Source organism: Dipodomys spectabilis, unplaced genomic scaffold (genome assembly GCF_019054845.1).
Source record: "Dipodomys spectabilis isolate Male_0828 unplaced genomic scaffold, ASM1905484v1 ptg000107l, whole genome shotgun sequence".
Lineage (NCBI taxonomy): Eukaryota > Metazoa > Chordata > Mammalia > Rodentia > Heteromyidae > Dipodomys > Dipodomys spectabilis.
The window spans coordinates 5370918-5657560 of NW_024870784.1; the positions used below are offsets into that span (position 1 = coordinate 5370918).

At 46.4% G+C, this 286643-nt stretch overlaps 6 protein-coding genes across 15 annotated transcripts; 2 read left to right on the plus strand and 4 right to left on the minus strand.

The window, feature by feature from the left end:
- Positions 1-54479: 54479 nt before the first annotated feature.
- Psmg1 (proteasome assembly chaperone 1) lies at positions 54480-64998 on the minus strand. The gene is made up of 7 exons (XM_042687233.1): positions 64825-64998; positions 63872-63978; positions 61249-61400; positions 60622-60684; positions 57287-57485; positions 56133-56269; positions 54480-54672 (listed from the first exon to the last, which is right to left on the minus strand). Exons 1-7 carry the CDS (start codon positions 64953-64955, stop codon positions 54601-54603), a joined length of 861 nt encoding a protein of 286 aa, XP_042543167.1. The 5' UTR covers positions 64956-64998; the 3' UTR covers positions 54480-54600.
- Positions 64999-66380: 1382 nt separating this feature from the next.
- Positions 66381-166005, minus strand: Brwd1 (bromodomain and WD repeat domain containing 1). Of its 3 annotated transcripts, XM_042687230.1 has the most exons (42): positions 165739-166000; positions 165600-165658; positions 165437-165466; positions 165238-165297; positions 159297-159447; positions 157113-157211; positions 156616-156776; positions 154625-154846; positions 150957-151057; positions 148286-148356; positions 147253-147353; positions 145346-145386; positions 143824-143922; positions 138423-138573; positions 137873-138007; positions 135902-136030; positions 129257-129482; positions 125573-125758; positions 124295-124478; positions 123088-123181; positions 116936-117070; positions 113703-113797; positions 111098-111287; positions 108572-108697; positions 108372-108479; positions 105129-105253; positions 104190-104272; positions 103027-103138; positions 102431-102492; positions 97359-97514; positions 96688-96808; positions 95263-95388; positions 93446-93518; positions 91647-91688; positions 89495-89641; positions 88626-88778; positions 86298-86464; positions 82339-82568; positions 81200-81364; positions 79785-80660; positions 77526-78425; positions 66381-68244 (listed from the first exon to the last, which is right to left on the minus strand). In XM_042687230.1, the coding sequence occupies exons 1-42, from the start codon at positions 165785-165787 to the stop codon at positions 67853-67855; spliced, it is 6933 nt and encodes a 2310-aa protein (XP_042543164.1). In that variant the 5' UTR covers positions 165788-166000; the 3' UTR covers positions 66381-67852. The 3 variants fall into 3 exon arrangements, with proteins under 3 accessions (XP_042543164.1, XP_042543165.1, XP_042543166.1); XM_042687231.1 differs by lacking the exon at positions 66381-68244 and having other exon boundaries at positions 74554-78425; positions 165739-165998; XM_042687232.1 differs by lacking the exons at positions 66381-68244; positions 77526-78425; positions 79785-80660; ... (1 more) ...; positions 82339-82568; positions 86298-86464 and having other exon boundaries at positions 88692-88778; positions 89575-89641; positions 165739-166005.
- A 19385-nt stretch (positions 166006-185390) lies between these two features.
- Hmgn1 (high mobility group nucleosome binding domain 1) lies at positions 185391-193663 on the minus strand. The gene is made up of 6 exons (XM_042687322.1): positions 193490-193663; positions 193134-193166; positions 193030-193059; positions 192894-192944; positions 188124-188252; positions 185391-186239 (listed from the first exon to the last, which is right to left on the minus strand). Exons 1-6 carry the CDS (start codon positions 193502-193504, stop codon positions 186195-186197), a joined length of 303 nt encoding a protein of 100 aa, XP_042543256.1. The 5' UTR covers positions 193505-193663; the 3' UTR covers positions 185391-186194.
- A 10094-nt stretch (positions 193664-203757) lies between these two features.
- On the plus strand, positions 203758-214586 carry Get1 (guided entry of tail-anchored proteins factor 1). The gene is made up of 5 exons (XM_042687267.1): positions 203758-203909; positions 207499-207664; positions 208739-208806; positions 209007-209121; positions 211079-214586. Exons 1-5 carry the CDS (start codon positions 203808-203810, stop codon positions 211150-211152), a joined length of 525 nt encoding a protein of 174 aa, XP_042543201.1. The 5' UTR covers positions 203758-203807; the 3' UTR covers positions 211153-214586.
- Positions 214587-215856: 1270 nt separating this feature from the next.
- Positions 215857-244698, minus strand: Lca5l (lebercilin LCA5 like). 8 transcript variants are annotated; one of them, XM_042687260.1, is made up of 9 exons: positions 244647-244698; positions 239216-239371; positions 236475-236806; positions 232704-233218; positions 229488-229625; positions 220151-220235; positions 218676-218782; positions 218400-218520; positions 215857-216757 (listed from the first exon to the last, which is right to left on the minus strand). In XM_042687260.1, exons 3-9 carry the CDS (start codon positions 236794-236796, stop codon positions 216051-216053), a joined length of 1995 nt encoding a protein of 664 aa, XP_042543194.1. In that variant the 5' UTR covers positions 236797-236806; positions 239216-239371; positions 244647-244698; the 3' UTR covers positions 215857-216050. The 8 variants fall into 8 exon arrangements, 6 of the variants coding, with proteins under 6 accessions (XP_042543194.1, XP_042543195.1, XP_042543196.1 ...); XM_042687261.1 differs by having other exon boundaries at positions 244601-244688; XM_042687262.1 differs by lacking the exon at positions 244647-244698 and adding an exon at positions 244121-244174.
- Positions 244699-251553: 6855 nt separating this feature from the next.
- Positions 251554-285016, plus strand: LOC122114237 (SH3 domain-binding glutamic acid-rich protein-like). The gene is made up of 7 exons (XM_042687268.1): positions 251554-251681; positions 257772-257957; positions 264319-264399; positions 273592-273666; positions 274014-274106; positions 281540-281652; positions 284968-285016. Exons 1-6 carry the CDS (start codon positions 251637-251639, stop codon positions 281618-281620), a joined length of 561 nt encoding a protein of 186 aa, XP_042543202.1. The 5' UTR covers positions 251554-251636; the 3' UTR covers positions 281621-281652; positions 284968-285016.
- Positions 285017-286643: the final 1627 nt, after the last annotated feature.

Sequence of the window (286643 nt, forward strand, 5' to 3'; positions counted from 1 at the left end):
CGATTCCTCAACACCACATAAGCAGAAAAAGCCAGAAGTGGCGCTGTGGTTCAAGTGGTAGAGCGCTAGCCTTGAGCTGAAGAGCTGAGGGACAGCGCCCAGGCCCAGAGTTCAAGACCCACAACCAACAACAAAAAAAAAAGTTTACGGTTTAGTAATGGGTGGGGGATAGGAAAAATATCAATGTCAATATTAATACAGTAAAGTCCAACCCGGATAAAACAGTATACTCCATGCCACAATGTTCATGGAGGCTGGAGGGGGGGGGGAAGGGGCGGGGAGAATGGATAAATGTCATTCCTTACTCTATACTCTGATTCCCTGTCTCCACTGGGGAAGGATAATGGGACTATAACTAGCCAGAACGGCCTATATGCTAATTTGAGGGCAGACGACTCTGTGTCATTTGAAATGATACTCATGCGTCTTGGATGGCGTGTGGAGATGACACCGGTCAAGAGGCCATGGTGACACTACATTGCCAGCCAGCCAGCCTGGCCTCTGTATCCCTCCATCTTTAATTTGCGTCCCCAGCCAGGCAGTGAAAGACTCGTTCATCTCCCAGAGTTCTTCTCCGTACTACCAGAGGAATGCAAAGAGCCAATAATGATGACACATAGACAATTCTCCGGATGTCTCCAAAGGAGCAGACCTGGTAAAGGCTTGTTATTAGGTACCTGCACTTCTAGAAACTGGGCCCAGGCTGCCTGGATCTTTCCTCTCTGTTGTTTTGGTGACGGATGTGGTGGGGGCGGGGTAGCGGTGGTGGTGATGCTCTCCCAAACAAATCCTTCAGACCACAGTCCCAATGCCACCTGCAAGCAGAGGTTTGGTTTTCCTAAACTGTTTACGTGCAGGAATCTCTCTGCCACTGCTTTCTTGGGAAACTTTAAAACCCTCCCTGCCCTGTGACCCCCCTCCCCACACACAAAGGAATGTGTAGAAAAAATGTGGTCAAGTCTTCTGTTATCCACCAGTCTGGAAAGTTCCAGAAGGATTCGAAATGTTGACACAGCTATCATCCATCCTTATGCTCCTCTTATGCAATTATTCACATGCGGAGAGGAGCTGGATGAAACTTTGCTTTTTCCATAGCCTCTTAGATTCTTCATGGGTTTGTTTTATTTATTTAGCTCTTTTAGCTTTACTGCCGGAGGATGACTTGACCTTTCTAGTAAAAATCTTAACTTGGGAATTGCTTGGATTTCCTGCTTGGCCATTTTCACCCACATACCCCATGGTATATGAAGATCTTCACCCCACATACACCCTGTGGCATGTAGGGATTTTCATCTCCATGTATCCCGTGCTCACAGGTGCCCTTCCCGCCAGTCTGTACTTCATTCTTTCCCCTCCAGTGGAAGGAATGGCTCTCACACATCTCTACCAAGCTCAGCAAACCACCCACCGAGGCTACAAGCTCCAGCCCACCATGGGCAGAGAGAGACCCCCAAAGCACTTCCCGAGTTGCTGGACTCTCCCTGCCTGTATCCAGCTCTGGCCAGGACTGACTCCATAGCCAGAAGCACCCAGGCCCACCTCTTCCTCTTTCTTCCTCTTCCTCCGTTTTGTCTTCCTCTTCCCCCTCTTCCTCCTCTTCTTCCTTTTTGTCTCTGTCTTCCTTTTCCTCCTCCTCTCTTCTTTTCCTATTCCTCTTCCACTTGATCTTCTTCCTCCTTCTTCCCTTCTTCTTCCTCTCCACTCTCCTCTCTTCTTCCTCCTCCTTTTCATCCTCCTCCTTCTCCTCTTCCCCTCCTTTTCCCCTCCTCCTCCTCCTCTTCCCACATCTCCCCTGGCATTAGGGATGGGGTGGGCCAAATTCACAACACTGTTATTTATAAGGGTCTCAGATATAGGAATCTAAACTCACCTCCATGTAGGAGAGAAGGAACTTTGAGATGACAGGGAGGCCAGACAGCCCTCTTGGGGAAAGTCAGAGAGAACGCTGGCCTGCAAGTCCCCTGCCTGTGCCCAGACACACACAGCAGGTCTGAAGGGCAGCTCAGAGCTGCTCCGACAGCACCGACAGCTCGTGGTCCCAACGTGGACGCCACTCAGCGGGGCCGCAGACCACGCCCCGCGCACCCCGGGCTGAGCCAGCCACGCGCTGCTTGCTGCCACCCAGCCTGTGGCACCTGAGAATCAGAGGGTGGGATGAGTGAAATCCACACCAGACGCCGGGACCTGCGTGAAACAGAGAACGCAAAGCACCCGTCACGTGCACTGAGATGAGATGGTTGGGGTTCGATCCCAAAATCACTATAGTCAGCGCAGGTCCCGTTCACTGGCTCTGAGAACATGCTACGCTAAGGAACGCTCCATCTGCTGGGCAGCACTGACCCCAGGCCTCCCCGAGGGGACAGCTCTAATTCTTGGGTTACCATTTGTTTGCCTGCTCCTGGAAAACATCAGTCATCAGCCTTCCAGAAAATTCTCATCCACCCACTGCTTCTCACTAGAGAAGAAAGAAGAAAAAAGCTGAGGGAAGCTAGATATTTTTCATAATTTGTTTCTCTGATCAGCCTACCATTTGTACATATTTATGTAAAACCAGATGTTTATCTTGGCACAAATTGTTCCACACGGGGCTAAGGCTTCCTTTGATGGCCATCGTGGTGACTTGTGGTTTAACGTGGCCAGTTCTAGGTGCCCAGTGCTCATCCTTATTAAAATTACCACTAACTCCCCTCCCCAAAAGATTGTCCAGAACCCTGCTCACACCCAGCCTGCTTGTTTTGCTTTGTTCGGGGAAGGCTCTCTCCACGCAGTCCTGTGGGCCTAGAGCTCAATGCGTGCCTGGGCTTTCCTTCACACTCGTAGCTTCCTGCCTCAGCCTCCTGAGCCCGGGACCATGAGCCTGGCCACGAAATCTGCTAAAAGTATCCGGCATCGTTGATCTCAAGCTGATAAGCTGCTTGATCAACACAAGCCAGTCACCGTCTTCTACCCCTTTTCTCTAGAAGCATCTTCCTCATTCTCAATCCCCCGCCACCCCCCCCCCCCCCCGCTTATAAATAGAAAGGCTATTTGTAGGACAAACATTTGCTAGAAGGCAAATGTTTTGCAAGGAACTTCCACTCATGATTTCCAAAGCCCAGGCCGGTATGTGCAACATGTAACGTGTGGGCTGTCCCATGAAGCAAGCACTTCCAGGAATACTTACTCTGCAGAACTAAGTGCACATCTACACCGCTCTTGGTGACGATTTCCACACATCCGTCTAACAGCCGGGGACACAGGCAGACACACAACACTCCCCCCCTCCAAAAGCGGCCCCGGAGCAGCGGTGGGCCCTGGAGCACACCCGCCCCGGCCAAGGGCTGCCTGGCATGGCCTGACCCCTCTCCACACTCTGACATCAGCCCTGTGACCCCCCGACCGGCCCATCTCACCAAGGTCAGCTCTCTACTGCGGGGGAATTCCACAAACCAACAACAGAAGTAGTCCTGGACGTCCTAGGAATGTGTTTATGGGGTTTTCTCCTCGCAAAGGACGCATTGAGGGCCTAACCCAAAATAGCTCACACTGTGGCCTCATTTGGCGATAGTTTTTGAAGTCATCAGGGTAGGCCTCACCTCCTGGGACTTACGTCCTCGGGAAAGGGGGGGATGGCTGTGGGAACCCCAGGCTGCCACGATCCACCAGTGTCTGGGCACCAGAATCGGGGAGAGGCCTGGTCCACGTCCTTCCCCAGCATCCTTCAGAGGACCCGCCCTGCTGCACTTTGAATTCAGATCTTCACCCTCCACAATGGGAGGATGAACCTCCCAGTTTACAAAACTCTGTTCCAGCAAAGCAACAAAGTTCCCTGAACACTGACAGACTGGTTCCCTCAGCTCAACCAGTCTTCTAACTTCAGAGTCTTTATGCACACCTTCCTGATATCTAAAGGATGTGTTCAAAACCCAGTTGCCAGCATTCACAGATAAAACTAGATTGAAGGTTGTTAAAAAATTTTTAAACTTTAAAAAGATAGGGCAAAAACAAAAAAAGAAATACAACAAGAAGACACGCAGTACTATTTTGAGTTCCAGATACACAATAAGTCTTTTATTTTTAGTGTAACTATGTCCCAAATATTGCATGGGACATACTCCTACAAGAAATTTATCTGTCTGAAGTTGGACTTTAACTGGGCATCTTCTATGCTGTCGATGCTATCCAGCCAGAAAAAAACAGGTGCATGTTGGTGCCAAAAGGCAGGACAGGACTCACCTTTGGCATCGCACCACACTACAGTGAGGAGCCGGAATTGGTCAGCTGGTAGAGAGCTGGATTGCACCATTTCCTAAATGGAGAAGCATTTCTGTTGCTGTGTGTACCCAGGGCCTGTGCCCTCCACCCTCCTGGAGGAAGTGCAGTCTTCTCAGACTATTCTGCACCGACAGGGCCATGGGGAGGGAAGGAGCAGCCGCCCAGAGCCTCCGGAGGGCCCAAGGCTGAGGCCAGTCTCCACTGTCACCACAGGGACGCCCTCAGTCAGGTGTGAGCAAGAGGCTCTGCATTGGTATTCGGCACGGGGGCCACAAGCAATGCGCCACACTAGGATCACTAACAGCCCTGTGCAGAATGCCCGCCCCAAAGACACTGGCAGAGCCCGAGCTCTCTTCTGTGCAGAACTTTCCTTAAGGAACTGGAGGCCTGGGACCTCTTCCCTGCCACGGGCTACCATTTCCGGCCCTGCTTTGATTTCATTTGGGTCTGGCTGCTTTGGAAGATTGTGTTGGATTCCAGGTGTGTTACAGGATCTGGGGTCCACAGCTTCTCCCAACTCGGCCTCGAGAACACTCAGGGAAGAATTTGCTGATGGCCTCCACGAGGCCTGGGGTTTGATCATAGACTTGGAGGCGGCTGGAGACTTTTCCTGAGCCCCCCGTGAAGCAGCGGATTTGGGGCCTCTCTGTTTCCACCAACAGCTGTGTTTGTGTGCACTGACCTCGCTTTACCAACAGCCCTGTTTTCCAGTCTCTACTTTTTACCTCCCACCTCACACACAGTGTTCGCCCTTCTCCAGGGCTCTGCCTCTAGACATCCATGGCTTGTAGAATATGGCTCTCTCTGTCCTTTCCCTCTCTGGCCCTTCTGTTAGTCTACAAGGCCTGTTGCTGGCCCAGCTCAGGCTCATGTCTTTCCCCAAGAGGTTGAAATTCACATTCATTTTGCTGCTTGTTAATGTCTCTTTTTAAAAATGGCATCAGCTGGGCATGGGTGGTTCACACCTGTATTCCTAGCTACTCTGAGAGACTGAGATCTGAGGATCATGGTTGGAAGCCAGCTCAGACAGAAAAGTACAGGAGACTCTTATCTCCAAATAACTGGAATTGGAGTTGTGGCTCAAGTGGTAGAGCGCTAGCCTTGAGCAAAAAGGGATCAGGGACAGTGCCCAGTCCCTGAGTTCGATCAATCCCCAAGACCAACAGAGAGAGAGAGAGAGAGAGAGAGAGAGAGGCTTCAGATGATTAAATACAAAGAAAAACATATTTCATCATAATTTGAGCATTGAAAATATTCACATTATGCTGGCACCTAATAAAAATAAAAGTCAAGCTAATCAGTCTGGTAAACCAATTCTCCCAGCAGCCTGCTGGCGTCGCAGCCTACTAGCACGTTACACACCCCCTTAGAACGTCACAGCCAGCAATGGATCGAAATGAAGCTAGAACAGAACAAAGTCATGGGAGTGGAGAATACCCATAGCTGACATCGTGGTCATTTTCGGGATACATGTGTGTGCACACGGGTTAGACAGGTCAGCGTCCCTCATTATCCAAATATCCAGGATTTGAAACGTTCAAACATCCAAAACTTTTTGAGCACTGACTCAATGCAGAGGGTAGAAAATTTCACATCATAAAGCTGTGCTGGGGCCAAAATTATTAGAAATATGGAGTGATGTCACCTTCAGGCTATTTGTCTAAGCTGTATATGAAGCAGTAATGAATTTCATGTTCAGACTTGGGTACTAACTCCCCAAGATTCCTCATTGTGCAGAGGCAGATAGTCTCAAATCCAAAAGTAATCTGAAATGCAAAGCACTTCTGGTCCCAAGCATTTCGTGAATATATATATGTATATGTATATCCATATAGATATATACACACAGATATGGAGATATATGCATGTATAAATCTATAGATAGACATATATGGATATAGGCATAATTAACACAGACTAGAATTGAAATGTCATATTCCTACTGAATGGTAAAATATTGTTTGGAAAAACCTCTCCAAAGATAGTAGATAGATAGATAGATAGATAGATAGATAGATAGAATGTGTCTTCACAGCTTCTATTACTGTAACAAAATCCTAGATGATCCTGTAAAGAAGGATTTTAGTCTGCTCACAGTTTACTGGCTTTAGTCTGAGGTTAGTTGGCTCTGAGCCCAAAACAGTACAGACCATCATGGCAGGTGCGGAGGCAGGGATGCGTGGGGGGGAGGAGGCGTGGGGGGCGTGTGGTAGGAGGCAGGGGCGCATGGTGGGGAGACGGGGCGGGGGGGCATGGTGGAGGAGGCAAGGGGTACATGGTAGAGAGACCCGTTCATGACAATCCGGAAGCGGAGGTAGGCAGGAGAGGGAGTGAAGAAAGAAGAGAATGAGCTCCAAATTCCTCCTTCAGGATCATGCCCTGTATGACCTCACTCGCCCCCTCCTCACAGCTCCACTGCCCCCTAACAGTTGACAGCCTCCCATGTGTGGACATTCAGGGGACATTCAGACCATTGGGCAATGTGTGCGTACATACACAGATGCACACAGTATGAGATATTCATCTTACCAAGCTGTTTTCGGTTCTGCAGACTTGGATGCACACACAAGCAAGAGATGTGTCTCTGGTAGGGAGGACAGGAAGGACTCACAGACTCTGCTAGAAGCATCCTCGGGAGGAAGACTTCTGAGCTCTCCTTGAAGGAGGTTCTGTCTGTGGCCCACTGTGGTGCCGGGCGGAGATACACAGAGCTGGAGAAGCAGAAGGTAGAATCAATCACCAAATACTTTTCATATGGAGAGCTGGGAGATGTTCACTCATTTCCTGAAAAGGGGAAGGGATAAAATTAACTCTAAAGCCCCATTAAACCAAGTTAAATGTGTGGAAAGGGATCACTGACAGTACAACCAGTGCCTCCCAACACCCATAACCTCTTCCTGGGGTGGGGTGGGGGGTGACTAGAAAGCTTGCCTGTTCCTGAAGCCGGCAGTCTCGTGATATGGAAGCAAAGATTAGAGTACTGAGTCTTTGCACTAAGCACAGTGAACAGCACCGAGGAGGCTCATACACTGCAGGGTCCACAAACATTTTGGGTCTTAAAAAAAATGTGCTCAGGGGCTGGGAAGGTGGCTCAGTGGTAGAGCACTTGCCTTGCATGCTTGAGGCCCTGGGTTCGATTCCTCAGCACCACATAAGCAAAAAGCCGGAAGTGGCACTGTGGCTCAAGTGGTAGAGCGCTAGCCTTGAGCTGAAGAGCTGAGGGGCAGCGCCCAGGCCCAGAGCTCAGGCGCCACGACCGGACGCAAAAAAAAAAAAAAAAAAAAATGTGCTCAGCAAATGGCCTGTTACTTCAGCAAAAGGACGGAAGGAGTGTGTGGCAGCAGAGGCTGTGTGCTCCGCAAGCCCTCTGCAAAGCCGGGTCCTGAGAGGGTGGCGCTGGCCACCCTCCATTGGCAGCCGTGCAACACACCGGGAGCCATGTTCACTTATTCTTTTTTTTTTTTTGAGACACTCGATTTTTCCCTGGATCACATCGGGTGAGTCTCTTTTTAGTTAATTGTTAAGAAAATCAAAATCCCACAGGGAACCTATGCCAATGAAGGTCGCGCTCCTCTCTGCTCATGCCCAGTACAAATCCTCTCCTCTCTTCTCTTCCTCACACTTTGCCAACGCAGATGTCTCAAATCCAAGTGAGCCGCTGTGATTTGGCTCTGCGATGTCACCTGAAGGCCTGTGTGCTAGAGGCTGGCCCTGGGCCTGCACTGTTGGAGGTGGAGCCCACTGGGAGTCTAGGTCACGGGGGAGCAACCTTGACGGGGAACGTGGGGTCTGGCATCTTCCTCCGTTTGCTGCTGCTGGGAGGCGCGCGGCCTCCTCCACCACATGCTCTTGCCATGATGGGCTGCCTCACCACAGGCCCAAAAGCAGTGAGTCAACTGACCATGCACAGAACCTTCCAGAACTGTGAGCCAACAGTGACCCTTCCTCTTTGCAGCTGATGATCTTCAGTCACGGAAAGCTAACACAACCACGACATGAAGTAATGCTTGCGGAGCTCTTAGTCAGGAGACAGACTCAGCTCAATCTGTGTGGTTCTCTCAATGAAAGCCAGGCCTGGGGAGCCCCTCGGTCCCCCACAGGAAACCTAGGAACCCCTAAGTACTACCGGGAGTCAACCTAAGCGCTTTGGCTGCGTCCATCCCTTTGGCCCTCACACCCCACCGAGTGGGCCCTGCTACAGAACCGCCCCTCTTACACGCAGACCCGAAACACACACACATGATGGCACCTTGTGGTGGTGGGTCTAGAATTCTGACCCCGGGCTCCGGTCCCTGTGCTCACTGTCCCCTGTCCCTGCCAGCACCCACACGCTAGCACAGCACCTCCAAAACGTGACCACATACGCACAGGTCCACGTGATGGGCCCCCAGGCTGCGGAATGCAGGTGGCGAGACAGAGATGTGGGTGGCCCCCGGGACTGCAAGGGAACCCAGCCCCGGTGATGTCTGCCTCCAGCCAGTGAGACCCACCTCAGATTTCTGACCGTTACTCAAGTTTGTCTTGCCTTACGCAGTTGGGCAAATGTGTGCAGTTATACCTAGTGCCATTGGAAACTAGCACCCATTATGTATTAGAACTAATATAGATTCTGAATTAGGACCACCTCAAGGATCTTATACTTTAGTAAGAAAAAATGCAACATATGTTCATAGAAAATATGAGGTTCCTCTCAAGACTGAAGCAAAGCATGAATGGCCCATAGATGCTGCCCACCAGTACCTCGTCCACCGCCATCAGAGGAGGCTTCTACTTACCAAGTGTTTTCCCCTCCTAAAAACCTGTCGTACTTGGTATCACATGGGTTCGAACCTGACACTAACCTTCCTGTTGGCTAATTCAAAGACAGAGGATTCACAGCCCCAAAACATACACTGGAACATAAAATAATAATTATATGATAAATAAGTAAATAAGTCCAGGTACCTGTGGCACATGCCTGTAATCCTAGCTACTCAGGAGGCTGAGACCTGAGGATCACAATTTGAAGCTAGCCTAGGAAGAAAGTTCATGAGACTTTCATCTCCAATTAACCGCCCCCCCTCACACACATACACAAAGCTAGAAACGGGGCTGTGACCCAAGTGGTAGAGCAGTAGCCTTCAGCAACAGTGCCCAGGCCCTGAGTTCAAGCCCCAGACCAACACCAAAACCAAGCAAAAAAAGACAACTCCTTTCACATTTTGCATTTATTGCCCGGATTTTAAACTCTGGAGATTTGGCATGAAAATACAGGTTCTTTCTTCTTCCTTTAAAAGCGTCTGGAATCCCAGGTTCCTGCCCAGCTCCGCTGTGACGGCCTCGTCTGGAGGGAGGGCGTGTGCCAGCCATCTTTGGAGTCTTCCCAGAGAGATGGCCTCCTTCCCTCACCGCTGGCTTCCCTCTGAGCCCCTGAGAGCAAACCTGTATTGGTTCTCAACATAACTCCGGGGCCACCAGGCCTCACCGCAGGCAGAGCCACCCCGAAAGCAGCCAGGCGGGCGCCACTGTGCCCATGTGGAGAAAGACACGTGGGACTCTGCTGGGAAGGTCTCAGGGCAAACTAAGGCACCAAGGAGAACACAACAGATTCTCCCAGCGCTTCATACAAAGAAAAGAATGCACACGCACCAGTCCCTAGGCTCCAGGAGATGGAAGAAGTCTCGAGTGCGCAGGCCCCAGGCCTTACCACCACAGAGGGCCGGGGCAGCAAACCCTGGGCGCCCCACGGACCCACGGAGCCCAAACATGTCGCACAGCCAGATGGCCCCAGAGTTCTCCCTGGTGCAGCAACGTCATATCCTCAGTACAGCCGGCCCAAAGGTGGCAAGTGAGAGGAGAGAGAGCTGGGCAGCCAGGGAGACGCAGACAGCACAGTCACCGAAAGGAAGCTCCTGCACGGAGGGGAACGGGGCAGAGAAGGGGACCCCATGGACACAGACTGGGGTCCCAGCGAGTACTGGTCATCCCAGGACATAGAGTCCTGTGACCCAGAGGCCATTGTCCCTTCCCTGCCGGGCCAGGGGCAGCCACACCCACCAGCCACAGGAGAGGGTGCTTCGGCCACGCCGCTTTCCTGACCATGATGCAAGATGCTCTGCCCACGTGCTGTGTGCTCCCAGCCCAGCCAAGGAGACAGATGCTTCCCCAACAGAAACCACTTCACACCCCTCCCTCCCCTGGGAGGGGGGGGGCAAGCAGCTCAGGGCTGGTCCCCCCCACAGCTCCCTCCCTCCCGGGCAGGATGGAAAGTGCTTCTTGGCCGGGTCTGGATGACTCTTCCTCTATGTTCTTCAGGCACGACTGACCCCAAAGGCCCTTCCCCTCTTCCTGCGCCCTCTGACCTTGTACTCTGCCCTTCCTGTTTCTGGGAACCGCTCTAGTCATAGATATGAAGGGTGGAGCCGAGACCTTTCTGCTTAAACTGCATTCGGTTCTGCAAGCTCCTCTGTTTCACACCAGCCCATCTCCTCATTGTGGGGGTGCGGAGGGAGGGGGTGGCATGACTCAGCCCAGGCCGGTTGCATAAGCCTGGCTCAGGTGAGAGGAGTGAAAATGGAGAGCACGGATTTGAATATGTATCTGCGTGTCGCAGGCATTGGGCAACATCTCCGCTTTCCTGGCAGAGTGTCCTAGCAAGGCAAGAATCAACAGCAGCAAAATCTGGAGTACAAGAGACACTGTGAAGTCTAGGACCCAGCCCCACTGAGCCTGAGCAAAATCAAAATGTCCTGGGGTTGGAGGCATGGATGGCTCAGTGGATAGAATGCTAGCCAGTGAGCGAAAGCGTTGGGTACCAAGTTCCAGTCCCAGTCTCTAACCGTAAAATAAAATGAAAACTTCCTGCTCAGTGCTGGGTGTTTAACAGTTGGAAATACAAGCTAGTGAGGATGGCTTGCTGTGCTGAACACAACGCACTGATCAGCCATGTGCTTAGGGGGCCCACGCATGTGGCCGTTGAGCTGCTGGGACCAGGCCCAGCGTGGGAGGTGGGAGGCATCCAGAGGCTGGCGAAGGTAGACAGGAGCATCTACCCTCCTACCGTCTGGCCCAGGTCTCTAGCCTGCCCAGCCTACCCGTTACCAAGGATGGTGTGAGAACTCAGCTCAGAACCCTGGCCTGGCACCAGGGCACCAATGCAGAGAGCAGCAAACGGCCTCCAGAGCCATGCACGGCTCTCAAGTACTGAGACGCACCCCAGCTCACAGGAGCCCCTGTCCAGATACACACAGCTCCCATCTGGACACTCACTGAAAACCTCCCAGAACAGCCGCAGCAATCCCAGACATCCGGTTTGAGCTCTATCTTGACTGACTTCTTTCTTAAAGATCTATTTTTTTTGGGGGGGGGGTCCGGTCATGGGGCCTGAACTCTGGGCCTGGGCGCTGCCCCTCATCTCTTCAGCTCAAGGCTAGCGCTCTACCACTTGAGCCACAGCGCCACTTCCAGCTTTTTTCTTTTTACTTATGTGGTGCTGAGGAATCAAACCCAGGGCCTCAGGCATGCAAGGCAAGCACTCTACCACTGACCCACCTTCCCAGCCCTCAAAGATCTGTCTTGTAATAGATCAAACCTGAAAATCACTGTGAAACTTCTTCAAATAATCAACATTTTTTTAAAGCGAAAGAAAGAAAGAGAGAGAGAGAGAGAGAGAGAGAGAGAGAGAGAGAGAGAGAGAAAGGAAGGAAGGAAGGAAGGAAGGAAGGAAGGAAGGAAGGAAGGAAGGAAGGAAGGAAGGAAGGAAGGAAGGAAGGAAAGCTGGGTGTCAGTGGCTCACACTTGTCATCCTAACTACTCAGAAGGCTGAGATCTGAGGATTGTAGTCGGAAGCCAGCCTGAATAGAAGTCTGTGAGACTATTATCTCCAAATAAACAGAAGAAAAAAAAACAACAACCCAGAAGTGGTGCTGTGGCTCAAGTGGTAGAGTGCTAGACTTGAGCAAAAAAGCTCAGAGACAGTGAGGCCCTGAGTTCAAGCCCCAGGCAGGGGAAAGAAAGAATGTCTAGAATGTCAAACAACCTCTGGAGGCAGGGGAGTAGTACTGGGAGCAAGTGGGTGAAGGTACTTTATAAACCTATGAAAACACAACACTGAAACCTGCTGAAGGGGTGAGGGAAAGGGACGGCCAGGCCGAATCTGATCAGGGAGCGTTATACATAGGAACGGTCACGCCCTGCACCACTAATAGATGCTAGTAATACAACGTGAGACCAAAAAAGGAAAAAGATTGGTCCCAGTGCTCATTAGATCCGCATGTTCTCAAGCCACCTGACTCTGCTGAGTCAGGAACTCTGGGGGGTGGCGCCCACCCTTCAGGTGACAGTCAGGCCCTGCCCTGGCCATCCCTCAGCCTGGGCTCACACTGCTCTAAGCATGGTGCCTGCCCAGAGCAGGCCCAGGGCTCTCCCTGGCTCCCAGGAGCGCCCCCTGTCCACAGGCTCACCGCAGCTCTCCAGCCTCAGGGCACAGAGCACAGGGCCACGGACACCTGAGTGTAAGAGGCTGCTGAGAACAGGCTCTGCCTCTGGTGCAGGCTTCCTGGGGGAACAGGGTCAGGTCCCCAGCCCTGGGCCTGTGACCGGCCAGAGCAGAGCCGGTGCACCTGTGCCTTCCCGGAGACAAGCCAGCCCAGCCGACTCAGGATGCTTAAACTGGATCTTTCCATATTCCTTACCACATTAGCAGTAGAAACATCCTCAGTAGAAACCCAGCTTGAAACTATTGAGAGTCCCAATACTCTTCAAGGATGCTGTGCACACAACCAGCCCTGACACAGACCTGACACCGCCACCCTAACTCTCACAACAACCAGCCCTGACACAGACATCACCACCCTAACTCTCACAACAACCAGTCCTGACACAGATAAGACTACCCTAAATACATTACAACAACCAGTCCTGACACAGACATTACCACCCTAACTCCTTCACAACAACCAGCCATGACACAGACACCGCCACCTTAATTCCTTCACAACAACCAGCCCTGACAGAGATACCACCACCCTAACTCTCACAACAACCAGCCCTGACACAGATAAGACCACCCTAACTCTCACAACAACCAGCCCTGACACAGACATCACCACCCTAACTCTCACAACAACCAGTCCTGACACAGACACTACCACCCTAACTCTCACAGCCACCCTAACCCTCACAACAACCAGCCCTGAACTAGGCACCACCATCAAATTCCCTCACAAATGGGAAAAGTCAGGTAGAGGCATGTGAAGACATGTGCCAGGCCCCATGGCTGGCCAGGGCAAGGCTTAGACTTGAACCCACTCTCCTAGCAGGGCCTGGTCCTGTCTTCAAGCTGTGTGGCACCTGCTAGCCCAAGGCACAGGACTTCGGCCAGGCTTCCAACCCTTCCTCAAAATCCAACCCGATCCAGAATGGCGGCCTTCGGAACCCAGCCCAAGTGAGCCCTGGGGTGAGAAGCCGGAGTTCCCTGAGATTCCGCCCCAGGACGAGCAGCAGGGTCTGAGTCCCGTGAGCAGGAAGGGCAGTCCCCAGTGGTCTACCGCCAACGAGAATGCACCACAAGGGCACAGCCGGTGGTGGAATGGAAGCCAGTCTGGGTCTCCCCAGGCCCTGGCCTGCCGTCAAGAGGGTCTGTAATTAATTAAGACGGAGGGAGAGCTGAATAAGCCTTTTGTGGACCGAGCTCTCTGTTGGAGCCCAGCCTCCCAGCTCCTTATGAGAAAACCTCTAATCCACTGGGGACTGAGAGGCACTGCTTTGTTCCAAACCTCCACCCCACACCAGACACTCAAGTTACAAGCACGGCTGCCGAGGCCACGGCTGTCCAGGTGTGGAAAAGACAGAAATAGCACACTGGGGCTGAGCCAGGCACTGGGGGCCAAACCTGCACCTTACAGCCTTCATTTACTAAAAAAGAAAAAGTCCTCAACCCACCCAGGAGCACCAGACAAGCCAGGGCATTGGCCTCGAGCCACCACAAGTACCACTGAGGCAGGACTGAGCTTCTCAGCAGTGGCTCAAGTGCTAGATCGACAGCCTCATGCAGAGGAGGCTCAGGGACAGCACCCAGGCCTCGAGTTCAAGCCTTGGAGAAGGAGAGAAGCAGATCAAAGAAGACGAAGACAAAGATGAAGATGAGGAAGAAGATGACGATGATGATGACAGCAATGATGAGGACCCAACGTTAGCAGACGCACCTGTGAGGCCCCGGTTCACAGACCAGCACCACCTACACAACACAAAACCAAAGCAGGACACGTTCACTTTCAAAAGGGATCAGGGGCTGGGAAGGTGGCTCAGTGGTAGAGTGCTTGCCTTGCATGCCTGAGGCCCTGGATTTGATTCCTCAGCACCACATCAGCAGAAAAAGCCGGAAAAGATGCTGTGGCTCAAGTGGTAGAGCGCTCGCCTTGAGCTGAAGAGCTGAGGGACAGCGCCAGGCCCAGAGTTCAGGTCCCATGAGCAACAAAAAAGGTGGGAGGCTAGGTTTTATCTTCATTTCATATCGGCAGCCTCACCTTTCATTACACAGAAGCAACTGTTAGGCACTTTTTACCATTACCAAATGGAGCCGACCAGGCACAGTGATGAAGGGGGTGATTCACCATTCCCTGTATTAACAACCTCCAGCTCAGAGAACGCGCCACGGTCCACATCACTTGTCACCTGACAAAAACAGGGGACACCTCCCCAGCCCTGGCTGCGGGACACAAAATGAAGTCCTCAACCCAAAGCCACAATGTAGATGTCGGTTAAAGCCCAAGGATGCTAATGTTATCCCAAGTTCTCAGGACTAAGGAGAAACGGAGCCAGCACTCTGGGCCCTGCATTCTAGAACTTTCTGTACTGGGCACAGTACCCCACTTTTCTGAGGAAGTTGACTCATGAACCACTTCTGGCTGGTCCACGGGCCTCAGATGGGGTTGGTAAGTGTGGGCTGAATTATTTCATAAATGGGCAGCTACTCCAGCTACTCCCTTTGAAAGTCAAATTTTGACTTTTACTTCTTAGGACGGGGTTAGCATTGCCAGGAAGAAACAAAAGCCTCCTTTATAGATTACAACTCAAATAAATCAGCCTTCTCCAGGGCCAAATACTGCCTCCCAACCCAGAAGAGGCTTCAACCACAACAGCTGAGCTCCAGGCACCAGCAGCAAGCAGGAGCCTGAGCAGACATGGCGGATAAAGATGGCGTCCACGAAATCTGAGATCAACCACCAGGGTGGAGACAGGGAGCTGGAGCTCGGCCTTCCCCTCTCCCTCCAGCTGGCTTCTGAGGCCATTTGGTATCGAGGTAGGTCACACCATTCGCAGGAAGTCAGACGCCACAGGAACCTGCAGACAGAAGGGACACACCCCCCTTCTGTGTAGGTGTCAAGGACCCTGGAGAAGAGATCACAATCATGGGACTCACAAGACTCGAAGGAAATTAGTAGACCAGCCCACAGAGTGGCCTTGGGCATGTCACTCCAGTGAGAACAATCTTGGGCTAAATTCTGGGGTGCTCTCAGCACACATTCCTCACACTGCTTTTGTGTCAACACTTCTCAGTACAAGCAGAAGACGGAGGCTTCTGTCCCTCAGGGGTGACGAATAATTACAAACAGACTGTGGGTTTGGGTTCTGTTTTGTTTTCTGAGGCACCATCCCACCCTGTTTGCTTTCCAAGTGAGAAGACATTGTGTGCCTTTGTTTCCCTCTATGTTACCCAGCATGCCTCCATACCATACTGCAGCACTGCCAGGGGAAATGGCCGGAAATTCCCCAGGGGAAATGGTAACCCTGGGGCCGGGAGCACCCAGGGATGGAATGAACCGTTCTTTAATTGCAAGTCCTTTTCTATAATAAGAGGTGATTTCTCTTCATATTAAATAGTTAAGGTGGCTTTTAAGACGGCATCCATTCCTTGGACAAGCCTATCATGTTAAAGTCGCAGTAGGGCATGGGAAGATGTCCAGCATAAAAAATACATTGACTGACGGCTGTTGGCCCTGGATGAGCAAAGACCCACCTCAGTGCCACACAGGGTATTCAGTTCAGGGAGCAGCGTGGATGTTTCTGCTTTCAATTAACCTGTATTTTTTTCCCTCTGATAGACAAACATTACTGCTTTCATAACAAAATTACTTTCTTTAAATAAACTTTAAAAGAAAAAAAATCTTCCACTTAACTTACCCCATGGTTCTCTGGAATGCGCCCGTGAAAGAGAATTAAAAACCTAATGCTAATCAAAACACCAGCCCAGGGAGGGCTCTGTCTTTGAAGTTCAGCCTTGAGTCACAAAACACAGAACAGCCCGTGTTTTCCATTCCAACCCATGACAGGGCACTTTGCCCCACACTGCCAGAGCCCCTGACACTTTGCATCTAGAGGTGCGAGATGCCATTATCCCCGACTGCAAGTGCCCCCCCCTTACACCAATGCCCCCTTACACTAAGCAGCCCCTAAGGCACGTGGAAGCTGAGGGGAAGGGGAAGACCTTCTACTTCGGAGGCCACGTGGTACCCAGTGGATCCCTCCTCAGGAGACTGTCTGGAAGACAGAGTAAACCCAGGACTGAGACCGTTTGCAGCTGTGGTTGCAGAAGGCCAGAAACCCGGTACTCTATAAGCAGCGAGCATTGCCCTGGCTCCTGCTCAGAAGGCAGGCAGTGCGGGGTGTGGTTCTGGGACAGGGTGAGGTCTGTGGTGTCCCGATGGGTAGCGCGTGGAGAGACTGCGTGCAGAGCCTGGTGACTGAGCATCCACCCACCGCCCCAGCGGGAAGGCACCTGGAAGGGGGGGACTGGTGGAAGGGAGCGCATCGGGATCTGCCTTGAACGCAGTGGGGACCCCGGCCTATCCCGCCCCCCCCCTCCCTCCCAGCAGGCATGAGGCAACCAGGCCTTGCTGCATGCGTACACCGTGCTGGGTGTGTCTCCACAGCAACACACCAGGCAGCTGTGCAAGGAATACCTGAGCCCCCATGAGTCCGTGGCCTCGGGTACTTGTGTCACAATGACAAAAAGCGGACAACAAGACGCAAGGCCACAGGGGAGCAGAAGAACAAAGAGCCCAGGGATTCAAACTCACTGTGATGCCAACCCCCACTGGAGCGGGCAACAACGCGTGCCCCCAAAGAGCCTAATCCATTCTCACATGAGCCCCCAGTAACAGCCTTAATCCTTTCTGAGGGAAGAGTCCTTGTGACCTAACTGCCTCACCTAGAGGCTAAACGAGGGAGTCTGCGTCCACAGAGTGAGAAGAGAGCTGGAGTTCACCCTGAGGACTCTTAAGCCCGCGCTGTGAAGCCCGCCAGAGGCCTTCCTCATCACCAGTGCCTGTCTGCCCACTGCCCTTCCCACCCCTTGCTCCCTGGGGGGCTGGCTGGATGCACACATCGTGCCTGCACACGCGCACGCACACATATGCACACACACACACACACACTCGGCTGCTCATGTCCTGTCTAGCTTTGATGGCCAGATGCCCTGTCCCTCTGTCTTTCATAGATTCCCACCATGAACACCCCAGGCTGGTTCTAGAGAAGGTGGGGCAGACCCCGGGGGAGCGGGGGCACACACCAAGGGAGGAAGAAGTGGAGAAGGAAGAGGGCCGCTCCTTCCTCCCCTCTCATCGCTAAGTGCCGTTGCCCAGGCAGCCAGGCCGCCATCCGCGCAGGAAGCCCTCCGTGTCTTGCTCGGGTCTGTCGGCCATTTTCCAACCATGTTTCATAACTCTGAGGTGGAAGGTGGGTGTGTCTCGGAGCAGGGAGGGCACCGCGCCCTCCCCTGAGCCAGGGGCTGCCCTTCATTCTTCAAAGTCTCCTGCAGGGTCCTGTGTGCTCCTTCAGAAGGCTGCGTGAGCCAGACTCAGGTCCTGGGCTCTCTGCACTTCTGCTTTTCGCAGGAATGGAATTGTTTTGCTCGTCTGTTTCGTTTCCTCTTCGGGGATACCAGGGAACAAGCCTTCCTCCCCGTTTCCTGGCAGTGTGTCGGTCCGAGTGTTCGACAGTAGCGGTGGGGTCAGAGGCCGCCGGCTCGGGTGAGCCTGAGCTACCATGTAAGACGTTCCGATGGTTCCTGGGCTGCACTGTTTCCTAAAGCACCGCACTGGGCTCGTGCTCGGGACAAGAAAATACGGGGAACAGTCTCTCTCCGTGGGAGAACAACACCCAAAGCTCTACAGAGTGGCGGCGCGTGGGAGCAACCAAGCCAGGGCTCACAGCGCAGTGCTCTCCCAACAGGTTGGCAGTAGATTTAGCAGGAAATAAAACAAAATCACTGTGATTAGAAGCAAAGGATGATGCAGATTCTTCCCCAGCCTCAGAGATGCAGCCAGAACAGTGGAGGCCTACACACAACCCACTGGGAAAGCGGCAAGAAGGGGCGGCCCACCCACGGCCCACAGCATGCCTCACGAGGGAGCAGACTCACAGCCCCCCAGAACCACACAATGGCCTCCTGCACCACACTCTGATCCCCCCCCCTCCAGTCCTTGGGACTTCACGTGCCTGTTTTGGAATCTGGCTTCTTTTGCAGTTTTCCCAGGCCTCCCTCGTCCCTCTGCCTATCCACAGTTCCCAAGTCCGCAGCTTCGTTCCAACTCAAAGGCTGGTTCAGAAACCTGTTGCTCCGACCGGAGGCTTTCAGTCACCCTTGACCTTCATCTCAGACTCACCCACAGTGGGGGAAGGGGAGCCCCCTGTGCCATGCAAGCACAGGCAGGTGAGGCTCCTACCCGGCACACCAGCCCACGGCCCGGCTCCACCCCCTCCTGGATGACGTGGGCCTTCCCAGGGGGGCTGAGACACAAGTCGATAAGCCAATGAAACCCTGATGTTCTTCTGAGCCTCGTGGGGCTTGGTAACTGCTGGGTGCCCCCAGCGCTGGGGTGTGAACTTGCCAGGCCCAGGCCCCATCCAAAAGCAGGTGCTTCCCTAGGCGGAGTGGCTGAAAAGGAGGCAGAAACGTGCTCTAGAGGCGGGGCCAACCCTTGGCAGAGTCCTGCTGTTTGGGAAGAGCACTCCCATGGCCTGGTGTGAGCACCGTGAGAGCTAACAGAATGCAAAGCAGCCAGAGCCCTGGCTGGCAGCGAAGCCCTGCCTTTTCCAACCACATACGAAATCTCCCTTCCAAGCACGACCAGATCCTTCAGTATCTTGCTGTGTACAGACAAGCAGCCAAGCAAAATGTGTCCCCTCAAATTACAGCGTGAACCCCAGAGAGGCAACTCCATACACAGGATCGCCAGCCGTGAATAACAGGGGATAAAAAGAGAGATCCAAGAGACACATGGCAAAGCTGCACCCCCCCCAACCCCGGAATGGTGATGTCGAATATTAACCTGCCAAGGATTCAAAGCCCAGATAAATACCAAGAACCAATAGCAGCCAAGGAGAGTCTGAGTCTCTCCAGAGGCAGGCGGAAAGGTCACAGAATGCTCCAGCAGCCCTGTTAATCATTTCTCCCAAGGAAAGAAGTTTGGGGGCTGAAGTTCTCAACACAACCCGCAGGCGGGCAGGTGGCTGGCGTGAAGTCTGTGGGCTGCTCAGTGAAGCCTCCCCGCTGCAGCTAGGGGAGATAGTGCCCCGGCCTCCTTGAGACCCAGCCAGGTTGGAGGCCACCTGAACGCTCAGATGTGGTGGAAGGAACGCACAATCCCTTTTTGTCACCGTCTTCACCTACTGTTTTAAAAGTGACATAGGAGTGGGAGGTCCCTGAAAATCTACAAGAGAAAACTGGTGCCAGAGGCTCATGTCTGTAAGTCTAGCTACTCAGGAGATTGAGGTAGGATCATAGTTCAAAGCCAGCCCCAGGCAACATAAAATCTACAAGATTCCATCTCCAAAAGGAAATTAAAAAGCAGGTTTAGAGGCTGGTGCTGGTAGAGAAGCAACCACACAAGCAATCAAAAGCAAGCATGAGGCCCCAAGTTCAAAGCCCAGTACTGTACCTCGCAAAAACACTTGAGAGATTCTTGCCGTAGAACTCATTCATTCCCACTGGTGCCAAACACCTGTTGTCTAACTGGCCAGCACCAGGAACAAAGACATACAAGGAAGGGAAGGGCCCTGCTGACCCCTGGACACCAGGTGGGACCAGGCCACCGGCACAAGGCAGAGCCAGGCTGGCTGGTCAGAGCCTTTGGTGGGGAGGGAGAGCATGATATGGGGGCTAAAGAACTAAGCTCCTCAGCAGGCTGTTCCCAGCAGGTGCACTGAAGGGGGGAGGACCACACAGGTACTGACCACAGCCCTACAGACGGCTATGTCCAGAGACGACCAGCAGAACTAGCTGGAAACCATGGGTGAAGGGAGTGGACAGGGAGGACAGCAGACAGAGGGCAGGCCATGGCGGAGAGCAAGCCATGGGGCTTGCACCAAGTGGAAGGGAGCCCGGAAACCCCTGACGCTGTTGTACGTCCACTTCCCTGTGGAGACTGGGCTGCAAAAAGGAATGTCCTAAAAGCCAGGGTAAGATTTGGACACTCCAAGCAGAACGAGGATGACTGTCATCTCGGCTCACCTGGCTGGGGGGTGTCCATGGAAGCAGACCCTGCGTGTGTGGCCAATCACCATCATGTTATCATGGAGACAAGGTCTTTCTGACCCTGTGGGCCTGCCCGCCCCTCCCCACTTCCTCCCCTGAGCCTGCCTCCTGCTCTCCTTCCCACCCTGGGAGAAGCCGGTACTCCCTGTGGGTACACAGGCCTCAGTTCCTAAGGCCTCTCTGGTGCTTCCCAGCCTGGGGCTCTCGGCTCCAAAGTTCACAGGATCTGAGAATTCCTCCATCCAGACCCGGCATCCCATGGTCTCTAGAGCCCAAGATGCTTGTCCTGAAGATTACCTGTGCCAAGAAAGACTTGGTTCCTTCCCCTGGGCCTCGGTGGGACTGGAGGGAAGGGAGAGAGAAGGATACACAGCGGTGTCTGTAACTTGTGGTACCTATATACACAAGGAGAACGAATAATATTATGTTATTTGCAGGGAAATGGATGGACCTAGAACAAATCATGGGAGGAAAGCCAACCTCAGAGAGACCAACGGTGTGTCTTCTCTTCCACATGTGGAAGCTAGATCTAAAATAGAGCTAAACACGATAAATTAGACGGGGCTCTATGCATCTGCACACAAACAAACTGACTAGAAGAGGGGAATAATTCAAAGTCATAACTCCTCTGAACATGTACTATTTATCAAAATAAACTCCAAGAAATGGAAACATGGGTTTTTTTGTTTTGTTTTCCTTTTTGGGGTGGGCAGGGGGCACAGGAATGGAGGAAAAGTAAAAAAAAAAAAATGCAGTCATTGTGTTCAATATCCACTATGTACAAGTGAATTATATAACTTGTGGGTAGAGATGGGAGGGAGAGATGAGGGAAAGAGAAGGGAAGGGTGGCATTGCACAAGAGGTATTGCACTCATAACCTGACTTAGGAAATTGTAATCCCATTATATAACTCTTTAAAGACAATAAAAATAAATTAAAAGAAAATGTAAGGAAAACATAAATAAAAAGCAAACCCGGGTTATTTTTTATTTTCCTCTGTTGTTTTATTTAGGGTTTTGCAATTGAGTTGTGCACCTATTTTTGTAGATATAAGCTCAGACAACTATTTTCTCCTATTCCATAGGCTGACTTTGCCGTGACACAATTCTGCCTGGGCTCGCTCCCCGTGAAACCGAGAGGGTCTGGCCTCATGGAAGGCTGGCAGACAGGTCAGCAGGGGCAGGGAGGCTAGCCAGAAGACAGGTCATTACAGGCCAACAGGAGGAAGTCACGCGCACAGCAAAGCAACGAGCTGCAGACGGCGTATCGGATTCTTGAAACGTCTCCACAGTGGCTTTCAAATGCCCTCCTCACAAAAATACGAGTTAATGAGCTACACTTAGCCACCCACGAGGCCTATGTACCTTGTTGTGCTCTGGAAAAACCTTCAATGCCATCTACCCATTAGAAAAATAAAAGCCTAACCAGCCAGGCCTGCTCTTGCCCGCCCGTGAGGCTCTGGGCACCAGGTTCTGGCTGTCACTGTCTCATTTGCATCTGTTTTTCATCAGAGGCGGAAGTGCGGCCCCTCCCACAGTGGCCAGCTGGTCATTGTGCTGGGCACACAGCCCTTGGGGACACCCGGAAACCTCTCCCCCTAATTAGGGTGTTCGGGACCTGTCACTGGGTGAACTCTCACAGCCACTGCTGGCGTCTGGCGCTCTTCCATGTCACCTGAGCCAGGGCCGGGGCCTCTCGTGTCTCTGACACGTCTGTCAGTCCTGTCCATCCGGGCTCCTGCTTGCTGATTTGCAAAGTGATAATGACTGAATCGCGTCTGCATCTGTGGGAAAACGTGCAGGGAGATCAAAGGGGACCGCAGAGGGGCTGAGGCTCTTCCAGCAGGGTGGGCAGGAGCCTGCACTGACCCAGCCTGGCCTTCTCACCATGGTGGTGTCTCCACAAAGCCACACTCCTGATCCAGGTTAAAATGTCCTTACACTCACTCTGTAACTCAGATCTCAGACACCTGTGCCTGCCGCACCCCGCCTAGATGCATGTGTGCCCCAGCTGGGCACCCAGCAACCCAGCCCTCATGGCTTCTCCTGGTGTTGGCAGAGCAGCACTAGAGGGGCACAAAGTATGTGGATCACCCTAGGAGAAGGAAAGGTCAAGGGTCGTCCCTAGAGGACATCTGGCCTCAGCCCCTGGGCCTCCCAGCCCTGTCTCCAGGAAGTTCACATCTAATAAGTCGGCCAGTCGCTCTGTGAACCCAGCAGGCTGCTTAACCTCTGCTCCTTATCAACAACACCAGCAGGCACGGGGAGCCACTTACTCTGGGTTCCTGGAGAGAAAGCCAGCAGGCCGTCTTCCCCGGGTCTCTGTGGGCATTTTACAAGCATGGTTCCCGTTGCTGACATCTTTACAACTCTCCCCCAAAAGATTGTCATTACGGAGACAGCTAGCTCCACCTCCAGCTGGCCAATAAATAATTCTTTGTTTTAAATGGTAACTCTCTTTTGCGCTTTATCCCAGTTATCTTAGGGAGAAAGGCCTCCACTGCATTGATCCGGTCTTTTACGACAGACTCACTGGCTGACATGGAGGTTTCTAGATTAGACTGGAAGTTTTAAAGCCCCAAACCCCAGCAGAGTGAAGGGGGTGGGTCCTTCGCGTCTGCTCCCCCGCCCCGGCTCTTGGAGTTTGCCACCGCAACTCCTTCCAGGCACCCTGGCCTCCAGACACATTCAGCAGAACTAAGAGTCAATGCTTAGATGACCGCGCTCTCCTCCCTCCCTGTGGGAAGCCCAGGACTGTGGGCTCACTGTGGCATGGTCGGTGCTGCTGGACAAAGCCCAGCCCCCACGTCTCAGCCACAGAGACCAAGGAACCCACAAATGCACACGTGACATCAGGCCAGGGAGCAGAGGAGAATCGTGGCATCGAAAAGGCAGAGAGAACGGGGTGGGAGACCAAGGGTTCTTAAAGTGGTCAGAGAGAAACTCTGTGGGGTGACCACTAAGCAGGGGCCCGAACGGCTAAGAAGACTATTTTACAAAAGGGAATTGTAGTCCTGCCTCGAAAGCAAATCTGCTGTATTCGAGACACATCCTAGCCAGGCCACAGCGGCCTGTGGGGTGCCTCCCACCTGTGATCCCAGTACTCCAGAGACTAAGGCTGAAAGATCACCATTCAAGGCCAGCCTGGGCTACTGGGAGCCCTTGTCTCAAGAGAGAAGGCAGGGAAGGGGGCAGATAGAGTGGTAGAGCAGAGCCAGTGAGTCTTTGTCAGTAATTATTGGGAATCAGGGTCTGATTTTTTGTTTTCATCTTGCCTTTGGTGGTGTATTTATGTTTATATTTATCTTGGATGGGGCTCAGAGTCTTCTGAACACAACTGGAGGTCTGTCATCTGTTTTGGAAATTATTTGGCCATCACTTCTTTGAATAAAACTGTTGTCTCGTGTTCTCTCTTCTCTCCAAGACTTTAGCTCCTGAGCCGTGTCTTGGTCCGAGTTCAATGGGAAGGGGTGGTAATGCATGGGATAGGACTCCGGGCCTCATGTGGTGGCAAGCACTCTGCCTCCAGAGCCACACCCCCAGCCGTTTGGTTTGGTTTGGTTTCTTAGGGTCCTGCTGACTACACCAGCAGGGCTCAAACTCACCCTGCTCCTCCCAATAGGATCACAGGCTGATCCCACCAGGCCTGACTCTGAGGTACTTTTAACTTCTAATTTGTTTTCTTTGCTTTCTAGTTCTCTGGCAAGATTCTCAACTTCTACTTATCTTTTTGCTTATGTTCAGCATAGTGTTTAAAATCTATTATTTAGATTCCCTGTTGACACGCTTCTCCCTCTCCCCCCCCCAGTCTTTTCTCCTCATATACTGTTATTTTGAGTGGGTGACAGACATTGTATATGAAACTCATAGAAATCAGGCCAGGTGTGCTGGCTCACAGCTGTAACCCCAGCTGCTTGGGAAGTGGAGATTGGAATGACAGAGGTTCAAGGCTAATGGAGGGGGAAGAGAGATTATCCGGGGAAAAAAATTTAACTAAAAACAGAAGGGGGGAAAGTATGGCCTAAGGACTCTGAGCTCCGCATCGCATCCTTGGAAAGCTGCACACAGGAGACAGCAGATGCGGTGTGCGCCAGCGCCCCCCAGAGGATGCAGAATGTAAGTTCCACCCGAGGCCCAGAACCCCTAGTAAAGGTGAGGACTGAAACCCCGGCTGCTGCTACACACACACACACACACACACACACACACACACACACACACACACACACACACACACACACACACACACACACACACACACACACACACACACACACACACACACACGGCAGAGTTGCCAGACAAACGTCCTGGGAAGACGCAGTGACTCTGGCTCACTGCATCCTGGGCCTCTCGAGTTCCCATCCACCCGTCCACCCTGGACGCACAGGAGCCTGCGCATGGAAGGGGAGGACTGGCCAGGACCCTGCGGCCAACGTCAACTGCTAAGCCATGTGCATGTCGACGTGTGGGCTGAAATCTATTTTCTCTGGGTTTGCTGGATTAGTATAGCACCCAACGCCTTCCAAGAAACGTCAGACGAGTTTACCACAGCAATTAAGCTGTCTGCCATCTGTGAGGGGCTGGGCTGAAGGTTTACACAAGTTAAATGTATTTCAAAGAGGGAAAAAAAAAAGATCTAGACTTTCGATGTTTTGCCTATCCGTCAATCTCAGCCACACTCGCCTCAGAGACTGAAGGGAGAATTGTCCTAGCCCGGCCATGCCGAAATTCCAGGACCCAGGGACCCCTCCAAAAATGAATTACTCCTTGAGAAACCCTGAGCTTAATCTTGGGCTTGGCAAAGTAAAAACTCTACTAGGAAATTCAGCCAAGTCTCTGAGATGAAAGATTTTTATCATCTCCCTAACTGGTAAGTTCTTTCAAAACTCAGTCCCAAGTTTCATATGCTTTAAGGCAAATGAGTGTCAAAAATAGTGCCTGAAACGCCTATGTCTGCATAAGGATGTCTACAAAGACTTCTAACTCCTCAGCCCACGTCCCCGTCCCGTCTATCCCACTGTGCGTGTGTCTGGAAGTGTTTGGGCCATCTTAATACAGAGTGGGTTTTCATTTTTTCAAAAAAATTATATATATATACATATATTTCCCCCTACCCCTCCCACCCCCACCCAGGAGCCACAAAGTCATAGCTGAGCCGGGGAGAGAAACCAGCATGGCGGCCTCATTTTTCTGCAGGAATAAATGACAAGAAGGCTTGTTTGTCTAAAGCTGGTGCAGTCTGGGAAAACAGCCCGCCTGGAGCACGAATCTTCTTGACTTGTGCCATTTGCCGGTTTCTAGGGCATAAATATTCCACCATGGCCAATTTCAAGCTATTGATACTTGGATAACCAGATGGGAAAATTCCTAGTCAACAAGCATTTCCAGAAGCCATGGGGCCGGTCTCCGCCCATCACTGCCTGGAGACCTTCACCAAGGCCACCACACGTGGTGGATGTAACCAGAAGGGGTGCTGACACCATTTCAACAGAAAAGACGGGAACCACTGGTGATGGCCTCTGGAACCTGGCTGCTCAGAACTCTAGATGTGACGTCAGTCTAGAATATTCTCTGCCGAGAGCTTTTAAGCAGGCCTGGATGCAGGAGGAAGACGTGCCAGGTGTTGGACAGCTGTGGTACTGGAAGGGTGACAAAGAGCCCTGTGCATAGCATGGGACAGTGGGGAGGGAAAAACGCCTCAAGGGCATGAGGGTCGCCATCAGAAGACTTCTTCTTCCTCCAGGGGTAAAGTCCACAGGGCCCAGGAAACCGAATTCTGTTCCACTTAAGGAAAAGGTTTATGAAACTGTTTCTCACAGAGAAAGATACAATAATAGTAACAACAACTGCTGAAGGTCACGCAGATGTCAGATGTCCCTCTTCGCTGACCTGACCCCCAGCGGGCCAGCTCTGCCATGCGGTCATTTCCCACATACCGTCCGCACATGCTCAGAAGCACAGCCCCCAGCCAGGGAGGTGTCACTCAAACCACACAGGGGCCTGCCCGTGCTGTGGGGCGCGCCTGCGCACTGACCTGTCTTCCACAGCTATGTCCTGAAATTAACCTGAAGCATCCCCCAAAATCAGCTCCAGCGGAATGATTCCAGCAGCCCCGCTGGCTGTCCCCACAGAAGAACCACTGTGGCCCCAGGGAAGCACTAACAGAGGTGGGAGCCATGGAAACAGACATCTCCAGAGAAACTGGGTGAAATGGCACCAGTGGATCCTTCACAGCCCGCGCCGCAGCCGAGTGGGAGCCCTGGAGGGAGACAGGCTGGAAGCAGGAGCACGGGTGGGCGGAGGTAGAGCGAGAATGGCTGACAGATAGCATGAGGGATGCAGCCATGTCAAGACTGGTCGCTAAGGGTGCACCGGGGAGTGGGGGGGGGGGGGGGAGAGGAAGGGAGAGAATGGGCAGAAAGCTAGGTGTCAGGGAGAGGCAGAGGGGGAGAGAACCAGGACGCCCGCCCTGGTCATGTGGCACCAACAGCAGGTGCCGGGCGGAGTCTCGTCCTGCCTAAAGCCATGGTAGAAAGGAACAGCTCTGCCCTTCTCAACCCACGTGCCAAGGGAAAATGACTGTCAGTCGTGTTTCCACAGGTGAGCAACCCCTGCCAGCACTCCACGAGACCCAAACTGCTAAGTCGTTGATTCGTGCCAATAAACAATTATATCTGCCGATAAATCACGTACGTTGCAGTACCAGAAAGGACGATACAATCATCAGCGTCATCCTCACGAACTGCTGAAAGCGGCCCGTCCACTCCGGACACATCCTCGAGACACGGAAGCGCAGCTGCACTGCAGAAATCCCAGACGCAGAACTCTCCACCACACCCAAAGCCGGCCCTCACTGGGGACTCTAACCCCAAGACATGCGCGCCGACGCGGTCACCCGGCATGGGCCTCGTCCAGGGGACCTGCCACGGCACAGCGGGGCTCTGCCTCTGCCCTGTGCCCACCGTCTCTCCTGCCTGGGGCACACAGCCCGCGCCCAGTGATGCTGGAACCGCATTGGTCCCTCTGCAGCTGCTCTCCCGGGAAGCGTTCCCCACACTTCCCATGGCCATCTGCCGGGTTTCACTCTGCCACGTCCACATATGTGTAGCAGCCTGGATGAGGCTGCCGTCCGGCGTGCTCCTCAGCCTCCCTGCCAGGAGACCTCAGCGAGCTTCACGGTCCATTTTCACACAGGCAAATCAAAGATTCCAGCGTCTCTGGCCTCCTCCACCCTCTCTCGCTGGGGCCCGTGCCCTGGACAGGACCTGGTCGGCGCTCATGACCCTCATTTTGCCAGGTGTAACTGTTTGCAGGGGCTCCTGTGGCATGTCACGCGTGGTGTTCCAGGCGTGACGCTGCCTGTGTGCATTTACACGGAACTCTTCCAATGCACCCTTCACTTGCTCCTCCTTTCCCCACCCCACCCACCGCCACTCAACTGCTTCCAGTGAGCTTGGTTCTGCCATCTTCATTCACAGGTGCGGTGTATTGCGGTGTATTTTTGGTACTGCTCACTTCTAATATTCTCTTCCTCCCCCTCCCTAACCTCCATAAACAGTCCTGATTAGAAACCTGCCGTGTGGATGAGGTATTTTACATATATATTTATCTTTCAGATGTAGCATCTACTAATCTGGTCCCTGTCCTTTCTCTGGGTGTGTGTGGGGGGGGGGGGGGTGTGTATGTGGTGCGGTGTGTGGTGTGTATGGGTGATGTGGTGTGTGTGTTCTCTGCCTATGTATTACCATTCCTTTGAACCCTGCGGTCTCTAACCCTTTCCTAGCCATTCTGTAATACACATACACATAATTGTGTGAAGTATAGCATAATCTGAGTTAATATTAGTAATTACTTCGGTGTTGCCAGTGGCTCTGGGATATCAAGTGAACTCAGTAGCATTTGGAAAACAGATGGGGACAGTTTGATCTCACTTGTGAATTTACCTTGGCAGACACAGGTCTATCTATGTTTCTGACACAGCTGGCTCACAGCCTACAGCTGAGGGGGAGGAACTCACTGGGAAGGAAGCCATGACTACATGCCCCCGCCCCCCCCCCCCCCCCCCCCCCCCCCCCGCAGTTGTTTTAGACTCACAGATACATTTATAAATCTTCACACTGACAGGAGTCAGAGAACACTGAGCGGGAGAGATTCAAACTCCTGTCTGCTCCTGGTTAAGAAGAAACAATGAAGGTGAACTTCTCATCTTCCAGAAGAAAAACAGATTCCCTGCAGTGTCCACCACCCGGGGCTGTCTGTCTGTCATACCAGGATGGGTAGCTGGGCACCGCAGCGGGTGCAGTGGACACACTCCCCACACTTGGCCTCCATCACCGGGGCCTCCCTCACTGGGAGGCTTCTATCACCAGAGGGGGGCCTCCATCACAGGGGGGGCCTCCATCACCAGGGGCCTCCATCACTGGGGACCTCCATCACGGGGAGGCTTCCATCACCAGGGGGGGGCCTCCATCACGGGGGGGGGGGCCTCCATCACAGGGGGGGCCTCCATCACAGGGGGGGCCTCCATCGCGGGGAGGTTTCCATCACGGGGGGGGGGGGGCCTCCATCACAGGGGGGGCCTCCATCACAGGGGGGCCTCCATCACGGGGAGGCTTCTATCACCAGAGGGGGGCCTCCATCACAGGGGGGGCCTCCATCACCAGGGGCCTCCATCACTGGGGACCTCCATCACGGGGAGGCTTCCATCACCAGGGGGGGGCCTCCATCACGGGGGGGGGGGCCTCCATCACAGGGGGGGCCTCCATCACAGGGGGGGCCTCCATCGCGGGGAGGTTTCCATCACGGGGGGGGGGGGGGGCCTCCATCACAGGGGGGGCCTCCATCACAGGGGGGCCTCCATCACGGGGAGGCTTCTATCACCAGAGGGGGGGCCTCCATCACGGGGAGGTTTCCATCACCAGGGGTCCACTATGGGGGGCCTCCCTTCCGGGGGGCCTCCATCACCAGGGGGGCCACCATCGGGGGGGGCCTCCATCACCTGGGGCCTCCATCACCAGAGGGGCCTCCATCACGGAGGAGGGGGTTCTCCATCTCCAGGGGACTCCCTCACGGGGCGGTGGGGGCTCATCACCCCGGGCCTGTGTCTCAGCCGCTGAAGCCGGCCCGGCTGAGGCGGGGGATCGGGCAGCTGAGAGCGGGGCGGTGGTTCCAAGCCAGCCCAAGCACGACGCTTCCCGCTGGCCACCAGAGGGCCACGCGCGGCTCAGGCCGGGGCAGAGCAAACCAGAGCTGGGCAGCGCCCGGCCGGCACCCGGGAGATGAGCGGCGAGCCCGCGGCCCGCACCTCCCGCCCCACGCACCCCGCTGCGTCCCGCACACGAAGGCCGGCGTGCAACGTGCCACGGCATGTGACGTGCGCCGGCGCGCGGCGTGGGGACGTGACGCGGCGTGGGGACGTGACGCGGCGTGGGGGCGTCACGCGGCGTGGGGACGTCACGCGGCGTGGGGACGTCACGCGGCGTGGGGACGTGACGCGGCGTGGGGACGTCACGCGGCGTGTTCGGGTCAGGGAAGCGGTCGCGGGCGGCCGAGCACCCGGGCCTGCGTGCTGCTCCCTTGTGACAGCTAAACCTGCTCCACAGACCTCTGGTCTGCTCGTGTGTGCGTGCGTGTGCGTGCGTGTGAGAGACCACTCCTCACCGTGACAGCTAGGAACAACTCGACCCCAACGATGGAGCGGGACCTGCAGGGTCTTATGACCTCACCCACCCTGCGCTGACCACCCCGGCCCCAGCGTGGTCACCCCGCGCTGACCACCCCGGCCCCGCGCCGTGGTCACCCTGGCTGACCACCCCGGCCCCGCGCCGTGGTCACCCTGGCTGACCACCCCGGCCCCGCGCCGTGGTCATCCTGGCTGACCACCCCGGCCCCGCGCCGTGGTCACTCTGGCTGACCACCCCGGCCCCGCGCCGTGGTCACCCCCGCGCTGACCACCCCGGCCCCGCGCCGTGGTCACCCCGCGCTGACCACCCCGGCCCCCAGCGTGGTCACCCCGCGCTGACCACCCCGGTCCCCAGCGTGGTCACCCCGCGCTGACCACCCCGGCCCCCAGCGTGGTCACCCCGCGCTGACCACCCCGGCCCCCAGCGTGGTCACCCCGCGCTGACCACCCCGGCCCCGCGCCGTGGTCACCCTGGCTGACCACCCCGGCCCCGCGCCGTGGTCACCCTGGCTGACCACCCCGGCCCCGCGCCGTGGTCATCCTGGCTGACCACCCCGGCCCCGCGCCGTGGTCACTCTGGCTGACCACCCCGGCCCCGCGCCGTGGTCACCCCGCGCTGACCACCCCGGCCCCGCGCCGTGGTCACCCCGCGCTGACCACCCCGGCCCCCAGCGTGGTCACCCCGCGCTGACCACCCCGGTCCCCAGCGTGGTCACCCCGCGCTGACCACCCCGGCCCCCAGCGTGGTCACCCCGCGCTGACCACCCCGGCCCCCAGCGTGGTCACCCCGCGCTGACCACCCCGGCCCCGCGCCGTGGTCACCCTGGCTGACCACCCCGGCCCCGCGCCGTGGTCACCCCGCGCTGACCGCCCCGGCCCCGCGCCGTGGTCACCCCGCGCTGACCACCCCGGCCCCGCGCCGTGGTCACCCTGGCTGACCACCCCGGCCCCGCGCCGTGGTCATCCTGGCTGACCACCCCGGCCCCGCGCCGTGGTCACTCTGGCTGACCACCCCGGCCCCGCGCCGTGGTCACCCCGCGCTGACCACCCCGGCCCCGCGCCGTGGTCACCCCGCGCTGACCACCCCGGCCCCGCGCCGTGGTCACCCCGCGCTGACCACCCCGGCCCCCAGCGTGGTCACCCCGCGCTGACCACCCCGGCCCCCAGCGTGGTCACCCCGCGCTGACCACCCCGGCCCCGCGCCGTGGTCACCCCGCGCTGACCACCCCGGCCCCCAGCGTGGTCACCCCGCGCTGACCACCCCGGCCCCGTGCCGTGGCGCCGCCGTCCTGCAGGCCCCCCGCCCGGCCGCCGGCCGCCAGAGAACGACCAGGAAGAAGGCAGCGCGGAAATGAGAAGGAAATGCAGCCGGGGCGGGCACGGCTGCGGGCTCGGTACCGGCGCCACGCAAGGGTCAGCGCTGGCCTAGGTTGGCTAGAGGCAGACGTCTCACAAGGGTCAGCGCTGGCCTTCAGGCCTCCCACCTCAGGGCACAGCGCCACCTACAGGCCTTCTGTGGCACTACAGCTTGTGTGGTGGCCACAGGAGAGGGTGCCCAGGGCCGGCCCGGGACACACCAGCAAGGTGCAGCAATCCCCTGAGGACTTAGGAGGTTGGAGAGCTGCCCATCGGGTACTGGCTGGGTCCCGAGAAGCCTGGCTGTCCCCAGTGCAACTTTGCTATTCTATTTTTTATATACTTATAACTCCTCCCTTACACATACATACATGCTTAATTTTCTTCTAACTTTTTTTCTAATTTTCTTCTAGGAAAGCATTTGAAAAGATGCTAAGCTTCATTAGTCATCAAAAATGCAACATTTCCAGGTGTGGTGGTTCAGGCCTGTAGTCCCAGCTATGTAAGAGGCAGAGGTAGGAGGATCGTGACTGGGGGCCAGTCCAAAAAAAGTGTTCATGAGACCCAATCTGTAAAATAAACTAAAAGGGAAAAAAAAGTGTGGGCTGTGCTGGGGTGTGAGGAAAGCCCGGCCTCGAATGCCAGGGCCGTGAAGCGGGAAACTCTGCCTCCAGTTATGATGGACCCGTGGTGTGAATGACTACTTCCTTCAAATGAGTGGGCACCTCACTAAAGATTTGGAATAGCCGGGCGCCAGTGGCTCACACCTGTAATCCTAGCTACTCAGGAGGCTGAGGTTCAAAGCCAGCCCAGGCAGGAAAGTCCGTGAGACTCTTATCTCCAATAAACCATTAGAAAACCGGAAGTGGTGCTATGGCTCAAGAGGTAGAGTGCTCGCCTTGAGCTGAAGAGCGCAGGGACAGCGCCCAGGCCCAGAGTTTAAGCCCCATGACTGACAAAGCTTTGAAATAAGCCAGTTTATGAAGCGGGGCCGTGCGATCATGTAAAGGCATCGTCCTGTGCGGAGGATGAGGAAGAGGCCTCAGACCCCGTGGTCACCCCCTCCCCAGCCAGGGTGAACACTGCCCAGGCCCTCAGCAGCTCCTCAGGCATAGGAGAGGCCCCAGACCCCAGGGCCCTCGCACTGCACGAGGTGAAACCCAGGGCTCATGCCCGCCAGGCAGGCACTCTGCCACAGAGCTACATTCCAGCCCCCAAATCTACTATCTTCACATAGCACCACTCCTGGCTGGGAGCCCATGGCTCACACCTGTAATCCTAACCACTCTGGAGGCTGAGAGTTGCAGATGACAATTTGAAGGCAGCTGGGGCAGAAAAGTCTACAAGACTCTTACAAACAACTCAGAAAAGCCGGACATGGTGCTGTGGCTAAAGTGGTAGAGCGCTAGCCTTGAGCAAAATGAAGCTCAGGGGCAGAGTTCCAGCCCCAGGATGCACATGCGTGCATGCGCGTGCTTGTGCATGCGTGCACACACACACGCGCGCACACACACACACAGAGTAACTGGCTGTTATGGTCATGACATCCCTGTCATCCTAGCTATTCAGGAAGTGTAAATAGAGGCAGGATTCAAATGGTAGAGCACTTGACTGACAAACACAAGCCCCAAATTCAAACTCCAGTACTTCAAAAACACAAAAGAAGGAGGGAGGAGGAAGAAAAAGGAAGGGGAGGGTGAAGAAAAGTGGGAAGAGATGGAAAAAAAGGGGAAGAAGAGGAGGAGGAGGAGGAGGAGGAGGCGGTGGTGGCACCTGTTCATCTTCTAAGTAACCATATTATTTTCTTGTGAAAGGCTGTTACTTGTCTTCTGCCTTTTTTTTTTCTTGTCAGTCACAGGACTTGAACTCAGGGCCTGGGTGCCGTCCCTGAACTTTTTAGCTCAAGGCTAGCACTCTACTTACAACTTTGGGCCACAGCTCCACTTCTGGTTTTCTGGTGATTAACTGGAAATAAGAATCTCTTATTTCTAAGCCGGGCGCTGGTGGCTCACGCCTGTAATCCTAGCTACTCAGGAGGCTGAGATCTGAGGATCGCGGTTCAAAGCCAGCCCGGGCAGGAGAGACCGTGAGACTCTTATCTCCAATAAACCACCAGAAAACCGGAAGTGGCGCTGTAGCTCAAGTGGTAGAGCGCTCGCCTTGAGCTGAAGAGCTGAGGGACAGCATCCAGGCCCAGAGTTCAAGCCCCACGACCGACAAAAAAAAAAAAAAAAAGAATCTCTTATTTCTTCCCTGGGCTGGTTTCACACTGTGATCCTCAGATCTCAGCCTCCTGAGTAGCTAGGATGCCTGGTGTGCAGTACCAGCGCCTGGCCTGGCCTTTTTTTGTAATAGGTCTTTATTTCCTTCCTGAATTACGTGTTTTACTACTTACAGAAATCAGCTAAGCTAACTGCTATAACAAGAAGGCTCAACAATAACTCAGTGTCTTGAATGGTAGGACTGCTTGTTTTCTCGGCTCCCACAGCCCACGGGTGTAGCAGGTGCACCTGGTCACACACATGGTCAGCTCAGAGCCCAGCCAGGCTGGGCCTCAGGTACATCCCCCGAAGTTCTTGTGCTGGGAACTCAGTCCGCAACGCAGCTGTACTGAGCCAGGACAGGAGGGGACCAGGCAATCAGAGTTCTGCCTTCATGAATGGGGTAAGGGGCCGCGGGCTGTATGGGTGGCTCTGTTGTGGGAGCGGCAGACTCTGGCGAGCTTGCTCCATCTCGCCATGTGGTGCCCACGGGTTCAGATGTTACCTGTGGGTCTCCCCAGATGCCTGTGGACTCACAGCCTACAGAAGCTTCATTCTTCATAAATCACCCAGTCTAGAATACTTATAGTCACAGTAAATAAACCTGCACAGTGCCACGTCCTGTCTATCTTATTTCTTCTCCTTGTCCTAAGCCATCCTTCTGCAGGTTTGATGCTGGGTTACTCACAGCTCCATGCTCCCGCTATGGTGAAGGACATGGAGGGGCCCATCACCCCGACTCTTGAAGTTTCCTCACCCAGAATGACCCATATCTCTGTGTCCATCATCTAGGATTAGCATGGAGTCAAGTGACTGCATCCAGCTGACAGGAAGGCTGAGCTACAAGGTACTCCAGCTAGGTGATAGTTGTCTACTCTTAACAACACGACATTAACTTGGTGATAAAGAAACCATTTCTAATCCCACACTTAGGAGCCCCGAGTTTGGGACGGCGTAACTTCCTCTTTGCGAGTTGTGATGGAGGTGTAGCCAGGGCTCCAGTCTCGTCTGCAGGTAGGGATGTTAATTCTCACTCCTGCTCTTTCCCAAGTGATGGCAGTGATCCCTCGAAGGCATCCAGGGAGGCTGGGTTGACCTTTCACCTCCTGCTGGGAATCACAGGTGCTCATTTGGCATCTGGAATGGAGGATGGGTTCCTGGAGGTATGTGACTGACTTGGCGCAGACCAATGGGGGGAAGGGGTAGGCGGGAAGGAAGGGCAGATATGACCTAGGACTTGCGTTCCCTAAACAAGACCCTCAGGCTGCAGAATGAATGCTGTGTTCACAGCATGAAAACAATACCAACTTCAACAAATATCTCTCTCTGAGCTCCTGGGCGGCCAGATGCATTGTCAATGAACAGTAGCACTGTGAGCTGGGCATGGTGAGTCATACCTCTAATCTCAGTTACTAGGGGGTTGAGATTAGGAGGATCTTGGTTCAAAGCCAGACTGGGCAAAAAGTTCATGAGACCCCAATCTCAATAATAAAGGCTGGGGCAGTGGCATAACCTGTTAGGAAGAAAGGCTGAACATCCTCCTAAGTGGAAAATAACTAGGATCATCTCCTCTAAAATCAGGAACATTCTTATTCAACATAGTACAGAGAAATAGAGCAAGAAAAAAATAAAAGGGAAGGAAGAAGTCAAAACATGATCCTATACCTAAAAGACCTTCAAGATTTAAGCATAAAAAAGTATCCTCAGGCAGTGGTAGAGCACTTGCCTTGCATGCATGAGGCCCTGGGTTCGATTCCTCAGCACCACATAAGCCAAAAGAAAAAAGCCAAAAGTGGCACTGTGGCTCAAGTGGTACAGCACTAGCCTTGAGCTGAAGAGCTGAGGGACAGCAACCAGGCTCAGAGCTCAGGCCCCATGACCGACAAGAAACACACACACACACACACACACACACACATACACACACACACACACACACACACACACACAAAATGTACCCTCCTACATATGATAAACATTTTCAGAAAGACAGCAGAATATAAAACCAGCACTTCAAAATCAATTATTTTTCTATATACCAATAATAAACATACTGAGAAATATGTCAGGAAAACAGTTCTATTCACAATGGTCTTAAAAAATAAAATACCTGGGTATAAATTTAACCAAGGATATGAAAGGAAAAAAAATAGAAGACACTAGAAGATGGAAAAGCATCCAATGCTCATGGAATACAGAATCAATTGCTATAAAGATGGCCTTACTGTCAAAAGCAGCCTACAGGTTTAATGCAGTACCCATCGAAGTTCCAGTATCATTCTTCACAGAGAAGTCTAATCCAAAATTCATATGGAATACAAGACCCTAAATGGCAAAAAAGACCCCACATTGTAAACAGAACAATGTGGGAAGTATCACAATACCAAACTTCAAATTATACTACACAGTCACAGTAACAAAAACAGTATGGTACTGGCACAAAAAGAAACACAAAAACCAATGAAACTGAATAGGAGATCTAGGAATAAAAGCACACTGCTACAGCCATCTCAACAAACAGCCTCTTTAACAAACAATGCTGGCAAAACTAGATATCTATATGCAGGATCCTGAAATTAAGCCCTTTCTCTTACCCTGTACCAAAAAAAGAAAAAATCAGCTACAAGTGGATCCAAGATCTAAATGTAATATACAGAGCTCTGAAACTACAGAAAAACACAGGGGAAACTCTGGAAGATACAGGAAAGGTAATTACTTCCTGAATAAAACTCCAATTGCCCAGAAAATAGGAGCAAGAATTGATAAATTGGACTACATCAAATTAAAAAGTTTCTGCATAGCAAAAGAGTAAGAGACAGCCCATGCAATGGGAGGAACAATTCTGCAGCAGCTATTCACACAATGGATTCATACCCAGAACATACAAAATGCTCAAAAATTAAAAAGTAAAAGGACAAATAACCCACTAGTAATTAGCAAGTGAATTGAACAGCCAGTTCTCAAAAGAAGAAAAGCAAGTAGCTAATCAATACATGAAGAAAACGTCAACATCCTTAGCCAGGAAGGAAATGAAAATCTAAACTACATTAAGGGGCGAGGGGGAGAGGAAGTGCATTAGCGTAGGGAGAGTGGTTAAAATGCAGTGTAAATGTGTAGAGATGAAACTACATCTCCCTGTATAATTAATATATGCTAATTTTTAAAATCACATTTTTAAAATAAAAGTAACTTTAAGATTTCTTCTCACCTCTGTCAGAATGATAGGTACACTGTAGTATGTATGCAAATGTCACAACAATGTATGACAATATAAAATCTCAATTACAAAAACAAAAGGGCTAGAAGTACGCCTCAGATGGTGGAACACCTGGAGCTTGAGGCCCCAAGTTCAAACCACAGGACTGACAAAGCAACAGCAAACCCAGTCGATCCCACTGCCCTCTCTCTATACAAACTCATTGTGCAGCTGCAGAATGGTAATGAAAAAGTTTAAACTGCTGTGAAATTCACCAATGCAGGACACAGAAATAGGGTGGGAGCTAGAGTCTTAGGGAAGACCACCTCGATGCAAGATCGCCATCACCTTTTCCATTTCTAAAGCATCTGTGAGCTACAATACAGTAAAGCCACAATCAGAGGTGTATGCGCATGTGTGAAGTGTGTGTGTGTGTGTGCGTGCACGTGTGCACACGCGTGAGATGTGCACAGAGTCAAGGAGAGCCTGCTGCTGTGGCCAAACTCCATTGGCTGGACATGAGTCACATGTCCTGCCCACACTAATGGGAAGAGAAAAGGACGGTGTACTGCAGTTAAAGAAAGTTAATTCTAGAGGACAGCGAGCTGTCAGCTTCCACCACAATATGTTGCAAATATTTTTCTTAGCAGGAGAAAATTGCTAGGTTGAAGACTGGCTTCATATTTTAATTAGATGGTTATTTTGTGGTTGATGTTTTAAATTTGTTTATGTTGTTCTTAACATACAGAAGCTTCAATTTGTGTAAAGTCAAACGTATCAATAGGTCCCTTTCCAGTTCTTGATTTTCAGCACTGCGTGCGAGACCTCCCTCCTTCCTGTAATACAAGGTAACTCCTACCATCTGGGCCACGCCTCCTGCATCTTCCAACCCTCCAACCACCAGGGTGATTTGTTATATAAACTACTTTGCTGCTGGCTGGCTGAAAAGCTATCTGTTCACAATTTTGCTAATCAGTGACTTTGGGGGAAGAAGTGAGACTTCAGCACATTGCTTTCACCTTGAATATGCAGTTCTCAGCATGGCTGGAAGGTAAACAATAACATTTCATGGAAAGCTGATCTGGCGACAAATCCAGCCGAATGTGCAGGCAGTCCATGATACACCTCATTCCAATCCCGTGGCTTTCTTGAGTTCTTTTCTTTGTGGTCTCCAGTGTTCACCGTCAAGAGGTCACCCAGATGCTAACCCTCTGTTTTCTTCCAAACAGGAAGCCATGACTGGACTAAAAAGACCCATCCATCCACGGTCACCCCTCGCAAGAATCAATCACTGGGAACAGGAACGCAAGCATGCAGTGCTCCGCTGTCTGGGCATGGCACTCTCCAAAGAAGGTCACTGCAGCAAGCAATACTCTGGAGATGGAGCCAGGACAGACAAGGCCACCCACATTTTGGTTCCCCACCTGCGATAATATTATTCTATTCCTGTACTGTTCAGATCACACGGAAAGAAGAGGCCTTAAAAATGTATTTTTTAAAACAGCCTAAAGGGGCCGGGCACCAGTGGCTCACGCCTGTAATCCTAGTTACTCAGGAGGCTGAGATCTGAGGATCACAGTTCAAAGCCAGCCTGGGCAGGAAAGGCTGTGAGACTCTTATCTCAAATAAACCACCAGAAAACCAGAAGTGGCGCTGTGGCTCAAGTGGTAGAGCGCTAGCCTTGAGCTGAATAGCTGAAGGACAGCGCCCAGGCCCAGAGTTCAAGCCCCATGACTGACAAGAAAAAAAAAGCAAAAACAAAAAACAGCCAACAGCCATTTTAGACAATCATGCTATTCAGTAGACACCATGTGGGAAATGACTTGGGGACAAGGCTGGGGGCATGGGGCAAAGTGGAGGAAAGCAAAAGAAGAGGTGACATTGTCCAAAAAAACAGAAATGTACTCACTGCCTGACTTAGGAAGTGGTAACCTCTCTGTACGACACCATAATAACAATAAAATTGCATTAAAAAAAACAACAACCAACAGACATTTCAAAAGCTCTAACACACACAGATTTGCATACAGATTTCTCTGGTATGTTTTTTAATTGCTTACAGGTCTTACCAGAAAAAAGAACCAAGGAGGGGCTGGGAATGTGGCTGAGTGGTAGAGTCCCTGCCTAGCATGCATGAAGCCCTGGGTTGGATTCCTCAGTACCACATAAACAGAAAAAGCTGGAAGTGGCACTGTGGCTCACGTGGTAGAACACTAGCCTTGAACACAGAGAAGCTCAAGGTCAGTGCCCAGGCCCTGAATTCAAGTTCCAGGACCAGCAAAAAAAAAAAAAAAAAGAACCAAGGGCATTACTCATTCAGAAGTGCTCAGCGGACAGGCAGACACCACACACTTGGATGAGTTGTACTGCCCCCTTGTGGCCAGCCATTCCAAGGTAATATACGACTTGTCTGGTTTGCACCCCTTTAACACTCCTATGCCTGAAGGGAAGGTGCGTATGAAACACCAACCACTTCTAAGTGAGGAGAGGTTTGATTTAAGACACTGTGGTCAAGGAGCTTACACTTAACACTTGAGAAGACATGGGCCCTGGAAGTGAAGACAGCTTCAATTGATCCCCATTTTACACCAGACCCCACAAATCAGGGAATTTGAGGAAATTCCCTCCAGCCACACAGCGCACCTGCTGGGTTTTTACAATTACAGGAGGCTGGTGCTCAGATCGCCTCCAGTGACTCTAACGATGGTCTTTACAGAAACTCCTGTGGCTTGCTTCCACCCTGCTGATCCTCACAGGCCTCAATCTTCACAGACACTGAATATACCCAACCCACTGCCACTGTGTGCCAAGTGTCAGGCTAGAGACTGCAGGCCTGGTCCTCTACAGGCGGCCACACTTGGGAGCCCAGGAGCACAGTGGCTCAAACATATAATCCTAGGTACTTTGGAGACAAAAGTTTGGAGGATCGTGGTTAGAAACCTGCCTGCACAGAAAAGCTTAAGAGATTCCACCTCCCTCAATGGCTGGGCGTGGTGTCACTCAACTGTTATCCCAGCTACAAGAGAAGCACCACGGCTGGACTCAGTAGCACATGCCTGTCACCCTTAACAACATAGGAAAGCACAAGCAGGACAACTGGAGCCCAGGCCAACAACCAATGAAAAGGGGCTGAGACACTGTAGAGCGCATGAAGCCATGAGTTCAGTCCCGGGAGGGGGGAGGGAGAGGAGTGGGGGGGAGCGGGGATGTGCATTACCAAGATCCCCATGTGGAGCACCTGAGGTGGTCGGCAGTGGCCGCGGCTCACCAGGACAGCGGGCTGACTGACACACGCTGCTGGGGCACTGGGACCATCTCAGTCCCAGGGTGAGGCCCAAGAATGCACAGGGCAAACAAGTTCCCTCTGGCTCCCAAACTTGCCAACACGCTGGCTCCAAGACAACACTGCATCCAAAACTGAAACCGTACGCGGCAGGGCGATTCTAATGGCCACCGAGGCTTAGAGATCGCTGCCGTGGAGAGATGAAAAGGCAGACACTGCTGAGCCTTTCTCAGTTGAGTTTCCATGACTCTGATAATGTGATGACGATGTTTTGGTCCATGATCATGGCTCCCTGGAAGCCCACGCACGCCCTCCGAGGGACAGACATGGACATCATCTTGAGGAGGTTACTTGTCAGCTTGGACCCAAAGCTGGCTGGGATCTGCTAGGCTCTGGTAGGCTGAGGTCAGTGGAATACATGCAGACAGACCTGCACAGCCACAGCCAGGAGCTAGTCCTGAGAAAAGACAGAAGAGCCACGTCTACTGCGTGGAAGTGACCTTTAAAACCATTCCTCCAGGTGGCTCACACCTGTAATCCCAGATACTCAAGAGGCAGAGACAGGAGGATCTCAGCTCAAGACGAGTCCTGGCATTAGCTTGAGGCCCTATCTAAATAGCAAAGCAAAAGCAAAAGGGCTTGGGGCAGAGATGAAGCCTGAGTGCTAAGCCCAGTACTGCCAAAAGACCAGTGCTTGAGCTTTTTGGTTTCCAAATGGTAGTGGTATGTGGCCCTCACCTTTCTAGGTGTCAGGCCAAGGACGTCTGTTCATCAGAGAGCAGCTGATCTCAGGCTGTGCGGCTGGACACACATCCCCACGTGATCGGCGCACAGACTGCCTGCAGCTCACGGTGTGCTGGGAAGCTTCCGTCCTGAGCAGGAACCCTGCCACAGATAAGGTAGCAGACAGGTAAGACTAAACCATGGGTGTGGGAGCAAAGCAGAATAGCAAATCTTTCTTCTGTGACAGTGACATGAGACTGCAGTGCTGTGTGATGAGCTTGGGGACCTGAGGCCGAGGGACAGAATGAAACTATGGAATGGCTTCAAGTCAGAATAAAGGGAGAGGGGGGGAAAGGAGGGAACAGTGGGTGGGGGGGAGAAGACAACTCAGGAAGCGTGAAGGGCAGGGCCAGGTTTGGGGGGAGAGTAGTGAGCAGACCTCCAAGTCCTTTTGGGGTACACCTATCTCTAGCCCCTCCATGTGTTCACCCACCCAGTCCTCCACTCCAACATTCTAGGCATTTTTATGGATCTTCACTCAGGCATGATTGATGATTTACTCAACCTCCATCTCTCTCTCTCTCTCCTCCCCAAGAACAAAGAACAGCGGTAGGCCTGAGGTTCAAAGCCCGTCGACTTTCTGGCCCCCACCCCCCATCTGAGGGATCCAGGGGCCTAACCAAGAATCCCCTCATCAGAACCAAGACACAGGAGCATCAGGAGAGGCGGGCGCTCTGCAGCAGGACCAGGATGAAGATCAGAGATGTGCATCTTCTTGAGTCAAGTGTCTTGAGAGGCCTCCAGGAAAGAAGGCTGTTTAGCCAAGGCAGCAGCCGTTTCCATGAGTAAGTTCCTCTCCACTTGCTGCCTTGTTGTTGGTCCTTTTTCCAGCAGCGTGAGAGGCCTGGCCTTAAGTGTGTGCTCATTCTCTGCAGCGGGGAAACACCTCCTGTATTCTTCGCCCTCAATGCCAGGAGTGGTGAGCTCAGGCCTACCCTGGGTAGGACAGGACGCCACTGGAGGACGGCGCTGTGACATAGCGGGACTCTGCCCGCCAGGTGGGAAATGGGCCGGCAGAAGGCAGTTTCCGTGAGGATGCTCTGGGGGGCAGAGACGGGAAACAATGAAAGCCATCTGCCTCGAGACTGTTGGGGAGTTCCGTGAGGCTTGGTAGCCATGCCTGTCTTCAAAGCCGCAGCTCTGAGGTACTTGGCACCTGTTGTAACTGGGGTCCTTGTCTTCTGGCCTCTAGGCCTGGCATGAGGTCCAGGGCTCTGGGCTTTCTCTCCTGCATCTAAGGATGAGAATCTTCTCTTTCCTCAGCCATGGAACAAAAGCCTGGAGCTTCTCAATATCCTTATTCTGGAGTGGACAAGGACTTCAATTCATCAACTGCCTCCCATTGTTTCACACTGGTCCATCCACACCCTGGGCCTCGGTACGCCTGGGCCCAGGCAGAGGGGGGACTGCGCTGCCCTTGGGAAGGCCAGGTCGGGGGGCACCTGACAGCAGCCACACCAGAGCGCCCCACCCTGGGAGGCTTAAAGCTCCAAAAGGGACTGTCTGGAGGCTGGGAGTGTAAGGTTCATTTCTGGAGAGGCCTCTTGCAGGTGGCGCCAACTCCCTGTCCTCTCATGGTTGTGCTTGCCGTGTGTGTCTGGACTGAGGGCTTGTTGGACCTTCACCACCCCTGGCGGGCTGTTTCAACCCCAGCCACTAGGTGAGAGCTCGGGCACAGGAATTTGGGAAGGCTGCGATCCATTCTACCACAGCAGACAAGGGCAAGGCTTTGGACAACCACCTGCCCCTCTTGAGGGGACCCCTCTCGGTGGGACCCCTCTCGGTGGGACTCTTCTCAGTGGGACCCCTCTCGGTGGGACTCCTCTCGGGGGGACTCCTCTCAGGGGGACCCCTCTCGGGGGGAATCCTCTCGGGGGGACCCCTCTCGGTGGGACCCCTCTCGGTGGGATTCCTTTCAGGGGGACCTCTCAGTGGGACCCCTCTTGGTGGGAATCCTGTCAGGGGGACTCCTCTCAGTGGGACTCCTCTTGGGGGGACCCCTCTCATCTGGCAGGGTACAGACAGAAACTGCAGGTACCTTTCTTGTCAGATCAAAATCAAAAAGAAGAAATGGTCAGGAGCCAGTGGTTCATGCCTACAAGCCTAGCTACTGAGAAGGTTGAGACCTGAGCATCAAAGTTCAAAGCCATTCTAGGTAGGAAGGCATGTGAGACTCTCAGCTCCAACTAACTACCAACAAAGCCAGAAGTGGGGCTGTGGCTCATGAGATAGAGTGCTAGCCTTGAGCATAAAAAGCTCGGGGATGGCTCAGGCCCTGAGTTCAAGGTCCAGGACTGGTGTGCGTGCACATACTCACATGAAGAAATGTTGTTGGGTTTATAAATAATATTTTTTTTAATTTTACCTTAAAATGACTCATCTCTTACAAATTCAAATACTATGGTGAAATTGCAGTTGAAGATTACACTCCCTCCTCCCCCATACACACACCTTTTCCAGGACTCCGTTTCAAGTTCTGAGCATTCAGACGTAAATGGCTGTGTTTCCTTTGAAACAAGTCCACCTGGGGCTACTCTGGCATGGGTGGTGTTTAACACCAGTTCCACAATCTTTCGGCATAAATATCTGAATAATCTTGCATTTCAATATTAAGAAATTGGGCAGACGGCTGAGTTACTAACGGGACTTCAGTGCTGCACGTCATCATTGAAGAAGACTCCTGGAGCCCACAGACGTGCACAGCCACGGGCAGCCATCTGATAGTGCGTGGCAACCCGAGAAGCAGGTAGCAGGTGGCTTGCTGTAACACCCACACCCCACATTTGACCTCATGGAGACGCTAGCTGACCACAGAAACTCCAAACCCAACCCTGACCCGATATGGCCTGAGAAACCCTGGGGTACCCTGTGCTCACCGGGCCCGTGTCTGGCCACGACCAGCTCTGGCAGGGGAGCCGGGCTGAGGCTGCAGACGGGGCAGACCAGGCTGTCTGCTCTTTGTGGGGCCCCTGTCCAGACCCCCGGTTTCCTGAGCTGGAGGCATTCTGCACCCCCACTCTCTGGGTGAGCCCAGAAAGCAACCTGAGGGGCAGGCTGGCCTCAGGCAGGGAACTGCTTGGCTCGGAGACTGGCACATGCTGTTGCCCAGCAGGCTTAGCAGCCCGGCCCGGCAGGTGAAGCCACTGGAGTGTAACAAACACGGTGTGGCAGGTGGACACGGCGCACCACACGGCCACACCCTGGCTCGCCAGAAACTTCGAGCTGGGCCTCTGTGGAGTCATCTCCCTGGAGACGGGCTGCCTAACGCCTGGCTTTACCACCAGCTGTCTGACTCTGCTTTTCAGGAAACATCTGCCAACAGCCTGAGTCTAACCTGCAGCTGAGCCACAGCCCAGGGGCCTCAAATTCCCTTTCCTAGCCTCAAGCCTTGCTCCGCTGAGCTTCCTGCCCAGAGGTGGAAGTTGGTACCAAAGGAGCAGATTCTAGACAAAGACTTCTGAATCCAGACAAGGGGAATGTGTGTGTCCAGCGAGCCACAGATGGAGCCAAGACCAAGGAGCCTGCAGAACCTCTGGTCAGGGCTCAAGGTCAGTCATCCAAGGTCAGTGGGCCAAGCCTGGCCCACTCTGTGCAGAGGCAGGGGACTTGCACTTTGAGGCTGTTTCCCTCCCTATGAGACTATGCCAAGTCTCCATGGTGTCCAGCTTTGAGAACCCCAGATCCCTAGTCCTCCCTGGACATGGGGGCCAGGACAGACTCTGTGTTTACAGGTGACCCCCAAACTGACATGAGGAAGGATCTAGGCAAGTCCAGTCCACTCACCAGCCCTTGAGCTCCTTGCTGGCAGAGTGACAGTGCTGTTCAGAACATCCATGAGCCTTGCTGTAAAAGCCAGCCTTGTTTCCAGAACGGTCCCAAGAATGACGCTGAAGGAATTATATAATCCACAGCTGGCTGCTTTGGCATCAGGATTATTTTGACACTTAAAATATAGACATAGGCTGAGAGCTGATGGCTCATGCCTGTAATCCTAGCCACTCAGGAGGCTGAGATCTGAGGATTGCAGTTCAAAGCCAGCCCAGGCAGGCAAATCTATGAGACTCATCTCGAATTAACCACCCGAAAACCAGAAGTGGAGCTGTGACTCAAGTGGTAGAGCACTAGGCTTGGGCAAAAAGAGCTCAGGAACAGCACCCAGGTCCTGAGGTAAAGGCCCATGGCCAACAAAAAACAAAAGAAAACATACATACAGAGGAGTGCACACACAACACACACACACACACACACACACACACACACACACACACACACACATATCATGTACAGACATTCCTTTTCCTATCTTATCCACTCCTCTTTCTAAAAGCAGGAGAAAGACTGCACTGTGGAAGTTTCTCTCTCTTTCCCCAGGAGGGGAAAAAAGTCTCTTATCACAAGAGATGAGATGCCAAGACCAAGGGAACTACAGAGTTCTAGATCCTGTTAAAATAACCCTCACTTTCATGTAGAGTGTGTTGATGGGCTTTCTCTTACTGTAACCAACAACTGAGATAAAATCAACTTAAAAGGAGGAAAGGTTAATTGCTCAAGGGCTTCACGGTCATATGGCCTGTTATTTCTGGGCCTGTGGCGAGGTACAACAGATGGGAACACACAAGAGAAGAAAGCCACTGGCTTCATAGTCACCAGGAAGAAAGAAGAAACAGGAAGGGGCGGGGCCCCAGCATCCTCTCCAAAGCCACACCCTGACTTCCTCCCAAGGGACCCCACCCCCAAAGGTCTACCATCTTCCAACAGTGCCTCTGGGGCCACCTGTACACCTATAGCCCTTCCTCTGTTTTCTGTAACTCTGCCAACCACTGCCTCTCTGTTCTGCCTAGTGTATAAGCACAAGGCGGAAACTTCAAAGTTCCTATTGAAGAAGAAAAATCTCTACTTCCTAGTGCTGACCCTTCTTGTGTCAGGACAGGAAAACTGCAGAGATCCCATGAGGATAGAGGCTAGGTTTCACCTCCCTCGCAACCCAAGATGACAAATTTAAACTTTCTGGACACAATGCCTCGTTCCCCGTAAGCATTTAACAAGGGTCTGTAGTTCTCTCTGGCTCACCCTGACACAGGCACAGGGACCAAACACATCCACAAATGGTGAAGAGATGGGGGAGGAAGGGGCAGGTGCTGCTTATGATTTTTGTCTCTGAAATTTTTCAAAAAAGCTAAGTGACATACTTGGCCTTTTGAGTTCTCATTTCTTCCACTACATTAATGTCCTTGTACTTCCACTCTCCTGGCCTGTTAGGAAAAAAAAAAAAAAACCAGGGAGATTAAAGTGCAGATGACTTGCCTGTTTTTTTGTTTGTTTTGGTTTTTTGTCTTAACTCTGGGCCTGGGCGCTGTCCCTCAGCTCTTCAGCTCAAGGCTAGGCTTTACCACATGAGCCACAGCACTACTTCTGGCTTTTTCTGCTTATGTGGTGCTGAGGAATCAAACCCAGGGCCTCATGTATGCAAGGTAAGCACTCTACCACTGAGCTACCTTCACAGTCACTGATTTGCCTGTTTTTATAAGACTTAGTATTAACATCAATCAAAACTATACAGTTTGCATTTCTCCTTTCCTTCTTCAGGGTGCCAACCCTGAAATTTCACTGAAAATAAAATACAATTTGTACAAACAGCTGAGCCAAGGCTTCTGTTTGTGGTTGTAATGATGATTTAAGCAGTGCCGGAGGGTCACCATTGAAGGGCGGTGGCATCTCCCCTATCTGGAAGTGTGTGGTGGGATGGAGTGTACCCCACACCAGTGACCAGCACAAGCGTTCTAATGTTAGCTGGTAACTTTGAGATGTTACCCAGAACTAATGGCTCTCAGGTAAACGCGTTCCTGCCATGCTGGTGGACTCCTGATACAGTCTTACCTGAGCTTCACTTGAAGCCTGGTTTATCGGAAGATTCTCAGTTCAGAATCCATCCCTCTTCCCAACACACCAGAATTCCAGCCTGCACTCCTTCACAGTCCCCTTTCTTCTCTTTCTCTGGAGGGCCTAGTGGTCACAGTGCCACTGCGGAAGTGGAGGCTGGCCTCGAACCTGAGGCCAAACCTGATGATGCCTTAATCCTGAACTCAGCCATCAGAGCTATGCTCAGTATCTCTCTTCATTATGAATTACCTTGTCTCAGGCTTTCTGTTACAGCTTTTCCTGCTGTTGCATACCAAGATCCATATTCATCGCCATTTACATTGGAGCAGGTTAAACCCCAGGCCCTTTACTTCTGGACAGAGTGACTTTTGGAACAGGGAGTCATGTCGTACTTAGAAGCAGAGAAAACCCATAGAATTTTTAAGATTGCTGTATTGCAGATACCTTCCTGTGGACAAGAAAACTACTCAGCGAGTACAAAAGGCCATTTCCTTGCATGTGGGAAAGACTTGTAAAGAAAAGGATGTCTTAGAAAAGAGCAGAGACAAAGACTGGAGAGCAATGTTGGAGAAGAGAAACCAGGCCTCATCCATCAGAAAACATTCTCAACCCAGGAGTGTAGGGGCGGGCAGCATTTGCTCCTTGGACTTTCAATATTGTCAGACCCAGGCCTGCTATCCAGTTCTACTTGTCCCTTCTCAGTGGACTAGTTCACTACAGATGATGCAGCAGGATGTAGAAAACTCTCAACTTGTCCTCTAAGTATGCCAGTTTTCAGATTGACAGAAGCTGCTTGTGTACGCAAGGACCTGGACTTCAAGCCTGACATCGGGTGAACACTTTCTGCACGTGGAGAGGCTGGGTAATTACAGTTAGACAACAACGGCAGAGTGATAGCATTGATGAATGCCCAGTGTAGTAGGTCTCCCATGCACATACCTTCTGGAAGCTTCCTCCTTGTCTGCCATTGGGTTAGAGGAAAACTCCATACAGAGATTTGTAAGGTCACACGTGTTTCTGTCCCTTCTCGGCAGTGGTCGCAGGAAATGCCTGGCAGGTCTGAGGATAAACCAGGAGCAACTGCGAGGGAACGCGGGTGGCACACGGAAGAGAGGTGCAGCACCCACCTTTCACACAGCCCAGAGAAGCAGCAGCACATCTAACTCACACTGGAGAAGTGAACAGCAGCTGCTTCCAGCCGCTGAGTCTCGTCACTAATGGATAAGACAGGTCATCATGTTATCTCCTGGATACTTGTACAATGATCCCTTTGGCTTTATAATTCAGAGCATCTGGCCTGTTATGTCTTTCATTCTCACAATGAAGGTTAAGCTCACAGACCAAGTCTTTCTTCAATAAGGAAGAATCTAATCTGTCATCAACTACTGCTTCTGGTCTGGTCCCATCTCCAGGAAACTGTTACCTATGCGTTAGATGCATGACTTCCGCCACTAACAACCCACCCAGGGACTAGGAAGTTCTGCCCCAGGTGGGCTGCGCAGACTGCTCTTCCAGTTGGGCCTCGTGGGTCAGCAGATGCAATGGGATCTGAGGTATCGGTGGTAGACAGGAAAGCTGTGATCTGACAGGCCCCTATCCAGTCCAGACAAGATTTCAGAGCAAGGCCCTGCCACCATCTTCAGAGAACTCTCCTTGTGAAAACCAGTGCTTGGCCCCAGTGTAGCTGTCCATCATGAACTGGATGTTATCTGATCCACAAGGTAGTAAAGCTGGAGCACTCAGCAGCAACCCATCCCATGGATGAAGGGATGTATGTGATCAGCCAAAGCAGGTCCTGGATGAGGGACATATGCATTTGGCCAGGGCAGGTCCTGGACATGGACAGGATCAGCCAGGGCAGGTCCTTTGGACATGTCAGTTTAGTGGAGTAGCTTGTCACCACAGGCCTCCTGTCCTGGCTATTCACCACCTCTCAGTCCATGCCTGCAGCCTCACGGGGAGTTCTCTACCATTAGGTAGCAGGAGACAATCCTAGGGCCTGCCAACAGATGGCTCTGGGACACCCCTGAAGGACAGTATGAAGGGCACTGTCCAGGTGGGAAGATTAGTGGGCACTGATCCTGGCGGTACATTCTGCATGGTAGGAGACATGGCTAGACAAGCTCCTGTATGCCAATTCATGGGCTACAGCTAGCAGCTGCATCACCAGCAACCAAGCACTGAGGAGGAAGTGCAGGGCTGGAGCTCTAAGAGCCAGCAAAGGAAATGAAGCTGCGTGGGTCCCATCCGCGGCCGCTTGTATCACGTGGAGGACAAAGCAGCCTGTGGATGCCAGGAGACCAGGTAGCCTCTTGGGGCCTCAGGTCACCAGCCCAGTGGCTCCTGAACAAATGGTCCCTGCTGCAGGGCGGGAGGTTGTGCCCTCACCCAGGCTGGCTGGGTCACGGCCACTGCAGTGAGTGCCAACATGCCAGCCAGAGAGATCTACACAGAGCCCTCAACCCAGCATGAAGTGGATAACACAGGACCACTTCCAACAAGGAAGAGGGCACGTCCTGGCCTTTCTGGAATAGACACTTACTCTGGATATAGATTTGCATGCCATGCTTCTACCAAAACTCCTTCTGTAGACTTAGTGTGCCTGCTCACCATCACAACTCCCGTGTGGACTTACAGTGTACCTATTCACCACCACGACCCCCGTGTGGGCTTACAATGTGCCCGCTCACCGTCAGGGCATACCATGTGTCTTCACTTCTGACCACACTGCCAGCCAAGTGCAGCAACCCAGGTTTGCAGAAGCCACGGACCCTGCAAAACCGCCCCCTTCCTCCCGGCGACACAAGCAGGCAGTTCCGGCTCCCACCAGTGCAGGACTGGGCAGCTTCTCCAGGCTGTCACCAAGGGGTCCGTGCAACAGTACCACCCCCTACTGACCTAGTGTCACACTGAGTTCTGTGCCACCACGTCACGCTCTGCTGGCCTCAAGGCTTAGGTGTGGAGGGAGCACCCACCAGGAGGAGACACAAGCTCCAGCGAGCGGCTCCTTCCCGCCTCACTACAGAGGCGCCTCAGCTCACCAAGCTGCCAGACAAAGAGAAGTTGGAGCTGACTGCAGTGACAGATCAAAGCCAGGAGACACCAGAATGCTGCCCACAGCAGACGTGGCGGTGACTGGCCGACACCTTCCGATTCTCTTGGTGTTCCCATTCTTTTTTTTTTAATTTGTTTAATCCTGGGGCTTGAACTCATGGCCAGGGCACTGTCCCTGGGCGGTTTTTGCCCTAAGCTAGCACTTGACCACTTGAGCCACAGTGCCACCTCAAGTGTCTATTCCAGAAAGGACAGGACGCAGCCCCTTCCTCCGTGAAAGCGCTCCGTGTGGTCTATTTCTGTGGAAGCGCCCCGTGTGGTCTATTTCTGTGGAAGCACCCCATGTGGTCTATCTTATCATCAGCTATGGATGACCAGCCATCCCAAGAACATTTTACCAGAGATAAGAGTTTCACAGACTTTCCTGCCCCGGGCTGGCCAGCCTCCTGAGTAGCCAGGATTACAGGTGTGAGCCACCAGCAGCTTTTATAGACTTTTGATTAGCAGAGTATCACGGGAGTGTGTGTGTCCCGGCCTCAGCAGGAAGGCTGCTTCCACGGCCCGAGCAGACGTCCCTGTGGCTTCTGGTTTGTTCCATTCGTCACCAAGTGTGTGTTCCTTGCTGCTCTGTCCACACAAGCGCATCTCTTGCCCGAGGAGAATGCGGATCACCTCTGACATGAGACACCTTTAATTTTAAACGCACCAAAAAGGGTTGGTTTGCCTTGGAGCACCAAAGTGTGCTCTTCTGTCCGGGGTCCCCACATTTATGCAGTAAAAACTGCCTCAGTCCTTAGCCTTCCAGACTTCGATGCAGACATTCTGTTTCCAGAAGACTCCGCAGCCTCCACGATGCTAGAAGAGCTCATCCTGGCATTTGGTTTGGTTTGTGGCAGTACTGAGATTCTGTTTCAAGTGAGCAAATGGAAGCTCAGGAGTGTGCAGGCAGTGGCAGACATACCTGGGCCGGGGTGGGGGGCTGGGGGGGTCGCGGCTGACCTGAGGTGTGAATGGCTCTCTCCTCCTCCATAACTCTTTCATACATGACATGTTTACTGGTTGTGTTTTCAGTACTGGGGTTTGAACAGGCCCTCGCTGCTTCTTCAGCGTGCTCTACTTGCTGGTTGGCACTCTACCACTTGTCTGGCTTCTAGCCAGTTTTCTGCTCATTAGAGATGGACTAGTCTTGTGGACATGGCTGGGGGGGGAGGGGGGAGGGGAGGGGGGAAGCCTTGAACTCAGTGCCTGGGTGCTGTCCCTGAGCTCTTTTGCTCAAGGCTAGCACTCTACCACTTTGAGCAGCAGCTCCACTTCAGTTTTTGAGTGGTTAATTGGAGATAAGAGGAACTTTTCAGCCCTGGCTGAGAAGCCTGAGGCCTGGGTGACTCCATCTTGAGCTAGCAGTCATCTTCTGAGGTATGAGTTATGCAGCTGACCATGAGCCTGGCCTGGGAATGAACAGAAGAAGTAATTCTCAGGCACTAGGAACAGAAACAATCCTTGGGAAAATCGCAGGCAGGCAGGTGCTGGAGGGCATGGTGACACCCCCCCCCCCCCTGCAGTTGCAGTCAGGCCACAGGCGGTGTTTGTTTGACAAAGGAACCCTGCAGTTTAGCTGGTATCTCCTTGAGACTCCCTGTGGTGCAAGCCAACCAGTTTAAAGTATGTCAGCCTCTGATCCAACCAACAACCTGTTTCTGGTCCTTTCCTGCTTTGTAGTGCGCCAATCATACTATAGAATTGTATTATGATTTTCCCATGATGTGTAATAATTTGTTGTAAGATGCTATGATGTATACAAAGTCCCTGCCTTCCCTAAAAAGCGTATAAAAAGTACTATAACCCTGGGCTCCGGGCATCTTAGCGTCACCGGTTAACGAGTGCACAGAGGACAGAGCTCCAGCTTGCAATAAAGACTCCTTTGGGCTGGGAAGTTGGCTCAGTGGTAGAGCACTTGCCTTGCATGCCTGAGGCCCTGGGTTCGATTCCTCAGCACCACATAAGCAAAAAGAATAAAAGCCAGAAGTGGCGCTGTGGCTCAAGTGGTAGAGCACTAGCCTTGAGCTGAAGAGCTGAGGGACAGTGCTCAGGCCCAGAGTTCAGGCCCCACGACCGGACCAAAAAAAAAAAAAAAAAACACAACAACAACGACGAAAAAAAACAAAGTGGTAGAATACAGCCTTAAGCTGAAGAGCTCAGGGGCACCCAAGCCCAGAGTTCAAGCCCCATGACTGACCAAAAAAAAAAAAAAAAAAAAAAAAAAAAAAATAAAGACTCCTTTGTTTTTATATTGGTGACGGTCTCTGATGGTCTTTTGGGTAAGGATTTCCGAATTCGGTTTTACACTGGCTGGCTTCAAACTGTGATCCTCAGATCTCAGTGTCCTGAGAATCTAGGATTACAGGCGTGAGCCAGTGGCGTCTGGCCAGTCCTGTGGACTTTTATGACTGTCTGGCTTCAATGGCACCTGGCCAGTCCTGTGGACTTTTATGATTGTCTGGCTTCAAAGCATGATTCTGTGGATCTCAGCCTCCTGAGCAGTTAGGATTAAAGATGTACAGTTATAATCTGGATCTAATATGTCCCAGAAAGGCCGGTGTGTTAAAGGTTTGGTCCATGGTGTGCTAGGGGATGGAACTTCACATGAAACTTGAGGTCATCCTCAAAGTGGACCATGGGACCTGGCTCGTCATCATCTCCTCTTCTGCTTCAAGCCCTGAGGAGCATGGCTTTGCTCAACCACACACCTCCCATATCAAGTGCTGCCCAAAACAACGCTGTCAACTGAGCTGGACAGGAATGTCAAAAACCATGAGCCAAGGGAAGGTAGCTCAGTGGTAGAGCGCTTGCCTTGCATGCCTGAGGCCCTGGGTTCGATTCCTCAGCACCACATAAGCAAAAAGAAAAAAGCCAGAAGTGATGCTGTGGCTCAAGTGGTAGAGCGCTAGCCTTGAGCTGCTGAGGGACAGCACCCAGGCCGAGTTCAGGCCCCACGACTGGACCCCCCAAAAAAAAAAAAGAAAAAAACCATGAGCCAAAATAAACCTTTTGTTTTCACAGGTAATTAACTCAGGTGTTTGTTACAATGAAAGTGAGCTAACACACCATTACTAACGACACAGACAAGGCACCGGTTCCTGGGTTCCAGGACTCAGGTTACTCCACGGCTCCACACACACGCTTCTGAATGGATGAAAACTGTTCGGCAATGGAGGAAATGCTTCCCTTTGTACCATCAGGGTATGTGCACAAATGCACCATGCACAAGATCTCTAAAACCTGATATGCCGAGGAAACCAAGGTTATTCAAGAAGTTAGAAAACAGTACATTCTAGCCCCCTCCAACCAACGCCAAGGTCAGTCAACCAACTGAACCTAGAAAACGGCCTACAGCAATCAGATGGAGGGTTCCATAATGAAAAAGGGTGGAAAACAGGTGACCAGAAGCATTTTTTCACCTCTATCGTTTTCAATTTAACCTTCACAACTCAGTCAGGTATGATAGTTCCCCAGAACAATTCCCCTTCCCAGTGGTGTCACAGAATGCAGAGCTGGCACTCACACAGCACCTCATGGAGAGCCTGGGAGAGGGCGGGCAGGTGGAGGCAAGCTGTCAGGCAGGTACGCCTTTTTTTTTTTTTGCTTCATTTTGAATATGTATGTAATTCTGTTACCTTACAGATTTTCAGCTGCAAAACAAATCAACAAAAACAATATAGATCTCAAACTATGCAATCTTTCTAATCACCTACTAAGGCTGGAGGCATGGCCCAACAGTGGAGCACCGGCCTAGCAAGCCGCCTGCAGCTTTGAATTCAAACATCAGTACTACCAAGGAAACAACAACAACAAATCACCAACATTTAAGCCAGGTGTGGTAGCTCACACCTGTTATCCACTTAGGAGATGAAGATTGAGAGATAGCAGTTCAAAGCCAACCTAGGCAAAAAGTCAGCATGATCCTATCTGAAAACACAACTAAAAATCCACAGAGCTTGAAGCATAACTCAGGTGGGAGAGCATCCCCAACTTCAGACATCTCTAGGCACTTCTTGTGTCTAACTATACTGGGCCATTTAAAACAACCTGTGGCAGCCCAAAGCTTCTCAGAATTGTATTAGCTTAAAAACTCAAGGCAATACTCCCACCTAGTGGATGGAGGAGGAATAAGCGTGTCTTACTACAGCAGTGAGCATCACCATAAAGAAGGGATCACAATTACACTTTTTATTTTGCTTTATCACCCTCAAAATAGTCATCCCCCCCCATAAGACACAAAACAGTTCCAGCTGCTGCCCTTAAAGCACTGGACAGAGTGGGCAGCACTCCAGGGTCACGTGTAAATGTTACTCTGAGTCTCACTTGAGGTCAATTTCTTCAGAATCTCTGAGCATCGGGGCACAGCCTGGAAGGAGAGACAAAGATGTGAAGATTTTGGTTGGAGGCAGTATGTGTTCTCTCACCATGCTGCAGATTAAGAAACATGGTATCAAGCCAACAAAGACTGCCTTTCTTCCCCTCATTCAAGGGAAAGGGGAGAAGGAGAAGGGCACCCAAACGCAGTGACCCCAGTGGTCTCCCCACATCTCCCCCCACTGCCTCCTGCCTGGCATGCTTTGCTCCCTAGCTCCTCACTGCAGCCCCAACCCACACTAAATCCGTCATCTACTGCAGGACTGCTCTCTCCCAGGACCCCACATTTTGCCTTTCCTGGGGTACTCAGTGTCTCACCAGCACCCCTCCTGACTGAGGAACCACCTCAGCTCTAAGGAACCCCTTGGGTGACCACAGCACGGGCTCAAAACAACAACTTGATAGCAACTGTTCTAAAACCCCACTTTCATCAGACAGAAACCATGGTCTAAGTCAGGCTGACTGCATCTGGTCACCAAGAAAACAGTACTTAGCCAGGCTAGGTAGTGCACCTGTCATCCTACCTCCCACAAGACAGACAGAAGCATCAAAAGTTGGAGGCAAGCCTGAGCTACCTAATGAGTTTAAGGCCAGCCTGGGTGAGGCCACATAATGAAACTCGGTCCTAAAAAGAATAAAAAATAGACTGCAAGGGAGTTTGGGCTAACAAGGAGGATGGAGGCTGAACATGGTTGACATGGATTTGCAACTATGGAAGTACAATAATAAAGCCTGTTGAAATTGACTGAGAAGGGGAGCGGGGCAAGAAGACTGGATCATTTTACAAATGTGTGGAGACAGAGCAATAAACTTGCCTCCATTTAACAAATGTACGCTTATAAAAAGAGGCAAACAACAAAACCCAGCATGCTGCAGAACAACCATCTCTCCTGCCACAAACCACTACCTTCAAAGCATGCAGTCTCTACAGAAGAAGAAAACATTCATCAAGACACGCAAGTAAGCTGGGCGCTGGTGGCTCACACCTGTGATCCTAACTACTCAGGAGGCTGCAATCTGAGGATTGTGGTTCAAAGCCAGCCTGGGCAGAAAAATCCATTAGACTCTTTATCTCCAATTAATCACAGAAAAAGCTGGAAGTGGCACTGTGGTTCAAGTAGTAGTGTTAGCCTTGAGCAAAATGGAGCTGAGAGACAGCCCAAGCCCAAAGTTTGAGCTCTAGGACTGGCAACAACAACAAAAAAGATAAACAAGTGCATCCAGAAGAGAAGGGTCAGTCTGATGCCAGCTGCCACACCAGAAGCTGCTGCACCAGAAGCTGCCATGCGGGAAGCTACCTTGTGGGAAACAGCCACACCAGAAGCTGCAAGACTGGAAACTGGGCCTTGAGCAGTGAGGATTCTCATGTGCAGCTTAGGGGTTAAGCTGTCCCGCAGCCACTTAGCAACCCCTAACAATTTGACTGTTAATTCCAATGAACTAAAACCGTACCGTGACCAGGTCTTTGAAGCTCATGGAAGACAGTATGGGCTTGAAAGCTTCAATGGTAACGATGTCTGGTTTCGTCACATCCGTGTAACACAAGTACAGAACCGCGGGGATTTTCCACACCTGACAGTAACTCAGCACTAGAAACACACAAGGAAAAGGTCACCAGTTGTCTAGTCCATGACTTTTAAACTAAACACTTTACGTAGTATAGACTACTTTAAAAAGGCATGTCCGTGGCCTCTTTTGATGAAGGCATTTACTGCCATGTTAAACTAATTATAATGAATATCTTCTTCCAAAACAAAAAACTTTCCTAATAAGCTTTTGCAAATACTTATTTTGCATTTCCTGAACATATTGACAATTCTAAGAAAATCGAGGAGCAAAATCTTACTAACTACAATAAATGATGTAAGCTACACACAAATAACATAGAGTGCATGCTACAAGCTATTTAGTCATTTGTTCCAATAAACTTAAGATGAAAAGGGGAAAAAAAAAAAGAAAAAAACCACCATTGTGGTGCTAGGCATGTGAAGCATACCTCTGATCTCAGCACTCATGAAGCTAAGACAAGAGGATCTCGAGTTCAAGGGCAGTCTGGGCTACACAGTACATCTCAACAACAAATAATAATCTGTCTCAAAAAAAACAAAAGCTTTCTACCTAAAAATAATACATATAACAAATAACTGTATATTGTAAAATCTAAACTACTGAAAATAACTGGTTATCTATTGCTGACATGATGGCATTATATCATTAGTGACACAATAGAAAATACTCAACTCCTTAAAAAAAAATTAAAGCAACTACCAAGTTTCAGCTCCCAAAACTGTTTTGATAAATTAACTTTCATACACCAGTAATTTTATACCTATCACTGGCTTGCACTGAGTTACCACAGACCAAAAGGAAACAGCAAGGCTGAATTAGTCAGGAGCTCTGAGCTGCTCTTGTCAGATACCTTATTCCAGAAAATTTAAAAATCCAAATCAAATTATCTTGTACAACAGACACTGAGGATTAAGAGCAATATACTGGTGTCAATGCCAATATTCTGAACAAGCAACTTCCAGAAGAGCTCTAGCAGTGACAGTGATAGCTGTCAACAGGCACTGACCCACAATGTAAAGTACAAAACTAAATACCACCTGCTGCAGGAAGACCGTGTGCAATATTTGGTTGTTCCAGAAGTGAGCAACAAGCAGAGTCTTTGAAATGCTGTGTTTTTAGGGCTCTCAAGAAAGGAGTAGGAAGGCTGCCAGTAGATTCTGAGGTTTTATAGTCGGTGACATGTCGACATGTGAGAATAGTTATCTGCAAGTTCTTCCTTGGAGAAGAGCCAAAAACCTAACACAAAATTGATTTCAAATTATACAAACATAATTTGGAGGGATGGCATAGTGGTCAATGCCCGCAATCCCAACTTAGGAGGCAGAAATGAGAGGATCGATGTCTAAGGCCAACCCAGACAAAAAAAAGTTAGCAAGATCCTGACTCAAAAACAAGCTGGGCTGGACTCAGTGGTTCACACTTATAATTCCAGCTACTTGGCATGCAGAGAAGGAGAAGAGGAGGTTTTCAGCCAGGCCAGGCAGGTGAGCATGACCCCATCACAACCAATACACAGGTACATGGTGGTACACCGGTGTAACCTCTGCTATGTGGAAGGACATAAATAGGAGGAATAAAGTCTGAAGCCAGTTGCTGGCAAGGCAGGAATGGAAGAATGTATCTGAAAAATAGCTAAAGTGGGGAGAGGGATTTGGTATGGCTCAAGTAGTGGAATACCCACCTAATTAACAAAAGCCTGGCATTCAAACCACAGTACCACTAAAAAAAATATTTTAAGGGCTTAGAGATGTGGCTCGAGCAATAGAGTACCTGCCTAGCAAGCAAAAAGCCCCTTGACTTCACACCTCAATATGGGGTGGGAGGGAACCCACACACACAATAAAAATAAAAATCAAGCATGGTAGCCCATATCTATAATCAGCTACATGGGGGGATTAAATTTCAAGGCCAGCCCCTGGCAACTCGGAGAGTGAAAAGGGGAGGGGGAGGGCTGTGGGTGTGGCTTCTGTGGTAGAGCAACACCCAAGGTCCTGAGTTCAAACCCCAGTACTGTTAAAATACAGAAAGGAACAAGAACAACAAAACCAACCCATAATCCTGTTACAGAATGAAAACACTGCTCTGGCTCTCAGCTCCCACAACAGTCAGTCACACCTCTCATCTAGAGGGGTGCAACGTGCACTGGAAGCTGCAGGCTTTGCTGCCCTGATCTGGAGGCAGCGTGGACCCTGCTTTCTAAGTCACTTCCTTGTCTCGGACCTAAGGGCAGTGCTACTTAGATCGACAGATACATTAAGTGCAGCTGTGATGAGTCCACAGTCAGATGCTGAGCATGCCGCAGGACCGCCATCCACAGCAAAGGAGTCTCAGGCAGCACACAGCCACGCCCATTTCTTCCCCACCACAAATGGTACCTGACAAATGATTCTTGCAAAAGGTCATTTCTGAATTACAACACTGTAGGCACGTTTCAATCACTAGACCTCAGTGTTCCCTCTATCACTTGAAGCGTGTGAACCTGATAGATATACAAAAATCCTTCTCTCTTTTTTTGCTGGTTGTAAGGCTTGAACTCAGGTCTTAGGCACTGTCCCTGAGCTTTTCTGCTCAAGGCCAGCACTCTACCACTTGAACCAGAGCACCACTTTTGGCTTTTTTTGAATAGTTCATTGGAGTTAAAAGACTCATGGACTTTCCTGCCCTAGCTGGCTTTAAACCAAAATCCTCCATTCTCAGCCTCCTGAGTAGCTAGGATTACAGGCGTGAGCCACTGACATCCGACTTACCCTGTTTAATTTTACAGTGCAAAGAAAGATAGCTATTTCCTACCACATTCTGATCTTCCCCAGAAAAATACACATACCTACTTTAACTATAAAATCACACATATATTTACAACACTTCATTAGAAGAATTGTATTTGCTGGGCGCCGGTGGCTCATGCCTATAATCCTAGCTACTCAGGAGGCTGAGATCTGAGGATCGGGGTTCAAAGCCAGCCGGGCAGGAAAGTCCGTGAAACTCTTATCTCCAATAAACCACTAGAAAACCGGAAGTGGCACTGTAGCTCAATTGGTAGAGCGCTAGCCTAGAGCTGAAGAGCTCAGGGACAGCACTCAGGCCCAGAGTTTAAGCCCCATGACTGACACCCCCCCCCCCCCCAAAAAAAAAAGAATTGCATTTGCTAATTTTTGATGAGTGTTGAAAAGCTAACTATTTCAAAAAATGTATACGTCAAATTTCTAATGAGTTTAAATTTAATATCAGTGTTAAAATACTATAACTTAAGCTGAAGTGTGCTCAGGGAGCATATGAGGCCTTCAGGCCTGTATCATTAACAAACACAGTTGAACACAAACATGATAAATGTGTCCAGTGAAGATTTTGTCAGGTACCTGATTTGACCATCACACATTGCACATGTGGACTGAGCAATCACACTGTACCCATAAGCAGACAATTTTGTCTCTATTACAAATCAAACTATATTACTTATATATTTGCATCTTATATATGCATGTGTGCATACTACACATAGTCACACACAGACATACATGTAACCTCAAAATCTGTAAACTACAAATCAAAATCTGAAATGTTCCCACATCCCAAAGGGGGAAATTCCTTTAAGGTATTTAACAAGCTGTATATGAGACAAATGAATTTGTGTTTAAATTTAGTTCCTAAAAATGTCATTACATACATATACGTATTCAAAAACTAATTTTAAAAAACTTGAAATCTCAGGGCTGGGAAGGTGGCTCAATGGTAGAGTGCTTTGCCTTGCATGCATGAGGCCCTGGGTTTGATGCCTCAGCACCACATAAGCAGAAAAAGCCGGAAGTGGCGCTGTGGCTCAAGAGGTAGAGTGCTCGCCTTGAGCTGAAGAGCTCAGGGACAGCAACCAGGCCCCATGACCAGGGGGGGGGGGGGGGGGGGGGGATGAAATCTAAAGCAGTCTGGCATTTCAGAGAACAAAAACTCAAACTAACATACACAGCTGGCCGACTGTGTTTCCCCACTAAACATCCTGTTGGAATTCAGTTCTTGACTCAACCATTGGCTTCCCCTGACTCATGCCACGGAGCTCAAGTGTTAGAGCAATTTTATCTTCCTTGAATGAAGACTCAATATTCAGGCCTAATGTGAAGAAAACCAGATGTAGCACTTTGGGTCTGGAGTGGGTGGCAGCAAATGGTCAGCTTTCCACATCTCTCCTCCCCATGCCCACTGCCTGTGCCACCCCCCACCCCTGGTCAGTTCAGTGACACCCTTCTATGTCTCTTTTATTTCCTACAGTCTGTAAGTAATCCCTGTACTTGCTGCCTACACAGGTTACAGTGAAAAGATACTGACCCTGGAGAAGCAGCGACTCCCTGCAGTCTAAGCAACATGGCTCTATTTCTCTTACCTTTTCCAGCCACTGATACTGTTGATCTTCAGCAACATAGCAACTACACTGGCAGATGAGGATCTGAGAAGTCAAAGTCCAGCATTTTTGTAAGTACAATACATTGTGCGTACACCTCAAATTACCACCACATAGATACCATGTGAATAGTAATGAGCACCGCTAGTCTGGATCTGGAATGCCCCCCAAAGGCCCCGGTGTTCCCCAAGTGTCCATCCCCAACCCCCAAATGGTGCTAAGCGCCTTGAGGTCCTTGGGGTGTGTCCTTTAAGAGGTCATGGGCTCCCCCTACCACTTCCTCATCCTCACTTTGCTTCCTGGCCATGAGGTGAGTGCCTTTGCTACTAGCCACACACTCCTGATGAAACATGAGGATCCTACCAAAAGCCTGACAGCAAGAGGGAGGCCCAACCATGGATCCAGAACCTCGCCTATTTGTTACAGTGGCAGAAAGATGACTAACGCACACTTGAACAACACTCATTTTCTCAACTCTGCTACTGGCATATAGATCCTTCTTTGAAATCTAAATTAATCTCTTACTGGAAATGACCATCAGAATGAAGAACACACTAAGAGAGCCACCGAGAGACCCAGAGCCCAAGCAAGTCCTGAAGCCCCACGTACCGAGGGATCGGACTTCAGTTGATAGAACACACAGAGAGCGTCTGTGGGGCACAGATGTAGACTGTCTGCTGCCCTGCACCACTCATTCCAGAGTTTAGTACAACCAACTTCTTCCCAGCCTCCTGAGTTCATAACGAATGATGACAAAAATGCTGTGAAGAAAAAATTCAGGTGAGTGAGTGCTTAGCTCCAAGCCAGTAAAGAAGTTCCGGGTAGCCGGGCGCTGGTGGCTCACGCCTGTAATCCTAGCTACTCAGGAAGCTAAGATCTGAGGATCACAGTTCAAAGCCAGCCCGGGCAGGAAAGACCGTGAGACTCCTATCTCCAATAAACCACCAGAAAACTGGAAGTGGCACTGTAGCTCAAGTGGTAGAGCGCTCGCCTTGAGCTGAAGAGCTGAGGGACAGCACTCAGGCCCAGAGTTCAAGCCCCACAACCGACAAAAAAAAAAAAAGTTCCGGGTACTCTAGAATTTCAGAGCTAAAACAGCCACTGGGGACCACCTAAGGCCACTTTGCAGGACAAGAAACAGAGGCCCATAAGAAGTGACAGGCCATAGTGCAAGGAAGAAAGGCCACTGCACACGGAAGACAACCCGCCAGCGGGGATCCACACACCTCCTACTCTTTGGATCAATGTTAGGCCAGCAGAAGTTCATGTAAGTTAGGGAAAAGTTACCTACCACACACTATATTGTGCAAGTACTTGGGGTCCCTTATATGGCAAGGGATCTCAAGTTGGGTGCCTCAGTGCTCTCCTCAGAGCCTATGAACCCTCTAAAGTGATAAAGATCCATGGGCATATGCATCCTGGATAATGCTCTAACCTCTAGAGTCTTCTAGCTCAACCCACCAACCAAGACTATTCACACCAAGAGAAAAGGAGTGGAGTTCTCACTATGTTTGCAGTAACACTTAAGTAAACCTCTGCACACTAGAAATCATTCCTTGAACTGTCATTTCCTAAAGCCAAAACTATTTTCTCTAACTCTTTTTTGTTGTTTTGCCAGTCCTGGGGCTTGAACTCGGCTTGGGCTCTGTCCCTGAGCCTCTCTGGGATAAGGCTAGCCACAACACCACTTCTGGCTTTTTCTGGCTTTTTTTTTTTTTTATTGGAGCTAGAGTCTCACAGACTTTTCTACCTGGGCTGGTTTTGAATCATGATCCTCAGATCTCAGTCTCCTGATTAGCTAGGATTACAGACGTGAGCCAGCCATGACAGGATAAATCTTATTTTTATCTTGTATTTAAGTCAGTGGGGAAGGGCCCCTGCCAGTGCCAGTGGTTCACACTTGTACTCCTAGCTTCGGGAGAGAGATGGTATGTTTCCAATTCAAAGCAACAACAGGAAGAAAAGTACATGGCACTCTTATCATCCATTAACCAGCAAATGAGGGGAATCTGCTTGCTTCTCATAAGTTAATGTCGTTTCTATGGCCCACAGACCACCCTCCCAGGGGACCCCACCCCCAAAAATCTCCTCCCTGAAGGAGATTATCAGAATCCCTATCCTTGAACTATTCTCAGCAAAACCCCACCCCAGCCTTATCTGAAAGTGCACCATCTGCTACAGGTGCCAGGACATCACAAATCCAAAACAGGATGGTCTGCTACAACCACAAAGACATTCCAAAAAACTCTTACACTCAACTATATTCAAATCCTAAAACCCCCACATTCCCTGCTCCTGTTTCTCCGACTCTGCCTGGCCATACTTGGAGCCCCTGTGCGGTGATGGATACATCCTGATCTGCTCTGTTGAGGGCTCTATCTTCTTCTTTCCTTCCATCAGGCTTGGTCTACCCTAGCAGCAAAAAAAAATAACTACAAGTAGAGCACCAGCCTTGAGAGAGAAAAAGAAAAAAAGTGCGAGTTCAAGCCCTAGCACCAGCACAAAAAGAGAGTTAAAAGAGCAGGACATGGCTGGGAAGGTGGCTTAGTAGTAGAGTGCTTGCCTAGCATGCATGAAGCCCTGGGTTCGATTCCTCAGTACTAAACAGAAAAGGCCAGACGTGGTGCTGTGGCTCAAGTGGAGGAGTGCTAATCTTGAGCAAAAGCTCAGGGACAGTGACCAGGCCCTGAGTTCAAGCCCCAGGACTGACAGAGAGTGAGAGACAGCAAGAGAGTGGGAGAGTAGGAGAGAGAGAGAGAGAGAGAGAGAGAGAGAGAGAGAGAGAGAGAGAAAGCAAGAATGCACAGGACATGGCCCAAGTATGAGTTCAAACTCCATAAGCCTTAAGAAACATGGTGGTGAACATGAGAAGGCAATGTATCCTACTTAAAAAGTTACTGTACCATGACTATTTTTTTTTTTTTTTAGTCGGTTGTGGAGCCTGAACTCTGGGCCTCAGTTCTTCAGCTCAAGGCTAGCGCTCTACCAATTGAGCCACAGCACTACTTCTGGTTTTCTGGTGGTTCATTGGAGATAAGAGTCTCATGGACTTTCCTGCCCGGGCTGGCTTTGAACCATGATCCTCAGATCTCATCCTGAGTAGCTAGAATTGCAGGTGTGAGCTACTGGCACCCAGCTCTGTACCATGACTTTTAAAAATCTCTAGTGGAAAATAAAAGTTACTTCTTTCAACTAAATGTCTAAATGTCTGGTCTTCTGCATTTTAACTTACCTACTGCATTATTTCCTATAGCAATTATAAACTTTGAGCAAGGATGATTTTCTAGCAGAGAACCGTCCAGAGTTGTTTCTGTCTGTCTTCTAAGAAGCTGCACCTCCCTATTCAAGAAAGAAGAAACCAGGATTTAGATGCACCTATTATCCAAAAGGAAATGGTGCTGAGGCCCTTATCCATGCGCACGCCTCAACCGTGTAACTATATAGGAAGAATATAACTACAGCTGGGCGCCAGTGGCTCACGCCTGTCATCCTAGCTACTCAGGAAGCTGAGATCTAGGAGTCAAGTTCGAAGCCTGCCTGGGCAGGAAACTCCATGAGACTCTTATCTCCAGTAAACCACGAAAAAGCTGGAAGCGGAGACGTGACTCAGGCGGTAAAGCTAAGAGGCAGCGCCCAGGTCCTGAGTTCATCTGCCGGCTACCGCCACATAAGGTCACCTGAGCGAGGAAGAGAGCGCACCGGGGTAAGGAGCCGGTGCGGCCTCCAGAGGACGCGGGGCTCCAGGCAGCACCGCGGGAAACGCCGCGGGCGGGAGGGCGGCGGCCACCGCAGGGGCGCCGGCGAGCCCCACGCGGTCCTGCCCGGGGTGCCGGGGGCAGCGCGGGGCCGACGCCCTCCAGTCCCAGGGCCAGGCCCAGGGCCAGGCCCGGCCCCGCCCCGGCCCCGCCCCGGCCCCGCCCCGCCAGGCCCCGCCCCCGGCCTGCCCCGGCCCCGCCCCGCCAGGCCCCGCCCCCCGGCCCGGCCCCGCCCCCGGCCTGCCCCGCCCCCGCCCCTCCAGGCCCCGCCCCCGGCCCGGCCCCGCCCCTCCAGGCCCCGCCCCCGGCCCGGTCCGGCCCCCGCCCCGCCCCCGGCCCGCCGCAGCTCCTCGCGGTCGCCCCACAGCGAGCTCTCTCGGGTGGGCGCGGGGCCGCCAGGTACGAGGGCTTCCCGCGTCCGCAGCCCGACCTCTTCTGCGCCAGCTGCCGCCGGACCTCCGTGTCCTCCGAAGTCTCTCTTGCTTCCTCCTCCTCCTCTTCGTCCTCCGTCCCGGCTCGGCATGGAGCCCTCACCACCTCACCGAAGAACGTGGCCGCCATGACCCGCCGGAAACTTGGCTCGCGGCACTGCGCGTGCGCCACTCCGCTCGACCACGCCCCTGCAGGACGCGCCTCCTCTCCGCCCCCGTCGGCTGGCCACGCCCCCTGCCACGCTTGCTTTGTTCCCCGAGCACGACGCGTTGCAGCGCACGCTGCTCCCCGAGCTCCTTCCGCGTTCCCAGCGTCCCCAGCCGACCCTGCAGCGGACGCCGTGGAGGACGAGGACCCGAGCGGCCTCCAGGCCGCCCGCTCCCCAGGCCTTTCCCTCCTGGCAGGGACCGGGGTTGGGGTCGGTGCGCACGCACCCGCCGCAGTCCTGCCGGGACACGGCCGAGAGCGGGAAGCAGCACAGCGCGGCCCGGAGCTGTGAAGTGACTTTGCTGGAGCACAGGAGTGCGCATGTCAAACGCTGGGGACTGTCGAGCTGAGCTAGAATCATTTCTATGAGAATGCAGAAGGAGCGTTTTAGCTCGGCCACTTGCAGCGCCAAACTTGCCCCGAATGACCCTCCACGTTGACCGTGCGGCCGGCTTCCAGCGGACACTACCGCAGCCTGGGGAAGAGGAGGGCCGCCGTGGCGCCGCGCACCCGAGACCAGCTGCCCGGAGCGGCAGGGAGAGGCCGCGTCCTGCGCCGCGCCTCCGCTCTACGCACTGCTCTGGGGTCAGATGGAGCCTTAAACTACACTCGCTAAAAAGCATCGCGTCTTAAGGTATCCTGGTCAAACTGGTCTTCCCTCTTCGTTAGCCAAAGTATTCAACAGCTGGGAAGCCAGAAAAAACTTGGTGGTCTTGTATTCATGAGAGTGATCTTCACTATGGTATTTTAAAGCATGGGGATTCCAGGTTCATTGGTCTAAGAGGAAACGCAGAAAAGATTTTGGGGCATTGCTTGGTCTCTGTCCTTTTGTAAAATGATCTTTTTACCAGTTAAGATATTCAATTTGATTTTCTCAGTTGTGCTATGAAACATCTTTTCTGAAAGTGACTAAAATGACTGTAACGGTGATGCATTTGGCTATGATGTACATGCCACAGACATTTCAGAGAACAGTTAACAAGAATGTTAAGTTTTAAACAAATGCTTGTTTCGTGCAGTTACAACACATTTAGGCCAAACATTTTTAGAAAGCAAACACATGTTCAAATTAAACACTAAACCATAAAAGGGATTTCCAGTATAAAAGGCCAACAATACAATCTCAGATTGTGGCAAAAATTAGCCCTGCCACTACAAATGATAAATTCAAAGCTTAAATTCATCACACTAAAACTGTAAGCCTTCACTGAAACTGAAATATTTTCATTTTATGGTATTTGAGTATCCTCAAACGTAATATGACCAAATAAGGAATTTCCATGAAATCTGAGACTGGAAATAAATTCAAGCATTCCATTAAAGTTCAAAAATTCAGCCCCAAGCACCTAAAAATAATAGCAGTTTATTAGGAATTCCTTTTCTCACCTTTACTAATAAATAACAAGATACTGGACAACAGTTCTTCAAATTAAAGTATACTTCAAAAGAGCAAAGAAGATACACTGTAGGTTAGAATATTCTGGTTTTTCCTTAAAAGCAAAAGTCCTTTTAAACAGACATGCAAGCACAAATGAATTTCTCAAGTAAGCTAGACATTTTGGTCCATTTGTATAACAAAAAATATGCATTACTCTTAGTGAAAGAAAAAAAAGAAACTTCCAGGTTTCTGTATTTTACTGGTTCTGATTTTACACGTGCAAATAATATATTAATACTCACAGATATTTTTAAATGTGAAAACAACTTGCTTGAGACAATTTTTTCCAGTAACATCTTACGTTAAAAAAGATTTGATGGTACATTCACAGATCACAGTGTGTGATCTTAATTTTAACAAAAGGCTATTAACAACAAATTAAACCCCATTGCAACAAAATCATGTGTAGTACTATGACCAGATTTCCTAATCCTATCAAAGGCCACAATGAAAGAGGCTAGACATGCTGCCGTTAAAGTTCGTTGTGATGAGACCATGGTGAATTTGCTCAGAATTCTAATTTTTAAGGTGCTGTGGATACACGTAACAGGAGGACAGTCTATCATCTAAAAATAGGACTGTTTGGATCTTGTTGTATTTTTGTTTTCATTAAGACTAATTAAGCCTGCCTCTTAATTTTTGCTGCTACATGAAAGGAGGAAAAATGGAATAATCACATTCATAGCTCTCATAGAAAAAAAATATATATTCCCTGAATTACACATACCAAGTAGACATTCAACGTGAATCTCGATGTTAGGACCAAAATAAGCCATTGCGTGGTTTGATCAGTCTCCACCTACTGTAGAACTAAGTCACACCACGAAGCAGCACTCCATGGTCCTTTTCACTTGCTGTGGACCTCTGGGATATGAATTACCACCCAGCAGCACCAGATGCCTCATGGGACCCCTTGGAAATGTGCCTAATTTCGTTCCTTTAATTTCAGCAGTGACATCACCAGTCATGATGGGCAGAATTTGTATACACTAATGAAGAGCCCTTAAAATTAACATCAGACTGAGATTTTGACCTTTTTCTTTTCCAACCTTGGAAATTTGTCCTTCCTGCATATTCTGTACATTTCAGATTTCCTCCCTCTGAAGAAAGCATGGAGAGATTTCCTCCAAGCCTGACCTTCTGTCAAAGAAAAGCAATCCTGTGATGGACAGGCCCTGGGCCTTCTTTTCCCCCCATAGTTCCACTTTCCTCAGAACTCCCTGTACTTCTGGTCTGCCCAAGAGCCATGACCCCCCCAAGAGAATGGATGTTCGAAAATTCCTCAGAAGACCCCCTGGGGGACGGACCTAGAGCTGCCAGGTGAGCTCTGCTGGCTTGAGGCTCCAGATCACTGAAGCCGTTTCTGAATTCTCCATAGTCACTATTGTGCTTTTTCTTTCCAGGATCTGAACCGTCTAAAATAAAGCATTTTGCTACTAATGTCTTCTATCTCTTTTTCATTCTCAGAATTTATGGGTGTATCCTCCTCTTTATAAACATTCAGTAATTTTCTCTTAGCAGCAGCAGAAGCATTTCGGTGGGGCAATTTTCTGCTACTCTTCCTAATCCAGACATTCTCTGCTCCTGAAATCGTCTCTCTTAGGTTACTCATTATCCTTATCTTATTTGCAGCAACAGTAGCACATCTGCGGGGAACTTTCTCAGGTACCACATTTGCTTTCAGGGTCTCACTAGGCTTTTGCACTACATCCGTCAGGTGATGCGTACATGTTCTCATGTTTGTATGGGGTTCTCTGTCTCTAGGAACAGATTCTGAAAAACGAGTGAAAGGTCACGTAAATGCAAAAATCTTGTAACACAAGATTTTCCTCAACAACACTTTACAGTCCAACCTAAAAACAAATGCTAATGCTGTTTTGACACTGACTGACTGAGCCTCAGATTTCCTTCACCTGTTGCCTGAGATTTGCTGATACTTAACACAGTAACAGACTTTGCATCAGAAACTCTCCCCTAAAAGTATTTGAAAAACCCATTTTAAAAACAAGACCATGTATGTTTTAAACTTTTGGTGTAATTTCTAGTCTACTTTGAAACACTTAGCAAGCTGTGATCTTTCTAGAAGGAAATCTAGAAGCATGACAGGGGCTGGGAAGGTGGCTCAGTGGTAGACTGCCTGTCTTGCATGCATGAAGCACTGGGTTCGATTCCTCAGTGCCACATAACCAGAAAAAGCCAGAAGTGGCACTGTGGCTTAAGTGGTAGAATGTTAGCCTTTAGCTGAAGAGCTGAGGGACAGTGCCCAGGCCCAGAATTCAGGCCCCACGACTGGAAAAAAAAAAAAAAAAGCATGACAGCATACCTGCTCTGACCTAGAGATCCTCAGGCATCACACAGAAGACCAGCATTTCCTTCATTCAAAAAGTTGGCAACTGATTGGCACTCCATGCATTATAGATTTTTTTTTTCAAGCACTGGAACACTGTCTCAAAGCAAAATTCTTCAAAACAAGTCTCAAGCTAAAATATTGGCACTTATATTGGCAATTATATCTTATATTTGGCACTTATCTAATATTCATTAGCCCCTAAATTTAGGAATTATTTGTTAAGCCAATTTTGTAGCCATGAAGAGTCCAACTATCTAAAACTATTAATAAGGTACATAATAGTTGGGATGGAAATGTGACCATAGGATTTAGTTAGTAAGTTGAATTTCCCCCTAAAATACTTTTCCCAAAATTGTGTGGGACATTTCCCTCCAATCAACTCTGCTGAACCTGTGTGGCTCCCGTGCCGTTTTGGTGATATTTAAGGATCCTGGTAGTGGGCACACCAAGTGTCACAGTGCTGCTCTGTGGAGCAAGTTCTTGCTTCTTTGAGAGAGGACAAGGGCTTTGGATGCAGCATTTTACCTCTTAAAATAATTGTGAACTGCTATGTTGAGACAACCCTATGTCCAAAATGTACACGTTATTCTGATCTTGGATAACTATTATCAATAGGACCCAAGAGTGAAGTTTTAAAATTATATAGCAAATTTAGAATGCAGTTACAAGGGCATCGTGGCCCTTCCATGCTTGGAGAGGACTGTAGCTGGCTGACAGCTGCAGACACACACTGCAGGGTGTTGGGTCAGTTGGATAGTGCAGTATTGTGAAAGCTATTGTTACAAGATGGCAAGTAACGGCAGGTCTTTACATGAGTGATGACTGAGGTGTGATGACTAGACTGACAACGTAAGAAAAAAATGAAGGTAGGTTTTTAAAAAAAAGTTTAAGGAAACCTAAACTTGAAATAAAGAACTATCCAGAGGAAGAATTTGAGAACTATTTTGTGTGCAACCAACTCCAACTTGATTAAAAAAACAAAACAAAAAACTGTTGACACTAAGTTCTGAGAAGATACACTGAGAATCTCACAGAAGGAATTTCAGTTAAAAGCCAACCGAAAGATGAGACCATGTGGGGATTTGTTTTTATTGATATATATTTATTTCTCGAGCCAGTACTGGAGCTTGAACCCAGGGCCTCAGTCTTGCTTGTTAACTTAAGGCTAGCACACTACCAGTTGAGCCATACATACTTCCACCTCCAGTTGAGGCTCATGGACTCTTCTGCCCTAGGCTCGCTTTAAAACACAATCTTCCCATCTCAGCATCCTGGAAAGCTAGAATTATAGGCATGAGCCACCAGCGCCTGGTGAGGCAATGTGTTTTTAAATGCATACTTTTGTTAACTGTTAGAGAACCTGATCAATTATAACGTGCTTTATTATCCTTGAGAAAGGAGCTGTTTTTAAGAAGACATACAGATAAGCGAGAAGCTGAACGTGTGCTCAGTGTTAAGGGCACTGGAGGCTGCTGCTCTAGGAATACGTGTGACAGTGTCATTTTAACACCAATGCTTCAGTGTGACTCCACAAGTCCTACAGTTCCTGAATGGTCTATCAGACCTGTCCTGGAGTCCCATCTTTTGGAGGAGTAGAGGCCCTGATACTTTCTTGAAACTAGTCCCCTATGTGAACCAAGATATACCAGCAGTGTAGGTTTGTGCTGCGGTAGTAAGCCATGCTTTCCCTGGGTGACATTAAATTGTAACTCAGCCCTGTGTGTGCTCTCAATGGTCTATGAACCAAGTTCAGCATGGACATGACAATTCTAATTTAAAACCCACCTGTCTAGTTTCCACATTTTAAGGACTTAAATGTATTCAACAAAACCTCAGGCCAAAGTAACACATCATAACATTATAAAAATTCAACCTAGTCAACATCTTTTCATGGAAACATTTAGAATATTTAAGAAAAAAGAATGTCTACCTTAAAATGACTATTTTGTGACCGGTTTTTGCGTACTGACATGACTGGTGGTATGGCTGGTGTAAAATCCATGGTGAGTCAACCCTTCCTCCCTCAAACCTTTTTTCAAAGTGGCTAGAGGTGGGACTTTGCCCGCTGTCATGCAGCACTCACAAAGCAAGCTGTGTGTTATCTACCAGTGATCTCACCCTTTCTAAGCTAGGGTCCCACAGGTGGAAGAGGCTCTGGAGAAACTGGTGGAACCTTTGCTGTGTAGTGCGGAGGTGTCAACACTGCAGGCTCACCTGGTCCAAACACGGGAAGTTCAGTGAACCTGGATTGCCCTTCACCATCTTAGTCACACCCAACTTCCAACTTTGGGGGAGGGGCTGAGAAAAGTCCAATCAACCTAGCTCATCACAATGCATTTTTCTTTCTTTGAAAGCAATTCATGTTAAATTGGTTAAAAAGCCATTCTTATAGGTCTCAAGAGTTGTAATGATGACTCTGTTTCATAAAAGTATGTGTTGAGAGACTTTATATCTTTTTTTTTTTTTTTTGGGTCCGGTCATGGGGCCTGAACTCTGGGCCTGGGCGCTGTCCCTCAGCTCTTCAGCTCAAGGCTAGCGCTCTTACCACTTGAGCCATAGCGCCACTTCCGGCTTTTTTCTTTTTGCTTATGTGGTGCTGGGGAATCGAACCCAGGGCCTCAGGCATGCAAGGCAAGCACTCTACCACTGAGCCACCTTCCCAGCCCCGACTTTATATTCTTCTAATTAGCTTTTTTAAAAGGAACATCTCAGCTGGGCTCCGGAGGCTCATGCCTATAATCCTACCTACTCAGGAGGCTGAGATCTGAGGATAGCTGTTCAAAACCAGCTCAGGCAGGTAAATCCATGAGACTCATCTTCAATTAATCACAGAAAAGGCTGGACTTGGGGCTATGACTCAAGTGGTAGTGCTAAGCCTTCAGCAAAGGAAGCTCAGGGACAGCACCCAGGCCCCAGGACTAGCAAAAAACATCTCCACATTACAAAATGTAGGCAGGATAAAGTATCAGCAGTAAACCCTGGGTTTTCAGTCTCCTTGTTACTTCACTATTGGCTGACAATTCACAAAATGCCCTTTTCACGCCTTACAGACATGTAGTCTGCCTGCAGGGAGAACTCACCACCAAAACAAGAGCAAAGGAGCAGAGACAGAGACAAGTGACAAGAAGTGTAACTACACCCCACACACCCTCTTATCTCAGAGTTGGGTTTTTTTTTTTTAAGTCTTTGGCTTAAGATGACAGCTGCCTTTATTGTAACTGGCTGCAAACTGGTTCATGAATGAGTGAGAACATTAGACACCTCCATCCCCTGGCATCCTGGGGGCTCTGGGTTCCACCCACAGCTCTGCAAAACCTCACACACATTTTTAAACAATCCTACACAGGGGCCAGCTACAGTAGTTCACACCTCTAAGTTGGGAGGCAGAGATCCAGAGGACTGTGACTCTAGACCAGCCCCAGGCCAAAAGTTACAGAGGCCCCTATCTCAACCAATAAGCAGGGCATGGTGGCATATGCCTGTGATCCAACTACACAGAAGGCTGTGGATAATAACATGACCACAGTCTAAGGGCCACCACAGAGAGAGAAGAGAGGGAAGAGTAGGGGGAGGGAGAGACAGACAGAGAGACAGAGGAGACCGAGAGAGAGAGGAGAGGGAAAGAGAGAGAGAGAGAGAGGGAGAGGGAGAGAGGGAGGGAGGGAGGGAGAGAGGGAGGGAGAGAGAACTGGTAGAGCACTTTGCCTAATAAGCTGGAAGCTCTGTTGATGTACCACCAAAAAAAAAGGGGGGGGGGGGACAACTTACGTTGAAGTGGAAAATGAGTAATTTTGCCTTTGTGATGGGACCCTGTAAGATACTGTTAGGATCCTGCAGGTGAACTAAATGTGCTGCTACAGCCCAAGGTCTGGCCCATGTATTAAAAATTAAAGATTCCTTCAACTTTCAACCACATTTTAATCAAAAGAAGTAACGGGGAAGCTGCTAGAGTCCATATAGCCTGGAGCTGATCTTGTTTCTGTTAGTCAGTAAATTACCTTCTCATTAGCAGCCCAAATTCTCATTATTAATAGATAGAACACACTTACCTTAAAGTTGATTTAAACTTTAAATTATAACCAGGAAGTATACTGAAGCACTGGTAATTAAATCCAACGAATCTATCATCTTGCCATAGTTGGGAAAGATAGCCTGCAGTCATTTACCTTTAGCCAGAGACGATGACTGAAGATTTCTAGGGTCCAATACTGTGAACCCACCGGCCCCCCACCTGACATCAAATCCAGAAAAGGGTGAGGGGACCCCAACTCAAATTTGGTATTTTCCCACTAAATTAATCTATTAGAGAACAACTTTTGCAGATTACACAAAAGACTTGGTTAAAAAAAATCCCAAATTTGAAACTCCCCAGGTATACTTAACAACCTTCTATTTTAAGAGCTTCTAAAACTTACTTAAAATGTAAGAAAAGGCAACACAATCCCCAGCGTTCCAGTCTTTACTCCCCTATCCTCTCCATGAAATTCATCATTTGGCTGTACAAGTGAGATTAACATTTGCATTCTAGTTTTCTCCACACTGTCCCATTTTCTTCCTTGTTTTGACTAGTTTTATTTGGTTTTGTCTTTATGGTTCCAAATACCAGCATATGGTATCAAACCACAACTTCATAGGGTTTCTACTTTATCATGTTCTGGTACCTAACAGCAAGAGTTGGGGGAGGGGCAATAACTTAAACAGCAATACTAGGTGCAAAGCACTTCACAATGCTCTGCAGGAATAATGAACTACAATTTCTCTCCAATGGGACACCTGTGAGGCACCTGATAAAGTACACATAATGACTTTCTACTAATGACAAGATTGGAGCTGGTTATTTCAGCTATAAAAAGACAAAACACAAAACCAGTGTCTAGCAATTCAAAATATTTAAGAACCAACTTGAGAGTGGAAAACAAACACCACTGCATGCCCCATCACCAATGCTTTTGCAATCTGCTGACACAAACGTTTCTCTCATTTCCTTCAGCTGACATAATCAATCAACTTGTACTGATAAGATTCAAATCTTTTTTTTTTTTTTTTGGCCAGTCCTAGGGCTTGAACTCAGGGCCTGAGCACTGTCCCTGAGCTTTTTCACTCAAGTTTAAACTCTCTACCACTTGCACCACAATTACACTTGCAGCTATTTTTGCTGGTTAATCAGAGACTAGAGTCTCACTGACTTTCCTACCCATGCTGGCTTCGAACCAAGACCCTCATATCTCAACCTCCTGAGATCCTAGGATTATAAGCGTGAGCCGAGGATAACCAGACCAATTTAATCTTGTAATATTATATAATAAAGATAAGTTCTGTGTTGATTGCTCTGTAGGGGGAAAGGAAGAGTTTAATAAGAGGTACTAGCAATGAATGCAGTGTGTACCCAATTTCCTCATGAAGAATTTTTACTTAGGGTTAGCTATTCATACAAAGAACACATGTATATCTTAACTTTTGGACAGTGATACCCTCAATATTCTTATGGGTTTGTTGAATAGCTTCCTATTTCCACTTGCACCTCTAGGTTTTGAAATGCCTTTTCTCAAAGCACCTTCTTCAATTTTCTTATTGAAAATCAATTACCTCTTCAGGCACAACTATACTATGCAGAAGAAAGCTCTACATTATGAAAACTTAGAAGATGAGCCTAACAACTTCAAGTATTACATGAGAAATTATGTGACCTGAGATTTTTTCCACTTTAAGAAACAGAATGACAACCCTAGGAATTATCTGAAAATGGGACAAATGTTCCTTTTATTCATACAGAAGTCACTACACATTGTTAGAACACTCTGTTAAATAAATAGGAGGTGGGGTAAAAGATACTTTTCAAACCTCATCTTTTAAATGTTCAAAATCTCTTTTTCTTAATACGCTTGGTAAAATTAATCTTTCAAAGGAAGTAAACATCACATCTGAATACTTCAAAACCTTTTTTTTAAAGAAAGACATAACTGAATAAAATCATAGATTTTGGACATACAGCCAGAATGGAAAATAAAGTCATTTTTCATAAACACCATTAAATGACTTCAAGTGCAACAGAAAGCAATAGCACTTATTTCTGGACCAGCTCACATTCACTTTGTTAACCCTTTGTCTTTTTCTCAAGAAGAGCCCACACTGATCCTAAACATTAAAGTGCATTTGTGCACGAAGTCCCTGCTTAACTCAAGTCAGTAGAAAGAAGTCAAACATGTGCTAGTGCTCAATGTAAACATTTCAACTAGTATTTATTAATTGTCCTTAATGGTATTTAGGAGTGTGTCACATCTTCAAACTTCAGGAATAGCACCATAACAAAACAACACAAAAAACATAAAATGCTTTTCTCCATACGCATTTAACTTTACTTCTCAAGTTGAGAGGCCATCATGGCCAACCACACTTTTAAAGTCACCAGACCCATTCTTGCTTTCTGATGAAACCAAAACGCTGCTTCTATACACAAAGGTCTAACCATTTTGGACAAAAAGAAAAATCAGTAACTGATTGAGCAGCCAACCAGCTAACTCCATACAAAGACTGAACAGTTCTCCCATAAAGCCCAAATTGTCCAAGGTTTTATAAAAGAATTTACATACTAACGGATGAGTGTACTTTGTATTTTCTAATGGGTTTTTGGTACTTTTTGTAGATGATGGTAAACATGGAGTTATAACCCTGAGAACAGATATAATCAGAGAGAACTTAAGAAGACCTTAAATAAATTAATGGCTCTGATAACTAAACTATATTAGTTCTTAAAATTAGGGATATAGAAGGCATCCTATGTATTTTTTAGGTCAACGAAGACAACTGTCCTGAATCAGTCTGTCTACTAGATACTTAACAGGAGCTCAAAGAAGAAAAGCATCAGAGCTTTAACTTTGTGGTGGGACAGAGTATCTCTAAACCACTAGATGAGAGGCAAGTACTTAGCCTATCTCTGTTGGCAATGTCCAAATACCTGCCCACTTCCCTTGCATTGGCACAGAAAGACTAAGTCCCTGCTATTATGTCAAGTGGAACAGATAACTACTATGAAGGATGCTTAAAAACACTCTCTAACACTGACACCACAGTCAAGTGATTCTGCTTGTCTGCCACCTCAAGGAAACACAGGAGAAAGGGTTAATTCTGCTTAAAACCAAACACAACTAAGTCCAACAAATAACTTAAAGGTATAGATGTTCTTATCTACCAAATATGTAAACCATTCAGGGACAAATGTTAGGAATGGCCACCTATACTGTTTAGAGTTGAAAAGCCCATCAAGTGAAAATGTTTGGCTCAAAAATAAGTGTACTATGGTACATGGGATGATGTGATAAAGTTTCACTTCAAATGGATGAGAGTGTCTTACTTATTTGGATGAGATAGCATAAATAAAAACGCATTTTGTCACCTAAAGCAAAGGTTGCTTAGAATTGCACCTGGCAGCAATGAAGCTCAAAGAGATGAAGAAAAGACATTTAACTATTCTCCTATCTAGGTAAGATTTGCAATTGCACTCTTTAACAAAATTCCTCTCTACAATTTTAATACAAAGGGAGAAATCTACATATAACTTAAATAATTTTAGCCCTGTACACTCTATTAAAGAACATACTTCCTCTAAACCTAAGGCACACAAACTCCTCTATTTCAGAGTAAAATTATGGAAGAGCAAGATTTTGGTTAAACCCCTTACAATGGAAAACTAGGAGATCTTTGACAAAAGAAAAATTATGTAACATTTTGTTAGTCTACAATCTAAAAGAAAATGCTGACTATCCCCTGGCCTTAGAGTTTAAAATATGCACTCAAAACATTACAATAATTTACCAGCATTTATAAATTCAAGTTTATAAAATAAAAGTGATCACATGTCCCTTATAAAACAAAAAGAGCCAACAGCATTTGGAAAGAAACTTAGAAACCACTTCAATGAAAATGACCAAATCTAGTATAATGCATTCTACTCAAGTAGACAAGGAAAGGGGGAAAAGTGGTAGGTACCTGGCCTGCTAATCATGGCTGCACTTCCATGATTATTACGTCAGTATACACACATGTATGAAGAATTTGTAAACATAGGTCACATGAAATTGTTCACCTACTGTATAGGATGGGGGTTAGAAGCTACCAGCTCTGCAGTAACTCAGGAAAAAAAAAACAAAAAAACACTGCAGGACACTTGCTACCAGGACGTAATGCTCTCTGGTCTCTAGTGTTTAACTCTTCCTATATGTAGTCAAATACTGTCAAAGTAGATCTGCCCCCAAAACGAAGCATATTTTGGCACCTGTACTGAACGCTGCTACAAAAACCAGCAAGTGCAAATAAAAATAACAGTCATGATTTAGTCACATTCATAACTTTTCATAGAAAAATATAAATATATTCCCTGAATTGTAAGACAAACTAATGTTATTATCAGCCAGCTTTCGCCATACTCTCCAGTCCGTCTCCTCTTAAGTGACCTGGCTCCCTCAAGGTCATGAGGTGCACTCCTTCAGCTCTAGCACATTCTCTAAGCTTCTGTCATCATCCCCATCGTGGTACCTCACGGTCCGTCTACCCTGATTTCTCGTTTTTATTTTTGAGCGACGAAGAACTCTCTTAGACTTTGCACAATCCAACTCCTCCCAGTCGTCATCATCCACACTCAGCCTAGGACGTTTGCTTTGTCTCTGCCGTCTCACAGTTTTAGATGTGTTACTTGTAAAACCTTTACCTTTTCTAACTACTTTTGCTTTTCCTTTTGTTTTCCTCCTTTTGGTTTTTGTGTTATCGGTGCAATCAACCTCTGAGTCAACAATGGAATCCGCGTCGGATGACGTGGGGCTGGTGTTGGGTCTGCACTTTGAACTCCCAGTTCGTTCAGACACGTTCACATCTTCTAACTCAGAATGCAATCTTTTCCTTTTGACTTCCCCTACTGCCGCTGTCTGTGGATTGTGGACCGCAGTCCTCTTTCTGAAAGGAGCCTTTCCATAGGTTCTGAGTCTTCTGCCATTCCACCTGCGGAGCCCATAGTTCAGTTCTTCTTCGAAGTTATTCTCTACAGGAGCTTTTGTTGACTCAGAAGGAAAGCTACTACCCTCACTCCCTGAAGCATGGCTTTTGGAGTCTGCTTCTGAAAACCCAACAGAAGAACCTTTTGTTTTACAATGTACAATTGTGTTGTGAGAACGGTCATGCCTGCTTTTAGGCACTGAATCTGGAACACCTTCAGAATCCGAGTCTCCATCTACGGTGTGTCCAACACTCTTTGTGCTGCCTTCAGAGTCAGGCTCTGGGGGCTGACCACCACATGCAGACTGTTCACTGGGCACTTCACAGTCCACAGCATTCTCATCCTCACTCAGTGCCTTCTTAGCTGTGGTACAAGCAAAACGTAGGGGCTTTTTCCTTGTCCTTCTAGGATACACATTTTCTAGACCAGCACCGTCTGTGCTGCTCACAAGTTGCCCCTTGCTGGCAGCCACAGTGGAGCTGCTTCGCGTAATCCTTAGAGAACCTGTCTTGGCTTTTGAGGATTTCTTAGTTGCCTTTGAACTGCTCTCTGAGCCCCTGGGGCAGAATCTTTTCCTGGAAACCTTTCTGCTTTGTTCATCATCTTGTGGTGTCAAATCTAAAAATTAATAAGTATTCTTTTAAATTTTGGTAAGGTAGTAATTACTTCTAAAACAACAGTTAATGTTCAACCTTTGAAATGATTTAAATAAATATATTAAGTCCACACCACTCACTCTGAGTTTTCCAACCTCTAAACTATTGCCAGCAGCAACACCCACGCTCATAAAGCTTTTCATGAACCCAGAAAAAATGTCTGCGACTGTGCTAAAGAATACCAACGAATCCCTAATTCTCCATCACTTTTCTTTTTTTTTTTTTTGGGGGGGGGGGAGTTGGGGGATGCCATTTCTGGGGCTTGAACTCAGGACCTGGGAATTGTCCCTGAGCTTCTTTTGCTCAAGGCTAGCACTCTACCACTTGAGTCACACCACCACTTCCGGCTACATGCAAGCTAGGAAGGCACTCTACCACTAAGCCACCTTCCTCGCCCTCCACCATACTTTTAAGACCACAGTTCAATCACAATGCTTTGTTCTTCCATTTCACTGTTTTCGTGCTTTTTGAAGCCAATCCCCATTACTAGTAGTATGATCTTAACTCAACCACTACTTCATCACTGTGCTGTGGAGTTAAGAGACAGCCTTGGGGCTGGGAAGGTGGCTCAGTGGGAGAGCGCTTGCCTTGCATACCTGAGGCCCTGGGTTCAATTCCTTAGCACCACATAAGCAAAAAGAAAAAAGCCAAAAGTGGTGCTGTGGCTCAAGTGGTAGAGCGCTAGTCTTGAGCTGAAGAGCTGAGGGACAGTGCCATGCCCAGAGTTCAGGCCCCGTGACCAGACCCAAAAAAAAAAAAAGAGAGAGAGAGAGAGACAGCCTCATAAACACCACAAAGTACTTAGACACTTCCTGTAGAAACAGCTGCTGGCAGCCAGGTGATAGTAGCTCACACATGTAATCTTAGCTACTTAGAAGGCTAAGATCTGAAGAATGCAGTTGTAAACCAGCCCAGGCAGGTCCATGAGACTCATCCCCAACTAATTACTAAATAACCATTAGCAGAGCTTGCAGCTTGAGTAGTACAGTGCTAGCCTTGAGCAAAAAAGCTCAGGGACAGTGCCAAGGCCCCGAGAGTTCAAGCCCCAAGACTTGCACACATACAAAAAGAAAGTGAAAAAAGAAAAAAAAAAGAGCTACTGTGATGCCCTTCCTTACATTTAGCCAGTCCACCTTGCTTGGGAACAAGCTGCCACAGGTGGCTGGTGTGGGTGGGTGCTTACCTTCTGCTGTCCTGTCGGCTAACAAGTGATGGAGAAGACATGCAGCTGGCAATGTTTGCCATGGGAAAAAGCATTGATGAGCAGCAGAAAGAGAATAGTATATTAAATTAGTGAACCAAGGAAAATATGTTTAATTACCTTTCTTAAAACTATGTGGTTTTCCTTTTGTTTTGCTGTCATCTGATTCTACATCAGTTTCAGATACATGATCCAAGAAAGACTGAGGCACTGCAGCAGACTCACACTTCAAGTTCCCTGAAACTGGGCTCATTTCCAGTTTGTGACATCTAGCATCTTCTCTATGTTGTTCTTCTGAGTCTTCTGAATCACTCAAGATTTTTGCCTTCTTAAAGATATTCACATTCTTGCGAAACACACTGTCTCCTGGCTCAGATTCAGCTTCCTCTGAGAGACACTCTGTCTGAGTTTTCTGCTCAGATGTTGAAGGACGAGCAATTCTGTTGTGTCCACTGTCTGAATCATGACTTCTAGACTCTTCCTCAGAAGACTCTATTTCAGGAAATTTTGTTTTACAAGTTGCCTGAGTATAGGACTTAAAGCCATTAGCCTGCCAATTCTTCCGGGCTACCCGTAAATCGCTTTCTGACTCTGAATCTCCGTTTTCAGATTCACTGACAGTATTGTGGGGAGCATGACAACTGGACACCAGCAATGGCTTGTTTTCATCTTTTCGATCTTCTTCAATTTCTGACTTTAGACTCTGATCATCTTCAGAATTGTATAGCAACTTCTTCCGAGCTACTGCAGAAGCATTGCGATGAGGAAGCTTCCGTCCAGAGCAGGACTCGTCAGAGCTGGAATTTTCTTCTACATCACTCATTAGCTTTAGCTTACTGGCAGCCACAGCAGCACACTTGCGCAGGACTTTACGGTTACTTCCAGCTTTGGCTTTTAGAATTTCACCAGTCTGTAGTGAATTGTTATCAGAATCACTTGAATAGACTCTCTTTCGAGCAGCTTTTCTGCCACATCCATTTTCTAAAGAAATGGAACCTAGGGAAAAGATAACAATAAATTAGACAGGTTTTCTTTTTTTCTTCTTTTTTTGGCCAGTCCTGGGGCTTAAACTCTGGGCCTGGACGCTGTCCCTGAACTTCTTTTACTCAAGGCTAGTGCTCTACCACTTGAGCCACAGCACCACACTTCTGACATTTTTTTTCTGAGTAGTTTATTGTAGAGAAGAGTCTCACAGACTTTCCTGCCCGGGCTGGCTTCGAACCACAATCCTCAGATCTCAGCCTCCTGAGTAGCTAGGATTACAGGCATGAGCCACTGGAACCTAGCTTAACCTAGCTTAGACTTTCAACTTTTTTTCCCTTAAGAAAGTACCATGTTCTGTAGCTCTCTCCAGGCCAAGATGGACTCAAACAAACCCTCCCCTCAGCCATTAGACATTTTCTCAATGCTCTTTTTTTTATGATTTTCTTTACTTTTTAATGACAAAATCGAGTTCCTTTCCAAATTTAGTCTAATACACAGCTGGTCGCACATAGATGTTACACGCCCTGCCCACTGGCATGGGAGTCTCTTACCAGTTTTTCTTTGAGCAGCTCTAGTTCTGGTCACCCTGAAACTGCTGCCTCTTGACAGCCCACTGCGCAAAGAATCATGAGCTCTTGAACTCACTTTGCTTTCCTCGGAACTATCAGAAGCTGAAGAGGATGAAGAGGTAGCTAAGGAATCTTCTGTTTCACTTTCTAGGAAAAAATAAAATGACAGCTATTTCTAATATTCTCCTACCTGTACACCAAACTGTATTTCTCGCTTAGAGATTGCTCCTATCCACTCCACACCTGCCTTCAGACTCTTTCTTCGCACATCATTACTCAATTGGCTTATCTTCCTAAAAGAGACAGTTACTGGACAAGGGGCCCAGTATTAAGTAGCCATCTGTAGCAAGGTTAGGCAAGGCTCTGAAATGTGGGTGCAATCTCTATCTGTTAACCCACTCTTTTTCATGTATCCCAAAAGAAGTCTTCCCATGAGCATCATTTCGTTCCATGCTTTTTCTCCCTGCTTACCTAATCCAGGTCCCCATTTCAACCACTCTGTCACAAATGTTTGGTCATGTTACTCTATAAATACACACAGAGTTCTATCAGCTTGTCTGACTATCTCCATAGCAGATTCCTATAACTCACTCTCATTCCAAATTTTTATTTGCAGGTATATTTTTCAATACCATGTAATGAAATATTGGATGAGAGACATACAATAAGCATTAAGTTAAAACAGTAAATCAATAATCACAAGTCACCAAAACCACTCCAGGCAAGGCAAATCTACATAAGCACCACAGCCTTACTTACACAGGTTGATACAGAGTTAGCTTCAGCTATAGTTACCCACTAAACTATAACTGTGTCAACAAAACCTGAAACTTAACAAGACTATCAACACTCTTTTTAAGATGACATGCAAGTTGCAACAAATATTAATATTTTTAAATGCTGAAGGATGCAAATTTCCATAAAACGTAGTTACACCATTTGCCAAACACCGTTCTTATCAAACATAGTTCTAATGGGTCTGTGTTATTTTTGTCTCTTTGTGAAGCCCTATGCTCTTGCAGTGTAGTGCCAAGGCCGTGTTTCATTTTGTTTCCATCCCCACCGTAACGGCACTACTACGGTGTATTTTCAATAGCTAAAAACAATGTTCTGCTGCTTACCAGAGAGCACAGAGCCACTTCTTAGGGTAACAGGTCTATTTCTCCTTATTCCTTCTGATGATGCAGCAGAGTCGGAAGAGTCACCAGAAGACATGGCTCCTGAAGACAATCCAGCACTTGCCTCACAGCTTCCAGGATGAGCTGCCCTACTTGAGGTCAACTGGAGAGGAGAATCTGCCAACTCAGGAATTACTTTTGTCTGAGATTTTAACCGCTTCTGCTTGATATTTCTGAGTAAGGTATGAATAAAAAAATAGTATTTATTAAAACAAATGAACTGGTTCAGAGAGTCAGTAGATAAGTGTTTTTTTCACTAATCTGAGGATACTTTCATGATGAAGATATTAAGACATACTATCAATATCGTTCTAATATGGATTACTATCTTTCCTTTCTCTTCTTTTGGCATATTTCTATTCAAATTTAAAGTAATGAATAAATAACCCAAGTACCAAATACATGCTGAACACTTTAGAATCATAACCAGGGATATAGCAAAACTTCATCTCAAAAATAACCAAGGGCTGGAGAAGTGGCTCAAAACTGCTGGCCTAGCAAATCTGAGGCCTTGAGTTCAATTCCCTGTACTACCTCCAACTTCCCTCCAAAGAAAACACAGAAAACTACAGAACTGAGAACATTGCTCAAGTAGTAGACACCTTATCTGCCTAGGCCCTACGTTCAATCACCACCAGTTCTGCAAAATAAATAGAGATAAACAGAGAGAAAGATGGGGGAAGGAAAAAGTAAGAAAGGGTAAAGAGAGGGGAGGGGTTCTCAAACCTAGGAAGTGCAGTGCTATACACACATCATCTCTCCATTCCCCCACCCTCTCTCTTATATTCCCAGGACTCAAAAGGTTTGAGAATTAGCAGTTTGAGATCTTCATTTAAAAGCTGACTGCAGGTAGTTCCACAGGGCCAACAGCACAGGCCAGGACAGCTGCATTAAGCTGAATTCACCAAGAATTCAGCCAAAATTTAAAAGACAGACTTAGGACATGAGGAAAACGGAAATGTTTGCTGTGAGACTCACTCAAAAGTTCATGTAAAGTTTTCTGACCTCAGATATCCAAGAAGCTAAGCTCAAAAATAAGAACTAAAATCAAGTTGGAGTGGAAGGGTAAAACAAAAACTTCAGTGGTTGAACAGAGCAAGGAGAGACAGGCAATGCACTCAAGAAAGAACTAAAAGCAGAAGCACTGTCACTGAGGAAAAGGGATCAGAAGCAGTTTAATAGTACACTAACAGCAAATACCACTGACAGCTCTTAAGACAACCCAGATGTCAGACTTGGTTTTAAAACTGCAGACATTAAAATCAGTTATTAGAAAAATTTTCAAAGAACTAAAGGAAACTACATTTACAGAACTAAAAAAATAAAAATAAAAAAGACTCATCAAAAAGAGAATATAAACAGAGATCCACCCAAATGTCATTCCAAAGTTGAAAAGGGCGATAAATGAAACAAGCAGTTAAATCCAGTAGTGGATCTTGGCTGGCAGAAGATTTGGTGATTTTCAAGATTATCCAAACATGTATAAACACTTTAAGAGCCCCTAAAGGATTCCTACTTGGGATATGAAAGTGATATTTAAAGATATAATGGCTGAAAAAAATCTCTCACATTTCATGAAAACTGTTAGACATCAACAAAACTAGACAAATTCCAAGTAGGATACACACCACACATACTCAGTGCACGCACATGCATGCATGCGCACGCGCACACACTCACACACACACACACACACAGAGCTCCAAACCTATACCCACCATGATCAGCAAACAGTACAAGGATAAAAATCATGAAATAGGCAAGGGAAAAACAACTCATATACACAAGAGAGGGAACCTCAGATCAGTAGCAAATTTCTCTTCAGAAACAGTAAGACAAAACATTAAAAATGCTGGCAGGCAAAGTGACATATCCATTTTTTTTTCTTTTGTTAGTCATGGGGCTTGAACTCTGGGCCTGAGTGCTGTCCCTCAGCTCTTCAGCTCAAGGCAAGTGCTCTATCACCTGAGCCACAGTGCCACTTCGGGTTTTCTGGTGGTTTATTGGAGATAGAGTTTCACGGACTTTCCTGCCCAGGCTGGCTTTGAACCATGATGCTCAGGTCTCAGTCTCCTGAGTAGCTAGGATTACAGGCTTAAGTCACCAGAACCCGGCCAACATGTACAATTTTTATATGCAGCAAAAGGATTCTTCAATAAGAAGACAAAAGAATTCACTGCTAGCATGTCTTCCTTATAAGCAATTTTAAAAGAACTCTTTAAGCAAGAAAAAGGGGATACCAGAGGATCACTCAAATAAAAACTTTTATAACTGAGAAAGGCAAATTCAAGTACAAGTCTCAAAAGTAACAGGATTTTTATTCTTAAGAGATAGCTACACAAAACATGTCATATAAAGATGGGATCCAGCTGGGTGCCAGGTCACACTCATAATCCTACCTACTCAGGGGCTGAGATCTGAGGATGGCAGTTTGAAGGCAGCTTGGGTAGAAAAGTCCATGAGACTCTTATCTCCAATAAACTACTCAGAAAAGGCCAGAGGAGCACTGTGGCTCAAATGGTAGAGCACTAGCCTTGAATACCAAGAGGCTCGGGGACAGTGACCAGGCCCTGAGTTCAAGCCCAAGAATTGGCAGGAAAAAAAGATGTGATCCATAGGACAACTGTAAAATAAGGCAGAAGAGGGGAGCTAAAGTTTCTATATGTATTGGGGGACAAAAAGTATTAACTGGAAACAGTGCTGAGAACAGAGATGAACAAGGAAACCCCACCTCAGGTATACTTCATATTCATAACATACATGGAAACAAACTCCAATCACACAACTTCCACATTCCAACACTTCAGAGTACTGAAAATTTGGTATTAACGTAAGCTGTATAGTAAACGAAAACAGAATATAAATACAAAATTACTGATAAATTTCTTAGGACTAATCTTCACTTGTATAAGGTACATTATAGCTAATAAACACTTGCCCTCCCAGAGTTAGATGCTCAAAAGATCACAGAGTAATTGTTTTACTCTATATTAACAAGCCATTTCTCGGTTGTACTGTCAAAACTCATAGAATTTGCAAACGTTGTGGACCATAATAATGACAATTTGTCTTGTGAAGGTTAAAGTTTGTGACTTTAACTAATTATCATCCCACAATACTGTAAAATTTGTGAAATTTAGGTAATCAAGCTCAATAAAAAATTATTTTTAAGCCGGGCGCCAGTGGCTCACACTTGTAACCTTAGCTAACTCAGGAGGCTGAGATCTGAGGATCACAGTTCAAAGCCAGCCCGAGCAGGAAAGTCCGTGAAACTCTTATCTCCAATAACCACCAGAAAACTGGAAATGGCGCTGTAGCTAGCATGCTACCACTTGAGGTGAAGAGTTGAGGGACAGCACTCAGGCCCAGAGTTGAAGACCGTATGTATGTATGTATGTATGTATGTATATGTGTGTGTATATATACATATAGCCATTTCTTATGCAAAAGACAAATATTTTATTAAATCTATGATTTCATAAAGGTCTAATAAGCATTTAACTGCTCTACATTGACAGAACTGCTTTCAAACTTTAAGAAGCTGTTACTATGGGGCTGGGAATGTGGCTTAGTGGTAAGAGGGCTTGCCTAGCATGCATGAAGCCCTGGGTTCAATTCCTCAGTACCACATAAACAGAAAAGGCCAGAAGTGGCGCTGTCGCCCAAATGGTGGAGAGTGCTAGCCTTGAGCAAAAGAAGCTCAGGGATAGTGCCCAGGCCCAGAATTCAAGCCCCAGGACTGATCAAAAAAAAGAAAGAAAAGGAAAAAAGAATCTGCTACTAGGTTTTTCTTTTTAATATATAGTGTTCTAAAAACATCAAGAACTTGTAGCATAATCAAAGTAGTATAATGACCTTAAAGTAAAAAGGACTGTCTAGGAAGCAAGGCATAAGCAATATACCTGACACGTTGATTGGCCTGTATGACACCATTATAATTTTGGCTTTTCTTGAATCTCTGGCTTCGTCGAAGTTTTTCATTGAATTTTTGACCGATTTTAAAATCAGAGGAGATCTTCTTCATTTTTTCCTCAAATAAGGCAGACAATCGCAAGGTCATACTATAGATCTGCAGAGACACAGGAATAAAACAAGAATTAAGGAAAAAAATCTTTCACAGTACTCTATTTAGAGTAACTGATATGATCTGCAATATATCCTATCACCATTTTCCTATTTCCAGCCCTCTCCTTCAATGACATCTGTGAAGAAATAGGACATTTCAAACACATAGCTTTCTGATGATAGAGAAAGCCATTTTAAATCAAATAGCTCCATAAGATCTAGAATCCAAGACTTGAGTCTACATGTTAATAGATCTTACTCTCTTTTCTACTTTCTCATATCTGCATGTCTAAGCCAAAGAATGAATGTCTCCTAAAGCTCTTCTGGAAGTTACTTGGTTTTAAAGCTGTTATTGGCAGCAAAAGAGCAGCAACTGTTTGAGCCTGGGGAACAAAAGCACATTTCTACCATCTGTGTTTGCAACTTGACTATGCTGCCAAATATGAGTAAGTCTCTACATGTGAACTACAGAGATGCAGCACAACCAATATAAGAAAATACATCCCACTCCCTAACCCTTTCCTCAACGAAGCAGCAATAGATCCACAGTATGACAGAGGAGGTAAGATGGATTGGAGTACAGTATAAATGTGTGTGGAGATATAACTGTGAAATACCTCTCCATATAACTGATATAAGCTTATGTGTCTGTGATTTTATGTTTTTTACTTGGACAATTTTTGGGGGGAGAGGGGTCCGGTCATGGGGCCTGAACTCTGGGCCTGGGCGATGTCCCTCAGCTCTTCAGCTCAAGGCTAGTGCTCTACCACTTGAGCCACAGTGCCACTTCCGCCCTTAATTAAATCTAGATTTAGTAATATAGTAGTCTGACATTATATAGTGAAGCCAAATGAACTTAGGGCAAAATTATCCATCAGCAGAGTCACTGACTGATGACTGAAGTGACTGAAGACACTATCAAATAAATATTTCACATTGACTGTTTTTTTTTTTTAAATCATGTAGCATATACATTGGCCATAAGGCTGTGTTGATTATGAAAACTGAGGATATACTACAAGCACTTTTGGTTATTTACCACACATGTTAAAAATTATCCCGCATATAAATAATGTTTAATAAGAACGGAGCAATGTGCTGTCTAAACTTTTTTTTAATGGTACTGGAAACAACCCAGACAGAGCCATAGACTGGCTAAGCAAGCACTCTCCCACTTAAGCCATTTCCATGGATCTTGTATTGGGACTGTAGTCTTGGGAGAGGAGCTCATTTTCTTGAGGCTGGTTTGACCTTAACAACTCAAAGCAGCCAAGGTTAAAGGCTATGCCATCATACTGGTTGTATGATAGCTATGCTGCTTGTATAATGATAGCTCCTGTGTCACATTTTCAGACCTAAAACATGGTTATGTAGTCAGTATCCTCAATTCTCTTTTCTCTTTTTTTACTTTTAATGTTCTTCCAGACTCTACCAGACTCATATATCTCATTCTGTGTATCACATTTGTTGTTTTCCCTTTGCTGGTAGTGTTGTTTGAACTCAGAGCCTTACACTTCCTAAACTGGTGTTCTACCGCTTAAGCCACAACTGCAGTCAGCTTTCCACAAGTTATTTTTCCAAAATAATAATCTCTCAGACTTTTCTGTCCAAGCTGGCTTTGAATCTCTCATCAGACACAATGAATCCCCAGTAACTGAAAAATCTGTTCGTTCTAACCAAATTTCACCTCAGCAGAAAATTTCAGTAGATTATGATAAGCGTCAATTATTGTAAGACAAAAACTGCTGGGTGGCAGCAACTCTGTCCATCATAGCCATCCTCATGGTTCACCTCTCTTTAAGCTTTCAGAAAGTAGGAAATACACAGATCATGCACACTTTATTGTTGTTGTTGGTCATGGGGCCTTGAGCACTGTCCCTCAGCTCTTCAGCCCAAGGTTAGCGCTGTTCCACTTGAGCCACAGCACCACTTCTGGCTTTGTCTGCTCATGTGGTGCTGAGGAATCGAACCCAGGGCCTCATGCATGCAAGGCAAGCACTCTACCACTGAGCCACCTTCCCAGCCCAGATCGTGCACACTTTGACTAAAAAAACACTTTAAAAATTACCTTCAACATTAATCAAGACACAGTATTCATAAAGCTGCTTTGTTGAATGACCAACTCTGTACAACTACTTGAATATAATAAATATATTTTTAATTACCTTTGATCTCTTGTTTGGTGTATATGCCTTTGCATTGCTAAATACCAACCGAACGTCTTTACAAAACTCCGAAGGGTTGTCATAATTTCCTGCTTCTAGAGTTTCCCTTACTGTGCCAAAATCCATTGGAGTGTCTATAATATCTCGGTAGTCCTAGGTTTTAAAAATAATTCATAGATGAATTTCTTGCTCTTAAAATCATAAATACATAAGACCTTGAAAATATTCAGTGATAAAAGAGAAAAAGTGAGAGAGATGTTAAGAGTTAATAATGATTAAAAACAGACTCAGATATAAATATGAAGTAGAAAGAATATTATTTCCAAATATCAATGTCCTGCTTCATACTCTTCAGTGATTCCCAAGCTCCCTACGGTACATCTGTGTTATCATTTCTCTTGTTTATTTGTTGGGGAAAGTCAAAATAGGGAATTGAAGAAATGTTCCAGTTACTTTAAATGAATGAAACTGTCCCACTCTTCTGCTTTTCCTAGTGCTAAGCCTACATAATGCTGATAAGAGATAACCATTTATAAACCATTGCTACGAAATACTGCTTAACAAATAAAAAAAGTACTCTTTATGCTCCTACAGCTAATTTAGTGGTGGAAAAAATTAACATAAAACCTAACACATCCAGATATAAAAGCAAGGTACAAAGAAATATTTCATTGTTAATGTCTCCTGATAATAGGACATGAAAGCTTTTTTAATTTCCTGCTTTACACTCTTCAGCAATTACCAGGCTTTCTTATACTCTGTTCATTGTTATAGTCTCTACTCTCTAAGACTTCATTTAAATACCTCTGCCCTCATCTGCTCTTCACAAAACAAGAAAATTCCCAGACATTCAAACAATGGAAACTTACTGGATATTCAACCAAATCAACAGGTTGTCTAAATGGCTCAGAATCTTCACACTGAAAAATTAAGTTCACTAGCTCCTTACACTGTTTCTCCCAGCTGCTTTCAATATAGTTGGTAGCTTTGCTGCTCCTTTTTTTCCAGTCATGGACCTAAAAATACATTCATAATATTAAAAAGTTTTATAGGAAAAAAACTACATAAGACACTATGGCAAAAATGCAACTGAACCATCTTTACTGTGTTCTCTGTGTCATTAAGAATTATGGCTACTTTACAATGTATGTCACGCCACACATTGTTCTAAACACATTTCTTCAAAATTAAATTTTAAAGTGTAATTCAAACACAATTCAATATAACCTGTCCATTTCAGAAAAGCTACATGATTATCTATGAAAAGCATACTCCAAACAGAACACAATGCCCACTCAATGGCTACTTCACTAACGTATAAAATTGGTTTTCATAGATTATGAACGCCTGAATTCCATAATGTGACAGGCAAAGTAACAGCCCCACTGAAGATATCAATATCACAATCCTTAGATCATCATCACAGGGACAAGGTACTTTGCGGATGGAATTTAAGATATGGAAATTGTACCACATGGGCCCACTGCTATAACAGGATCTTTGTAAGAGGGAGACTGAGAGTTCTATCAGAGACATCACACTGCTGGCTTGACTATAAGAAGGTTGCCTGCCCCAAAGGGTGGGGGCAACCTTGAGAAGCTGGAGAATACCAAGAGCTACCTCTAAAGCTTCCAGCCAAGCCAACACCATGACTGTAGCCCAGCAAGGCCCATATCAGCTTCTGATCCACACATCTATAGGGTAGGAACATTTTTTTAATTGCTTAAGCAACTAAGTTTATCATTTCTTACAACAGATAAAGCAAAGAAATGAAGATAACTCAGCATACCTGAGTTTAGAAATGAAGCTATATGAAAATGGCAAATCAGATAATACTCAAGTCTTGGATGCTCAATGTTATTTAGGGCAAGCATAGTGAAAGGAAACTGGCATTGGATTTTTTTTTTTTTAATAAGTTTAAACTTAAGGAGCACTGGATGAAATTTAACATGAATTTTTAAATGTTTTACCATTTTCTTGTGAAAGATCTATTAACCTATTGCATCAGATGCTGGGCTAATGGCACTCTGATTCAATTACCCAGTTTTCGAAACTTATTTTCCATTACCCTTAAAATTTTATCTTCCTCATTTTTCAAAAGATTTAGTCACCAAATCCTAGTTAATTATCTCCTTAAAAGATCTTGTTTTCCCATCTGCTCACAACAAGCACCAACCACCCTTATCCCAGGAGACCAAGCTCCATGGGACACTAACAATCAGATCTAACATATCCACCTTTCCAAAACTCAACATCCTTTGGATTCTACTATGGCCGAGAAGCCGGTCCTCTACCAAATTCTAAATGGCATCCCTGGATTTCAGTATAGCATCATCTGCCCCTAGGTAACAACCAGAAACAAGTCACTTCATTCACAGCATCTGGCTCCTCCACACCAGCCAGACTAGCATCCCAACCAACCTATCTTCTCTACTGTCCTTGTCTCACTGACCAGCATCCTGCAGGCCTCTGCTGCCCGCACTGTCCCTGTCTTACAGACCAGCATCCTGTCACCCTATACCCTTGCCCCTGCCCTTGTCTCACAGACCAATGTCCTGACCACCCCCACCACGCCCATCTTATCTCACACTCACTCACTCTGGAACAATTCAATTTAAGCATTGCCTAATTACATTTAGTAGCAATTCCTTTCTTCTATATAATATTCAACATAAACATACTTTAACTTTTCAAGGACAAAGCCCAAATCAAAAAACAAAGATTTAGGGGGGTTTTTTGTTTTTTAATTTTTTGGGGGAGGGTCCGGTCGTGGGACCTGAACTCTGGGCCTGGACACTGTCCCTCAGCTCTTCAGCTCAAGGCTAGCGCTCTACCACTTGAGCCACAGTGCCACTTCTGGCTTTTTTCTTTTTGCTTATGTGGTGCTGAGGAATCGAACCCAGGGCCTCAGGCATGCAAGGCAAGCGCTCTGCCACTGAGCCACCTTCCCAGCCCCAAAGATTTAGTTTTTAAAACAAAAAATACACAGAGCATAAAAGTCAGTCATGCAGTGTAACTTACTCTCCTTTTCCCAGAAGATGTTTTAGGAAGATCACTATCATCCTAGGAATAAAACAAAACATCTTGTGATTACATCACCCTGCTGATAACTAAGGTTTCTTTTTTTTTTTGGTCGGTTGTGGGGCTTGAACTCTGGGCCTGGGCGCTGTCCCTGAGCTCTTCAGCTCAAGGCAAGCGCTCTACGACTTGAGCCACAGCACCACTTCCAGTTTTCTAGTGGTTTATTGGAGATAAGAGTCTCACGGACTTTCCTGCCCCGCTGGCTTTGAACCGCGATCCTCAGATCTCAGCCTCCTGAGTAGCCAGGATTACAGGCGTGAGCCACTGGTGCCCGGCTAGCTAAGGTTTCTTAACTCAGGGTCTTGCATTTGCTTGCTAGGCTGGCTAGAGCTCTCCTTGAGTCCAGCATTCTGCTGACTAACAGGAGACAGAATCTCACAGATTTTTCTACCCAGGCTGGCTTTAAACTTCCATCTTCTCCATCTCAGCCTTGGAAGTAGTTAGAATTATAGGCATAAGGCACCATTATCCATCTTAACAATGCTTAACCTTTCTCCCATTCCGTCAAAAATGTGGCTTCAAAAATGTAGCTACTCATGCAATGATTCCAAACTTTCTAATTACAACTGCTCATCAACAGGTGCTGGTAGCTCATGCCTATAATCCTAGCTCTTCAGGAGGCTGAAACCTGAGGATCATGGTTTGAAGCCAGCCTGGGCAGGAAAGTCCTTAAGATGCTTATCTCTAAACACCAAAAAGCTAGGGATGGAACAGTGGGTCAAGTGGTGAAAGTTCAAGGACAGTGCCTAGGCCCTAAGTTCAAGTCCCAGGACCAGCACCAAAAAAACCTGTTACACAGAAATATTAAAACTGAGCCTGGCGCCAATGGCTCATGCCTGTATTCCTAGCTACTCAGGAGGCTAAGATCTGAGGATCGCAGTTCAAAACCAGCCTGGGCAGGAAAGTCTATGAGGCTCTTAACTCCAATAAACCAACAGAAAAATGGAAATGGTGCTGTGGCTCAAGTAGAGCACTAGCCTTGAGCTGAGGGACAGTGCTCAGGCCCAGAGTTCAAGCCCCATCACACACACACACCAGGCCCAGAGTTCAAGCCCCATCACACACACACACCAGGCCCAGAGTTCAAGCCCCATCACACACACACACACACACACACACACACACACACACACACACACACACACACACACACACACACACACACACACACACACACACACACACACACACACACACACACACACACTTGTATTCCCCATTTCTTAAATCCAAAATTCACTGTTTACATTCTGCTCTCTATCTATAACACCTAAAGAAATCTAGTCTTCTACTTCTTGGATTTGAGTTTCTGTATATTTTCCTATTCCTTAATTATTTTCCAGTGTATATACTTTTATTCCCATCTATCTTGGCAAAATAAAATCAGTAAGCCCAAGTAGAAGATTCTGTAGAAATTAACATTATTCTTATAGATGTACAGAACAGCCTTCTGTTCTGTATAAAATGAAACCACAGAACAACTCTACCAGTTATCCATGGGCTTATATGTTAGGGCCATCCAAAAAAATCCAAAAGAAAGAATTGTCCGCATACTCTGTACATAGTCTTTTTTTTTCTTTTCTATTGGGTGGTTTTAGGTTTTGAAGGCAAGGCTTTGCCTCATACTTACTAGGCAGGTACCCTATCATTTGAACCAACCTCTCAACCCAACAGCTGTTATTTGACAAAAACTTTTAAACATTTAACAAAAGTAATGATAAAACTGACAAGCTTCATACCAAATCATCAGCATTTTGCTCATCATTTTCAGATGTGTTAGACAGTTCTGAGATATTTGTACAGTCTTGGTTCCTAAAAAAGCAAAAATTTACATTAAAAGAATGTAGATGTGGTCACTATTGCCAAGAATTCAAACTGCATACTGAAGTATAAACAGCTCCCTAAGGTTCATATTCCTAAAGAATCAGACCAGATTTTGCCCTAGTCCTCCATGGAGGCCATCTGAAAATCCTAATCTAGAATACTGCTGGGTTTTTGTTGTTTTTATTTTAGGTGACATAGGTTTGAATTCAGAGCGTTGCCCTTACAAGGTAGGGACTCTCCCACTTGACCCATACCCCTAGCCCTCGTCTGCTTTTTGGTTATTTGTTCAAATAAGATCTTGAATTTTTATCCAGGAGTGGCCTCATACAGAGTCTCCTACCTCCAGCCTCTTGAATAGCTGGAAGATATCATGCCCCACTATACCCAGCTTGCTTGCTGAGATGGTATCTTATTAACTTTTTGCCTGGAATGGCCTTGAACCACAATCCTCCCCATCTCCACCTCCTGAGTAGCTAGAATTGCAGATATGAGCCATGTCATCTACCCTACAATGACTTTTTAAGTATATATAAAAATTAAACTGTCACCAGTGACGCTGGCTCATGCCTATAATCCTAGCCACTCAAGAGGCTGAGATCCAAGGACTGTGGTTCAAAGCCAGCCTAGGCAGAAAGTCCGAGAGACTCTTATCTCCAATTAACCACACAGAAAGCCAGAAGTGGAGCTGGGCTCAAAGTGGTAGCTAGCACTCTGTGATGCACTGTGGTACACAGTTCAAGCCCCACTGGAGGAAAAAAAATGCAAGCTATCACTCCAGAAAAGGCCCAATGAATACCCTCACTTTGAGGAATCTCTGAATGGATTCTCTTACAAAAAGTGAAGTACTGAGACAGGAAGGAAAAGATGAAGACATTAAAGTGAAGGCCTGACCCTCACTGAACGTTCACACAGGAGAAGACTGAGGATGAGAAAAATGTGTTTCCTGAAGTAGAGAATAGGACTCTGGGGAGACATAACCAAGTCTGAGTCCTGAAGACAGGACAGAATTAACTCAGGAAATCTGAGAGGGAAGCGGTTTTCCAGTTTTGGTCTAGGTGCAAAAAAATGATGGACCATCTACAAATTATTCTCTCAACCTGGACATAAAGACACTGAATACTGATTTATTGTATTATGTCTGAAACCATTCTAGAACTCAGATTACAATTGCCACCTCAATCTTCATTCTATTCCAAACTGATTTCCCAATGCAAGAAAGAATGGGGAATATTCATAATGTACAGTTTCATAGAATCACCAGGAAATACCAGGAAGTCACAAATTAAGTGCCCTCAGCAAAGTCAGAGACTAACTCTGGGGAAAATATCAAGGTACAGTGAGGAACAGAGAAAAGATGACAGAAAATACAACTGGATCTTTAGAAAACCAAAAAGGATATTGGTATAAAAATTATCAAAGTCCAAGGAAACCCTACAACTTGTTCAACACCAGTTTATAGGAGCTAATCATTATTTCACAGGTATGCTATATAAAAACAGGGTGTGGATGAGAGGCATGTGGCACCCAACAAGAACAAAACCACTTCAACATTTTACAAGCATAAAAAGCGGATCAGTCAGTTTCTCCTTCTTTTATTAAAACTGCAATTTGGTACCTACAGTAAAATTTAAACGGGCATAATTCAGGAAGTAAAAAATTAAAAAGTAAACAATTCTAAAAACACAATATGCAGTAAATTTTTATACAACATAGATAATCTAAGATTACTTACTTAATAAATTTTAAAAGCTGGTCAGTTATCTTTTTAGCTGATCTTGCAATTACACTTTCCGGTTCATTAAATGTTCGGGCATTATGTTCTATGTATCGGACTTCCCAAATTAATGCAGACAGCCTCCTTCAAAAGCAAATAAACAATTGAGGGCTTAGACTAAAAAGTTAGAAAGAAACCAAATCAAAGGACATGCATGTTAATGAAAGAGCAGCACATGATCCAAACCACTGATGTGGGACAGTGAACTACCTTCCATGCCATCCACTCAACCGCAGGCCTGGGCTGTGATACCTGCAGTGACATGGAACTTCAGAAAGCAGCTGAACACACCACTTACACAAACACCACCTTTCCTTTCTACAACTCAACACTTACACACACACTCACAAACATACAGACTTTCTTTTCCACCAGGCCTTTTTCCACCTTAGAAAACTGCTGGGCTACAGTCAATGTGGCTGTAAACTGCCACAGCGGTTTCTCACTCACATGCACAGTCTAGTGTATAATATCAGAGATATAAAGGAAAGCAACTGTGAACTTAAGAAGATGCCTGTGTAATGGTTAAGTTCTATAAATCAACTGCTATAAAAATCACTATTGGACATGAAAGAAAAGCCACTGCTTCTGTCAAGTAATCTTTCTGGGTCACAGGCACACTGCTAATATATCCTTAACCAATTACATCGAGTGTAAAGGAATCTGAACATATAAGTAAGAAACAGTAAGGGCTGGGAAGGTGGCTCAGTGGTAGAGCACTTGCCTTGCATCCCTGAGGCCCTGGGTTGGATTCCTCAGTACCACATAAGCAAAAAGAAAAAAGCCGGAAGTGGCACTGTGGCTCAAGTGGTAGAGCGCTAGCCTTGAGCTGAAGAGCTGAGGGATAGCGCCCAGGCCCAGAGTTCAGGCCCCACGACCAGACCCCTCCCCCCCCCCCCCAAAAAAATTCTAATATTATCAGGGCTGGGAAGGTGGCTCAGTGGTAGAGCGCTTGCCTTGCATGCATGAGGCCCTGGGTTCGATTCCTCAGCACCACATAAGCAAAAAGAAAAAAGTCGGAAGTGGCACTGTGGCTCAAGTGGTAGAGCACTAGCCTTGAGCTGAAGAGCTGAGGGATAGTGCCCAGGCCCAGAGTTCAGGCCCCACGACCAGACCCCCTCCCCCCCCAAAAAAAGTAAGAAACAGTATGTACATAATATAATCTAAGAAAAACACAGGACTAAAAATTAAGGACAGAAGCAAGGTATTTTACCTTATGGCTTGCTCTCTCCAAATTCACCCAACACCACTAAGGAGAACATCTTATTCCAAAAGAATGAAATCCAAATAAGAAAGGTTCATCTGACCACCTGTTCCTCATTTACCATAACCGCTAAGGCCAAAGGGTATACCAATATACCAGTTGGAAAGTTCTCTGCTCACCTGTAAAACCGATTGCTGAGCCTCGTTCGAATGGTGTACAGATCAGTTGGATAAGCCACCACAGTGCAATACTTTGGATATGTAGAGAGATCGACTGGGCCTGCAAATGCTGCTGCTGCATCTGTTAGGGAAGACAGGAGAGCCTTTGACAATAATCCATCATCTTTAGGTGACAGAGTAATGTGACCGGTCAAATCACAAGGCAACAAACACAACCTCAACTATGCTATTTGAAAATGCTTTTATAAAAGGGGTTGAGTGTGGGTCTCAAGTGGCTATGTAGAAAGCCAACACAACAAGAGCAAGGCCCTGAGTTCAAGCTCTAGTACTGACAGAAATACATAGATATAAGCATACGTCTATACAACAAAATACTTGTATAGAAAAGTTGAAAATGAGCCGGGCACCGGTGGCTCACGCCTGTAATCCTAGCTACTCAGGAGGCTGAGATCTGAGGATCGCAGTTCAAACCAGCCCGGGCAGGAAAGTCTATGAGACTCTTAACTCCAATAAACCACCAGAAAACCGGAAGTGGCACTGTAGTTCAAGTGGTAGGGCACCAGCCTTGAGCTGAAGAGCTGAGGGACAGTGTCCAGGCCCAGAGTTCAAGCCCCACAACCGACAAAAAAAAAAAAAGTTGAAAATGGAACTTTTCACCCCCAAAAGCTTACCAAGATTCAATAGTTGATCTATACCACTGATAATCCGGTCACATTCTTCATCACGTGATTTCTGACCCCATTCACCTTCCTGTGGCTTGTAGAGCAATTTCTCTAGCTCATCTGATGTGACAGAAACACTTGCTCCTAATTCTTCAGGTGGATCAACTATTAATTCAAGTTAAAAAAAGAACAAGAAGAGGTGGGAAGAAATCAATCCAAGTACTAATGGTCCGGTCCTATACCAAAATTCAATTTTCAAAGCTCACAAACTATGTTACATCTATATAATTAAAGTAAAAGTCATCCAGGTGCCACTGGCTCACATCTGTTGTCCTAGCTTAGGAAGGTGGGATCTGAGGATTGCAGTTTAAAGCCGCTCCAGACAGGGAAAATCCATGAAACTCTTATATTCAATAAAATGCCAAAAAGCCAGAAGTGGAGTGAGGCCTCAAGTGGTAGGGTGCTAGTCTTGAGCACAAAAACTCAGGACAGTAGATAGGCCCAGAGTAAAAGCCATAGTCCCGACAAAAAAATTAAAAATTTAAGTATTTTTTAACAAGTTCAAATTTGTAATTTTTCCTATTAGTACTGGGGTTTCAATTCAGGGCTCTGTGCTGTGAGCCAAAACCACTCAAACCACACCTCCATACCACCTCTTTCCTTATTTTTCAGACAAAGTAGGCTGCTTTTTGCCTAGGCAAGCCTTGGCCTATCTCCTCCTATCTCTGCCTCCAGGGTAGCTGGATTGGTGGCAAGCATTAGCCTGTTGGCCTTGTTTGTTGAGATGGCAGTCTCACCAATGTTTTGCCTGGAATGACCTAAATTCACAATCTTACTCATCCTTGCCTCTGGAGTGGTAGAAATACTTGTTTGCACTGCTGAACCTGGCCCCAAATTTGCAGCTTTGTAAAGATTATCACTTGAGATTAACAAATTGCTACAATTCAAGTACAACACAATCTACCCACCCTAATAAAACTTAAATTGTCATCACATTCTCAGATATCAGAACTCATTTAAAAACTTAAGGCAACATAGGCAAATTAATCTCGACAGGAGAGATGACTAATCTCCTTAACTGCAAGGAGTATAAATGAAGTAGATGACTTCTTTTAACTCCTAGTGGGGAAAGTGGAACGCTTAAGTACAAGTTCTGACAGACACAGGATGTCATCATCCATTGTGGCAGCTTGTGTTTTCAGGCCACTCTCCAATGGAGACATGCCACACACACACACACACACACACATATGTAACACACACATAAATAGTGCCTCTAGGACAGCTGCTTTAAAGCAGTTTTTAAACTAAAGCATGAAGAAAATGCGTATGGGAACTTTCCTGACAAATATAGTCATTAAAAAGCCAATGAACATGTTTTATACAATATCGATTAACTTTTTGAACTCTGGGCTTCATGCTCTCACTTGACTCCAACACTTGCCGCACACCTCCACTCTGGCTTTTTGCTGGTTAATTGGTGGTAAGAGTCTCTTGGATTTGTCTGCCTGGGTTGGCTTGAACCAAGATCCTCAGATCTCAGCTTCCTGAGTAGTTAGAATTACAGGTGTGAGATACCACTGTCTAGCTCTGTGAATGATCTCAACTTCAAGGTCTGACCTGTTATGATTAGCTATGGGATGGACAATTTTTAAGTATGAATGATGATGGCAATAAACCTTTAAGTCATGTTCTTGAAAAAGAAAAAATGACTTCAATTTTATTTTCTACAGAAACATAAGAAATTGAGTAGACAAGATATCCACCACTCAAAGAAACCGAAATTCTCCCTTTCACAGTCCATTTCACAGTAATGATTTCTACCTATCCAAAAGGCAAGGCAGTTAAAGCAGTTGGGAGAAGTGGCACAAGTCTGTACTTCCACATCTCAGGAAGAGGACTGACTCCAGCCAGGCTAGGCAACCTACCTGCCAAACAGAAACAAGGACCTAGGACTAATCCCAAGCACCTCAACTTTAAAAAAAAAAAAAAAAAAGGAGAGGATGAAGGAAAGCTGTATGAGCAGTCAATATAACAAAAGACTTTTTTTTTAAACCAAAGAATATTAAACCACATCACACTCAATACCATGGACCCTAAACAAGGTTTGTTTATAAACAGGGTTTCACTATGCAGACCAGGTTGTTGCCCTCTCTCTCTCTCTGAGACTCCACCTTGTCCAGCTCTTACTTTGCATTTTTAACCTGTGTCTCAATCTACCCACTGCTAACAAGGGCAGTAAAAAGTTTCTGATCTGGGGGCTGGAAGCTCACAACTGTAATCCTAGCTACTCAGCAGGCTAAGATCTGAAAATCACAGTCCAAAGCCAGCCCATAGGACTCTTATCTCCAATCAACCAACAGAAAACTAAAAGTCGCAATGTGGCTCAAAGTGGTAGAGTACTAGACTTGAGCAAAAAGAGCTCAGGGACAATGCCCAGGCCCCAAGTTCAAGCCCCAAAACCTCCCTCTCTGCCACCCCCATCCCGCAACCAAAAATAAAGGTTTCTACCTCATAGAGTTGTTGAGAACAATGTCTAGCAGAGTGTTCAAAAGTTAATTAGGTGGCATTTGCAGGGAAATGGATGGAGCTAGAAGAAATCATGTTGAGCAAGGTAAGCCAAGAGCAAAGAGACAAACGGTACTTGGTCTCCCTGATAAGTGGATATTAAATCCAAAATGTTAGGTGATACGACAAAATTAACAGGACTTAAGAAACAAAGAACTTCCACTCATCTGGTAGAACCACTACTAAATAACCCCATGCTGCTGATCACATGTATGGTGTATGTGTACACCGTTACATGTTATAGACCGTGATAGACAATTAGCTCCAGGAAAGTTAGAATGAGCTTGTGACTTTAAATGATCATCATTATTCCACAATACTGAGAAATTTGGGCAATTATGTAATCACTTAATCACAATAAAAAAAAAAAAAAAACACCAGAAAACTAGAAGTGGTGCGATGGCTCAAGTGGTAGAGCATGAGCCTTGAACTGAATTGTTCAGGGACAGCTCCCAGGCCTAGAGCTCAAGCCCCACGACTGACCAAAAAAAAAAAAAAGAGAGAGAGAATCTTTCATGCGATTGTTTCTAACATATTTATAAGATTATGTCTTTGTTGCCTTGTATGTCCCTCCCCCATGGTACAACCCCTGCTTTCACTATATATGATGTTGGTATATGTGGAGGGGAAGGGAAAAAACAAGTTGTTACAACAGGGATACAGGAGGACCCATTGCAACAATGAGATGTACAAGTCGTTATGTCGAAAAAGGAACTTTACAACTTTGGTGGGGGGAGGGATGGGGAGAGGGGGGGAGGATACGAAGGGATGGGAAGGGGAAACAAAGCAGGAGGCTACAATGCTTGATAAGAAATGTGCTCATTATCTTGCCCATGTTATTGTAACCCCTCTGTACAGTATTTTCACAATAAAAATTTAAAAAAATAAAAATAATTTTAAAAAATTAATTAGAGATATTTTTGTGTATCATTCAGGTTAGAATCCTTCCCCTCCCCCCACCAAAAAAAAAAAAAAAGCACAAGAGGCAATAGTGTGTGAGGCACTGAACATCAGCATAGAGAATAGAAACAAAACTGGGAGAAGATGAAGGAGGGGGTGACACTGCTCAAAAAGAAATGTACTCATTACTTGGGCTTATATAACTGTAACCCCTCTGTATATTACCTTTACAATAAAATAAAATTTAAAAAAAGAAACAAAGAAACAAAGATGGACTGCAGCAGCCTACCTGGTGAAAGAAAGGAGGCCACATGTAAGGAGGAGAAAGTCAGGGGAAGATCAGCTGATCAGAAGATCAGCTGAGGTCTGAAGGCAGAACTTAGAATACAGGGAAAACAGGGAAGAACTGGAGAAGAGAGAGCCATAAAGTACTTCCTGTTAAATGTTCTGTTTAATACTGATCACTCTATGTGTGGAACAAAAACAACAACAATAAAAGCAAAAAAAGAGATAGCAAGGCAATTGGGCCATGGCACCTGTCATCTTAGTTACTCAGGACTGAGATCTGAGGATCATAGTTCAAAGCCAGCCCAGGCAGGAAAGTCTATGAGACTCTTATCTCCAATTAATCACCAGAAAACCCGAAGTGGTGGTGTAGTTCAAAGTGGTAGAGTACTAGACTTGAAGAGCTCAAGGACAGTGCCCAGGTCAAGCCCCACGACCAACCAAAAAAAAAGTGGGATTTTTACTATCTATTAAGTGCTCTGCACACTGCAAATTACCTTTGTATGCATACCTACTACTGGTAAGTAAGCTCAAAAGAAAATTTAACAGTCATCAATGACTTCTAATAATGCTGTTATAAAATTCTGAAGGTGGTCAGTATTTCCACAAAACTCTTAATTACAAAATAAAACTGCAACAATGGTTGATGGTGATGTGACAGAAGAGAAAACACAGAAGGTGGCTTGGGACCTGCCTCTGTCTCCCAGTGCCATGATTACAGGTCTGCACCACAGTGCCAGCTAGAACAAGTTCTGTTAAGCTAGGCAAACATGACAGAAGACAGTTTGGCAGTTAAAAAAAAAAAAACAGCAGAAAGAAAGATAAAGTATCCTTTCAAATATTGATCAAAGTGAACAAGAAGGAAATAATTTCACAGCTAAAATCAATACAGCCAAATGAAAAGTGAAAAAGTAACAGTACTAGAGGAAAGGAGCTAAGTAAACAGCTGGTGGCTCAGGAGCCATGGGGCAGCATGGCTGCAGCAGTGCTTGACTTTCAAAGTAAGAACAGACAGTCCATGGAAAGGAAGACCAGAGTAACAGAGTAAGGATGAAGGAAAGGGAGCAGGGCTACATGCGGAGGCCCATGAGAGTTTCGAGCAGGGTTCTGGGGCAGATAACAGGTTACTGACTTCTGGAATAGGGCTGGAATCTGAGGTCAGGAACAAATAAGTCACATATGGAGTTCTGTCATCTTTTTCCATACATAAAGTTCTGAGTTCCTAAACAATTTGAAAACAATTATGGAAGAACAGCGGTATGTCTTGAATATATATTGGCAATAGAAAAAATGTAAATAATGTAAAGTATGATTTGGTGAATATATACCATTTTCAGGAATTGGTTCCATGTCCCATGGGCTCAGTTTTTCAATTTCAGTATTGTCCCACCTGTTTACAAAAACAATAAAACTCTTGTTAGCCTTTCAGGAGAACAAATCATGCACAGCAGAGAAGGCAGCAAAAAGACCTCAACTATGAAATGACCCACTGCAGCAAGGAAAGGCTAAATACTGACTTCAATCACTTAAAAAGGTTTAGTAGTAATAGGAAGTGTAAAGTGTTCTGCGAGGTGAAGAAGAAAGCAGTCCTCCTGGACCCAGAGCACCAAGTGAAGACATTATGAAGGCTCTGCCTGGCAGCCCAGGCTAGGTAGCCAATGGGAAGAAGATTAATGATCTAATATTAATACTTACTCCTGAACTCTAATTATGACAATATTAGGTAAATAAAAATTAGGAGGATACAGACATATTTCCAGGGTAGCAAGCAGAACATGAACCAGCAGGAGAATTATAACAGAAAATAAACAAGACGTCACAATGAGTTCATGATAAGTCAAATTCTATCAAACCTGAAATGTCTGCTTCAGGGACCTATCATCTTAAATGACTGACAAGTGATACTTTCTACCAGCATACAAACCTCACAACGTAACACTGGAAATGACTATCTGGATACTGTGGCTGATATGGTTCTTGACTCAGCACTGTCCCAAACCACCAAGCGTCATCAATGATAGACCGAAATCTGTCACCTAGGAAGGAAACAAAGGACCAAAAAGACTGAGACTTTGTTAACATCTGTCAACAATGTTATTTATAAAATACCATGGAAACATATAGAACAGAAATCAACATGTATAGCTAGGCATCAGTGCCTCAGACCTGTAGTTCTAGCTACTCAGGAGGCTGAGATCCAAAATCACTGTTCAAAGCCAGCTCAAACAGGAAATCCATGAGACATTTTTCTCCAAATAACTGGGAAAAAGCTTGAAGTGGAGGTGTGACTCAAGTGGTAGTGCCAGCGTTAAGCAAAAAAACACCCAGGCCCTGAGTTCAAGCCCCAGTACTGGCACAAAAAAGAAATTAACATGAATTATTTTGAAATGAGCCAACTTTCCTGCACTCTCCAACAAGTTTCAGCGATAACAAATATAAGAACAGTGTTACATTCACAAACACATTAAGGTCAACAGCCATATAACATAATAGAATAAAATGGCTTATGAGTGAAATTTCCTTATTCAATGAACTCAAAAGACCATCCCAGATAAGTTATATTGCAGTTTACAAAATGAACCAAAGAATAAAGGTTAAGAAAATTCAAAAATCTCTCATTATATGTATGTTATTAATATATACTTGTTAGTACAGTTATTAACTGTAGAGTGTACACAAAATTTCCTACAGAATCAAAATTGTAACAGTTAAGTTTGGTTACACTTCATGATTACTTTAAGATTATATAAACTATCCTATTTTTAAAATCATAGGACAGTAGTGCAAATTATTATATGAAAATAACCATCCCTGACATGGTGTGTGGAGATCTAAAAATTAAGCCCATACTCAAAGGGTCAAAATAATATTTTCCAAATGTACAAACCACAAAAGAAAAATGGTTGGCTAACAAAGTCTCCTAAAATTTGGGCCAAGCCCTAAGTAAAATATCCAGCAATAACTCAAGTTTCATTCTCAAGAGTTTCTATGTTTACATAAATCACAATCAAGAGTGTTACAACCAAAAGACAGATAAAATGAAAGATTGTTAAGACTATATAAAATGCAATAGGCAGACAGACTTACAAGACTGCCAATTCCTCTGTCTTGCTTCATCGTAAAACTGACGCAATACAAGAAAGTCAATAACATCTGGCATGTCATGATATCTAAAAAAAAAAAGTTAAAAAATTTACAATGCTAGAGAAAAAAGTTTCTGCCCAGCAAAGAAAAAAAAATTTACAATGCTCACTCAAGTTATAATAGAAAACAACACTGTTTAAAAGGAATGTACAAGAAACTATGTAAGTTTTTAACTAGAGACACACACACACACATAATTTTTGTCCACCATGGGGCTTGAACTCTGGGCCTGGGTACAGTCCCTGAGATCAAGGCAAGTACTCTACCACTTGAGCCACAGCACCACTTCCAGTTTTCTGGTGGTTTATTGGAGATAAGAGTCTCATGGACTTTCCTGCCCAGGCTGGCTCTGAACTGTGATCCTCAGAATAGCAAAGATTATAAGCATGAGCCACCAGGGCCCAGCTAACTAGCCATATTTTTAAAGGTAAAAAGAAATAAATTTTAATAGTGTATTTTATTTAACCCAGTTATATCTTCAGTATTATTTCAATAAGAATTATTGGGCTTTTTTTCTTCTTTCCAAGTTTTCAAAGCACAGTGTGCACATGAACACCACGCTGGAACCAGCCATGCTGCAGGTGTGCAGCAGCGACCACCATGGATGGCACAGGTGCAGCAACTTACTCTGAAATGTTCTTCACCAAGGCAGAAAGCATTCCCAGCAGTTCCCTGCCCACACAAGTGGCATCAAAGCCTATGGAACAGATGGTCCCTGCCTAAGACCTGCTTGACAAAGTGCCAGTCCACTAACAAGTTCTAGTCACCTGAAGCTCAACCCCTATCTCTGGCTGCCCACAAGACTACTACAGCTGAAATGGAAGACAAGCTAATGAGCAAGAAGGGAGATTAAGTGCAGTAATTCACTAAAACTACACCCACCTAATGGAGAAGGATTTATCAGTAAGTCTTCCACTAGCCGGGTCGAGGAACGCTAGTTTGAGGCAACAGAGTGTAGGCGGCCCAACCTCGTATCGGATCCCAACTATTTTGACCAATTCTTGATCCTTTAACATAAAATGGTTAAAATAAAGCAATTCAGTACTGTAACTCTCAACTGAATTAAACTTAGATCACCCAATCAGCCATGTTAATTTATAATAGCAATCATTTTTTAAAATCTCCATGGCACAACGTTTAGTTTCTAATATAAGAATTATACTCATTCAAGACTGTACACTCATATAACCAAATATATACTACAAAAGAATACAAATAACATTACCTTGCTCGTGTAACTGTAACCCCTCTGTACTGTATCTTTACAATAAAAAATATGTATTAAGAAAAAAAGAATACAAATAAAAACACAGATCAGCACAGTATTAAAAGACAACTGTTAACAAAGTAATACATTTTGTTGTCTTCTCTTTGTACACAAATTTTTACTTATGGAATCATGTATAAGTGTATAATTACTCATATATATTCTTCAAACACACTTGGCATTAACTTTCTGCCTAATGCACTCAATGACCTCTCTTGTTTTATGGTCCACTATGTGTAGTGAGATGAGCACAGGAGCAGAATAAAGTGCCCTCCCACCTAAACAAAATAACCTTCAAATACCAGGAGTACCGAAAAACACTAAGCATTTATTCATAAAACAAATGTCCTATGTAATTACTCAAAAGACCATCCTATTTACAATATAGGCAAAGAAAAGAAAATACCAAAGAACAAATTTAAATAAAGGCGAATGAATTCTACAATAAAAATAATGAAACACTGATGAATGAAACTGAGGAGAGCACAAAATTTAGAAGGATATCTCATGTTTACAAACTGGAAACAGTGGTGTTAAAAAGCAATCCACAGATTCAATGCACCAGAAAAGCACTCCGGAAACCAGGCACCAGTGGCTCACGCCTGTATACCAGCTACTCAGGAGGCTGAGATCTGAGGATCGTGGTTCAAAGCCAGCTGGGGCAGGAAAGTTTGTGAGACTCTTATCTCCAATAAACCACTAGAAAACCAGAAGTAGTGCTGTGGCTCAAGCGGTAGAGCACTCACCTTGAGCTGAAGAGCACAAGGACAGTGCCCAAGCCCAGAGTTCAAGCCTCATGACCAACAAAAAAAAAAAAAAGCACTCCTGATGTGCACATCACATGGAACCACAAAACCCCAAGAACCAAAGCAATCTTCCTCTTCCTTCCAAGTAGTAGCCTACAAAAGGCTGGGAGTGAAACACTAGTGGTAGACTGCTTGCTAGGAAGCAAGAGGTCCTGAATTCAAACCACAATTGGGGGCGGGGGGGACAGCAGCGAAAGAGCTGTAGTAATTCACAATAAGGGGGGGGGGGGGGGGAAGACAGCAGCAAAAGAGCTGTAGTAATTAACAGCAAGGTACTATCATAAAAACAGACTCAAAGATGTAGAATGTAAGAGCTAATTCCTGTCATCCTAGCTACTTGGGAGGGAGTCCAAGGCAAAAGTTAGATATACTCTATCAGAAAAGAGAAGGTGAGAATAGTGGTACATATCTGTCATGCCAGCTGGAGAAACACAGTCCAGGCTAGCCTGAGAAAAGAAGCAAGACCCTACTTCAAAAATAACCACAGCAGGGCTGGGAAGGTGGCTCAGTGGTAAAGCACTTGCCTTGCACGCATAAGGCCCTGGGTTCGATTCCTCAGCACCACATAAAGCAAAAAGAAAAAAGCCGGAAGTGGCACTGTGGCTCAAGTGGTAGGGCACTAGCCTTGAGCTGAAGAGCTGAGGGACAGTGCTCAGGCCCAGAGTTCAGGCCCCACAACTGGACCAAAAAAATAAATAAATAAATAACCACAGCAGCCAGGCACCAGAGGTTCACACCCATACTCCTAGCTACCTAAGAGGTCAAGACCTATGGGATCCAGGTTCAAAGCCAACAAAGGCAGAAAAGTCTACAGACTCCATCTCCAAAACAACCAGCAGAAAGCCAGGGTGGGTACATGGCTCTAGGTAGGTAGAGAGCTAGTAAGCAAGCCAAGTGAGCTTAGGACCTTGATTTCAAACCCCGGTACCAGTAAAAATAATGACATAAAATAACTAGAATGAAAAGGGCTGGAGGTGTGGTAATATCCACAGACCAAGAGAACAAAAACCTAAAGGTAAAAAGCACACATCTACAGTCAACTGATCTTTGATAAAAGCACTACAAACATGAATTGTAGATGGACAGTCTTCAAAAACCTGTGCTGCAGAGCTGAACAACAGTTCATGCCTGTAATCCCATACTCAACAAGTGGAGGCTCAGGAAGGAGAATCATGATTTTTGACATCATACTTCACAAAATTAAAAACAAAATGAGAGAGAAATAATGCTGGTGAGGAAAAAAGATATGCACATGAATTAATTTTAAAAAAGATACCCTCATCTCCTGCATATATGAACATCAACAAAGGAGATTCACACAAGGGCAAAGAATGTGGGTTAACAAAGTATAGGAAGGATAGGAAAAAGCTGACAGTATGGTTAGAAGAAGAAATAATCTCTGGTGTTCTCCTATAGATGATGATGATGATGATGATGATGATGATGATGATGATGCACTGTGCATCTCAAAAGGGCTAGAAGCTTGAGCATGGGAGCACACACCTACAATTGCAGCACTCAGGAGAGTAAGCAGTAGGATCACAAGTTCAAGGCCATTCTGACCTATAAGCACCTAGTTGGGCACCAGTGGTTCATGCCTGTAACCCTACCTACTGAGGAAGATGTGAGCTGAGGACCACAGCCGAGGCAGGACAGTCCATGAGACCCTTACCTCCAATAAACTACCAAAAAGCCAGACGGGGAGCTGTGGCCCGAGTGGCAGAGCACTGGTCTTGAGCAAAATAAGCTCAGGGACAGCATTCAGGCCCGAGTTCAAGCCCAAGGACTAGCAAAAAATAAAAAGAACCTATCTCAAAAATAAAAAAATTAGCAATACACATTGCCACACACTTTCTGAGAGCCTATGTTTTGTCCTTAAAAAACGAATTTGTTCATGGGAAATCAGTAATATATGGATCTCCTCAACTTAGCCTTCTCACTGGATCTTAAGGCTTGATACATAAGAGCAGAAAGAAGCAGGAGAAGATAACGCATTCATAAATAATTTATACATGTGCTAATATACAGTATTTAGTAATATCATAAACCTACCCTAAGATCAATTTTCCTCCATGGCTCTTTGCTAGGGTTTAATTCATAAATGTTATTTCTTCTGACAGCTTCAATATAAGCTTCATGACCCTGGCGAAAATAGATTACCTAGAAAGGAAAGTACAGAAGTAAAGTTAACAGAAATATATAGAGCATTTAAACTGTTTCCATACTCATGTTTTGAGTGTGATTACTCTCACCTCATCACCCATCTGAGGAACAAAGGGAGACTTGCGCAGTGTGGTGTCCGTTATCCACACAGGAGGATGGAATTCATACAGATGCTCCAAGTCTGCAAGCTCTGCGGGAGTCATCCTCCCCAAACGCTGCCAAAGGGAAGAGCACAAAGCTTGGAAGAAGAGGAAGGGTAAGGCCATTCTGTCCCTAGAGATGATCCACTTTCAGGTCTTCTGAAATTGTACTCCTAACAAACTTTCCTATCACTTTCAAGAGGAGGTGAGAGAGGATAGGAGGGGAAGGAATTGTGTGTCACTTGGAAGACTGAGTCAGCGAAGCACTAGCCTTGCTCCTTGCTCACTGGCAAAATGCTAAGGAAAGTAAGTACCATGCATGAGCACATCCAAACAACTAGCTGTAAGGAGACACACCTGCGGCAAGGAACTGACATAGCAGCCAGCGGGCACTTGAGTGCATTTGGAAAAACATAATGTATCCTGTCGCCCTCAGATGACTGCACCTTGGTCACACGTTTGCAACTTTATATGCCAAAGTCACCCAGACAGTTAGCATCCAAATTCATAACTTATTAAAACACAAAATGACTCCCGTTTGTTCTTGTAAATACCTAAGTTTTAGAGATTTTGTTACACAGTAATGGGAAACAATATAAAGATTTAAATCTTCCAAGAGAACTATCTGCGTGACATGAGCACCTAAGGTGTACATATTATAAAGGAACAGCAATGTTATTACAATCAGAGAAAAATAACAAGACAGAACATTTAAAATAAAAATGGTAAACATAGCAATAACAGGTTTAGTCATGGTAATCTCAGCTATTTGAGAGATAAGGGAGATCACAGTTTGAGGCCAGTCTGGGCAAAATGTTAGCTAAGACCTCATCTCAAAAAAAGCCAGGAGCCAGTGGTTTATGCCTGTAATCCTAGCTACTTAGGAGACTGAGATCTGAGAATCTTAGTTGAAGGCCAGTCCAGGAAGGAAAGTCCATCAGACTCTTATCTCCAATTAATCAAGGAGAAAAAAAATACACACACACACACACACACACACACACACACACACACACACACACGTGCGCACACATGCACACGCATGCACAACCAGAAGTGGAGCTATAGTTCAAATGGTAAAGTGCTTGCCTAGCATGCATTAAGCCCTGGGTTCCATTCCTCAGTACCCCATAAACAGAAAAAGCAGGAAGTGGCACTGAGGCTCAAGTGGTAGCATACTAACCTTGAATAAAAGCTCAGGTACAGTGCCAAGACCCTGAGTTCAAGCCCCAGGACTGGTCCCCCCACCAAAAAAATCTTAGGGACAGCACCCCAGTTCAAGCCACAGGACCAGCATACACACTGAAAAAAATAGTAAGACGGCCATGGTTCATAAAGCCTGCGATTTCAAATAAGCAAGACATAGGTAAAAGGACTCCAGGTTGGGAAATAGGAGGCCACGCCCACAAAATAACTAAAGTAAAAAAGATCTGCATATGTGGCTAAAGCAGTAGAGTATCTGCCTCTCAAGTATAAACCCTAAGTTCAAACCCCAGTACCACAAAACAATATTTAAAAAAAAAAATTGTATGCCAGGTACAGGTGGCTCTCACCTGTAATCCTAGCTACTTAGGAGGCTGAGATCTGAGGATCGTGGTTCAAAGCCAGCCCAGGCAGGGAACTCCATGAGACTCTTATCTCCAATTAACCACCAGAAAACCAGAAGGGGAGCAATGGCTCAAATGGTAGAGCTCTAGCCTTGAGCAAAAGAAAATCAACAAGAGTGCTCAGGAACTGAGTTCAAGCCCCAGGACTGGCAAAAAAAAAAAAAGCAACTGCAGACAAAATCAGATGATAGCATCTAAACATGCCTTGGAAGTCCTTCTATTGTTGGTGTGTTATGGTGGACTATAAGCAAAACAGAGCTTTCTTTTTAGGTTTCAGATTTGGAAAGATGTGATACTCCTCAGCTCAGTGGAAATGAATCAGTGTTATATAAAGGATCTTACCCTGAGGACAGAAGAGTGTAAAGAAAGAAATAAGTGGGCCTAAGAAGCTGGCTCAGTGGTAGAGTGCTTGCCTTGCATGCACAAGGCCCTTGGTTCGATTTCTCAGCACCACATAAGCAGAAAAAGCAGGAAGTGGGGCTTAGGCTCAAGTGGTAGAGCACTAATCTATAGCTGAAGAGCTGAGGGACAGTGCCCAGGCTCAGAGTTCAGGCCCCACAACAGAGAGAGAGAGAGAAAGGAGAGGGGAGAGAGAGAGAGAGAGAGAGAGAGAGAGAGAGAGAAGGGCTGGGATGGAGGCTCAGGGACCCAGTGCTTACCTAGCAGCAATGAGGCCCTCCGTTCAACACACAGCACCCCAAGTTAATTTATTCATAAATTATTTTAAAACACACACATACAGAGACAGAAGGGGGAAAAAAAGAAACAAAAAAAGTTTCAACTTCTCAAAGATTTCTGGTTACTAGATATATAAAACATCACAGCAACAGAATGTACGTACTGTATTTCTAAAAGACACATTTCTTACCTCATTTCTAGGCTTACTTTCTTTCTTTCTCTTCCGTCTTCTCTTTGGGGGAGATAAATTCTCAGTAGACAGTTCATCCTCTGAACTACTACAAAATCGAGTGATTCGTCTACGACATGACATTCTTAAAGGAGGTTGCAAATTAATTCCTGCATCTGCTGTCCAATCTGAGTATCTAGATGAAGAGTCACTGGAAGAGGAGAATGTTTTAAATTGCATAGGACCAGGACCAAAGCACTAATAGCAACTTAATCATATAATCCTGAGGGGAGACAGGATAGAGAACACAGAAAGAGGGAAAATGAGATCCCAATGAGGTATAACTTGAACATCCTGCCCACAGGATAGAGTACACCAAAAATCATGACAAAGATGGAGAAAAGGAGAGGTCATCACTGACACTGAACGTAAGGGAAGAATGTAAACAACACAAGTGAGAAATCCTTCTGAGAGCTGATGGAAGCTACTACTGCTCAGAAAACAAAGTCCGTTAGACAGCAAAGATCAACTGTCTGTCAAACAGCAAAGAACTCTAAGAGAAGCCCCCACTACACTATGCTGGAGAAAGCTGAGGATTAGGCAAGAGATCATCTAAGTCATCAATGGCTACACTGAGAAGCCCAAGGCAAGCACACACAGAAAGCTGTTAAATGAGGCTTGCTCTGATATGATAGAAATCAAAGAATGGACTTCAGCTTGAACATACACTAGAGGATAAGAAGAGTCAAAGGAAACTAGAAATGAAAAGCTACCTCATAGTCCACAATTACTTTCATCAACCCCTAAAACAGGGTGAGAGATTTTACTAGAGCCATCCTCGGCCCAGTCCACAATAACTCCCTCAATCTCTAAAACCTCAACAGGATGCCGGTGGCTCACACCTGTCATCCTAGCTACTCAGGAGGCTGAGACATGAGGATAGTAACTTGAAGACAGGCCAGGCCAGAAGGTCCGTGAGACTAACCACCAAAAAGCTAGAAGTGGAGCCCTAGCTAGCCTTGAGCAAAAAAGTTCTGAGATAGGATGCAGGCTTTGAGTTCAAGCCTCAGGACTTGTACAAAAAGAAAAAAAAGAAACAAAAATAAAACCCCTCAGAAATGTCGCTTTATATAAAAAAAAATTGAAATGTAATACAGGCACAAGAATGATAGTTATCAGGAGACAGGGAAAAGGTGGAGTGAGGAATTATTTAATGAGTATAGAGTTTTAGATCTACAAGACAAAAAGGATTCTGGAGGCGGTAGCATAACAAAGTGAATTAATACTGAAATTCACACTCAAAAAAGGTTAAGAGAGAATGCGTACTTGCCACAAATCAAAGTTTTACAAAACAGTGAACTGAACACACCTACCTATGTTCAACACTCTACATCAGCCACCAATCATATTGGAGGTGCAGAAGACAAAAAAGGAAGCAGAGTACATGACTGAACTGGGTCAAGACAAAAAAAAAAGCAACTAACAAAAATAATTTTGAGTGATCTGTAAGTAGCAGAATTTTCTGGACATGGTTAAGAATAATTTATATAGACAGAAGAGAGATTAATGTCAAGATTCCTGGCTTGATTGACTTTTATCAAGTTGACAAACACAGCCTGACATGCTAGTCATACTAAAATTTAGATCCCAATGGATAAAATTATAGCACAGTAATAAATACATTTATATACTAATGGTTTCATCACATATACTTTCAACACTCATCTTTTAAAATATAGCATCAGGCCAAGATAGTAATCTTTTTGAGGGGCTTGACCAAGGCACTGGCTAGCACTCTACCCCTGAAGACACAGCTCCCCTTCCAACTTTTTAAAAGTTTAATAGACATAAGAGTCTCATGGACTTTCCTGCTCAAATTGGCTTCGAACCACGATCCTCAAGATCTCAGCCTCCTGAGTAGCTAGGATTACAGATGTGAGCCACCAGAGCCCAACTGAAATAATTTTTTGTTTTATCTTTTTGGTCAAATCCTGGGGCTTGAACTCAGGGACTAGGCTTTATCCCTGAGCTCTTTTGCTCAAGATTAGCATTCTACCACTTTGAGGCACAGCACCACTTCCAGTTTTTGGTAGTTAATTGGAGATAATGGTCTTATAGATGGGCTGGAAATGCATCTTAGTGGTAGAGTGCTGGCCTAGCATGCATGAAGCCATGGGTTCAATTCCTCAGTACCACATAAACAGAAAAAGCCGGAAGTGGCACTGAGGCTCAAGTGGTAGAGTGCTAGCCTTGAGCAACAGAAACTCAGAGACAGTGCCCAGGCCCTGAGTTCAAGCCTCAGGACAAAAAAAAAAAAAAAGTTTTATGAACTGTCCTGCTCTGGCTTTGAACCACAATTCTCAGATCTCAGCCTGCTGAGCAGGTATGATTACAGGTGTGAGCCACTGGTGCCCACTTAAAGTAATAGTTTTAATAAATATTATTTCCTACTGACAATTCAAATAAAGATCTTCAGAGTAATTTTATAGAAAGTTATTAATCCAGTACTGTTCTTTTAAATGTATTTAGAATTCAGTGTTAATTGTTCTATATTTGCAGTTCTATATTTGCTATTTAAATATAGTTCCCATCCATGGCTATGACAAAAACAATTAAAAACAGGTACCTTGAACTTTCACTGTAACTTTCACTTTTTCTATCACTTTTCCATTCGTCATCGTCTGAAGAACAAGAACCTTCACTCTGATCACAGGAAGTCTCCTAAGTTTTGAGGTGAGAGAAAAATCTTGATTGCTTAAAGTCAATAACATGTCGTTAAAAAACAAGTCATCCCAAAAGATTAAAATATGAGCCAGATGCAGGTGGCTCGTGCCTATAACCATAACTACTTAGGAGGCTGAGATTTGGGGATCATGATTCAAAGTCAACCTGGGCAGGGAAGTCTATGAGACCCCTATCACCAATTAACCACCAAAAAGCCAAAAGTGGAGCTATGACTCAAGTAGGCACAGTACTAGCTTTACAGAGAGGAAAAAAAACCTCAGGAACAGCTTTCAGGCCCTGAGCTAAGCCTCAGGACCATCACAAAAAACAAAAACAAACAAGCAAACAAAAAAAACACATTAAAATGTATAGGAACTATGATAACTGGTTAACAAAAACAGCAGGATAAACTTGAAATAAAAGGCAGTTTTCTTTACTAAATCCTATTCTCTGACACAGGTCAAATGAGTAATTTGTGAGATTTAACCCTGCCACTAACAGGAAGGGAGGAAGTGATCAACAAGCCATATGCTGATGGGCCCCGTGGATGTGTGGGGCTTTCCTGGGCAGGTGTGTGAGGGCATGTGGCTACAGTGTCACTAACTTCCCAGGCCTCCGGGCAGGAAGGTGAGCTCATGGCTGGCATCTGTGTATCTTTGTTGGTAGGGTTAAATTATTTGCCCATTTGAAACTAAGTTTTTTCCTTCATTAAGCTGAGTTCTAAGAGTATAGTTTTAAAATTAGAATATACAGTTCAATAAGAAGTACATTTTCCTTAGCCTTGTATCAGATGAGTTTTGCAAAGATATATTTCCAGTTTTGTCTTTTTGTTTTCTTAACAGTATCTTTCTCAGAATAATACATCTTCATTTTAATGTAGTCCAAATGATCAATTTTAGTTTATCTAAGACATCATTACACCTAGACAAGGCAATAATAAACAAGATGGCCTCTGATATCCCAACTACAGTACATCTATGAGCTCTCATTGAGATACCCCAGACAATCCAGTTAGCTGAGGTGAAATCAATGCACTCACTGTCTGTCCCTGCTATAAAATGGAGAATCCCCTGATTACCTGGTCCCGTGGAATGATGAACACCCTCAGAGGTGTCTGGTTCTGACACTTTCTGGTATTTTCCAATGTTTCTCACTGGTCTCAACCTGCTATTCTGTGTCTCTGTAGCATAGTTTCTACTCCTCCTCCTCCTCCTCAAATGCCACGATAGCTGGTTATGTCACAGGGCCTCCAGGCTCACCCATGACCTGAACCACAGCTGTCCCCATCAAGAACAAGAGCAACAGACTCCAGACCTGGGTCCATTCCCCATACCAGAGGAAAAAGCCATAGTAACTTCAACGTCTCATTCCCTAAGGAAATTCAGGGTCTTGAGACCTTGATTGGGTAGGATAGGTAGCAGTTAGCCATAAAGCAAAGGAGAAACCTAAAATGGAGGATGAGATCACAAGGTCTTTGGCAAAGAACCTTGTAATTAAACTTTGCAACCAGCCTACGTGGCCGACCAAGGTCTTTGAATGTCACTAAGATTGTCTACCTACAGATTCGTGAAAGGTTTCATTCCAGATTCTTTTCAACCAGGATCTAGACACCCATGGCTCATGCCTGTATTTACAGAGATAGAAGGCTGCAATGGAGAAGAGAGAGGCTCCAGGTCAGCCCATGAAGGAAAAATCTGCAAGACTCCATCTCAACTTAAGATGTTGAAGATGATGGTGAATACCTATCATCCCAGTTAATAAAGGGCTGGAGGCAGGACTCAGCAGCCAAGTTCCTGCCTAGAAAATTTAAGACCAAGTTCAAACCTCAAAGCTAAAAACATAGAAATAGTAATAATAATAATAATCATTACTTTAAAGCCTGGCCAAATCTCAATTAAGCATCTACCTTTGTGTTTATTAACATGTTAACATATGTTAATTTTTTAATATTTATATTAGTTTTGACAAGCAGGAAGAATGACATTTGCCTACATGTATACAAAGTATCTGAATCAATCCCCAACACTTCCTCTCTTACCCCGTCTTAGCACATAATTTAAGTGAAAAAGGCCAAGCAAAATATCTACAGTGTATTTTGTGTAATAGAAGTAGTAATTTATAAATATATCTGATTGAAAGACACAAAATATAAAGTGTAAACTAGAGAAATTTGTTACTGAGAGAAGATAAGTGGGAAGGGAATGAGAAACGGATGGGAGGGTACCATGAGGAAAGGCTGGGGGAGGCGAGTGAGATAGGCAAGACATGACAGGAGAGACAGCCTCTTTTCCAAGTATTTTCACTCTAGACTTGGAATAAAAAAAATCATGTTGACAATTTGCAAAGAAGAGGAGAGACAGGATAAGCAACCAGCACCCAGTTTGAAGTTTAACTTCTGAGTGAGTATTTGGACTAAATGCTCTGGATAAGCCAGGAGCCAGTAGCTCATGCCAGTAATCCTAGCTACTCAGAAGGCTGAGATCTGAGGATCACAGTTCAAAAGCCAGCCCAGGCAGGAAAGTCCATGAGACTCTTATCTCCAATTAACCACCTGAAAACCAGAAGTGGGGCTGTGGCTCAAGTGGTAGAGTGCTAGCCTTGAGCTGAAGAGCTCAGGGACAGCCCCAGGCCCAGATTCAAGACCCATGATGTGTGTGGGGGCAGGGGAGGGGGGAAATACTCTGGATAACAACAAAAACTGTAGATAACAACCACAGGATAGAAGGGTTTTACCACAAATACATAGCTAAGTAGATCTGAAACTACTTTCTGTGTATGCTAGAATTAGGCAGATGCTTATTTCAGGGCCAACAGAATATGCTTTTCCAAGAGGAGGAAGAGGGTGGCACCAAGCATAATGGTACAGGCCTGTGATCCTAGCACCAGGGCATCTAAAACGAGGGTCTTGAGGTTCAATACCAGCCTAGGCTACACAGGGAGACACTATCACACAAAAGATATAGGGCCTATAAACTAAACTCTAGGCTACTCAGTCAAAATCATACTGTCAGTCAAAATCACACTGTGAAACTCCATTTTCTTATTTTCAAGTAAATCTGTGGTAGATTTAAAGTAAATAATTAAGAAATTCATTTAAGATGATTTCAAATAATACTTTAAGTTTATTCTACTCACATGTCTTACAGAGCTTGAGGATTCATTTCCAGAAGAGAACTCACGCCGGCCAGCATTTCTTCTACCATAATTAGTAGGATATTTACGCCTACATGTCCTCTGTCTAGACTGTGACACTGAAACCAATGATTCTGACTAAGACACAAAGAAACATGGAGATGAAAACCAACACTTAAAGTAAAAACACATCAACAAAATGGGCATTCTATCAAGTTACCTACAGGAATTAAAGCAAAACAGTAAAGGCTTAAGAATGTTTTCTGAAACAGACAGAATGTTTGCCATATACTATTATCTCAAGTTGGCTTTTTTTTTTTTTTTTTGACAGTCCTGGGGCTTGAACTCTGGGCCTGGGCACTGTCCCTGAGCTTTTTTTGCTCCAGGCTCGTGCTCTACCACTTGAGACACAGCGCCACTTCTTTTTCTGTTTATGTGGTACTGAGTAATTGAACCCAGGGCTTCATGCATGCTAGGCAAGCACTCTACCACTAAGCCATATTCCCAGCCCAGTATTTTAACTTTTAAAGAAGAGTCAGAAGAAACAAGAAAACAAGAAAAGGTCTAATAGATTAACATTTTTTTTAACTTTTTTATACACTAACTGGCTCATCAGAAATGAGCTAAAATGCTAACTCAAGAAAAGGCGCAAGAATTCCAAGAACCACCCTATACACACACACAGTGTGTGCATGCACATGTGTCAGCCAGGTAGTGAGATCAGGTGAATCATGGTACAAGGTCAGCTCAGGCAGAAGATTTCACAAGAATATGGTCAAAACAGATTGTGTGCAACCATGAAAATAGAACAAGGAAACCTGTTCAAATTGTTTGGGAAGAGGAAAAGATAAGAGGTAGTGATGGAGTAAGATTGACTGGAATAAACTTGAAAATGTTACAATGAAATTCCCCTTAGTATAACTAATATAAGCTAGCTTTTAAAAAAGATAGCAGCTGGGAATGTGGCTTAGTGGTAGAGTACCTGGCATGCATGAAGCCCTGGATTCGATTCCTCAGCACCACATAAACAGAAGAAAACGGATATGGCAATGTGGCTCAAGTGGTAGAGTGCTAGCCTTGAGCCAAAGCAGCTCAGAGACAGTGCCCAGGCCCTGAGTTCAAGCTCCAGGACTGGAAAAAGAAAATAGCTTGTCCCCCATTGGCTCATGCCTATAATAATCCTACTACTCAGGAGACTGAGATCTGAGGCTCATGATTTGAAGCCAGGTCAGGCAGGAAAGTCCATGAGACTCTTATCTCCAATTAGTCACAGGAAAAACTGGAAGTAGCATTATGGCTCAAATGGTAGAAGTGCTAGCCTTGAGCACAAAGGAGCTCAGGGACAGTGCCCAGGCCCAGAGTTGGAGCCCCAGGACCAGCAAAAAAAAAAGAAAAAGAACCCATAACAAACAAAACCAGTCACAGCAAACAAATCCATGAAAAGTATTATCTTCAATGACCCAGCAAAAAAGCTAGACGTGAAATGAGGCATTAGTGATGGAGCCTCAGCCGTCAGAAGATTTGGGCTCACTGAACTAACTAGGGCTTCTGCCTTTAAGACTGCAAAGTTTGGACTTTGGGTTGACAATAAACAGGGAAGGGGTGGAAGGTACAAAGAGAAGCCAGGATATTTGTGTTAGATCTCAGCTGAAAAGCACTCAGTCCCATCTTGTCCTCTATGGAGAATTCCAGCAGTCTACTCAAGGGGGGAAAAAAAGAGCAAAAAGCTGGGCAGTAGCTCCTATTACTCAGGAGGTTGAGATCTGAGGGAGGATCATGGTTTTTTGAAGCCAACCTTAGGCAGAAAGTACAGGAGACCATCTTCAATTAATCACCAGAAAACAAGAAGTGTTACTGTGGCTCAAAGTGGTAGAGTGCTAGCCCTGAGCTCAGGGATATGCTAGCTGAGTTCAAGCCCCACAACCCACCAAAGAGAGAGAGAGAGAGAGAGAGAGAGAGAGAGAGAGAGAGAGAGAGAGAGAGGAGAGAGAGAGAGAGAGAGAGAGAGAGAGAGAGAGAGAGAGAGAAGAGGTGGTGTGTGATAGGGATTGTTTGTAATTAGTACCTTTTAGATGAAAAATGTTCTGCCATTTGTTCTGCAGGGCTACTTAAAACATGGCCTATCACTTATTTTTCCTAACCAAATCACTGTGATTGTCCATCAGAAAATTCGTGGTCACTGGCACTGTCCCCTCACTTAACAGAGATCTAAACTTCTTTTTTTTTTTTTTTTTTGTCGGTCGTGGGGCTTGAACTCTGGGCCTGGGCGCTGTCCCTCAGCTCTTCAGCTCAAGGCCAGCGCTCTACCACTTGAGCTACAGCGCCACTTCCCAGAGATCTAAACTTCTGATTTTTGTCAGTGCTGTATACTATTATCATACCTTGCCAGTTTCAAGATCTTACACCAAAGGTAAAACCTATATAAATTGTGTAGCTGTGACTGTTGCCCACTCCTTTGTATGTTACATGTATTTGTTTCCCAAATACATTAGCCTTCTAGAATGCAAAAACAACAACAACAAACAAACAGCTAGGCTGGCATCCACTAAACTGAAACTGATGGTGACACTAACCTTTTACAGGCTAATGGTGTTGGCATAATGCTGTCAATCATCATTATTATTCTGAAAATGCTGTACACAATAGAAATACTATTCTCTCAACTGCTAGCCTGTTTTTCACAATTTTAACCATAACTACTTTAAAGCATTTCCCCTTCCCCATCCATTCTGTAATACATTTTTCTTTTTTTTTTGTCAGTCGTGGGGCTTGAACTCTGGGCCCGAACGCTGTCCCTCAGCTCTTCAGCTCAAGGCTAGCACTCTACCACTAGAGCCACAATGCCATATCCAGTTTCTGAGTGGTCTATTGGAGATAAGAGTCTCATGGACTTTCCTACCCGAGCTGGCTCTGAACCACGATCCTCAGGAATCCTCAGTTCTCTGCCACCTGAGTACCTAGGATTAGAGGCGTGAGCCACCAGCACCCGGTCTGTGATCCTTTTTTCTAAATAAAGTATTTGAAATGAGAGCCATGAAAAATGACTGTAAGTTTTATCTGTCAACCAAGTTTGCTTTTGAAATTCTTGCTTTTATTAGTTTTATTATTTTCCTTGTAAAACTTTTTAACTGTTCTTTGTTGACAGTCTGAGCAACATTTTTGAGAGGCTAGGACATCATTTACAGGGAAGACAGAATTAATAATGAACACCAAGTGAGCCTGTATAAGAACCTTTAAAATCTTTTACACGCTTAAATTAGGCCAAAAGGGTCTTACTAGCACTGATCTGCCTGATCTGTTACTTCTCATCTGAACTGGTTGGGCTCAGACCATGTGGGAACAAGTTCATCCTAGAGACAAGAAGCCACTAGCCATACCACCAGAGGATTACTCAACACATCTCCAGGAAAGACAATTCGTTCAAATGACAGTTTGGGAGAAAATTTTCAACAAGAAAAACTTCCATATCCAAATGGAGTGACTCATCCCAATCCTTAGAAGAATAGGTTCCAGTCTTTGTTTGTTTGTTTTTTGGTCGGTCGTGGGGCTTGAACTCTGGGCCTGGGCGCTGTCCCTTAGCTCTTCAGCTCAAGGCGAGCACTCTACCACTTGAGCTACAGCGCCACTTCCGGTTTTCTGGTGGTTTATTGGAGATAGGAGTCTCGCAGTCTCTCTTGCCCGGGGTGCCTTTGAACCACAATCCTCAGATCTCAGCCTCCTGAGTTGCTAGGATTACAGGCGTGAGCTGGGTTCCAGTCTTTATGAAGCATGGTTTCATTAAGCTCGACCACTGAATACTAAAGCCAGCCTTTCCAGGAACCGCTCATAGAAAGCAAACTCTTATTTTTGGCAAAGGCATTCTATTTAAGTAGAGACAAAAGTAACTACTTCTACAAGCTTCTAACATGTTTAGAGATTCAAACTCTTGAAAACAAATTCAAAAATGGTGTATTCTGTACAATTTATTTAATTGTTTTGGACTTTTACTCTCATTTGTGTTCTGCTTTATAAAGAACAACAGGTTCTTTTAACTGGTATGCTCTACCTATTACAATTTGTCTCCTTCTCTTATACCAAATTATATACGCCAAGAAACTTACAAGCAAGACTAGATGACACTTTAACTTCCTCAAGACTGAGAAATTTTCAAATATATGGGGAAAACTGTAACACAGACTTAAAGAGTCTTTTTGAAAGGCACTGACCTCTTACTTGGACCTATGAGTTATCTAAAAGCAAGAGAAAAGCATGGCATCACAGCTCTTACTTCAAATCTATGTCCTGTGCTCTGAGCTAGTCATCTTGAACTCATCTAGAACCGACATATAGAAAGACAAATGGTAAGTATTCACAAGACAGGACTGGAAAACTGAACTCAAAGGAAACAGCCAGAGCTCCTCAGAACAGACCACTCCATTCACCAGACAACAATGACTCCTTTACCCTGATGACAACTGCTACAGAAACTTTCTGAGATAACCACCAAGCCATACCTGTTACTCAGACATTATACGCAGACCTTTATGCCTCCTGCTGGACTACTTTATCTACGTAAACCTAAAGCTCAAGTATTTATTCATAGATGTCTAAAGATCTGCTGAAGTACTTACTTCATCTCTCAGATGCCATATAATTATTAAATCTTTTCCTACCTTTCAAAACATACACACACAACACACACACAAACATATACACACAACGGACAGAAGGAATAGAAGAAACAAGAAGGGACAGAAGAAAAAGGAAGGGGGAGAAGGACAATAAAGGGGAGGGCGGGAGGGGAGAGAAAGAAAAAAGGAGGGAGGGAGGGAGTAACGAGGGAGGGAAAGAAATAGGAAAAGGAGGGAGAGAAGGGGAGGAGAGATGAGGAAGAGGGAGAGAGGGGGCAAAGAGGGGAAGGGAAGGATGGAGGGAAGGAGAAGGAAGAAGGGAAAGAAGAGAAAGAAGGGGAGGGAGAAGGAAAAAAGTGAGAGGAGAAGGAAGGAAAGGAAGAAAGGAATGAAGGAAGGAAGGAAAAAAGGGATGAAGGAAACAAACCCTGGAAAAACCAAAAATTAAAAGCTCAAGAAACAAAAAAGAAGCAACAGAAAACATCTAGTATATATTTAACTAGAGAGAAGATAAAAATAAGAAGTATAGGGGCTGGGAAGGTGACTCAGTGGTAGAGCGCTTGCCTTGCATGCTCGAGGCCCTGGGTTCGATTCTTCAGCACCACATAAGTAAAAAGAAAAAAGCCGGAAGTGGCGCTATGGCTCAAGTGGTAGAGCGCTAGCCTTGAGCTGAAGAGCTGAGGGACAGCGCCCAAGCCCAGAGTTCAGGCCCCACGACCGGACCCCAAAAAAAAAAAAAATAAGAAGTATACAAGTAAACACTAACCAAAGAAAACTAATACAGCCAAATTAACAATAGAAAGTCTTAACAAAAGAGCATTAAGGTAAAAAAATGCCAATTCATAATAAGGATATCAGACAATCACTTGCAATCATTTCTTTTAACACGGTTAAGCACTAGGCAACTTTGCTAAATTTTAGCTCTATTATTTGATAATCCAAGTAAGAAAATCTTAAGTGAAGCTGGGCACCAGTGGCACATGCCTATAATCCTAGCTACTCAGGAGGCTGAGATCTGAGGATCATGTTTCAAAGCCAGCCCAGGCAGGAAAGTCCCTGAGACTCTTATCTCCAATAAACCACTAGAAAACTGGAAGCGGCACTGTGGCTCAAGCAAGTAGAGTACTCGCCTTGAGCTGAAGAGCGTAGGAATAGCACCCAAGCCCAGAGTTCAAGTCCCATCACCGACCAAAAAAAAAGAAAGAAAGAAAAGAAAATCTGAAGTGAAACACGGTATATCATCAGACAATTACTAATATGTGATAAATAAAAAGGTACATTCCAAATTTCATTTCAAATTCACTTATCCCTAAGAAAACAGACTTTAAGCCAGGCTCTGTTGGCTCACACCTGTAATCCTAGCTACTCAGGAGGCTGAGATCTGAGGAATGTGCTGCAAAGCCAGCCTGGGCAGGAAAGTCCATGAGACTTGGAAGTGGCGCTGTGGCTTAAAGTAATAGAGCACTCGCTTTGAGCAAAAAAGCTCAGAGACAGGGCCCTGAGATCAAGCCCCACGATGGGCCAAAAAACAAATAAATTTGTTACCTTTTGTGAGAGCTGAAGAGTCTTTCTTTTCCTTCCTTGTATATAGAGATTTCTTTCTGCCTCACCTTTCTCCATCCGAAAGTCTTCCAACTTCCTAAAAAATTTAACCAGTTACAACAGTTATGCAACTGTTATCAACAATAAAAAGTAATCCCTTAATTAACTTATCATTCCTGGGTAAATTTTTTCTTTTTCTTTTTGGTCTGGCTAGAACTCGGGACCTGCAGCTTGATTGCTTGCTGGCACTCTTATCCATTGAGTCATATTACAGCCTATTGTTTTCTCCTTTGGATAGACAACTGGATATTGAGCCTTTCATATTTGTTTACACAGGCTGGCCTTACATCTTGATCTCTGCTTGCTGAATCGACAGGACTACAGTTGTCCACTGATGCTCAGAAATCTCTACTTTTAAATTAACACATAAGCCAGGTGCCAGTGGCTCACACATGTAATCCTAGCTACTCAGGATGTTAAATCTTAGAAATGTGGGGTGGGGCTGGGTAGGATATACATATAATACATACACTAAGGCTGAGCACCGGTGACTCACACCTGTAATCCTAGCTACTCAAGAGGCTGAGATCACAGGATCATGGCTCAAAGCTAGCCCATTGAGGAAAGTCCATGAGACTCTTATATCCAATAAGTTACTCTAAAAAAAAAAAAAAAAGCCAGAAGTGGCGCTGTGACTCAAGTGGTAGAATGCTGGCCTTGAACAAAAGAAGCTCAGTCACAGAGCCCAGGCCCAGAGTTCAAGACTCAGGACCAGCAAAAATTAAAATTAAAAAACCTCAGGAATGGCACAACTAGGCCCCTGAGTTCAAGCCCCAAGACAGGCACAAAAATAGTAGTAATAATAATAAAAGGAAAAAAATGGAGGTCTACAGATGAAACAAAACTGAGAATGAAAAAAATTCCCAGAGTAAAAAACTTAATAATTTTTGACATTTTTCTACCACAATAAAAAGCATATTACCATACAAGATGGGGTGACATTATCCAAAAAAAGAAATGTGCTCGTTACCTGTCTTATGAAATGGTAACCCCTCTATATATACCACTTTAACAATAACAATGAAATTTTTTTAAAGCATATTACCACTCAGTAAATCTCCATGATTATTTACACAACTAATGGAATAAAGAATATTCACAAGACTGTATTCTAGATATAAGCAATGTAAATAGATATCCTAAAACAAACCTAAATATGCCTAGTGGTACCTCAGGCACAACCACTCTACGTTTCCAAGCCTGGAGATCACGTTCTGTAGCAATCTGACTCCGTGGAGCATTCTGATGCATTTGACGAACACCTTCAACTTGCCCACTACGACGCAGACCAATATTTGGAGGAGACTGGATCTCTAAACTTTGTCTTCTAAATCCTAAGAAAAATTATCCAAAAAATGAGTCCAAATTAACTCAAATTAATATGCATTCAACATGTACCCTATATTCTACCTAGTTCAACATCATCTGCCAAAAGCAAATAAAACTACTTACTGACAAAACTTTTTAAGAAAACTCTAAGCGTAACAAAGATCAAAATGTAAAATACTATCAATAAGTGTTAAAGCTCAATTTCAACTTTATTGTACTTCCTGAAATTGTAAAATATATGTTTTTCATTTTGTGTGTGAGTGTGTGTGTACACTGGGTTGGAGGACATGAACTCAGGGCCTGAGTACACAAGGCTGGTGCTTTACCATTTGAGCCAAACCACTACCTCTACTTCTGATATTTTGCTGGCTAATTGGAGATCAGAGTCCCTCAGATTTGTCTGTCCAGGCTAGCTTTGAACCAAGATCCTCAGATCTCAACACTGTGAGTCAACTGTGTCCAGCTTATTATGAAATTATATTTTCTGTCTTTACGAACATTAAAACAAAGGCTTTTAAATAAATCTGCATTGAAAACAAGAGTCCTAAATGAGGGAGGGGTAACAAGTTCAACAAGAAATGTACTCACTACCTCACTTATGTGACTGTACCCCTTCTGTACATCACCTTGACTATTAAATTAGAAAATAAATTAAAAAAAAAAAAAAAGAAAGAAAAAATAAAAGGAAGCCGGGCACAAGTGGCTTACGCCTGTCATCCTAACTACTCAGGAGGCTGAGATCTAAGGATCACAGTTCAAAGCCAGCTTGGGCAGGAAAGTCCCTGAGACTTATCTTCAATAAGCCACTAGAAAACCAGAAGTGGTGCTACGGCTCAAGTGGTAGAGCGTTCGCCTTGAGCTGAAGAGCTCAGGGACAATGGCCAAGCCCAGAGTTCAAGCTCCATGACCAGAAAAAGTAAGAAGAAAAACAGAGTTCTCAAATGTAAGTGGATTTATGACATTCACCTTGACATTATGAGCCACCAACCAAGCAGCTACAAAATGGGTATTAATACCTTTCCACAAGTGAAATGTTTCAGTTACTCTTTAGTGTCAATATAGTCATATTAAGATAAATTATTTCCCACACATGTGTTACCTCTTCGAGGAGTTCCTTCCCCATTGGGAAGTCCACTTGGAGCAGGAGCCTGAGCCACTCCCAACCTCTGATCTTGCTGCTGCTGCAACTGCCGTATCACTCCATCAAGAAGGCTGGGCTCTGGGCTTCCTTCACCATTCTCATGGGCTTCTAGGCTAATAATTTGTTCAATTACCTCTCCATCACCTGGAAATTCAATACACAATTAGGTAATCATAATATATACCAAGAGAAAAACTAAAAAAACTCATCAGACTACGATTAAAAATACAACAGTGGGGAATGGAAATGTGGCTTAGCGGAAGAGTGCTTACCTAGTGTGCACAAAGCCCTGAGTTCAATTCCTCACCATCACATAAACAGAAAAAGCCAAAAGTGGTGCTGTGGCTCAAATGGTAGAGTGCTAGCCTAGCCTTGAGCAAAAAGCTCAAGTACAGTGCTCACACCCTGAGTTCAAGTCCCAGGACTGCCAAAAACAAACAAACAAACAGTAAAGCACTTTAGCCTAGCATGAATGAGCACTGGGTTCTAATCCCAATATAGCAAAAACTAACTAAAGCTAACAATGGTCACAATTCTTGTTTTGTTAGAAAAGTAATCTATTAGAAGCCAGGCACCAGTGGCTACTCAGATGACTGAGGCCTGAAGGGCAGAGGTTCAAAAACAGCCCAAGCCCAAAAGGTTGATGTTTGTTTTTCCCTGGGGCTTGACCTCAGCCTGAGCAGTTTTGCTCAAGATGGAAAAACTGGGAGAGCCCAGGGAAGTGGTGACACTGTCCAAAAATAAATGCACTCTTTACCTGATCTATGTAATTGTATACATCACCTTTATAATAATTTTTTTAAAAACGTATTTAAATGTAGAAAGGTAGGGCAAGATAGCAAACCAGAAGATGCTGGTAACACAGAAGAGTGCCAAGGTGCCCAATAACTGATGACTTGATACGTATTTGGTACATATATGCCAAGGAATATTGCTCATCCATCAAGAAAAATGAAACCATGCAACTGGATGAAGGTGAAGATTCTTTGGTGTAGAAATATAGACATAGACACATATAACTTGACTAAATTATAAGACTGTTTAGAGGGATGAAGGAGCAGAGGGAAGGACAATGATGGATGTTATCAAAATACAGTGTGCTTCTTTATGAAAAAAATAAAATCACTTCTCCCAGAGAGGAAAAAGATTTCTTAGTCTTCAAACTCTCCAAAGAAAAAACCTTAGACCTCTAACACTTTTTTGATCACAGCACACAGCACTTTAGATGTTAATTCCTCAAATATCAGAGAAATTGTTAGTATTTGGTATAGTTAATCAATATTAAATATTAAATCACAGTTCAACTCATAAAGATTTAAGTATTCCTGAAAGTACCCTACCACCAAAAACAAAGCACTGGAAAATTTTATAAAACAAGGACTTTCAAACATTGGACAAGAGGCAAGACAAGACTATAATGCCCAAAAGAAAACAATGTAGACAAACCCGTTAACTTCTCTTGGTTAATGTCTGGAAGTGGCTTGTAGGCTGATGGGGGAAAAAAAAAAAAAAAGGAAGAAATCCACACAGCACTCAGACTCTTTTTTTTTTTTTTTCTTTTTGCCAGTCCTGGGGCTTGAACTCAGGGCCTGGGTGCTGTCTCTGAGCTGCTTTTAGTCAAGGCTAGCACTGTACCACTTGAGCCATAGCACCACTTCTGGCTTTTTCTATGTATGTGGTACTGAAGAATCGAACCCAGGGCTTCAAGCATGCTAGGTGAGCACTCTACTGCTAAGCCACATTCCCAGCGCCCCCAGACTCTTTTCTCATTAGTAAAGACAGAGGTCAGATGGTAAGAGAAGATAGGAAATGATAAAAGGAGTGAACAGCCTTCCCCAGAAAGTTCGAGAGATCTACAGTGGAACTCACTGCAGTCTTCGGTTGAATAGATTCTACTAAACTAGGAATGAAAAAGTAGTGTGCTCCCAAACTCCCATGGCTCTCAGAGCTGGAACAGTTCAGATCTCTACCTAGTAGAATAGAGACTCCACATTACAAAGCACAACTGCTTTATGTATACTTCACAATTTAACATATGAATACAAGAGACTCAAGGGAAAGTCAATAAAATATAATACAAAATAAAAGCTGCCTGGGCTCCACCTGTGCTTCTCCATAGTCAGCACAAATGCCACACTGTAGTAATATACGTCAGTACTGTCCTGGTGGGGAGATAACTGTGACCCTGCAAACACCACAAAATGTTGTTGACAAATTCTATCCTAAAACACCATTCATGTTTTTTTGTTTACTGCTAGAGTTGAAACTCAGGGCACTGAGTTGCTAAGCAGGTACTCTACCACAAAAACCATGCCTAAAGCCCTTTTGGGGGGGTTTGTGGTTTTTTGGAGTCAGTAGGAGGACTTGAACACAGGACCTAGTTACTGTCTATGACCTCTTTTGCTCAAGGCTAGCACTCTACCATTTTGAGCCATAGCACCACTTGCAGTTTTCTGGTGGTTAGTTAAGAGTTTCACAGATTTTCCTGCCCAGGCTGGCTTTCATCCTATCCTCAAATCTCACCCTCCTGAGTAGTTAAAATTACAGGCATGAAACACCAGTGCCTGGTCTCATTTTTTTAAGTAGGGTCTTGCATTTATGCCAGGCTACATAATCCATAATCCTACTTATACTTTCTGCGTAGTTGGGATGAAAAAGGGGTACCACCACACAGCCAACTTTCATTGCTTGAGATAGGAGTCTGGAAATTTTTCTTCCCAAGTTGGTCTCAAACAATAAAATCTCCCACCCCAATACAGTTTATGTTAGCTAATAAAAAACAGATTGAAAAGGTTTCACCCAGAAACCCCACTGGCTAACCCCAAAAGCCCATCACCCAAGGGTAAGGAAGCACATCAATGCACAGCCATAAGATGTGATTTCATGCCAATGAAATCAGAAAATAACAGAGTATTAAATACCTCAACTGTGCTAATTATCAATGCTTCTGTAAGCGAATACCATTCTTAGAATACATAAATTATGTGTAAATGGGCATGAGATATTCAGACCTTAATTTTCTTTTTTTTTTTTTTTTTTTGGGTGAGTTGTGGGGTTTGAACTCTTGAGCTTGGGCGTTGTCCCTGCACTCTTCAGCTCAAGGCGAGCACTCTACCTGTTGAGCCACAGCGTCACTTCTGGTTTTCTGGTGGTTAACTGAAGATAAGAGTCTCATGGAGTAGGGCTGGGAAGGTGGCTCAGTGGTAAGAGTGCTTGCCTTGAATGCATGAGGCCCTGGGTTTGATTCCTCAGCACCACGTAAGCAAAAAGAAAAAAGCCAGAAGTGACTCTGTGGCTCAAGTGGTAGAACGCTAGCCTTGAGCTGAAGAGTTGAGGGTCAGAGCCCAGGCCCAGAGCTCAGGCCCCATGACCAGAACCAAAAAAAAAAAAAAACAGTCTCATGGACTTTCCAGCCTGGGGTTGACTTTGAACCATGATCCTCAGATCTCAGCCTCCTGAGTAGCTAGGATTACAGGTGTGGGCCACCAGTGCCCGGTCAGAACTTAATTTTCAAATAGTTCTTTCAAATAGTACTTATAAGATGAAGTAAAAAAGTATCAAAAATTGTTAATGACTGCTGAACTTTCATATCGGAGTTTTTGATAAATTTTATGTGGGAAAAGATCACAACTCTGAACTTACTTGTGGCTACGTATCCTAGCTGTGGAACCAAATGTTCATCTGCAGAATTTTCTCGACCTGGTACTAATCTTTGATACTTAGTTGGATGAGGATTTCCATCTACATCTACCAAGAATGGTGGAGGCATAAGGTGAGGAGCCTGCTGAGTTTGCTCATCCAAGACATAATTATTAGAATCTCTAATCAGTGGTCGGTAGTCAGTATGGAAGAACATCTGATCTGGAATCTAAAAAAAAAAAAAAGTTCAAAAAATGACACTGTGAGGTTTACTTGTGAAAGAAAGCAAATCATAAAACAGGTAATTCAAACTGAAAGTATGATGTGAACTTTTTTCCAAATCATCTCTCATATTTGTTTTATATGGTACAAGAAAATATTAAAAATGACCTTTTCAATCACAAAGACAAATTACAAGGTTTATCAGCACCCAGGATAGCAAGCTACCTCCAAAAGCCAGCAGCCACTCAGGAAACAGCCACAGTGGAAGAAAAGCAGGAATGGAAGAAAAATGCTACATCTAAGAGATGCTGGAGACAATAACACAAGAATTAAAGGGAGCCAGGAGCCAGTGGCTCACACTTGTAATCCTAGATACTCGGGAGGCTGAGATCTGAGGATTATGGTTCAAAGCCAGCCCAGGCAGAAAAGTCTGTGAGACTCTTATATCCAATTAACCACTAGAAAACTGGAAGTGGTGCTGTGGCTCAAGCAGTAGAGCACTTGCCTTGAGCTGCAGAGTGCAGGGATAGCGCCCAAGCCCAGAGTTCAAAGCCCATGACTAACAAAAAAAGAATTAAAGGGAGAAATAGATCAGAAATGTAAAGAACACAGAAATATCAAAAGAGATGCAGGATTTCAAACAGGAGATATATGCAAAAATAAATGCAGTACACACCTGACTAAGAGGTGAGATTATTACTGAGAACCAACAAAGAATCCATGCAAACCACAATGGAAGCCACAGTTAACAGAGTGAATGAAATGGAATTTCGTTATAGAAGACAAAATGCAGCAACTGGAAAAAAGAAGTCACAGATATGGAAAAACCACTTAAATTATGCCAAAGGGAAATCCAAAAATAAGCAGACAGTGCCAAGAAATTTAACCTTCCTATAATTGGAGTGGACAAAGGTGAGGAATATCAAAGCAAGGGAATGCAACACCTATTCAACAAGATTATCAATGAAAATTTCCCCATCTTAAAAGAGAACATCTGACCTACATAACAGAAGCATACAGAACACCTAACAAGCAGGATCCCAGGAGAAACACTTCTAGACACATTATAGTAAAAATGACAGGTCTGAACAATACAGAAACAATCTTGCATGCAGCAAAAACAAAGGAGCTATACTACAATGGGAAAAAAATCAGAATCACTGCAGATCTTTCCACATAGACACTGAATGAAAGAAAGGCTTGGGAAAGTATAACCCGAGCCCTGAGAACCAATAACTGCCAGCCCAGACTGATATACCCAGCAAAGCTAGCATTCATATTTGATGGAGAAACTAAAATTTTTTATAGTAAAGAAAAACTAAATGAATTGATGAACAATAAGCCAGCATTACAAAGACTACTAAGAGGGGGAACACAAACGAAGAAAGCAACCAAGAACAGGGAATTTTATCAGACAGGTATTATTAGAAGTCCAACTTAGTAAGCACAGGAGGAAAGGAAAGAAGAAAAACTTAGGAAAATAGGGAATTAACAGGAAACACAATGCATCTCTATATAATAACCATAAATATTAATGGATTCAACTCATCAATCAAAAGAAAAAGAACTGCAGATTGGATCAGAAAACAAGACCCATCCATCTGTTGCCTTCAGGAGACCCACCTCCCAGCCAAACATACAAACAAACTCAAGGGTAAAGGGTGAGAGAAAGATCTACCAAGCAAATGGCCCCAATAAGAAAGCAGGAGTAGGGGGCTGGGAAGGTGGCTCAGTGGTAGAGTGCTTGCCTTGCATGCATGAGACCCTGGGTTCGATTCCTCAGCACCACATAAGCAAAAAAAGAAAAAAGGCTGGAAGTGGCGCTGTGGCTCAAGTGATAAGAGTGCTAGCCTTGAGCTGAAGAGCTGGGGGACAGCGCCCAGGCCCAGAGTTCAGGCCCCAGGACCGGACGCAAAAAAAAAAAAAAAAACGAAAGCAGGAGTAGCTATCCTGATATCTGACAAAATAAACGTTTCATTAAAATCAATACAAAAAGACAAGGAAGGACATTACATATTAATACAGGGAACAATCCAAGAGGAGGATATTACCATTATCAACTTATACTCCCCAAACACTGGAACACCCAAATATGTTAAGCAAATATTCTCAAACTTACAGAATAAGATAGATGCAAATATGATAATACTAGGAGACTTTAATACCCCACTCTGACCAAAGGACAGGTCTACCAACCAGAGGATGACAAAAAAGCTACCAAATTAAGTGAGATATTTCAAGAAGAATTATCTGACATATACCGAATTTTTCACCCTAAAACGACACAGTACACGTTCTTCTCAGCAGCTCATGAAACTTTCTTCAATATAGACCATATCATAGTTCATACCAGGAACTTAAGCAAATACAAGGGGACTGACATAATCCCCTGTATCCCAGCTGGCCATAGTGGAATCAAGCTAGTTCTCAACAACAAAGCATGCCGTAGAAATTATTCAAATACATGGAAATTGAACAGCACACTTCTTAGCAATACCTGAGCAACAGAAGAAATTTAAAAATTCCTACAATTCAATGAAAATGAATATACATCACAAAGAAACCTGTGGGACACAGCAAAAGCAGTATCAAGGGGCAAATTTATCACCCTCAGTGCCCACATCAAAAAATTAGAGACAGCCCAAGTAAATAATCTCACGTTGCAATTAAAACTACTAGAAAAACATGAAAAAAATGGAACCTAAAGTTACTAGACGGAGCCAGATAACCAAATTAAGAGCTGAAATTAATGAGATAGAGAAGAGGAAAATTATAAATAAAATTAATAAAACAAAAAGCTGGGTTTTTTAAAAACAAATTAAAAAATGAACCTTTGGCAAGATTAATTATGAAGAGAGGAAACCCAAATTAACAGGATTAGGGATGCCACAGGAAAAAATCACAACAAATACCCAAGACATCCAAACAATTATAAAGAACTATTTCCAAACGCTATACTCTCCAAAGAAAGAAAACCTAGCAGAAATGGATGCATTTTTAGAGAAATATAAGTTGCCCAAACTGAGCAAAAGAAGAAATAAATCAATTAAATAAGCCAGTATCTTACAAGATGATACAGGAAGCAATCAGAAGTCTTCTAACAAGGAAAAGCCCAGGACCAGATGGACTCACAATGGAATTCTGTAAGACCTTTAAAGAACTAATACCCATACTCCTCAAACTCTTCAGAGAAATAGAAAAGGAGGGAGCTATCCCAAACTCATTCTACGACGCCAATATCACACATCCCCAAACAAGGCAAAGACCCAAATAAAAAAAAACTACAGACCAATCTCCTTGATGAACACAGATGCAAAGATTCTTAACAAAATTCTAGCTAACGGAATCCAGAAACACATAAAAAAAAAATCATACACTACAACCAAGTAGGCTTCATCCCAGAGATGCAGGGATGGTTTAACATACGTAAATCAATAAATGTAATCCAACACATCAACAGATCCAAGGTCAAGAACCACATGATTATCTCCTTTGATGCAGAAAAGGCTTTTGATAAGATTCTTACATGTTAAAAGCTCTGGAGAGGGCTGGGAAGGTGCCTCAGTGGTAGAGTGCTTGCCTTGCATGCCTGAGGCCCTGGGTTCGATTCCTCAGCACCACATAAGCAAAAAGAAAAAAGCCGGAAGTGGCGCTATGGCTCAAGTGGTAGAGGGCTACCCTTGAGCTGAAGAGCTGAGGGACAGCGCCCAGGCCCAGAGTTCAGGCCCCACGACCAGACCCAAAAAAAAAAAAAGCTCTGGAGAAAAGAGGAATAGAAGAAACATTCCTTAAAACAATAAAAGCCATACATGCAGACCAATAGCCAATATTATACTTAGTGGGGAAAAACTACAACCAATTCTCCTAAAATCAGGAACAAGGCAAGGATGTCCACCTTCTCCACTCCTCTTCAATATAGTCCTGGGCTCCTTAGCCAGAGCAATAAGAAAAAGACATTAAAGAAATCCACACAAGGAAGGAAGAAGTTAAATTATCCCTTTTCACAGATGACATAATAGTATACCTCCATGATCCCAAAAACTCCACCCCCAAACTCTTAGAGAACTTATAAACCACTTTGGCAAAGTAGCAGTATACAATATCAACCCACAAAAAACAGTTGCCTTCCTGTACATCAAGAATGTACAAGCAGAAAGGGAAATAAAGGAAACAACCCCCATTCACAAGAACCTCCCAAAAAATAAAATATTTAGGAATTAACCTAACCAAAGATGTAAAAGAACTATTTAATGAAAACTATAAAAACTTAAAGAAAGAAATTACAGAGGACACCAGGAAATGGAAAGACCTTCCATGCTCTTGGATAGGCAGATTCAATATAGTGAAAATGGCCATGCTGCCAAAATTAATATACAAATTCAATGCAATACCTATTAAAATCCCAATGACATACATTTCTGAAATACAAAAAACAGTCCAAATATGCATAGGGAACAACAAAAGACCTAGAATAGCCAAAACAATTCTAGGCAAAAAAAGACAACATGGGAAAGATCTCAATGCTGGACTTCAAACTCTACTATAGAGCCCTAACAAAGACAACCTGGTACTGGCACAAAAACAGATCCGAAGACCAATGGAATAGAAGATCCAGAAATAAAACCACATGCCTACAGTCAGCTGATATTTGACAAAGGAGCCAAAGATGTACAGCGGAAGAAGCACAGCCTCTTCAACTACTGGTGCTGGGAAAACTGGGCAGCCACATGCAGAAAACTAAAAGTGGACCCTAGCCTGTCACCATGCACTAACATCAACTCAAACCTGAATCTCTGAAACTACTGCAGGACAGAGTAGGAGAGACACTTGAACTTATAAAGGCACAGGCAGGAAACTTCCTGAACAGAGTTCCAGGGTCACAACAAATTGGAGAGAGAATCGACAAATGGGACTACCTTAAAATAAAAAGTTTCTGCACAGCTGAAGACATAACAACCAAGCTAGAAAGACAACCAACTACCTGGGAAAAAATATTTACCAGCAATATATCAGACAAGGGGTTAATATCCAGTATATACAGGGAACTCAAGAAACTAAATCCCTCCCAAACCCAACAAACCAATTACTAAATGGGCAAGAGAACTAAAGAGAGGCTTCTCAGAAGAAGAGATAAAAATGGCAAAGAAGGGCTGGGAAGGTGGCTCAGTGGTAGAGCGCTTGCCTTGCATGCATGAGGCCCTGGGTTCAATTCCTCAGTACCACATAAGCAAAAAGAAAAAAGCCGGAAGTGGCGCTGTGGCTCAAGTGGTAGAGTGCTAGCCTTGAGCTGAAGAGCTGAGGGACAGCACCCAGGCCCAGAGTTCAGGCCCCACAACCGGACCCAAAAAAAAAAAAAAAATGGCAAAGAAACACAGGAGGAAATTTTCACCATCCCTGGTTGTAAAGGAAATGCAAATAAATAAAAACCACCCTGAGATACCATCTTACCCCAGTCAGAATGGCCCACATCCTAAAGTCAGCCAACTACAAATGCTGGAGGGGATGTGGAAAAAAGGAACCCTATTACACTGCTGGTGGGAATGTACACTTATACAACTATTTTGGAAAGCACTCTGGAGGGTCCTCAGAAAGCTAAATATTGACCTTCCCTATGACCCAGACATAACACTCCTAGGCATCTATCCTGAACAGGAACCAAGATACAAGAACACATGCACCTCCATGTTTATTGCAGCACAATACCCAGGAATGTAAACAACCCAGATGCCCCACCACAGATGAATGAATTCAAAAATTATGGTATCTCTACACAATGGAATATTATGCAGCCATTAGAAAGGACAAAATAATGTCATTTACAGGGAAATGGATGGAGCTAGAAGAAATCATGTTGAGTGAGGTAAGCCAAGAGAGGTAAGCCAAGAGGAAAGAGACAAACAGCACATGGTCTCCATGATAAGTGGATGTTAAATCCAAAATGTAAGTAAACAAAGTAAACAAGACTTGAGAAACAAAGCACTTCCACTCATCTGGTTGAATCACTACTAAATAACCCCATGCTGCTCATCACACATATGGTATATATGTGCACACCAGCGGGAAACGAGGAGGACACAGGGAATCAGGGAAAACATACAACAGCAGGACCCATCAGCTGCACTGGTCATTGATCAAAATGAACTAAGAAACTCAATGGCAGCGATGGGAGGGAGGGAATGAGCAAGAAAGAGGGAACAGCTGACACAATGCAAAAAGAAAGGAATGTACACCTCAAAGAGATAACTGTATTGTCAAAGCCCATAGAACTCATAAACTTTACAGACCACAACAGACAATTTGCCCCATGAAAGAATGTCTTTGTGACTTTAAGCATCACTATCCCACAGTACTGTAAAATTTATGAAATTCTTTAATCATTTAATCACAATAAAGAATTTGAAAAAAAAAAAAAAGAAAGAAAATGACCTTTTCATATGGTTTGCTGCATCCAAAACCAAATATCAGAAGGTGCCCATGAGAATCTGTACAGGCAAAATGCTGTCCATCCTGTGAAAACTTACAGTCAAATACAGCTCCATGTCCTTGCCCTTCGATCTAGAAAACCCAAAGGGAAAAAGTTAGGCCCAATCTTTTGCCAAGTGCTTTTGCTATGTAAAGACACAGGATAACTAAGAATTATTTTTTTCCTTTGTTCTATTTTTTTAAGTTTACTTATTTATTTTTGTCGGTCGTGGGTCCTGAACTCTGGGCCTGGGTTCTGTCCCTCAGCTCTTCAGCTCAAGGCTAGTGCTCTACCACTTGAGCCACAGCACCACTTCCTGCTTTTTCTGCTTATGTGGTGCTGAGGAATTAAACCCAGGGCCTCATGCATACAAAACAAGCACTCTACCACTGAGCCACCTTCCCAGTCCCTATTTTATTTTTTTGTTCTAGTAATAGGGCTGAACTCAGGGCTCGGCACTGTCCCTTTTTTGCTCAAGGCTAGCATTCTGCCATGAGTCACAGCTCCACTTGCAGCTTTTTACTGTTTAACTGGAGATAAAAGAGCTTCATGGACTTTCTTGTCTGGCTGGATTCAAAAGTATGATCCTCATATCTCAAGCCTCCTGAGTAACTATGATTATATCCCTGAGCCACCAGCACTTCAAATTGCACTTGGGTCAAAACTGTGTGCAACAAACCCATAAGTAAGTGCACTGGGCTTCCTGTACTTGCTTCTGCAATTCTGTTCATGAATTGGCTTCAATTAGAACTGATAAAATATGAATCTGGACCTGATGCTTTCTTTATCATACTCTGAGTATATGAGAGAAACCCTAAAAACACAATGGAGTATTTTGCTATCAAAAAAAAAAAAAAAAAAACCACAGGAAGTGGAGCAGTGGCTCAAGCGTTAGAGTGCTAGCCTTGAGCTGAAGAGCGCAAGGATAGCGCCCAGGCCCAGAGTTCAAGCCCCATGACCAACCAAAAAAAAAAAAAAAAAAAACCCACAAAGTTGAAAGGTTGAATTCTAACTATCACCTAGGGATATGTAACAAATACTACTTAGTTACACTACAGTATTTTAGCAGTAATTATTTTTATACTTTATAAAATATTTCTATAATTTCAATTGGCAAGATTGCATAATTACCATAAATTTACCAATTTAGCCACTGATAGACACATAAGTGACACATAAAAAGTTAATAAGATAACTTCAGAAAATGTTTCTCTTGGGGCTATGGTGGGATTCAGTGTTACAGCTCCCGCAGAGAGCAAACACAAAGCCATGACTTCAAAGCCCAGTACCACAAAAAAGAACATCTTTCTCAAAATCAACTACACAGAATTTTATGTGAGTACACATATATGGCGGCTGCCAGATACTGAGTAGGCTTTGAGTAGCCTGCCTTCTAGAAAACTACTAAAGTACATTAATACATTTTTATTTTTATTTTTTATTTTTTTCGGGTCCGGTCGTGGGGCCTGAACTCTGGGCCTGGGCACTGTCCCTCAGCTCTTCAGCTCAAGGCTAGCGCTCTACCACTAGAGCCACAGCGCCACTTCCAGCTTTTTCTTTTTGCTTATGTGGTGCTGAGGAATCGAACCCAGGGCCTTGAGCATGCAAGGCGAGTGCTCTACCACTGAGCCACCTTCCCAGCCCTATTTTTTTTTTTTGGGTCCGGTCGTGGGGCCTGAACTCTGGGCCTGGGCGCTGTCCCTCAGCTCTTCAGCTCAAAGCTAGCGCTCTACCACTTGAGCCACAGCACCACTTCCAGCTTTTTTCTTATGTGGTGCTGAGGAATCGAACCCAGGGCCTCATGCATTACAAGCTAAGCGCTCTACCACTGAGCCACCTTCCCAGCCCCATTAATACACTTATGGCTGAGCCTAACAGTTCAAGTACTCTGCACAAACGCCAGCATAGCATAAAGACATCCCGACTTCACTCACCATATTAAAATAATGTTTCATCTTGACACCTTTAGCTATGTCCCATATAAATATGCTGCCATCGTGTCCTGCAGATAACATAATTCTGGAATCAAAGGGATGGGTCTCCAAAACAAATACTTCATCAGCATGTCCCTTTATTTAATAAAGTCATAACATTAAGAGTTTGCAAGTTGTAAGGTGAAATTAAACAAAAAAAAAAAAAAACACATTTTCATATAATTTAAGAGCTTCAAAAATGTACTAGTGACATTACATACATTATTATATATCAAAATTCCTACTCAATTGATTATATAAATGAGACACCTGCTCACAAATTTTATGGTTCCAGAAATAAGAGTTTGAAAATTCTGATATACCGTATAAAATCTACTGCGTTCTGAAGCATGATCTGGGTAGGAATGGGAAAGGAGGTGGGATGACGGGAAGGAGCAGCTATGCTCAACATGTGCTGCACACACAAACGATATGCTAAGCTGAATCCCCTTTGTCCAACTACTTAAAAACAGAAAAAAATAAATACATAAATGCAACAGAAATTACCCACCAGTAAGTTATGAAGCAGCTGTCCAGTATAAGAGTCCCATACTTTCAGGACATGATCGTTCACAGCTGTGACAACAATGCTGTCATCTTGATTCCAAGCTATCATTGTTACTTTAGGTTTCATAAATCTTTCCTCTTCTGAAGAAAGGTCCCTAATGAAAAACAGCATATAATATATAAAATCATTTGGATGATAGGCTACAAAGAAATATAACCCCTTACCCATGGAATTAAAACTAAGGCAATCACTTCATGTGCTTATTTGACCAACCCTATAAAAGGTTGACTCATAATTTTCTAGAAACAGATTAAGGAAAACCAGAGGGACAGGGAATAATTTAGCAGCAGTTCTGTGCACTAAATGAGACTTTACAACACCGGTGCTGCTTTGGAAAGTATTGATTTTTCTCCTTACCATTTTTTAATTATTCCCTTCTCAATATGGTAAATCTAACACTAACACTTCAACTATTTCTCCAGAAAAGACATGAAATGTTAGCCAGGTGCCAGTGGCTCACACCTGTAATCCTAGTTACTCAGGAGGCTGAGATCTGAGGATCACAGTTCAAAGCTAGCCCAGGCATGAAAGTCCATGAAACTCTTATCATCAATGAACCACCAGAAAACCGAAAGTGATGCTGTGGCTCAAGTGGTAGAGCGCTTGCCTTGAGCTGAAGAGCACAGGGACAGCACCCAAGCCGAGAGTTCAAGCCCCACGACCGACAAAAAAAAAAAAAAAAAAGACATGAAATTTTGGTAAGACAGAAAAGTAATCTTTGTATCCCCATGGTCTACATTAAATACCTCACACTGGAATGGTTTAACTATAAATGTGCATTTCATTATTACAATGGGCCTCTTGTCAGAAGAGAAAAGGCTGGACCTACAGTGTCTTTACAAAAGTGGTCTTTTTTTTTTTTTAGGGTCCGGTCCTGGAGCCTGAACTCTGGGCCTGGGCGCTGTCCCTTAGTTCTTCAGCTCAAGGCTAGCATTCTACCACTTGAGCACAGCGCCCACTTCCGGCTTTTTTTCTTTTTGCTTATGTGGTGCTGAGGAATCGAACCCAGGGCCTCATGCATGCAAGGCAAGCGCTCTACCACTGAGCTACCTTCCCAGCCCCTACAAAAGTGGTCTTTACAAAAAGTGGTATGTGGGAAGGGGGAGAGGAGAGTTGTCTGCAAAATAGGACAGTCAATAGTAAACTGGGGAGGAGAAGGACACTAATTTGTGCTGAAATCATACACGCAATCTAAAGATTATAGGCAGGTAGAATATTTTCCTTAATGAAGAAACAGCTTTAAGAATATGGAATGCATGCACCACGGCAACAGAACAAAAGGTAAGTCCACTGAAACTGGCCATGGAATCAGAACAATACAGAAATCAAAGGAAATAAGACTCAAGACTTTCTTCTTGACCTTAATTAAAGCCTTTCCAAACACGTTGCTCTCATCACATAGACAGTACTACAGCCTGGCTAAAAGCAGTTAACTATAAACTTTGTCCTCAGGAGGCCCAGCAAGGACTAAAAGAGGACATGGACCCAATCCTCCCCTTTGAGAAGACGTGGAGGTCAATTTAAAATTACTGTTAGGTTCTGGAACCGTGTATGGGTCCAGAAGTTACTTATTTAAACCCTGTTATCATTGAGCAGGTCTAAGATGGATCTGCAGTTCTGTACTTGTAGTCTTAGAGATGCTGAGAAAACTGTCATTTCTGGAAAATTTTTTAATAGAAAAGTTGTTAGAACTCCATTGTGCATATATACCCTACTGAGGGGAATCTGGGTTGGTTTCATATCTTAGCTATGGTAAATAATACTGCAATGAACATGGTTGTGCTGGTAGCTTTTGTAAGGCCTTGTTTGATTTCGGTGCCCTTTGTTTTGTACATAGGTTTATCTGATTTGGGGAAGGGAAGGGGAATCACAGAAATGGTGAGACAAAGGACAAAGGGTGAACCAATACAACAGCAATACTCACAAGACACTTTGTTGGAAATGAACTTTACAACTTAGGGTTGGGGAAAGGAGTCGGGGGGAAGGAAGGTGGGAGATAATGAGGGAGGGAGTGACACTGTTCTACAAGAAATATACTCATGCCGGGCGCTGGTGGCTCACGCCTGTAATCCTAGCTACTCAGGAGGCTGAGATCTGAGGATCGCGGTTCAAAGCCAGCCCGGGCAGGAGAGACCGTGAGACTCCTATCTCCAATAAAAACCACCAGAAAACCGGAAGTGGCACTGTAGCTCAAGTGGTAGAGCGCTCGCCTTGAGCTGAAGAGCTGAGGGACAATGCCCAGGCCCAGAGTTCAAGCCCCACGACCGACAAAAAAAAAAAAAGAAATATACTCATGCTTTTACTTCCTGGGGCTTGAACTCTGGGCCTGGGCACGGTCCCCAAGACTGTGCTCAAGCCTAGCATTCTACCACTTGAGCCACAGTGCTACTTCCAGCTTTTTCTAATTAGTTTGCTGGAGATAAGAGTCGCAGAGCTGAGCACTGGTGGCTCACACCTGTCATTCTAGATATTCAGGAGGCTGAGATCTGAGGATTGCAGTGTAAAGCCAGCCCAGACAGGAAAGTCTTTGAGACTCATCTCCAATTAACCACCAGAAAACCAGAAGTGACGCTGTGGCTCAAGTGGTAGAGCACTCTCCTTGAGCTAAAAATCTCAGGGACAGTGCCCAGGCCCAGAGTTGAAAACCTAGGACAAAATAAGAAAAAAAGTCTCACACTTTTGTGCCCAGGCTGGCTTCAAACAGCTATCCTCAGATCTCAGCCTCTTGAGTAGCTAGGATTACAAGCATGAGCCACCAGCACCCAGCTAAGATGTAATTTCAAGACAAAAATTCTCAAAAGGATTGGTATGAGAAAGCATTAAGTTAGATGTATACATCAAGCACTAAAGTAAAATTTATGAAGAGATCTCTATTACTTGCACCGTAACCACAGGAATGACAGCATTGGAAGTACTCCCTCCAGGCCAGACACACTTGGCTAGTGCTGAAGTTCCATTTGCTCAGAATATGAAGATTACAAAATATTAAATATTTCAAAACATCTTAAGCGGGAAGAGGTGCTGTGGCTCAAGTGGTAGAGCACTCACCTTGGGCTGAAGAGCTGAGGTACAGAGCCCAGGCCCAGGGTTCAAGCCACACAACCAACAAAAAAAAAAAAACACCTTTTAAGTGGTATTCAAGTCATGACTCCTCAATAAGTATGATTTCCACCACCTAGGCTGTCTTCCATATATACAAACCAAAATAAGCTTTAAAACGTCCACTATCTTGAAACGTCCTAAAACATATCTGAAAGTTTCACAGGACCAAAGACTGACAAAGTCACCTTCAAAACCATTTTAGAGTTCAAAATTTTGGCATGCAAAATTTCCACTAATGTATTTTTGTTTTAAATAAAGTGTGATTAACTTATTACCATCCATAACTCTTAGCTAGTTTTGCAAAAATCCTTGTTAGGCACCAGTGGCTCACACCTGTAATCCAAGCTATTCTGGAGGCTGAGATCAGATGATCGCAGTTCAAAGCCAGCTGGGGAGGAAAAATCTGTGAGACCCAAGCTCTTAACTCCATTTAACCAACAAAAAGCCGTAAGTGGAGATGTGGCAGAGATGTAGTAGAGCGCTCACCAGCATTGAGGAAAAAAGCTGATAGTACCCAGGCCCTGAGTTAAAGCCCTAGTATCAGGACACATGCATGTGTACACATACACACACACACACTTCTATCATAAAAGAGTAAAATTGGCCAAACACACACACACACTTCTACCATAAAAGAGTAAAATTGGCCAGACACACACACACACACCTACCATAAAAGAGTAAAATTGGCCAGACACACACACACACACACACACACACACACACACACACACACACACACACACACACACACACACACACACACACACACACTTCTACCATAAAAGAGTAAAATTGGCCAGGCTGGTGGCTCACACATATAATCCTAGCTACTCAGGAGACTGAGATCTGAGGATCACAGTTCAAAGCCAGCCTGGGTAGGAAAGTCTGTGAGACTCTTTTTTTTTTTGTCTTTTTTTCTGGGGGGGGTCCAGTCATGGGGCCTGAACTCTGGGCCTGGGCGCTATCCCTCAGCTCTTCAGCTCAAGGCTAGCACTCTACCACTTGAGCCACAGCGCCACTTCCGGCTTTTTTCTTTTTGCTTATGTGGTGCTGAGGAATCGAACCCAGGGCCTCATGCATGCAAGGCAAGTGCTCTACCACTGAGCCACCTTCCCAGCCCGTGAGACTCTTATATTCAATAAACCACCAGAAAACCAAAAGTGGTACTGTGGCTCAAATAGCAGAGCACTTGCCTTGAGCTGAGGAGCTGAGGGACAGAGACCAGGCCCAGAGTTCAAGTCCCAACCAACCCAAAAAAAAAAAAAAAGAGTAAAATTGTCACACTGGTCAAACTTATTTTTCCATTTTATTTTCTAACTCAAAAGGTTTTTTATTTGCTTTTGTCAGCCCTGAGACTTGAACTCGGCCTTGGCACTGTTCCTTTTGCTCAAGGCTAGCACTCTACCATGTAAGCCATAGCCCCACTTCCAGCTTTTTCTGTGATTAATTGATAATAAAGAGTCTCACAGACTTTCTTGCCCAAGATGCCGGTGAACTGTGATCGTCATATCTCAGCCTCTAAGTAGCTAGGATTACAGGTGTAAACAACTGGCTGTTAAGGAAGTTTTAAATGCAAAGCCTAAGAAAGAGGCCAATCTGGTAATGAAAATTCATTACAGACTTCCTTACGTGAGTTTAGATATATGGAACAGATATTCAGAACATAGTAATTCACTTAGACCACTGCTTTTTGTTTTTGTTGGTGGCAGCCCTGAGGATTGAACTCAGGGCCTGAGCATTGTCCCTTAGCTTCTTTTTTGCAAGGCTGGCATGCTAGCACTTAAGCTACCACTAACAGCTTTTCCTGAGTAGTTTATTAAAGAGTTTCAGTGGCTGGGAAGGTGGCTCAGTGGTACAGTGCTTGTCTTGCATGCATGAGGCCCTGGGTTCGATTCCTCAGTACCACATAAGCAGAAAAAAGCCAGAAGTGGAGCTATGGCTCAAGTGGTAGAGCACTAGCCTTGAGCTAAAGAGCTGAGGGACAGCACCCAGGCCCAGAGTTCAGGCCCCATGACCGACAAAAAAAAAAAGAAAAGAAAAAGTTTCATAGGCATTCTTGCCCATGCTGGCTTTGAATCAAGATCTTCAGATCTCAGACTCCTGAGTAGCTAGGATTACAGGCATGTGCCTCCAGAGCCCAATTCCATGGTTTCTTATAACAGGTTAATCCCCTCAACAAATAGCCAACATCTATAGAGAGAAAACTATGCCACATCTACTTGTAATAATTTCAACTTACCCTGAAATTCTGGTAGCCATATCCAACAAAATGCTTCTCCACTCTAACTGCTCAAATCTCCAAATCCGTGCTGTTCCATCTCTGCTACCACTCAGGAAGCTTAAAATATGAAGAAAAAGGTAAGTCTACTCACATACTTGTCAACACAGGCTATAATTAATATCACCAGGACTGGGAGGAGCTCTGTGGTACATTGTCTGCCTAACTAGCACAGGCGCTGAGTTCAAACCCCAGTACTATAACCATCAGAATAAAATGACATATTGCAGAATATTATCACAACAACTGTAGACAGAGACGTGTGTGTGTGTGTGTATGTCCTGGGTTTTGAAGTAGGAACCCAGATGATGTCCTTGAGATTTTTTGCTTGAAGCTAGCACTCTACCACTTAAGATACAGCTCTACTTCCATCCAACTTTTTTGGTAGTTAACTGGAGATAAATGTCTCATGGACTTTCCTGCTGGGCTGCCTTTAAACTGTAATCCTCAATCTCAGCCTACTGAGTAGTCAGGATTACAGGCATGAGCCACTGGCACCTAGCTGGAAAAAGATAATTAGCATGTATATTTGTGGTATTTCCATACATGTATACGACATATCCCAATCAAACCCATCTCCTTATCACATTCCCATTCCTTCCTCTTTTCTTTTTTTTTGTCGGTCGTGGGGCTTGAACTCTGGGCCTGGGCGCTGTCCCTCAGCTCTTCAGCTCAAGGTGAGCACTCTACTACTTGAGCTACAGCGCCACTTCCAGTTTTCTAGTGGTTTATTGGAGATAGGAGTCTCATGGTCTCTCCTGCCCGGGCTGGCTTTGAACCGTGATCCTCAGATCTCAGCCTCCTGAGTAGCTAGGATTACAGGCGTGAGCCACCGGCGCCCGGCTCCTTCCTCCTTTCTTAAAAATCACTTCCTTAGCCGGGCGCCGGTGGCTCACACCTATAATCCTAGCTACTCAGGAGGCTGAGAGCTGAGGATCGTGGTTCAAAGCCAGTCCGGGCAGGAAAGACCTTGAGACTCCTATCTCCAATAAACCACTAGAAAACCGGAAGTGGCACTGTAGCTCAAGCGGTAGAGCGCTTGCCTTGAGCTGAAGAGCTGAGGAACAGTGTCCAGGCCCAGAGTTCAAGCCCCACAACTGACAAAAAAAAAAAATCACTTCCTTAGGCTGGGAATGTGGCTTAGTGGTAGAGTGCTTGCCTAGCATGCATGAAGCCCTGCGTTCCATTCCTCAGTATCACATACACAGAAAAAGCCGGAATTGGCACTGGCTCAAGTAGTAGAGTACTAGCATTGAGCATGGAGAAGCTCAGGGGACAGTGCCCAGACCCTGATTTCAAACCCTAAGACTGGGGAAAAAAAAAAATACACACACACACAAATACTGTACCCTATGAATATATACTATTATTATCTGTCAATTAAATACAAAAAAGGGAGAAAGCAAACTGATGTATTAATTTCACTAGTGTGTACTGTATCCTATTTCCTTGTAAACATACAAACACCAAAACACACACTTACCGGTCACCATTATTACAAAATTGTATACTATCCACTTTATCCTAAAGAGGAAAAAAAAACAAAATGCAAGAAAATGGTTATCTACACAGATTACAAATTCAACTTAAAATATGAGTGTTAGAAGTAACTGATTTAACAAAAGATTTACAGCTGTTCTACATGCAGTGTGCCTTTAAATGTAATGTCAATTAGATATCTAACAAGACTACTAAGACATTCTAGAAAGGAAAGGGAGTGATATGTGAACAATGATAAAATATTTGAAGAAATTCAAAGCGTTATCACTTTGATTACTTATAGGCAAAAAAATCTTTTCTTTTAAAGTGCCCTGAGTTGGAAGTGGTGCTGTAGCTCAAGTGGTAGAGCGCTCGCCTTGAGTTGAGGAGCTGAGGGACAACGCCCAGGCCCAGAGTTCAAGCCCCACGACCGACAAAAAAACAAAACAAAAAAAAAAAAAACTATATAAAGTGCCCTGAGTCTGTGTATCAAATAGCTTCTGAATACAACTGTCTTCCTTAGAACTTTCTAGAGAAAAAGATGAGCAGATCCTGACCTATATCGTAGAATACTACTACTGCTTATTGCTAGGTCATAGACAACTGGAAACAAACCCAGTTGAACCAATTGTTATGATCAGGTTTTTCAGTAAATAACCACTGTAAAATCAGACTATTCTCAACCTGTTACTCTGAGTGTCAATGACAACCCATCATTTAAAGCATATCTATGTGCTTGTCCAGAAAAGAATTTAAAAATCCATCTTGTACATTTTCATTTTTATAAATATGAAATAAAATTAAAAGCCAGGCACTAGTGGCTCATGCTTATAGTTGTAACTGTTCAGGATGCTGAGATCTGAGAATCACAGTTTGAAGCCAGCCCACGCAGAAAAATCTCTGTGAGACTCTTACCACCAATTAATCACTTAAAAACCAGAAGTGGTGCTGTGGCTCAAGTGGTGCCTTGAGCAAAAGAGCTAAGGGACAGCACTTAGGCCTTGAGTTCAGGCCCCATGACTAAATAAATAAATAATACTACCACTTTGAGCCACAGCTCCACTACCGGTTTTTGAGTGGTTAACTGAAGATTAGTGTTTCTTGGGGACATTATGCCCCAGCTGGTTTTAAACCACAATCCTCAGATCTCAGCCTCCTGTGTAGCTAGGATTACAGGTGTGAGCCACCAGCGCCTGGCTTCAAAATTTTAATTAAAATTTCAATTGTTGAATATGCTTCAGTGACAATGAGAATACCACCACAATCAGGGCTGGGATATAGCTTAGTGTTACAGTGGCCAGCATGCCTGAGAGTTGGGTTCAATCTTCATTACAGTGAGAAAAAATGAGATTCAGAATGAATGATTCATCTTAGAAATGCAACTATGACTTAATACTATAAATCTAACAAAACAGCCACAAATAACTTTAAAATAAGCCAGACATGGTAGTTCATGCCTTTAAACCCATTATTCAGAAGGTTGAGTCAGGAGGATCTCAAGTGTCTGGTAAGTCTGAAGTACATAAGATCTGGTCTCAAAATATTAACAAGCTGGGTGCTGGAGGCTACTGATCTGAGCTAGGCTACTGATCCTAGCTGAGATCTGAGGATATCGGTTCAAAGCCAGCCTGGGCAGAAAAGTCTGTGAGACTATTATCTCCAATTAACTGCCAGAAAACTGGAAGTGGTGCTGAGACTCAAATGGTAGAGCGCTGGCCTTGAGCTGGCCTAGAGCTGAAGAACAGAGCCCAGACCCAGAGTTTAAGCCCCACCACCGACAAAAAAAAAAAAAACTTATTAAAATTCATTTGCTAAGTAGAAAGTGAGCTAAAATAAATCAGAATGATAATCTTAGCAATAATACGACTACTAGCCAATTAATCTACAGAATTTTAAAATATGAATGCTTACAGTATGGCTTTCAAGTTCTGCGATTTTTTCAGGTGCTTCAAAACCCAAAAAATACATTCTGATAACATGATCAGTACTACCTGTAGCCAAAAACATACCACCTGAAATAAAAATATTAAGGTTTAAACATTCAGATTGTAACAAGTATTTGAATCAGTTTCTTTACTGAAACACAGAAAAACTCAATTTATCTCAATAAATCCATTTTCTAGCTCATTATATAGATTCAGTTATACTTGTTGCTTTGTTAAGAAAGCGAATCCAAATGTTCAGTCTCGTTCTGCTATATAAAAGAAGTAAAGTGTCCATTTAACTGCCAGAGTTCTAAAATAACAGGAAAAGGGAGATTCTGGTTTCCAAACAATTTTACATATTTATATCTTGCTTTGGAATACACAGCTTACTAGCATTTCAGATTCTCCTTCCGTTAAAAAGAACACCACAAAAGTTTGCTGTACAAGAAAAGAAAAATGGTGCCAGGGGCCAGTGGCTCACATCTATAATCCCAGCTATGTGGTTCAAAGCAACCAGAGGAAGAGAAGTCCGTAAGACTCCTATCTCCAGTTAACTACTAAAAAGCTGCAGTAGAGATGTGACTCAAGAGGTAGAGTACCAACCTTGTGAGAAAAAGGAAAAACACCCAAGCCCTGAGTCCAAGCCCCAGTACTGGCACAAAAATAAATAAATAGATAAATAAATAAGAAAAACAAGTAATGTCACCAAAGTTGGTGTGGAAAACAAATTTAAATGTACAAAAATAAGTAGACTTAAAACCACAGATACGAGAATATTCCACACAGGACCTCGACAGAGGAGATTATGTGGACACCTTGAGCTTCGGTTTTACCATTGTCACTACTTCTAGAAATCAGAGGAAATCTGAATAAGGTAGAAGACAAGAAAAAGGCTAACTCATATTGTCTAATAAAATGAAGATTTGAAGCCATTTATCATCTTTCTGATAAAGGTTCTTAGCAGTAATATGGTTATTTAATAAATGCTAAAATAAAGTTAAGAAATAAAGTTACCTTACCAACACTAAAAGAAGAACAAAGCATTTGAACACCTGGCCTAGGCTTTTCAGTGAACTTCAAGGGACGTGGACTTTAAAAGAAGAAAATGTTTTGAAATCCATTAGTTTAACACATTAACACACTTACATTATGGTTTCAATCTAGCATATTTAAACACTATAAGCTTATTCCCCTAATACCCCATCGCACACACAGTTCTACCTATGCCATCACATCTGCACGAACTTTGAGCATGAAGTCTAATCACAACTCTCATGCAAACACAAAGCCATTTCTGAAGCAAGGTGAATAAAACACAGAGGCCAAGAGGACCCACTGGCAAGATTATCAAGCAGAGAATACACATCCTGTACCCTGTACCAGGGTACATCACTGAGAGCCACACTTTTCCTAGTCACACTTCTAAAAAAAGGGGGGGGCCCCACAGGCCACAGATACTGCACAGACACTGCTCAGCTATAGAGCATTTGTCTACCATGCATGGAGCCCAAGGTTCAATGCCCAGCAAGGCAAAATAATAAAACTTTGTTTCACACAGTGGTAAAAAATCTCTAATCCTAGCTACTCATGACACTGTGGTGATATGACTCTGGAGTTCAAGGCCAGTGAGAGCAATATAGTGAGAACCCACTGCAAGAATGAAATAAAGACAGGAATGGGAGATAAATTTTATCTAACCAAAGTATCTAAAGTATCAACATATCAATTGTTAGTATAATTTTAATGGTACTTTATTCTTTAATACATAATAAATCTTTCACACCTTCTAGTACGAATTTGCTAACATTGTTCTCATCAAAAATACATGATTGGGGGTATGACTCAAATAAGAGGCGGAGTACCTGCCTAGCAAATATGAAGCCCTGCGTTCAAATTCCTACACTGCACAAGAATATATACTTGACCTAGCAAGACATACTGACTCGCTACTCAGGGAAGCAAAGATTAGGAGGATCACTATTCAAGGCCAGCCCAAGCAAAAAGTTACCAATGTCCTTATCTCAATGATCAGGATATGGTAGTGTGCATCTATGGGTCCCACTAAGTAGGAACTTGTAGGTAAGATGATCATGGTCCAAGATGTGCCCAGGTCAAAAATGTCACGCCTGTAATCCTAGCTGCTCAGGAAGCTGAGATCTGAGGATCGTGGTTCAAAGCCAACCTGGGCAGGAAAGTCCATGAGACTCTTTTTTTTTTTTTGTCTGTCATGGGGCTTGAACTCTGGGCCTGAGCGCTGTCCCTCAGCTCTTCAGCTCAAAGGGAGCGCTCTACCACTTGAGCTACAGCGCCACTTCCGGGTTTTTTTATGGTCGTTTATTGGAGATAGGAGTCTCACGGTCTCTCCTGCCCGGGCTGGCTTTGAACCGCGATCCTCAGATCTCAGTCTCCTGAGTAGCTAGGATTACAGACGTGAGCCACCAGCGCCCGGCAAAGCTGTTTTTGTTTTTGTGTTTATGTGGTGCTAAGGAATCGAACCCAGGGCCTCATGCATGCAAGGCAAGCTCTCTACCACTGAGCCACCTTCCCAGCCCTTTAATTTAGGTTTTTTTGTTTTGTTTTTTTTCCAGGACTGAGGACCGAACCCAGGGCCTTGCACGCGCCGGACGGGCGCCCTTCCGCTGGGCTAAACCCCCAGCCTCCATGAGACTCTTATCTCCAATTAACCACCAGAAAACCAGTTGTGGCACTGTGGCTCAAGTGGTAGAGTGCTTGCCTTGAGCTGAAGAGCTCAGGGACAGTGCCCAGGCAGGCCCAGAGTTCAAGCCCCATGACTGACCAAAAATAAAACAATGTGAGACCCTACCTGACAAATAACCAAAGGAAGAACTGGCTTCATTGCTCAAGTGGACAGTGCCTGTCTACCAAACACAAGGCCCTGAGTTCAAAACCTCAGGGGCGCCTGGGACTGGAAATACAGTTCAGACAAAAAGGGCTGGCTGAGCATGCACAAGGCTCTGGAGAGATCTCTAGTACAATTAAAAAAAAGAAACAATTGAAATGTTAATAGCTCAAAAATCCACGGACTCTAATTGTTTAAAACATACTTAGACAAGTTTTCTAACAAGTGGCCCAAGTATCAACTTTTTTTTTTTTTGGGGGGGGGGAGGGTCCAGTCATGGGGCCTTAACTCTGGGCCTGGGCGCTGTCCCTCAGCTCTTCAACTTGAGCCACAGCGCCACTTCCGGCTTTTTTCTTTTTGCTTATGTGGTGCTGAGGAATCGAACCCAGGGCCTCATGCATGCAAGGCAAGCGCTCTACCACTGAGCCACCTTCCCAGCCCCCCAAGTATCAACTTTTAAATCTAACTAATCATACTTCAGTTCCTGCATGTGAAGGGCTAAGCAGTCACTGGACTGATCTATAACCCAGCAGTGGTCTCCAAGTGTCACTGTGGCAGCTCTCATTACATATCTAACTGTATATTTCTAACTTAAATGGTTAACATATATTATTTCACTTTGCTTACATACAAATGTAATCACCAAGAGACAAAGTTGTGCTTATCTTATTTCCAACTATCTAAATAAGTGCAGAAACATAAAGGTTCATGTAACACCTCTGTTGTAAAACAGTGAAAGTTCAGAGTAAAAAGGCCACCACAATTCATCATCGCCCTTTGTAATCAAATTCAATTTCACTGAAAAGAATTTGTTAAATAAATTCACTTACTTGAATTTTAGGGATTCTAAATCCCACTGCCAAAAACAAACTGTTCCATCAGCACCAGTGGAAACCATGTATCTTTGGGAGCCTTTGGCCATAGGGCTAAACTAAAAATCAGTAATATAAATACATAATTCAGTTACTAGGAGTTTCTACTCAAGTTACACATTTAACTATTTTCCAAAGTTAACTTCAACTGACATGCTAAGGCAATAAAACACAAATATAAAATATAGTTAATATTTTATTGAAAAAAATCTAACAATTAACTTACACATAATGTGACCAATGAAAGACAAAACTAAAAAAAAATAATAAATCTTCACTATGGATAACAAGATGTATGCTAAAACATGCAAGTCCCTCATATAAAACCAGGTGCCAGGTCAGGCAGCAAAATCTAACAGACTTAGCTCCAACAGACAAAAACGTGGAGCTGGAAGTAGGACTCAAGTAGTGAAGCAGCAGGCATGAGCAAACAAGCCTAGAGTGTGAGGCTTTGAGTTCAAGCACCATTACCAGAAAAAAAAAGTAAAGCCAGTAACTACAACAATGGACTCGAGTGATAAAGAACAGGAAAAATGTTCAAATACAAGCTCAATAAAACAAAAACAAAAAAAATACAAGCTCAATAAAACAAAAAAAAAAAGAGTAATGAAACAAAGGACTTTATGTACAAGCAGAAATTCACACACGAATCAAACTACTAGAGAATTCAAACAGTGAAATGAAGAAGACAATCCAGAATACAAAAGAAAAACTCAATGAAAGTACAGAAATCTTGAAAAACAAACTGAACTCCTGTAAATGAAGAAAACTCAACCCAAAGTCTAGCTTATAGAACAGAACAAACTGAAAATAAAGTATAAAGAATTAAAGGAGCTGGGTGTTGGTAATCCTAGATACTCAGGAGGCTGAGATCTGAGTATTATGGTTCAAAGCCAGCCCAGGCAGGAAAGTCCCGGCCCGGCCCGTGAGATTCTTATCTCTAATAAACCACTCAGAAAACCAGAAGTGGCTCTGTTGCTCAAGTGGTAGAGAGCTAGCCTTGAGCCGAAGAGCTGAGGGACAGCATCCAGGCCCAGAGTTCAGGCCACACAACCGAAAGAAAAAAAAAAAAATTAAATGTGGCTCAGTAGCACAGTGCTTGCCTTGACCCAGAGTTCAAGACCTACAACGGACAAAAAAAGGAAAGGACTGGGCACTGGTACCTCATACCTGTCATCCTAGCTGATCCTAGCATCTCAGGATGCTGAGATCTGAGGATTGAGGTTCAAAGCCAGTCTGGGCAGGAACATCCATGAGACTCTTATCTCCAATAAACCACTAGAAAACCGGAAATGGCGCTGTGGCTCAAGGGGTAGAGCACTTGCCTTGAGCTGAAGAGCGCAGGGACAGCGCCCAAGTTCAAGCCCATGACCGACAAAAAAAAAAGGAATTAAAGATGGGGCTGAGAGGGTGGCTCAGTGGTAGATTGCTTGCTTTGCATGCATGAGGCCCTGGGTTCGATTCCTCAGCACCACATAAGCAGAAAAAGCCAAAGTGGCGCTGTGGTTCAAGTGGTAGAGCACTAGCCTTGAGCTGAAGAGCTGAGGGACAGCACCCAGGCCCGAAGTTCAAGCACCGCGACAAACAAACAAACAAAAAGATAAAGCAGAGAAATTGGATCAAATAATCAAAAAATGTTGAAACAGACTAAAAAAATATGAATTAAAGTTACAAGGCCATTCATACTCCATCAAAATACCAAACCTCCAATCACAGATATACGAAGAAATACAAACTGAAGGCACTGAGAAACTATTTAATAAAACAATAGCAGAAAACTTCTCCAACCTCAATAAAAGAAGCTTACAGACACCGAACAGCCAAGATCAACAAGAAAGAATACTGAAAGCTACAAAGTAGAAGCAGGCGACATTTAACGGCATATTTCTCAACACAAAGTCTAAATTCGAGGATGGGAAGGTGGCTCGGTGATAAGAGTGCTTGCCTTGCATGCATAAAGCCCTGGGTTCCATTCCTCAGCACCACATAAGAAGAAAAAGCTAGAAGTGGTGCTGTGGCTCAAGGGGTAGAGCATTAGCCTTGAGCTGAAGAGCTGAGGGACAGCACCCAGGGCCCAGAGTTCAGGCCCCACGACAGACAAAACAAACAAACGAAGTCTAAATTCAAAGAGGTAATAGAATGACATAATTCAAGCTCTAAAAGAAAACAACTGACCTAGGTGCCAGTGACTCATGCCTGTAACCCTAGCTACTCTGGAAGCTAAGATCTGAATATCATGGTTCAAAGCCAGCCTGGGTAGGAGAGTCCATGAGACTCTTATCTCCAATTAGCCACCAGAAAACTCAAAGTGGTGCTACAGCTCAAAGTGCTAGCATGTTAGCTTTGAGCAAAAAAGCTCAGGGACAGTGTCCAGGCCCTGAGTTCAAAGCCCACAATTGACCAAAAAAAAAAAAAAAAAGTAAAACTCAAGAAGTTTCGGTGGCTCAGGCCTGAAATACTAGCTACTCAGAAAACTAAGATCTGAGGACTGTAGTTCACAGCCAGCACAGGCAGGAAAGTCCTTGATACTCTTATCTCCAATTAACCATCAGAAAACCGTAAGTGGTGCTGTGGCTCAAGTGGTAGAGCACTAGCCTTGAGGTAAAGAGCTCAATGACAGTGCCCAGGCCCAGAGTTCAAGCCCCACAACTGACATAAATACATAAATAAATGCTGCAGGTATCATAATACTAGATGTCAAATTATACTATATAGCCACAGTAATAAAAACAGAATGGTACTGGCACAAAAAGACACAAAAACCAATGACTAAACAGAAGATCCAGGAAGTGGCGCTGTGGCTCACATGGTAGAGCACTCACCTTGAGCGGAAGAACTGAGGGACAGCACCAAGGCCCTGAGTTCAAACCCCATGACCAACAAAAAAAAAAAAAAAAAGAAAGAATTGTACGCAAATAGAAGACCCAAAAAATAAAACTACATCCATCTCATTTTGGACAAAAATGCCAAAACATACACTGGAAAGCAACAGCAACAAATGATGCTGGAAAGACTAGTTATCTACATGCAGGAGCCCTGTCACCCTATTAAAGGCACAGGTAATTATTTTCTGAATATGATTCCACTTGCACAGAAATCAAAAGCAAAAACAAACAAACCATATCAAATTACTAAATTTCAGTTGTGGTTCAGTGGCTCATCCTCTAATCCTAGCCACTCAGGAGGCTGAGATCTGAGAATCCCAATATGAAGCCAAGCCACGCAAAAAAAAACAAAAACAAAAAAAACCTCTGTGAGACTCTTCTCCAACCAACTACCAAAAATCCAGAAGTAGAGTTGTGGCTCAAGTGGCAGACAGTCAACCATGAGAGAAAAAGCTAAGAGACAGTACACAGGCACCGAGTCCAAGCCTCAAAACCAGCACAAAAAATAAAAATAAAAGGCTACGCATCACCTTTGAAGACTATGGAGGAGCTCTACTACATGAGGTACTATGTTAGTCCTGCATGATTTGTGTAAAATATCAATGATCACATACTCTCATGATTACCTCAGTTTCAAAACCAGCGTATAATTACTACGCATTTTGCTATTCCTCAGCTCCAAAGATCGAGTTTTAAAGGAAAAGGCAAGAGCACACAGATGTGTCCACGTGGCTCACTGACCTGTAAAGACGTGATTGATCCCGTGTGTCCTTGCAGCACAGCCACTGGGGCACAGGTCCTCAAGCACCACACTCGAATGATCTTATCACAGCTCCCTGCAGCAATCATGGTGTTCTCATAGTTTACGGCCATATCTGAAATTTCTGCAGAATGACCTCTTAATGTGGACAGCAGACGGCCATTATGTGTTGACCAAATCTTTACCAAACAGTCATCTGAACCCTGAGAGAAAATACACCAAATCTAAGTATTAGACTAGAAAGTCCAGTAAAAATACTTTAAAGAATGCCTTTTTACATTACCCAAATTAAGTAACTATAACTCTTCCCCTACTTCCAACAACAGTGTCTAAACTGATCCTCCGTCAGCAACACATGTATAATATGTATAATAGAATACTTTTCTTCAAAAGTATACATAAAGATACAGTAACAGTACCATTTCTAGGGATCAAAGCACCTTATCAATGCTATTTTTCTTGAAAATTCTCTATCAAGTAATAAATCTAACTGAAGATTCCGGCTCACATATATAATCATGTCTGAACTAATTCATATTGGTATAACTTAGGAGGCTAAATAATATGTATACGAGTACAGATCTAAATTTCCTAGCCTGGAAAACAAGACTAAGTGTCAATCCCAGAAAGAATGAAAAAGTAGTAGGAAAATACCACCAATTCAAATTACCCAGTGACAGTGTCGCAAATTACAATACAAGCCAGCACTCATCATGCAACATTGTGTATGCTCTGAATCACAACGACAAGCTTTTCATTCACTTAACTGTCCCCTTAAAAATATTGGAAAAAAAAAAAAAAAAAAAAAAAAAAAATATTGGAAAGAGCCAGGCGCCAGTGGCTCATACCTCTAATCCTAGCTACTCAGGAGGCTAAGATCTGAGGATCTCGGTTCAAAGCCAGCCCAGGCAGCAAAATCCATGAGACTCTTATCTCCAATAAACCACTAGTAAACCAGAGTAGCACTGTGGCTCAAGAGGTATAGGGATAGCCTTGAGCTGAAGAGCTCAGGGACAGCACCCAGAACGAGTTCAAGCCCCACAACTGACCAAAAAAAAAAAAAAAATAGAATACTAGAAATGGAGCCAGGTGCTAGTGGCTCACATTTGTAATCCTAATTACTTAGAAGGCTGAGATCTGCTGATCAGTTTGGAGCCAACCAGGGCAGGAAAGTCCATGAGACTCTTATCTACAACCAAGCATCAAGAAAGCCAGAAGTGGAGCTGTGGTCCAGGTGATACAGCATTAGCCTTGAGCAGAAAAGCTCAAGGATAGCACCCAGGCCCTAAGTTCGAGCCCCCCAAAAAAATAATTTTAAAAAAATTCCAGAAATTTTATTTTTATACAGTTTTCTAATAACTGTTGGGACACTAAAACCAGTAAACACTATTTTCACGGATCAGATTAATCAATGAGTATAATTATCACTAATGGTTTCAGTTTTAGCAAAGTTTTTATTGTTGAATTTTTTTAATGTATCACTTATTTAGATTACAATTCATTAAGTCTACAAAAAGCTAAAAAGAAAATTTTACTTATATATGTTTTCAAGTTCCCTTAGCACTCATGCTAAAGAACTACTGCTCTAGAAAGTCTCTTAAACAGCCCAATTATGACTATGTTACTTAGTCATCTGAAATACTTAATCAAAGTACAAATTCAGGACCTCCACACCAGACGTATTTAGTCAAAATCATGCTTGATAAAATTTCCTAGTGAAGGGTGGAGAATTCTCTGCCAACAGCCATTTTTACGTGTAGATCATCACTGGAGGGCCATACAAAATGATCGATTCAGGCAGAGGGCTGTGAGCAGTAGACAAGAAGCATCACAGGACTTGTATGTCTGTCCTGCATTTATAAATGATTCTGAAGCTGAAAAAGGCTGGCTGTTCCCAGCCCTACCCTAGGTGATCCTGAAGCACACTTAAGTACCTAAGGGGCACCACATTGAGGTCAAAATGTTAACTCACTGTAAAGATTCTATGTCCTGTCCTATCAAATGCTACACAGTAAACAGCAGACAGATGTCCAAGAATCCTCCTGTGCATTTTTATATGCTGATACAGAGTTCCTGGAAATGCTGTGCTAAAAGTGGAGCACCCTGTGAGTTGTTTTCCTCGATGGATCTCCACTAGGAAATAAAAACAATGAGAACAGTTAAGGGGAGTTATGGAAGACACTAAGAAAAATTCCAAAACAATTTCTAGAAGATTATAAAATATATCTGAGAAATCCTAGGGAAAGTTTCTTGCCAATTCTAGCCTACTAGAAGTACTAAGATTTCTTATCAAAACACAACTGCTTTCCTTAATTTCTAATTTTGTTAAGGAAACCATTTAAAATATGACACTTATTACTAAAGAACAACACTACGAGTACTTCCTTTCCAACTCTAAGACCACATTTGTAAATTCTGTCAACAACTTAAAAGCACAGTTTCGGAGGTCTCAAAGGCCAGGTCACTTACCAAGATTTGGCGGGGAACCATAATGCACCGGCATTTCGGGAGGCCTTCCTCTGTGAAGAGCAGCAAAGGCAGAGCCCTTCCAGACTGTGTGCCTGCAGTCTTTAAAACGAATTTTAGATACACATAAAACCTTGAAAGTTAACCCCCAGAAAGATTTTATAGAATACTTACGTATATTGTAATAAACTGTTTTATTCAAAGTTTTACCAGCTAATATACTTTTAACAGAAAAGCCCTGGATGTTTATTAGACTATTTCTGAAGGAAAAAGAAAACTGAAGACATCTCAGATACAGCAGCAACAACAACTAACATTTGAATAGCACTTTACAATTCACAAAGTGCTTTCCACATACAGTATCTCATTGAGTCCTCACAACAACCCTGTGAGGTAGGTATTTTCACCAAAGTACAAGTGAGGTAACTGAGGCTCAAAGGTTCCAGGACCTTTAAAAAGATCCAATGCAAATGACTACTAAATATGGGCCGGCCAGAAGACCAGGTCTTTTCTTCAAGTCCCATTGAATGCCATGTGTTTATATTTCAATGCAGAATTATACCATCCAATATGAACATGAGCACCCTTAATCACAACTGACCCAACGTTTGAGAAATAGAAACTTTTATAAGGAATGTATTCTTATATATAAAGACCCTTGACTTAATTTGTTTAGTTTTGAAATTAATTTGGACAATACTAACCGTGACTTTTATCTCCTTAGAAAGTATTGGAAACTTGTTTTAGAATCACAGATACTCTTTTCCAGAAGAACACACGGATAGAGGCCTGAGAGTCTGAACACTAATTTGAAAACCCCATCCTTCCTTGAACTACAAGAAATGCACCAAGGCGAAAATGCCTGGCCCCTCTTTAGGAGCTAGTAGCAAAACACAGGTCATGAACAGACCTCATGTCCATGCTGTGCTAGAAATTAAAATTAGCTTCTTCACAACTGAGAGAGAAAGGGAGGAAAGGCATATCAAACTAACCCTCCACTGAGCCTCGGGTGCCCCAAACTAACAGGCATGTTAGGTTTTACATGAACGGATTCATCACCACTATTGTGACCAAAGAGTAGTGATAAGGCATCCTCTCACCGCACTGGTACAAAACAAATACAGAAATATGGCCTACCCTATGACACCTGGCTAGAGTTTCTTCTAAGGCCTGCCAGTTAGTTCTAAAGCAGTGCTCATCACAAAACAACATTGAGCTTGACACAAAGAAAAACAAAGCAAAACAGGCTGCCCAAGCAACTACTATATAACAACCTCCAGTAGGATAATTACACAGTAAGGACGCAGAAAAGGAAGGATAGGAAGTTTCCTGATTGAAGCCCCAGTGCAGCACAGCTACAGAGCACTGAGAACTCAAGCTGACAAACCAGTCTGTCATGGAACCAGAGGGAGGGTTGTTCTTTCTGGTCAAACTTAATACTGGTGGTGCATATAGAGGTAGCATCACAGTAACATAGCTCTTAACAAAAAAAAAAAAAAAAAAAAATCACCTGGTAAACTTGAAGTATGCTACAGATCAGAAGAACCAACAATCTTGCCCATTAGCAATTTAGCCACATGTATACATAGATCATATCACATACACATACTTAGTCTAGGTCATTTATACCACGCTAACAAGAAAAGTATAGCAATTCCAAACATTTTGCTAACACATAACTTGGCAAAAAATTAAATCAGTGGCAAAAAAAAAAAAGGGACCATGCAAGTTTACATTTTTTGTGCTACTTTCAAACTGCTACTAACTTTAGAAAGTCACTTTCTCTTATAACAAAGGGCTTTTGGAATCTAAATACCAAAGGAAATACTTCTAGCATTTAAAGAGTTTATTAGACACATACAATTACATTCCATGAGATTATAAGTAAGCTACAAAATAGAAAATTAAAACTCACATGGATAAAACCTCAAACACATCTCAGAATAAATTGAAGCTTTTTAGCTTAACATCTATATCTTTATCAATTTTTAAATGCAGAAGGACCCATTAAACACTTACGCAATAAAATTCATTGTTCTATGCTAAATGCGGAGAATTTTATAGTCCACAGCATGATTTATAGTTACATTAACACCTTTCTTCCACAATGCTTACATTACTTCACAATTAGAATAAGAATTCTTAAGCTACTAATACATAGCAGAACACTTCTTCAAATTAAGGTACCTTTTGCTGTACGTAGCAAAGACTGCCTTCCTGCACCAAGTAAAGAAGTGACTCTTGAAATACTGGGCGGGATTTCTTTATCCAACATAGGACCGATGCGCTGGCAGATTTGCAACAGATGATCAGGAGCCACATGTTTATTGGACAAGACCTGGTTAGAGAGTTATATTTTAATAACAGTGTCATTTGCACCCATATGAAAAACCATTAACTCATTCAGGAATAAGTCTGATAAAACATGTAATACTGAAAATTACAAACTATTTCACATAACTTAAATATAAATTAGCCTATGGATTCAATCTCTTTTCAATCAAATCCAGAAGGAGGCTTGAGATCTGAGTAAGGATCACGGTTTGAAGAGGATTAGAGGTTTGAGACTCTATTTCCAATTAACCAACAAAAAGCCAGAAGTTGAGCTGCGGTTCAAGTGCTAGAACACTGTAACTGTCAGCCCAACATGAAAGACACATAGCATCCCTGGCTCCCTCCACCTACTAATGTCTGAAGGAGTGCTTGTCAGTGCACTGGGATACAAGCAATACTCTGTGTTTACAAACTCTGATAAAGTATAATGAGCTGAAGACAACTAAAGAATTCATAATAAAACTAAGCTTGAACTGGGAATGTGGCTTAGTGGTAGAGTGCTAGCCTAGCAAGCATGAAGCCCTGGGTTCCATTCCTCAGTACCACATGAACAGAAAAAGCTGGAAGTAGCATGGTGGCTCAAGTTGTAGAGTACTAGCCTTGAGCACAGAGAGGCTCTGGGACAGTGCCCAAACCCTGAGTTCAAGCCCCAGAAATGGCAAAAAATAAGACAAAAAATAAAAATAAGGTCCTACGTACTGTATTGTCCTTTACCTTTTTCACTCAAGGCTAGTGCTCACTTGAACCATAGTTCTATTTTTGATGGTTAATTAGAGATACAAATCCTATGGACTTTTCTGCCCAGGCTGGCTTCAAACTAAGATCCTCAGAGTTCAGCCTCCTAAGTAGCTAGGATTACAGGTATGCCATCAGTACCTGATCAAATGAACACATAAAGTTTAAAAGGACACAGGCTGGGAATGTGACTTAGCGATAGAGTGCTTGCCTAGTATGCATGAAGCCCTGGGGTTCGATTCCTCTGTACCACATGAACAGAAAAAGTTGGAAGTGGCGCTGGGGCTCAATTAGTTGAGTGCTAGCCTTGAGCAAAAAGAAGCTCAGGGACAGTGCCCAGTCCCTGAGCTTAAGCCCCAGGACTGGCAAACAAAAAGGTTTAAAGGACAAAATGCACTATGCAATTGCTGTGGTTGGATCCATATGAAGCAAGGAAAACTTTTAATCCCTTAGATACAATGCAGTGACTGGGTAAGCCATGGAAACTACTCTCTTTCAAAGGGAACGCAACCAAGGCCAAGAAACTCATGGCTCACCTCTACCACCAGTGTTAAGCATTGAGCTGTTACAGGCGCTGCTCTTAGATCAGTATCATTATTCACTCAACCCCAGCATGAGTGAAACAGGTTAAGACTCTACAAATGGACATAAAGTAAAAGGCATCTACATAATTATGCCTTCTATCAGGATTGTTACCAACAAATATTAGTAATTACTACTGCACATGCACTAGAAAACCACCTCTTTCCATGTCAATAGTACCTGTTGAGCTAGTTATCATTATCAACCCTGTTATACATGTAGAGAAATTGGGGTAGAGTGTTTGGGGGGGTGGGTTGGTCATGGGGCCTGAACTCTGGGCCTGGGCGCTATCTCTCAGCTCTTCAGCTAAAGGCCACTTCGGGCTTTTTCTGTTTATGTGATGCTGAGGAATCGAACCCAGGGCCTCATGCATTCAAGGCAAGCACTTGGGGTAGAGTATTTGTTAAAGACTAAAAAATCAAGTAAAAAGAACAACAAAATCAGGAATACAATGCAGCCAGCACCAAAAGCCAAGCTTCTAATCTACACTGTGTCAAGTGCCTGGAAGTTATCAATACCTACACAACCACCAATGTCTACAATCAATTACAAAGAAAATGCAGTTTCTGCAGGGCGGTGGTGGCTCACACCTTTATCCTAGCTACTCAGGAGGCTGAGATCTGAGGATCACGGTTCAAAGCCAACCCGGAAAACCAGAAACCAGAAAAAACCACCAGAAAACCAGAAGTGGCACTATGGCTCAAGTGGTAGAGGGCTTGCCTTGAGCTGAAGAGCTCAGGGACAGCACCCAGGCCCAGAGAAAAAGCCCCAGGACAGACAAAAAAAAGAAAATGCAGATACCACAGAAGAAACAAGCTGCAGTAAAGATGAAGGGTCTTTAGAGTAACAGTGAAAATATAGAACAGTAGAAGAAAAAGTTAAGTTTGTTTTCACTGTAAAAAAGATAGGGAAACAAGAAGGATGAATGGATACAAGGTATGAGATTGCTTAGAACATCTTGTAAACATGTAAAAATGTAACAATGAAATCTCCCTTTGTTTAACTAATGCAAAAACTAGTCATTGTTTGCTTATTTAATCTTTTTGTCCTTTAAAATAAAAGGCTTTCCATTGGACCCTGGTAAACTATGCAACTTGAGGGTGGAGATGGGAAGGAAGGGAGAGAATGAGAGACAGATGACACCTTACCAAAGGAAATGTACTTATTACATATGTAAATGTAATCTTGCTGCATATCACCACTAATATAAGAAGTTAAAAATAAATGTCTCTTTTGTAATGATGTCAAAAAAAATTTTTAAGAAGCTCAAACCAAGACTCAAATAGAGCCCTATCTGGCAAAGCACTCCAATCCAAGTCTTGGTTTTTGTTTTGTTGGTAATGAGGCCTGAACTCTGGGCCTTGGATGCTGTCCCTCAGCTTTTCAACTCAAGGCTAGCTCTCTACCACTTGAGCCACAGCATCACTTTCGGCTTTTTCTGCTTACGTGGTGCTGAGGAATCGAACCCAGGGCCTTGTGCATGCAAGGCAAACACTCTACCACTGAGCCACCTTCCCAGCCTTCCAATCCAAGTCTTGGATTCCTTAATCTTATAGTGTTCAAGAAGGTCCAACTGTTCTCTGCTCAGGAAATTAATTCGGAATTCAGCAAAGTATACAAATAAGCAAAAATGGAAGAAAAAAAGAAACTGCAGACTTATGTTATATTTATTGTTACATTTATTCTGACAGTGGTTTTTCAGTTACTGAACTTTTATTTGATATGACAAAAAGAATTTGCAAAATAAATTCGCTATTTTTATAAAAGTGAAATACTAACAAGGAATGATGTATACCTTTAAATTCAACTATTCCACAGGCAAAAGTAGGATTTGGGTCCAAGAGCAATCATAGCAAAAGCTGCTAACAGTGAAGAAAAGTACGGGAGACATGACAGAAGTCACATACCATGCCCAAGCCCCAGACCCTGGGAGGGAGGGAGAGTTTATCTCACAGAGTTGACTAAGCTTATCAGATACTTGCTCACAAAAATTTAACTAAATGTGTAAGTGGTGTTAAATATTTTCAGATGAAGTTATTCTGCACACACACACACAAAAAAAAAAATCACTCAAGCCAGGCATCAATGACCCATGCCTGCAATCCTATATAGGAGGCTCCATCTGAGACTGATGGTTAGGAGGAGGGGAGGAAAGTGTGACTCTTCTCACCAATTAACTACTCATTTCATAAAAAATAAAAAGCCAGAAATGGAGCTGTGGCTCAAAGTGGCAAAGCACTAGCACTAGCCTTGAGCACCGAGCTCAGAGATAGTTCCCAGGCCCTGAGTTCAAGCTCTAAGACTGTGTATGTATCCACATACACACACAAAAATCTTACTCAAATTTAGGTGACAAAGAATAATGAGTAGGTTATTCTGATTAGATATGTGAATGTTTTATATTCAACCATACCTTGGCATCTTGTACCCTGGTACAAAGTTAAAACAGGCTCTGATGAGGGATGGTTATAAGCAGGAGGAGGAGAATCAAAAGGGAGAATATGGTCAGAATACTTTATTGTACATATGTGAATAATCTCAAGTGGGAAGGGAGAAGGAGGTATGTCAAAGTGAAATCTCCCTTGTGTAACTAAAGCTAATAAAATTTAAAAAAGAAAAACTAAATGCCAATATAACTACATTGTAAAGACTAATTTTTTGGGGGGGAGAGGAAGGTGTTAAGGAAAACGCTGGCCTTTTATAAATCTAAACCACGTTAGTCAATCAAGAATCAACCTTGCAGGCTGGGAAGGTGGCTCAGTGGTAGAGCGCTTGCCTTGCATGCCTGAGGCCCTGGGTTCGATTCCTCAGCACCATATAAGCAAAAAGAAAAAAGCCGGAAGTGGCGCTGTGGCTCAAGTGGTAAAGCGCTAGCCTTGAGCTGAAGAGCTGAGGGACAGTGCCCAGGCCCAGAGTTCACCTATGACCGGACCAAAAAAAAAAAAAAAAAAAAAGAATCAACCTTGCTGGGTGCTGGTAGCTCAAGTCTGTAATTCTAGCAACACAGGATGCTGAGATCTGAGTATCATGGTTCAAAGTCAGCCTGGGCAGGAAAGCCTGTGAGACTCTTATCTCCAATCAATCACCAGAAAACCAAGAAAGTGGAGCTGTGGCTCAAAGTGGTAGAGCTTTAGCCTTGAGCACAAGGCTCAGGGAGAGCGCCCAAACCTTCAATTCAAGTTCCACAACCAAAATAAATAAAAATAAAATCTTAATCCCCAAAACCACACACACAAAAAAGCTTAATAGTAGCTAGACATCCTGGTGCAAATTCTGAATTCCAGCATTCAGAAAGCTGTAGCAGAACTACTCCATGTTCCAAGCCAACCTTGGGCTATATAGTGAGATCCTGTCTCCAAAAGGCTAATACTTCACTGAAGGTTTGCCTGTTTTAAAACCACTGGAAAATCCACTCCATAGGCTTCTTTTTTTCAACTGTTCTCTTCGTACAATATGATGAACATGGCCTGGCAACAAAAGAAATCCTTTATTCCTTCTACTAAAATTGTCAAATATTGGTAGGTGCCAAGCAGCTCATGCCTGTCATCCCATCTACTCAGAAGGCTGAGATCTGAGGATCTCGGTCTGAAGCCAGTCCGGACAGAAAAGTCTGTAAAGACTCTAATTTCCAATTAAATATCCAAAAAATCCGAAAAGTGGAGCTGTGACTGCAGTGGTGGAGCACTTGGCGTTGAGCAAAAGCTACTCAGGAGAACACCCAGGCCCTGACTCCTGCCCAGTGGTGTTAACTGTGGGGGAAAAGAATTATAGAGGATGGCAAAAGAGATTCACAAGGTGTAAGGAACAAAGGTATTCCTAGTCAAAGAAAGACAACTAGTCCATTTAAAGCCCGCATTAAATTATACACCGCTAGGTCAAAGTGTAAAACTGATCAAAAATTAAATCTCGACACTCAACAAATATTGTACTATTCACAGCACAGATCCACTGACATATTCGCTGAGAGGCAATAGATTATCGCGCTGCCGGAGAAAAACATAAAAAACAGAAGCTCAACTCGGGGGAAACACTAGTCCACCTTCACAGACTAATGACCCGTGTGCTCCTAGGAAACAAGTGGTCGAAAGGCGTGGGCGGGGCAGAAAGAGGAGGACCAATCAGAGCTGGAGTTGCAAGTGCGGTCGAGAGAGAAAGCTATGAGAGCGCGCCGCGGAGTGGCTGACGGGCGTGCCCCGCCCCCTGGCGGGCGGCCGCACCTGGAGACCCACCCCCGCCCCACACGGGGGCGCCCCCACCTCCGCCCCGAGCCGCCGCCTCCCCCCATTCCCCGGACACACTCCGGCCAAAACAAACCCCAAACGGGGCCTCCGGGGAGAGGGGCTGTCAGACCCGTCAAGCCCGGGGGTCGCCCGTCCCCCCCCCCCCGCCCCGAGCGCGGCTGCCACGCGCCCCCGGCGGTCCGGCGCGGCGCGCGTGCAGGGCGGGGGGCGCGCGGGGCGGCGTGTCCGGTGCTCACCAATTCCTCGTAGCTCCTGCTGTGCTCGTTGCCTTCCCAGTCCAACCTCTTCGGCAACAGCTGGAAAAGACACGAGAGGCGCCCGGTGACCTCCTCCCCCCCCAGCTCCGGCGCGGCGGGCGGTGGGCGCGCGGGCCGGGCGGGCGCGGCGGGCCGGGCGGGGCGGGGCGGGGGACGCGCGGGGACCGCGGGCACCGACCTGGTACTGCTCCAGCTCCTGCACCAGCACCTGCGGACGAGACGCGCCGTCAGCGCCCGGGCTGCTCGGCCCGGCGCGCCGGCCCGCACCCCCGTCCCTCCGGGGCCCGCGACCCCCGGCGGCGGGGCCCCCAGACCCCCGCCGCGCCGCCGCCCGCACTCACCTGGGCTGCTCGGCGACACGGGCCGGCCGATAGGTACCGGGCGATGAGGAAGTACAGCTCTGCGGGGAAGAGAGGGCGAGAGTACGGTCAGGACCCGGCGGGCGGGCACGGGGCGGGGGCGGCGCGGCTCGCGTCTTACCCGACTCGATGAGAGGCACCGGGCGTCGGGCGGGCGAGGACTCCGCCATGGCCGGGCGCGGGGCGGAAGCGAGCGAGCGAAGCGTGTAGGCCGCGCCGAGGCCTGACTGGGCCGGCGTCCCTCCGCTCAGGCGCGCGCCTCCGCCATGCCGTGCGCGCCGCCCGCGGCCGACGCCTCCGCCGGGGAGAAGTAGTCCCTCCGCGGAGGGGCTGGAAAGTAGTCCCCTCCCGCGGAGCCCCGGCGGACGCGCCCCTCGGGAAGCCGCTCTTGTCCCGGGTCTTCTGGTCTCCGCAACGGGAACGCGAGGGGGCCGAGGCCGGTGGGCAGCGGGCCGGGCGGCGGCGTGAGGGTGGGGCGCGCGGGCCGGATCCCTGCGCGCGGTGAGGCGGCCTCCGGCCTTTGTGCGCCGGCTCCGCGGCGGGAGCGCGCGCGCGTGGGCGGGCGCCGGGGGCGGAGGTCGGGCCGCGGCCGGGCGGGGGCGGGACCCGGGGGTCCGCTCTCTTGGGCGGCCCTTTCTGGGTCGCTGGCCCCGGACAATCCGCCGACCGTCACGGAAGATCGCTCTCCCCGAGGACGCGAGAAGCGAGGCGCCGTCCGTCGCCGGCAAGGGGCGGCCCCGGCGAGTGGAGGAGCGCGGCCGGGACGGCGCGGCTGCGGCCGGGCACCGACCGACCGGCTGGAGCGGCGGCTTGGGGGCCGCGGATGGAGAGGGGGGCGCGGGCTGTACGTCCGCAGCCTCTGCCCGAGTCCGCGGAGGGAAACAGTGCTTAAGAGGTTGCGCGTCCCCCGGAGTGTCGACCGGGCGGCGGTGACCGCTGGACTCGCGCGGAGGAGCGAGGGACCCCGGGGGGACGACGTGTCGGGACGATGCTCCGGGAAGACCGCGGGGAGGGGGGGTCCGAAATTGTCCTCGGCTGACCCCCGGGCTCGTGCCCCGAGCCTGTGCAGCGGCCCCCGTCCCGAGCCCGGAGCGCCCTGCCGCAGGACTCGGCCGGTGACCTTGAGCACCAGCCCCTCCGCCTCCGAGCTGCAGCCTTCCTCAGCCTACCTGGGCTGACTCCCAGGGTTGTGAGTTCGTGAGCACCGTCTACGGTCCATCGAGGCCTGGCACTGCCCCCAACCCCAGGCAGACGTGTCCGTCGGAGCTAGGGCACGCCATCCGCACGCGTGCCGCAGCCCCGCGCGTGCACGCGCGCCCCCGCTCCGGGTTGGCGCGTTCTCCCTGGAGCCACATCGCTGCTGCTTGGCTTTTCAGCGATCAGCTGGGGATAAGGGAGTCTCACGGGACCCTTCCTGCCTGGGCTGGCTCCACACGGTGATCCTCAGCTCCCAGTTTGCAGAGTAGATCGGATTACAGGCATGAGCCACCAATGTCTGACACACACACACACAGTGTATTATTACTGAATCAGGAGAAACAGATTTAACCAAATGTTACAAGGTTCAGGGCACCAGTGGAGGGGAGAGCACCTTGCCTAAGAGATGTGGTCAAGTTTGAGTTACCTAGGCTGCAGGAGGAAGAAAGACTTCAGGCATGTTTTAAAAAAAAGGCGTGTCAAAAACGAAAAGCCATGACAAAAATGTTATCTCCATTTTAAAGAATTCAGTTTAGTGAGACTATCTGGAAGTAGACATGACCAGAAAGAAATTAACATGGGAAGCAGCTGGCGATATAAGCCAGTTAGGATGAAGCTGAGGTCGAATTCCAAGAAACAATAACATCAATTTTAGACTCAGAAACTAGAAATGAAATACAGATTCATTAAAGCAGTGGCCATAGGACGGAGAGAAGACAAGTTGGTGAAATAAGAAGAGTCTGTCTCAAGTGGAGTTTGTGGGTCAGAGTTGTGCCACCCTCCCCTGACAAGCAGACAAGCGTTACCTAAATTAAGATGGGTTACTAAGCTCACACCCATGATCCTAGCTACTCTTAAGTAGATTCGAGGGTGGCAGTTCAAAGCACACCGGAGTTGGAAAAAAGAGACTCATATCCAATTACCACAAAAAGCCAGAAGTGAAGCTCTGGCTCAAATAGTAGGATACCAGCCTTGAACAAAAATATCTCAGGGACAGTGCCTAGGCCCTGAGTTCAAGTCCCAGGACTGGCACATACTCAAAAGGAACACTATATTGATAGTTTGACCATCTGCAACTTGGTAAGCAGGTTCCTGCCACACATAAGTAATCTCAGCTAGGGTTAGAATTACCCATGCATCCCTCACACAGCTGAACCGTACACCTGGGCTTTGTTTGGGGGTAAATGGAAACAAATTATGTGGAGAACCAAATTATCAAAATGGCTTGATAAGCAAGGATGGAAAAACCATTAATAGCTAATGATGGTATGCTTTCATGTGGCCTAGCTTACTCTTGGGATAAATCCCCCTGGGAGCTGTGATGATTTAGCCCTTAGCAAGCAACTCTTCCTAGATAAAACAGCTGTTGGTCAGGTGCCCTCTGTTTTCCTACGTCAACAGTGAGAAAGAGAAACCCAGATGGATGGAATCCCAAGGGTACACACAGTAACTGACTTAAACTTAAGGCAATCACCTGCGCCTTTCTCCCTTTGCCATATTTCACCAAGGAGGTGAGCAGGACTGAAAAGCATAGATTTGAACAAGACCTGCCCAGCCAGTGCATTAGAGAGCTAAAATCTGAAAGCTGGGTGATATAGGGTGTCGCACAAATGACTCCCAGATTCAGTCATTCACACTTTAGAGTGAAGAAAGTGAGGAAAATTTAAGAATTTGTCTAGTGCTGGTAGCTCATGCCTGAAATCCTAACTACTAAGGATACTAAGATTTGAAGATTGTGGCTCAAATCCAGCTCAGAAGCCGGGCGCCGGTGGCTCACGCCTGTAATCCTAGCTACTTAGGAGGCTGAGATCTGAGGATCGAGGTTCAAAGCCAGCCCAGGCAGGAAAGTTCATGAGACTCTTATCTCCAATAAACACCGCCCCCCCCCCCAGAAAACCGGAAGTGGTGCTGTGGCTCAAGCGGTAGAGCCCTCGCCTTGAGCTGAAGAGCTGAGGGACAGCGCCCAAGCCCAGAGATCAAGCCCCACGACCGACAAAAAAAAAAAAAAATCCAGCTCAGGCAGAAAAGTGTGAGCATCTCTAGTTAAACAGCAAAAAGCCAGAAGTAGAGATGTGGCTCAAGCACCAGCCCTAAAGAAAAGAATACAAACCCTGAGCTCGAGTTTCAGTACTAGCATGCGTGTGCACACACACACACAAACACACACACACACAACCAATTTGCCTAAGGACAGAAAGTACTTTAAAAAAACAATCAACAGGACCTTCCATGCCTCATAGGCGGCTTCCAAACCATTAGTGTAAAAAACTAGAAATTGGTGAGCCACAATTTCACTTGAGAGTACTCAAAAAAGACAGGCTAGGGTGTGGCTAAGTGGGAGAGCACTTGCCTTGCAAGTGTGGAATCCCTCAATTTCATCCCTAGTACCTCAAAAGAAAAAAAGTACATTAGGGGCGTGGTCTTTGCAATCCCAGCACCCAGGCTGAGGCTGGAGCAGCTAAAGGTCCAAACAGCCTAGGCTACATACCTCACTGACCCTTTCCCTCTCCCCGCCCCCCCAAAAAAAAAAAAAACATTGACTTTTAAAGGCTGGGAAATGAGATAAGAGGCTGGGAGTGAGGCTTAGTGATAGAGTGCTTGCCTGGCATGCATGAAGCCCTAGGTTCGATTCCTCACTACCTCATAAAGCCAGAAGTGGTGCTGTGGCTCAAGTGGTAGAGTGCTAGCCTTGAGCAGAAGCTCAGAGACAATGCTCAGGCCCTTAGTTCAAGCCCCAGGAGTGGCCAAAAAAAAAAAAAAAAATTGAAAAAGAAAAAGATAAGGACATCTGTGAGCAGTGAGGCATGCAAAGAAAATTAGAAGCTGGGTGCTGCTAGCTCATACCTGTAATCCTACCTACTCAGAAAACCGGAAGTGGCGCTGTGGCTCAAGTGGTAGAGCACTGGCTTTGAGCTGTAGAGCTGAGGGACAGCGCCCAGGCCCAGAGTCCAAGCCCCAGGAACCGACAAAAAAAAAAAAAAAAATTAGAAACAATGCAAAGTCAAATAATGTGTTGGTGCAAATGTTATGTTAATTTAGGCTGGTTGGGCAGGCCTGCATGATGTGTCCCCAATGCTGAGTTATCAGGGACATGAAGTAGGTGACACCGAGTCCATGCAGTTGAAGTTGAAATCATGAGCACACTTCACCTGACTAACATGATACTCAAGGCCTCTCTGGGCTCCTGCTAGCTAAATCTAATAGAAATGCAAGACTTAACTAAAGTGTCCATAGATGTTCAGAAGGTCTGGAAAACAGAATGAAGAGGTCACCCTTCCATGACGTGAAAACATTCATCTCAATCCTGAGGCCCCTTTTGCACACGCGGGTGCTTTTCTCCTTCCTCTCCCCCGCCCCACTTTTCCCTCCCTCCCAGCAGCTGTCCACTCCATGCTGCTTATCCATGCCTCCCTCCGCAAATTGTTTCCACATTTATCTCCTCTCCAACTTCTGCCTCCCTCCTCGCTGCTGCTGTTCCCAACCAATTGTTCCCAGACAGGCCCTGACCCAGGGCTTCTCCAGCTCATACCTGTGTTAGAGCAAGCCAAGACCTAGGGAATGTGGGAGCTAGATCCAGAATATGTCTGTGCTGCATGTCAGCATTATACAGGGGCTAGCAGCTTGTTTGTTCCATCTTTGCAGCATTTATTGAACATGCTCACATCTGGACATGGCCCACCTATCTCTATGTAGCTACAGCACACAGGTTGTGAGCATGCCCAGAGGGTAGGCAAGGAAAAAGATTTGGTGAAGCCTCACTCTCAACACCATCTTGAGCCTCCAGTTCCTGTCATGTTGTCATGACAGCTTCTTCCCCTGTGACTTCTAAACGCTTTGGCTTTGCTTTTAAGGCTGCACAGGACATCTTACACCTCACCCTGTCCTATCAGGGAAGCCAGGCACACACTGAGGGCATGAACTGCGAGTTCTCTGGATTCCAGAACCATCCAAGAGGAGGCTCAGCAGGAAGCAGAAGGCTGAGAGGAGAGAGGAACCCAGGGTTCCTGTCCCTCTTCTTGTCCAGCTGCAGTCAAGTGGGTCATCTCTCCACAGAACCACAGTCTCTGGGGTTCTTTGTTGTTTTGTTTTGTGTCAGGTCTTACGCTTTGCACTCTGGGCCTGGGCACTGTCCCTCAGCTTTTTCACTCAAGGCTAGCACTCTAGCACTTGAGCCACAACTTCACTTCCAACTTCAGGATGGTTAATTGGAGATCAGTCTCATGGACTTTCTTGCCAGGGCTGGCCTCAAACTTCCATCCTCAGATTTCAGCCTCCTGAGTAGCTAGGATTACAGGCATGAGCCGCGGTCGGCCAACAAGTCTCTGGTTTTAATACTAATGTCCCCCTGGTTGTTAGAGGCTCTGGCTTCTCTTTTGGCTCAGCTGGGAGGCTAGAGAGGGAGTGTGGGTGGGGAGAGGGTGTAGGTGTGCAGAGCTCCTGCCCATTGAACAGCCTCCAACTCTCCCTCACCCCCCAATGATTAGGCCTTTGTTCTTCTACCACTGATACTGAAGGTCTGTCTCTGTCAAAGATGCCAGCCCTAAGACACTGAGGCAGACTTGTCCCTTGTATACACACCTCTTAGTCCCCTGCTTACAGGGCTCCTAGGTCCCCGAACTTCTTCCTCCACACTGTTGTCTTTCCTAAGTCATTTCCTGTCTCAGATGCATCAGCAAGATGTGTAGAAGCCTGTGTTCTCTGCTGCTGTTCACTGCTCACACTCTGGCCACACACCTGCCCAGCCCAGCGTGAGGAATAGCCAAATGAAATGCTTGGTTCTGTCCCTCCCCTGCAGCTCTCCCACAGGTTACACCTTGGGTGAGATCTCCTGTAACTTCCCTAAACAATTAAAGCTCAGACTCGCTAGATTTCCCCCACTCCCCTCTCCTCCCTGGCTTTCCCTCCACAGCTCCCCTCACCTACAGTCATATTTGTATTGTTCCCATCCTGGGTTTGGGGCCCTTTTCTCCACCAAATAAAGATGTATGAGGCAGGAAAGGTGGGAGTAGGGGCACTGTTTATTTGAAAGCAAGATGGCAGGGAAAACTGTGGAAAAGCCTCTTAGCTATGGGCAAGCTGGTATAAACTCTCATGGCCACCTTAGGCCATGTGAGATCTTTATCCGCTTGCTTCCATACAAGGAGTGGGGAGTGGGAGGGAGGAGGAAGAGGAGGAAAAACTCCATGTAAGATAGGAGCAGTAGCCAGGCACCGGTGGCTCATGCCTGTCATCCTAGCCACTCGGGAGGCTGAGATCTGAGGATCATGGTTCAAAGCCAGCCCAGGCAGGAAAGTCCATGAGACTCTTGTCTCCAATGAACCACCAGAAAACGGGAAGTGGTGCTATGGCTCAAGTGGTAGAGGGCTTGCCTTGAGCTGAACTGCTCAGGGACAGCACCCAGGCCCAGAGTTCAAGCCCCACCACTGACAAAAAAAAAAAAAGTGAAGTTGTGGCTCAATTGACAGAGCGATAGCCTTGAGCCAAGAGTTCAGCGATAGCTCCCATGCCCCCAAGTTCAAGCCCCAGTACCACACACACACAAAGAAAACAAAAAACAAAAAAAAAAAACCCAGCCTCTGATAGGGTCAGAGTGCTACACGAAAGAGGCACTGGCAGAGCAGCAGAGAAGCTGCCTGTGGGCGAGGATGCCTAGAGAGGGCTTCCTGCGTGTGCATGCGTTTCCCAGGGGCTGTGTGGGGCCTATGCCCACTTTCTTTTTTCTTTTTTTGAGGGGTCCAGTCATGGGCCTGAACTCTGGACTTGGGCGCTGCCCCTCAGCTCTTTAGCTCAAGGCTACCACTCTACCACTTGAGCCACAGCGCCTCTTCCCACTTTTTTTCCTGTTTATGTGGTGCTGAGGAATTGAACCCAGGGCCTCAGGCATGCAAGGCAAGCGCTCTACCACTGAGCCACCTTCCCAGCCCCCTATGTCCACTTTCTGTGCATAGAATACCACTCATGGCAGCCTGCTTCACCCCCCTGCCAGCAGTCATTTTCACAGGCCTCCATCCTCCTGAACCCTGAGAAAGGGAACACACACTACCGCCTTCACCCCAGCCTTATGAGCCCCACCCAAGCACAAGGTCCTCCCATTGCCCTAGCACCACAGATGAGGCTCATGTCTGTAATCCTAGCTGCTCAGGGGACTGAGCCAGCCCAGAAGGGAAAGCCTTGTAAGTAAAAGTATAAAGTAGCAAAAAGTATCAAGCCCCATCCAAGCAAGCAGTAAAAAGCTGGACATGGAGGTATGGCTCATGTAGTAGAGCACCAGCCTTGAAGAAGAAGAAAAATAAAGGAGACGCTAGTCTAGTCTTGACCTAGCCTGCCTTCCCACAAAACAAAAGGGGAGGCAAAGGGAGATCTAAGCCACTGAGTCACAGACTTGGGATACTCCCCCTGTGGGAACAGATTGCTGCTTGCTTACCAGTGTGCCGCCCTGAGGCACACCTCAGGGCCTTTGACTAGAGCAGCAACCCCCAGAACAGCCTGGAGAAAACTTCCAAGTCCTTTTATTTAGGGCACAGTTCTGACCCTGGGTAAAGAAACTCACAAACACAAAACCATCCTATAAGAAAAAAAAAAAACAAAAAAAAAACCTGGTGACCGTGGCTCATGCCTGTCATCCTAGCTATTCAGGAGGCTGAGATCTGAGGATCGCAGTTCAAAGCTAGCCCGGGCAGGAAAGTCTGTAGACTCCTATCTCCAATTAACCACCAGAAAACTGGAAGTGGCGCTGTGGCTCAAGTGGTAGAGTGCTAGCCTTGAGATGAAGAGCTGAGGGACAGCTCCCAGACCCAGAGTCCAAGCCCCATGACTGACAAAAAAATAACAAAAGCCAAGCCACTAGTCTAGGCACTGGTGGCTCATACCTCTAAGTCTGGTTACTCAGTAGACTTGGAGATGAGGATCATGGTTTAAAGCCAGCCAGGACAGGAAAGTCTGTGAAATACTCATCTTCAATTATCCATCACAAATTCAGTAGTGAAGCCAGGCACTGGTGGCTCACGCCGTGATCCTAGTTACTCAGGAGGCTGAGATCTGAGGATCATGGTTCAAAGCCAGCCCGGGCAGGAAGATCTATGGCATTTTATCTCCAATAAACAACCAGAAGACTAGAAATGGCACTTGTCTCAAGTGGTAGAATGCTAACCTTGAGCAAAAAGCTCAGGGGGCTGGGAATGTGGCTCAGTGGTAGAGTGCTTGCCTGGCATGCATGAAGCCCTGGGTTCCATTCCTCAGTACCACATACACAGAAAAAACTGGAAGTAGCCAGCCACGGGTGGCTCATGCCTGTAATCCTAGCTACTCAGGAGGCTGAGATCTGAGGATCGAGGTTCAAAGCCAGCCCAGGCAGGAAAGTCCATGAGACTTTTATCTCCAATAAACCACTAGAAAACCGGAAGTGGCCCTGTGGCTCAAACAGTAGAGCACTGGCCTTGAGCTGAAGAGTGCAGGGACACCTCCCAAACCCAGAGTTCAAGCCCCAGGACCGACCAAAAAAAGAAAAAGCTGGAAGTGGTGCTGTGGCTTAAGTGGTAGAGGGCTAGCCTTGAGCACAGAGGCTCAGGGACAGTGCGTAGGCCCTGAGTTCAAGCCCAAGATGGGGGAGCTCAGGAATAGCTCCCAAGCCCAGAGTTCAATACCCACGACTAACCAGAAAAACAAACAAACCAGAAGTGAAGCTGTGGATCAAGTGGTAGAGTGCCAACCTGTAGTGAGAAGCTCAGCAGCAATGCCTAAGTCCTGTGGCCAAACCCCAGTACCAGCAGACACATTCACACCAAGCCACCAAAGGCTGAAGAAAGGAAAATTGGCTTGAATGAAATGAGGCTTGAGAATTTAGAATTTCAAGTCTTGTTCTCATCCACCCACTTATTCCCTCAAACTGTGCAATAAAACTAGGACATGAGCTGCAAGAAGTCCTTGATGGATGGCTGAGCCATTTCCCGGTGATCTAAGTCCTGGGCATGAAGTCTTTGACCCAGCAGTCTCTGGAGCCCTGCAGGGGACCGGCATATAGACAGGCAGCAGGCGTGTGCACCAAGGTTTAGAGAGCCCACTCCCCCATGCCCCCAAGGCTAGGAACTTGTGGAACTGTGGGAGGCAGCTGGTTGGTTTCCAGGCCTTTAGACACGGGAGACCAGCACACTGACCACCATGGCATTCATGATAAAAGGGAAAGTTACTGTAAAATAAGTGTATTCATTTTCAAGTAGATTATGAGAACAAGTCACATGCACCCTAGATACACTTATCACACAGTGGGTGTGTCACATTCAAGTAGGTTAATTTTCCATAAGAATAACAACTAAAAGATACAATTGCCTAAAAAAGAAAAAAAAAAGATACAATTGCCTGTAAAAGCCTACAAGGAGCGAGAATCTCTCCCCGTGAACGTTACACATCCCACAGCAAGTTCCAATTGGAGAATATCTTGTTCTGCACACTACACAATTCAGAAACTGTTTCAAACTAGAATTTATCTGTTTTTCCCTGTTTCTTTTCCTTTTTTATCTTTTTGTCCAAGTACTGGGGCTTGAACTCAGGACCCAAGTGCTATCCCTTAGCTTTTTCTGTTCAGGGCTGGAGTTCATGCTGGGTGTCACTCCTGTAATCCTAATTATGCAGGAGGCTGTGATCTGAGGATGGAGGTTCAAAGACATCCTGGGCAGGAAAGTCCATGAGACTCTCATCTCCAATTAACAATCAGAAAACCAGAAGTACAGTTGTGGCCCAAAGTGGTAGAGCACTATCCTTGAGCAAAAGAGCTCAGAGACAGTACCCAGGCACTGGGTTCAAGCCCCATAACTGACCAACACACACACACACACACACACACACACACACACACACACGAAAGAAATACAGATATTCCTAAGAGTTAAATAATACGCTGTAGGCACTATGTCTCAGATACAAGGCAGGCACATTTTTGTTGGGTTAGTTGATCCCTTTACTAAATGAGCTGTTCAGAGAGAATGAGCCTTTGGGTTAAACTCATAAAAACCTGTATAAAAACTCTCTGAAATGTTAAGAATTATTACATGCAGAGACTTCCTGGAGGAGGAGGAGACTGACTCAAGAAGTCAGACATAGAAAGAATTTCACACAAAGAACAGCCAGAGCAAAGACCAGAGGGGAAAGATCACAGCCCTGTGGAGAAACACTCCCGTGGCTTCATGGGGGGGACATAGACCACTCCAGCAAGGGTCTGTGGACAATGAAGCCAGTCCCATGGACAAAGACAAAATCAAGAACTACAAGTGACTATCTTTTCTGACAGCTGACTGGGTCAAGTACCACAGGCCGCCCCACCCAGCTGTCCCTGCAATGACTCAGAGGGGTCACAGTGCCCCTATATGTGCACAAGGCCCTTGGCCTGGGGCTTAGTCCTGTGTCAGGGCATTTCCTGGGAAGATCTGGACCTACCCACCTCTTCTCAGCCCTCTGTTCTTCTCCCAGGCTGCTAAAGAAGGACGGGAGAGGCAGGGCGCCGGCGGCTCTGCTTGTCATCCTAGCTACTCAGGAGGCTGAGATCGGAGGGTCGGAGCTGTCCAAGAGGGAAAGGCAGTGAAATTCTTTTATTTTTTGGCCAGCTCTGGGGCTTGAACTCAGGGCCTGGGCACCGTCCTGAGCTTCTTTTACTCAAGGCTAGCACCTTGAGCCACAGTACCATGTCTGACTTTTTCAGTTTATGCAGTACTGGGGAATAGAACCCAGGGCTTCATGCATGTTAGGCAAGCACTCCACCATGAAGCCACCTTCTCAGCCCCAGTCAGTGAAATTCTTAGGTCCAAAAAGTTGGAAGTGGCGCCATGACTGAAGTGCCAAAATACTAGGGACAACGCCCAGGCCTGAGTTCAAGCCCCAGTACTGACACATTCACACACAAACCAGGGCTGCATGCATGGCTCAAGTGGGAGAGTGCCAGTTGAGCAAGCAAGCTGAGCCAGAGCACAAGTTCCTGATTCCAATACCACCCCCACACACATACACACATATCCTATAGTACGCAAGCACGGTGGCACATGTCTGTAATCCCATTACTCTGGAGACAGATGGGAGGGTTTTTAGTTCAAAGCCAGCTGGGCTAAGTAGTGAGTCCTTTCTCAAAAAAGAGCGAAACAAAAACCCTACCAAGATATTGTCTAGCAAAGCAGAATGATGGAGTCAGTGTGGCACTTCTGAAAGGACCGACCCACAGAGCAGCACAGGAGAGCAGAGTGCAGAGACACAGATGCTTGTAGTCTGTTTCCTGCTGCTCATAGTACTGGAGGCTGGGAAGCCCAGGAGCCTGGCTGGGATGGCAGCATACACTGGACTGTTTCTTTCCACTGAGATGAATTCTCATGGACTTTTCTATCCGGGCTGGCTTCGCATCTTGATTCTCCTGACCTCATCCTCCCATGTAGCTAGATTACAGAGGACCTTCTTACTGCATCATCACCTGGCAGAGGATGGCACACACAAGATGGAGCAAGTGTGCCTGTCTCCTTTCCTCCACTTAGAAAGACACTTCTTTCAGCTGTTGTTCCTGGGGGATAGAACTTAGGGCCTGGGTGCGGAGTTTGTTCATTTGTTTTCTCAAGGCTAGTGCTCTACCGCTTAAGCCACATAAAGCCACTATTTTTATCAGAAGTGCCCCAGTTTTGTAATCCTATACAATAGTAAGATATGGTCAGAACTGAATCCTCTAAGAAAACTCCAAATACCACTAAAACGTGATTTAGGGGATTAAGTTCTCAACATCCACATTTGGGGTACATGATCAAACTGCAGTACAGAAACATGGCCAAATAGTTGGGACAGAAAGGTAAAGGAGGCTGAGTGAGCAATGCCATAACAACTGGGCATGAATACACCTGTGCGGCGGCATACCTTCCGCCATACCAACAAATGAACACAAAACCAACAGTTTTAAAGGTAAACCTAAACCTACACAACTTCTGGGAGAAAGAATTATATGTATTCTTCAGTTTGGCTAATATTGCCTAGATACAAGACCAAAAGCAGGAAATTAAAAGCATGGCTCAAATAGGAGAGTGCCAGGCATGGGCAGAAAAGGCTGAGCAAAAACCCAGGGCCATAAGTTCAAGTCCCAGCACTGAGGTACACCAATTAAATTAGCTAGAGGTATGGCTCAAGTGGTAGAGCACTAGCTGTGCAAGCATGGGGCCCTGAGTTAAAACCCTAACACCACCGCCCCCTCAAAAAAAAAAAAAAAAAAAAAGCATGATTCCCAAAACACTTTTTTTTTCTTTTTTTTGGTTAGTTGTGGGGCTTGAACTCCGGGCCTGGGCGCCGTCCCTCAGCTCTTTAGCTCCAAGGCTAGCGCTCTACCACTTGAGCCACAGTGCCATTTCCAGTTTTCTGGTGATTAATTGGAGGTAAGAGTCTCACTGACTTTCCTGCGGGAGGCTGGCTTTGAACTGCAAATCCTCAGCTCTCAGCCTCCTGAGCAGCTAGGATTTTAGGCGTGAGACACCAGTGCCTGGCTACTTCTCACACTTTCCTAACCTCAATTTCCATGGGAAGGTGGTCCTAATATCTGCCCTGTTTGTTATGTGTCTCCACTGCTACTAGGGGGAGAAGTGCACATTCGGTGCCTGGTTTGGAACCCTTGCTGAGCATCTATTATGTTCTGGTGATGCTCACGGCCTGGAGATAGAGGGCTGCTCAGGCTGTAAGTGCAGGTTGTCTCTGGATCACTTGACCCGTAATACAAACCAATCTGTAGGGGTTCCTGCTGCTTGTGGTGGTCCTGGCTCTGTGTGTGTGTGTGTGTGTGTGTGTGTGTGTGTGTGTGTGTGTGCGAGCGCATGCTGGTACTGGGACTTGATCTCAGGGCCTGGGTACTGTCTTTTAGCTTTTCAGCTCTAAGATAGGGTGCTACCACTCTATCATTCTATCTTCATACATGCATATAAAGTACTTTGACCTCTTCCCCATGTTCCTCCCCCATCCTGCTGGTGCTAGTCCCCGAACAGAGCTGCTTCAATCTCGTCACTGTGGCCTTTTAGTGTATGCTAATAACCCCGCGTGTTTCCACGTGGTTTTTGTATGTGCAGATGTTAACGTGTTATCACAATGAGCTCCTCTATGCTCTGTGTTGTAAGGGGGGGTGGGGGCACAGGTGCACCCCATCAAACAGGTGGTCTGAGCGTGAACATTTCATCAGATGCAAATTTTACCTCCAAAGGGAAAAAATAGAAGCATAAACAAATATGGAACTTTAATACTATGTGTGCTGAAGATTTAGGGGGAAGGGTACAACTCAAGTTGTAAGTGTGCAACTCAAGTTTGAAATTAATTTAGAAAATCAGATTGAGGGAGGGATGAGTAAAGAGTGTATGAAAATATAAACTATAGACTGCAACTGGTAGGTTATGAGGCTGTTCTCTGTAAAAAAAAAAATCAAAACCACTAGAAAACCGCAAGTGGTGCTGTGGCTCAAGAGGTAGAGTGCTCGTTTTGAGCTGAAGAGCACAGGGACAATGCCCAGGCCCAGAGTTCAAGCCCCAGGACCAACCAAAAAACAAAACAAAAAACTCAACTGGTCTAAGCAGGCACGTGGCTCAGTGGTAGAGTGCCTGCCTAGCAAACATGAGGCTTTTTTTCCCCCTTTAGCTCTTCTGTGTATTTTAAACTTTCTTAAGTTTCTACCAGTGGCTCACACCTATAACCCTGGCTACTCAGGAGGCAGAGATCTAAGGATCACAGTTAGAAGCCAGACCAGGCAGGAGAGCCCACGAGACTCTTATCTCCAATTAACCACCAAAAAGTCAAAAGTGGAGCTGTGGTTCAAGTGGTAGAGTGCCAGCCTTGAGTGAAAAAGCTAAGGGGCAGTTCCCAGACCCTGAGCTCAAGCCCTAGGACCAACACATACACACACACACACACACACACACACACACACACACACACACACACACACAAATATAGCACTGGAGCAGAGCATGGCTCAAGTGGTAAAGGGCTTGCTGAGCAAGCGAGAATCCCTGAATGCAAACTCTTAATACTAAAAAAATCCAATCATGACAGCAAGCAGCTTTCTGCACACTCAGCTGCTCCCTCACTGGGGGGAGTGTGCCTTTGTGTTGGCTGTGTCCCTTCGCAGTGTTGCATGGGGGACCCGCTCTGCACAGCGTGTCACTCTGATTCCTGTCTAGCTCCAGGAACCTGTCTCTGCCATTTGGAGGTTCCCTGGCTTAGTTCCAAATGGGGAAAAAAGTGATCCAGACACGTACACTTGCTTTTTCTTCCCTCGTTGTCTTTGAGGGGCGGGAGGTGTTGCACGTGTACAGGTGATCCACCCTCAGGACAAATTCTCAGCTCTGTTTCCAAACAATTTCTTAATTTTGAGACCAAGTTTCACTGTGTGGCCCATGCTGGCCCTGAACTTTGGATATTTCTAGCTCAGCCTCTGGTGTTCTGGTATTACAAGTTTGCACTACCCCACCTGCTCTAATTTCAAAATTAGAACTAGAACTCCAGATCCTCCTGACTCCACCTTCTCAGTTAGCTAGGATTGCGGCTGTGTGCCACCGCACTCAGTTTGGTTTCAAGAACACCAAAATGATTATGTTCTTGTTTTAAACACTCAAATCATACAGACATAAATCCAAGGTTTCAATTCCCCTCTTAACCACCTTCGCCTGGGAACAGCATCTGGAACAGCTCCTGCAATGTACAAATGACCTTGTTTATGAGCCACAGCACCACTTCCAGCTTTTTCTGAGTAGTTTATTGGAGATAAGAGTCTCATGGACTTTCCTGCCCAGGCTGGCTTCAAACCACCATCCTCAGATCTCAGCCTCCTGAGTAGCTAGCATTACAGGCATGCGCACTACTGGTGCACAGCCACATTTTTAAAGTTTTGTTTTGTTTGGTGCCAGTACTGAGGCTAAAACTGGGTTTGAATGATGTACATTAGTTGTTTCCCCTGCCTCCCACCCCCACCCCAAGGCTAGCACTTTACCATTTGAGCCACAAGCTCCACTTCTGACTTATTTTTAGTGCTGATCTGGTGCCTGGAACTCAGAGCCCGGGTGGTCCCTGAGCTTATGTCCTCAAGGCCAGTAACATGTGAGCAATACCTCTACCTCTGGCTTTTTGCTGGCTAATTGGAGATAAGAATCTCATGAACCTTCCTGCCCCAGATTTGGGGATCTCAGCCTCCCAAGTAGTATTACAGGTGTGAGCAATTGATGCCTAGATACAGAGTTGATTTTCACTCACAGGTGGTGGGCTGGAGTTGTAGATGAAGTAACCTTCCCTGACCTATGTGTGTGAATGTATGTGCGTGTACACATGCATACATCCTCATACTGACTGGGAACGCCTTCTGCCTGTGTTTTGCTCCTTTGGTCTCTTTCTTCCCATCATGACATTATCTGCCCTTTTCATACCCTCAGACTTCCCCTTTTCATTGGAGATTTTTTTGTGCCATCGGCATCCAGGAGGTAATACATGATTCTAAAGGCTGAAATGGCCACACTGGAATTGTTGTTTGTTGGTTGTGGGGCTTGAACTCGGTTTGGGCACTGTCCCTCAGCTCTTCAGCTCAAGGTGAGAGCTCTACCGCTTGAGCCACAGCGCCACTTCCGGTTTTCTAGTGGTTTATTGGAGATAAGTCTCATAGCCTTTCCTGCTTGGGCTGGCTTTGAACTGTGACCCTCAGATCTCAGCCTCCTGAGTAGCTAGGATTACAGGAATGAGCCACCAGCACCCGGCTCACACTGGAATTTTGAAACAGAAGAGTGGATTCCTAGTGTCTGTATCCAACCATGGAAATGTGTAAAACACCAGGGGTAAATGAACAGTTTTTACTCCTAATGTAAACATCTGTTGCTATGTATCACTTTTTTTTATGTCCACCCTGGGGCTTGAACATAGGGTCTAAGCACTGTCTCTGAACTTTTTTTGGCTCAAGGTTAGTCCTCTTATCACTTGAACCACAGCTCCACTTCCTGCGTTTTGGTGTTCATTTGGAGATGAGTGTCATGGACTTTTCTCTTCAGGCTTGATTTGAATGCGATCCTCAGATCTCAGCTTCCTGTGTAGCCAGAATGACAGGCATGAGCCACCAGTGCACAGCTGAAACTTAGTGGAAGGTATCTAAAACGTATGTGGACAATCTTATTCCTGTGAGGCCATAGGGGTGGGCAGGACTGGTTATGAGTTGAAGGATGGTGGGACCAGACTGGTATGGGCTGCACCTACTTGCACTGTTTTGGAGCATCAGCAAGATTATCTTGATCGTTTGTAAAAGCTGTAATTGCTATAATTAAGGCTTATTTACATAATAAACCGAATTATGAAAATGTTTTTCATGGTTCCCAGCCCCAGAGAGCTGGGAACGTGGCTTAGCGGTAGGTAGAGTGCTCGTCCAGCAAGCTTGAAGTCATGAGTTTGATTCCTCAGTACCATGTAAACAGAAAAGGCTGGAAGTGGCACAGTGGCTCAAGTGGCAGAGCACTAGCCTTGAGCACAGAGAGGCTCTCGGACAGTGCCCAGGCCCTGAGTTCAAGCCCCAGGACTGGCAAAAGAAAAAAAAGAAGAGGAAAGAAAAAGCCCACAGGTAAATTAAATTTGCCATGTCTAAAGTCTAAAATACTTTCAGCTTATGAAATTTTTTTTTCAAGTTTGTGAAAAAATGTAGCTCATCTTTTTTTAGTCCCAGGGTTTGAACTCAGGGACTTACACCTGCTCAGAATGTTGCTCTTTTGCCACTTGAATTGATTGTACCTCCAGCTCTTTTGCTGGTTATTTTGGAGATGGATGTCTTTTCTACCCAGGCTGACCTCAAACTGATTCTCTGGATCCGTTTCCTGAGGAGCTAGAATTACAGGCATGAGCTAGCAGTACCCAGGAACTTTTATTATAAAACCAATTGCTACTAAGTTACTTCCCATCATTCACTTAATGTTTAGAAACTTCCAACTGTCTTGAAGTATTTATATCCCAAACTCATTGAAGTGAGTTTTGTGATATATTAGGTATCCAGGCCAGGTCAGCCCCAGTGACTCATGCCTGTAATCCTACTCAGAAGGCTGAAATCTGAGGATAGTTCAAAGCCAGCCTGAAGCAAAGGTCTGAGATTCTTACCTTCAATTAACTACCAAAAAACTAAAAGTTGTGGTGTGGTTTCAAGTGGTAGAGTACCAGACTTGTGTGAAAAAGCTAAGGGACACTACCTAGGCTAAATTCAAGCCCTAGTACCAGCATAATAAAGACAAAAATGTATCCTTAGCTCTGTGGAACCGAGGATTTTGATAAACTGAATCCTCAGTTCTACCTGTAAGGATTTAGACTACTCATGCTTTTTTCAACTGGGAAAAAGACCAAGAGCTGAGATTATGAAATCTCTATGCACACAATGCTCTACAGTACGTTCACAGCATATTGACACCAATTTTTTTTTTGGGGGGGGTCCGGTCGTGGGGCCTGAACTCTGGTCTGGGCACTGTCCCTCAGCTCTTTTCTTTTTTTCTTTTTTGGCTTATGTGGTGCTGAGGAATCGAACCCAGGGCCTCAGGCATGCAAGGCAAGCGCTCTACCACTGAGCCACCTCCCCAGCCCGTCCCTCAGCTCTTCAGCTTAAGGCTAGTGCTCTACCACTTGAGCCACAGCGCCACTTCCGGCTTTTTTCTTTTTGCTCATGTGGTGCTGAGGAATCGAACCCAGGGCCTCAGGCATGCAAGGCAAGCGCTATACCACCGAGCCACCTTCCCAGCCCTTGACACCAATTTTTATAATTAGACAAAAAAAAGTATCTGAGGCAGTTGTATCTTGGAATAGCTATTTAAAGTAACTGCCCAAGTAAGTGGATGAAGGGTTTTCAGCTTGTTGGCATTTCCTATGTTCTTTCCCAGAATGAATTTTTTTTTTTTTTTTTTGTCAGTTGTGGGGCTTGAACTCTGGGCCTGGTCACTATCCCTCAGCTCTTTTTTGGTCAGTCGTGGGGCTTGAACTCTGGGCTTGGGCGCTGTCCCTGCGCTCTTCAGCTCAAGGCGAGCTCTCTAGCCACAGCACCACTTTTGGTTTTCTGAGTGGTTTATTGGAGATATGAGTCTCACAGACTTTCCTGCCCATGCTGGCTTTGAACTGGGATCCTCAGATCTCAGCCTACTGAGTAGCTAGGAATATAGGCGTGAACCACTGACGCCCGGCTATAAATTGCTTCTGTACTATTACCACACTCACTTCTGTATGCATCTGCCATTCTCACAGGATAAAAGACCTGCATATAGAGAGCTCCCAGACACTGCTACAACAGACCAACTGTCCAGGTCACCCGCCGGGCTGGCCTGTGCCTTTAGCCTGTTTCTGAACTCCAGTATGGTACTTCCCGTTTGTGAACTTGTACTTTCAGGATGTTTTCATTGATATGCCCTGCCAACTGTTCTTCACCTCACATTTACACACCGTTAGCAGTTTAAAGGCAAGTATTTTTCTCAAGTACGGGGCCTGGAAAATATTCAGGAAAATTTGGTCTATTTTTTAAAGAAAAACTTGGGAACAACAACAAACCTTGGGAGGCTGAGACAGGACGAGTTTCAGGCCAGCCTGGGATACACAGCAAGACCATATGAAAGTACTCAACAGAATACTCCCTTCTGATCAGTGAAAATCAAACAAAGGGCTCATTGTACCTTAAAAAAAATAGCTCTCTCTGGAAGTGGTGCTGTGGCTCAAGTGGTAGAGCGATGGCTTTATGCTGAATAGCGCAAGGACAGCACTCAGGCCCAGAGTTCAAGCCCCATGACCAAAAAAAGAAAAGATAAAGAAGTGACTCTCATCTCTAATCCTAGCTCCTCAAGAGTCTGAGATCTGAGGATCACGGTTCAAAAAGCCAACCTGGAAAGCCCTTGACTCTTAGTTCCAATTAACTACCAGAAAGCTCAAAGTGGAGCTGGGGCTCGAGTGATTTGTAAAGCAGTAGCTTGATTATAAAAGCTCAGGGACAGTACCCAGACCCTGAGCTTAAATACCAATTGTCACAAAAATAAAAACAGCTGGTGTCATGGTGCATACCTAGACCCAGCACCCAGGAGCCCACCCTGGGCTCCAGAGCCCTTGTCCCAAACCAAACAAGACATCAAACATCTTCCAGTCTCATGGTAATGCTCAAGAATGACAGAACTAAAAAAACTATGTTTCTTTAATTCTAAAATTCAGAAAATCAAGCGTGGGAATTCCTTAGACTTTTATTTTTTTTTTTTTAATTTGGTCAGTCGTGGGGCTTGAACTCTGAGCTTGGGCGCTGTTCCTGCACTCTTCAGCTCAAGGTGAACGCTCTACCACTTGAGCCACAGCACCACTTACAGTTTTCTAGTGGTTTATTGGAGATAAGGGTCTCACGGACTTTCCTGCCCAGGTTGGCTTTGAACCACAATCCTCAGATCTCAGCCTCCTGGGTAGCTAGGATGACAGGCATTAAGCCAGCAGCGCCCGGCTTTCTTAAGACTTTTAGATCACATGCTCTTAAAACATTTTCAGCTAGAGGCTGGAGCACCTAGCAAGCATAAGGCCCCGAGTTCAAATCCCAGCACCACCAAAAAGGAAACAAAACCATTTTCATAACTGTGATTTTATTGGTTGTGTCAAGGATCAGTACACAGACAGTTCAATTTGTACACAATTCTTAGCACACGTACCAAAAGTCACAGGCCATGAGCTGTTTGGGAAAGTGTTCCAGTGACATTCCAGCTTCAAACCTGCAAGCACATTTTCCTTTAGAGGAAGCCAAGTACCCATATTCCAAATGTTGGTCCCGTTACCTAACTTCCACCACGTCACCACGTCACAGCGTGTGCACAACACACCCACATTCTCCATCATTCACAGCACAGCAACAATTAGGAAAACTGGACTACCACGAGCAGAGGTGTGACAGAGCACAGAGTTCTGACAGAAAAGATCAAGGAGTGGTTTTCTTCAGGAAAACAGTTCTACCAGAAAACAACAAGGAACTAGAATTTCAAATATTCAAGACATAAAATGCACAACTGCGACTCCAAAATTGCCATTTACTATGCTTTGTATTGCAGGATAGAAAACTAACCCCCCCACCTATGGAATGTTATGTTAAGCCGGCACTGAGACCGCCGAGGCCTCCCATAATACAATAGCCCACTGTTTTCTGGTTGTACCAAAAAATAAACAACCAGCAAATGATTTCACTTCTTAAAAAAAATCATTTACACTTAAAAAATGGGATGAGGTGGGATTCCCTCCTTTTTAAAAATGTTTCTAGAGCTACTAAAAAACTTGCATTTACAAAATAGTTGATAAAAATACTCCTCTGGATTGTACAAGACGGGGGTCGGGGACAGGGCCAGGAGACGGGGGATGGCCCGGGAAGACGCGTCGTGTTGGTTAGTCAGACTTGGCTTCCTGCTCTGCTTCGTCAGAGACTGCACTCTGCAGCAAATTAAAGGGAGAACAAGGATTAAACACCTGATTTGTTTCTGCTGTGCCCTGTAGCAATTGCACCATGGATATAAAACTGCTATTTCCTAAAACTACCGTTGATCTTCATGAATAGACTCTGTACTTGCAACTGTACTCATTTTTGCTAAGACTAAAAAAAAAAATGTGTGTGGGGGCAGTTATTAGAGCTTGAACTCAGGGCCTCTCAATTACTAGGCTGGTATTCTACCACCTGAACTGTTCCCACTACAGCCTTTTGCTGGTTATTTAGGAGTTGGGAGTCTCTCATTGACTTTTTTGCACAGGCTGGCCTAAACTTTAATCCTCCATATCACAGCCTCTGAATAGCTAAGAGTACAAGCATAAACCACCAACAGCAACTAGCTCCTACTCTTAAGATTCATAACCCCAATCAACAGGCAGTATTTTCTGTGCAGACAGAGCAGCAACAAGAATAGGTGTCACTGCAGGCATACACCCAGCTAAGGTTCTCTTGCCTTGCTTCCATCTTTTAGGCTGAGTGTCCACTTACTGCCATGTATTTCCTGTTTTTGTCGGTTTTGCTCTTTAGACTAGCCTCTAAGCACTGTGCCCACCTGATATTTAAGTGTCCTCAGTGAAAGGTGCCTGTAATGTATCCTCCAAAGAAAACTCATGCAATGAAGGGCTTCATACAGGGTGAGTTTGCGTACTGGGGTTGTGAGTTCAATGCAATAATGTACAGTAAGTAAGAACACATATAATGCACAGGCAGTTGAGAAGTCATGACCCCGCCCATGCAGTAGTCTAACCTACAGTGCAGTGGTGCAGACAGGCAATCTTGTAAGACGTAACTACCATGAATAAGACTAATTAACTGTAACCTGTAATACATGCCAGAAAGTCTACTTATACCCTTACAACTGGGACTTCATTAGTAATGTGATTACAAATTTCTTTTCTTTTTTGGGGGGGGTCCAGTCGTGGGGCCTGAACTCTGGGCCTGGGAGCTGTCCCTCAGCTCTTCAGCTCAAGGCTAGCGCTCTACCACTTGAGACACAGCACCACTTCCGGCTTTTTCTGCTTATGTGGTGCTGAGGAATCGAACCCTGGGCCTCAGGCATGCAAGCACTCTACCACTGAGCCACCTTCCTAGCCCGTGATTACAAATTTCTTATCTTAACCTGTACCAATGCTGGCAAGGTTCTGGGTTTTTGTTTTTGATCCCTGGCACTGTCAAAACCCCCAACCAAAATCCAGCATATTGACAGCTCTCCTTCATTCATAAAGACACTGAAATAATCCGGACACCTGTGGCTCACGCCTATAATCCTAGCTACTCAGGAGGCTGAGATCTAAGGATCATGGTTCAAAGCCAGTCTGGGCAGGTAAGTCTGTGAGACTCTGATCTCCAATAAACCCCCAAAAAACCAGAAGTGGAGCTGTGGCTCAAGCTGTAGAGCACTCCCCTTGCGCTGAAGAGCACAGGGACCAACAACAAAAAAAGTGTCTTATTTCAGTGTCTTTTTTTTCAGTTGGTCATAGGGCTTGAATTCTGGGCTTGGGCACTATCCCTGCGCTCTTCAGCTTAAGGAGAGTGCTCTACAGCTTGAGCCACAGCTCCACTTCAGGTTTTCTGAGGGTTTATTGGAGATCAGAGTCTCACAGATGTTCCTGCCCGGGCTGGCTTTGAACCATAATGCTCAGATCTCAGCCTCCTGAGTAGCTAGGATTACAGGCGTGAGCCACCAATGCCCAGCTTAAGACACCTATTTTAATAAAGAAACAGCTGTCCATTCACTTAAGTTCACTGTGCAATAGACCATCATACACAGGCGCCGTCTAGTATCCATGGCCCAGAGCGGAAACCCAGAGCTCCCCTCCCCATGCTCTTACCTCCTCATTCTTGGTCTCTCCATTTTCTGCAGGCAAATCTTCTTTAGTTTCCTGGCTGGTTACCTCAGCCTGTTTGCCCTTTGCTCCCCTTTTTCCTTTTGTTTGCACTTTCTTGTCAGAAGATTTATCCTAAAAACAGTACGAGAATATTTTAATACAAACTTGACACTTAAGACTTCAGAAGCAACAAGGGTTGTACAACAGAAGCCTTATGAACGTTGCAGTGCACACCTGTACACCAACCTGCGCTCCCCCACTTTTTACACAGAGAGCTAAGGGTCCACCCCTACGAGCGAGGATGACAGATTCATAGCAATGCTGGAACACCAAGTTCTTAGCTGTGATTAAACCCAAGGTGGAAAAACCCTCCTAACACACCATCACTTGCCAGCCTCCACCCAGCATATACTAAAACATATACAAAGTTGCTACCAGGCACCAATGGGTCACACCTATATTCCTACTCTGGAAGCTGAGATCTGAGGACTAAGGCTCAAAGCCCACCCGCAGGTGGATTTATGAGCCTCTTGTTTCCAGTTAACAAGCCAAAAACCTGGAAGTGGATGTGTGGCTCAGTACTAGCACCAAAAAAATTAGAGTGAAATAAAAATCTCAAGGAAGTGGCACTGTGGTTCAAGAGGTAGAGTGCTCACTTTGAGCTGAAGAGCGCAGGAACAGAGCCCAGGCCCAGAGTTCAAGCCCCACGACCAACAAAAGAAAACAAAAACAAAAAAACAATAATCAGCAAAAAAAAAAATCCCAAGTTGGAAGAGAATCTTCTCAACCCTACCCCACCAGCCCCAAAATTCTTTTTAAGCATCAACAACAATCCAAATGTGAAGTAGCCATTGTCCCAACTGAATACTAAGACAGTCATCTATCCATTCCGCTATACAAACCCCTTGTGCTTGACAGCTCACCAAGTGGCTAAAAGCACTAGCTTTGAGTTTATCATTTTCAGGGAGGTGTTTTAAAGAATCTGAAAAGTACAGGTATTAGAAAAAAAAAGAACTAGCCGGGCGCTGGTGGCTCACGCCTGTAATCCTAGCTACTTAGGAGGCTGAGATCTGAGGATCTCGGTTCAAAGCCAGCCCGGGCAGGAGAGACTGTGAGACTCCTATCTCCAATAAACCACCAGGAAACCGGAAGTGGCACTGTAGCTCAAGTGGTAGAGCACTCGCCTTGAGCTGAAGAGCTGAGGGACAGCGCCCAGGCCCAGAGTTCAAGCCCCATGACCGGCAAAAAAAAAAAAAAAAAAAAAAAGGGAACTGTTATAAATACAAAATTTAAGCCATTTGAAAGTAATACAGGAGAATTCATAAAATCAAGGTGATTTGATCCAAGTACATTGTATGTATATAAATATCACAATGAAACGTGTACAACTAAGTTAGAGAACTAAAAGAACATAAAGCACCCATCCACGGAGAAGAATTTTAACAAAAACGAAAACAAAATGAATCCTTAGAAGACTACAGAACAGCTAATTAAGTTAGAAGTCATCAGAAAGGTGTACAGAAATAATCCCTGAAAGCGCCGAGTTACCTTGGTTATTAAAAAGTCAAGAGTCAGAATGTAGCCAAGAATTCATTGTATTTACCACAAAATTAAAAAAAGGGAAGGGATGGGTGGAAAGTGGATGAGAATATTGAAGGGCTTGACACTGATCAAGATGCACTGTATCTGTAGACTGCTTTGTTAAGTGACACCTCCTTTGTACAGCTAAAAAAAAAAAATTTAGAAAGAAAATCCTTTATTTTGTAAGTCAAGCTGCAAATGCCTCGGAAAGAGACAATGAACAAAAATTATAAAAGACTTGGTCAGGCTGAGCTCCTGACCTTTTCTGGGATGTTATTAAATTAAGCCAAGCAAAAAACAAAAATTAAATCTATTGGAAAAAAGACAAAGGCTGCTTGTGTTGGTGGCTCATGCCTGTAAGGATCCAGGGCAGTAAAGCCTCAAGACTCCGTCTCCAAAATGCTGGGATGGAAGCATGGGTCAGCTGTGCCCTGTGCCCAGGAGAGGTCCTCAACCCATGCCCTTGTACTGTCTCCTCCCCCAAAAGGCCTTTGCATGTAGACATACACTACTAATCCAATGAATCTTAGTATAAATAAATTATATCTGGGACCCTGCTACCCATTGCTACCAGAAGTGTCAAGCTGTTCCTGAATTTATAAACCATACCTTTGAGATCTGATTTCTTTAGGTGTCTCATTAATTTCCTAACTAATATCTCAGTAATAAAGTGTTAAACCTTCAGCCACCAAGGAAACATACAGTAATAGCTGTGGCCCCAATGGCTACAGGGTTGGGAGAAGGAGGCCAGACCCTCACACAAAGGGAAGCAGAGAAAACCATATTCAACCAATACATGCCAATAAAAAGTGGAAAAATAGTTGAAGTTCACACTTAAGTGTGAAGATGTGATTAACACTAAATGTGAAGAGTGAAAGGGAAAGTCCCATTTTTTCCTCAAATTTACAGGGTTCCTGAAAAAATAAAATAAACTTTCCTACTGCTCTCTCACTTCTGCCTCAAACACCAATGGGTAAAAAGCTGAATGTTCTCAAACTATTTTAGGAGCAGATCAAGGTTATAACACTTAAAACTCCAGGCCTTGGGCTGGGGGTTTAGCCCAGCGGAAGGGCACCCACCTAGCACGCGCAAGGCCCTGGGTTCAGTCCTCAGCCCTGGCAAAAAAAAAAACAAATCTCCAGGCCTTCAGAAGTAAAGGCAGGAGAATTGGGAACTGGAAGCCATTCTGGGATACATGTAGACCCAGACACTGTTTTCAAAAAGATACAAGGGGCTGGGAAGGTGGCTCAGTGGTAGAGTGCTTGCCTAGCATGCATGAGGCCCTGGGTTCAATTCCTCAGCACCACATAAACAGAAAAAGCCGGAAGTGGCGCTGTGGCTCAAGTGATAGAGCACTAGCCTTGAGCTGAAGAGCTGAGGGACAGTGCCCAGGCCCAGAGTTTAAGCCCCATGACCGACCAAAAAAAAAAAAAGATGCAAAGTGCAAGAGCATAATAGGAAATAAGCAGTAATTTAACCAACTGGTTTACATGAAGAGACAAAGGACCAAAAAAGAGGGGCAGTAGAATATGGTGCTCAGGTCAAGGTTTTATAGACAATTTGCTACTTTTCTCCCCCAAGGCCTTCACAAAAAAATTCCAGTAGCACTCTGTATACCATTTGGTATACAACTCTGTATACTACTTAGCTGGGCACTGATGGCTCACGCTTGTAATCCTAGCTACTCAGGAAGTGGAATTCTAAGGATCATGGTACAAAGCCCCACCAGGTAAGAAAGTCTGAGACTCATATCCAATTAATAACCTCCCCCAAACTGGAAGTGGAGCTGTGGCTCAAAGTGGCAGAGGGCTAGGCTTCAGCAAAGGAGTTCAAGGACAGTAACCAGGCCTTGAGTTTAAGACCCAGAACTTAAAAACAAAACAAAAAAAAACACACCCAAACAAGCAAAAAACCTACTTGTCTTTAAGCATAAGAACGTGTAAGGTGATGCTTGATACTCCCTTGACTGGGTACTGCAACTCACTCAGTCTTGTATTTTGCCAAGGCTGACCCGAACTCCTGCCTAGCTCTACTGCTGAGTATCTGGATTACAGAGGTGTCACCATGCCCCACCCCCTTTACCTTAAAAAGAAAAATCACAAATGCAGAACTTTGTTCAACTGTTAAGATTTTTGCACTCTGCTCTGTACAATGTTTAAGTGAAACCTTTTATACCCTTATTTAGTGAGTAAAAATGGAAGCATTATCCAAGATTTCACCCTCTACTTCGGTAACTGCTGTTAGGACTTTTTTCTTTCCTACAAATTGCAATTCTACCTTGTCAAGTTTGAGTGGAATTAATCACTTAGGAAAATACATAGAAAGCTTTGCAGTGTACAGGTATAAAAAGCTTGTTCATAATTCATGCATGTATATTTTTTCCTATTATCATGCATGCATATATACTTAAAGGCAACTTTCTAAATACCTGTAAACTGATAAATAAGCATTTATAAATCTGTGTAACCATAATCCCGTTTACTACAATTCAGTTTGGGGATTTCCTTGGTTGGTTGGTCGTGGTGCCTGTACTGGCCTTCAGCTTGGTCTCAGGCTCTTGCTTGGCTTTTCCACTCAAGGCTGGCACTCCCCCACTTCCAAATCTTTGCTGGTTAACTGAAGATGAGTCTCTTGGATTGTCTGCTTTGGCTGGCTTCAAAGTGAGATCCTCAGATTTCAGGTGTGACACACCAGCACTTGGCTTACTTAACTCAAAAGATCTTTTACACACAACTACACAACTGCACTTCAGGTAACTCTGACAATAAGCCCTTTAGTTCTCAGGGGACAAAACTTTCGATCTGCCCCCCACCCCCTCCCTTTCAGGTAGAAAGGCAAGACCTCCAATTCTAGATCAGGTATTGCATGCATATAAAAAGCAAAACCAAAAACCAAAAGCCCGTTCTTCTAGCTTTATTCCTAGCTTGGGTGTAGTTAAAAATGGAGGTACTAGGATTCAAGGAACGGACAAGCACCCGTCAGAAGCGACACATCACAACACAGATTCACTTGCAACCCGAGGCCCTCAGGCCTCACTGTCACCATCCCCGGCAGCGCAGGGCGCGGCTCCTCCCGTCCTGGCTACCTGGGGACGGCTGGACCGATCGGCGCGTCCTCCGGCGCCCCGGAGAGGCTCGGGTAGCGACGGGAGGCGGCACCGCGCGGAGCCCGCGGCCTGCAGGGGAGACCTACCTTTCCCGCGGGCTTTTTGGGCTTGGGTTCCACCTTGGCGGGAGCGGGCTTCTGAAAGGCAAAAAGAGGGGCGGCGGCTTAGGGGGGCGGAGCGGGGCCGGGCGCGGGGTCCCGGGGGCGCGGGCGCCGTACTCACCGCCGACAGCCGGGCCGACCTCCGCTTGGGCTGGAGAGAGAAAAGCCATCAGTCAGCGCGTGCGCACGGCACGCACCCACCCCCCGCGGGAGGCACCGGCTCACCTCGTCCTTCGCCGCCCCTTCGGCCGAGCTGACCTGCGGGAGAAGCAGGGGGCGAGTGGGGAGGGGGGGCCGCCCGCCCCGGGGACCCCGGGCCGCCCGCGCTCCCCGCCCCCGAGAACAATGCCCGCCGCGTGACGTCAGCGTGCCCGCCGCAGGCGCCGCGCGCACCCCACCGCGCGACCCGAGCCCCGCCGATCCCGCGCCCGGGGCCCCGAGGAGGGCGCAGGGCGCCGCCCGCGCCGAGGCCCGAGCGCGCTCCGCACCGCCCCCCCACCCCGGGCCGCGCGGAGGCCGCCCGGGCGCCGGGGCCCACGCGGGGACGGGCGCGAGGGCCCGGGCCCCGCCGCCCGGCTCACCTTCCTCTTGGGCATCGTGGCGGCGCGGGGGGGATGCGGGGCGCGTGCGTTCGCTGCGGGCCGGAGCGCGCGAGAACCTTCCCAGACCTACGCCGCCGGGGCCGCCGCTCGTCCCGCCGCCCGAGCTGCTGGGGACCCGCGGCGGGGGCGGTGGGAGAACCGGATGGAACCGGATTGGAGCCCGCCCCCTCCTCCCCCCGCGCCCCCGCCGGGCGGGCCGCCCCCCGCCCCCATTGGCTGCGGGCCCCACCGCGCCGGCGCGCACCTCCCCCCGCGCCCCGAATAGGTGAGGCGGGCAGTCACTCGACCCCGCGCCCCGCCCCGCGCCCCCGCCCCGCGCCCCGCGGGCCCCAGACCCGGCCTGGGGGCGGGGCCTCCGCCGGTCCTTTGGAGCCCGGCTGCGAAGTGCGGTCTGCACGCCGATTGGCGCGGGCGCGTCACGTGATGCCGCTGTTTCCCGCCTCCCTCTCCCCCAGCCGCTCCGAACACCTGGCTGCCCGTAAGCCCTGGCGTCCGCGGGCTCCAGGCCTCCTCTCCCGGGCCTTTTACGTTTGAACTTAGGAAGGTGGTGTCGCAGACTGGAAGGGAGACGAACAGTGGGCACGCGGCGTGCAAATTCCTCCGTGTCGGGAGAAAGAAGCCCTTCAGGCCTGCGAAAGGCGGGGCCTTCGTGCGCAGGCGCGACCGGAGGGCTCGTGGGAAGGGAAGCGGCGGGGTGCTGCTGCGCATGCGCGGCGGGTCCACGCGCCGTTTCTCACGTTCTCACTGCGGCCATCTGCCCGCTCTCGGTCGCTTTGCTGCTGGCGCGCCCGGGGGTCTGCGGCCGCCGGGGGGCGGGCCTCCCGGTGCCCCCTGCCTGCCCCGCGCCACCCTCTGCAGGCGGCTCCGCCCGCGGCGTGGCAGTCTGTCCGGGAAGACGCCGTCGCGCGCCCTTTATCCTCAGTGTCGGCGGTCCGAGCGCGGTGCTCGGTCGGCCGAGGACAGGGTCGCCCCGCCCGCGCCCGCAGCCTCCCCGCCCGGCTGGGCAGCACCGTTGGGTCGGAGGAGGCCTGGCGCGGGGATCCTAGCTGGAGGCGCGCCGACGGTGAAATGGCGCGCTGTTCGCTTCTCCCGCTCATTGTTTTCCTTCCTCAGTATTCAGCCTAGAGTGGCTTCGGACTTGTGACACACCTGCCCGCCTCCCGCGTGCGGCGGGCCTGGCGGACACGCATCCCCGTGCCTCCTCCCCTCAGCCCCTCCCCCCACGCATCCCCGTGCCTCCTCATCCCCCTCCCCGGACACGCATCCCGCATCCCCGTGCCTCCCTCCCCTCAGCCCCTCCCCGCACACGCATCCCCGTGCCTCCCTCCCCTCATCCCCCTCCCCCCCACGCATCCCCGTGCCTCCCTCCCCTCAGCCCCCTCCCCGCACACGCATCCCCGTGCCTCCCTCCCCTCAGCCCCTCCCCCCACGCATCCCCGTGCCTCCTCATCCCCCTCCCCGGACACGCATCCCGCATCCCCGTGCCTCCCTCCCCTCAGCCCCCTCCCCGCACACGCATCCCCGTGCCTCCCTCCCCTCAGCCCCTCCCCCCACGCATCCCCGTGCCTCCTCATCCCCCTCCCCGGACACGCATCCCGCATCCCCGTGCCTCCCTCCCCTCAGCCCCCTCCCCGCACACGCATCCCTGTGCCTCCCTCCCCTCAGCCCCCTCCCCCCCACGCATCCCTGTGCCTCCCTCCCCTCAGCCCCCTCCCCGCACACGCATCCCCGTGCCTCCCTCCCCTCAGCCCCTCCCCCCACGCATCCCCGTGCCTCCTCATCCCCCTCCCCGGACACGCATCCCGCATCCCCGTGCCTCCCTCCCCTCAGCCCCTCCCCCCACGCATCCCCGTGCCTCCCTCCCCTCAGCCCCTCCCCCCCACGCATCCCCGTGCCGCCCTCCCCTCAGCCCCTCCCCCCCACGCATCCCCGTGCCTCCCTCCCCTCAGCCCCTCCCCGGACACGCATCCCCGTGCCTCCCTCCCCTCAGCCCCCTCCCCCCCACGCATCCCCGTGCCTCCCTCCCCTCAGCCCCTCCCCCCCACGCATCCCCGTGCCTCCCTCCCCTCAGCCCCTCCCCCCCACGCATCCCCGTGCCTCCCTCCCCTCAGCCCCCTCCCCCCCACGCATCCCCGTGCCGCCCTCCCCTCAGCCCCCTCCCCCCCACGCATCCCCGTGCCTCCCTCCCCTCTGCCCCCTCCCCGCACACGCATCCCGCATCCCTGTGCCTCCCTCCCCTCAGCCCCCTTCCCGGTACCCGGGGCCTTTGATTGGGGGAAAAAAAAAAGATTGCCAGCGTGAACTTTGGAGAAGGAAGAGACGAAGCCCTTCGGGTAAAATATTGGAAGGTGGCAGCAGGTAACACGTGACACTGTTAACCTGGGCAACTTCAAAACATCAAAACCTCCAGGAAGCAACGTTTAAATTACACCTGACCCAAAACTCATGTCTTCCATTCTCAAAAGTCATACCTGACCCGAGCACCGGTGGCTCTCGCCGGTCATCCTAGCTACTCAGGAGGCTGAGATCTCAGGATCGCAGTTCAAAGCCAGCCCAGGCAGGAAAGTCCGTCTGTGAGACTCTTACCCCCAATAAACCACCAGAAAACTGGAAGTGACACTGTGGCTCAAGTGGTAGAGCGCAAGCCTTGAGCTGAAGAGCTGAGGGACAGCACCCAGGCCCAGAGTTCAAGCCCCATGACCGACAAAAAAAAAAAAAAAGTCATACCCTGGACTAAGAAAGGTCTCAGTAACTCTCCACCCCCCAGGCACCTCACCACAGGGACTTTCCCTTTCACCACAGACCTTCTCCACCTCCTGGTCAGTCTCCGGTAGCCACTGCCTCAGGGCCCTGTCACAGACAGCTCTTCTCACCACCTGCAATGCTCCATCCCTCACAGTGCCTGGGCTCTGGGTCTTGGTGCAGTAGTATCACCCTCGCACTGAGGCCCTCCCTACCTCACCCCATCTGTTCCTTGTGTGCTTTTGTCCATCACGTCTACTGAAGAAAAATAAAATCAACACCCTCCTTACACATTTACTGCACATCTCAAGAAAAACACACAAGAAAGTCATTGAACAAATTCAAAGAGAATCAGATAACTAGAAGATTAAACATGAAGTAAGACTGCAAGATATGAAGGAGGAATTAAAAAATGACATAGAAATATTAGAAAAAAAGATTCAAAATCTTGGAAATATGAATTCAGTAGCTCAAATAAACTCAAGCCAGGAGTTCATGACTGTAATCTCAGATACTCAGGAAGCTGAGATCTGAAGATTGAGGTTTGAAGCCAGCCCAAGCAGGAAGAAGCTTGTGAGATTCTTATCTCAATTAACCACCAAAAAAGCAAGAAATGAAGCTGTGGCTCATGTGGTAGAATGCTAGACTTGAGCACAAAAACTCAAGGAAAGCATCCAGACCCTGAGGTCAAGCCCAGGGCTTGGTACATACAGGCCTAGTTTATAAAACGAAGCAAACTGGAAATAATGTATTAAATATTGATGATTAAAAAAAGAACTAAATCAAAGACATTGAAAAAAACCCTAAGAAAATATGAATGGAATTTCAGGCTCCCTTTTATGAACCATGAGCATTCAAAATTGATTTAATAAAGTAATAGCAGAAAAGTTCACCAACCTGGAGAGAGATTCATCCATGTGGAATAGGATTACAAAACACCAAAGAGTCAAAACAAGGATGAAACTCATCTAGACACATTATAGTTCAAGAATAAACATATAGAATAAAGAAATAATATAGTAAACTGCGTATTTAGAGAGTTTATATGCAATGGCAATCCCACAAAAATTATAGCTTATTTCCCAATGTAAAGGAAGGTTTGGAATGACATAATTCAAACTCTAGAGAAATTTGTCAACCTAGTGTATCTATGTATAACCTAGTGTATCTATGTGTTAGATATTAAGGAAGCTATCCTTTGTAATTGAGAAAAACATCCATAATAAAAGCCAAAAGGGAGGGTCTGGGAAGGTGGCTAAGTGGTAGAGTGCTTGCCTTGCATGCATGAGGCCCTGAGTTCGATTCCTCAGCACCACATAAGCAAAAAGAAAAAAGCCAGAAGTGGCGCTGTGGCTCAAGTGGTAGAGTGTTAGCCTTGAGCTAAAGAGCTGAGGGACAGCGCCTAGGCCCAGAGTTCAGGCCCCACGACCAGACCCAAAAAAATAATAATAAAATAAAAAAGCCAAAGGGCTTGGCACAGGTGGCTCACACCTGTAATCCTAGCTACTCAGGAGGCTGAGATCTGAGGATAGAGGTTCAAAGCCAGCCAGGGCAGGAAAGACATCACCAATTAACCACCAGAAACCAGAAGTAGTGCTGTGGCTCAAGTAGGAGAGTGCTCATCTTGAGATGAAGAGCTCAGGGACAGCGCCCAGACCCAGAGTTATATATATATATATATATATATATATATATATATATATATATATATATATATATATTTTAAAGGCAAGATCCAACTACTTGTTGCCTACCAAAAACATATCTCACTGATAAAAACCAACATAGACTTAAGGGGATAGGATGGGAAACAGAGCTTTTAAGCAAATGGAGTCCCAATCAAGTAGGAGTAATCATACTTATATCTTATCAATAGACTTTATCCAGCCAAAAACAAGAAAGTCAAACAATCTAAAAGTCCTGCGTTCAACCAAGCTTCAGTACAAGCAGAAAAAGTGTGTGTGAAGGTAATAAAGTTGATTATTTGTAACTGTGAAAATAGAACAATTAAACCAAGTGAAATTGTTTTCAGAAGGTGAAAGAAAGGAAGGGAGAATAACAGTAGGATTGACTGGAATACATTGTAAGTGTAGAAATTACTGGTGAAATCCCCTTCTGACTCATGCTTGTAATCCCAGCTAATCAGAAGAAGGCTGAAAGCCAGACTGGGCAGAAAAGTCCATTAGACTTTATATCCAATTAAACAGCAAAAAAAAAAAAAAAAAAAAAAGTTGGACTGCAGGGATAGTTCAAGTGGTAGAGCATCAACCATGAGCAAAAAATTAAAACAATAGCTGGAGGCAGTGAGTTGAGGATAAGCCTGGTACTCACCAAAAGAATTAATCTTTAAACTCAGAAATGACCAAGGTCATTTTCTATTAATGAAGAGAATGGTACATGGCAGAGATTGTCATGAATACATGGTGCACCTGTATCCATTAAGAATACATGGTGCACCTGTGTCCATGAAGCAAGCACTTCTCAACTTACCAGCACTGCTCCACCCCAGCAGGATAGTAGGCGATGACTTCAGTACCCCACTCCCACCCATAGGTAGGTCATCCAAATAAAATCAACAAAGAAACCTCCGAAGTACACCATACATCAATGCCAAACATCTCTACAGAGCGTTTCCTCTAGCTGCTGCCCAGTGCACATACACATCTGAATAGAAGTAAATTTTAAAAATTTTAGTATCTAGTGAAAATGAACACCTGCAGCACTTGTAGCAAATGCAGTGTAAGAGGAATGAGTAAAAGAATCATGGCAGACACATGCAATGCAATGCTACTCAGCCTTAAAATACAAACATTGCCTTTTTTTTTTTTTTTTTTTTGGTCAGTTGTAGGGCCTGAATTCTGAGTTTGGGCGTTCTCCATCAGCTCTTCAAGACTAGCACTCTACCACTTGAGTCATAGCACCACTTCTGGCTTTTTCTGCTTATGTGATGCTGAGGAATCGAACCCAGGGCATCATGCATGCAAGGCAAGCACTCTACCACCGAGCTACCTTCCCAGACCCCAAATCTTGCCATTTGTGGCAATATGGGCAGACCTGCAGGAAGTTACACAAAGTAAAATATGTTGTGTGATGGGATGACAAATTCTGTAATATCACACTTGTATGTGGAACCTAAAGTAGTGAAATGCATGACAGCAGAGACTGGATTAATTGGTTGCCAGGGGCTGGGGTAGAGTTGATGGTTATAGGGTATGAACTTTCACTTTTGGGAGATTACCAAGTTCTGGAGATAGACTCTGTAGGACTGTGCCTACCGGAACATAAATGTACTGAACATTGGCTTAGAGAGAAGGGCTAATATGTTGTATTCTTACTACGAAATAACAACCACAGCAATAAACAGGAAATGATGTACCTGTAGGAGGCAGGCGAGGGACATATTTATGCTTATGGTGATAATGGTTCTATAGGTGCACAATTGCTCACAAAGTCATTGACTTCTTTGTATAAACTATGTACTGCTTTTTATGTGTCAATCATATTTTGACAAAGTGGTTTTAAGGAAGAATGGAGTTCGGTGACTGTGGTTCATGCCTGTAGACCTAACTACTCAAGAAGCTTTGAGATCCCAGTTCAAAGCAGCCCAGTGAAAGCTGGAAGTGGAAATGAAGCTCAAGTGGTACAATGCCAGTTTTGTGTGTGTGTGTGTGTGTGTGTGTGTGCATGTGAGTGCACACGCACACATGTGTGCTGGTTCTAGGACCTGAACTCAGGGCCTGGACTTTGTCCTTTAAACTGGCACTCTACATTTTGTTCTGTGCATCTATTTCTGGCTTTTTGCTGGCTAATTGGCCATAAGAGCCCCAGTGCCATAATGAGAATGAGGAGGAGGACGAGGAGGAGGAGGGGCGGGCGGGGGAGCTGCCTACCCTCGAAGGGTTTGTGCTATGGCATGAGGTGACAGGCAGCAAATAACCAAACCAGAAGCTCTAGGAAGAAGGCATGTCACACATTACAGATGTGGGAAAGGCAGGCCAGGGGAGGCTTTGGACGGAGGCAGGCAGTGAGAGGTTGAGGACAACTGGGCCTTTGGGAGTTTCAGAGGCAGATGCTGGGCAGAGACAGGAGCTAGTACAAAGGGGTCAAGTTGGCGGTGATCTCTGTGTAATTGAAGGGTAGAAATGTGGTCGAGTGGTATGTGCTGTGGTTAGAGAAGGAAACACCACCTGGCGTGTGTAGGGTAGAAGACACTATGCAGGATTGTAGGTGGGGAATGTGTGGTCGATGTGGACTCTGAGCGATGTGGGTGTGGCTGTTGGGCACAGGAGATGAGCTGGGCTGTGTCACAGTACTTAGGTGATGAATGACTGAGATATTGATGGTGGGGATGGAAACTACTGGTGGTGAGGAGATTTTGGATAGTTTTTGATGGAAGGAATCTGGTAAGACTGGTGGTTTGTATGTGAGAGAGCAGAGATACTTGGCTTTGAGCATCAGCAACCCAAACGATCACAAACAATTAGAAAATGGGGGGAGGGCTAGGAAGGTGGCTCAGTGGTAGAGCACTTGCCTTGCATGCATGAGGCCCTGGGTTCGATTCCTCAGCACCACATAAGCAAAAAGAAAAAAGCTGGAAGTAGCACTGTGGCTCAAGTGGTAGAGGGCTACCACTGAAGAGCTGAAGAGTTGAGGGATAGCGCCCAGGCCCAGAGTTCAGGCCCCATGACTGGACCCCCCTCCCAAAAAAAAAAAAAGAAAATGGGTTATCTCCCACATTAGCATCTTCCCAATTATTGGATTCTGCTGGGATGTCCCCCAAACCACACCTTTTCTCCCTCCCCTGCTCCCTTCCCTCTTAATTCTTTCCTCCCTTCCTTGCTTTCTATGAGACAAGGCTTAGCTGTGTGGCTCAGCGTAGTTTCAAAGTCTATTTATTTTAAGGAAGGACACAGGGCTTAGAAGGGGCATTCCATGAAACACATCTTTTGTTTAAAAGGATGCTCAAGGAGAGCATACCTCTGCATCACAATGGCTTGATATCTCTGGGCTAGACTGACAAGGTCCCAACAGTGTCACAGCTGTTATTGAGTTGAACCTACCAGGTGTCCGGACTGATACTCGTCACAAATACCAGTGCTGATACAGTAGTTAGCTCACTCTCATCCTGTGTGCCCACACCCTTGGCTGCCTGTGTACTAGTCTTTCCATTGCTTTACTAATAAGCTGTATTGGTCTTTAACTATGAGAGTTCTAAAATTCCTTTTCTTTGTGTCAGCATCATAAATCCAGTATCCAGGGGCCAGGTAGAGACATTTTCCCTTTTGGAGACCCTCCCTAGCGTTTGGCTGTTTCTGTGAACAGTTGACACTACAGTCCTAAAAGCTCCAAGGGAGATGGGTTAGGAGCTGATGTCATGAGATCTCTGGAGAAGCTGAGGCAAGATGCTGGTCTCAGCCTGTCTTCTGGAGCATGTTATCATTTACTGATACTTTGGGTTTTCCCATTGTGTCACAATCATCTTAGTTTATTTTCCTAATGTCTTTTTGGCAGGCAGAATAATGTCTCCTCCCAAAGTCCACATTTGAATCCACAGAACCTGTGAATATGTTACATCACTAGTGCTCCACCACTTGAGCCACAGCACCACTTCTGGCTTTTTCTGCTTATGTGGTGCTGAGGAATCGATGCATGTGAGGCAAGTGCTCTACCACTGAGCCAACTTCCCAGCCCTGAAAAAAGAACTTTGCGCATATAAGTGTGTGCATGCGCGCACACACTGCTGGGGAATCAGCCCCAGGGCCTTTACTATGGGAGCTATGAAAAGTGAATGGGAAGGTTATCTTGGCTTATTTATATAAATCTAATGTAATCACCGGTCTCGATAGTGGGAAAGAGAGGGTAGAGGAGATGAGGCAATGGAAACAGGCCAGAGTGCAGTAACGCTGGCTTTCAAGATAGAAAAAGCCTAGAAGACTAGGGATGCTGGCAGCCTGTGAAGGCTAGAAAATGCAAGAGACTGTAGAAGGAAGCAACCCTGCCAACGCTTTTATTCTTAGCCAGTGAGATGCACTTCAGAATTTTGAGCTCCTGGGCTGGGAAGGTGGCTCAGTGGTAGAGCGCTTGCCTTGCATGTCTGAGGCCCTGGGTTGGATTCCTCAGCACCACATAAGCAAAAAGAAAAAAGCTGGAAGTGGCGCTGTGGCTCAAGTGGTAGAGAGCTAGCCTTGAGTTGAAGAGCTGAGGGACAGCGCCCAGGCCCAGAATTCAGGCCCCACGACCAGACCCCCCAAAAAATTTTGAGCTCCTTGGGCTGGGAAGGTGGCTCAGTGGCAGAGTGCTTGCCTTGCATGCATGAGGTCCTGGGTTCGATTCCTCAGCACCACATAAGCAGAAAAAGCTGGAAGTGGCACTGTGGCTCAAGTGGTAGAGCACTAGCCTTGAGCTGAAGAGCTGAGGGACATCGCCTTGGTCAAGAGTTCAGGTCCCACGTCCAGCAAAAAAAAAAAAAAGAATTTTGAGCTCTAGAACTGTAAGATAATGAATTTATGTTACTTCAAAGTATCACACGGAGGTAACACGATCTTATTAATGAGGCTCTTTTTAACCATTTTAACCTGTACCAGAACTCTACTGATTTGTACTAAGATATCTTGATTTTGTGCTTTTGTGTGCACAAATGGAGTAACAACAGAACCGAGTACTCAAACCTAACCACCTCTGAAGGCCAGCAGCCACCTAGGCGGCACATTTCTGGGATATTCCCCAGTGGGGTTTGGTTGCTGTTAGAGCCTTGCTTCCCTGGGAACGGGCCGGCCCGGCTCTTTGGGGAGACGTGGTGCTGGGGGAATGCAGCCTGGGAGCGAGCACTGGTTTCTTCAGGCACAGATTGGGGATGGCTGGGGAGCAGGGGGAGGCAGGTCCCGAGAGCGGACGGGCACCCCGCCTGCAGCGTGGGGTGGGGCCGTGGACGGGAAGATCCTGGAGAAGAGGTCGCAGGGGGTTCAGCAGCCCGCTGCCAGGCAAGGCCTGCCGCGGGGACCGTAGCACCCGGCCCTTGCTGGAAGGGGCTGGAAGGGGTCTTCGGATCCAAAGACGGCCAGGCCTCTCTTGCTGATTCACTTTGCACACGTGAGTTGGGGTTCTCTGGCTTCTGAGTGTGCTCCATTCCTGGCTGACGGTAAACCACGGAGCTACACCCGGCTCCTGCCGTGTTTAGCTGTGGCACCGCAGGCCCTCCCCGTTACCTGCCGCTCGACAGTGCGCGGCTGACACGGACTGTGTGCAGTGCAGACACGACTGGCAAGGTGCCCGGTGGGCTACGGAAGCCTGACGGGCTCAAAGGAAGACAGAGCGCCTCCTAGGAGCCGCGGGACGTCAGAGCGCAGGCGCGGTCACGGGGACGGCCCCTGGGGAGCTGCCGCTTACGCGTGTGCGCACGGGCGGGACGGGACGGGTGGGGAGGGGGGTGACGGGGGGAGGGGCGGTGGTTAGGAGACCCGAGCGCCGCCGGGTCCCAGCGCGCAGGCGCGGGCACGGTGGCCGGCGTGGTCGCTCGGAGCCGCCGTAGCGGTGCGGGCGCCGGGGCCCGGTCGGGATGGGCACCGGCGAGGCCGACCGCGGGGCGTGGCTGCTGGTGCTGGGCTTCGTGTTCGGGTGCAACGTCCTGCGGATCCTCCTCCCGTCCTTCTCCGCCTTCGTGAGTGGCGGCCGGGCGTCCCAGGCCCGGCGCGGGCCGGGTGGGGCCGGCGTGGACTCGGGGCGGGGGGCAGGGTCTGTGGACGGCGGCCGGAGGCCCGGCTCACCTGCGCAGGCGCCGGGTCAGACGGTGGCGTGATTTTAGGTGTGCGTGCTGGGAGTGAGCGTGCGTGCGTGCCAGGGGTGTGGGGCTTGAACTCGGGGCCTGCTCTCATTCTGGTGCCCCCCCCCCCCCCCGCTGATTAACCGGAGATCAGGCGGTGTCCGGATTTGTCCTGCCGGCCGGGCGCCCCCAGCAGCCCCTGCCCGGCGGGGTGCGCAGGGCCGTCCCAGGGCCCTGCCCCTCTGGCGGGGCGTCTCCTCTCATCCCGGTGCCCCCCTCGCCGGGTCTGGCAGAGGAGGCCCTGTCCGTTGCCTTGATAGAACACTTGAACCGCTGGCCTCCGCGCATCCTTCTCGTCTTTGGACAAAGCATTGATCGCCTTAGGTCTTGACGCGCAGCCTCGCAGAGCTTTGCCATCTTCCCTGACTGATCCTGTGCCCGGTACCCAGCGCACGGCCCCGCCCTGCCTCTCCCAGCCCTGGAACCCGCATTCCACTTTATTTTATTTTATTTTGTCAGTCGTGGGGTCTGAACTCTGGGCCTGGGCGCTGTCCCTCAGCTCTTCAGCTCAAGGCAAGCGCTCTACCACTTGAGCCACAGCACCACTTCTGGCTTTTTCTGCTTATGTGGTGCTGTGGAATCGAATCCAGGGCCTCCTGCATGCAAGGCAAGCGCTCTACCACGGAGCCACCTTCCCAGCCCCTCATTGTGGTTTTGATGGGCATTTTCCTAATCACCGGTGATGTTCTTTCTATGTGCTCTGGCTGTGGTGACGCATGGTGCATCGATGCTCTGCCTGCAGCTCCTGGCTCCTAATCCCCTTAGCTTTTGTCATTTTCTGGTGGCTTCACAACAATAAAGATGACAGTTTCGTCTGTGTTGGGTCCCTTTAGGCCTCGGGAGGCTTGATTGATTTTCTGTTTTTCTATGACTTAGTCCTTTTACCTACAAGCAGGTTCTAGAAAGTAGAATTTCTCTTCCCCTCTTCCTCAAGACAGGCCATAGTACCCCCATCATCTCACCCCAACTCAAAGAAAAAGGTAAATGAATCTCTCTCTTCTGGTGAGAGTGGTGGTAGAGCCGGGTGGGGCAGGGGCACACACAGAGGGTGTGCAGACCCCTGCTCCCTGCACAAGGCCTGTGGCCCATGTTGTGGTCTGCTCAGGCCGCATGGTGCAGGTGCAGCAGGGCCTTGGTGCGTGACTCAGCCCGGGGCTTGGCTGTTGCTCTGGCTCTGACTGCAGATGTTCTGTGGTTTGGCAGGCAGAAAGGTCCTATGAATGTGTACTTGGACTGTGGCAAATCCACTACCATTTCATCTTTTTAACAACCCGTTTACAGTATGCATGCAGCACAAAAAAACACTCCCTGAGACATCTGGAAGTAGGGCAGCCGCTGTCGCCCAGGCTTTGGTGGACAAGCTTTGTCAGTAGCGGCTATGGAGTATGGTGGCTCTCATTGCTCTTGAAGTGCTGTCCAGGCTTTCACTTGTTCTGAGACCCCAGGCCATCGATTGTGTGCTGTGAGTACTTGGCATACTCCTGTTGTCTCTGGTGCGTGTGTTTGATTTGGACTGGATCTCGGGGGCCATGTTGGATCTTGTGCATCTCAGCCCGTGGTGGGAGCTCCCATTTCAGGGTATTCCCTGATTACTTGGGGCAGGTCACTGGCAGGTCACTCCGTCCAGGGACAGAGGCTTGTCTCCAACAGTCGGTGGGCGCCACCTGGCGGCCTTCATCCTCATCCCCTGAGTGTTGGCTATTAGTGTGCAGCCAACAGAGAGGGGAGGGGAGGAGGTCACCAGCACATACTCACGGGCGGGCGGCATCCACCAGCAGGGACCCCTGGGCTTGCCTGGAGGGCCCCCTTCACAAACATGCCATCTGTGTTCTCCTTTCCGTGTGTAGGAAGCACTCATTTACCCCTGGAATTCCAGGTTCGTTCCAGCCCCTTCCATTGCAGATTTCTGCCTGTCTTCGCTGGCTCCCATTAGCGTCAGCATTGTTATATGCTCAGTCCTTTGCACCAGTCTCTCATCCCTCCCTCCTCACGCAGTTAATCTCGCCTCCCTCCATCCTCACGCTCTGTGGGTGCCTATTCCGCTTCACATGGCTCTCAGACCATGTTTGCCCTGACTTGGACATCTGTTCAGATTCTGGCCTGGGTGGTCTTTTTTTCTTTGTCAGTCGTGGGGCCTGAACTCTGGGTCTGGGCGCTGTCCCTCAGCTCTTCAGCTCAAGGCTAGCGCTCTACCACTTGAGCCACAGTGCCACTTGTGGCTCTTTCTGCTTATGTGGTGCTGAGGAATCGAACCCAGGGCCTCATGCACGCCAGGCAAGCACTTTTCCACTGAGCCACCTTCCCAGCCCTGGCCACGCAGTCTTGCAGACCATCTCACAGAGCCTGGCCTGCCCTCCCCTGCCGGGTGCCCTGCCCTCCCCTGCCGGGTGCCCTGCCCTCCCCCTGCCGGGTGCCTCTTTGTAGGAAGGCCCTTTCCACTGGGCCACTACTGGAGCCCTTGGCTCTGTTCCTTCCTTGGCTTCAGGAAGAATGTTCCCTGTCTCTGGCTCTGATAATGGGACTGGCGTTCATTTTCTGATCCCAATCGTCCTGTTGCTGTGAAAGGTACATCTCTTTTCCTAGAACAATCTGCGAAGGGTTCCTGCAGTTGGAATAGGAGGGGACTGTTGTTTTTCTCTGTGGTCATTGTAGGGAGCAGGAAAAGGCCCCAGAGCCTGGCTCTGTAGGTCAGCCGCAGCGTGACGGATGTTGGGAGGGCACCCTGCTCTTTCCAGCTGAGCTGTGCTTAGAGCACTGGCAGCGGTTCCCTCAAAGGACCAGCCCAAGCCCTGTGGGGGTGGGCTGGGTGGGTTTCAAAGGAGGGAAGCTTCTCAGAGGACTAGCTTGTGAGGGCGGCCGCAGCCCTGCGCACGTAGCCAGGTCGGCCGTGCTTACCTGGCACCTCCTCCACAAGTGGCCACACTCCCTGTGGGAGCCGCGCACCCATGGCTCATTCCTGTAATCCCAGCTATGCAGGAGGCTGAGATCCGGGGGTCACGGTTCAAAGCCAGCCCTGCAGACAAATACACAGGCTCTTACCACCAATTAACTAACAAAAAGCTCAAAGTGGATCTATGGCTCAATTGGTAGAGTGCCAACCTTGTGTAAAAATTAAAAAGCTCAGTGAGAACGTAAGGCCCTGAATTCAAAACTCGCTCTGTTACTGGCACAAAACCCAAAATGAGTTCTGGGGTGCGTGGTGGGTAGCCAGGACTTGGGCTGGCGGGGATTGTGCCGGCGTGTGTGACGTCAGGCCTGACGTGATCTCAGCGTGCTCAGCAGGAGCTAAGCCTTCCAAGGACCTGTGGTGTCGGAGCCCCGTCTTGCACTCAGGCCTGGTCAGGACACACGGTGTTCCTCAGACCCAGAACGAGAGCGGGGCCCTGCTTCCCACGCGGGAGGCCTGAGCCACTGCCTTCCCCGCCAGGTATCCAGGGTGCTGCAGCAGGACGCGGAGCAGGAGTCGCAGATGCGGGCCGAGATCCAGGACATGAAGCAGGAGCTTGCCACGGTCAACATGATGGACGAGTTCGCTAGATACGCCAGGCTGGAGAGAAAGATCAACAAGATGACCGATAAGCTCAAAACCCACGGTACTGTGCTCCGGCCACGCCAGAGAGGGCCACACGATAGATGTGGTCAGTGGAGGAGTGTTGGTGGTAGACTTCCTCCTCAGAGCTTCTAAATGTTGGTAGGCGCTTTCGAGAGGTCCGGAAGATGCCCGGGCACCCCAATCCTTTCTCCTGGCCGCCAGGAGGGCTGGCTGTGTGGACACAGGCAGCGAGGGACCCTGTTAGGCCGCCATCAGAGCCATCTGTCTCTGCAGGGGACATTTTCCAACTCACTTTTCGGAGGGACGCCCACAGAGATGTCACCGTGGGGCCTGGCTGTGTCCTCTCAGTCTGGACAGTGCATGTCCTCACCTCTTAGGTCACTGTCCTGCGCAGGGCACGTGTGCAGCGTGGCAGGGTGCCGCGTGTGTGCAGGGAGCGTGCCGTCTGGTAAAATGGATTATAAGGAGTTGTTAAAGGGGTTACAGTTTCGTGAGTCAGGTGATAGGCACAGTGCTTCTTGGCAGTGTCCCCTCTTCCTTTGTTCTCCCCCTTTTCTCCCTCCCTTCTCTCCAGTGACGTTTGCACAGTTTATGTTTGCACAGTACACAATGAATGTAACGACTGCGTCTGCCCACCCTTCCTCCATTCCCATGCCTCTCCCCACTTTGCACACTGCCCAAAACACGTTTCTACTTCCTGTATTGAGAGTGCTATCATCTTGGGGAGAAGGCAGGGGCCTGCCCCGGCCCGGGACAAGCGGGGGGGGGGGGGGGGGGGGGGCTTGTGGAGCCGCACGAATTGTAGCTCAGGAAATCAGGGAGAAAACTTAGCCATGAATCCACGGTCCATGCGGTACCAAGAGAATTGCTGGTGCAGGTGAAATCTTAAGGGACTTCAAATGAAAGCCATTGAGATGTCACCATCTGAGGGAGATTCTGTTTTAAATGGTGGTGTCGTAAGATGACGAGTTACTTACACATTCTATTTTGTGCTTTCTAAATCTGGAGTGATTGTTCTGTTTAGGTGTTCGGTGAGGAAAGGCGTGTTCCGTGTGTTACGTACGCCCCCAGTTTCCAGGACTGACACACAATTCTGTCCCATTTCTCCTCTCAGTGAAAGCGCGGGCAGCTCAGTCAGCCAAGATCAAGTGGGCCATGAGCGTCGCTTTCTACGTGCTGCAAGTAAGTGCTCTGCATTCCAGCCCGGAAGTGGGTGGTGGTGGTGGTGGTGGTGGTGGTGTGTGTGTGCATGTGTGTGGCTGTGGCTGTAGGGACTGGTGCTTTTTGAAATCTGACTGTGGCGTTTGTTCATGCGCTTTTTCTGTGGTAATTGTGCGTGCGGCTCACAGGAGGTTTTTCACTCACCCAAAGTGTCTCTCTAGGCTGCCTTGATGATTTCGCTCATTTGGAAGTATTACTCTGTCCCCGTGGCTGTGGTACCAAGTAAATGGATCACCCCACTAGACCGCCTGGTAGCCTTTCCAACGAGGGTAGCAGGTAAGGATTTTCCCAGCAAACACAATGGAAGACTGCGAACAGGCTTGTGTAGAGGCGCATGGTGGGCGTCTCGGCTGCCTGGCCTTATCCTCTGCATGCACTTAGCGAGCTCAGCTCTCTGCACCTGGGCCCTGCACGAGGTCTAGAGAAGCTGCTACACCTTTCCAAGGTCAGAATGTGAGGCTGGGCTGCAGTCCTGGGTGGGCGTTGGATCTGGAACCCTGCCCTGGCTTCCCACTGCGTGTCCACTCCTCGCGGTGGCCATCCGCGGCACCTCCGCGCTTGGACCTGGTGCTGCTGAGTGGTCACCCTTCTGAATTTGAAAGTGCTTTGTGGACAATGAGGGCAGTGTTTCACAAGCCCGCTGGGTGTGGAGAGCCGCTCTGATGGTGGCACATTACTTCCGATGACTAGTGAAGTAGGTAAGGCCATCTGGCTCATCATCTTCTTTTTTTTTTTCTTTTTGGTTGGTCGTGGGGCTTGAACTCTGGGCCTGGGCGCTGTCTCTGTGCTCTGCTCTTCAGCTCAAGGCAAGTGCTCTACCGCTTGAGCCACAGCGCCACTTCTAGTTTTCTAGTGGTTTACTGGAGATAAGACACTCACGGTCTTTCCTGCCTGGGCTGACTTTGAACTTCGAACCTCAGCTCTCAGCCTCCTGAGTAGCTAGGATGACAGGTGTGAGCCACTGGTGCGTGCGCGGCTGGCTCTTCTTCGTTATATCCACTTCTTACTATATAATGGAAGTCATCCCTTATGTGTTAGTTCAGACTGCCTAACAAAATGCTGTAAGCTGTGTAGCTTATCAACCAGGTGTTTCTCTCAGAACTTGATCTCCTGGGGACTGGGGGAGTCCAAAGCCAAGTTGCTGGCAGACCTCCGTTAGGAGGGCGTCTCGCTGGTTCCTGGATGGCTCCTCCGTGGCGTCCTAGGTGGTGGGAAGAGCTGGTGTGAGCTTGCCAGTGTGCTCCCTCGGGAGCGCCTTGTCCCCAGGAAGACATGCCCTACTAGTAATCCCACAGGACGCCGCGGGACCCCAGCCTTTAAAGGGAGTGGGGGGAGGATTTGGATAAATACTTCCCTAGCTTGTCTTCATTTGGGTTTTCTTGTTAAAAGCATGTTTATTTAGGTCCAGGGTTTTGCTATTGAAGGTAATGCACAGCACCTACTTTTTTTTATTTTTTATTTTTGTCGGTCCTGGGGCTTGAACTCTGGGCCTGGGTGCTGTCCCTCAGCTCTTGAGCTCAAGGCCAGCGCTGTACCACTTCAGCCACAGAGCTACTTTCAGTTTTCTGGTGGTTTATTGGAGATAAGTGTCTCACAGACTTTCCTACCCAGGCTGGCTTTGAACTGTGATCCTCAGATCTCAGCTTCCTGGGAAGCTGGGATGACAGGCGTGAGCCATCGGAGCCTGGCTGACACCTACTTTCCTTGGTAGTCTTTGGTTATAGTTTGCAGTTATGGTGGCGATGGATTGCTGACCCAAGAGGAATGGTTCTCTCAGAATCCTAGTTCGGCTGTGCTTTGTTCCACCTTCCTCTGCACCCCTGGGCTCAGGCCTGGACCTCTGTGCCGACCAGAGACACAGCAGACCACTCTGCATGCTGCAGACCTCGTTGCCTCCCATAGCCTGGGACTGGAGCTGGATTCTCTATCTCCTGAAGGCTGGGCATACATTGCTTGTTTGCGCTGTTCCTTTGAGATTGCAGACTAAACACTCCCACATGTGTGCTTACAACCTAGTTCTGTCAGACTTGAAGCAGTGATCACGGTGCAGTGTAACCCTCATCACATACCAGTACAGTCCTGTGAGCTGTGAAAGTCTCCAGATTTGAACCAACAAAGCACAGATTGTGCTCAGTTGTGCTCAGAAAGAACTGGGGTCCTGTTTCCTGTGAGTGAAGGGCAATGGCCAGAAGACTGTTGGCATGCTCTCTCCATGCTGGCTTTCTCTTTGCAGGTGGTGTCGGCATTACCTGTTGGATCTTGGTCTGTAACAAAGTGGTGGCGATTGTACTTCACCCTTTCAGCTGAAGAGGAAGATGTTGCCGGCTATGAGACTTTAAAGATGGATTTTGTTACGTTAAAAATCTGGTTCACTTTTAACAAAAACACAAAAGTACACATTATGAATGTGTTTCTCCTTGGACTTTGAGAGTCTTCAAAGAATCATAACTGTGTCTTGTCCTTGAGCCAGAAAGCCCGTTTAGGACATGGCGGGTAACCACCGTGGCTCCAGGTTTGTAAGTTACGGGGTCTCTACATACTCTCCTCATGGTTTGTGCACTTGGTGTATTTTGGTCCTCAGAATTTTCTAACAACTTAAGTACTTTAAAGACTTAGTGTTGTTTTAAACCCCTGTTTAGAAAGTAACTTAATTTTTTCACCACTATTAGAATTTAAAAATTTGCTGTTTAATCTTACGAGAACAACTGAAAGAATGACACTAATATTAGTTAACACTGGCTGTGCATTCTTCCTTTCTTTAAAATATGTCACTGTTGGACATAAATTTGTATGGTGTGTATAAAGTAGGTAACTGTAGTACTATGAACCTGTTAATTTGTTATTACTGTATTATAAATGTACTCCTGAGACCCTACCTGTCATCCCATGTTCAAAGTGTGTTTTGTATTTAAAGTGTTCCAGATGATATGTTTTGTAAGCGGTTAACATTCACGCTCTGTGGAACAGAGATCTGGTTCAGTTAGTTGAATGGATGCTGGTCTGGCCTGTAAAAATGTAACGTGTGAAGCACTTTTTCCAATGACAACACCTTTGAGTGCTGCTCGCCTTCCCTCTCCACAGACGTGTCCTTGCTGTGTGTGTCCTTTGCTGGCACGTGGCTGGAGCTTTGCCCTGCACTCCGTGTGACCATAACACAGTTAAGCTAAGTCCTATCACTAGTGCTTCAAAGATAGTATTAATATTCTTTTGTTTCCTAATAAGATCTAATAAGTAGCTCATTATTTCAACTGACTGCACTGTGAGAGGACGTGTGGTCTTTTATTGTCCTGAAGACCCCCAGAGCAGGCTTAAGGTTCCCCTCCCTTACGTGCAGACATACAGACAGACTTACACTTGCTTAGCTCCGTAAAGATGCAGAATAGGGAGCGCAGCTGGGTTTACCTTGAACAGCAACAGGAGGACACTGCTTCCAGCAGCTTCTCCCATGTGAGACATTTCAGCTACAAAGGATGACAGGCGAGCCTGAGGAGGAGAATAGAGGCACAGGGCAAGGCTGCAGATCCGGTCCCTCCTGGAGCTTTCCCACTCAGCCCTTTTCCAGCGAGCTGCAGGCCTGAGTGCCAGGTTGGGCATCGTGCACCTGGAGGCCACGCAGATCACTAATCAGAACCAGATGTCCCCAACCAGAGCCTTCTGGCCCAAGGATGAGTGCTGCTAGGTGACGCAGGAAACTGACAGCTCACTGCTGCTGGAACGGCAGGCTTCGCCACAGCTGCTAATGTGCTCGTGTAGTTCTGAGGATTAAGCAGGAGAGAAATACATGTCCTTTACGTTTTACCTCATGGTATGTCTTTTACATTGTATTTGTTTTTTTTCTTTTGAATCTGTTCTTAAACAGATCAATAAACATGCTCTCTTCCAACTGTGTCCTGTCCTCAGGTTCTACTGTGAGCCACTGCTTGGCTCACCATTGTGAATATTGATGTGTGTGTTCTTAAAGCCTTTAAATTATAAAAGCAAAACTTGGAAAACTATTTAAATTTTTTTTTAATTTGGAAAGCATAGAAAAACAGCACTATCCCACGCAACTCCACAGGACAGAGACTGCTGGAGCTTTTGCTTTTCTGTTTATGGTATCATATTTGTGCATAATACAGGTGTTTAAATGTTTAAGTATTTCATATGCTTTAAAAGAATATATATTTTAAATGTTTTACCGCTTTACATAGAATCTGTTTGATTTAAAGTCCATCATACCAATTCATACCCCAAGCGGGGTGGCCCTGGCACACGCAGCTTGCTGCCACTTTTGTATGTGTCCCTGAGCATCTGTGGTCACACCCGGGACCTATCTCTGACGGGACCAGACTCATGTCTGCTGGCCTGGTTTTCAAACATATCCCTGGTGCTTGGGGAGGCAGAGCGGGCCTCGGAGAAACAGTCCCTACAAGCCGCCCTGCCGGGCTGCTCTACTCACTGTCCCTGACCACCGACACTGATGATGATTCGGATTTTCTTTCCCTTTCCATCTTAACAGACATGTCAGCTGATTTGCAATGCAAGGTTTTCTTCCAAGCAGTGCTGCTAAGTGCCTTGGGCAGCAGAGACTCATTACTGAGGCATTTGTGGACTCTTTCTAGTAGGCTTAGTCGAGTACTGAGGAAGGAAAACCAGTGGCTTTCCACCAGGCCCTGTGTGCCTCTTGCAGGGTGTTTTCTTCCTAGTTGAAGCATTAACAATTAACATGGTCAGGAATGTCTGGGTCCTCACAGGCTGTGATGTGAAGCCCTGTGTTGGCTTCAGTCAGCCTTCTTACTGTATTTTGATTAGTATACCTCAATCATACAAGGGGGCTAGGTTGTGACAGTTCTGTAATATGTACAATGTACCTCAAACATGTCCACCCCTGCTCCGTTTCCTCTACTCTCCACCACTCCTCTCTCCCTTTCAAACACTACTTGTTGAATTTCATTATGCAAGGAGTATATGTGTGTGTAATATACTTTGACCTTCACCCCCAACACCCCTCCCTCCCACTCCTGGGCTCCTGTCCCCCAGTCTAGTTTTATACTATTACCACCATGATTTTGGATCTAGAATGTATACATAAGAAAAAAATACATACATGGCTTTTGATTTTGGCTTGCTTATCTCACTTGATCTCTAGGTCCATTTTCTTGCAGATAATGTCATTTCATTCTTCTTCTTTTCTATGGATGAATTATACTCTATTGTATAGATAAACACATTTTCTTTGTCAGTTTATCAGTTATTTGGTACCTGGGCTGATCTCACAGCTTGGCTGTTGTGAACAGTGCTACGAAAAATGTGAGTAGCCAGGTATCCTTATTGTATGCTGACTTACATTCCTTTAGATGTATGCCCAGAAGTGGCTTGGCAGGGTCATAAGACAGGTGTATTTTTAGTTTTTTTGAGAAACCTCCATATTGAGTTCCATGGTGGATGCACTAATTTACATTCCCACCAGCTGTGTATGAGGGTTCCTTTTTCTCAGCATCCTTCTTAGCATTTCTTGGTTTCTTATTTCCCTTCTTACTAGTATGGTGGAATCTCCATGTACTTTTGATCTGCCTTTCCTTTATAGTAAAAGATGTTGAACATTTCTTGGTGTATTTATCAGCCATTTGTACTTTCAAATAATTAACCTGCTTATTTATCCACTTAACAGTTAACTTTTTCTGTTGATGTATGATTTTGGAGCTCATTACATCGTCAGGTTGTTAATCTTTTGTTAAATAAATGGCAAAGATTTTCTCCTGTGGGTTGTCTCTTGATCTGGCAACTTTCCTTCAATGTAAATGAACTTATTGATGCAATCTCACATCCATTCTTGTTTTTATTTCCTAGATAGTTGGGAGTCCTATTCAGGAAATAATTGCCTATGCCTATATTTCCAGTGTTCCCCTATAGTACTTTCCAAGTGTTAGATCTTAGGTCCAGTTTGAATTGCTTTTACAGGGTAATATCTTTTTTTTGACACAGGGACTCAGAGCCGAAACATTTAGCACCATCTTTGGTAAGTTGTGTTTTCATTTCCATAGATCCTAGGCATCTTTTTATTTCCTCCCCTTATTTCTCTGATGACCCAGTGGTCACTCAACAGTGTGTTGTTCAGTCTTTACATGTTTGAAACTTTCCTGTATTTTCTATTGTTGTTGGTTTCTAGTTTTATTCCTGTGTGGTTTGATAGAATACGGTTTTCTGATATTTGTTTGTTTTTTTTTTGGGTCCGGTCGTGGGGCCTGAACTCTGGGCCTGGGAGCTGTCCCTCAGCTCTTCAGCTCAAGGCTAGCGCTCTAGCGCTTGAGCCACAGTGCCACTTCCGGCTTTTTGCTTATGTGGTGCTGAGGAATCGAACCCAGGGCCTCAGGCATGCAAGGCAAGCGCTCTACCACGGAGCCACCTTCCCAGCCCCTGATATTTGTTAAGACTTGCTTCATAAAATCTGATCTATTTTGGAGGAAGTTCCATGAGCTGCTGCTGAAATACTCCACATGTTTAGTCAATTTGGTATACAGTGTTAATTCTGAAGTTCCTTTGATTTTTGGGCAGGGAGGGGATATATTAATGACCTACCTATGGTAGAGCTGTGTATTCAAGTCTGTGTCACTGTGTTAGGGTCTGTGGAACAGGAGTGTTTGTTTAATTAAATTAGAACACACCAATGTTTGGTAGATACAACTTAATAATTGTTATTTCTTCTTGATGGATTGAACCCTTTATCACTATGAAATGACATGTAGGTTTTTGGAATCTTTAAACTTTTTTTTTTTTATCAGATATGTATATAGATAGCTTCTGCCTCCTTTCAGAGTTGGTTTACTTTGATCTTTTTTCCATACTAGGCCACTGTTTGTCAGTGAGGGACTTTTCTTGTAGGCAGCAAGTGGTTTTTAATACAACTTGCTATTTTTCTGTGTCTTAGAGAACTGAGACCATTAACATTCAGTGTTACCTAAGCTATATAATCAACCAGTCTTTAAAAGGAATAGACACATTTCATTTTTAGTATAAAGATGTAAGTTTGTATTTAAAATATTACCATTGACTAATATACAGTGGATTTTTTTTTGTTAGATTAGAAATAAAACAATTGTCCAAAGACAGTTCAAGTACTGAAACACCCATACATGTGTACGCCCTCTCACGTGTTGAAATGGTGAGATTGCCGGCAACTAGGAGCTCGTACACCACACCAGAATGTCCTAGGGCATTGGTTCTATTTAAATAATAATTTTTCTTTTCTCTTCTGTAGGTGAGGAGGCCTTCATGGAGTTTACCACAGTAACGTTTGAGTCTCCAAAGGCGTTGCTGGCAGAGGCCTGACCAGGAGGTAGGGGATGCGAGGCCTTGTTTGTCAGGGGCTCCTCCAAGCCCTCTGTAGCCACAGGACTGCTCTGGTCTTGCTTTAAGACAGAGCCAGACCCAAAGAGTTCTTCCATCAGACAGTTTTTCCTGATTTGGAATGCAGTGTCTTCTACCTTGGTTCGGGAAGGCGCAGCAGGGGAGGGCTCGTAGCTGCTGGCCTCCTGCTCCGGTCTCATTTCCTCTACATGGCAGCGGTGTCGGCCGCCTGCCAGGCACCGTGTGCTACCAGGGTAGGCCGGCCCTGGGCAGGTGGGGAGGCCCTGGTGCAGGTTCTCCGTGGCCTCTGTGAAGGAGTAGTGCTTCCTGTGGCGGAAGACCATCTTGGTGCTGGGAACCACGAATGTGTCCGGGGCCTCGGCCCTGTCACTCATTTGTGAACACAGCTTTTCCTTGGCTGCTTCATCTTCCTGATGGCCTCTACTTTCAGGATGAGGTGCTGGAATTCTTGGGGGGGATGGTTCTTGTTCTTCTAAGATGGTTTTCTTTTCTTGCTCTTCCCTTTTCTCTTTATGTCTCCTAGTGTTCTCCAGTAGTCCTTGCATTTCTTCTGCCTTTGATAAATCTACAGCAGAAAGACAGACAACTTAGTGCCCTGAAAATCGGTGGATTTCTTGGATGGAACTAGAAAAAATCATTTTGAGTGAGGTAAGCACAAATGGCACATAGTCTCCCTGATATATGGATGTTAAATCCAAAATGCTAGGAGATACAACAAAGTAAACAGGACTTGAGAAACAAAGGGCCTCCGTTCATCTTGTCTTATCATTATTAAATGACTCCATGTTGTTGACCACATACATGGTGTGTATATATATGCGTTCATCTGAGGGAAGCTAGGAGGAGCATACAGAATCAGAGGGAAACGGGAAAACATAACAGAGGGGCCCATCAGCTGCACTGGACATTGATGAAAACGTGCTCAGCAACTCAAGGGCAGCGATGGGAGGGAGCGTGAACAGCTGACACTAAGCAAAAGGGAAGAAATGCGCATATCACCCGATGTGGAAGAAATAGTTGTATTGTCAAAGCTCAGAATTCACAAACTTTATAGACCACGATAATGACAATTTGCCTCATGAATGTGTTTGTGACTGTATCACTATTTCACAATTCTGTGAACTTTGTGAAATTTATGTAATCACTTAATCTCAAATAACTATAAAAAAAAGATGGATTTCTGGTTTGGGGTACAGCTCAGCAGTAGAGCGGAGCCTCGCACATGGCGGGCGCTGGCTGGGTTACATGGCATATGCAGACATGGGTCTGTGGAAAACCCCCTGGGTCAGAAGCACACCTGACACCCGGACAGGGTGTCTCCCAGCTCCCAGAGCCACGCCTCCGTCTTGGTGCATCCTCACACACAATGTGCCAAGTGCACACATACCTTTCTGGGGGTAAGCCTCACCTAAATGGAATGAAAAAACACGCGCAAGATTTAAGCAGAGCCCCGTGAGTATGGCTGGACATCAGTCCCCCAGATCGCACAGGACAGAGTGGCTTTTTCAGTGGTTTTTACCAGCTTGCTGGTATTTTGCTCCATTTGGCTTTCCAGCCAGCCTGGCTGGCACTTGGTCTAGTGCCCAGCGTGTTCGGCAGGCCGATCCCCTGGCCCTGAGCAACTCTGGAATTGTGGCTTTTCATTCAGAAGCTGCCCTTGTCTGGCCTGGGTGGAGTTCACTGGCTTCTACTGGCAGTAATGAAGTATGGACACAAGGGGCTGTGTCTGCCCAATGCTGGAGGGACTGGTTCAATAAGAATAAAGGAGAATCTTTTCCTCTTATATATTTCTTTTACAGGTGTGTACTGCTACACCCAGCTTGAGAAAATTGTTACAAGTCATGTTTTACTTTAAAAAGCTGTTAAAATTAGCAGGGGTACGGTGGCATACACCAATAATCCAAGCTACGAAGGAAGTAGGAATCAGGAAGACTTGAGTTTGAAGTCAGCCTGGGGAAAAAATTAGACCTAGTGTCAGCTAACAAGCCAAGCACAGTTCTGTATTTTCATAATTCCAGCTATTTGGAAGGGAGGATCATAGTTTAAAGTTGGCCCCGGGTAGGAGTAGGGGAGGCTATCTGAAGAATAAAGCAGTGGAAGGCTAGGGCTGTGGCTCAGATGGTAGAGTGCTTGTTCAGTAAATGAGAAGACAGGTTCAAACCCTTATGCTACCCAAAAGAAACAACAAAAAAACAAACCCCAGTTACCTTCATATTTCCTTTTAGATTCCTCTAGTCTTGGTAGTTTACTGATAACTGGAGGAATTTCACAGTTTATTTCAGCTGATTTTTCTTTATGATCAGTGTTTCTTGTCTTTTTACTCTGTAACTTAGAAAAGCAGTGAAAGATATGTTTTTGGTGATCTAGACAATTGTATTCTAATAAATACAAATACTTTTTACATAGAACAAATGATTACAGCATACTCTATTTGTGTTAAGTAAGATGTGTAATTAGACACTGAGGTTTCAGGTCTGTCTTACCTTAGTTTTCAAAGGTGGAAAGTCATCTGATTTTTGGGTTTCTTTGTGTCTCATAATTGTAAATGACAAGCTTTTTCTGTCTGCTTGGACTGATTTTGTAGAAGAAGCTATAGAATTGGAAGATTATATATGAGAAAGATTTTACAAATGGAAGCCATTTTTAAGTGTAAAATAACATTTGAAGTATGTGATGTAGACATTTAATATTTGTGAGACGTCTGATAGATTCCCCTTCTTTTTTTTCCTATCATCTCCATTTTGGTCTCATTTTGGACTAAAGAGGTGAAGGGTCACACAGAGGTGATGGGGTCACACTAAGATGATAAGGGTCGCATTGAGGTGACAGATCACAGAGGTAATGGGTACACTGGTGATGGTCAGAAAGTTGATGGGGTCACACAGGTGATGTGTGGTCACAGGTGAGTGGGGTCACACTATCCAGTGTTAAGGACGCTGCTACTGATGGCAAGCTGCCCTCCACACAAAGAGGCGAGCGGCCGCCATTCACCTTTCCTCACTGTCCTTGAAATACTCTTGTTTAAAGGCCCCATGGTTGACACACCCCTCTCTCCTGGGCTGTTATTCTGTATTTTAAGCCGGAGCAAGCAAGGCAGGCACGTTGGAAGCGGCTGCCTGTGAGGGGAGCCTGTGGTGGCTGCTGGTGGAGCAGGTGGTTCCCGTTGTCACTTTGAGCAGAAACTGATGCTTGCCGGCCATGCCGGAAGAGAAGGGGGAGCAGCACCATGTGGCATTTAAGCGGTACCCGTGGCCTTGCCACACTGCTGAACCAAAGCAGGCTGCTACAGAGGAGTGCTGTGTGCTGTGAGCAACAGAGTGAAGTTCTAGAACAGTGAGAGCTTACGGTGGTTCAGGCTGGAGGGGAGAGTGGGGTGTGGAATGTGAAGGCCATGGGGAGCTTTCCATCCCAGACAGTGCAGGTTACAGGCGGTGAGCAGGGGCCAAAGCCCAACCAACTGCATCTCATGGAAGTAAAGTAAAACTCCAAAGAAGTTCGTTTTCAAGAACTGGAAAGTTCAGTGCGGAGCAGACACTTTCCTTCAAGCAGCCTCATGCTACCTGAAGTAAGAGACCGGGCCCAAAGTGAGGAACTGAGAAAGCAGGTCTGTTCCTGGCTCTTGACAAGACTGTGCCACAAAATGTGTCTCAGTGCCCATGAAATGCTTTTTAAAACTCATCTGTTATTTTAGCTATGAAAAAGTAGGAAGAAGCTGGGTGCTGGTGACCCACGCCTGTCAGCTACTCAGGAAGCTGAGATCCTTGAGACTCTTATCTCTAATAAGTACTCAGAAAAGTGGCACTGTGGCTCAAGTGGTAGAGCTCTCACTTTGAGCACAGAGAGGCTCAGGGACGGTGCCCAGGCAGGTCCTGAGTTCAAGCCCTGGGACTGGCAAAAAAAAAAAAAAGATATGACCAGATACTTAACCATAGATTTTGAGCAGAAGTAACTAACATACCTTTTGGGTAATCTTCTTTTTCATGTAAGTTTTTAAGTATCCGATTAGTATAGATATTTTTAATTTCAAGCTCACGCTCTTTCTCCTAAAAAGAATTGAAACATCAATTTTCTATGAATACTTTAGTTTTATTAATCTTGATTAAAAATATAAAGCAAGCAAACTCAGTGTGTGTCAAATGAAATCTGTAAGTTCTAATAGAAAACAGGAATGGCTGGATCACGCACACTGCTGGCAACGGGACGTGCCAGTTTGTGATGATAGTGACACCTGTGAGGAGACCATCCTGCTGTGCCAGGCAGCTGCGTGCCTTCACTGTGCGTTTGGTGCCCTGGGCCGCTGCTCTGTCACTAGCTGCATTTCACCTTTGAAATTCATTAAAGAGAAAACATTAAATTACAGTTCTCAGGGGCTGGGAAGATGGCTCAGTGGTAGAGTGCTTGCCTCAGATGCATGAGGCCCTGGGTTTGATTCAAGAGAAAAAGCAGGAAGTGGCGCTGTGGCTCAAGTGGTAGAGCACTCTTCTTGAGCTGAAGAGCTCAGGGGCAGCGCCCAGACCCAGAGTTCAGGACCCACGCCTGACAAAAAAATAAAAAAGTTCAGTCCTCAGTCCCACTGGCCAGGTTGTGATGCCCAGGAGCCACCTGTTTCGTGAGGTGGTGTGTGTGTGTGTGGACAGAACTTCTGTAGCACAGCACTTCTGCTGTGTTTACACACTGGCTGAGCACAGGACATGGCTGCTCCCTTTTAAATCTCAACACTTGACTTCCTTAGGTCATGGCAAAACAAGTTTGGAAACTAACTTGCTGGGGTGATTAGCTACTCCATGTTCCTTTCTTACCCCTACATCTGTGGGCAAGCCTGATGAGTGCAGTGGACTCAAGAAAATGAGGCTGTTTCTCCAGCTTCATTCCCCTGCTGACCTAGAGACAAGGCACATTAGGAAGTAATGGCTTTGAGGATATAGACTCAGAAGAGACTGTTGTAGGTCTGGGCAGCAGTATAGGTTTTGAGCTCATTTAACCACAGTCATTTGACCAGAACAGGCACAGGAGTGGGTGAAGTATAGGCATCTCAGTGTTTTCTAGAGTTTAAGAAGCAGAAATGCTGTGGTCCTCTTCCCTTCTCATCGTGGTAAAACCTTGTCGAGAAACTGCCAGATGGAAGACGAACAAGTGCTTTCTGGGTTATGGTGCTGAGTTGGAGGTATACTGAACAAGGGGTTTTAGAATGATGATGTGGCCTGTTCAGTCCCATCTGCTGGGCTGGTCTGGGTCCCCAGAGGGTGGCCTACAGCTCAGCTGCAGAATGCATCAGGAGGCCAATGGTGGAGAGCAATGGCTGGTGTATGGCAGTGATGGCTGGGGATGGACAGGTCAGTCCTGGCTTGCAGCAGAGGTTTGAGTTGGGTACCTGTGACCTAGCTGGCTCCCTAAGTCTAAGGCAGAGATTTTAGGTCACCATCTAGGATACTTATGTGGTTGAGATATGCAGGTGGTTATGACCTTGAAAACAAGATTGCCGGATGCTGGTGGCTCATACCTGTAATCTTAGCAAAGATGTGAGTATCATGGTTGAAAGCCAGCCTGGGCAGGAAAGTTTGTGAGATTCTTGGCTCCAACCAGCAAAAAGTCAGAAGTAGAGCTGTGGCTTAAGTGGTAGAGCCCTGGCCTTGAGTGAAAAGGCCTGTGCCCAGGTCCTCAGTTCAAGCCCCAGTACTAGCACCAAAGGAAGGCAGGATCAAGGTTAAGAAATAGATGTTCTCCTCGTTGGGGCCAAAGCCTCTTCCTAAGCCCAAACAATAACAACAGATGAAAGTGTTTTCTTAAGATTGCCACGGCCTTTTTTCCAGACCTCCTGCCTGGGGTTGCGTGGGCACACGGAAGGAGCTGAGGCGACCGATGCTGTGTGACAGGGCTAGGTGGTGAAGGGACGCATGGCTTCCGCCTGTCCTCTCACCTCCATCTCCCCTTTCCCTCCCTCCCTCCCTCCTTCCCTCCTTCCCTCCCTGCATCTCTTGCTCCCTCCTCCTACCCATTTTTCTTGCCCTCCATTCTTGCCCTTGGAACCAGCCAGCAAGGTGAGGGGAAGCTTGTTCCACATGGAGAAGCCGCTAAGGCTTAACAGATGGCAGATCTCCGCCACTGCACTGCAGGTGTACAGGGGAGACTCCAGAGAATCGGGGGGCGACCTCCCAACTGCCCCAACACATCAGACTCTGGCCATCCCTGGTAAGCCCTGACAGTACTATAGAGCTGTGTGAACACATTTTTTTTTGAGTCACTTCTGAACTATTGATGTTTGGAAGTATTTTTTTTAATGCAGAGAAAGAGGAAGAGTCTAGTTTTATAAGACATCCTGGAAGTTTCTGCTCCTTTACAAGGGATGATCTTGGGGATAACTATCGGACAACCTCACTGACCCAGGTGAGGTGGCTGGTGGGAGACTGGAGTCCGTCCCTAATGCAGGCAGCCGAGGGCCGGTGACAGGCTATAAGTTTGGAAAAATGACACCAGGTTATTTTATAGTAGCTATGTAACATATTCTCTATCCTCCAGTTCTTTGTTAGAGAGATTTACTTACTGACTGTAGCCTTCCAAATCCTCCAGGGCTTCTCTGCCTTCTGCCTTTTGTTTTGTTTTTCTGCAGTCATGGGGCCTGAACTCTGAGCCTGGGCGCTGTCCCTCAGCTCTTCAGCTCAAGGCTAGCGCTCTACCACTTGAGCCACAGCAGCACTTCTGGCTTTTTCTGCTTATGTGGTACTAAGGAATGGAACCCAGGGCCTCATGCATGCAAGGCAAGCACTCTACCACTGAGCCACCTTCCCAGCCCATCCATGCCTTCTGCCTTTGAGCCCTTCAATTTTAATGCTTTAATGCATTTTGGCTTCTGAATTTTCCATCCTCATAATGTCAAAATATGTTGTTATGGGTACAGTCTTCTCTCTTGGGATGCCAAATTCAACACCAGACCATCTATCCTTTTGTGCTTTCTTATTCCATGCTGCTGGTCTTCAGAGATCTGGGTGCTTCTCTCTGAAGAGGAAGGCACCTGGCTCTGGGTCCCTCAGGGACTGTCTGGCCGGCTTCCCTTTGAGCCCAGTTACCCTCGTTCCTAGAATGTGCTCTGTGGGCATCTGCTCTGGGATGCCAGCCTTTCTACCCAAGCAAAGTGTTGAGGCACCCTGGGTTTTTCCTGGTGATCCTGCGGAGGAATGGTGGGGCAGGTGACAGGAGGGCCTATTCTCAGCCCTCTTCCTTTAGACAGAAGCCTGCCTTCTACAGGCCAAGGCCCCTCTGGTGCCTCCTGCTGGGGCCTCTGCTCCATGGCATTCATACTGATGCATCCATCCACTTTCTTAGGAAACATTTCCATTGTTTGTGGATCACACACCCTGATTCTCCTTGCTATTATTTATTTCCTTTTAGTGTCCTTGACTGGTATTTTCCTGGGGCATGTAGGAGGGAAGAAAGTCAAGGGTCAGAGTGAGCAGTGCCTGCTTTTCTTAGCCTCTGCTGGCTGCTGCTCTCCTCCCCACGGTGGTAAGTATGGTGGTATGTGTTGAGTCTGTCAGACCCAGGGGCCATCCTGACGGCCATGGTCACGTGGTCATGAAGGCAGGCGAGTTAGGGACCGCCGCTCTACTGCCCCAAGGCTCTGCTTGATTCTTTTGTTCACCTCTTCAGAGCTGAGCTGGGTGTTCTTCCATGTTCCTATGGCCACCTCTCTAGGTGTTTACCTGTGCACTTTGTGCGTTGTGATGGTTGAAGTCAGGTCCCTCCATCACCCTAAAATTCTTGCTTTCTTCCCTCTCTCTCCTTCTCCCTCACCCTCCCCTCCCCTGTCTCTCTTTTGGGTCAGTTCTGGGTCTGGGTGCTGTCCCTGAGCTCTTCAGCTCAAGGCTAGCACTCTACCACTTGAGCCACAGCGCCACTTCCAGTTTTCTGGTGGTTAATTGGAGATAAGAGTCTCATGGACTTTCCTTGCCTGGGCTGGCTTTGATCTGTGATCCTCAGATCTCAGCCTCCTGAGTAGCTAGGATTATAGGTGTGAGCCACCAGTGCTCGACTCCTGTTCTCTTTTTAAATCAACTTTTGATGGATTTCATAATGTTATTCCACACAGTTAGAAAGTTCTTAAGATATGTTTTGCTCCCCTCCATGCTGCTTCCCACCCCAAATTGTCACTCTGACATTTTGCACTTATTTTTTAAAAAAAGGTCTAGATTTGACATAGAGAGAGAGAGAGAAGAGAGCACATACATGCGATATTTGTCTTTCTTGGTCTGACATATTTCATTTAACAAGGTCATTCCTAGTTCTCTCCATTTTTCCTGCAAATGCCGCAAGTCCACTCTTCTTTATTTTATTAATCTGTGCACTGGTTGGTGGGATCCTAGGTTGACTTGATTCCACAGTTGGCCATTGTGAACAGTGCTATCAACATGCATGTTCAGGTGTCTTGATTGAATGTGACTTACATTCTGTCTGAAATAGGTCAGGAGCGGCATAGAAGTCTTTTGCTTTTTAAGGAATCACCATATGGTTTCTGTATTGGCTTTATCAATTTGCACTCCCACTAACTGTAGAAAGGGTCCCCCCTCCTCCTTCCTCATCAGCACTTGCTTTTCGTTCTCTTGGTGATTGCCAGCTGACTGGATTATTTCTTCTTTTGATGTTTTAATTTTTGGAGCTCCTTTATATATTATCCTGGATATGAATCCTTTAACTGACAAATAGCTGGCAGAGATCTTCTTCCATTCTGTAGGTTATCTGTTAGTTTCTCTTTTTTAATGGTACTGGAGTTTAAACTTAGGGATTAATGCTTGCTAGGCAATTGTACCACTTGAATTATGCCTGCACTCTTGTAGGTTGTCTCTTGATTCTGGTAATTGTTTCCTTTGTGGTGCAGAAGCTTTCTAATTTGATGAAATGCCATTTATTTTATTTTATTTTATTTTATTTTTGGTCCGGTTGTGGGGCCTGAACTCTGGGCCTGGGCACTATCCCTCAGCTCTCCAGCTCAAGGCTAGCACTCTACCACTTGAGGCACACCGCCACTTCCGGCTTTTTTTTTTTTCTTTTTTGCTTATGTGGTGCTGAGGAATCGAACCCAGGGCCTCAGGCATGCAAGGCAAGCACTCTACCACTGAGCCACCTTCCCAGCCCCATTTATTTTATTTTTATTTTTAATTTTTTTTTTTGGGTCCGGTCGTGGGGCCTGAACTCTGGGCCTGGGCGCTGTCCCTCAGCTCTTCAGCTCAAGGCTAGCGCTCTACCACTTGAGCCACAGCACCACTTCCGGCTTTTTTTTCTTTTTGCTTATGTGGTGCTGAGGAATCGAACTCAGGGCCTCAGGCATGCAAGGCAAGCGCTCCACCACTAAGCCACCTTCCCAGCCCCTATTTTTAATGTTTTTTTTCTTTTTTTTTTTTTTTGAGGAAGGACAGTTTTATCTTCATGTACAGAGAAATCAGCATTGCACACTTACCCAGCTCAGTGGCCAGCTCCTTAGCCTTTACCTTTTCCAGCCTGGCAATCAGAATCGCAGATTTTGGACTCAGGACACTGCCTCCCCAGTGCCGATGGATCTCATCATATCTGTCATTGGTCCTGATAGCCTCCCCCAGCTTCGCCAGAGATCCTTTGTCTTCTGAGTTAACCTGGGTGAAGGCAACGGTGGTGCATGTTTTCCTGTGGAGGAGGCGCCCTGGCTTGGCCTCCCCCTTGAGGCAGTAGGGAGCATTCATCTCTGGCACAGGGCAGGCAGGAATACAATCAGCCGATGGGGTCCACGTCATGTACGATCACCATGAGCTGAGCCTTCTTGTTCTCCACCAAAGTAGTAACCGTGTTAACCCCTGCTCAAAGGATTGGAGGTCTCTTAGTGGGGACGTCTCCTTTGCTAGCAGCTTTCTTCTCAGCTCAAGCCAACAGTCTCGGCTTCTTCTCTGGCCTGTACTTGTGGGCCAGCTTGAGTAGCTGTGTCACTGTCTGGCTGTCCAAGGCCTGGGTAAACTGGTTCATTGCAGGAGGAACTTTCAGCCCTGGTAGAGGCTTGTCCTTTGCCACTGCAGGCAGATACAGCGGGGCCGTTTGACAAAATGGGTGAGATTTCTTTTGGACTGGATGTCCTGTCCAATGCCAAAAAAAATTTTTTTTTTTTGGTCGTGGGGCTTGAACTGTGGGCCTGAGCGCTGTCCCTCAGCTCTTCAGCTCAAGGCTAGTGCTCTACCACTTGAGCCACAGCGCCACTTCCGGTTTTCTGGTGGTTTATTGGAGATAAAGAGTTTCACGGACTTTTCTTGCCCGGGCTGGCTTTGAACCGTGATCCTCAGATCTCAACCTCCTGAGTAACTAGGATTACAGGCGTGAGCCACCGGCGCCCGGCTAATGCCAAAGTTTTTAGGCTGTTTTTCAAACAGCAGATTTACTACCTCCTTGGCCTCCTGCTTTTTCACGACAGCAGGGGCCGGGGCCACCATCTCCCCCTTGGCCTTCTTTCCTTTTGGCATCTTGGGTGGCTGGAGAGAGCGACTATTCTTTTAATGATGTTTAATTCATAGCTTCCCACACCAGCTTTTCTATTTTTCTGCTTTGCTATTTATGTTGTAGAACGGGGTTGCAGAAAGCTGGACTCCCTGCTGTCCGATGCTGTGGACGGTTCTCATGCACTGCTAGCTAGTGCTGTGTCATCAACACCCTCATTGATTAGAACTGCTAATTCAACTGAGGTCCTGCCTGCTCCCTTCTTCATTTAACTGGACTGCTTTCACAAGGAGCCTAATACCACTTCACACTGTTTGGTTCCTTTAACAAATAGTTTATGTAGGAGAGGCCAAAAAGAAATGTTTCTTTTCCTTTATTTGAGAGTTTTCAAACTTAAGACTTATAGCTTGAGGCTCAAAACATCTTTCTATTTTGTTTTTAATTAATTAAATTTTCAATTATAGCTACTGACCATCCTTAATTATATAAATCAGATTTACCATGATATTTCTGTATATGCATCAATCATATGTTAATCATTCCTACCCCGCTTTCTTCTACCCTTTCTACACCCTATTTTCCTCCCCCTGGATTCTCTTTTCCCAGAAGCTACTGTTTGCTCTTCAACTTTTCAGGTTATTTATTTTTAGTTTCCACATATGAGATAAAACATGTGACACTTAGGTTTCCGTGTCTGCCTTATTCTACTTCATACACGTTCTCTAGTTCCATCCATTAGCCTGTAATGACAAGGCTTCTGTCTTCATTATGACTAAATAATACTCCATTATGTATATACATCCATAATTTGTTTATCCATTCATTGATTGATAAGCATATATTATGTGATTTCATAGCTTGGCTGTTTAAATAATGCTGCAGTAAACATCATATGCTGACTTCATTTCCTTCATGTACTCAGGAGAGGGACTGCAGGATTATATGGGAGCATTCTCTCTCTCTTTCTCTCGTTAACTTTGAACCTTGTGCTTGCTATACAGATGTTCTAATACATGGGCCACTCCTCTAGCCCTGGGAAGTGCTGTTTTTGCTTTTTGGTGGAACTGCACACTGATTTTTTTTTTTTTTTTGGTGTGGCTGCATTGGTTTACATCTCTACCAACAGCTCATAAGGGTAACTTTTCCTTTACTTTTTTTTTTTTTTTTTTGGTACTAGTCCTGGGGCTTGAACTCAGGGCCTGGATGCCATCCCTGAGCTTTTTTTCCCCAGCTCACAGCCAGTGCTCTACCACTTTGAGCTACAGCACCACTACTGATTTTCTGGTGGTTAATTGGAGATAAGAATCTTGCAGACTTTCCTGCCTAGGCTGGCTTCTGTGATCCTCAGATCTCAGAATCCTGAGTAGCTAGAATTATGGATATGAGCCACTTGGCACCTGCCTTTCATCATATTTTGACAGCACCTGTTATCTTCTTATTGTTTTCAGAAAAAAATATTCTAACTGGGGTAAAATGAAATCTTATTACAGTTGTGGTTTAAAAATGCTTTAAAGCCAGGGCGCTGGTGGCTCACGCCTGTAATCCTATCTACTCAGGAGGCTGAGATCTGAGAATCACAGTTCAAAGCCAGCCCGGGCAGGAAAGTCCATGAGACTCTTATCTCCAATAAACCACTAGAAAACTGGAAGTGGCACTGTGGCTCAATCGGTAGAGTGCTTGCCTTGAGCTGAAGAGCACAGGGACAAGCGCCCAAGCCCCGAGTTCAAGCCCCACGACCAACAAAAATAAATAAATAAATAATAAAAATGCTTTAAAGTTCTTTTTTTTTTTGGTCCAGTCGTAGGGCCTGAACTCTGGGCCTGGGCACTGTCCCTCAGCTCTTCATCTCAAGGCTAGTGCTCTACCACTTGAGCCACAGCGCCACTTCTGGCTTTTTTCTTTTTGCTTATGTGGTGTTGAGGAATCGAACCCAGGGCCTCAGGCATGCAAGGCAAGCACTCTACCACTAAGCCACCTTCCCAGCCCCTGCTTTAAAGTTCTTAGACTTCAGAAGGTGTAGTGCAGTGACAGAAACTTATCTGGTACATATAAAGGCCTGGGTTCCTTCCTCTGCACCATGAAAATGTTGTTTATTAAAACAACATTTATACTTTAAAAGATAGTTTTTCAAGTGTATTTGCAAGGAGACTAATTTACTTTGTGTGTGCCAGCATCAAACCCAGAGCCTGGTGCATTCCAGGCAAAGGCACTGTCATGGAGACACAGTCCTAGTCACACAGTAGATTTTAAATTTACTGTATCACGGATTATGTTAGTTTTTAAATTCAGAAGCCTATTTTAAGTTGCTTTAAACATAAAAAATCAATAATGTTACTTGTCATGAAGTATGACTACCAAATCTGCTGAGTGAATAGAGCCAGTGGCATGAGCCACCAGTGCCTGGCAGCTCCTATGTTTTAGCATTTTTTTTTATGCCAGTCCTGGGGTTTGAACTCAGGGCTTGGACACTGTCCCTGAGCTTTTTTGCTCAAGGCTACCACTCTACCACTTGAGCCACAGCTCCTATTTTTCCTAGGCATGCTTGAATGTTATCCTCTTACTTATGGTTTCCATGGTAGCTGGAATGATGGGTACATTCCATCACACCCAGCTATTCTGTTGAGATGGGGTCTTGAGTCTTTTCCTAGGCTGGCCTGGAGTCACACTTCCCATCATTGCCTCCTGAGTAGCTGGGATTACAGGTAAGAGCTGGGATTATAGCTGGTTTGCTTATGTCATTTGAGAAGGAACAAAAGGATATCTTAAACTTTTGTAGCTGGGATTACAGGCATGAACTGCAGGCTTGGCTATAGATTGCTCACACCATTTGTGAAGAAAGGAAAGAATACCTTAAGCTTTTGTAGCAGGTGTTTCACCTCCACTTGCAGAGTCTTTGTCTCAGTTTGAGCTGCTGCTGTCTTCCGATTTTCAATAGCCAACTGCCGGCCAAAGGCGCTGTTGTTCAGCCTCAATTGTTTTTCTAAGCTCTGAAAACAATGCATAGTTTAACTGTTCTGCAGCCAATTTGGGATTATGAAAACCTATTGTAATAGAACTAATTACATTTATGAAAAAGACAAAATTACAGTATATTTTTAGCATGTCTTAGAACTAACTATATCACGAATAGTGAGATCTCAGAGAATAAATGTTTCAAATGTTTCAATGCTAGGGCTGGGAAGTGGCTCAGTGGTAGAGCGCTTGCCTTGCATGCATGAGGCCCTGGGTTCGATTCCTCAGCACCACATAAGCAAAAAAACCCGGAAGTGGTGCTGTGGCTCAAGTGGTAGAGCACTAGCCTTGAGCTGAAGAGCTGAGGGACAGAGCCCAGGCCCAGAGTTCAGGCCCCACAACTGGACCTTCCCCCCTGAAAAAAAAAAATCAAATGTTTCAATGCTTTTAACATACTCTGAATTTGATAAAAAAATTTAACATATTCTGTAAAAGTCAATAAAATAGTCATACTTTCCATCAAAATCTAAGCAGTTTTGCCCAAATGAGCTACTCTGATGTCTTTACACATGGTCCTCTTCCAAAATCCTGTGCCCCTCCTCCTGGAGGGCTGTCTAGTACCAGTGCAGACCACTGTAAGCAGGGATTCCACATTCGGAGCGGGGTGGGGGGGGGGTAGGAGGGTGGGGGGGGCAGGAGGGTGGAGGGGGGAGGTGGGGGGGAGATAGAGGGAGAAAGAGAGTTGACTGAACTGAACACATACCTGCTTTCTGCAGGAACTTTTGGACTAGAGAACTTCGTTCTGAACTCGGAAGTGTGGGTCAGAGCTTAAAGAAAAATAGGGTCTTCTCTTTTTTTTTTTTGGTCGTGGGAGCTGAACTCTGGGCCTGGCACTGTTCCTCAGCTCTTCAGCTCAAGCTAGCGCTCTACCACTTGAGCCACAGCAATTCAGACTTTTTCTGCTTATGTGGTGCTGAGGAATCGAACCCAGGGCCTCATGCATGCAAGGCAAGCACTCCACCACTGAGCCACCTTCCCAGCCCCCAGTCTTCTCTTTTATAGGATTAGGAACTCACCATTAAAGAAAAGTGGAAAACAGAAAGCTAAAAGGTGAAATTACAAAACATTCCATTTTCTAAAAAACAGTGTCCAGAATATACCTACACGTTTTGGCCTGAAAAATATTTCTCCCTTCAAATGCCCTACAACAAATGGAACTCCCCACACTAGCAAGTGCTTCTGATAGCTAACAAAATGGTCAGGTTTAGAATTAGTTTTAGCTTTGTCTAATAGGCATAAAGACATGAGCTTCTTGAATGTGTATGTATACAATCTTGCAGATTGAGATAAAAATGCACTTAGTTTTACATGGTAGACACACACTAAAAGGAATCCAGTACAATCCAAAGCCAAAGATTATCACTTTGGTAGGCAAGAGTGAAAAATGAAAAAAAAAGTGAGGTTGCTCATTATTTTCCATGCCTCAAATATTCATTATACATGACACAGTCCTTCAGGGAAGCAGAATAGTTTACCAATTAAGGAAAACAGATAAAAATATGGACAAAATGAACTTTCTGTTTATTTATTTCATGGTCAGAGAGAAAACTAGTTTATGGGAGCATACCTATAGCCCCAACATTTACGAGGCTGAGCATCACAAATTCTATGCCTGCCTGGGCTACTTGTGAGGCCCTGCCTCAAAAAAAAAAAATGAGAGAAAAGGGACTGGGCAGGTGGCTCAGCGGTACATGCATGAGGCAAGGGGTTCAATTCCTCAGCACCACAAAAACAGAAAAGGCCAGAAGTGGCACTGTGACTCAAGTGATAGAGTGCTAGCCTTGAGCTGAAGAGCTGAGGGACAGTGCCCAGGCCTAGAGTTCAGGCCCCACAACTGACCAAAGGTACCCCCCTTTGGAGGGAGGGAGGGAGGGAGGGAGGGAGGGAGGGAGGGAGGGAGAGAGAGAGAGAGAGAGAGAGAGAGAGAATATGCCTCTCAAAATTAAGTGTCAAAGAATTAAAGTCAAATAATTCCATAGAGACCACAAGTATCTACCATGTAAAATGGGCAGGAAAACCAGTATCTTCTTCCTTATAATTAATTGTAATTAATTGTCTCTTATAATGTGGCCAACTGGCTTTTGACAACCAGGGACTGATGGGGAAAACCACACCATTCACCTCCAGTTATTTTTAATTAATTATTTATTTTTTGTTGGTTGTGGGGCCTGAACTGTGGGCCTGGGCGCTGTCCCTCAGCTCTTCAGCTCAAGGCAAGTGCTCTACCACTTGAGCCACAGCGCCACTTTTGGCTTTTTCTGCTTATGTGGTGCTGAGGAATCGAACCCAGAGCCTCATACATGCATGGCAAGCACTTTACCACTAAGCCACCTTCCTAGCCTAACCTCCAGTTTTTTTTGAAGTCTATTCCTTCTCTATTCCCTGAAGCATTATGGGAAAAACTCCTCTTTCTAAAATAACTCAGCATGTCTGTGCAGGAATGATCTGCCAAACAGAATGGGAAGAACAAGAAGGGGACTGAAGGACATTGTTGGGGCAGCCTCCAAAACAAAGGAGGGAGATGATGTCACAGGGTTCTCCTGTGTCCCTCGCAGAACAACTCTGGGCATCTGAGGGGAAGTTTCTGCTGCTGGCAGCTGCTTCCACAAACAGCCCTTTCTCTCCACATGGCTACAGAGTGAACTCTTGCTCACTTAACAGAACCAACGTCCATGGGTCTCCAACTCTGCCTTCTGTTTTTGTGCTACACCTCTGCCTTTGCCCTGGCCCCCTCTAGGCGCATGTTCACTCTTGTGGTGCTCTGGAGTTCAGGGGTGGGGTGGGGGGACTGAACAGCATCCTCTATAAGTTGGGGACCTAATGACCTAATGAAATGCAGACCCGGCTGGGCACTGGTGACTCACGCCTAGCTATTCAGACGGCTGAGATTTGAGGATTTAGGCAGGAAAGTCCATGAGACTCTAATTAACCACTAAAGAGGCAGAGCTGTGGCTCAGAGCACCAGCCCTGAGTGAAAAAATAAGGGACAGTGCCTTGGCTTTGAGTTCAAGCCCAAGTACTGCTACAAAAGAAAGGAAAGAAGAAATACAGACCTGTATTTTTTTATCATTTGTCTCCATCTTGGTGGTGAGGAGAGACAATTTGTGTGTCAGTTCCTCTCTCTCTGCCAGGTTTTTGTCTTCAGAAAGCTTCTGCAGGGCCTGGAGGGCGTCCCTTGTCTTCAGCAGCTTGCTGTCAGCTTCTCGGAGCTTTCTGGACACAGTTCTTTCCTTCTCTTGTGACTTCCTAAGGAGCTGCCGTAAATTCCTCACCTCGTTCTGGTGTTTGGCTGTAATTTGAGGCAGATTGTTTTGGGAGTTCTCGTATTTGCCTATGGCTTTCAAATGCCTTACCTGAAGCTGTTTCAGAAATTGGTTTTCTATGACGACAGCTTCCAGCTTCCGGTGCATGTCAGTTAATTCGTTTTTCAGTTCTTTAATTGTATGAAGTCTTGCTGAGAGTATTCGTTGGGCCATTGCATTTCTTTTTTGTGTAATCATACTGAGTTGAGAAGTGAAAAATGATGCATTCCAGGTGTGCTTTTTTTCACCTGTGGTTTCCTTCTTGCCTATGTAAACAGATAATCCAGTTGGTTACTAGTGATATGTAGAAACATGCAAATACGTTTGTATGTGTCACAGGCAAAAAGTTAGCAAGTCCTCTATTGCAACAAATAAGCCGGGGCAGTGGAGCTTGTGATTCCAGCAAGGCAAGAGGCCATGGGGAGGAGGACTATAGTTTGAGGCTGGCCCAGGGCACAGACCCTACCTAAACTAAAAGAAAAAGGAGCTAGAAGTGTGGTTTAAGTAGCACAACACCTGCATGGCAAGCATGAAGCCCTAAGTTCAAATCCCAGTACCACAAAAAAGGTATCTTTTGAGACAGTGTCTCACTATGTAGGACAGACTAGCCTTGAACTTGTAATCTTCTTGTCTCCACTTCCTGAATACTGGAGTAACAATATGTGCCACCAAGCTGAGCTATGACAGAGATGGAATTTCCCCTTTACCCCAGTGGGTGAGCGGGAGAGAGAGGATAAGCCGGCTTTGTTTGCTTCAAAAACCTCAAGGAGCCACTTGCGTTTTGTGGTGTGCCAGAAAACCATACTCCGTGTGTCACGCACTTGTATAATTAAGGTCACAGAAACCTGGACTAGTGTTTAGTCCCTAATGATTTTCTGTCTCTTTACCTTACCCCACACTCTAGGGGTTGTATAGTCTGTAGTTTGGACCCCATTTCACACGATAAAACAGAGTTAGTCAAATGATTACATTACTTTTTTTTTTTTTTTTTTGCCACTCCTGGGGTTTGAACTCTAGGCTTGGGCACTGTCCCTGAGCTTCTTTGCTCAAGGCGAGCACTCTACCACTTGAGCCACAATGCCACTTCTGGCTCTTTTGAGTAGTGTATTGGAGATAAAAGTCTCACAGACTTCCCTGCCTGGGTTGGCTTCTCAGCCTCCTGAGTAGCTAGGATTACAGGCATGAGCCCCGTCACCTAGCTAATTACTCTTAAAATACCTAATTCTTAAACCACTGACCTAAAATAAAATACTCAATTGATTTAATTCACCAAAAATGACAGTGACCTAAAAGGCACATTATCAATAGTGAAATGTACTCTCTGAACACATTTTCCTGACTTGACCAGCAAGCTCATCCCCAGGCCACCATCTATCTACCTACCTCTCCATCGATCTATATGTATATGTACACATATTTACATGTAGTAAAGGATGACGATGTTTGATATTGAAAGAATTTTTTTCCAATCAGCTTTGGTTCCAGAGGTTGGATTTTTAGATGTATGCATGTGGATGAGGTTTGTGTACTTGCTGGACTGGGCAGGATGCTGTTTTAATTGTGGTCATCTCTCCCAAATGCGACCCACAGTCTTCTCACTGGCTCCCACCATGAGAGAAGGACTAGGCCAGTGGTGTGGGGCCCATTCCTCTCTAGGAAACAAGGGACTTTTCGCTTTCAGAAGTGAATGCTCTGGGTCTTTCCTATTAGAAAACTTCTCAAATGCACAGACAAAACAAAACACATCAGATTTCATGCAACTCACAGGTGAGTCCTGTGAAGAAGAGCCCTTGTTTGGTAGCTAGGAGCTGGGGGAACTGAAGCCCCACAATGGTCCAGAGGTGGCACGGAGGTCCCCAGCACATCTGGTGATAGCAGGCTAGTGAAAGACCCAGGGCAAATGGGATAGTGGTGGAGGGAGCCCCAGGGATAGCAGGCTTTGAGTGTCATCCAGATGTTGGCTGAGGGTGTTCTGATTGTCAGAGTGGTAAAGTCACAGCTCTCCCTGCATCAGGAATGCTAAGCAGCTTCAGACTGGTAAAATGGAAAAAAGTAACACAATCTGGGCAGGGAGAAGCATGAGGGTGAGGGATCAAGGACATCACAAGACTGATACTAGTTTGGACAGGCAGAGCTGATGAGGTTGAGGTAGATACTCTTAGAGCCTACAAGGAAACTGCAGTGATAGCAGCCTTTGAACCTGTTTCAAGACTGTCTGCAGTAGGCCTCGCCAGACTTGGAGGCCATCTGCCTGTGTGGAGGCAGGCGCTTCCATTTCACTGGCAGTTCAAACCTTGATTCTTCAGCTGCAAAGGCCAGAGGTCCTGTGGCTCTCTGTAACAAAGCCACCTGTGAAATGAAATGGAACTAGCCTCACTAGCAGGGTCCACAGGGAAAAGCTGGGCAAGGACAGAGCTTCTGTTTTCCTTTGGTGCCAGTCCTGGTACTCTAACTCAGGACCTAGGCACTGTCTCTGAGCTTTTGTGCTCAAGGGCTTGCGCTGTATCACTCCAGCCACAACTCCACTTCTGACTTTTTTTTTTGGTCGGTCGTGGGGCTTGAACTCTGGGCCTGGGCGCTGTCCCTCAGCTCTTCATCTCAAGGCGCTCTACCACTTGAGCTACAGCACCACTTCCGGTTTTCTGGTGGTTTATTGGAGATAGGAGTCTCACGGCCTCTCCTGCCCGGGCTGGCTTTGAACCTCGATCCTCAGATCTCAGCCTCCTGAGTAGCTAGGATTACAGGAGTGAGCCACCAGCACCTGGGCGCACTTCTGACTTTTTGAAAGTTAATTGGAGATAAGTGTCTCATGGACTTTCCTGCCTGGACTGGTTTCAAACTGTCATCCCAAGATCTCAGTCTCCTGAATAGTTAAGATGACATGGGGAAGCCTCTGGCACCTGTCTGTAATTATTCTTAATTTCTCTACTTCCTAATTCCTTTCAGAAAAGTAAACTTACCAATCAATTATATTGAATATGGATCACTTCAGAACATTAGGGCGTGGGGGCTGGGAAGGTGGCTCAGTGGTAGAGTGCTTGCCTTGCATGCATGAGGCTCTGGGTTTGATTCCTCAGCACCACATAAACAGAAAAAGCCGGAAGTGGCGCTGTGGCTCAAGTGGTAGAGTGATAGCCTTGAGCTAAAGAGCTGAGGGGCAGCGCCCAGGCCCAGAGTTTAGGCCCCAGGACCAGCAAAAACAAACAAACAAACAAAAAAACCCAAGCTGGGCGCTGGTGGCTCCTGCCTGTAATCCTAGCTACTTAGGAGGCTGAGATCTGAGGATCTCAGTTCAAAGCCAGCCCAGACAGGAAATTCCGTGACACTCTTAACTCCAATAAACCACTTAGAAAACCAGAAGTGACACTGTGGCTCAAGTGGTAAAGCACCTGCCTTGAGCTGAGGAGCTCAGGGACAGTGTCCAAGCCAAGAGTTCAAGGCCCACAACCAACCAAAAACAAAAACAAACAGAACATTAGGGCGTGAAGGCACCAGTCTTGGCTGGGAAATCTTGCTTCTTACCTTTGGACAGGGAGATTTTAGAAACATTATGCATTTTCTTCTCCTTTTCTTTTACCACAGGATGTTCTAAATGATTTCTGTTAATGCCTGCTTCTGAAGCCTCAGAGAGAAAGTCTTCTGAATAGTCACAGTGAGAATTTAGACTTCTGCAGGAGCATTGGGACCTGCTGTAATCCACACTCCCATTGGAAGTCCTGCCGGTCCTGGACAAATCCCCTATGACCGAGTGTCTCCTGCACTCTCCAGACTTCCTTCTCTTTTCTAATTCCACCATCGGGAAATGCTCATCAGAATGTGATTTTGTTGTATCAGCCAAAGACATAACAAACAACCTAGTAAAAGAAAAGTCATTTTGAAGTTATAGCTATTGACACTAAAATGAATCTACAACTTATTGTATTTTCCTTATTTTCTCACAGGCAGGAATGTGAAACAATGTTATCATTATCAAGTGTTTTCTGGAGGAATTTCAGTTTGGTTTTCATGTTATTTTTGTATGAAATGTAAGACCCTTGGGTTCACACTTTGATAATGTTCACAGGTAACACAAGGTAAAATCTTACTTGATAACATAGAATGATTTGTGAATTGGTTAGAAAGGAAGAAATGGTAGAATTGGTAAATTTGGACATTTGGTAAGAAACACAATGCTTGTGTTTATGGAGATATATACTTGTGCTTACTGATGATGAGATAATCCCCATAACTGTCCTAAAATTCCTACCTGTGTCTGCCCTGAACATGGGTCTGTCTGGCTCACTTGGCTCTCACTACCGAATTACATTCACTCTTTATTTATTTATTTGGTAGGTCGTGGGGCCTGAACTCTGAGCCTGGGCACTGTCCCTCAGCTCTTCAGCTCAAGGCTAGCATCCTACCACTTGAGCCACAGCACCACTTCTGGCTTTTTCTGCTTATGTGGTGCTGAGGAATCAAACCCAGGGCCTCATGCATGCAAGGCAAGCACTCTACCACTGAGCCACCTTCTCAGCCCTACATTCACTCTTTCTTAACAGAGAATCTAAGACATGCTGTCAGCCCATAGCCAAAGGCGCCCACTGCTTCCCTGCAGTCAGCAATGAGGTGTGCTCTGAATTTATATAGCAAGCCCGCTCTGGAATTTTCCATTGTTATGTACATTTTATTGATAATATGTTAACAATTGATGATTAGTATCAGTCTTGTTGTTGCACTTTTAAGATGGTTAAAGTGTTTTTAGAGCCAGGCGCTGGTGGCTCACACCTGTCATCCTACTACTCAGGAGACTGAGACCTGAGGATCATGGTTCAAAGCCAGCCCAGGCAGGAAAAATCTGTGAGTCTCTTATCTCCAATAAACCACCAGAAAACTGGAAGTGGTGCTGTGGCTCAATTGGTAGAGTGCTTGCCTTGAGCTGAAGAGCTGAGGGACGGTGCCCAGGCCCAGAGTTCAAGCCCCATGACCGACAAAAAAAAAGTGTTTTTAGAGTGTCTCTGGATTAATATAAATAGGCCACATTTCATTACTATCAAAAATGTATGCTGTTTCTACTGGTATGAAGAAATCTAGGTATTGGGCCAACCACCAATTAATATATGTATCAATTAATAAGTTCAACCAGAGAAAATTCTGAAGGCATAATTCTATTGTGAAGATCTCAAAATGAGGAGTCCCATTTTCAGTGTGAGGAAATATTTCTCTTTTTCTATTTCTCCCTACTTTAACTCTGTTATACTAAAAAAAATTCTTGTTAAAACTTTAAAAAAGCTCTTAAAATGAGCCATATCAGTAATTACCTAATTACTATCTAGTACCTTTATCACATTCATTTTGCTATATCTAATTTGAGGTGGTGTATAGTTCACAATCATTTTAGAAGCGTGTGTGTATGTGCCAGTAGTGGGGCTTGAACTCAGTGCCTCACACTCTTGCTTGGTCTTTTTTGCTCATGGCTGCGACTCTGTCACCTGAGCCATACCACCACTTCTGGCTTTTTGCTGGTTAATTGGACATAAGAATCACATGGAATCCATCTGTGTGGGCTGGCTTCAAACTGTGTCAGATCTCAACCTTCTGAGTGTCTAGGATCACAGGTGTGTACTTGTATTTTGAGCAGCCAGTGTTTACAGTTTTACTCAGGCGAAGCACTACTTCACCGTGTTGTTCTCACTACTTTATTACATCATTCTTACTCCAGAGTTCACAGCTGTTTCTCTGCTCTTAGAAGACAAACACATGACCCATATTCTAAGCACTCTTGTAGTAGAGAAGTCTAGTTTGCCTGATGATCATTTCTTGGAGCACACCATGCAGAAGGGGTGGCTGTGCTGGGCACCAGTGGCTCATGCCTGTAATCCCAGCTACTCAGGAGGCTGAGATCTGAGGATCACGGTTCAAAGCCAGCCCAAGCAGGGAAGTCAGTGAGACACTTATCTCCAATTAACCACCAGAAAACTGGAAGTGGTGCTGTGGCTCAAGTGGTAGAGCACTCGCCTTGAGCTGAAGAGCTGAGGGACAGTGCCCAGGCCCAGAGTTCAAGCCCCACGATGGACACACACACACACACACACATACAAAGGGGGGTGGCTGCTTCTCAGAAGAGGAAACTTCTACTCTGTGTTCACCTGACTATCATGTAAGAAATAAGAATGTTCTAGGTCAAAGTATACATGTGGATCATTTTGAATAACACGCTGTCTTCAGTACTGCTTTTGCAGTAAGGCAGACAAAACAGGCACATTTAACAGTGGGTTTCTGCATACCTGCTGTTCTTTCTGGAACTTCCCTAAGATGTCTGAAGATACACTGTATTTTCTGAGCAGAAGGGTTCTTTCACACGGTAGTATTTATGAAATTTCCATGGTAGTAGTTTTTTGACATGCTTTGGGTCTTTTTTTAGAAAATGTATTTCAAAAAACCTAAAATGATATCACAAGAGGCAAGTGTTACTATCTCACAAAGAAACACTGAAGAACAGAAGCTTTGAGGCAGTATTCATCTCTCTCTCTATTCACTTGCTACATAGAGATCACCATAGGCTTCACATACTAAGGCTTTTCCTCCATTCAAGCAAATCAGCTATTGGCAATTTATTGGGAAACTCTTGATTGTGACTATTGATTATGCCAATGGAGAACTGGCAGGAGTCACATAGAGCACAGCTTTCCAGAAGATCCTGTAACCCATCTGTACACCCTTTCTTTCCATGAAAAGTTGAATAAAAAGAATTCAATTATTTGGATTGCATGTCACTTGCCTATCAACCACAAAAATTACAAAAGGAAGATCTTGGTGCTTCTGGTGGGCACTAAAATTTATTTCAGAAACATTACCTCTGGTTTAGTATTACCTACTGGAATCTCATGACCCACCCACCACATTCTTGGGTGTTGTCACAAAATCCTACTTCTTCATTTTGTTTTTTGGTGTCTGAGGCAGTGTTTATCTCTATCAGACTATCTCTGTCAACTACTGAGATATGGTACAAAGTTACAAATAGTCATATGATGAGGGGTTGTATTAAAATGAGAAATATTGGGTTAAAATTGTATTCACACACAATGATACATATATACACACACACACACATAATTACATATAGCTACATGTACTGATAAAAATATATCTATCTATATGCATCTATGTCCATGTATATTTTCCTTTTAAATTCTGCACTATAATGTAATGGCTAGTTAGTAAGACTGAGGTCAGTGACCAAGCCCTGTCCTTCACAAATGCCATTCTACATGACAAGGAACCAGAGCTTCTGGGAGAAATGGATGACTCTAAGCCTGGACCAGGCAAAGTACAAATGCTAATCAAATACAAAGGGAAGAGGTGACTCTGTGGAGAAAGCTGGTAGATCCCTGCTGGGACAGGTAGCCAAGGATCAAGTCTGCAGTTGGGAGACAAGTGATGCTCAAGTGCAACCACGGGCACTGAAAAGGGCAGAGCACCATTTCCTTGACCCTCCACCAGAAGCTCAGGCTGAGCCTGCTGGGAGGAAGTACCACACAGCAGCCCAAGTTCGGTCCTGCATAATGATAAACCTGAATTCTCACGCAGACTGGCACAAAGCTAAGCAGAGGATGAACTGAGCAGAGAAGATCTTCCCCTAGCTTATAAATATGCCATTGTGTAGGACAGACAATACGCTATCTTAGGGCTGTCAAGAATGCTATTTAAAACTTGAAAATATCTTTTTTTTTTGGAGGTCACTGGGGTTGGAACTCAAGAACTCATGCTTTTTACCACAAGTGCTTTACCACTCCAACTCTGCCCTAGGCCTTCAAACACTATTTTCATTTAAGATTATATGTCCCAATTTTTGGCTATTCTATAACATGGACAAAGGGAAGTTAAGAATTAACACTCATTGGGAAGAAGGCTTGTAAAACAAGATGTCAAAAAGCTGGTGGCTCACGCCTGTAATCCTAGCTGCTCAGAAGGCTGAGATCTGAGGATTTTGCTTCAAAGCCACCCAGGAAGAAAGTCCATGAGACTCTCATCTCCAATTAACCACCAGAAACTAGAAGTGGTATTGTGGCTCAAGTGATAGAGTGCTCACCTTGAGCTGAAGAGCTAATGGACAGCGCCCAGGCTCAGGGTTCAAGCTGACAAAAAAAAAAAAGCTGTGTAGTGTCAACTGACAAAAGCAAATATTTAGTTGATTCCTCAATGATTTTTTTTTTGTCTAGTACTATACTCACAAGTGAAATCTATACACACACACATACACCAGAAATATTAGGCTTTACCTGATGACATGAAAATGTGTCATGTGGATTTTGATTACTTATACAATTTATTTTTGATAAAGAGTTGAATGCATTACTAGGCTGACATTGGTAGGAAGCTGTACTGGCCATGGACCAACCCAATACAGTAACTGCAGTGCCAAAGGGACACTGAATGTGGGTCAGCTCTAGGAAGGGCCACCTATCATGATAGATGTGCTTAGTTTTAGCACCCATGCAACACTTGTGTTTGGAAGCACTGGGGTTTTGAACTCAAAGCCTTGTACTTGCAAAGCAAGTGCTCTACATTTGAGCCATGCCCCCTACCCTTTTGCTTTAGTTCCTTTTCAGATAGAGTCTCTTCTCCCCTCCCAATCAACCCCCCCCCTCCGCGCCCGGGTTGGCCTTCCATTTAGCTGAGATTACAGGTATGAGACTCTACACTCAGCTCCACACAATACTTTTAAATTTCAATGTTTATCTCATTTTTACTAGTTTTTTTTTGTTTCAATGACATTCAATAATATCACTTACACATGTCTAGCTCAGTATTTCCCCTACACACCCTAATGGGGTTAATACCAGTTACATACTAGCATTTCATTCACTTTCAGTGAATACTTGGGTTTTACCATGTGCTAGCAACTGTGTGCAGTGTAGGTAAATAATGATGAACACAAACAGGAATGTTTAGGGGGAATTTACTAATCACTAAGACTGCTGTTTTAAAGGAAAGAGAAGCAAGTCTGTGAGGACACAGGACACTGGGGTCCCTGGGAGGAGACCGAGGACTCTGGTCTCTTTCATTTTCTCTTCTGGTTCTTGGCCAGGGGGTGAGTGGTTTAATTCTTCCATCCACCCCTGCCAGAATGCGCTGCCTTATCTGAACAGGCCCAAAGCAATGAGGCCAACTGACTCTGGGACGAAACCTCAACTGTGTGCCAAGATGTCTTCTTTTTATAAGGTGATGATAATAGCTACAGAAAGGACTGATGTTTATGACATGGAAACAGGTGAAAGATGCCCAGAATACAGGACAAGGGCTAAGTGAAGGGCTGGGTGTGGGTAAAGGTCTAGGAGGAACACCAGCTTAGAGTAGAAGAGCTCCCTTGCTGGGGACTGGCAGGTTAGGCATTGGTCCTGTCCATGTTGAGCTGAACATACCTGTGTGATGCCATTCAGACTAGGTTGGGATCTACGTGCTTGTAACTCAAGAGTGTGGAGTCTAGGAAGCATGTGGGGGACAGACAGACAGCAGCTAAGTACAGTAACAGGAGGAGCAGAAGCCCAGAGAGGAGTGCTGTCAGGCTGAGATGAGACAGCAGGGTTACACAAGGCTCGGACTAAGCAAGGTGAGGCATGGGAAGATCTCATGGGAGGTTTCTGCTCCGGCAGAGGTGAGGATGGAAGCCAGGCTGCAGAGGGTAGAGTAATGACGGGTAGGCGGTTAGATGCATCCAGTATGGTAATTTTCCAAAAGTGGCCTGTCCAAAGGGAGGAGGGATTGAACAGTAACCTAAAACTGAAGGGAAATGTGAGGCCAAGATTTCTTCTCGTGATGGGAGATAGGAACACCTTTAAAAGCCACCACTGGTTGAGATGGAGCAGTGAAGGGAGCAGTGACGTGTAGGGTTTGAACAGCAGAAAGAGATGGGATTCAGGGCGTGGGGAGAGAGGCCTTGGATGGGAGGAAGATGGCTACAGATGAGGTGGGGCTTGCAGGCTGGACATCTGGATTTCCAACCTGGCATGTTATCACTACCCTGCAAATTGACAGCACAAAGGGGAGGAAGTGGGAGCTCAAACTTGAGTGGAGGTTTATGATCTTTGACCTCTACTGACCTCAGAAAGTTGCAGCAAGCCCTTCTGTTACTTTGTGGACTGCAATTTTAGTTAATAGGGGGGGGAAAAAAAACCCAAACACTTTCCCTTTATTTTTGTGCCTGAACTGGGGAACTCATGGCCCAGGTGCTGTCCCTTAGCTTTTTTTCTTTTTTTTCCCTGAAGGCTGGTTCTCTACCACTTGAGTTGCAGCTCTACTGGCCTTTGGGCAGTTAACTGGAATTAAGACTCTCACAGACTTTCCTGCCTGGACTGACTTTGCGCCCTGATCCTCAGATCTTAGTAGCTAGGATTATAGGTATCGGCCATCTGTGCCTGGTTCAGGGGTGCTTTTCTTTGTCTCTGTTTTAAAGACTGTGATCTGTTAACTTGTAGAAGGCAGAAGCTGACGGCTGAGGTACTTGCAAGGGTGACTAGTGCTTTAACACTGAGGCACCATCAAAATGAGCACCACTGGGAGGGTCATTGGTTTCATCTCAATTGGCCGCTTCCAGAACTTGTCTAAAACACAAAAAAAGCAAATAGTAGAGAACAGAGCTTAAGTTCCCACGTGACTCTTTTTTCTCCCTTGGAAAGATGGTTCTGGATTTTTTTTGTCGGCCGTGCTGCTTGAACTCTGAGTCTGGCGCTGTTCCTTAGCTCTTCAGCTCAAGGCTAGCTAGCGCTCTACCACTTCAGCTACAGCGCCACTTCCTTTTTTTTTTTTTTTCTGGTCGTTAATTGGAGATAAGAGTTTCAAGGACTTTCCTGCCCGGGCTGGCTTTGAACCGTGATCCTCAGATCTCAGCCTCTTGAGTAGCTAGGATGACAGGCATGAGCCACGGGCGCCCGACTTGGTTCTGGATTTTTCTGTTCTTCGGTACAATCGATTTTCAAGTTCTTGCCCAAGTTCTGTTCCAGGGACACTAGCCTATTTGGACCCAGCAAAGCCAGACGGCATTTCTCAATCTTTAGCTTGTGAATAAATGTGTTTTGTCATCTCATCTACGAGCTGAAATTCTCAAAAGGGTGCGCTGAAGATACTGTTGGGCTTTTATCTGTGGGGAGTGTAACATCCACGCAACCCATCCTTTTATTAAACACACTCACACCTTAGTGCTCCGAAGTCACAGAGGAAGGGAAACTGCACGACCGTCTTGGCCCAAGGAGTAAACAATTAGGTCACTGCAATTACTCAAGCCGCCAGGGCAGTGACAGGGGGCTGGGGCGGGGGCCGGAGGGGCAAGTTTGGGAACACTAGGAAGGTGATGGAATTCCAGCGCGGGGAGGGGGGCGCGGTGCGGGTCACGGGGAGCGGGGCCCCAGGGTCTGGCCTTCCGGGAACGGGCCTGGGCTGCGTGTGTGGATCCGTGTGGGGCTCGCGGTCTCGTCCGGCCGGGCCGGGCCTCGGCGGCGGCTGACACACGCGGGGACGGGGGCCGAGTGCCAGGCCGCGCCGGTGCGGGGCAAAGCGCCAAGGTCGGCGCCAAGGTCACAGGGCCCCGCACCGGAAGCGGCGGCGCGGGCCTCGGCGGGCGCCCCCGGCGGCGGGCCCGACCCCCCGGCCTTCCCCAGGGAGGCGGCCCTCACCAGCCGCGCGTCGCGGACGGCTCGGCGGGCGCCCCGGCTACGTTACCAGCGGTGCTGCGCGCCCGGCGCGAGGCCCGAGAAGGCGCCGAGAGACTCGGCCTCCGGAGGCCCTCAAATACTTCGGCTGGCGGCGGTGGCCAAGGCTGCCGCGGGGTCCGAATCGGGACGGCGGGCGGCGGGCGGGCGGCGGGCGGGCGGCGGCAGGCGGCACACGGGCCGTTACCTGCTCGCCGCGCGGCTCCCGCGGCGGCGCCGACCCGGGGCCTGCGGGGCGGGGGCGGGGAGGAGGGAACTGCCGAGGCGTTTCCATGGAAACCACGCGCGGGGCCTCCTGGGACAGGCGGCTGGCGCGCGCATGCGCCTTGGTGGGACGCTGACGCCGCGGCGGGGAGGGGCCGGCCCAGGCCCAGGCCCAGGCCCAGCGGGACCTTGAACTCGCGTCTCTAGGCTCAGGGTGAGAAGTTTGCGTGTGTCCCACCTTGCTGGGCGCTGGTTCCCCCACTCTCAGCCCTCTGGCCCTGCCTGGGAAGTGGGGGACCCAGGGCAGAGTGCCCCTGCGGCCTTTGCATACACATGAGTTTTCTTTGCCGAAACAGGATTTTATTACACAAATACTGTAATACGTGCGTGTTTGGGCCTAGAGAGTTTAGAGATGGACTGCAAGGACAGAGGACAGTTAAAGTTCATCCAGATGATTTATGATGACGTGTTGGCTTCATGTCAAAAAGCTTGGCATCTTTCCATTGTATTCCCTTCCTTGGTCTGTGTCTTCAGTGACCCTTGAGCTTATTTTCTGATTTACTTTTTCCTGGTTTGTGGTTGTGTTGTTTTGCTTGTCTTTGAAGACAGAGTAGTCCCCAAGCTGTGTACCCAAGCTGGCTTGAACTTGGAATCTTTTGTCTTTTCCTGTCAAATTCTGGCATTGCAAATGTGCACCACCAGCCTGCCCGCACTACATTTGCTTGTTTGTTTTGAGGTGCTCAGGATGCAACCCCGGGATTCATGACCTCCAGGTGTGGAATGTGGACGAGGAAGAGGCCGTTAGGTGGACGGCTGAAGTAACTCAGTAATTATGGTGCTCAGCTCCATCATGAGGAGAACCATAATTCTGCACCTTTATTTCTCTGGGCTGGTGTTCTGGGGATGCTCTTAACAAATTACCACAGCCTTGGTGGCTTAGGAAAGTACAGATTAATGATCTCACAGTTCTGGAGGCTGCAAGTATTTTCACAAAATATCTGCAAGTCCGTCATCCTCTGAAGGATCTTAGAATTCGTCTTTTCCTTTTCCAGCTTCTGATAGGTTCCTGGCATTTCTTGGCTTGACAGCAGCATTACTCCAGTTGGCCACTGTAGTGGGGAGTTCCAGGGTTCTACCTATCAGGTGTGGGCACTCTCCTTGGTCTGCCAAATGAAGAGACAAGTGGTGGTTCAAGGGCAGAGAAAGGAGATGTACTATGCAGTACCTGAGCTTTAGGTTAAAATAGGTTAAAATTGGGGTTGGGGACAGGAGAGGTACCTAATTATTGCACTGTCTTGGTCACAGGTGTGATTTGGTTGTTTGGTATGGGTGGTCAGGCAGTCCCTGGTCACGGTGAGAAAGGCATTGTGGTCTGGATGAGTGGTTTGGAGTCCTGTAACAAGATGTGACCATCCACCATGGCTTTCCTGGATTCCAAGGTGGCTGCAGGGTGACTGCAGAGAGAATGGCTCAGAGCAAGGACAGATACAAAATGGATGCAAGGATGCTTTTGAATATTGGCAGGCCCGAGTGGGGAGTTTGTGCCTTCAGCAAAAGCAGCTTCTGCGCACCAGTCATGCCCTTATTCCCAATGGTGCTCTTCTTTACATCTCTCTGTCTTCTCATCATAATTCACCCCAAGATCCCCTCATGGCATCTGCAAAGGCCTCATTTTCTTTTCTTTTCTTTTCTTTTTTTTTGGGTCCCATTGTGGGGCCTGAACTCTGAACTCTGGGCCTGGGTACTGTCCCTCAGCTCTTGAGCCCAAGGCTAGTGCTCTACTGCTTGAGCCACAGTCCCACTTCCGGCTTTTTTCTTTTTGCTTATGTGGTGCTGAGGAATCAAACCCAAGGCAAGCACTGTACCACTGAGCCACCTTCCCAGCCCAAAGGCCCCATTTTCAAATAAGCTTACATGCAGAGGGGTTCTGAATTTTTGGGAATATTCGACCCACCAGAGTTACTACGGTAATCACATGATTCTGTATACTAATAACATATTTGTCATTTTAGGGCACTCATAAAGTTTTGTAAATAAAAGCATAATATCTGAAATAATTTGTCTTAAGGGAATCTCTACAAAGTTTTTTTGGTCAATGTTTACAAACAAGACCACACTAAAGCTACCAGCACAACTATGTTTATTGCAGCATTATTTACCATAGCTAAGATATGGAACCAACCCAGATGCCCCTCAGTAGATGAATGGATCAAGAAAATGTGGTATATATACACAATGGAATTCTATGCCTCCATCAGAAAGAATGACATTGCCCCATTTGTTAGGAAATGGAAAAACTTGGAAAAAATTATATTAAGTGAAGTAAGCCAGGCCCAAAGAAACGTAGGTCCCATGGTTTCCCTTATTTTTAATATCTAGTATATGTATGAGTCAAGCGGAAAAGGTCAGATAATGTGATGTCAGGAAAATGAACCCTTAGATGTGTATTTTAATGTTTTTTTTCTTTCATGCATGTGTTTCTAACACATTTATAAGATTATCTCTTTGTTGCTTTGTATGTCCCTCCCCCACAGTATAACCCCTGCTTTCACTATATTTGATGTCAGTATAACTTGTGGAGGAGATGGGGAAAAACCAGTTGTTTAAGGATACAGGTGGACCTGTTGCAACAATGAGAAGTACAAGTTGTCATGTCCAAAACGAGCTTTACAACGTTGGTGCGGGGGGGGGGGGGGGGGGGGAAGGGGGGGGAAGGGGGGAAGGAGAAGGATTGGGATTGGGGGGGAGGGGGGAGGCTGGGAAGGGATGTGAAGGGTAAACAAAGGAGGAGGCTGCAATGCTTGGTAAGAAATGTACGCATTATCCTGCCCATGTAACTGTAACTCCTCTGTACAGTATGTTCACAAATAAAATTAAATTAAATTTAAAAAAAAAAAGTTTTTTTGGTCAATCCCTCATATTTCTATAATCAAAATTAGGACAAATTAGTAGATGTTATTTGATGTAAACACAGGCATGGATATGTTAAACAGGTATCCCAAACCCCCTCCTTCCCATATTTACTAGATTACACAGCTTCCCTCTGAACTGCATTTTGTCAGAAATCTGTGTGTGTGTGTGTGTGTGTGTGTCTGTGTCTGTGTCTGTGTGCTGATATTGGGGCTTGAACTTAGGGCCTAGGACACGGGCCTTTAGCTTTTTTGCTCAGTAATGACACTATGTGTACACTTATACAACCACAGCAGTCTGGAGGGTCCTCAGCTAAATATTGGCCTCCCTTATGACCCAGTCATACCATCTATCCTGAACAACAGGAACCAGTATACAAGGACACATGCACCTTCATGTTTATTGCAGCACTGTTCACGATAGCCAGAATATGGAAACAACCCAGATGTCCCACCACAGATGAATGGACCCAAAAATTGTGATATCTCTGCACAATGGAATATTATGCAGCCATTAGAAATGACAAAATAATGGCATTTGCAGGGAAATGGATAGAGCTAGAAGAAATCATGTTGAGCGAGGTAAGCCAAGAGCAAAGAGACAAACGGCACATGGTCTCCCTGATAAGTGGATGTTAAATCCAAAATGTAAGGTGATACGACAAAATAACCGAGACTTAAGAAACAAAGGACTTCCACTCATCCGGTTGAATCACTACTAAATAACCCTATATGCTGATCACATATATGGTATATATGTGCACTCTGGAGGGAAACCAGGAGGCCGGCACAGAACTAGAGGGAATCAGGAAAAACATACAACAGTGGGACCCATCAGCGGCACTGGTCATTGATCAAAATGAACTAAACAACTCAATGGCAGCGATGGGAGGGAGGGAACAAGTGGGAAAGAGGGAACAGCTGACGCTCTGCAAAACAAAAGAAATGTACATATCACCCAATGTGGAAGAAATAACTGTATTGCAAAGCTCATAGAACTCATAAATGTTACAGACCATGATAGACAATTTGCCCCATGAAAGTTAGAATGTGTTTGTGACTTTAACTAAGCATCACTATCCCACAATACTGTGAAATTTGGAAAATTATGTAATTAATCACAATAAAGAATTTGAAAAAAAGTAATGACACTCTGCCACTTAGGCTACAGTTCCATTTCTGGCTTTTTGCCGGTTAAGTGGAGAGTTTTATAGACTTTCCTGCTCAGTCTAGCTTCTTACCATGATCCTCAGATCTCAGCCTCCTGAGCAGCTAGGCTTACAGGCGTGAGCCACAGGAGTCTGCTTGACAGAGATTTATTGGGCTTTATTTTAAGGCCCATGTGGAATGTTTGTTATCCCTGTTCCCTTGCAACTCCTTAGTGTCAATGTAATACATTAAAAGGAGTTTTTAGCTTGAGTTTTCAAATTCCTAATTGGCAACTTTTTATGGTCATATTTAAGAAGAGAAACTTCTGAAAAAACGAGTTCATTGTGAGAGCATTAGGGGTCTGAGGATGATGTCTCAGGAGCGTCTGTGGGATGGTGTGAGAGCAGGAGAGGGGGTTGAGTCTTGGATATTTACTGTTCCCATCGCCTCCATGTCTGTGTCCTCACTGAGCGCGGGAACCGAGTGTTCGGCTGGGATGGATTAGAGAGGTTCATGTAGAACAAGGCAGAGCTGCCACGCAATGGTTTTAGTAGGAATTCTGTCTCTCCCTGAGTCCTGCAGATGGCAGATCAGAGGATCTCACGGTTGAAGCCAGTGTTCTTTTATTTTCAAATTCATCATCATCATCATTATTTCATCAGTGGTTCTGGTCTGAATTCAGGACCTCACACTTGCCAGGCATGTGCACTACCGTTTGAGCCATATCAGCTCAAAGGACATGCTTATCCTCTAGTACAGGGATGTTTATTCTCTAGAGAGCATAAAAATTCAGCTGTAATTTGTTATCACTTTGCAGAGCCATTAGGAACTATGTCTAGAGGTGTGTGTGTGTGTGTGTGTGTGTGTGTGTGTGTGTGGTGTGTGTGTGTGTGTGTGTGTGTGTGTGTGTGTGTGTGTGTGTGTGTGTGTGTGTGATACTGGGGCTTGAACTCAGGATCTTATGCTCTCATTGGTTTCACAAAGGACCTAGTTTTGGTAGCTAACTTTACAGGCTGAGCCCATAGTTAAATTTTGACTTATGACAAGTGAATTCACTTGGGAGCCAAGTGAACTTTCTTGTAGGTGCCGAGTGCCCTTCCTCCTCATAGGCACATACCTGAGCAGGAAGGGGGTGGGCCTCAGAGCCCTGGCATTGGGAAGAAGACAGAGGTGCAGAAATCTGAGAGGTACTCCCTGCTCCATGATGAGTACCAGGCATCTGGCTGTGTAGCCCAGGCTGGCCTAGAACTCCCGATCCTCTTGTCTCAGAGACTGACACAGCTTGGAAGACAACTTAAGATTAAAAAAGGGAGTAGGGTGGGTGTCATGGGACCAGAAAAAGGCTTGGTTATAAAACCCATTGGTGGAGTATGGGTGGCAATTTGCCATGGTTTGTGTGTGTGTGTGTGTGCACGCACATGCATGCAAATGCATGCTAGTAGTCAGGCTTGAATTCAGGGCCTAACATTAGCTCAGTTTTTGGCTCAAGGATGGCACTCTACCATTGAGCCACAGTTCTACTTCTGGCTTTTTGCTGATTAAGTGGAGATAAGATTCCCTTGGATTTGTCTGCTTGGGCTGGCTTGGAACTGTGGTCCTCAGATCTCAGCCTCCTGAGTAGCAAGGATTATAGGTGTGAGCCATTGCTGGTACTTGGCTTGCTTTCTTTGCTAGCATTTGTGTTCTTCTGAGTCTTCTTCTTTTCTAATTTTTTTTTTTTTTGAGCTGCTAGGAATGGAACCAGGGCCTGATGCATACTAGGCAAGCATTTCACCAGTCAATTATGTTCCAGCCTACACTTGACTATTTTTTTAAACGGAATTCAAATTGCCTATGTAGATAAACTGGGACAGTCCTATCATCTAGTTTATCATCTCCTCCCCCTATGTCTTTAGAATAGAGAAGGCCATATAGGGTGAATTTTTAAAATGTTTTTTTTATTGTAAAATACTGTACAGAGGGGTTACAGTTACATGAGTAAGGTAATGAGTGCTTTTTCTAGGGTGAATTTGATCTAATTACGTTATTTGCATATATGTAAATGTCACAACAGAACCCCTTGTGCAATTAGTTTGTGCTAATAACAAATTCAAGAAAAGAAAGTAAGGAAGGTCGTTTGCTTGTTGCAGGCTTCTGTGCTCAGAAGCCGGCTGCTATTTCCTGCCCAGGCTGAGATGTCAGTGCACCTGGCCCAGCGGGGGCAGAAAGATTTCTGATGTCTGACAGTTCACTGACTTGTAAAACAATCTTCCGGAAAACCTTTAAAACAAGTCCTCTTGTGGCCAACTCCTTTCGTTTGCCAAAAGCCAGCCTCCTCTTGGATGTAGGTGGCATTTTCTGGACTTTTCTGGCAGCTCCCAGCTTCTTTTCTCCCTTTCTCCAGGCCCCACCTCTCTGTCCCCAGGCATCTCTCTGCGGTCCTCTGATTGGTGCGCTTCAAGGCCTGGCCTTTTAGGGACTGTTGTCAGGCATTTAAAGTGATAAGGGAAAGTGTCCAGCGCTGCTTTTATCAACCAATCAAATACATTCCTGACTGATCCCAAAATATTCCCGAGCATTGGAGGGGACGCCCGAGATGCCCGTGTGCCCCTCTCTTTACGTTGGAGGGGAGGGGCAGGAGCGCAGCCCTGGGCGGCAGCCAGCTCTCATCTGGCACTGGGTGTCCCTGTCGGGATTTGTCTAGCGCCGCGATCCCGCACAGGGGTGTGTTGGGGGGAGCCCTCCTTCTGACTGTCGAAATGGTTATCAAAGTGTTTGTGGCCACGTCGTCCGGCTCCATAGCGGTAGGTGTCTGGTGCGTGTGTGGGGCTTTTGCTTCCCAGGCAATTTTCTGGATAACTCAAGAGTTGCAGAGTTGAAGCAGCCAGGATGGCCAAGTGTGGGCTTTGATTCTATTTTGCACGTAAGTCAATTGAACTCTAGTGAGCATGTTCGCCTTTGACTTTCTGTGTTTGTTTTCATGGTGCTGAGAAGAGCGTGAACAAATGCGTAATCCCCACAGGTGGGGTGTGAGAGAGGCTTCTGGGAAGGAAGTACGCCGGTGCTAGAGTTTTGTTTTGTTTTCTGATGTGATTTGTGTTGTGTTGAATATGTCATAGAATTATGGACTGGAGAAAAAAAAGAATGATGGACTGGTTTTTCTTCCTGCCGTTCATTCTGCAGGACAGACCTATTTACAATTGGGAATATATAAAACTCTGTGAAACCCCTTTTGGGTGGGATGAACTAGATAGCTGAATGGTTTCTGGCTATTATTTTCGTGAGTGTGATTAGCCGTGCAGAAGATGCAACACTGCTAGTTATAGTACTATTTATGATTTGAAGAAAATGGTGTCACAGTGGTGAGACCCAACATCTCTGAGGCCATAGCTTTAAGCTGCAGGAATTCCAGCAGCCCAAAACATAGCAAGGAAAGGCCAGCGTCCACATTGCTTTCTCAGACTTCCTTGAGAACAAAGGGCTAGAAAGCCCTTCACCATGCGGTGGAGACCTGCCCTACAAGTAAGGCTAATTGCCACAGAGCAATTTCTCCCTTGAAAATGATTCAGGCTCTGGTTACAGGCTCGATCCTGTAGTGTCTGTCTAGGTGTGATGTGTTGGTCAGCGTTTTAGCAGAAATTGGGAAGGCTGTGGAAAGAAAACAGTTTGTGACTCCCCAGAGTTAGAGACCAGAGAGGAGTCTGTTTCCTTTTATATTGAGTTCTTGGAGGATCTCAGATTGCACTGGCCCCACACCAGCCTCAACTACCACCCGCCCACTGTCCCAGCCCCAGAATTTCAGGGGGTTTCCCGAGTCCCTGCCATCACAGCCAGACCAATGATGGCTTCACTGAGCTCTGGGTCAGTTGCGCAAGGAAAGATGAGCAAAACGTAAATGCCAGCTGGGCATCGGTGGCTCACGTCTGTAATCCTACCTACTCAGGAGGCTGAGATCTGAGGATCTTGGTCAAAGCCAGCCTGTGCAGGAAAGTCCATGAGACTTATTTCTAATTAACCACCAGAAAACTGGAAGTGGCTCTGTAGCTCAAGTGGTAGAGCACCAGCCTTGAGCCTGAAGAGCTGAGGAACAGCGCCCAGGCCTAGAGTTCAAACCCCATGACTGACAAAAAAAAAAAAAGTAAGTGCCATGCATACATCTGTCCTCGCTGTGAATGACTGCAGAAAATGCTCACTAGATCTGTGGTACTTTTTGTTTGTTTTCGCTGTGCTGGGGTTTGAACCCAGGGCCTCATATCTGCTAGCTAAGGCACTATTACTGTTACGTCTCCAGCTCAAGAGTCACTTTTGTGGTAATTTAGATGACAAATACCTGTATGTGTAAAGTGAACATGGTGTTAGTGGGCTGGAAAATATGTTAATGTCAAGGCCCCAAACCTTTCCTTGCCACTCGTTATACAGGCTAGAGGGCCTAGCCTGTGAGGCTGTACACAGGCAGAAGACAAGGACTATGTTTACAGATTCCTCTGGCTTACTTACTTGCCCACATCCTGGGCATTTGGAGGTGGGATTTAGTTAGCCTTGGGGAACTGGAGGGGTTGCCATTCATCCTAGATGTTGGAAAAGCTGAGCTGGAAAAGCATCCCTAAGCAGATGCTTCAGCACCCCGGGTAACGCTCTGACCTTGGAATGGTATTTCACCTTGCCAAGCCTCAATTTCTTTGTCTGTAAAATGAGGATAAGAATAGTCCCCACCTCATAGCGTTGACATGAGGGCTTCTGAAATAACATGCTTGGGTGCCCAGTGTGGTGGCAGGTTTTTAACCAGGCTCACGAAGTGCCATGGCTGCTAGTTAAGCTTATGATCGCTAGCTACCATTCATTAGTATCAGCTACTACTATGATTTTATGACAATTATTAGCTAATTAGTACCAATCGGTATTGCAGCTGCTCTCACGCTCCTGTCAGTTACTATGATTACCGGCTAAGATGGTTTGAGTGGATCTAGATCTGTGATGGTTTTGTGTCAGAAGCTTGTGTAAACCCACATAAATGGAAGAGAGTCTGCCTTACTGTAAAGACAGAAGGCGTACCCTCCAAAGCTTCTTGGCAGAAAAGCCCTGGAGCAGCTTCATGTTGACTGTGTCCTGCAGAGCAACCCCTCACCCCAACTTTGCTTCTTGGGTCTCCATATTTCAGAAGGGAATTCTTGCTCAAGCCTTGTCCTCCTCCCTGAGGGCATTCTAGCTTCTGTGGGGGGTGGGAAACAGCTGAGCGACTACTTAGTACAGGGTGTTTATCTGGGATGACCCCAGAGAGCTGTGGCCTTCTTTGCCACGTTCTGGAGGGGTTTGGGTTCACAGACCACAGGGAGCAAGATCAGGCAGGTGTCTTCTGGTGGGGCGTGGGGACAGGGAGGGAACTGCATCTTTATGGCTGACTCTTCTGGAACCACTGGTTTTTCAGTTGGGACGGGAGTGTAAACAGGTAGCCTTTTTTTTTTCTTCCTCCTTCAGAACTGGGGTTTGAACTCAGGTCCTCACTTTGCTAGGCGGGAGCTCTATCATTTGAGCCATGTCCCTTCTCCCCCACTTCTCCTTTTATTTTTTTACTTTAGCTGTGTTTTGAATAGTCTTATATTTTGCACATGCTAGGCTGGCCCAAATCCTCCTATTTATGCTTCCCAAGTATCTGGGATGAAAAGTACACACTGTTACTGGTCCCAACCTATTGTTGAGATCGGCTCGCTTGAATCTGGTAGTTCACTGAGGATAGTTGGATCTTAGTGAACGACCAGATCATTCTCAGCCTCTAGAGAAGCTGTGGTTATAGGCATGAGCCACCACACCTAGCAAAATGTGGCTTATGAATTAGATTGATGTAGAGGTCAGTCTTGGAAGATCACCACTTAATTGGAGCTTTCATTTTGTTAATTAAAAATCATGATGAGAAATCTGGGCGCTGGTGGCTCATACCTGTAAATCTAGCAACTCAGGAGACTGAGATCTGAGGATCATGGTTCAGAGCCAGTCCGGGCAGGAAAGTCTGTGAGACTCTTATCTCCAATTAACCACCAGAAAACCGGAAGTGGAGCTGTGGCTCCACTAGCCTTGAGCAAAAGAGCTCAGGCACAGTGCCTAAGTCCTTAGTTCAAGCCTTACAACTAACCCCTCCCCCCCACCTCCCCCCAAAAAATCATGATGTGAACACCTACCTGGTGAGCTGGGTTTGGTGGCACCTGTGTAATGCCAGCCCTGGGCACACAAGGCAGGAGGATGGAGAGTTCCCATGAGGCTCTGATGGGAACCAGCAACAGCTCCCCTAGCCCCCACGGACTTGGCATGCCTGGTGTGGCCGTGCGAGATAGCATGCTGGGACTGCCAGCACGTGGCAGCTTCTCCCTCAGCTCTCATCAGCGTCCCGCGAGGAAGACATGGCATTACCAAGCACGCGGGGAGTCCTTGCTCAGAAAGCCACCAGCAGAGCCAGGGCAGAAACACAGGTCATGAGTGACCTGCAGGTGGCCTACTTCTACTGCTGTGCGGCGACCTCAGCTGGAAAGGCTCCTAACTGTACATGACAATACGCTGGAGGTGCTGCCCTCAGACACGTTAGCTGACTGCAGCCGGGACAGAGAACAAATCGCTCTTAGGACTAAATAAAATGGAAAACAGGGTTTGCCCTGAGGCTCAAAGGCTTCCAACAGTAACCCAGACTTGTGGTATGTCCCAGCCTTGGAGGGCGATGGCAGCCTGCACCATGACCCCGGGATGTGGCGAGGGGCTGGAGGAGGTGGGGAGAGGGATCTCGGCAGGCCTTGCTCCTGAGCCATGCCGGGAGGTGAGCTCTGGAGGCCCAGGAAGCCACGTGCACGGGAGCTGCATTTGGGAGGGTCCTATGAGCTTGTTGACCAAGATCCCACCAAGGGAGGGATTTTGGGGGGGACAAGGGCTCCCACACTGCAGGCAGCGTATCAGGTGGCAAAGGAGACAGTGCCTGCCAGGTGCGCTCATGTTCCCCTCCGCCATCCTCCTTCCTCTGGACATGACCCCGAAGCCCTTCGTGCTCCTCTGCTGCAGCCCAGCATGGCCTAGTGCTCGGCCAGCCCCGTGGGCCAGGGCGGTGTGGTCAGGGACTCTGGAAGCCAGCAGGTGTTCTATTTTGCAGTGTTGGGGTTGAGAAGCAGCCCTGAGCCCAGCGTGGGGCATCGGGTGGTTGCTTCACCTGGGGCTTCCCCATCCATTCCCAAGACGAAGCAGAAGCCGGGACTAACGGGAACCTTATTATCCATTAAGAAGCTGTGGGATAAAAAATCTCACTGAAGCCAGGTGCCAGTGGCTCATGCCTGTCAGCCTAGCTACTCAGGAGGCTGAGATCTGAGGATCACAGTTCAAAGCCAGCCTGGACAGGAAAGTCTGTGAGACTTTGTGTTTTTTGTTTTTGGTCAGTCGTGGGGCTTGAACTGTGGGCCTGGACACTGTCCCAGAGCTCTTCAGCTCAAGGCAAGCACTCTACCACTTGAGCCACAGCGCCACTTCTGGTTTTCTAGTGGTTTATTGGAGATAAGAGTCTCATGGACTTTCCTGCCTGGGTTAGCTTTGAAACGGGATCCTCAGATCTCAGCCTCCTGAGTAGCTAGGATGACAGGCGTGAGCCACCGGGCGCCTGAGACTTTTTTTTGGGTCCGGTCGTGGGGCCTGAACTCTGGGCCTGGGCGCTGTCCCTCAGCTCTTCAGCTTAAGGCTAGCGCTCTACCACTTGAGCCACAGCGCCACTTCTGGCTTTTTTCTTATGTGGTGCTGAGGAATCGAACCCAGGGCCTTGAGCATGCAAGGCAAGCGCTCTACCACTGAGCCACCTTCCCAAAGAGACTTTTTATCTCCAGTAAGCCACTAGAAAACTGGTTCTTCCTCTCCTCCCATCCACAGCTCTTCTTCCTTACAAATTCATCTTTACTGTTTTTGCCTATCAAACCTTTGAATTTAAAGTATCTCAAAGCACTTTCAAAGTGTTCTTAAGTACTTTCTTTGACAGATGTTAGGGAGCCTCTCTGTTTTAATGATACTGATTTTATAATGCTTTCAAGGTCGTTGATATGTACATCTCAGATTTTAAATAATCACCCTTTATAATAATAGATTATAAGGTGCAAAACTTTACAGTTGTGATTTTGCTTTTTCCCTTCTTTGCATACTTTACACACTTACTTGTGGTTTATTGACTCACTTATGTTATGCAGAGGAGGATTCTAATGACCTAACTCCTTTGAACAACTAATTTATAGTCTAACCAGTGACTACCAGGAAGCTGGAACACGTGTGTGTGCAGGAGGCGAGGTCAGGGGGAGGGGTGGGTAGGAGAGTGAAGGGTGGGAGAATGCGCCTTAATATTCAGTGTGCCTATGTGAAGATGGAGCAGCCAAATTGAGGGAACGCGTGGGGCTGGGGAGATGGAGGAGAAGAGTGAGGGAAATGGCATCCACAAAGACGCTTCGTACTCACAAACTGACACACTGGATTGAAGCCTCTTGTTCAACTTCTTAAAGATAACATAAATAAGCCAGGTCACACCTGTAATCCTAGCTACTACTCAGGAGGCTGAGATCTGAGAACAACAGCTTGAAGCCAGCCCAGGCAGGAAAGTCTGTGAGATTCTGATCTCCAATTAACCACCAAAAAGCCAGAAATTAAGCTCCAGACAACACCCAGGCTCTGATTTCAAGCCCCAGGATCTGCATACACACACACACACACAAACACACACACACACACGCACTTGTACACACGCACACACATGTGCACATGAGCATACATATACACAGGTAATATTCTTTGTGTCAGATGTATTGCTTGATAAAGGATTTGATTTCTGTAACTGTCGGCCCAACCTTTCTCTAAAACTGATTATATAATTCTTTGTGTCTCCTCTCCACCAGATTAGGAAGAAGCAGCAGGAAGTGGTGGGATTTTTGGAAGCTAATAAAATTGACTTCAAGGAGTTAGACATAGCTGGAGATGAAGACAACCGGAAGTGGATGAGGGAGAATGTTCCTGGAGAGAAAAAACCTCAGAATGGGATCCCCTTGCCTCCCCAGATCTTCAACGAGGAGCAGTACTGTGGGGTGAGTGCTGGTTGTGTGGAGAGCCACTGTGTCCACAGCACTGTGTGTTTAGCAGTGTGGTTTGAGGCAGCGTCTGAGCGGTTCACCGGCTGTCGCTGGGTTTCTGCTTTCTAGTAGCTGGATGGAGATCATTGTGAGAAAAGAGCTCCTCAGACCTGGAAAGTGGTGCTGTGGATTGAATTGGATTGGATTATTCTAGATTCCTTCTTTTGTTTTTGAAGAATTAGAGGTTACTTGTTGAAACAAAATAGGCATTGTGTGAGAAAGGAAATCTATTCAACTTTGCTGAAGAGCTACACGATAAATTCTCACTTTTTTTTTTTTGGTCAGTGGTGGCGTTTGAGCTCAGGGCCTGGGCGCTGTCCTGAGCTCTTTTGTTCAAGGCTAGCATTTTGCCACTTTAAGCCACAGCTCTACTTCTGGCTTTCTAGTGGTTAATTGGAGGTAAGAGTCTCATGGACTTTTCTGCCTGGCCTCGCTTTGAATTACGATCCTCAGATCTCAGCCTCCTGAGTAGCTAGGATTACAGGCCTAAGCCACTAGTGCCTGAGTAACTTTTTACTTTTTTTTTTTTGTCTGTCTTGGGGCTTGAACTTGGGACCAGGGCACTGTCCCTGAGCATTTTTGTTCAAGGCTAGCACTCCACCACTTGAGCCACAGTACCACTTCCGGTTTTCTGATGGCTTTCTTATTGGAGATAAGTGTCTCATGGACTTTCCTGCCTGGGCTGGCTTTGAATCCTGATCTTCAGATCTCAGCCTCCTGAGTAGCTAAGATTACAGGCGTGAGCCACTTACGCCTGGCAACTTTTCACTTTTGTAAAGGCTAATCTGCATAAATGTAGACACAGATAAATTTGTGCAATTTTATGTCATTTGCTTAAAAACCTCTGAACCATTTGACTATAACAGCAAAGTTTTTACTGTATAAATTTATGGTTTTAGTTTAACATGCAATCGCCTTTACCTCACAAAGTCCAGATTGGCCTTAATAAATCAGACTGATGAAGCTTTAAAAACAAAATCAAAGAGGGCTGGGAAGGTGGCTCAGTGGTAGAGCGCTTGCCTTGCATGCATGAGGCCTTGGGTTCTATTTCTCAGCACCACATAAGCTGAAAAAGCTGGAAGTGGTGCTGTGGCTCAGGTGGTAGAGGGCAAGCCTTGAGCTGAAGAGCTGAGGGTCAGCGCTCAGGCCCAGAGTTCAGGCCCCACGACCGGCAAAATAAAAACAAACAAAAAACAACAGAGTTTTAGAATGAGAAGTGGAAATTATCACAGGGACCACCTGAGCTACCTGGGCCGTTTCTCTGAGGCGGGCATTAAGTGTGCTGCTGCTTGGGTTGTCCTGAAAGCTTCCTGTTCTCACCATGCACAATGGCTGCTTCTTTGGTGTGTGTTTGCTGTATTATTAGGCATTTGATCTAGAGAACCTGTCATCAGTGGCTCACGCCTATAATCCTGGCTGCTCAGGAGGCTGAAATCAAGAGTCACTGTTTGGAGCCAGTCTGGGCAGGCAGATCTTTGAGAGACTCTCCATTTCCAATTAACCAGCAAAGAACTAAATGAGGAAATGTGGCTTCAATGGCTAAGCACCTGCCACAAGTGCAAAACTCGGGAGCACAAGCCCTAGTATTTGTGTTCACATACACACACACCCCTACACCTACAACTGTCTTGAGGCCCATGAGGGTTGTGTTTCTCTCAGGAGGGAGCTGTGTGACTTTGCATGCTTAGTTAGCTTCATCAGAGGCTCTGCTCAAAGTCCTGGGGGTACAGTAGTATTTTCAGACAGGCTTAACGTGGTGGGTGGTGTGTGTTTAGGGGACATACAGTTTAGTTCAAGTCCATATGGAGTTTACCACAGTGTCCTTCCTAAGGTTCAGGGCTTTCCCTGAGACGCAGTGTCCACCCTCGTGTCTTCCCTACACCTGCATCTCTAAGACTGAGCCTCCTGCTGGATGGGAAAAGGGATACTAAGACTGCTTCTTTGTGGGATGGGGCTTGGTAGCTAGGATTCTTTTTTTTTGGGTCTGGTAGTGGGGCCTGAACTCTGAGCCTGGGCGCTGTCCCTCAGCTCTTCAGCTCAAGGCTAGTGCTCTACCACTTGAGTCACAGCGCCACTTCCGGCTTTTTTTTCTTTTTGCTTATGAGGAATCGAACCCAAGGCTTCATGCATGCAAGGCAAGCGCTCTACCACTGAGCCACCTTCCCAGCCTGAGGGATTTTGTATTTATTTCTTCTAAAATCATTTTTTTCAATCATTGAAAAAATGCACATGGAAGAGGATCAAAGTTGGTGGACAGTGCTCCCTCTTCTCTGACCTGCCCAGCAGCCATCTTCCCGGGATTAGGCTGCCTTCAGGGGTGTCTCACAGGACTCCCCGGAGGGCCCAGGACTCAGCATTCCTAAGTAGTCAATATTCCTAAGCCTGGCCTTGCCTGTGTAATGTATACTGTACACACACACACACACACACACACACACACACACACACACACACACACACACACACACACACAAAAATAAAAATCTGCCGGGCGCTCGCCGGTGGCTCATGCCTGTAATCCCAGCTACTCAAGAGGCTGAGATCTGAGGATGAGGTTCAAAGCCAGCCCGGGCAGGAATATCTGTGAGACTCTTATCTCCAATAAACCACTAGAAAACTGGAAGTGGCTCAAGCGGTAGAGTGCTGGCCTTGAGCTGAAGAGCTCAGAGGAAGCGCCCAGGCCCAGAGTTCAAGCCCCATGACAAACAAACAAAAAACAAAAATAAAAATCTCAGTGTATTTTGTGATACTATTTTTTCTTTTCATTCAGTTGTGGAGAAATAAAAGTTTTCTCAAATAGTCATTTCTGTTTTTAAGATGTATTTTTTGCGTACAAGTATGGATCTAATGATTTTACAAGTTATTTTATGTTTAACTGTTTTAAAATTTTTTCAGTTGTCTTCATCAAGGTGCTCGTAGCTACTAGTGTCTGAATTGCAATGCCCATCAAAGGCCCATTTGTTCAAGGCTGCATCTTCAGCATGAAGCTGTTGGGAGGTGGTGGACGTTGTAAGAGGCGGAGCGTAGGGGAGGTCTGTAGGTCACTAGGGGTGTGGCCTTGAAGGAGATGTGGCCCTCCCTTCCCCTTTCTTAGTTTCCTGGGATGAAGTGAGAGTTTTACTTTGCCCTGGGCTCTGTACACTGTGTGCCACTTTGCCGGAGGCTCAGAGCAATGGGACCAGTTGAGTATGAGTGAAACCATGAGCTAACCAACCCGTCTCAGAGCTGTTTATATCAGTAATAAGAAGCTTCCTTAAACTTCTTTTCTTTTTCTTTGTTTTCAATCCATGGTATGCCCTTAACTAAAGTACATTATTGATGCAGAGAATTTGTTCCCAGAAAGAGACTGAGGATTGGCTCATGGTCCCATATTTTAAAAGTCAACCCAAAAGAGTTGGGCGTGCAGGTGGTTCACACCTGTAATCCTAGCTACTGAGGAGGCTGAGATCTGAGGATTGCTGTTCAAAGCCAGCCTGGGCAGGAAAGTCCATGAGACTGTCATCTCCAATAAACTGCTCAGAAAACTGGAAGTGGCGCTGTGGCTCAAGTGGTAGAGCGCTTGCCTTGAGCTGAAGAGCTGAGGGACAGCGCCCAGGCCCAGAGTTCAAGACCCACAACTGACAAAAAAAAAAAAGTTAACCCAAAAGTTGTGAAGGATATGTCAGGCATGAAATGGCAAAAGTGTAGTCAGTAGATGAGTACAAGGCAGCCACTGTTTCTCCAGTCTCTCCTCCGGCTCGTAGGGATTCTTGGTGAATGATCGGCCATGCATGCTGGTGAAGGCAGAAGGGCAGGTAGTGAGGGGATTGGATGCCATCTCACTGTTGCCGGTAGTTTGAGCTCCTTCTGCTCTGTGTGCGACAGATGAAGATATTATCCTGGGAGCCATGGAAGACAACTGTGAGACAGAGAAAGGGGACACCAGAGGGGAAGCGAGGCCCAGCGACGGCCAGGATCCCTTTCTGGCTAGGGATTACACTGGAAGAGGCAGGCATGTCTGTTGATGACAGGTTGGAATCTGTGTATCTTAGTTCAGGTAAGGACTGGGCTACCCGGAGCCTGGCCTGAGCACCACCCAAGGGGGACTCGGCTATTCAGGAGAGAGAGGGTACGGAATGCAGTCCAGATGAGGGGAGGCGGGAAGGGCTTCCCTGGATGAACTGTGTTTTTTAGTATTTATTTTGAAATACGACATATATGATAAAACCTGCCATTTAAAGAAGAGCAATACATACATACATCCAGTTGAAGAAATGTGAAGTGCTTGGGCTTTGGGAAGGCAGCTCAGACTGCTCTGGGTCATTCTCTCTCTACAGAGCCAGGGCCACTGGCCTGCCCTTGGCTCCCTGCTCTTCCTTGTTCTCTGTCTCGTGTGTGTGTGTGTGTGTGTGTGTGTGTGTGTGTGTGTGCACGCGCGCGCGCGCACGCATGTGCATGTGTGCCTTAAACAAGTTATTTTGCCTGTCTGTGAATTTTACCTCAATGGACCCAAACACTGCATTTTTCTTGGATTTGCTTCTTTCACCTACATATTTTAAAGCTATACCATGTTCATCGTGTGGTTTTAAAGCTATACCATGTTCATCGTGTGGTTTTAAAGCTATACCACGTTCATTGTGTGGTTCCTGGTTTGGGGCTGTTTAACATTATTGTTCTGGACAGGGTTTTGTAAGTTGGAGCCGAATCACTAGCTCACAGGTAGGCCATGTTTAGTTTAGTAGGTAATTCAGAGTGTCTTCCTGAATGTCAATTCTGCCACATGCACTCTTTCCGGTAGTTATAGCTTCCCAGAATTTCACATCCTTTCTACACTAGCCTTGTCCACCCTTGACCCTTTCTTGAACCTGGGTGCATGTGAAATGAACTCATTGTGGCTTTAGTTCTCTAATTACTAGGGAGAGCATGTAGCTGTTTGTGTGTCTCATCTGAATGTCCTCTTGGGATATCTTCAGCACATTTCCTATTCAGGTTTTCAGGTTTTACTTTCCTTTGTAATATACAAGGATCCCTTAATTTTATTCTTGTGTTCCTGGGGTTTGAATTCAGGGCCTCATAGTTGAGCCACAGCCAAACCCTCCCTCCCTCCCTCCCTCCCTCCCTCCCTCCCTCTCTCCCTTCCTTCCTTCCTTCCTTCCTTCCTTCCTTCCTTCCTTCCTTCCTTCCTTCCTTCCTTCCTTCCTTCCTTCTTTCCTTTCTCTTTTTTCTTCCCTCCCTCCCTTCTTTCCTTGATTTCTCTTTTTTATTTCCTTTCTCTCTTTTTTCTTTGCCTCCCTCTCTCCCTTCTTTCCTTCCTCTTTTTTCTTTCCTTTCTTTCTTTTTCTTTCCCTCCCTCCCTCCCTCCTTCCCTTCTTTCTTTTCCTCTCTCTCTCCTCTCTCTCTCTCTCTCTCTCTCCTCTCTCTCTCTTTCCTTCTCCAGTCCTGGGGCTTGATCTCAGGGCCTGGGCACTGTCCCTGAGCTTCTTTAGTTCAAGCTAGCATTCTACCACTTGAGTCATAGCACCACTTCCAGCTTTTTCTGTTTATGTGGTGTTGAGGAATTGAACCTAGGGCTTCATGCATGCTAGGCAAGCACTCTACCACTAAGCCACATTCCAAGTCCCCCTTTTTTCCATTTGTTATTTTCTGTGTTGGACCTCAGAGTATGACTTGGGTGGTCTAGGCTACGATCTTCCTATTTGTGCTTCCTTGTGCTGCTGGAGTGACCTGTGGGTCTCACTACACCAGCCATTGTGATTCTCCTGAAGCTGGGTTGGCGGCCGTTGCTACCATGCCCAGCCATTGATTGAGATGGAGTCTCACAAACGTCTATTTTTTCTGGGCTGACTTTGAGCCATAACCCTTTTGATCACAGTCTCCCGAGTAGCTAGGACTGGAGCTTGAACCATCACATCTGACTTTTCCCTTCCTTCCATCCCTTTTTCTCTCCCTCCCTCCCCTTTTCCCCTCCCTTCTTCTCTCCCTCCCTTCTTGTGATAATGGGGATTGAACTTAGACTCTTGCACTTGAAGTCAACTACCACTTGAGCCATGCCCTGAGTCTTTTTTTTTTTTTGCCTTAGTTTGTTTTTAATAGGATCTCAAGCTTTTGTGTGGACTGGCTTTTGACTACAATCTTCCTTTCTTGTGGAGTAGCTGAGATTATAGGCCTGTGTCATCCTGCCCAGCCTGGGTTTTGTCATCTTCCACAAAGCAAATGGGATAACCTTTTGTGTTTGTGTCTTAACATAATAACTAATAAACAAAAGGGATCAGTTTGTGAAAATGTCGTGGCTCACACATGTATAATAGCTTCTCACAGTCTCTTTCTTTGCTTCAAGGATTTTGACTCTTTCTTCTCTGCAAAAGAAGAGAATATTATTTATTCCTTCCTTGGTTTGGCACCGCCTCCAGGCTCAAAGGTAAGTTCAAATATCCTACTGTGGGTCTGTGTAGGTTAAAACAGAAGCACTGGGGCTGCATGATGATCTTTTTTTTTAATGGAAAAATTTAAAATTGTGATTGATTATATTTCACAGTATTGTGAGATAATGATACTTAGTTAAAGTCACAAACACATTCTAACCTTCATGGGGCAAATTGTCTTTATCGTGGTCTATAAAGTTACTGAATTCTATGAGCTTTGACAATGCAGTTATTTCTTCCACATCAGGTAATATGTACATTGCTTTCCTTTTGCTTAGTGTCCTGCTCATTCCCTCCCTTCCATTGCTGCCAAGGAGTTGCTTAGTTCGTTTTGATCAATGTGCAGTGCAGCTGATGGGTCCCACTGTTGTATGTTTTCCCCTGCATAATGATCTTTTATCTTTTTCTTTTTTTGTGTTGCTCCTGGGTTTGAACTCAGGGCCTGGGTGCTATTCCTGAGCTTTTGTGTTCAAGGCTAATGCTATACCAAGTACTTAAGCCACAACTCCATTTCAGGCTTTCCTGCCCAGGCTGGCTTCGAACTGCAATCCTCAGACTTTAGTCTCTTGAGTAGCTAGGGTTACAGGTATGAGCCACCAGTGCCCAGCTCGCATGATGATCTTTAGGCTGCAATGCTTCAAGAATTTGCCCTGTATCCTTCTACAGGGGTGTGGCAATCTCCTGTTGTTTCAGTCTTTGTGTTGGTGCTGCCAACACAAGCTCTCCTATGACTTTAGTACACACTTCAGTCAGAGAAAAGCGCATATGTTAGATAATGCAAAGTCTTTACTAAAAATGTTTGAGTTACGCTTTAAATATTTTTTTCTGTGTTTTTGCGTTGCCATAGTAAATTTTAGAATACTAAGGAATATAAAGACTAGGGTGTACCCTGTTCTAGAGCATTTGTTTAGCATGAGTGATACCCAGATTTTGATTCTCAGCACCACCATAAAAAAAAAAAACCTCTCAAAACAACAGAAAAAGAAAAAAAGGAAATATTAGTATACTTAATAATTTGAAGTATGTTTATTAAATATTGAGTAGTAAGGGTGATGTTGATCAAGGTGCATTCTACTTGTCAAGACATGTTGAACTGAAACTCCTTTGTACAACTACTTAAAGATAATAAAAAATGAAAAATGAAAAAATTAAAAAAAATAGTAAAACTATGAACTCCTAGGTCATATATGCAATTATTTTGTCATGAATTAAGTTTTGCACAGCTTATATTAAATAACTTCAAAATGATAGCTATCCTTGCATGAATGCTTTCCAATTAAAATTAATTGAAATTAGCTTGCTAAGTTTGATAAAAATGGGAAAGTAAAATGAAGACTCAAACTCTAGAGAGATTTCATTGGCTTCTTTCCTCCAGAATTGTGTTATCTTTGATTATGTTAAAATTTATTAGAGATTTAAATTAACTATGCCAATAAAGTCAGTGTCACAAATTTGGGTGTGGAATGCAGACGACTCTCTTCACTCTACACCAACCCTGTGCCTATTTCTGTAACTGAGACTCATTCACTTGATGGTCAAAATTGCCATTCATTCCTATGATTTTGTTTACACTTAGGAATATATCATTATGATCTCATAATGGTCTGTTAAGTAGTTTATATAATATTAAGATTTTTTTTGCCAGTCCTGAGGCTTGAACTTATTTATGAGTGCTGTCTTTGAGCTTTTTGCTCAAGGCTAGCACTGTGCCACTTGAGCCACAGCTCAAATTCCAGCTTTTTTTGGTGGTTAATTAGAGAATCTCCTGGACTTTCCTTCCCAGTCCTGCTTTGAACTGTGATCCTCAGATCTCAGCCGCTCACAAAGCCAGGATTACAGGCGTGAGCCACTTGGTATTATAAGCAGTTTTAAGAATATAAATTTGTGTGTTGCCATGCTGTAATTTTTGGCTGCTGACCATACTTTATTATGAGTAACTCTGCAGGAATTGTCACTGGAAGCAGGGTTCTTTCGGAAAATTTCCTTGGGATCAGTCTCAAGTAGCTGTTGAAGTGAGACAGAGGCACATGGCTGTAGGGATTTGCGATGTCCACCAGATCCCGCTGTGAGAGGGTGGTGACATTTGTCCTCTCTCAGGCAGAGGCCAGGCTGCTGGTGCCTCGCCACACGGAGGGTGTTTAGTGTCCTTGATCCCGGGGCCATTCCATTCTATTTTAAACATTTGTTTCTGCTTCTGTTGTGCTCTGAAGCGAATCTGGTCTGACAAGTTTCTGTCTTAAGCATATACCCATTGTGCTTTTTTTTTTCATATTGTCTAAAATTGACACATGAACGCGATGAGCATTGATCATGTCCCAGAGCCTGGTGTTTTGAAGTGTGAATACATTGTGCAGGAGTCCACTGAGTTTATGAGCCTTCGTGTTACTTTATTTAATTTGTTTTTTTTCATTGTGGGGCCTGAACTCGGCCTGGGCACTGTCCCTCAGCTCTTCAGCTCAAGGCGAGCGCTTTACCACTTGAGTCACAGTGCCACTTCTGGCTTTTTCTGCTTATGTGGTGCTGAGGAATTGAACCCAGAGCCTCATGCATGCAAGGCAAGCACTCTACCACTGAGCCACCTTCTCAGCCCCTCACATTACTTTATATATTATCAATATTTGTGGTGAGGACACTTAAAGTTTACTCTTATGAGTTTCCAAATTGCACTATCTTCTCATTTTCTACTGCCACCTTTTTGTGTACAACGAGTTCTTCACTGTATTCTCTTTACTATATGGCGTGTACTTTCATCTCTTTATGAAAACACCATTTTTATGGGTGCAATCAAATATTTTTATTCTGTTTCTATTTACTCAGATGAAGATAAAAACAGTTTTGAAACTGATTCTAATTCTTTGGAATTTTGGCGTAAATGGTATGATGAATCTCTGTTATGGCCTCAGAGGAAAGCACCACTTTTGAATATTAAAAGATAATTCTTATCAAATGAATACTTGTCAAAAATTGGAACAGAGTCCTATGGGGTTCATTGTGTACAATGGCCCTGCTTAGACACAGACCGTTGGAAGAGGTGGTTTTCCCTTTCCCTACCCTCTGTAGTTTGCTAGGTGCAGAGTTTCAGGGTGTGCCTTTCTGCACCCCTGTGCTGGGCAGTGCTGCCCGACTTCTCCCGCGACCCAGCATGCTGAGGAACCTGGTTTGGAGAGGCTGTGGGGCTCTTCGTGCTGAAGTTCTATGAAGAGGTGCCAGGGACAGGTGTTTCCCTCGTCCTCTGTGGCGGGCTTTAGCTGTACCCTCCATCGAGGAAGTCATGTCTTCACGTCTAGAAGATGAGATGCTGGCGGTGCAGCTCTTTGTGTGGGATTCACAGAACCCCGGCGGGCAGAGCGGGCCAATGATTAGATGGCATGTTAGGGGTGGGTGAGCTCCAGCAGAACTGGGTTGGTTGCTTTGCTTTGAGAACAAGTTGATAGGAAGAGAGACAACACCCTGGCTGATTCCATGGGCTTGGATTCCCCAGCCTCTAAGACTTTCTAAGTTCCTGGTCTGGTCTGGCTGAGTCACTCAGCCTCAGGCGTTCCGTAACAGCAATAGGAAATGTAGTTGGATAGGTTGCTCTTTGAAGACCTGATAGACGGTGATAAGTAAAAGAAGATAGTACCGGCAGCGAGGCTTTGCTGTAGTGTGGGAGACACTGGAATGTATGGTGCGGACCTTGGGGAGGGAGGAGGAGGTTTCGGTAGAGCCCAGGCACAAGGATGGGCGAAGACAAGAGAAGAGACCAGGCAGGTGCAGGCAGCACTGCTCAGCATCCTCCATGACTTCGGCTCTCAGCCGTGGGAAGGGATGAAGAAGAGGTTGGTGAGTGAGCCCTGTAGAGAAGCAGTGTGGAAGATGATAGAGAAGGACAGGGCCCATGCCCCACCCTCTGATCCTCACACACAGCTCCTAGCACATAGTAGGCGCTCAGCTCTGAAATGGAGGTAAATGCTGAGATACTAAAGTCAGGGGGACACTGTCAATACTGAATGCAAATTGAATGTAAGTGGGACACATCTGTTTATGTAACTTACCTTTTTTCATCTTCTTTATTGTTATTATAAAGGTGATATACAGAAGGCTTACCATTTCATAAGTCAGGCAAAGAATACATTTCTTTTTGGACAATGTCACCCCCTCCTTTGCTCTTTCCTAGTTTTCCCTCCCCTCCCCACCCACAAGTTGTGCAGGTCATTTTTACCATAGCATCTACACAGCTTTTTATTTTTTTGGAAAAAAGAAAAAAAAGAACCTTCTTTTGAGATCTATCCTTGCTGACTCCTTCTAAGTCTAGTTCACTTTCTACCATGTGTTATCTCATCATTATCTGTGGGCATTCTATGTACAGTAGCGCACCAAAGCTCTTACTCCTGTCTGACTGTAACTTCCTACCATTGATTGCCCTCTGCCTGTCCCTCCTTCCCCATGCTCTCCCCTGACTTCGGAAGCCACATTTTCTTCCTTCCTTCCTTCCTTCCTTCCTTCCTTCCTTCCTTCCTTTCTTTCTTTCTTTCTTTCTTTCTTTCTTTCTTTCTTTCTTTCTTTCTTTCTTTCTTTCTTTCTTTCTTTCTTTCTTTCTTCCTTTCTTTCTTTCTTTCTTTCTTTCTTGGGTCCAGTCATAGGGCCTGAACTCAGGGCCTGGGCGCTGTTCCTCAGTTCTTCAGCTCAAGGCTAGTGCTCTACCACTTGAGCCACAGTGCCACTTCTGGTTTTTTCCTTTCTGCTTATGTGGTGCTGAGGAATCGAACCCAGGGCCTCAGGCATGCAAGGCAGATGCTCTACCACTGAGCCACCTTCCCAGACCCAGAAGCCACGTTTTCTACTTGTGGGATTCCATCTTCAAAAAAGTCCACATATGGTCCATGTCACCAAATATTTATCTTACTGATCCCAGCTTACCTTACATAACATGGTGGTCTCCAATTCCATCCAGGTTGTTGCAAATCATCTCAGTTTTTAGATCCTAGTTTTAAGCCTTGATTTGGGCTTAGGTCTTGTCATAGTCCATGAAATTCCCTTTCCTTGGGGGAAAAGGATGGCCTATTTGAATTCTTCCTCTGGAGAGGAGCATCTCAGTGCTTGTCTGCAGCCATCCCACTCCTCAGCAGCACAGCCATGCTCTCTATCTCTGGGTTTGCTGGTGTTTGTGCATGCACACAGAGAAAGTACCTCAAGTATCCTTGGAAAGACAGATGCTTGATTTATGCAAACGATATGACTTGTTGCAGTGTTGGATTGTCGTAAACAACATTGTGGAGAAGTGTCAGCAAGGAAAATTAATCTTGATCAAGCTAAAAATAGACACCCTTGACAGTTACGTAGAAATTTAAATTTTCCATGTCTTAGGCAGGCCACACCAGGCCAGTTACCAGACAGGTTTTTCCCAAGAAGGCTTTGTCAGGAAGCTTTTGCTCCACGAAGTCTAACTTAGCTCTTTAAAGGAGGGCTCACAACTGATAGTCATTCTTAATATGGTGTTCCAGGCAAGGCCATTTCAGGCAAGGCCATGGTTGCATAGACGAGGTTTTACTCATGCCCTGGCAAGAAGAAAGATTGATTCTTGTTAAAGCTGTGCAAATAACTCAATTGTCCTAAGAGTAAGATAGGTACTCTAGGGGCTGGGTAGGTGGATCAGTCATAGAGTGCTTGCCTTGCATGCATGAGGCCTTGGGTTTGGTTTCTCAGCACCACATAAACAGAAAAAGCTGGAAGTGGAGCTGTGGCTCAAGTGGTAGAGTGCTAGCCTTGAGCTGAAGAGCTGAGGGACAGCACCCAGGCCCAGAGTTCAAGCCCATGACCACCACCACCACCACCACCACTCTAGTTCAATAAAGTAGATTCAGTGAGAAATTGAATTCTGAAGGGGTTAAGCAAGGAGGGTAAGATGTCAGTTACACATATTTCCTTTTGGTTTGCAAAGTCAGAGTGTTACATTTTCGTGATCTACAAGGTGGGAGAGGAACAACCAAGGACTTTCCTGTATGCCCAGTAAACATCCATCATCCAGACAGAAATTCCTATTGCTTCTCACCAGTTCACTTCATTTTATGTAATTAATTCTTACTCAGAAAGAGAGAGGGTAGGGGAAAGTGTGGGCCAGAAGACACAGCACAAGATCAGCTAGGGGCCTGAGGATTCACTGGTGATGCAGACTAGCTACAGGATGAACCACATGCTCTGCAAGCCTTAAACCCATGTGGAGATTTGGAGAGATGAGGATTGGTGACACCATTCCAGTGTGAAAGGCCAGACTTGGTGAAGACAAACATTTTGTTGTTTCCCTCATCTTGAGAAGAGGCCTCCTGAGACCGATCCACTCTGGGGACTGAAAAAACATTATGGCTCAAGGAATCTTGGTACACCTCTCCTCATGTCTGGGTGGGAGACCATGTGAGAGGTGGGGTGGAGAGTTAGAGGTTTCGCAGACTCTCTGAGAGCTTCAGCAGCAGCTTGCTGGGGCGAGGAAGGGTGCGGTGGCTGGAGGCCTCACCCCCTGGGTCATGGAGGCAATGGAACATTGGCTGCTGAGTCCAGTGCTGAAAAATCGCTCTTTGCATGGCTACTATGCTGTCTTTCCTGACCACTGAAGGTGCCCATTGAAAGACTGCAGGTGATTAAAACTTTCAGCCACTGACTTGGCCTCAGATGCACAAATTCCAACACAGAAGCAATAAATATGAAATGAAACCTCTCCAAAACAAGGCAACATGACTCTGCAATTCCAGAGACTCCGTAGCTCCACAGTAGCAACCATGCAGCAAGCAGCAAATAATTTAAAAATTCTCTCAGGCCATCAATGGAATTAAAGAGGACACAAATAAATGCTTGAATGTATTCTAAGGGAACACAAAGAGCTGAATGAAATAAAAGACAAAGCAGGGCATAGAAAATGGATTCAATAAAGATACAGAAATTCTGAAAAAAGATCAGTTTGAAAATTCTGGAAATGAAAAGATGAATAAGTCAAATTGAAACTCAGTTGAAGATGGATACAATGGCTCACACTTGTATTCCCAATTACTTGGGAGGCAGAGATAGGAGGATCTCTATTTGAAGCTATCCCAGCCCCCCTCCAACCCCCCCCCAAAGTTAATAAGACTCTCTCAAAAAACAAACTGAGTCAAGGAAGGGGTGACATTGTAAAAAAAGAAAAAGAAAATAAATGTATTTATTATCTGATTTATTAAATGACAAGCCCTCTGTATAATAATAAATATAATAAAATTATACTTTAAGAAAAAAACTCAAAACTAAGCTGGGTATATTGGTGCATGTCTGTAATCTAAGCTATGGGAAGAGGTAGGAGAATCACAGTATAAGGGTGACCTGGTCAAAAGTGCAAGGTCTATCTGAAAAATAGCTAAAGTAAAAAGGACTGGGTGTGTGGACCAAATGGTAGAGCACTTGCCTATCAGGAGCAAGGTAGTGAGTTCAGATTTCAGTACTGCCAACAGACAAACCTCACTTGGAGTCTCTCTAGTAGGCTGGACCAAATTAAAGACTATCAGAGCTTAAAAAGAAGGTAGACACATTGGAACATTCAGATGAAGGTAAAGGAAAATAAAGAAGTACACAACATTTAAGCTCACTTGGACACCATTTAAGAGACCAAACATACAAGTTATAGGCATAGAAGAAGTATAAGCTAAAGGCATAAACCATATTCAATAAAGTCATAACAGAAAACTTCCCAGATCTTGAAAGATGGTAAGGTTTTCCAGGTACAGGAGTGTTTTAGGTAAGAGCAGCCAAGAACCTCTCCAAGGCATATTAGAGTTGAAGCATTCGCCACACAGAACAAAAGCTCAAAAGAGAAGCTGTGAGTCACTGTTAAGGCAAACCTTCAGAATAGTAGTAGATTGCTCAACAGAGACCTTAGAGGCAAGGAAGGCATAGAATGAGATCTTTGAAGCCCTGAAATCAAGTAATGTCAATCATAATTCTTATCTTGAAAAAAACAAGGCCTCTACTATCTGTGCATGCTAGGCAAGAGCTCTTATCACTTAGCTCCATCTCCAGCCTTAGACCTCTGCTTCATATCTGTGGAAAATGAAATTCTAGTGGATTAAAGGTCTAGATATTGATAAACAGTATGGAGTAATAGAACATATTTTACACGCTAAAATTTAGATATACATATCCATATAAAAGGCCAACAATTTTTGTAACAAAATGTATACAAATCATAGATTAGGGTAAAAACATTTGAATGTGGCAAAGGTTAGGTATTTGTATCATATGAGAACCTCTGAAACTGATAAGAAAGGAAAAGTACATATGAATGGGTAAACCAGGAAGGCGGTATCAAAGCAAGGCGTAAGCGGCTAGAAATAAATTTATGAAAAATATGTTCTTTCTTCCCAGTCATTAGGATGATGCAGAAATGAAATTCTATTTTACTTTGAACACGTTGACCAACGTAAAAAGAATAATTGTTGCTGGGCAACGTGGTTCACAAACCACAAGGCTGAGACCTAGAGGATCATGGTTGGAAGCCAGTCCAGGAAGAAGAGTCCTGGAGACTCCATCTCCAGTTAACCAGCAAGAGCGGGGCTGGAAGTGTGACTGAAGCAGTAGAGCACTAGCAAGCAAAGTGAGGAAGCGGGAGGCTCAGAGTTCAACTCCAGCACCTGCACCAAAATGACAAGAAAAGAAAATACGAATTGCTATCACCCAACAAAATATCCTCACTGCTTTATTATTAGTATTATTCGTAGAGACACAGTTGGAACATCCCTCAAATAGGAAGGTTTTGAATGAATTATGTATTAACTATGAAGCATATGTTAAAAAGAATGGTCAGAATTATTTCAGTTAACCTGGACAAATGTCCTTGCTACATTAACAAAATCAGCTCATTTCTGTTCCAAAATACACAAAAATAAGAAGGAAAATAACTCATCCCCAAATCACCTTTATGTATTGGGACAGGATTAGAAGGATCTAATTAAAAAATGGATTGTTATTTCCATGAACCTGGAAGGGGTAACACAGCTTGGGAACCATGGCTAAGCTGATAGAGCATCAGGAGGGAGGCATAGTCCAGCCCTGCCTTGCCTGTGCTTTCCTGTTCTTGTCACTAGAGCGTGGGTGGCCAGGGCTGCTCACACAGACTGGCCACACTGTACGCTGTGGATTAAATACAGAATGAAGAGTTAAAAGACACTGAATTAATTTATACCATGCAGGTGACAAAGTCGCCCGAGGAAGCGTCTTCTCTCCCCAACGGCGACGTGGCTGGAGAGTCAGAGAGTGCTGCCCAGGTAAGAGCCGTGTGGCAGCCCTCTTCCCACTGCTGGGGTCCTCAGGGTAGCTGCCCGGGCCCATCTGTCTGTCTGCCTCATTTGTTCACACCCACCCACCTATGATGGATCATGTCCATAAGCCTCAAAGAGGCTAATAGAGACCCCTCAGCCGGCCGGCGTATGCCCATGATCTGGGGGAGTGGCAGCCTTTGCAGTGGGCAGCTCCGTGACCTCCCACAGGAGAGGCCTGCAGGGACATCGCAGGATCTGAACAAGGAGGCCGCAGCAGGCCTGGCTGTGCTTCTCCTCGGGAGCTTACCGAAGGTCCCTGGTAACCTGGTAACCTGGCTCTCCGTTCTGATCAGGGCACAGAGAAGACTGAAGCAAGTGGAGAAAATGAGGGGCAGAAAGAGGAGGGTGAAGATGCGGGCAACCTCCCCGAGTCCCAGGAGAAGCCCGTGAGTGTTGCTGCGTCGTTTCATGCAGGGTTTGGTCTGTCTCTCATTTCCTTGGCTCCACAGCAGTGGGGGAGGAGGTGAGCAGAGGGTTAGCTGGGTGGATTGCAGGTAGCTTCTGTTACTATGGTAACCGTGTGGGCCCGGTGTAGAGAGACAGATGAAAGCAGGGAAAGGCAGAAGGAGGACCCAGAGGACCCGGAGCAGGGCCTGGAGGCCCAGCTGGATGGGGCCTCACCAAGCCTGGCTGTGCGCTTGTGGAGCTGTTAGTGGTGGTTGGTGTATGTTCTCTGTCCACCTTGGTCCTTCCAACTCCTACCTACACCAGCTTCACAGCCCGTCTACTTGGGAAACAGAGACCAAGGGATGAAATGTATTTGTGGGGTGACAAGATTAAAGATTAAAAGGAGCCTGGGGGAGGAGGCACATGAGTTTAAGCCCAGTCAGGGGAGGACAGGTCCCAGAGAGGCTGAAGCACAGATCTGATCCTAAAGTGCTTCCTGTTAGGTACAAGAGGATGGCACCTGGGGGAGGGGGAGGGGACAGTGGGTGATAGGCAGGCCACCTGGAATTGTGGGAATGTGTCTGGGAAGATAGGCGGGGGGAGCATGCATGGCAGGGCTGGGCCGAGCCTCTCTGGGGAGGAATTTCAGCAGAACATCAAGAGAACTGCATAAAATGATGGAAGTGTCCCGTTTCATAAAATTCATGTTTGTATTTGGCTTTTATCAGATAAAATTATTATTATTTTTTAAAAAGATAGCTTTGGCCTCATTTTTTGACTTAAAATTTTTTTACTGTTATTATTATTATTATTTTTGTCAGTCGTGGGGCTTGAACTCTGGGCCTGAGCGCTGTCCCTCAGCTCTTCAGCTCAAGGCTAGCATGCTACCACTTGAGCTACAGCGTCACTTCCGGTTTTCTGGTGGTTTATTGGAGATAAGAGTCTCATGGACTTTCCTGCCCAGGTTGGCTTTGCATCCTGATCCTCAGATCTCAGCCTTCTGAGTAGCGAGGATGACAGGTGTGAGCCACCGGCGCCCGGCTTTTACTGTTATTATTAAGGTGATGTACGGAGGGGTTACCATTCCACAGGTCAGTCATTTCTTTTTGGGCAATATCACCCCTTCCTTTACTTTCCTCTGTTTCCCCCTCCCGTCCCCAGCCACAAGTTGCATAGTTCATTTTCAACATAGTGTGGTAAGATTATTTTACCGAAAAGCTCAAATCATTCTGAGTCGCAATCTTTGACTGAAAACCTGTAAGCCCTCAGTTGGTTGATTGACACGTGATCAGGATGCATTCTCCAGGAAAGCTCCTTTCTCAAGCCAAATGTTGGTGTGGGTGGCCAGGAGCTTGGCTGTCTAAGGCGGGACCCTAGCAGGGCCTGCCATCCGGCCAGCCTGGAAGGCCAGAGCCCTCACAGATCTCCCTCACGGCCCTCGGCTCCCTCCTCTGTCCCCTGCTGACACTCATCACCGCTCACACCTGCCTGGCTCTGGCCGCAAGCCCTGAGGCCCTGGCCAACCTCCCAGCAAAAACAGCCACCGTGGAAGGCCTCAGCCTTCTCACTTCTCCTCTTGGATCCTTCAGTCACCTGTCTCCACGTCTGTGGTTCACACCATGGTGGATAATCTTGCGAGAGCTTATCTTAGGTAACCAGGCAATCACAGTTCAGGTATCTTTTTTAAAAAGCCAGTTTTCAATATAATTATTTGCCACTATGAAAGTTAGTTCAAGCTTTGTACGAGGACTTGTAAGAACCTGCCCAATTCTACTTCTAATAACAATAATAATACAATTACATTGTGTGCCAGGCTTTGGGCTTGAACTCAGGGCCTGGGTGTTCTCCCTGAGCTTTTGTACTCAAGGCTAGCGTTCTACCACTTGAGCCACAGCTCCACTTCCAGCTTTTTTGGTAGTTAATTGGAGATAAGAATCTCCTGGACTCAGCTGGGAAGGTGGCTCAGTGGTAGAGTGCTTACCTTGCATGCCTGAGGCCCTGGGTTCGATTCCTCAGCACCACATAAGCAAAAAGAAAAAAGCCGGAAGTGGCACTGTGGCTCAAGTGGTAGAGCGCTAGCCTTGAGCTGAAGAGCTGAGGGACAGTGCCCAGGCCCAGAGTTCAGGCCCCACGACCGGACCCCCCCCCCCCCAAAAAAAAAAAAAAAAAAAAAAGAATCTCCTGGACTCTGTTGTCCAGTGTTGGCTTGCAGTTGCAATCCTGAGTAGGTAGGATTACAGGCATGAGCCACTGGCACTTGGCCTAATTGCTTTTTGTGTATGTCTGTACTGGTATTAGGATTCAAACTCAAGACCTTGTCCTTTTGCTCAGTTTACTTGCTCATGGCTAGCCCTCTACCAGTTGAGCCATGCTTCCAGCCCAGCATTTTGCTGGTTCATGGAAATAGTGTTTCATCATCTTTTTTGGCCTGACTGGCTTCAAACCTCAGTTCTCTAATTCTTAGTTTCCTAAGTAGCTAGGACCACAGGTGTGAGCCCTGGGCATCCTGCTTGATCTTGTCTGATTCTGTGAGATAAAGTTCAATGTTCTTTTGTTATGTTTTGTTTTTCCTGCTGGTCCTGGGACTTAAACTCAGGCAGGGCCGGGCACCGTCCCTGAGTCTCTCTGTTCTCAGAACTAGCAATCTAGCATTAGAGTCACAGCACCACTTCTGGCTGGAGATAAGAGTCTTCTGGGGATTTTCTGCTAGGGCTGGCTTTGAAGTGTGATCCTCAGATCTCAGCCTCCTGAGTAGCTAGGATGACAGGCGTGAGCCTCTGGTGCCAGGTGGCAGTTTGTTATTTTTGTTTTTTGTTAGTTAACCTATCCCATCTCATGCTGAGAAGGATTAGAGGCAGGGAAAGCATTATAGAAATGCTTTCATTCAACATTCTCTCCACCTATTCAAACTGCCCTCCCCGGGCGGAGTTCGGGGAGGGCCCATCGCGGCTGAGTCTGCTGGCTCAGGAACTGGTGTTCTGGTGGGCCAGAGACACAGCCTCCAGACACCTTCCCCGCTCCCTGACCTTTGGGGCTGTCTGTGTAAGTTCTCTGAGCACGTACTTTCCCTTCTAGCCTCTCTTCCAAGAAATTAAGGTCAATTTGAATATACGATGGAGAGGGCAAAGTCTCTCTGTAATGTGTTTTTTCCATGCCTCAATGTATTTTGTGTATTTTATTTTGTAGATATAATTTTATTGTTATTATTATGGTGTACAGAGGGGTTTCTGTTTCATAAGTCAGGTAATGCGTGCATTTCTGGTTTTGGACAGAGTCACCTCTTCCTTTCCCCCAGTTTCCCCCTCCTGTTCCTGCTCACGGTTACACACTTCATTTTCCACACGCTGTTTTCTGAATAGCATGATTGCACCATTTATTCATCCTCCCTTCCTGTACTCTCCTTTATCCTCCCCAAAGGGGGGGGCAGAGCAAAACCAAACACCACCACCACCAATAACAATCACAACCCCACCCCCAGTGTTTCCATTTCCTGGAATACCCTTTGATAAACAGTATTTTAAATGTTCAGGGGAGTTTCACCTGTGGGGTCCTCCCCTAGGGGTATCCTCCTTTTGTGTGTGTGTGTGTGATCCTAGGGTCCTGTATAGATTATTGTATCCAGTTTAATTTTAGATCTAGCTTCTGAATACGAGAGAAATTATGTGCTGTTTGTCTTTCTGAGCTTGATTTACTTAATATGATTTTTTCTGGGTCCATCCATTTCCCTGCAGATGGCATAATCTTATTCTTCCTCATGGATGAGTAATAAATATTTTTCTGTGTATAGGTACCACATTTTATTAAACCACTCATCTGTTGTAGGGTATCTGGGCTGTGTCCATAACTTGGCTCTTGTGAATAGTGCAGCAATGAACATGGGTGTAATTTCTTCTTAAATTATATGAATCAAAGCTAATCCTATAAGACTCCGCTGCCTCCAGGCTCACATTAGTATCTTGTTTCAGCTAGATCTAATCAGTGAAGATAATTAGATTGGGGGGGGGGAAATAAATGACTTGTCCACTGCTGTTAATTCTATACTACCTAGAGTACATGTTAATCTGATTGTGTTCTCTTTGAGAGCCACAGGCACTGTGTTCTTCCTCAGTCATCTGACATGCATTTAGGAGCTAACACCTTGCTTCCAGAAAACTGTCCTGGAAATTTAACAAATAAATAAGACGCAGATTATGCCCTACAGATAGTGGGGTGTGGGTGGGGGTGGGAGCAGATAACAGGCTCCCCAAACTCAGCTTTAAGGGTCTTTGTTGCAAACAGCAGAGTCCTGGAAGGGTGTCCCTGTGGCTCAGTATGGCTGGGATAGAATGGGCAGGGGTGAAGCAAGGCGGACAGGCAGGAATCTAGGAGTCTCCAGACATGGAGGTTTGCCCACGCCAGCGGCATGTTTAGGCTTATTGTGTGTTGGAGCTACTGTGTGGAGAACAGATTGGAAATGAAGAAGGGGGCATGGTGACCCCTTGGGGGTAGGGGGTCCTTGCCGTAGCCCAGATGAGCGAAGGCAGGCGGGCAGCGCCCGGAGTATATAACAGGAGCAAGCAAGGCGTTTTCCTCCCGTTACTTCCACACATCCGAATGCGGGATTAGTTGGAGAATCCTCTTGGCCCGGGGCTTGGCCTCGGTGCCAGGCAGTGATGATCTGTGCCAGTTGCTGAGATCTGAAGGTATTGTTCTGGAACTGGCCTGTGGTATAGGCGGGGACTGGGGAAGAGTGCTGGGTCCTCTGTAGCCTGGCTTCTGGAATGTGCTTGGTCCTGTTCTCAGTCTTGAGAGGCAGCCTGGCAGAGGAGAACGGATGCCAAATTAGGAGTCAGGAGTCTGAGGCCTGATTGTATTGACAAATTACTTGACCACAATCTCAGCTCTGTCCAGAGGCTGGAGAGAGGGTGCAGATGACAGCCAGACTGCTTTGCACCCCAAGTACTCTGGCTCACACCTGTGATCTCAGAAGGCTGAGATCTGAGGATCGAGGCTAGAAGCTATCCCAGGCAGGAAAGTCTGTGAGATTCCCATCTCCAATTAACCAGAAAAATACTGGCGATGAAGCTGTGGCTCCAGCTAAGGGACAGCATCCGGGTCCTGGGTTCAAGTCCCAGTATAGCACACATAAGCAAGATGGCTTCGCAGACCGTCCAGGTTCCAGCTGGTGCTGCTGGCCTGGGAGGCAGTGGGGATGGACTACCAGGATGGCTCTGGGAAGCTGGAAGCTGTCACTATTTAATGATGCTGAGGAGCCTCTGGCCCTGCCATGTTGGGAGGTGCTGGACAGAGCTCTGGCCTCCTTCTTAGAGCTGTGAGCTAGGAGGTGTGCAACGAGTTTGTTACCCTGATCTGGAGGACGTTAGGGATTGGGGGCAGGCAGCAGACCTCTTACCTCTTCAAGTCTGGGGCAACAGTGCTCTTCTTTTTTTTTTTGTCGGTCGTGGGGCTTGAACCCTGGGCCTGGGTGCTGTTCCTGCGCTCTTCAGCTTAAGGTGAACACTCTACCACTTGAGCCTCAGTGCCACTTCCGGTTTTCTGGTGGTTTATTGGAGACAAGAGTCTCATGGACTTTCCTGCCTGGGCTGGCTTTGAACCACGATGCTCAGATCTCAGCCTTCTGAGTAGCTAGGCGTGAGCCACCAGCACCTGGCTAACACTGCTGTTTTTTTCTTTTTTCTTTTTTTGCCAGTCCTAGGGCTTGAACTCAGGGCCTGGGCACTGTCCCTCAGCTCTTCAGCTCAAGGCTAGCGCTCCACCATTTGAGCGACAGCGCCACTTCTGGCTTTTTCTGCCTATGTGGTACTGAGGAATAGAACCCAGGGCCTCAGGCAGGCAAGGCAAGCGCGCTACCACTGAGCCATCTTCCCAGCCCAACACTGTTTTTGTTTTTTTTTTTTTTTTGTCGGTCGTGGGGCTTGAACTCTGGGCCTGGGCGCTGTCCCTCAGCTCTTCAGCTCAAGGCGAGCGCTCTACCACTTGAGCTACAGCGCCACTTCCGGTTTTCTGGTGGTTTATTCGAGATAGGAGTCTCATGGTCTCTCCTGCCCGGGCTGGCTTTGAACCTCGATCCTCAGATCTCAGCCTCCTGAGTAGCTAGGATTACAGGCATGAGCCACCAGCGCCCGGCTTAACACTGTTGTTTTTTATACTTGGCAAGCTTCTTTTTCTAAGCAGAGATTACTGTTTAAATGCTTCACGGGTCACAATGCTGTTGCTCTGTTTCCATGCTCTGGACTCTGTAGACAGCTGTATCTGTTGGCACTGCACATATTATTAAGAACTGTTACTAGTTAATGACATTTTCTCACTAGTATGAGCGATGGAAAGGGATCTGTAAGCTCACATTATCTTTTTTCAGGCCTGAGATACATAGGGGCCACCCGATGCTCACAGCCCTGCAGGGTGCGTGCTTCATATGTACACGGATGTGCATGCTTCATATATACATGGATGTGGAATTCACTTAGATGAACTTTGTGTTGGTTGGTCATGGGGCTTGAACTCAGAGCCTAGGTGTTGTCCCTGATCTTATGGCTTGTACTCTACCACTGAGCCACAGCTCCACTTCCAGTTTTCTGGTGGTTAATTGGAGATGGAAGTCTCACAGACTTTCCTGCCTGGGCTGGCTTTGAACCGCGATCCTCAGATCTCAGCCTCTGGTGTAGCTGGGATGAAAGGCGTGAGCCACTGGTGTCAGGCTAGATGAACTGCTTTCTTACAGTAGCGTGCATAGATTTGGGATTCAACTGAACGCTGACTTGAATTATGATTTTGTTTTCCTTTCTTTCTGGAGCTCAGGAAGAAGAAGGAGAGAGTGCAGCGGGAGAGGTACGGCCTGCCCTTAACCACTGAGTGCAATCAGCTTAGTTGACAGGACGGCTAGGTGAGGGCCTTGAAGCCCTCGCTCCGCCTCCCCCCTTCCCCGCCCCATTCTTTGTGGAGTAAGAGGGCCAGGGCTACCCCACACTCCAAGAACCCTCCCGAGGCCTGTGACCCAGGGGCCTCCTTCAGATGAAGTTGTGCCCGGAAGGCAGGCAGAGGCCGTGCGGGGCTGGAGCTCCCAGTGTCGGTGAGACTAATCGCTTCCCATTGATGGTCAGCAGTACAAAGCAACCGAGTTCTGTGCATGGAAGTGTGACTGATAAAAAACACCACTGTCAGGAAGGTAAAAACATGTTGGCCGTATTTCATCCCCTGACTGTGGATGGCTAGAGGCAGTTCTGTGGGGCCAGTGTGCTAATACAGAGGTGTGTGTGTGTGTGTTTCCATCACAGTGTCTCTCTGAGAGGCTGCAGGCTTTAGGATCTTACCTCCTCTTTCTTTGTGTCTCTGGCCCTGTTTCTCCATAATGTCTCCATGCTGATGGATTCTGTGACCCCAGACGGAAGAGATAAGGGAGGAGGCTGAGGAGGAGGCGGAGGGGGAGGCCGAGGAGGAGGAGGCCAAGGAGGGGGAGGCCGAGGCCCAGGCAGCTGAAGGAGAAGAGGAGCCAGGAGAAGGGGAGGATTCTTAGGCCTGTTCCTGCTGAAGCCTCCAATTTGCCAGGTAAGCCGAGAATTCAGGGTGGAGGTGCAGGGGGAGGGGCAGTCCCAAATCATAACACCCGCCCCCACCCCCTCTCGGGCTCCAGGCACACCAGCACCAAGGCCCCTCTCCACGCATCTCTGGCTTGGCACTGCGGTGGGTGGATTTCCAGGCAGAGGCACCCCTGATCCAGGAGGCGCTGCCGTGGGCACTTCCCGGCCTCGGTGCCCCTTTGCTCAGGAGCTGCCGGTGCCTGTCCCTGCACCTGTGCTTCTGAGGGGAGTGGTGATCGCTGTTCACAGCAGCAGGAACATACAGCCTTGACCATCACAGAGCCTGTGATGGCCAGGCCTTGGGGCCCGAGTGACGTGTATTATTAAACATTACCCAGCAGGCTCATGAGACACCCTGGCTTTTAAACATTTTATCATTATTATTTTGTGTGTGGGGGTGTGGCTAACTATTTTTCCTTTTAGCTTTTATTATTTTTAAGTAGTTGTACAGAGGGGTTTCAGTTCCACACAGTTTCTGAGTACAGTGCTTGTTGGTAGGTCTCACGCAGCCCTCCCCTTCCCCCCCCCCCCCCAACCTCCCTTCCCCTCCCATCTCTCCCAGCTGCAGCCTTCCTCCCCTCCCCTCCTCTCCGGTCACCTGGTCTGTTCCCACACACGGGCAGTGAATCTCAGGATTGCATTTGTGCACCACAAGTGTGGATGCATTCATAAGAAATGTACTTCTACTGATAAGAATAATTGTGTATATATTTTTTTGGTCTTGGGGCTTGAACTCTGGGCCTGGGCGCTGTCCCTGAGCTCTTCAGCTCAAGGTGAGTGTTCTACCACTTGAGCCATAGTGCCACTTATGGTTTTCAGGTGGTTAATTGGAGATAAGAGTCTCACAGACTTTTCTGCCAAGGCTGGCTTTGAACCGCAATCCTCAAATCTCAGCCTCTTGAGTAGTTAGGATGATAGGTGTCAGCCACCAGTGCCCAGCTTGAAAACGTGCATTTTTGTGGCTTTGTGTGTGTGTGTGTGTGTTGGTCCTGGGGCTTGAAATCAGGGCCTGGGCACTGTCCCTGAGCTTTTTTGCATGAGGATAGCTCTCTACCATTTGAGCCACAGCTCCAATTCCATTTCAGCTTTTTGGTCTTTAATAGAAGAGGCTCAAAGTCTTTCCTGCCAAGCTGGCTTTGAACCATGATCCTCAGATCTTAGCCTTGTGAATAGCTAGGATTAAAGGTGTGAACCACCACAGCCATAGCATTCTTGTGTTTTGCTTTGTGGTACTGGGATTTGAACTCAGGACTGCACATTCGAGAGGAATATTCTTTGGATGCTGGTTGTGACGCTCAAACTCAGGGTGTCATGTTCTCTCTCTTGTTTTGTTGCTTATGGCTGGTGCTCTACCATTTGAGACACATCTCTAGTTCCTGCTTCTTGCTGGCTAAGTGGAGATAAGTGTTTCAGGGATTTGTTTGACGGGGCTGGCTTTGAGGTGTGGGCCTCAGATCTCAGCCTCCCAACGAGCTAGGATTACAGGCGTGAGCCACGGCACCCAGCTTGCCTTCTCCCAGGCTGTGGCCACACAGCCCTCTGACTCAAGGCCTGCTGCGGATGCTTTGGGTACTGGTTCTGTTGCTAAGGAAGAGTCGTTGGGGGTGGGGGGCGTTTCTGAGACAGGAGAAAAGAGTGGAGAATTTCTGGAATTCTGTGTGAAGAAGGGTAGGAGATGAAGCAGGCCGGGACACAACGGATCACGCGCCCCTAGTGAGAGACCAGAGTGCCAAGTCCCCCGAGAACCGTGTGGTGTGAACGACGTTTTCAGTCCTCAGACACGGGGGATGGGCAAGCGCAGCAGGAGATGGGGGCCGGTTACAGCCGGTACGAGGCGTGTTCGTGGCTGGCCCGTTTGGGCCATTTTAAGCTTGGCCGTGGGGACCACAGTCGTCTGCTGTAAGGTCAAGATGTCTGCGGAGGAGGGAGCCCCAGATTCCACCCCACCCCAGATTCCACTCCCCCCGACCGAGATTCCACCCCCACCCCAGATTCCACCCCCACCCTAGATTCCATCCCCCCCACCCCAGATTCCACCCCCACCCTAGATTCCATCCCCCCCTACCCCAGATTCCACCCCGACCCCAGATTCCACCCCCACCCCAGATTCCACTCCCACCCCAGATTCCACCCCCACCCCAGATTCCATCCCCACCCCAGATTCCATCCCCCACCCCAGATTCCATCCCCCACCCCAGATTCCACCCCCACCCTAGATTCCATCCCCCCCTACCCCAGATTCCACCCCCACTCCAGACTCCACTCCCCCCCCACCCGAGATTCCACCCTCCCACCTCGACCCCAGATTCCACCCCTACCCCAGATTCCCCCCCACCCCAGATTCCACCCCCACCCCAGATTCTACTCCCACCCCAGATTCCACCCCCACCCCAGATTCCACCCCCACCCCAGATTCCACCCCCCCCACCCCAGATTCCACCCCCACCCCAGATTCCACCCCCCACCCCAGATTCCACCCCTACCCCAGATTCCACCCCCACTCCAGACTCCACTCCCCCCCACCTGAGATTCCACCCCCCCACCTCGACCCCAGATTCCACCCCTACCCCAGATTCCACCCCCACCCCAGATTCCACCCCCACCCCAGATTCCACCCCCCACCCCAGATTCCACTCCCTGACCCCAAATGATTCCACCCTCCCCCGACCCCCGAGGCCCACAAGGATCACCTCCTTCAACGTACAACACTGAGTGAAATCCAAAATGGTTCTGCAAGTGATTCACCGTCCAGGGACAAACCCATTGCGTGGTTCCCAGGCGGGCGTGGGGTGATGGCGGATGGAGGGCTCTCTCCTCCCTCCCCCGTGCCATCCAGGCTGCATCTCCGTCCCCCCCCCCCCCCCCCGGGGGCCTTCCTCCACTTCCCCTGCTGGGCTGCGGTCGCACACGCAGCCTCTGTTTGCCCCAACATCGCTGCTTGACGTTCAGCATGCTCAGTTAGCACAGAGACATGTGGCCTGGCTCAGTTTCCCAGGAGAAAAAAAAAACAATTCCTTTCCGGGCACTGAGGACCAGTTGGTAAATGAGGCTTTCAGTGTCAAAGGTCAGAGCTGTTTCCTTTCCTTCTTTATTTTTTTGTCTTTTCTTTTTTTGGTACTGGGGACCAAACCAGGACGTTGCACTTGCTAGGCAAGCGCTTTGCCACCGAGCTACGTCCCAGCCCCCATTTCCTTTCTTGTATATCACATCATAAAGATTGGGGTGAGCAACGCGGCTGTCCCTCTCTGACAGCCTTGTTCCCATGATCCTTCTTTTCTTTTAGATGACCCATCCATGAAGCAGCATTTGAAATATCTCCCCACACACTCAACCAAAAATGCTCCGGCCTAAAACCAGCCCCTCGCCTTGGAGCAGCTGGGGTTCAGCGGGGACACCTTCGGGGTGACGTGTCCATGGCGTCTGTCCAGCTGTGTCCATCCGGAGCTAAGTGCAAAGACCGTCTACGCCTGCCCACACACCTGGCCATCTTGCCTTCATTCGTGATGATTAGTTTTGCTCTGAACAAATAGATCTTCTTTATTAGTACACAGGAAAAGCAGCTGGAAGGAATTGAGATTCTCTGTGATACAGCACCAGCTTTGTATGTGCCATGCGCTCCTGGTCCTAGATTTGGCTTGGAAAGTGAAGTGCTCTCCAGAGAACAATCATATAAATAAAGATTAATAGCAAACGTCTCGTGCCATGGTCCCTTTTCTTTTGCATGTGAACTCAGGGTCTGCGCACTGCCCATTAGCTTTTAGTTTACAGAGGAGGGGTTATAGTTACACAAGTCAGGTAAAGAATATATTTCTATTTGAGCAATGTCAGCCCTTCTCTTGCTCTCTCCCGGTTTTCCCTCCTGTCCCCACCCACAAGCTGTAGAGCTCATTTTCAACCTAGTGCCTAGCGAGTACCACTGTTGCCTTTGTTCACGCTTTGTCCATTTCTCCCAAAGACAGATGAACGAACAAATAAGACAAAAGGGAAAGAAAACAAGAGGAATAACAACAACAACAAAACAAAACTCTTGTTTCCCTCTCCTGGAGTTCATTTTGATAAATTTTTTATACGATCAGATGCACAGAGGCATTGTGCCTTTGTGTTCCTCTCTAAGAATATCGTCCTTTGCTTTCACTGTGTGAAAGCCTGGAGACCTGTACGATTTCTCATGTCCCAGTGCCTGTTAGCTTTTTCACTCAAGGCTAGAGCTCTACCACTTGAATCGCAGCTCCATTTCCCGCTTTTTGATGGTTAATTGGGGATATACATTTCACAGACTTTCCTTCCAGGCTGGCTTTGAACTGCAGTCCTCAGATCTCAGCCTGAGATCTGTAATCCCCAAGAGTTGGGATTACAGGCGTGAGCCACTGGTGCCTGGCACTGTTGTTTCTGACCTCGTAGACTTGGGTGTATGCCTCAGCTTGTCTGCAGCCAAGTTTGGATCCTGCGTGCATGCTGACAGACGGTTTTGTTTCAGCCGTTATTTGATTTGGTCTTTGTTTTCAAATTGCACGGGTTGTCTTGTTACCTCATAGCTTGTGCCACCCAAAGGGCTGTGTGCGCTGTCTAACTGTGGCTCTCTCACCCTTGCATGCAGGGAGGGCTGTGAGGACAGAGACTCCTGCAGCTCGGGTTCACACGCCTCCTGAGCTTCGGGGTCCAGGGAGCTGCTGCTTCTGGTGCTGGCCGTTGACTGATGGGCGGCGCGGCCTCCACGTGTGCAGCCTGCTCTGTTGTTTTGCCTCCTTGGCCAGGTGTCTGGTCGCCAACAGCGGATTCGGCCCCTGACTGTGGACCAGGTAGGTTGAACAGCATTTCTCGGCTCACCTGCCTGCCTCCGTTTGCCATGGATATTTTTGCTTACAGGGTTTGTTGCTGTTCTGCTCTCTGTCTGTGTGCTGTCTCCTGCATTTTCCTTGCAGCAAACATTGCTTGTGTCTTGTCAGGAAGTTGCTGGGC

What these genes read in the sequence shown, in the direction of transcription:
- Get1 (XM_042687267.1), top strand. Translation starts at nt 203,808, where the DNA reads ATGGGCACCGGCGAGGCCGACCGCGGGGCGTGGCTGCTGGTGCTGGGC. An exon ending in TCCCGTCCTTCTCCGCCTTC is followed by an intron (nt 203,910 to 207,498) that starts GTGAGTGGCGGC and finishes CTTCCCCGCCAG; the next exon opens with GTATCCAGGGTGCTGCAGCA. An exon ending in TCGCTTTCTACGTGCTGCAA is followed by an intron (nt 208,807 to 209,006) that starts GTAAGTGCTCTG and finishes GTGTCTCTCTAG; the next exon opens with GCTGCCTTGATGATTTCGCT.
- Lca5l (XM_042687260.1), bottom strand. Translation starts at nt 236,796, where the DNA reads ATGTCTTTGGCTGATACAACAAAATCACATTCTGATGAGCATTTCCCG. An exon ending in TAAAATCTCCCTGTCCAAAG is followed by an intron (nt 233,219 to 236,474) that starts GTAAGAAGCAAG and finishes CTGTTTACATAG; the next exon opens with GCAAGAAGGAAACCACAGGT. An exon ending in TTCCACCTTTGAAAACTAAG is followed by an intron (nt 218,521 to 218,675) that starts GTAAGACAGACC and finishes TGCTTTTCTAAG; the next exon opens with TTACAGAGTAAAAAGACAAG.
- Hmgn1 (XM_042687322.1), bottom strand. An exon ending in GGTCGGCCCGGCTGTCGGCG is followed by an intron (nt 192,945 to 193,029) that starts GTGAGTACGGCG and finishes TTTGCCTTTCAG; the next exon opens with AAGCCCGCTCCCGCCAAGGT. An exon ending in CCAAAAAGCCCGCGGGAAAG is followed by an intron (nt 188,253 to 192,893) that starts GTAGGTCTCCCC and finishes TACTGTTTTTAG; the next exon opens with GATAAATCTTCTGACAAGAA.
- Psmg1 (XM_042687233.1), bottom strand. Translation starts at nt 64,955, where the DNA reads ATGGCGGCCACGTTCTTCGGTGAGGTGGTGAGGGCTCCATGCCGAGCC. An exon ending in CGGCAGCTGGCGCAGAAGAG is followed by an intron (nt 63,979 to 64,824) that starts GTCGGGCTGCGG and finishes TTTCTTGAATAG; the next exon opens with GGAGGTGCAGCTTCTTAGAA. An exon ending in TATAGGAAATAATGCAGTAG is followed by an intron (nt 61,401 to 63,871) that starts GTAAGTTAAAAT and finishes TTTTCTTCACAG; the next exon opens with CATTTTTGTCATCATTCGTT.
- LOC122114237 (XM_042687268.1), top strand. Translation starts at nt 251,637, where the DNA reads ATGGTTATCAAAGTGTTTGTGGCCACGTCGTCCGGCTCCATAGCG. An exon ending in CGTCGTCCGGCTCCATAGCG is followed by an intron (nt 251,682 to 257,771) that starts GTAGGTGTCTGG and finishes CCTCTCCACCAG; the next exon opens with ATTAGGAAGAAGCAGCAGGA. An exon ending in CCGAGTCCCAGGAGAAGCCC is followed by an intron (nt 274,107 to 281,539) that starts GTGAGTGTTGCT and finishes GGGGAGGCCGAG; the next exon opens with GAGGAGGAGGCCAAGGAGGG.
- Brwd1 (XM_042687230.1), bottom strand. Translation starts at nt 165,787, where the DNA reads ATGGCGGAGTCCTCGCCCGCCCGACGCCCGGTGCCTCTCATCGAGTCG. An exon ending in TTTTGTAATAATGGTGACCG is followed by an intron (nt 143,923 to 145,345) that starts GTAAGTGTGTGT and finishes TCATATTTTAAG; the next exon opens with CTTCCTGAGTGGTAGCAGAG. An exon ending in TGAAACATTATTTTAATATG is followed by an intron (nt 136,031 to 137,872) that starts GTGAGTGAAGTC and finishes TGGGTTTTCTAG; the next exon opens with ATCGAAGGGCAAGGACATGG.